Genomic DNA, 283,307 nt, shown 5'->3' on the forward strand with positions numbered 1-283,307 from the left:
TACTTTTGAGATTGTAAGGAATTGATTCTATGATAAATAAACTCTTTTAAGTAAAGGAACATTTCAATATAATCTATATTGGAGTGGAAGTGGGCTTTATGCCCAGCTGCACTACTTCCTCCTGTACTTCAGCCAGCTCCTTGTTTCCTGTCTGCCATTATTGGTCAAATTGATTAATTCAGGTGTGCTTGACCTCAGTAGGCTACTCACGGCAACAATAATCAGACACACCTGAATTAATCAATTTTGGCAATAATGGCAGACAGGAAACAAGGAGCTGGCTGAAGTTCAGGAAGTAGTGCAGCTGGGAAGCCAGTTGGATCGGAGCAGACTATAATTTCTTACACGCCTTTATAAAATGTCGGCTAAAACATAATGAACTGTGATATGCACCTAAAGGCTATGACTTTGATGTTTAGAGCATGTATAAATGCCACGCCGTCATGTCAGTAATCACTTGATGAAGAAGTACAAACGATTTTATTAGCATGTTCTTTAAAATTAACTGTTCGAAAGAACCGATTCGCAAAAATGATTCGGACTGAGCTTCAGTAATGCACAGTGGCAGGTGGGAGGTGATGATTTACTCGATGTCTATTGGCTGGAATTAATGCTATGGTTTGTAAGAGGGTTTGGATAGGTCACGTGAGTTAATGCCTTTGCAGAATGTGTGTGGTATGTTAGAAACTTTCAGACAGGTGTGTGTGTGTGTGTGTGTGTGTGTGTGTGTGTGTGTGTGTGTGTGTGTGTGTGTGTGTGTGTGTGAGAGAGAGAGAGAGAGAGAGAGAGAGAGAGATACATGAGAGATGTTTCCAAGAACTTGAGGACACTTACAGTATCTATGACAAAGATAGCTTGTTTATTGGTGATGCTGACTTTCATAAGAACTGCACAAACATCTATATAAAACGTTGCAAAAGGCAAAAGAGTGTCTATTGTGAAACTGTGTATTGAAATTTCTACTGGAACATACGGTAACATGGAAGATTTGTTTCAAAATTAACTTTTAAAATGGCAGGAACACCACAAGAATTTGTATTTATTGCTATTAGAATTTAATAATAGAGTTTTTCTTCTAAATATTGCGTAAAAAAAGTTATATCTCCCACTACAATGAACTTTTACCTCAAGCTCAGCAGACTGGTCACGTGGTAGCATGTTAATTTTGAATTATGATGACGAGTATTTTTCAAGTCACATGACCCGAGTTATTTGCCTCCTTTTCAATATTTTCAAGAATTATGCTTTTAACTCAGCTGTCCCTCATCTCCAATCTCTGTATTCTGTTGGATACATCAATTTAATAATAGTAGTTAAAAAAGAGAACAAAACAAACATTTTACATGATAAATATCCTGACAAAACTGTATTATTTTGCATTAGCAGTTGAACATTCTTGTGAATTTGATTCATTTGAGGAAGACAGTTTATTGTTGCATATTTAATCAATAATATGGTTTTAAAATGAATATTTTTTAGATAATTCTAAAGACAATAATGAGAACATGTTTACATGTTAAAAGTTATATTTGCTGCTTTTTATATTTTCCAGCAGTCTTTTTTGAAACGTAAAATTGGCCCTAGAGGAATAGTGAATAAAATCTATCTTTGCCTTTTTCATGTGTCTAGATATTTAATAAAAATATAACTGTAAAAGATTATTTTTATAATTTGTGGACTTAAAATAACAAACACTTTGGTTCCACCTATAGGCAGACCGGAAGCATTGCAGGCTGTCACAGCTCAAATACCAATACAGAAAAAAGATTTACACTTACATTTTAGTCAATTTAGACCTGTATCAACATCTTAAAATCTATTTTAATGGCAGTTCTACTTCTATTTGCAGTGGCTCCACTTGAAGGCTGGTGTATCTGGTCCCTGATCAGCCTAAAGCTTCTCTAATGGAAAAAACAATCAGTAATTTATGAATTCAGAGTTGCCTTTAAGGCACAGTGAGATTGCAGCACACAAATGTTCCCGAAATTTAACAGATTACCCCCTCCCCAGTCAACTATCCTCACGCACATGCATACATGCCTCCCAGGCAAATGTGCTCTGGTTTTAGTCGTCCCAGAGCAGTTCGCAAGCTGAGTTCATGCATAAACAGAAGGTTACCTGCTGCTCACACAAATAGGACACAGTGTGCATGACAAGCTGTTTTAAAATTAATGCTTTAAAACTAAAGTAATGTTACTAGTACAATTTTTTAACTAGAAAGTGACCCCTTTTCAATTCACTAGTAGATATTTATCACACACAGTCACTATTCCTATAAACTGTTTATTGGTTCAAATATTAACATTCACTTCAGACTTGATATGTGTTTCAATGCACTGAAAATTATGATTAAGAAACCATTTTCATTTGGAAACTGCTGGACATTTTCACAAATAATTACAAAGAAACAGCAAGTAACACCATTGAATAAAACATGGGATTTTAAAGTAGAAAAACTGAAATAGTATTTTGTTGTCTAATCTTTGTTGAATTTACAACTTCAAAAAAAATAAATAAATAAAAAATAGGGTTGGTTGATGGTATCTATTCTATTAGATATAAACAACTGTCTTCCAGGGTTTTCTTCATATAATGGACTTCATTGGGAACCAAACGGTTCAAGGTCCAAATGAGAGTTTCAGTGCAGCCTCAAAGGACTTTAAACGACACCAGACGATGAATAAGGGTCTTATCTAGAACCCTTCGAGTCATGACTTGACAAAAGATTGGTTCATTTTGTTGAACGAGTTTGAACAGGAGAGTCACGCTCATCACAGAACAGAGCAAGGCGAGCATTTGAGCTTATAAAACTGAAGCTTTTTTATTTATTTTTTAAATGACCGATCGTTTCGCTTTATAAGACCCTCATTCATCGTCTGGTGTCATTTAAAGCCCTTTGAAACTGCACTGAAACTCTCATTTGGCCCTTGAACCGTCCGTTTGGTTCCCAATGAAGTCCATTATATGGAGAAAATCCTGGAATGTTTTCATCAAAAACCTTAATTTCTTTTCGACTGAAGAAAGAAAGACATGGACATATTGGATGACATGGGGGTGAGTAAATTATCAGCAGAAGTTTTTTTTAAAAGTGAACTACTCCTTTAAATCCATTTTTTTTTCGCACAGACTTTTGCACAGTATATTTATAGTACTAAATATACCCAATTTTGGGTCAAATATGGTTAAACCCAAACGTGTGGCTAAAAATGTAATTTAAAATTTAACCCAAAGGATGGGTATGTCCATATTTGACCCAAATTTGTGTTAAAACAACCCAGCATTTTTTAAGTGTATAAACAAACTTTTATCTTAAATGCAATTAATCGATTTGACAGCACTGCTGGTAAATTCAAGTTGTTTAAATAATTGTTGAATATAACTTAAATGTTTGAATGTCAATGAGTGCATTGCACAGTGATATTTTCAGTATTAGCTAGTAACACAACAAGAACAATGGAGATTATTTTAAGGACTAGATTGTTAAGACGGCTTGCCATACAGAGTGTGGTGCACCCCGAGAACGTGTTGCGTTTTTGTTCTCATAGAAACACATTTTAGATTGAGCTCTGTATTGTGAATGAAAGACCCTCCCTTGTTGCTGCGCCGCCTGTTTCTTCCACCCCGTCATCTCAAGCGATCTGCCTCAATGGGAGCACCATCGATTCTGCGTTTGGAAAGCCGCTAAAATTACTGGAGGCGAGATCTGATGCTGATGGTTTGTCTGTTTGTTCCGTCGTGGGGAAGCTTCAACACAATAGAAACACTGGAGTTATGAAGGCTCGACGGATGAGTGGCGCTGTCCGTTCAGCACCAGCTCGCGCTCAATGACAGCCTCACAAAAACCTGTCTGACACCCTCAACCCGAGCCGGGGGTCAGGATATTGGATTATTTGAAGGAAAACGCGTTCGCATGTGTCCTTAAAAGTCATTCAAGTGCATAAAGGGGGTTTGGATTCTCATTGTTGACCTGACGGTGGCATGGACACTTTTGACGCGCACCTGGCACGATCGTAAACATATTTTGCACTCTTTGAATTTTCTGGATATGGGTCCCAGCGGTATGATGACGGTCAGTGGGCTGGAGATATGACTAGAGAGGGACGCGATGGGCCAAGGGGACGACAAGGATCGCATCGTGATCAACGTCGGAGGAATCAAGCACCAGACGTACCGGAGCACCCTGCGCACCCTGCCCGGCACTCGGCTTTCCTGGCTGGCGGAGCCCGACGCGCCGACCAACTTCGATTATGATGCGAACATCGGAGAGTTTTTCTTCGACCGTCACCCGGGCGTTTTCGCCCACATCCTCAACTATTACCGCACTGGCAAGCTGCATTGCCCGGCGGACGTGTGCGGACCCTTGTATGAGGAGGAGCTGGCGTTTTGGGGGATCGACGAGACGGATGTGGAACCGTGTTGTTGGATGACCTACCGGCAGCATCGAGAGGCGGAGGAGGCTTTGGACAGTTTCGCCGGGGGTGCTCTCGACCTCGGTCATGAAGACCCGGAGCCCGAGGCGGTCGTGGAGGCAGCCGAGGGGGATGAGGGTGTTGAGATGACCCGGAGACTGGCGCAAGGCGACTCGCCCGATAACAGGTCCGGGCGCTGGAGCAGGTGGCAGAAGAAGGCGTGGGCGCTCTTTGAAGACCCGTATTCCTCAAAATACGCACGGGTGAGTTCATTAAGAAGTGCTATTATATGCTTTCTGAAAAATAAAAGCTGGAAACCAGCTGGGCCCCCTTTAAATTCAGCCTACAACCAGCAAACCTATAATCCAATACATTTTGCAGACCATGAGGGTCAAATGATCCTAATGAGCCCATCATGAGTCTTGAGTTTGATTGATCGTTATTAGTGAAATCAGTGATAGATACAAGCATGTCAACGGGGTCATTTCTCAAAACGGGTCTTTGCCATTTTAAAAGGAGATTTTTCGTAAATGAATCAATAAGTAAACTAGTGGATGCAAAGGAAATTTCTGTAAGATTTTAAACATTCTGTCACAGGAAAATGTCTCTAGGTGTTATAAAAATGTATTATGTATAAATTATAATACATTGCAATATGTGACAAGGGTATGATATATATATAAACACATCCTTGAGGAGAAGGGAAGAGGAAAATAAATTCATTAATTACAAAAAATGAAAATAAAAATACTGTTGTAGCAAAACCCACAGCAAAAGATGCATCAGTTTGTCTACTCGTATCATATTGATCCTGAGATTCTCTTTTTGTGGAATGGCCCAATTCCCGAATTGTGGTGAGATACTGAGACTCTAGGTGGTCACATCTCTGAGCACATCCCACATCTCTGGGTGACCTTAAAATAATACCTTCTCTTTCGTGAGATAAAACCATCAGTGATGTCACGCATTACCATAGTCTCTGGTATACAATAACTCCATTTGCTTGTGATTCTTTACCACAGTGCAGCTTAGTTGGTTTCCGATGAAAGTTATCAAGCGTCTGCGATCTGCTGACTGACTTTGGGTTTGGAAATAAAGACTGCTCGCATCCTTGCTTGTCTATACAGATCATGTTTTGATGTGTGACAAGCAGACACCTCACCCCTAGAGACAAACGTAAGCACAGAGGCACGCAAACACCAATGCATGCACATAAAGTATTTAAGGGCACTTGTGCTGTGAAAGACACACTCCCCTTGAGATTGTATGGCCATTTCATTAACTCATTTTAAAAGTCAGCTCTCAGCTCATCACCGCTCTCAGCAAGAACACTATAAGCTCTTAATCGGAGATGAGCTCCATCCCAGCATTTCCTCGAGTTTTGGCAGCCAGGTTAATATGGGTCAGCTCTACTGACTGTACGGAGCAGGGCATGGACGTCCTCCAAGATCTGAGTGCGGGCAGACTGTGGAATGAACTAGAAAGTTTTGGGTTGGTTTTGAATGCAGGCAATGCTTTTAAACAAGTAAAAGAGTAGGTCAGACTGGTTTTCTAAAAGGAAATGTATTATTCATTTGGCTCTGTGCCGCTCTGCCAGGAGCCAAGCCGTCCGACTCTGTCTGCCGAAGCGGAGAGCCGCCGGAGTTCAGGAAAAGTGCCCTGGCTCCTGGCAGGACCACTGAGAAACATGAGCCATGCTGCCTCGCAGCAAATCAAGCAGTCATGGGTTGATGAATCTGCTTATGGAGATATAGTCTGCAGCCAGGATTTATGATTTACACCAAATTTGGAATCGGCCTCACTTGAAAAAACTGTAATATTGTAAAATATATTTACTAGAATTATAGTTTTAATTATGTTTTAAAAGGTATTCTTGTGATGAAAAAGCTGAATTTTCCGTATCATTACTCCAGTCTTCAGTGTCACATGATATCACTGATATGCTAATTTAGTGCTTAAAGGTAGTAAGGTCACTTTGAAATACGTTTTTGGTATGTTTTTGCAAGGGCATTCAAGATGTAGGTGTCTTTGTTTCCGCAGTATTTTCAATTTTGATATTTTTAGGTCAAACCGTTCGTGTCTTTCAGTCATATAATGGAGGTCTATGGTCACCACCTCAAAGAGCATGCACAGAGAAGTCCAGATTAAACATGATTTAATGACTCGTAAATGTATAAGTACACATCAATGGCCTAAGACACCAAACGAGCGGTTTGTGTGAGAAAACGAACAGTATTTATATCGTTTTTACCTCTCTCTTTTCTACTGTTTTGATCTCTCTTGCGCATGTACGTCACTCAGTGTTTACACAGAGATTTCGGAAGTTTTACCTTTCACTGTGAAGATCTAAATATCGAAATCGTCTTCCATTGTGATTTTGCTGTTTATCTAAATATGTTTAGATCTTCACAGTGAAGGGAAATCAAAACGGTAGAAAAGAGAGAGGTAAAAACTATATAAATACTGTTCGTTTTCTCACACAAACCGCTCGTTTCGTGTCTTAGGCCATCAATGTGTACTTACATTTATGAGTCATTAAATCATGTTTAATTTGGACTTCTCTGTGCATGCCCTTTGAGGTGGTGACCATAGACCTCCATTATATGACTGACAGACACGAATGGTTTGACATAAAAATTGAAAGTACTGTGGAAACAAAGACACCTACATTTTGGATGCCCTTGAGGTAAGCTAAAACATACCAACAATTAATTTCAAAGTGAACTATCCCTTTAAAAGATCAATTAAAAAAAATTTGAGTAAAACTTGGCGCATTTCTTTTCAGAATTATTTGATGAATAAAGTTGAAATATAAACATTTTGTAACATTATAAATGCCCTTTTAATTGTGCATCCTTTCAATTGAAAGCATTCTTTCTGAATTAAATTATTAATTTTAATAATAATTAACCAGTCCAAACTTTTAAATGGTACCAGTTTCCACAACTAATGTAATGACGTATTACATTAGTAATGATGCTGAAAATTCAGCTTTGATCACAGGAATAAATCACATTTTAAAGCATAATCAAATCGAAAACAGTTCTTTTAAATTGTAATAATATTTCACAGTTTTTACTGTATATTGATCAAATAAATGCAGCCTTGGTGAGCATAAGAGACTTATTTCAAAACTATAAAAAAAAAAAATCCAAGCCTTTGAGTGTAGATAATCTGCAAGAGTCTGAGTAATCACTGATGCATGATGGGAAAGTTGGGTTTCTGCATCAAATATGCATTTCTGTCAACGGCTCTCTGCGTGTCTAGTGGAGGCGGCTGGAGAACACACAGCACATTTCAGATGAATGAACTGGGATGTTGAAGTCATGGCTAGACTGTGTGTGCACTGCATTGCATGTGGCGTTTCCTCACTAGATTGTCTCGGGCAAGTCAAGTCAATTGTATTGAGGTATTTTTAGGTCGTCTCCGTCAGGAAGAATATCTTAATTACATTAGAACTTGACAACTCGGTTGCTTGCTGTGATCACAGCTGACATCTTTCTTTATCTTCGTCTAAACTAAAAGCACAGAAGCCTGGCAAGGATGAGTACATTAGAAAATGTTTAGGCTTCTTTAGAGAAATGGACTCTTTAAGAAGGGTTTTGTTCACTTTTTTAAATAATAAAAGCTTTATATATATATAAGTATGTGCAGTTTTTGTTTTTCAAATAAATGCATATGACATATATGCCTTTATTTTATTAAAAAAACAATACCTCAAGCATTCTTATCTTTGATTGTAGAAATGTAGTTATGATGTGGTGGTTAAAGGAATAGTTCGCTTTAAAAAAAAAAAAAAAAACTTTTGCTGATAATTTACTCACCCCCATGTCATCCAAGATGTCCATGTCTTTCTTTCTTCAGTCGAAAAGAAATTAAGGTTTTTGATGAAAACATTCCAGCATTTTTCTTCATATAATGGACTTTACTGGTAACCAAACGGTTCAAGGTCCAAAAGACAGTTTCAGTGCAAACTGCAAACTATTCAAAGGGCTTTAAACGATTCCAGAAGTGTTATCAAGCGAAACGATCGTTCATTTAAAAAATAAATAACAAAGTTCAAGTTTTATAAGCTCAAATGTTCGCCTTGCTCTGTTCTGTGATGAGCGGACTCTCCTGTTCGAACTCGTTCATCAAAATGAACAAATCTTTTTTCAAGTCATTTGGTTCATTCAACGAACGTACGAAATGATAACAAAAACATTGAAAGATCGGCAAGGCAACCATTTGAGCTTCTAAACTTAAACTTTGTTTTATTTTTTTTAAATGAGCGATCGTTTCGCTTGATAAGACCCTTATTCTTTGAACAGTTTGCAGTTTGTACTGAAACTGTCTTTTGGACCTTGAACCGTTTGGTTCCCATTGAAGTCCATTATATGGAGAAAAATCCTGGAATGTTTTCATCAAAAACCTTAATTTCTTTTCGACTGAAGAAAGAAAGACATGGACATCTTGGATGACATGGGGGTGAGTAAATTATCAGCAAAAGTTCTTTTTAAAGTGAACTACTCCTTTAACAAGCATCAATTGCAATGTTTTATGAACTCTGTTGTCAGATAGTGAGCAAGTTCATTTTGTGAAAACACATGTTTTCTGTTTATTTGTACTAAAGCAGAGAGACTTGAGAAAACTGTTGTTAAACCTGGTGTTGGAGGTGAAGGTAGAATCTGTCCCAGTTGCATGTTTTTTTGAAATATAATAGGAAATACTATCATTCTGTTTTCATATGTTTGCTAATTTGCACAATGCCTTACAAACAACAGATGCCACTCTGAGGATAATGTGTAGTGTCATTCTTTAACAGTAACACCTGGGAGGGAGTGAATATAAAAAAAAAATATGTCTTGCTCATATTTATATATCCTAGTACTCATGCAACTGTCTTGTTCATGCAACTGGCCTTTTTTTAAAAATAAGGGAAAGTACTTGCCCAGGTCAAAATAATATTTTATTTTGCATCATGAGTCTAAACCTCAGTCATTGTCTAAACCCCATGTGTAGAACCCGGGACTCTTTCGTGAAAAGACTGCCAACTGTACGGAGTACTCTGCCGTAAATACAAGCGAACAGGAAGTGAAAAGATGAGGCTTATTGGTTCAGACTCTGTCCGTATGAATGTAGACTTCTCCAGACTTCTCCTCACAGTAATTATCAAGCCACGAGTCACTCATTAGTCTGCGTGGTTGGGATGAGTCTCAGCTGTAGCATCAGCAACACATTCACACACACATGCACTCACAGACTGAATCAGAGCCAGGCAGCCCACCAACTAATTCAGTTAGCAGCACTTTAAGCTTCAACATTCCCAGTTCTGCAGCCTGCACGTTTTTTTTTTCATACTCTGTAAAATGAAAATGGGCTCTTAAACTCATACTAAATGACTGCGAATGACGACGCTTTGGAACGACCATCGATATGTCTGCAGCCAACATCCCTATGGATGTGTTAAAGCACTAGATTCACTGAACGATAAAGTGCCGGAAAGTTGATCAAGACTAGGGATAGTTCATCCATAAATTTTAATGTCAAAGCCAACCACGTGACAGTTTAACTTAATTTTATGTCAAGTTGTCATGACAAAGACACTGACAGGTTAGGATGTATTGGTTTATGTCAAGACATCTTAAACAATGTCATTTTTGCATTCAAAATGCCATTATTGAGCAAAAGACACTTAATGACAGTTGTCACAAACATGCATAAACCCTACTTCATATTCAAGACATGTCATGTCATGGTTATGAAGGTTTCAGTCTTATGCACACCCCTTCAAGTAGTGTTACCTATATTTTTAATCAAATAAAAGCAGCATATAACTTTTGATGTTTTACCAGCAGTGTTTGTTCATTTTTGTGGAGGAAAGAAACATAAAATGGACTGTTGCTTCAAGTCATCAATGTGTGATGAGATGGCAGAGGGGGAGAAGCGGATCATGTTGTGTCCCCCGAGATCAAGAGGATCAAGCTGTTCTTGATCAATGGGAGAGTGAGGATAAAACATTCTCATGGATCAGACTTTTTTGCCTTCTGGGATTTGCAAGGTCGTGAGAATGTGTTTTCGACCAAGCAAAAGTGATTCAGCAATTAAATAAGAGGTTTTTTATATACAAATATTTGTGTCGCATTTGTTTATTTTATAAAAAAAAATGCAAAGACACTCTCTTGTCAAATCAAATTAAATCATTTATTTAGTTCAGATAACTTATTATTTTGAGTTTCTGATGATTAAATCAATCTCCTTCATTGTATTAACTCACTTTTTCCATTTCAATCAACTTAAAATTTTAAGGCAACCAGGTTACTTCATTTTTTAAGTTAAACCAACAATATTTTTTTTTACAGTGTGGGTTCTGTGAGGGAGAGAGAGAGAAAAGCAGTGGTGAATATGTAATCCATGTCTTACCTTGATGAATTATTAACTCCTTTTTACCACCTCAGTCCGTTTACTGACCATATGATACATGTTGCATACAAAACTGGAACGGACTTGTGAAAATCCCAAGTTCCTAGGTGCAATGGCACTCATCTACTGTATAAGGTGATAACTGTTCACTTTTGAGCAAATAAAAAGCATTGCATGCACAGAATGGGTTTGTAAAACTCAACAGGTCAAATTGATCTGATCTGACTGGTGAAAAGCCATTATTTATGTGCGTTTTTTTGTATATGTGCTCATAGGGCTTCCTCAGACAAAATGTTTCTCCTCCCCACAAACACAGGAAATGAAGCACATCTAGGGAATAGTGTCTGTTAGACTAAGCACTGGCTGACCCAGTTATAAACTGCCTGTGGAAAACGAATTTGTGTGATAGAATGAACAGAGGAACTGAAAGGTGTTGCCAGCCGCCACAACCAGAGGGAGATCAGGTGTATTAATGCTTTGAAACTTCATGAAAACATGGTATATGAGCAACTGTTATTTGATACTAGCTTGCATGTTGTAAACGCATAATACTTGTAATTTGTAATTCATTTCAGTTATGCTCCTTTACTAAATTATGCAATGAAATTTGGTCATGAGTTAGCGCACGAGTCAATTTTTTGTAATGGAAAAATGCTAATTTAAAGGGTGGGTTGACTGCGATTTCACTTTTTTCATTTTAAATAGTTTGTAATGTTGCTGTTGGTGCATGAACAGTATCTGCAAAGTTGCAGCGCTGAAAGTTAAATGTAAGCAGAGATATCGTCTTTTAAAAAACAGGAAGTGCAGTATATTGTCGATTGGGACAACAGCTTTTGTTGATGTTTTAGACATCACTATCCCACACATTTGCATCAACCCTCCCTCCGGAATATGCAAAAAAGGGCATGGCCATATTTCTGCGGCTCGTCGAGTGTGTTGTGTTCACCCAGCTGTCAGGTCTTCTTTGTTCGAGCTTCCCACGGAGGTTGTAGTTCGTCAACAATGGATACAATTTATGTTTGATTATGTTCCAGAAAATGACGATCGTAGTTTAGCTCTCTGTGCCGCGCATTTTACGGAAGACAGCTTCCAAAATCTCCACGAGTTCAACACCGGATTCAACAAGAAACTGTTACTAAAACAAGAAGTAGTTCCAACTTTAAAACCAGAGGCAGCAGTTGTTGGGCCACAACAAGATTTAATTGTTTTAAATATATTTGCATGTATAATTTCAGACGTAATTAGCTTTATCAAAAGCCAGCGCTGGCTTTACAGCCACTAGGCTACTAGTTATGCTATTTCGTGTCTACGACAAACACGTACAAACATTTTGGACCTGAATTTGTAAATGTACTAATGTTGTAAATGTATTTTCATGTATATATGCTTTATGACGTTATTTTTCGATTTGATCAAGAACGTAAACCAGTGCCAACACTGTTTGTGTATATAACGTTAGTAGCCACTTAGTTTGACGCTATTGTGTAAAACAAACGTGTATAAAGTAAAAAAAAATATAGGCAAATTACCATTCAGAAACGTTTTGTAAGTGCCGTCAGGCTCTCTTCATCGCCACTTTCTGGGTCTGATTCTGGCTCATACTGATACTGCAGTATCGACACTATTATATACATTTGACAGGAACACACATGCAACTTTCGCTCATAAAGGTTAAGGATCGTTAAGTATCCGGACAACATGATCTACAGTTTAGCCAATCACAACACACTGGCCCAAACTAACCAATCTGATCCCACAGCCTGTTTCTGAGGGAGTGGTTTCATAGACTCAGGAAGTCAACCGGTCTTTCAAACAGGGGCGTAGCCAGTATTGAGCAAGGGCGGCACTGGCCCACCCACACTACTCACTGGCCCGCCCAGACAAGTTTGATAAAAATACATTTTTAGTTTATTTTTATAATTCAAATGTATTTAAGAAAATATGTTAATATATACCTGATTTATTGTTGACTGCTGTGTATGTTTAATTCGTTTTGCCGATTAAAATGCAACTGTCGAAGCAAGTTGTAGAAAGCCTCCCTCCGGAACGTTATTGGTTGCCCACAGACAATATAATAGTAGGGATAACGATGAATTTTTAAATTCCAAGAATGCCCTGAATTCTTATTTGTCGCATGAATGCATTATCCCACCCCTATTATATGCTGATGGATGATTTGCCATTGAGATTCATAGTCTTAACTATTTTATTTCAGCAAAGTAATCAATATACGTAATGGATGGTGCCTTTCACAGTTGCCAGAAGATCCCACGCTAGGGAAAACATGGCCAACTAGCACTTATGTAATTCCACCATTCATCCTGTGGTGGGGCTCCCCTAGTGAAATCCAGCTCCATCTGTCCATGCTTGTTGTTCTCTCTTACTGTAAGCTGCAGTGTAATTGGTGAAGCTTCCCCCATCCTCTTTCAAAACACTCGTGGGACCATCTCACCAAATCTGTGTGGTAACCTTGCCAGAGGCTGACCAGAAATCCCTAGTGAGGGGAACTATGGCTAAATTTATCCCAGAGTGATGGAGGGCAGCTATGTCTGTGCCTTTCTGTCGTTCTATACTGCCCTTGAGAGCGCACAATATAAATGGACTGCATTTATATAGCGCTTTCACAGACCCAATGGCCACCAAAGCGCTTTACATTTTGCCTCACATTCACCCATTCATGGTGTCAACCATACAAGGCGTGATCCAGCTCGTCGGGAGAAGTTGGGCTTATGCCGAGTTCAGACTGCATGATTTTAGCCACGATTTTGGCTCGCCGACAGGTTTTGAGAAATCGCCGACAAATGCCCGAAATCACAGGCAAATCGGCGCTCGTTCACGCGAGTGACAATCACGCAGTGTGAATGAACAAAGACGCGAACTGAGAGAATCACCGACGAGTCGCCGACGCCCGTGAGATATTTGGCATGCTAAATATCTGGACCTGTCGGCGATTCAACATCCTGCTGTGTGAAAAGTGTTTTGACTGAAAACTACATCGGCGATCACCGGCAGCCAGTGAGAGAGCAAGATACAGAGCAGCAGGGAGTTCGGGGAGGAGTTATAGATCACATATCAACATGATATGGCATTGTTTCAACAAAAAAAGCTTCTTCTCGGTCTATTTGGACACAATAAATGGAAGAAAAATTAGTAGAAATTTGGCAGGAGCACTCGTGTCTGTTTCACCAGCTGTACCACAACCGGGTCGAAAAAAAAGTCTCACGTGAGAACTCCGGTCTTGCACGTGTGGTGTCGCGCGTTGTTTCCTTTTCATATCTCACGCGTGTTTGTTGTGAAATGTAGTTTGCGTGCAGCGTGCTAGACAGAGTCTGTCGGCGATTTTTCTAAAGTCATGCAGTGTGAAACCTTCTGTCGCCGATCCATCGTCCAGTGTGAACACAGCAGCGACTGAATGCTGGCCAAGATAGTCATGCAGTGTGAAAAGAGCAGCGACCTGACTACTTTGAAAATCGTGCAGTCTGAAAGAGCCATTAGTTGTCTTGCTCATGGACACCTCTAGACTTGGTCAGGTGGAACCGGGGATTGAACCACCAACCAATTGAACCAGGGATTTTGAAGTATAGTATTGAACCACCAACCTTCCCGTTTGTAGACAACTGCCCCTAACACTAATTTCTTGATACAATGACCTTGAGTTTCAGCACTGTACTTTTATTGTTGACGTGGCACTTCTCAGTAGCACACTGAGAAACTCAAGACATGATATCATCCAAGTGCACTTCCCTTAAATTCTGCTGAGAAATTAGTGTTTTCATGGTGTGTTGTAATTGGATTTATTTTTGGGAAGTTGGGAAAACCTATTTATAGCGGACATGTTACAGCTGTTTAATTTGAGAAATTCAGCACTTATGGCGCTTTTCCACCACACAGTACCAGCTCGACTCGACTCGGCTCGGCTCGCCTTTGTTTGATTCTCCATTGTGTAAAAGTTGTACCTGTACCTGTTTTCGGGTACTTTTTTTAGTACCACATCCGGCGAGGTTCTGAGCGAGCTAAGGCGGTACTAAAATGTGACGTGAAAACAATGCCGACTGCTGATTGGTCAGAGAGCATCGTCACCATTCACTGCGCCATTTTTAAATAGTTTGGCCAGAAATAGTTACTAAGCTTACTACTATTATTATGGGAACTCGGAAGAATACGCCGTGGTCAAATGAGGAGGTGCAGACTTTCCTTTGTTTGGTTGCCGAAGAGAGGATCCAGCGAGAGCTTGATAGGGCAACGAGGAACGAAAGGCGTCGCTATGACGACAGGGTACTATTTGTTGCGGTACAGTCTGCAAAGGAAAACGGAGCGAAATGCGAGCTGAGTCGAGTCGAGCCGAGCTGGTACTGGTAATGGAAAAGCGCTAATTCTCACCCTAGCGTTGTTCCTGTATAACCTTTTTCTTTGGTGGAACACTAAAGGAGGATTTTGAAGTATTGTATTGATCGCTCTTTGATCCATGCAGTTACAATGAAAAGGGAATGAGGTTGAAAGCACCATCAACATATCATATATTCTATCAAAGCTATCAGAATAGACATTAGACAACAGACCAGTTCATTCCTCCAAAATTTCCCCTGTTGTGTTCCATGGATGAAAGAGTCATACAGCTTTGGAATGACATTAGGATGATTAAATATTGAAAGAATTGTCAACTATTTCTTTAAGGTCTTACACAATGTCTCCCTCTCTCTTTTTTCTCACAGTGGGTAGCATTTGCATCTTTGTTCTTCATTTTGTTATCCATCACCACATTCTGTTTGGAGACTCATGAGGCCTTCAATCCCATCGTCAACCACACTTATATCTACACGGTCGGCAATGAAACTCGGGAGCAAGTCATCCTTGAGACGGAGACCATGGTGCAGTTAACCTACGTTGAGGGTGTCTGCGTCGTGTGGTTCACTATTGAGTTTCTGATCCGAGTGACTACCTGTCCTAACAAATTAAAGTTCGTCAGAAACACCCTCAACATCATTGACTTTGTGGCCATCCTCCCCTTCTACCTTGAGGTGGGGCTGAGCGGACTCTCCTCCAAAGCAGCGAAAGACGTGTTGGGTTTCCTCCGTGTGGTGCGATTCGTTCGAATTCTCCGTATCTTCAAGTTGACACGACACTTTGTGGGTTTGCGGGTACTGGGGCACACACTCCGCGCCAGTACCAATGAATTTATCCTCCTCATCATTTTCCTGGCACTCGGAGTCTTGATCTTTGCTACTATGATCTACTATGCTGAACGTATCGGAAGAAACCCCAATGATCCCGACGCTAGTAACGACACACACTTCAAGAACATCCCCATTGGCTTCTGGTGGGCTGTGGTAACAATGACAACCCTCGGCTATGGCGATATGTACCCTCAGACGACGTCTGGTATGCTGGTGGGCGCGCTGTGCGCCCTCTCAGGTGTACTGACGATTGCCATGCCTGTACCTGTCATTGTCAACAACTTCGGCATGTACTACTCCCTAGCCATGGCGAAACAAAAACTACCAAAGAAAAAAAATAAGCATATCCCACGGGCACCTCAACTGGGGTCTCCTAACTACTGCAAGTCAGCCATTAACTCCCCACGACCCAGCACACACAGCGAAGCATGCCCCCTGGCACAGGAAGAGGTCTCTGAGATCAGATACCAAGGTAGGAATTACTATTTTAGAATCTGTCAAATTTGTCAGTGTTACTGTTTGTTAACCTTAAAGGAGTCATATCATAAATTTGTTTTCCTAGAGCATCACTGATTAGGTTTTACCATTATATAACCTATTTCTGGCCGCTCTCTGGGGTCTTTGGGCTGATTCAGCATGTTGATTAGAGAGAACTCTGATTGTGATGAAAGCAAGCTAAGAAGTCAAGACGGTACAGACAGATGGCTGTTATAATTTTTCGTCATCTTTACTGAGCATTCAAATTTTAATATTGTCATAATAACATGAGACAATTAGATCGAAGGAAGTGGCGTGGTTGATATTCAAAATGGTAAGCAAGCGCTGATTTGTTTACGGTTCAGTACGGTTCATTTTAGACTATTGATACCTGCTGAAATAGACAGATATTTAGTTAGACACAGGCGCAGAACACACATGCTAGCTGACAGTCGCTTTTAGTCTAATTGGTGTGTTCAAGCGCAGCTTTTTGGTTGAGAGGCAACAACATAAACGGCTTTTGTCGCCGCTAGTTCTTTGACTTCGGCTTGGTGTGTCTCAATACAAACAATCTCTTTAGTACTTCCTTGTTACTTAGCAACAAGTTAATGAATCAGTTTGGTGAACACGGATGAGTTAATGTACAGTAGGTGGTCATGTTTTTGCAGCTTATGGACTTTTGGACAAGGAGACAAAGTGTTTTAGTTCAGTTCTATGTTTACATAGACTAGAGGAAGGCTTTTACTTGAAAAGATAATGATTTTGATATGCTGAGCCCTGGATGTTTAGCTAGACGGAATTGCAATTGAGTTGGATGCATCTGAATAATGCTTCTACTTACTGTTAGGTTTTTAAACAAGAAACGGGATTAAGATTTATTATTCTTGTTTGTGTACTGTACATTTACATGAAAGGGCATGGTATCTATTAAGGATGTAGAGGGGAAAGGGTTTGTGAATGACGCTAAATTGTTTGAAAAATGACTTTTGACGCAATGCACTTTTATGAAGTGATCCGTTGACTGAAGAGATTTTCAGAGAGACAAGTCCAGTTCTACTTTCGGGCATCCAATTTGATATATTCTAATGCAGTAATACAATACAACACAAGTCAAATTTCTTAAATCTAGGTCAGGATTATTTATTTATACTTCTAGACGGAATTTAAAATGTCAACCCTGCTCCAACAATGTTCAGATAATGCTGAAAAGGATTAGCTGGTTCAAGTGTGTTTGATTAAGGTTGTAGCTAAACTCGGAAGGGCAATGGGTCTCCAGGAGCAGGGTTGATTACCTCTGATCTAGGTCATGATATTGCATGTAAATATGGTTTCCTAGTGTTTGTAAATGCTGGATCATATCCATTTGATTAGGTATAAATCATGCATGGTTGAAAAAGCATAAGTCTTTCTGGCCGAAATGTCATTTAAACATCATCAGGTCTGAACTCTGTGAGCGGTTTGGCTTTCAGGATGTATCGGCGTGTTATAAATCCTGCATGTCACATTCCATCAATCTGTAATGAGTCATCTCTCTTTGCCTGTGACTGGAGATTTTAAAGTGAACGGGGAGCCATCTAAAGCTGCCCTGGCCAATGAGGATTGTCCTCACATCGACCAGGCGGTGTCGCCAGAGGAAGTCTTCAGCCCCGTGGACCGTGAGAGACCCTGCTTCCTGCTCACTTCCGGAGGAGAACGGGCCAATCACACTGGGGGGAGAGTCAGGAAGGGTACGTAACCAGCCAATCACTGCTACCCATCAGCGCACTGCCAGGGCTGTGTCTTAAAGTGGAGCAGCTGTCAATCAAAGATGCTCTTTCGGTGCAAATCGACCGACTTGTCACTCAGCCTTCTTTTTCGCAGTCTGATAGCTCCTCAGGTCTGCCGTTACCCCAAGGTTGACAGGAAAAGCTGCGACAGAAATAACATATCCAAGTGAGCCGTCAACAGGCCTCTTGATTTTTTAGCTCAGTCAGAACAAGATCTTTGAGAAGAACATGCAGTGCCAGTTTTTCTTATTGTGTTCATACGTCATACATGTACGTATTTCAGGCAGATTCAGTGGACCATTATTTAAAGGTCCAATTTTAAATGAAAAAGTGAATGATGGGGGAAAAAATGGTTTAGTACAGTAAATGAAATAAGCTTCAGTATATTGCCTAGCAGTGTGCTTGTTTGCATGCAGATTCACAATGGCGGGTGCTCCTGGTGGTGGTGAATCTCACAAGAGATGCAGCATGGGATATGGGGCATGTGGTCACATAACAAGAACTCAGCCAGTCAGAAGCTCTCGATCGTAATTTCTAAAAATGACAGCAAACAGGAGCCATTAGCAAGTCCATGATACCCTACTGAAAAGACCAGGTTACCAACATAAATTCCCGTTCTCATCCAGGCTGGTTAAGCCTAGTTCACACTACATGATTTTAAAACGTTGGGCTGAACTGTGCGGTTAACACTACATGACTTGCTCTCTGTGAATTCAGGAGTGTTCAAGTTGTTGAGCTGTTCACACCACACGACACAATGTGATTGATCCGCAACAGGAGGTAACGCACTGCACGAGTTGACAACAACTCTGTCACCCAACGATTCTATCTTGTCTACAAACCTAGTTTTCGAAAAATCACACGATAAAACGAACCGGAAATTACGCGAAACAGCACGCGCGGCAATACCCAGCGAAGAAGACGAAGAACGCAACACACGAATATAGACTTCAGACAGAAACTTTTGCTGCAAACTGTTTGCGCAATGATTTGATGAAAGGAAAAACAAGATTTATCCAGTGACCTCAGCCTACGCCTTCTCTGATTGGCTGTAGCTCATGACATCACTGAGGTTGAGTCGTGCGACAGCTCTGGATATCTAGGATGCTAGATATTTTTCTGGGCTCTGCAACGCATCTGCGAGCATCTTTGATGCGTTTTTGGCTCTTTCATACTAACAGATTGGTGAGCATTCATCGCCCGCTAAACCCCCCTCGATTTGCATGCGATAACACCCTGACCCGTCGGCGAGCTCAACGATTTGCAAATCGGGCTTAAAATCCTGTAGTGTGAACTTGGCTTTAGGTGCTGGTCTTTCTCCTCGATGCTGGATGATTGAGGAAGTCTTGCTGGGTAGGTTAGTTAAGAAGTTTTGTTGGGACTAGCATGCGTAATACAAACAACAATTCTGGTCTTTTCAACAGGGCAGTCAAGATAAGACTTGGCCAGGGCTATTAAGAATCAAATTCTTTAAGGTAAGACCTTAAAGGAGAACTCCGGCTCAAAATGAATCTTTGGTCTAATTACACACTGGTACCTAGTCGACCGTTCTCTGAGATTTGTTTTCATGAAAATCGAATGTAAAGAGTTTTATCTCTAAAACTGTTTAGCGTATAACGCTAGTATGTATAGGGGCATTTAATAAGTAAAAAGCAATCGCTAACACTAACACAGTAACATAATGAGGGTCCCTACATGCAAAACGAAGCATTGAGAACTTTGTAAGTGTACAGACCGCTTAATAAGAAGATATTTTATCAAGACAGTGCACTTTGTGCATACAGGTGGCGCCATCTTTGGAAAAAAGTCTCGACAAGTCAAACCACGAACGCCGTTCATACAGTTCAGAAGTTCGCTGAACTTCATACAGTTCAGCTCACTTAGCACCTTGTTCGTGGTTTGACTAGTCGAGACTATTTTCTAAGATCACTCCTGTTTGTATACACAAAGTGAACTGTCTTCATAAAGTATCTTCTTATTAAACGGTCTGTACACTTACAAACTTCTCAATGCTTCGTTTTATGTTACTGTGTTAGTGTGGGGCTATTTTAAGCCTTGTTAGTGGTATTAACTATCGATTTCTTTTTACTTATTATATGCCCCCATAAACTAGCGTATGCGCTAAACAGTTTTTAGAGATAAAACTCTTTACATTCGATTATCATGAAAACAAATCTCAGAGAACGGTCGACTAGGTACAGATGTGTAATTAGACCACAGGTTCATTTTGCACCGGAGTTCTCATTTAAACAATACTTTAGGACAAGAAAGAATTGAGAAACGAATGAAATACTTCTGTTAGCCTTGTAGTTTGCCCCTTATTTAACAGAACTAGCATTATCTTGTAACGGTTAAACACGTCTGGTTGTCGCTTGTCGGGCTGACGTGTCTGGCTGAGTTCTTTGATGTCTCTCTGAACCTGTGTTGTGCTGTAAAGCACTGTGTAACCACTCCATGCATGCAGTAGACAGTTCGAAGCATAGAACGCATGGAGGATGATGCAGTTGACTTGGCAACAAGTCAATGTCAACTGGCTAATCATGAACATAAGTACATGACAGGGCAACAGTAACCAAATCTAATCTGTGCAAACACCACATACAAGTACACACCTCATCTTATCTGTCCAATGATCATATTTATTCACAAGCAAGCCTTGGAGGAGAGTCTTTGTCTAAAGTTGAAGGCTGCTCTGAGGTTTTACTGAAAGCCCTTTTTCTCTTCAAATGAAGGTTATGAAAAGCCATGGAGCCACAGCAGCATGTCTGGAGGCGTGGCCTCAGTGTCGGCCCTGCCCTGCAGCCCGTCCTGTCTCATGCAGCAGGTCCACTCTCCCATCCCATCCATCCTGTAGCATGGACAACAAAACTAACCAATCAGAGGCCCTCGTTCCGCAGTGCTGCGCTGGGACGCCTGCTCACACTGTGTACCATCCATCCGTCTCTCATTAAACTCTCCTTCATTTCAAACTTTCTCTTATCCCTGATCTTCACCATCTTTGCTTCTGTTTCTGCTTCCCCTTCTTTTATCAGTTTTCCTATTCTTTTCCCTTATTCTTTCTCCTCCCCATTTTGAAACTTCCCTTTACTTTTGCTTCCTTCCCCACTTCGTCTTCCACTCCTTATTCTCTTATCCTTCCCCATCCTCTGTCCTTCACCTTCCTCTCCCTTTCTGCTCTTCTCCTTTATCTTCTTCTTGATTGTCTTTTCTTCCTCCACCTCCATATTCTCCTTTCTCCTATCTAATCTTTTTTAGTTTTCGCTTTCACAATTTCCCATCCTATTCCTCCATTTTCCTTTCTCTGCTCTTGCCTTCTCCTTTATCTTCTTAATTACCCCTCCTTCCTCCTCCTCTATCTTCTCCATTGTTCTCCTCTTATCTAAGGTTTTTTCTTGTTTTCCTCCTCCTTCCACTATTTTCCTTCCCCTTCCTCCCCCTTTTCCTCATCCCATCTCTTGTCTGTTCTTTCTGCTTTTCTCCATCACCCATCTCCTTTATTTTCTCTTCCCTTCCGCCTTTCTTCTGTTACTTCCTTCCTCCTCCCTTCACATGTATATCCTTGTTTCTTCCTCTTCTTTTCTCCATTCTCTACTCTACTCTACAGTAGAGTACTCATCTCTTCTCTTCTCTACTCTTCTCTTCAGTAGAGTACTGTTCTCTACTCTTCTCTACTCTACTCTACTCTACAGTAGAGTACTCTACTCTACAGTAGAGTACTGTACTCTACTCTAGAGTCTACTCTACTCTACAGTAGAGTACTCTTCTCTACTCTTCTCTACTCTACAGTAGAGTACTGTACTCTACTCTAGAGTCTACTCTACTCTACAGTAGAGTACTCTTCTCTACTCTTCTCTACAGTAGAGTACTCTTCTCTACTCTTCTCTACTCTACAGTAGAGTACTGTACTCTACTCTAGAGTCTACTCTACTCTACAGTAGAGTACTCTACTCTACTCTACAGTAGAGTACTGTACTCCACTCTAGAGTCTACTCTACTCTACAGTAGAGTACTCTTCTCTACTCTACTCTACTGTTGAGTACTCTACTCTACTCTTCTCTACAGTAGAGTATTCTTCTCTACTCTTCTCTACAGTAGAGTACTCTTCTCTACTCTACTCTAGAGTCTGCTCTACTCTACTCTTCTCTACAGTAGAGTACTCTTCTCAACTCTTCTCTACAGTAGAGTACTCTTCTCTACTCTTCTCTACAGTAGAGTTCTCTTCTCTTCTCTACAGAAGAGTATTCTTCTCTTCTCAACTCTAATCTACTCTACTCTACTCCTCTTCTCTACAGTAGAGTAGAGCACTCTTCTCTACTCTACAGTAGAGTACTCTTCTCTACTCTACTCTACAGTACTCTTCTCTACTCTACTCTACTCTTGCAGTGGTGTCATCTACCTTCCCTTCTCTTTGCAGTCTCATTTCTTTCCTCACTTTCAAATTTCTGCACTTTCATTCTTCCTTATCTCTCCTTCATCACTCCTTTCTCCTAAACCCTGAGTGTTTAAAGCTGTGGTTTTCATTAGGTGCTTATGGACACCATTTAAAAGGAAAACAGATGAGACAATGGCTCTTTCATATATAAGATAAACTTAGTTTGAAGAAACACCAAACAATCATGATTCTGCACACGTCACCAAAAAAAAGTTGACTGGAGAAACTTCATTTGCATTTGCATGCTTTGCATGGGAAACTATCTGAGAAAACGATGTAAGCATATTGAAAATATGTAAGAAAAAATGTTTTTTTTTCACCCAAAGCTTCTTTAAATATACCTGATGCAGAGTATGATATCATTTATGATGACATACAATATATGTAGCAACTGTTATTTTATTTTTCCTGACATTTTCTTTTTTTTGCCTTTCCCCAAACTATGATCGCTGGTGTGTTTTAAACACCCTATATCTGTTAGTAGCAGCAATCGAGTTGACCATCGGACTTTTTGCCTAATGTATTAAGATGCAAATAGTGAAAAAGATGCACTTTAACTCATTTTTTTCTCAACCAGAGCAGGCAAATTTAAATAGCAGAATTCCAATTACAATACCAGCTATTGTATAAAGAAGCTTTATTTTCACAAAACCCATATTTTTCATAAATTCAGCTTCAAATGTGATTAATATGGAGTAAATACATGTGTATATCACATTTGTAAACATTTAACAATGTAGCAAATCACACGCAATCACAGAAAATATATAATATTGATGTATCGTGCAGTCAACAGAAAAAAAAAGCGTCTTTTAAAAAGAAAATAATCGATGTACTTTTGGGATTACTTGGGGAGAGGTAAATGCATGGACTTTTATGCAAAAATACATATGCGAATGACAAAACTGTAAATATGAACCTTGCATGAAATAAATTTTGTATCCAATCTGTATATAGACTCTGGTTTTCTTTGACAGAACATGCATACATAACTCCCCGGTTGCTTGGCAATAAGATGTGCCTGTATTGTGATGTCTCTTTGATCTTTCACCCCGTCTTTATCACCAAGCTGCTTTTCCCTCAGCTATTTTTGGACTTTACAGTCCACATTTAAAAATGATGCACCTCATAATTCAGTTCTGTTAAAGCACACTTGGATCGTGAAAGGTGGGAAAGGTCAAAGAGAAAGTGTGTGACCTCCCGGTAAAGCGATTGAAACAGGAGAGCCGAGGCAGGACTAGCGGTGACCGTGCCCTGTTTCACACTCCGGTAGCATGCCACAAGTCATTAACCAAGCATGTCACACCGTCCCACTGCGTACAAACCCAAACACAGCATGACCTGAGTTATTCATATTAAAGGAACAGCTCACCTAAAAATTTATTTTTTCCAAGATGTATATGGATATATTTCTCAGCCGAAGAGAAATTTTGGAGGTTTTGGCGGAAAACGATCCATGATTTTTTTTTAACTCAGTTTACTGTTAATGGTGTGTTTATGTGTGTATCATTGATGTAAACTCTTCTTGTAAACAATGGTGTAGTTCTTGCCGCCTACATCATGCGTAACCTTTCCAATGTGCTAGAGGTCGTGAACTCAACCGTTTCAACTTCGCAGAGCTGGACCAAGGCAGAAAATGTGTAGATAAAAGTATATAATTTGATTATTTTGCCCTTATTTGTCATGTGGAGAACTTTTAAGCTAAACCGCCAAATATGGTCTCTTTTGGGCATCATTCACTGGCATTAGATGGAGAAAAATCCTGGAATATTTTCCCCCCTAATCCTTCATTTCTCTTCGGCTGCGGATAGAAAGTCATACTCATCTTGGATGGCACTGGGGTGATAAAATAATCCGGAAATATTCATTTTTGGGTGAACTGTTCCTTTAACAATAAACTGTAGACTTACACTGGATCTGAATGAATGCAGTTTGGAGCATGGGAGAGCGCATGGTAAAAGCCCAAGTTTACCATGAGCCTGTAAAGGAGGTCATAGTCGCACTGTTTGCTTGCACGGTTCGAGGGACAACAATCCCGCCAGCCTTCTCCATCCGCCCACCCCCCCTCCCCCATGTTTCTGTGCCGTCCGTTTGGTGTATTAATATGATTTTCCTTGTTGTTTGTTGTTGTTGTTTTCTCTTTGTGTTTTTTTAGAGACCCGGCGTGCCAACCGAAGCAGACAACCAACCGAGTCAGTGTGTGTAATGAACCATGGTGTACCAACCACTATGTGTGTCAACCATAAAGCCACATCCCCCACCTGATAGTACCGTATTTTGCGCGTGTGTGCGTGCGTGAGTGAGTGAGTGAGAGAGAGCGTGTGCTGTGTGTTTGTTGTAGATTAGCACTTTTCTTTGAGGTGTGACAGAATAATTCAGCGTAGATGTAGCACAGAAGCTAGTTGTTCAGCCGTATGTACTGTAGCGCGGTTTGGTTTGTGGTTTGTCGTGCTGTGCGAAGTGCCTGTTGTTTTTCTGTTCGTGAGTGTCAGTGTTGTACATGGTGCTTGTATGTGCTGGTGTTGAGTAAATCTTTCTTTTATCTTGTTGAAGTGTTTGTTTTTGGTGGTTTAAATGTTGTAAAAATGTTACTCCAGTCGCTAATCATTTCAGTGGGAAAAAAGAAAACAGTGAAAACATGTGCTCTGTGATCATGTGTGAGTAGGGAGGAAAAAAAAGCAATAGTTTTCCTGTATTTTGTACTACTGTAGTTACCATGTAGAAATGCCTTTTGCACTGTTTGCACCGTTCACTTTTACATTCCTTTCTGTAAAACAAACGACGGATTTGATATATTTTGTAGCTCACATGTTTGGCTGGTCACTTTCGAGATGCACCGTGTCCTAATCAGGCGTGACCATAGACTGTAAAAAAAGATGGACGACGCCCCTTCGCTCTCTCCCATTGGTCAGAAGTGAAGCCGCGAGTGTCCTGATATGGCGCTGACATCTTGGAAATTGAGTCTGCGCAAAAGCGATTTCGGTACCAGACATGCGCAATAGCGAGCCGCGAAATCAAGGCCCCGCCCTCACTCTCGCCGAATCAATCGCAAGAACACGCTCATGCACTTATTTTAAAATTAATTATAGAAATTTAGATATTAAATTTAAAGCCCCAATTTCCTCAGTCCTTGAAGATCCCGAACAAAGTGTTGGTGCTTCAGTGACTACTACGCTCAGAGAACCTGTCAATCACAGCTGTCAATCAAATAATTAACTAAAAACAAACACTTGAAATTACATCAGCGTGATAACTACAGTAAATGACAAAAACCATATTTGGAAAAACGATATCTGAAGTGTAATTAAATTGTTTAGTTGGTCTCGCGTGCCGTTGAATAACATGGGGAGGCGGGGTTTATGACCTATACTAGGACCGGCCACCGGGGGCGATCAAGATGTTTTGGCTTCACTTTTCAGGGCTTATGCGCAACCTAATGGTGCGTTCTATTATAGCCAACGAACCGACTCGGACCTCGGATTTGACGTCACATTTTGCATGTCCAAGTCGGAGAAAAAAATGGACACCACCCGGAAAGCTGTTATAATGGTAGCACTGCCCGAGTATCAGGCACTTACATTAAAAAATATATATTATGACTAGAACTTATCAAAACACAGCCATTGGAACTTGAAAATGTTCACTTTATTTAATGTTTTTCATGTTAATCTTCTGTTAGCAACGCTAGCAACGTTAGTAATTGCACTCACAACAACCGATTCCCATACCTACAGCGGACGCAGTAATACGAGTGATTATAATCGTCATTTAAAATACCAAAGCGTTTCAAAAACAACGAAAACAATTCATTCTTACAAGTCACAGGGCGCAGCCATCTTGAATTCCGAAACGGATGAATGTCCTCACGGTTGTCCGACGTCCGAGAGGAGAAATCCGAGGAAAGTTGGCGTGTTGCTAGGCAACATCTGTCGTCCGATTCGGATGAATAATAGAACGCACCATAACATGCTGGGAAGCTCCGCCCCGAATTGAATCGCATTGGTCCAAAATTTCACTCATATTTGATGTTTAATATACATTGTCAGTGGCTGTGATTGGCGTGTTGCATAGCATTTTCACTGAGCGTAAAAAAAAAAAAAAAAATGGAGTGTCGCGCCTGGTTAGAATGTGGTGTTGGATTTAAAGGTGAAATACCAAGGCTTGTAAGCTTATCACTGGGACCAAACTCAAAATTTTTGAAGGAATGACACCATCATTGAGTTTTGTGAGGAATATGTTTAATAAACGCTTAGTTTGCATTTGAAAATTCAATGTGAATATACAAGCAATTTTGGAAGACACATTATTATAGCGGTTTTCATAAAAACCATCACAAGAGACAATCCTGCACTGTATAACAACACGACTCTTTATAGAGAACAAGAACATACAGGGTTTATGATGGAAAATATGAAAGGAACCGATACTGTTATGTTTATTTTTTCAACGTTTATTTTTCATTGTTGTGAAAATGTGAAGTAAACCCAGTTCTTTGGGACCAAACTAGCGCACTGCCAGTTGCATCACAGGAATGTCAACATTGGGTCGTTTCCTTACAATATGCTGGACTGTTTAAAGACCCGACAACATCAGAGCACAAACATCAATGAGTAATAAATATATATATATATTATACATATAAATAAAACTCAAGATGTGTACAGTCATTGGGACTGAATAGTTTTGCAAACTCCCAGGCAAAAACGTTTGTGCTGTGAGACGTTCCTTGTGTTTTTCAGCTCACTGCAGTGCATAGTATGGATAGTTATTTAAAACCAGGTGGTGTTTTCATTGATGGTTTGAGTTGACATTGTTAAGGCAATTTTGTGTCTTTCTGAAGAGAGAAAAAAAAAACAAGAAAAAATACCCCAATGATAATAAAAAACACTAAAACAGATTTTGTGTGTTGTGTGGGTTTTTCAAGCTTTGTTGAGTGTCTTTAGTAGATTATTACTCCATCATTGGGTATTCTGTGAGATTGATTGTTTTCAGACAGGTCATTTCTTAGCAGTAAATCGGTTTTACGGTGTATTTACGGTGAAGGTTATTTAAAGGTCTTCTCTGTCCCTGGGGTGAAAAGTCAGAGGAAATGATCCTTGACCGTCGATCACAGGAAAGGAAGCGTGAATGACAAAAATGACGAAAATGAGTGTCTGATTGAATTTGTCTCCTCATTGAATTTCACTCTTTCTGAATGGTTGTGAAGGCACTAGGACAGCATATAAACGCCGAAATACATCAGTGATTGCATATAGATTTACTTTTATGGGTATTTAATTGGAGAAAAAAAAAGCCATATGAATGTCATTATAATTTTAAAAACAAAACCAAAGGTCTCTCCTTTAAGCTATGAATATTTGCATGATTGGGCCTAGTGTTCTTGTGCCTGTTTATTTCCTGATGTCATTAGCATAATGTGATCATCCGTAGGTAGTATTTGCATCTCTGAGACTTTGATCATAAATCTGTCCTTTAAAGGCTTAAACATGTCTTTCTGAATAATTCATTAAAACGTAACGAAAGCAAACGGAGAGAGAGACAAACGCTGAAACCTGTTCAGCTTGCAGAATCCTTGTTGCTCTTCAAACTGCATAGTGCCATTGAATGTCCTGCTCCACAGCCAATCAGAAGAGCCGTAGCGTCTGCGAGACCAGGGACTGGCCGTGGTTGCCTGATGTCACAAAGGGAACCGTCTCCACACATTCCGTGTTCGTTCCAGCCCCAGGAGAATATCCGACCCCCTGAAGAGAGACAGTGAAATATATTCCATGACAATGTTGCTGCAACTTGATTCACAACAATAGATAGATAGACAGACAGACAGGTATGTAAATAGACAGATAGGCAGATAGACTAATAGATAGACTTAAAGACAGGCAAGATAGGAAGGCAGACAGAAATACAAGCATATAGATAGACAGGCAGGCAGATAAACAGATAAACAGACAAGCAGATAGACAGATAAACAGAAATAGACAGGCAGGCAGAGAGACAGACAGACGGGCGTATATACAGTATAGACAGACAGATAACCAGACAGGCGTATAGATAATAGACAGACAGACAGGCATATAGAGAGGTAGAGAGACAGACAGGTATATAGATAGATAGACGGACAGGTATACAGACAGATAAACAGACAGACAGGCGTATAGATAGACTGACAGAAAGACAGACAGGCATATAGAGAGGCAGACAGACAGGTATATAGATAGATAGACAGACAGATAAACAGCCAGACAGGCGTATAGATCGACACAGATAAACAGACAGACAGGGCAGAAAGAAAGACAGACAGGCGTATAGAGAGGTAGAGAGACAGATATAGATAGATAGACGGACAGGTATATAGACAGATAAACAGACAGACAGGCGTATAGATAGACTGACAGAAAGACAGACAGGCATATAGATAGATAGACAGACAGATAAACAGACAGACAAGACAGAAAGACAGACAGACAGGCGTATAGAGAGGCAGACAGACAGACAGGTATATAAACAGATAGACCGACAGGCGTATAGATAGACAGACAGAAAGACAGACAGGCATATAGAGAGGCAGACAGACAGACAGGTGTATAGATAGACAGACAGAAAGACAGACAGACAGATAAACAGATAAACAGGCGAATAGATATACAGACAAATAAACAGACAGACAGGCGTATAGATAATAGACATATAGATAAACAGACAGGCCGACAGACAGGCGTATAGATAAACAGACAGAAAAACAGACAGGCGTATAGAGAGGCAGACAGACAGACAGACAGACAAGTATATAGATAGATAGACAGACAGACAGACAGACAGGCGTATAGATAGATAGACAGAGAGAAAGACAGACAGGCGTATAGAGAGGCAGACAGACAGACAGGTATATAGATAGACAGACAGACAGACAGACAGGTGTATAGACACACAGATAAACAGACAGACAGGCGTATAGACAATAGACAGATAGACAGGCAGACACACAGACAGGCGTATAGATAGATAGACAGACAGATAGACAGGTATATCGATAGACAGACAGATAGACAGGTATATAGATAGATAGACAGACAGGTACAGTATATAGACAGACTGACTGACTATCAAGCTTGCAACATCAAAGGTTCGATTCACAGCAAACATACATACTGAAATGTTTAAGTAGTTTTGGTAAAAGCATTCACAAAATTAATAATGAAAAGTAAGAAAAGAAATGTCACTGGGATGTTAAAAATGATTCAGAATGAAAAAAAGCTCCATGAAGCAGGTTTCTTGCACACATCACACCTGTGAATCATTCAGACCCTCCTGCAGTCTAACTGAACACGTCCAGCTGGTGGGTGTGGTCAAGCCCTCATCGCCATGGAAGCACGTGCCACGGCAACATGGTTACATAACAGGTCCCGTCACCACGGCAACCATGAGCGAGGATGCTTTCTCAAGGGTAACTCGTTTTGTCACCCTCCCGCCCTTTTTCTCTCTCTCCCCACACTTCCCTATACACCGTAACACTTTAAAGTCTTTATAAATGTATTCTTTTTTTCTCTATAAGCGGGCTACAATTATTCAGAATTATAAATAAAAAAATAAAAGTAGGACACTTGTGCATGACAATAACATTGTGAACATAAAAACATGAGGATTTTTGTTTTGTTTACCAAATCATTGTATTTGATTGTGGATGATGTGTATTCCTCTAGTGTTCAGTCACAGATGCACAGCTAAACTGTTCCCATAGCAACACACTTACAGACCATAGAAACATATAGGACAGCATACTAATCTAGACAAGAGAAATAATGAAATAAAAAAGATGAAGGTTTCAAACAAAAGATGGTTGAACATGCCCACTGCTCAGTGGTGTATGATGCACACAGTCCCTACACTGATTTAATCTCATTTAAAGTTTAACGATTTAAATATATTTCATAATTTAAATAAAATGTACCATTAAATAATTATATATATACAAATTAAACCACAATAAATGCTGTATTACCATTACTATGAAAAATAATAATATAATAAATAAATAATTGTAATTGATATTATTCAAACCCCATTGCAAATCAGTTTTATTGGCAAGATTCAACCCCCTCACAACAGCACAATCTGCAACAGCTGTTGACTCAAGGGCTTCATTAGTTGCATCAGGTGTACTTGAGCTAGAACACATGACATACCTGAACTGGCTAGGTTTGTTGAGTGTCACGTTTGACTGCATGTTAAAAATATGGCTAAGTCAAAAGAATGGTCTTTTTAAAAAAGAATTTAAGAGAGGATACCATTGCCCTTAGACAGGGAAGGCACTACAATGTACAAATATACATTTCTGCATGATGGTAATGAGAATTTGTAATAATAATAATAATAATAATAATGCAAAAAAAAGTCTTAATGGTCTAAGAAGGCATTGTTGTTTTATGCAAAATATTAATTTTCATCTTTCCTTTTGATTTTGGGACAAAATACAACAGAGTAATGTTACAGTAACTTGAGGCAAAGACAGCAAGAAGGCATAAGTTTTAAACACTGCATGAACTGCAATTAGTCAATGGTGTTACTTTGGGGAATTAACAAATAAAAGAAATAGAAATAGCTTCTCTTATATTTAAAACTGCCTTCATATTCTTTTCAGTGATTGCTCATTTCCCTCTGATGCCCTTGCACAAAGGCACAGGGACTAATTCCCAGCATCCTGCTATGATATGCTAAAGATCACAGCGTGGAGCGGCGGCTTAATTACTCCAGCAACAGATACTCATCTCTAACTAATGCTAAAGACGTAGTGCTGAAAATGTCCTATTACTGAAATCCAGACACTGAAGTCTCAAAAGTACAGAAGCCAGAGCTGGTTCCAGAGTTAATTCTGGCCATCAGGCTTAGTGGAATCTCTGGCTTACTCTCCTTTAATCCTGTCTCTTTCTCCCCCGGCTCAATGTTAGAGCAGTCACATCCCATAATAAGATACTTCACACCTAAAGATACTGTAGAATGATTGCCATGGCAACTGTACAAGTGATGAACCTCAATGCAAGAGAGAATCTGATGCAAGTCAGGAAACCTATAAAGAATACTGTATATATGTGTGTATATATATATATATATATATATATATTAGGGCTGTCAAACGATTATTTTGTATATATATAAATAGTAATACACACACATGCATGTATATTTAAGAAAACAATATTATTAATATATAAAATACTTATATTTATATATAATATAAATTATATATAAATCTATATACATTATATACATGGAAATATTTCTTAAATATACATGCATGTGTGTATATTTATATATACAAAATAATTATACACAGTACACCCACATATATTATGTAAACACAAACTTTTATTTCGGATGCGATTAATCGCGATTAATCGTTTGACAGCCCCCCCCCTCTCTCTCTCTCTCTCTATATACACACACACACACGCACACACACACACACACACACACACACAGTGTTTGTACCTTAGTGCTTGTCATCATCCTATGTATGTTTTATGTTAGCTAAATAAATTAAAAATGTAAATGTAATAATTTTATTAAAAATATTTGTATTAAAGGATAATAAATATGATAATTTAAGATTATGACAAACACAAAAGTAAAACATTCAAATGCATTACAGCAAAAAGAATTTAAGGGAAATTTTCTTGATTGTCAATAAAATAATATATGGCTTAAAATAATATATAAGATAATATGGCTTCATTTTCTACAAAATCGAGCAATAAATGAATATTACATCATTAAGGATGATGACAAACATCAGTAAAGTAAAACATTCAGATGCATTACACTTAAGACATTTTGGGGGAAATGTTTTTTTATTGTCATGATAATAATGGCTTAATTTTTACAAAAGGACATCTTTATGGGAAATGCGATTAATCGTGATTAATCACGATTAATCGGTTCAATCGGCTTTTTTGGGGGAGTGAACTATGACCTGAACATGTTCTTTGAGAGATTCACTCGACAATGCTCACAGAAAACCCCGACTCCGTGCATCTCATGCACATCTCATAACGTTTGTTTCTCCGATGGGCGGCAAAGATTGACTCTCGGTACTCAGGTCTAAGAGTGCGTGACGGAGGCCTTGGCGGCTTTCTTTCCAATGACTGTTATGGGCCATGAGGACAACAGGTGTTGCCATGGAGACTACATACTGCAAACATTCCTAACATAATCCCAGAGTATTCTGTGCAAAGAGTCATGCATGCTTACGAAATCAAATCAAATCCTCAATTTCTCACTGTACTCACCCACAACAGCCAAGTTGTGTTCAGATCCGCAAGCGATCTGCCAAAAAAAAAAAAAAAAAAAAACAGGGAGAAATTTGTGAGAAACACTCATCACATGCTCTTACAAGCTCACAGTCCAAACACAATAACCGCTGACAGACGACAAACTGAGTTTGACTCAGGTCACACATAGGATCACATGTAACAAAAGTCGGGATGTCTGAATCGAACATTCCCTACTGGGAAGCGGGTACGAGGAGAGTGATTAACACACAACCGGCCCCAATGCTGGAGTCATATGTCCATTACCATGACAACCGGTGAGGATGTGAGTGGGTGACCGGGCGTCTCTGGTTGGCTTGTTAATGTTTGGTGATCAGAGCTCATTACGCAGAGGAAATGGGCTGCTAGTGGATAAAAACACATCGCTAATGCTGTCTGCCGGAGCTGAGAGGATGCCGTCCACACAAACACACTCGTATTAATGGAAATTATACTGGTGCATCATGGGAAATGGCTGGTGGGCCTGAAAGAAGCTTGAAACTTCTTTTGTTTAACGACCAATCAAATATATATAAACCTAAAGCTAATCTTTCGATATTTGACTTTGGAAGACATAACACTGCTGTAAGCATGAGAAAAACAATTTATTAATTTGCTATAATTCATTTGTAATAATATATGGAATATGTAATTATTTTTATTAATTTAGAATAATCTATAAATGTTTCTAAATTTATATTATATATAGTATGATATTATAATACTTTATTTTCTTTATTTAGAAATTATTTATTTATTAATTTAGAAGCATTTACAGAATATTTCTCAAATTCTCTCTCTCTCTATATATATATATATATATAATTTTAGGGCTGTGCAAAAATTAATTGCGATTAATCGCATCCAAAATAAAAGTCTGTGTTTACATAATATATTTGTGTGTGCTGTATTTAATTATTTTGTATATATAAATACCTATGCATGCATGTATATATTTAAGAATTATTTGCGCTTAAATTCTGTATATATATATATATATATAAATTATATATATGTATATATATTAGCATTAAATAGCAATGTTGCCTGTTCTGGGTGAAGCACAAGGACCTTCTGCTCGCCTCCGCTGTGGACTTTGTGTCAACTGATAGTGAAAGAACAAAGCGACGTCTTTGCCTCCTGTCAGACTCCACAACCATGATCTGTCCTGATGTATTCTGCTTCTCCCGCCATCACCAACAAAACAACCCCGTCCACCCAGCGTCCCCAGCTGACCCCACGCAACACAAACACACACAGCCAGTCAAAACAGCTTTCAGACAGAGGACAGGGACTGTCCAAACCACTGAGAACTGCTGTCAGATCATTGGCAGCGAGCGCTAAAACACGCAGATGGCCAAGAAATGAACTCTTGAACCGACAAGTGTAGCGACCAACCAAATCTCATTCCCATCAAATTATATTATTAAATAAAAATATTTAATATTAAATTAACCAAAAATATTGATATACAATCTAAATATCTATCTATCTATAAATATATTTTGCACTTAGAATGATAAATATAAATAAATAATGATATAATTTTAATTATATTAGTAATATATATATATATATAATTATATTTTGTATTATTTTAAAATACAGTACAAACACACAATTAATATTATGTAACATAATTAATAGTATATTTTATGTAATTATCCATTAATAATTTAATACAATATATAAATAATTTATATAATTATATTTTCTTTAAAATTAATATCATAAAATATAACTGTAAAGTAAATACAGTTTATACATATTTAATTAATTATGAATTATTTAATACCATACATGACTGTATATTATATTTAGGGCTGTCAAACGATTAATCGCATCCAAAATAAAAGTTTGTGTTTACATAATATATTTGAGTGCACTGTGTATAATTATTTATATATATATATATATATATATATATATATATATACACACACACACACACACACATGCTTGTATATATTTAAGAAATATTTTCATGTATATACTGTATATAGATTTATATATAATTTACCGGTATATTATATATAAATGTAAATATTTTACATATAAAAATGTTTTTTTCTTAAATATACATGCATGTGTGTGTGTATTTATATATACGCAAAATAATTATACACAGTGCACCCAAATATATTATGTAAACACAAACTTTTATTTAGGATGCGATTAATCGTTTGACAGCCCTAATTATATTATAAAGTGTAAAAGTGAAATAGAAATATTTCTTTAATATTTTATTAATATTATATTTTCTTTATTATATTTTCTTTTATTTTAAAACACACACACACACACACACACACACACACACACACACACACTATTAAATCTATATAAACTTTATATTTTAAAATAACCTATATATCATATATAACATAGATAATATGTTGTACCCATGCCATTGATAAAGAAGAACAGGGCGAGGTGTCCCACACAGACATGTTCAGGCACTGTGATGAAGCCTCACTGTGGGAACACACACACACACACACACACCGCAGGACTCCAGCGCTCCGGGTGCATGTGTGAAACTGACTGTCGGCTGCATCTTCACGTGTGAACAAACTCATTAAGAAATTACACCACCCATTACTGGGAGTTCAGCTCCGTATCCAGGAAGGAACGCCGTCATTTATAGAACACAGTATTATGTTTCATCTACTGATAGGAAATCTCACAGTCTGGAGCCAGTGAGGATGCTAACTCCTCCCTGATTGGCCACTATGCCTTTTGGGGGTGGAAACAATTGATCTGAAGTCTAAACAACAGTTTAGACACAATATAGACTGTCACTGGTGCTAAAAAACATACTACAATTTATGGTTTTATAGGCTTAGTGAAGTTTTGTCCCAACAGTGTAACAGTGTAGCCTACTGTATGAAAAGTTTATTTGTTATTCATCATCAGAGTCCGATGCCAACATTACACACTTATTTTTTTAGGTTGAGTTAATGGCTGCCATCACTTTGAGAGTCAAAAAACACACAAAAAAAAAACAGGCAAAACAAAATGAATACCTGTGACTCCTGATGATTCATGAAGGTCTTATAAAGCCAAACGATCGGTCTGTGCAAGAAACTGAACATTATTTACTGCATTATTACCTCACGCTCCAGACTGCCGTGAACGCGCCGAGGCTGTGGATTACAGGTATAATGCTGTAAATAATGTAGTTTCATTCACTTCATAAGACCTCCATGAATCGCCAGGAGCCACGGGTATTCATATTCATATTTTTTACCTCTTGTAACCACAGCCACAAAACGCCCGCGCCCTCAGATCAGTTGGACGTGGCTGTGGTAACAAGAGGTAAAAACAATATAAATAACTGTTCGTTTTCTCACACAAACCGCTCGTTTCGTGTCTTAGGCCATCAATGTGTACTTACATTTATGAGTCATTAAATCATGTTTAATTTGGACTTCTCTGTGCATGCTCTTTGAGGTGGTGACCATAGACCTCCATTATATGACTGACAGACAAGAACGGTTTGACCTAAAAATATCAAAATTGAAAATACTGAGGAAACAAAGACACCTACATCTTGGATGCCCTTGAGGTAAGATAAAACATATCAAAAATGTATTTCAAAGTGAACTATCCCTTTAATGATAACAGAGACATCCCTTTAAGCCTCAGCTCAACAATTCAGCAGGAAAACTTTATACTCGGTTAGTCACTGAAGGCTAAATGTGTCCCCAGACCCTTACAGAGGATAACGTCCCCTGTCCCGTCCTCAGTTCCTCTCATCGACATGGCAGGACGTTGTAGCGTAAGCAACTTTTGAGGATTAAAAATGACATGAGGTCTATCGACCTGGCAGAAAGTGGTGAGCGTGCAAAGCAAAGTCACGCAAGGAGAGAAATATGTTTCGCAGTCTGGACAACACGTCCCTGTTCTTGAACTTGAAGAACCAATGCAAAAAGATGTAAATGCCAAATGTCTCTTTTCTCTCGCTCACAGTATCTGAAGGCCGATCTTTAATTTCAAGGTTGGTGACTCATCATACACGTAAAACCTGAGATTGAGCATAAAACACTGTCATCGAGTCATTCTCTTCAATAATACGCGCACAGATGCTGCATTTTCTATGGTGTAAGACAAGTGATGACCTTCAGATCAAATCAGTGTGTGTCTCTGGGCAGATGTGAGGAAGAACTGTGGGGATGTACAGTGTGTTTTCGCCCCCTACAGGACGACTATACATAGTGCTTTCTCTTGCCTATGAGCGCAAGTGTGTTTCCACAACAGAAGAAAAATCACGCTTTGGTAAATCATAATTTTGACATGATTCATAATCATAATTATTAGATAAAAAGTCGAAATTGTTATATACTAAGTCAAAATTGAAGCAAAAGTTAAAATTATGACATCAAAATTCCGATTTATGTCTTGATCTCATAGTTTAACATTTTTATCTCATAATTAAAATTTAGTATGCCATCATTTGGATTTTTTCTCTCATAATTCCATGTATATTATAATTTACTATAATATTATTATTATAATGTATATTTTGTTTCAATTTTTAATCTCATAATATGGTTTACTAGTATATCATAATATCAACTTTGTATCTAATAATTATGATTTAGTTTGCCATCAATTTTACTTTTCATTATAACAACTTTTTATCTCATAATTACATTTTTTATTTCATAATATTGACTCTCATAATATATATTTTTTTAATCTTATAATATGACATAATTTTGATTTATCTTCACAATTTTTTTTTACTTTATCTCTAAATATATCACAATTTTGATGTCATAATTTCAACTTCTTGTCTCATAATTTTGAATTTTCCCCTCATTATTTCCTCTTTTTATTATAATTATGATGAAATCATCATTTTGACTTATCTAATAATTATGACTTTTTGTGCCATAATTACGATTTACACATCTCAAAATTACGATTTACCAAAAGCATGATTTTCGTATGTGGCAGAAAGGGAAATGGCCGATAATTTTTTATATTTGAAAGCCGATAACCGATATATCGGCCGATAAATCTAAATCCAATTATTATAGAATTTTTGAAAGCCTCATATTTCAAGCAATTAAGATCAATCATGTTGAACAGTGTGCATCTTAAGTGTCTCAGGTGTCAAATGTTGAAGGAAATAATTCATAATTTATCAGCTTTAATATATCAGTCAAATTTTATTATCGGGCCGATAACGATAACAAAAATTAGCAAATATCGGCCGATTCTGATATGGTGGCCGATATATCGTGCACCCCTACTTTATTTATTACCAGTTCACAATAAGCCATGAAAACCAGTGCAGTGATTTTCCCCCAGTTAATGGGGGTTGTAGTCAATTAACTTTGAATTATTATTTGTGGTAAAATCATGGCTACTTTACAGTATATGGCTGACAACATACCTGTGTTGCTCCAAATAAAGCTTTAATCTCAACGGGGCGGCTTATAGTTTTCCCAGAGCTGGTTAAATCGTCAGGCTCTTTTTTTTCCGTATCCTGATTGGTCTGTCCTAGCTGTCCGTAATTGGATCTGCCCCATGTGAAGACCCGCCCACTCTCTGTAAACAGATCATATATTGAAAACAATATCACAAGAAAATAAAGATTTGTGTGAGACTTGTGTAGTGCGGCTCGCCTGTTTTTGTGACGAGGTGCGTCCAGCCGCTGTGAACGGTGGTCACTCTCTCGCCCCGCAGCAGAGAACGATCCAGCGCCACAGGAAGTGTCAGGAAGAGACTCTCGCTGACCAGCTGACCGTGTTTATTGCTACCCCAGAGGAACACGTCACCCTTCGCTGTGGAGATATGGGAGTCAAATGCTTTGGTGGAACTCTACGATCTCTGTCCTGACTAATCAGAGGGCTAAATCAGTTTGATTTGTTTGAAAAATCCTCTCACCTGTCAAACAAATGCAGTGGGTGGAGCCTGCAACTACCTTCTGTGGGGTCACATGATCTAACCCTGCAGATCAGACAGTGCTATAAATTAATTAAATATATCATTTAACAGACAATAATTAAATAGGAGTAAGATCTCGTGTATCAGGTGTTGTGAGGCTCATTTAGCTTTAAGAGCAACTGTGTGTGTGTGTGTGTGTGTGTGTTACCTGGGACAAGGCAGGGCTCTTTAGAGGACAGATGAGCAGGAACAGGTTGTGGACTCAACATTCTCTTAGCGTGACTCGACAGGCCCGTCCCCCACTGATAAACACAACCTGAAGCTTTATACACACACAAAAAAACACACAATTAAATGTTGATTAATAGTACTAAAATGTATTTAATATCTAATTATATTATTACATAAATAATTAAGCACTTATATTTATTTGTTTTATACATTTAAAAGTATAATATTAGAATCTATTTCATATGTAATTAGAATTTTAAATGTAAAATGTTTTCATTTTTTTCAATGTTTAATATTCAAAACAAATATATACATATACCAGTAATATAAATATTATTTTTAAATGATAATTATAGATTTAATTTAATTTTATATCATTTATTATATTTAATATAAAAAACTATATTTATTTTCAAAATTTAAAACAAATAATAATATTATAATATATTTAATATGCAATTAGAATTTTAAATGTAAAATGTTTTCGTTTTTTTTAATGATTAATATTCAAAACAAATATATACATATACCAGGCAAGACAAATAATTAAATATTATTTTTATGATAATTATAGAATGAATTTAATTATATATAATTTATTATATTTAATATATTAAACAAATATAAATCAAATAATTAAACATTTTACATACATGTACATAACATTACATATTAAATTATATTATAACAATAATATTTTTCAATATTTAAAACAAATAATAATATTACAAAATAATTTGAATTTTAAATATAAAATTAAGTATTTTGTTTTTTTCCCGTATTTAAAACAAATATACATATATACCAACTAAGCAAAATAAGTAAATATAAATAATTCAATAATAAAACTTACAATTAAATATAAAATTATTTCTTACATTTAATAAAAAACAATCTATATTTATTTTTAGTATTTAATTTTTTTGAAAAGTAATTTGAAAACAAATAATTACATAGTATAACATTTAAATTATAATAATTAGAAAAATATCATGTTAATATATATGTTAATATATTTTAATAATATATATATATATATATATATATATATATACATACATACATACATTTATAATATTTACTTGAATCAAATGCATAGATCTGATATTTATTTGATATAGTCACAAGTAATACCTGTGCTTGCTAAAGCATGTCTGAGGCCAGCAGCGACACTAGTCACAGGTTCATTCAGTGTCTGTAAGCAGAACATAGCACGACTTTATTACAATCCTCACGCATAAAAAACTATTAAGTAAGAGTCTCATTATGTTTTTCAGTTCCCACCTTCACATGTAAAGGTTCTGCTGAGTGTGATATCCTTGGTGAGACACCCAGCTGTCCAAAAGCATTGGAGCCGCACACCAAGACCTGACCGTCACCTGACAGACACAGTTATTCAGCACTGAATTCAACGAGAGGAAGTCTCAACAGGGAGGTCTAAGTGCACTTTATCAACTCAAAGTTCTAAAAAAAACTCAATATTACTGATGTCTGCAATATCCGCATGCTCGTTTATTTTTCCAGGATATGAATACGAGTATGGAATTGACGACCCAACCACTCACCTGTCAGGATAATAGAGAAGTCCCAACCGCAGGACACCTGCTGAACTCTTCCCCACCCAGACAAAGGGCAGGGTTGAAAGGTTATGACCTCTGAAGTGTGACTGAGCCCTAACTGACCTTTGTTGTTGTGTCCACACATCAGCAGGTCACCTGACTCTGGATGGAGAAATGTTGTTGTCATACTTCAAAGTGTCCACTAGAGTGCGCCATTGATCCATAAATATATAATGTCAATGTCAGCAAATACTGAAACAGTTAAAGGATTATTTTACTAATTCGAACGACGTGTCCTTTCAGAGTGTTAGCATTAATATCTATTATTTTTAATAGTGTTATAGGCCAGCTAACCAGTGATGACAGCCGAATGCCCGCCTCCTCCGGTTATGCAGCGGACCTGCTCTGTCTGCAGTCCGCCGTGCGCACGCCGCGGCTCGGCTTGATCTTCCGTGTGTCCCTGCCCCAGCTGCCCGGAACTGTTCGCTCCCTGTGATACAAAATCACGATTTATTGCTCAGGAAGCGCTGTTTTTGTGAGCTATACTTATTTGAGACTGCTTATTTTAATTTATACTGTTACATGTTCGCTGTATTCTCGTGGATTTAAGGATGTAGACTGGTACCAATACTTGTTTGTAAGCTTTGCGTTGTCAAAAGTAGGCTAAATAAAACTTACCCACGTGTAAAGTACACATTTTGACAGCTGAGTTCCTTCCATCAGATTTACCCGCACATTGATGACATCATGAAACGTCAGTGGGTGGGGTTTATCGGATCGGGAGTTACTTTTGCAAACATAAGTCACACATTTTATTAAAATATTATTCTACTTTTGAATCGAATGATAATAATATATGTTTTTATCATTTATTTATTTTTATCTATTTTTAGCTATATATTATGATATTTAAATTATAATAATAATAATAATTAAAATAATACATTATTTTTTTCCACCCCCTCACTCCCTTCCTACCTATCCACAATTATTAGGTTTGATTTATTTCATTTAAAAAAAGAGGAATCTTTATGAACACTTCTTCGTATAGAATAATTTTTTCCACACAGACTATTTAATTTCTTTTTTTGTACAGTCTACTACATGTCAATACAGCCCGTCTTCAATGAGGCCATTCTCCTCGCCACACTTCTCTTGGAAATAGTCTTCACATACAATGCACATAATCCAATCCTCTGTCTTTTTAGGATATTTTTCATCACCATATCTGGCTTTGCAAATATTGCAAATATGTCCCGGCCACCCGAGTTTGTATAAAAATGAAAATACTAATATGTTTTATATTTGATATAAAAAACTAAATTCAAGTTCGATATTTAAAACAAATAAACACATAAACACTAAGTAAAATCGTTAAATTTATTCATAGTTAAACTATAATAATTGTAATAATTCAATTAAAATTATTATATGAATATTCTATGATAATATTTTTAATTATGATATTATAATACTATGATATACTTTTTATATTTAATATAAAATTTAAAAAATACATATTACATATAGCCTACATGTTAATACAAGTAATTCAATAATACAATTATACAATTTTATTTCTAAAACAAACATTTTATATTTATTTTATATATTGTGTAAATACAAAAAAAACAAAAAACAAAAAAAAAAAAATGTCATAACCAAGTAGCAAAACGGATTATTCAAAGGCAAGGAAATTAATAAGTACAATAATATAACAGAAAACCATTTAGACCATAATAGAGTGCTAAAATGACTCACTCAGTCATACCATATAAAAACGGCATAATAACAAAGACTTTATGCAGAAAGGGGCTTTGCTAATAACAGTAACTTGGGAAGAGAAAATTGCCTACATACCTCTGAAGAATTGATTTTTAATAAAAAAAACAACAACAACAACAACAACAAAAAACATATGAAGCCTACAAAAAAATCATTTAAAAAAGTTAATAATAAAAGCATATAACAACACCCAACTTTGTGCAAATATCATCTTTGTGGGTAAAGGCCAAATCTCCTTTTACTGTCTATGGGCCAAACAGTAAACGTTAAGGTCACGTGACGGCCGTTACTTTTCTCAGCTCTTGTCAAGATGAACCAATCACAATCGCTCGATTAAAAACAGAAGTTTACGGATACAACTGGGCCCGCTTTCCATTTGTTTATTAGGTAAACTGCACTCATATAATTAATTTACAGCAATAAGGGATTTTACTTATGTCTAATAAGACAAATAATGTCCTGAGATTTGTATAACACTCGCTCGAGATTTCGGCTTTTGAAACATAGTTGTGAATCGACAACGCGCGTTGTTCGTACATTAGAACAAACCTAGAAAGAAAAGAAGAAACAGTAAAAAACAATGATTTATTTTTTTGTTATAAGCATATGAATATATAATCTTTAGCAATACATTTCTCTATATTTAAACTTGGAACTGATACTCATACTGACAAACTTGACATTCGCTAAGCATTCTTGTTAATTAACTTAAAGTTCATTTGTAAAAAATATTCTTTCATTTGATTTCCAATGCAACATTTACATGCATTTTTAATAAATAAACATAAACCCTCAGGACCTACTCCACGTAGACATCCATTTTATATCAAGAAACATTATCTGTCAATAACACTAAAAATACTGAATATTTCATAGTCTCACAATGATAAAAAACAACTATATATTGTGCACAAATGAAATATAAAGTAAATCAGAATACTAAAATATTTATCAGACAATATCTCTTCATAAATACACATTAGGTGCCAATTTGAAATCAGCCGACATCAACTTTGCACAACCATAACCATCGTGGTCGCCTTGCATAAATATCAAGTAGAAATCTCACTTATAACACAAGAAGTCCAATTGGAAGCATTGAGCTTCAGCTTTTGTTGAGCCAAATATTTAATCAAACAAGAGTCAAACTAATAATATAAATAGACACATGAGGATTTGACTTCGTTTGGTAGAGACATATACAGCATGACAAATTCATGCCATACATTATTTGGAGAGTATACAAAACAAGTGAGCATGAAGTAATGGATGATTTGCTGGGAAATGTAGTTTTTCAGACTCCTAGCTGTTTGTTTAGCCTGCTTAGTGCATCTCCAATGATGTCCAACTCGTGTCTTAGTTCCTCCACCACGTTGTTGATGCTGGCCGTGTCCTTCAGAACGTCTACGCTCTGCGTGTACGGGTTGTAGCGTACCGAGAATGGCCGCTTGATGGTCTTTGCAAACTCTCTAAAAGATTCATTTCAAAAGCACAGGGTTAAATACTCAGATGAGATAAGCAGTTAATACTTACTTTTTAATTTATTATTCATTGTTTATGATTGCCCACTCACCTCATTTTGACTTTTGCTTCCTCAAAGGTGTCCGAAACAAAGTAGACATCCTGAAAGGTGGTGATGATACACTCCTGTTTGCTTGTCACGTTGGGGTCAAAGGGCAAGATCCTGGCGTTTCCTGACAGTGCATGCTGGAAGAAAAGGGAATAGGTCATCTCTCTATAAGGTAAAAATCATGCTCTTCACATCATGTAGAGAAAGCTTTTGTGTTTTATTACCTTTAGCTCGCTGATGGAGGACAGCAGACCGGCCCCATACGCTCTTAGTTTCCCTTCCTGCTTACAGAGGCCAAACTCCACAGTAAAGAAATAACACTGAAACACAATATGGCAGTGATGAATACTCATTTTGCATTATTAAATATGTACTCACACCAAAACACCTTTCACTAAAAGGTTAAAGGTCAAATCTCAAGGCCTGTTATTACTTACAGTAGCAAGTTTCTGTATGGAGTCATCCGATGCACCCAGTGACGTGAGACCAATCTCCTGACTGAATTGAGCAAAGCTGGGCTCGGCCAATAGAGGAACGTGTCCAAGCAGCTCGTGACATGTGTCTCTAAAACAGACAGACATATTCAATATAACAATACATATGTGGTCACACTTTAGATTAGGGTCCAATTCTCACGATTAACCATCTATGAACCACCTCTTTTGCCTCGATAAACTCCTAATTACTGCTTATTAATATTTAGTAAGGTGGATGTTAAGGTTTGCCGGATGTAAAATATGGTCATGCAAAATAAATCATTAATATGTGCTTTATGAGAACCAATAAACAGTCAATATCCTAGTAATTTGCATGCTAATAAGCAACTAGTTAGTAGTGAGAACTGGACCCTAAACTAAAGTGTTAGTTTATATATATATATATATTTATACAAAGATATACATTATTTTGAATAAATTGTATATATATACTCATATAAGTATATATACTTTATACTTTGTTTTGATGGTCCCCTTCAGAAAATCTATTGACGATAAGTAACCTTATGAATATTAGTCGTGTTATGTGTTATATGTTATGTGTATTATGTGTTCTCTAATGAGAGTTAGTTGACTTGTAGTTGCAAAGTTACCTATAGTTAGTACTAGGGCTGGTACTTTTTAGGTACCGACCGAATTGCCTCGGTACTGCCGAGTATGGAAACGTCTTGTTTTTCGGTACCAAATTTCGGTACCTAAGTGGTTAATCTCGTCAACGTCAGTGAGACAATAAGCATGCAGCATGATTGGCTGTGGCGTAAAACGCTAGTTTACGCGTTATACTCAAAATATGAGTGTGAAAAAGTCAACAAACTGAAAAATAAAATAAAAATGTAGGTAATATTATATTGTTAAAACTGGTTACATAAAATTGGTATCGAAAAAGGTATCGTTCAGGAACCGGTATCGAAGTCAAGGTATCGGTATCAGTATCGAACATTTTGTTACGATACCCAGCCCTAGTTAGTACAATGTCTAAAGTGGACCATAGAAATAAAGTGTTGGTATTATATAAAAATGTTCTTAAATTTATTTACACACAAGCATACACATTATAAAATATTGTATATATACATAAAAAAAAATAATAATAATATAAAATAATTAAAATAATAAATAAATATAAAATAAATAAATAATATATACATTAAATTATTTTTAAAAAATATAAGTAAATCCATATATTAAAATATAAAAATATATAACACATTTTTTCTGTGAATTTATTATAGTGATGGTGATATCATCATCATTTATAGGCCCTGCATGTATTTATCAAACATTTGATAATTGGTGTACTCACGGCTCGGGTGTGTAGAGGGGGTCTGAGCTGTGTCGGACATATTGAGTGCAGTGAAACACGCGAAAGGCGAGACCTGCCAGGAAGTCTCGTGGGGAGAGATACCCAGCCACAGGCCTGATGGTGAAGCCAGTACGCTCTAAAACGGTTCATCAAGCAACGTTATAGTAGTCTATAATTCCTGAACAAACCCAGCAGACTAAACTGACATCCCTTTCTCTCACCTTTGAGGAAGCGCGAGACGTCCTCCAGCTGTGGGATGTTGTCCTCACGGAAGTCACAGTGTGTGATGAGCAAGGGCAGGTTCTTCAGGTACTCTCGGCAGGCGTGTGAGGGGTAGAGTTTATTCAGCTCCCTGAACACAACTCCCCATGTTTTCACCTCCTCCTGAGTGAACTCAATACGGGGAATGGGATCTCCACTGATGGAAGAGGAAAACTTACATTAGACTTCATGTGGAAACATAGTATTTTAGACAGACTAGATAGATAGATAGATAGATAGATAGATAGATAGATAGATAGATAGATAGATAGATAGATAGATAGATAGATAGATAGATAGATAGATAGATAGATAGATAGATAGATATTCATATACAGTATATATATATATATACTGTAAATAAATTAGTGCCGGCAAATCAATTAATCGACTCTAAATTGAACTGGTTCTTAATCGATTAATCGATTCTAAACTGATTAATCGATTCTAAAATAAAAGTTTGTGTTTATATAATATGTGTATCTATCTATCATATATATATATTAGGGCTGAACAAACGATTAATCGTGATTAATCGCATCCAAAATAAAAGTTTGTGTTTACATAATATATGTGGGTGCACTGTGTATAATCATTTTGTATATATATAAATACACACACATGCATGTATATTTTACGAAAAAAATATTATTCATATATAAAATATTTATATTTATATATAATATTAATTATATAGAAATCTATATACAGTATATACAAGAAAATATTTCTTAAATATATACAAGCATGTGTGTGTATTTTTATATATAAAATAATTACACACAGTGCACCCACATATATTATGTAAACACAAACTTTTATTTTGGATGCGATTAATTGCAATTAATCGTTTGACAGCCCTAATATATATATATATATATAGGCCTATATATTACTAAATTTTAATAAGCTACTAAAAACTCACTATTTGTAGCTCATCGCCAAGTCTGCAAAGTACTTTCTCCTTTTGCGATATACATTGTCCTTGAATCCCTTTTGAAACAGAAGCAAAACAGTAAGCGACATGATTACATAAGCGTTAGCGTTACATTAGCGTTGCCGCACTCACCGGGTGATCCGCGTCCAGGTCTGATCCGTACATCAGCACTCGATTCGCACATTTATCCAGATCTGAAATCTTCTTCGGGAACCACGGCACATTCTCCATCTCTGAAAAAAACAAACAAACATTTAAATATTGAGTATTTTTATAGTTATAAAAAAAGTCACAGTGTCATTAATTTAATTCATGTACCGCTTTCTTCCGGCAGGCGGTTGTCATGCGCGTCCATCTCGAGCACGTTCACGTGTTTCCTCAGCAACTGAATGATCTCGTGCAGCTGCTCGCGGTTGCTATCGCAGTCTACGAAGATCTCAAACTCAGAGTTGCGCCTTTTGGATTTTCTGGACTCAATGTGCACAAGGTTGACGTGGTTTTCCTGTTGATTTATAACTGAGGGTTAATTGTACAGCAGGATAAGGTTTTTAATCAAATAAAGGAATGCGAGAAAATCCTAACAAATCGATCTGCTCTTCACCTGGAAAAGTTTTAGTGCCTTGACGAGCCCACCGACTTCATTTTTCAGAGAGAACACAACAGCAGCCCGACCCCTCTCAGTAGAAGCCGTTTTGTTGTCTTTATTCTCTTCGATCTTTGGAAAAGCAGATTTGTTCATCTGTAAAACATGTGTGAAACAGATTGGTTAGGTCAGGTAGAAATAGGTCATCAAAATCATGTATTGCTTTACATGACTTGATGTTTATTTGTAGCATCAACAACATCCGCCTACTTTAAATCTTGTCAATCAGGTCATATGGATTAAAGAAAGAGTGTCATAAACAACACTCACTATCTTAACCCTCAATCGGGTCATGGGGTCTACACGACCCCAATCGACTTTTACTTAATTAAAAAATGGTTCCCTTCATCTCAGTGGAATAAGATTTTATGACTTTTCATACATTATCTATCTATACACACACACACACACAAAACTGGGCTTGATTCGGTTGTTCGAGGTATGTAAAAAAAAATGTTTACACTTCTGGTCTTCGGGGTCAATATGATCCCACATTGAAATGAATGGGAAATGTGAAAAAAAACTAAATATATTTTCTTCATGTGTCAAAAAAAATATCTGGCATAAATCTGAAAATTTTTACACAGAAATGAAGGCCTAGAACTAGAGCATAAATATCAAATATCATATGTATCAAAAAAAAAATTATTTCATATGCAAGCTAATGGTGTAGTTGAGGAATTGTGTGGTTTATGGATACAAAAGTACTTAATATCTCCAAAAACACAGCATTAATGAATAGATGAGAAGTAAACAACAAAAATTATATATTATTTGTATGATTAAAAAATTATATTTTTTGTACAATTAATCAATTGTTGGGGTCATATAGACCCTGAAGGCCTAAGGGCACACATACAACTTTCCCTGTATTCATTCAAACGTTTTGAATATTCCTATTAAAAAGTGCAAACACTGTAAAATAATACATTGTCCATCAATTTTACTTAAGTCCGCTTAAGTTACTTAAGTTTACTTAAGTTTTACAGTGTTTGCACTTTTTAATACAGTGAGTTGACTGAGTTTCAACTCAATCAACAATGAATTTATCACTGCAGGATGTCCTTTTTTAAAGGCAAAAATTAAATCTCAGGTTTAATTGTATTAGTTTTTACAATTTTGTACATTATCAGATTTTTTTGTTCTTGTCCTGGCGTGATGTGACGCGAAAAAAGCAAATAAAATTCATTACAATCAATGATGTTGTCTACACTAGATAGGGTGCGACGTGACAACAAATTCCTGACAGTAAACTGATGCCGCATCCTATTGCTGACGTTTTAAAGCACATTCACCAATGTAGACATTGCTTACTCAGTCAGCTGAGGGGTTTGTTTTTAATCCTTAACTACTATAAAGTCCAGCTGCAAACAGGATTAAAGGTGCTGGTTCCTGCGTCGTTCAGCACCGCGGACAGCGCCCGTCGTCATGACCTGCTTAACATAAGCGCTAACAGAGGGACGCCGCACGAGACCTTCCCCAAGGTTGCAGACTTGGGATTAGGTTCAAGAAATCATACCGATAAATGTGAATATTAATAACTGAAAATATATATTATGTATAAGAAGGCAATGTAGCACCAAACACCAGTACGCAAAATATTTTCAAGATTTGTTATCACAACATTTTTTCTTTTGTCAAATCAACTTAAATAATTTATGTAGTTGAGATAACTTATTATTTTGAGTTTCTGATGATTAAATTAATCTCCATCATTGTATTAACTCACTTTTTTCAGTTCAATCAACAAATTTTAAGGCAAACTTACTTTTTTAAGTTAACCCAACAATATTTTTTTTACAGTGTACAGGTGCATCAATCCAACAAGATACAATGAAAAAAAGAAAAGGATCCAGACAAACTTAAAAAAGGCAAATTTTAGGCAAAAACTTAAATGTTAATCAATCGAGGCCATGAAGTAACACATGCAAACAAATGAACCAAATTCTTTTTTTTTTTGGTATACACTAGTTTATTTATTTTTTTTAAATAATTTCTTTCGTTTATTTTAACACCATGAGAAAACAAGCTCCGTCAGTGGCAACAGAGTAAATACATAATACATAAATATATAAAAACATAAATGCCAAAAGTATCCAGAAAAATATTTATTAAATAAATAAATAGTATTAAACGGTATTAAATAAATTAATCATTTATTAATTAATCATTGCATTTTAAGAATGCTGAATTTAATATAATAAAATGCATAATTTAAATATATTTTTATTTCATTATATTTTAATTTATTTAGTCATTAGTTAACTACCTTATTAACATGAACTAAGAATGTGCAATATTTTGTCAGCATTTATTCCTCTTACAATATTCATGTCATTAACTAATACATTATTAAAATCAAAGGTTGTATTTGTTAACATTAGTGAATGCGCTCTGAACTAACATGAACACACAATAAACGGCTGTTTTTTATGAGCTAACATTAACAAAGATGAATAAATACTGCTCATTGTTACTTCATGTTAGTAAATACTGTAAATGAACTAATATTACCTAAAGTGTTACTAATTTTAACCTACAAACTAGTAGTTTTAAGCGACCCCCAAAGCCAGTCATCTACTGACCATGTTTCTTTTATCACGCATGTGGCAGAGTAATCGCCCCTGTCCTCGTCTTCCCGTCAGCAGGATCCCAGACAGCATTAGTGCATTGACCGTGGCAGGGCTCAGAGTCTTGCGATTCACCGTCTCGCTTCAACAAAGACAAACCAGTGTCTGTCGTCTTAAAACAATCTCATTTGGAGAGCGAGGAAGCCTATTATTAGCGCCCTCTTGTTTTAATCTAACACTGGGATTAGGCTGCAATTAATCACTCTTCCACGCACATCTCTGTTAAGTGTACTTAATTTGATGCATGGATGATTGGATAGAGTCATTGCTAACAGCGTCAAACATGGATATGTTAGGCATAAAACTAATCGGAGAGCTTAGTCGCATCATGGTTTCCTCCATGCTCTATGCTTCCTAGAAATCTAAATTTGGCATTATTTTGTGTAGAAACTGCAGTCCTTCACCTGTTGAGAACTTGAATTCTCACCCGAGTAGATAATATCATTTTAAAAAGTATGCAAATTGACCAATTGATGAGGAAAAAGCACTTACCTCATTGTTAAGTTGCTTCTCTTCCAAAGTCAGACCAAGGTTCATGGAGTCAAAAGATCTTCCTCTGCGCGGTCCCTCGCTTTTAGTTGAGTACATGCTGGTGTTTTTTTATTATTTAAACGAGCTTGTCAGTCGTATGTGCCACAAGTGTTGTACTGCATTGAGACTGTGCGATTTGGTATTTATGAGGACCTGAGAAGGGAGAGGAGGGGTGGAGAGTTAATCGTCCTCCTGACAGCAAATGGAAAATGAGCAGCTTCTCACGTCATGGGGATATTCATACGAGAGATGTACCTTTTCATATTCTCTTTGACGTTCTGCACACACTAAAAAAGATCTGTTTGTGAGGAGATGCCGCCTCACTGGAACAAAAACGTCTACAGGAGGGCAAAAAGTCTGTCCTGAAATCTGAAAAAAGCAAATATTATAAGAGCATAAGCCTGTCAATTTAACGGATGCACAATTATGATACTACACCAAACAACCGTTTATTTATCTAATATCTAAAATTTAGTCAACACATATAAAGCATGTGCTAGTTAGTGGTTTTTAATTCATATTAAACCATTTAATAAATATTGTAAAATTGTAAATTATTATACTTTTAACATACACCACAGTCAATGCATTTTTCTTATACAATAACTCCTGAACTGGGTCATTCTCAGCACCATATTAAAATAGCAACAATATTGAATTCTGAATTCTGAACATATAATATTGGATGTTTTTCATTCAAACAAAAACACCAAGCATTTCAGCAGAATAACTGTTTAAACGTTTGCAGTCAGTAAGAAGTCTCATGTTCACCAAGGCTGCATTTATTTGATCAGAAATACAGCAAAAACAGCAATATTGTGAAATATTATTACAGTTTCAAATAACTATTTTCTAATTTGAACAAATGTTAAAATGTAATTTATCTTGTGATGGTAAAGCTGAATTTTCAGCATCGTTACTCCAGTCTTCAGTGTCACGTGATCCTTCTCAAATCATAATAGGCTGATTTGCTGCGCGAGAAAAATCGAATAAGTTAACCTTACTTGAAAGCTTTGTTTGGGTTAAAAAATATGCAAAATACATATTTGAGAAAATACATAACCAGCCAGTGTTCAACACTATCTGCTTGCCTTAGCTCGATTCAAAGCGGTATGCTTGTAATATTGTTTTTATTTATATTATGTATATCATTTATTGTTATTTATATTATATATATATTATATATTATTATATTTGATTTATGAGACTGAATGATCAATAATGAAACTATAGCAGAATTGAATTCAGTTTGCATACTTGGCCATTGTTATCCTGTTATCACTGTAAAGCTGCTTTGAAACAATCTGTACTGAATAAAGCGCTATATAAAGGTGACTTGACTATGACAATACAACAAATATTGACTTATGAAATGCAGGAAATCTTTACATTTTGTCAAATCAACATTGTGAGGTGCGTTCACACTAGGCTTTATGTATGTGAAATAACTTTGGTTTCTGCAACAAATGTGGACAACATGATATGATATCCAGCTATTTGTTTTTTAATTCTTGTGTTGTGTATATGGATGGATGGAATGATTTTATATATGTGGATGGATGGATGGATGGATGGATTCAAAAGTGGCTAAATCGGAACAATTCATACGACCTCACTCATACGAATTAGTACGATTTTGCTAAATCGTACTAATTCGTAGGAGTGAGGTCGTATGAATTGTTCCGATTTAGCCACTTTTGAATCATTCGTCGAATTCTTACGACTTGGTCATGAGATCGGGTTGGCAATGTGGATTGATGGATGGATGGAAGGAAGGATGGATGGATTTTATGTATGTGGATGGATCGATGGATGGAAGGATGGATGGATGGATTTTATGTATGTGGATTGACGGATGGATGGAAGGATGGATGGATTTTATGTATGTGGAAGGATGGATGGATTTTATGATTGTGGATGGATGAAAGGAAAGAAGAATGGATGGATAGATTTCATGTATGTGGATGGATGGATGGATGGAAAGATGGATTTTATATGGATGGATGGATGGATGGATGGAAGGAAAGAAGGATGGATGGATAGATTTCATGTATGTGGATGGATGGAAAGATGGATTTTATGTATGTGGATGGATCGATGGATGGAAGGATGGATGGATTTTATGCTTGTGGATGGATGGAAGGAAAGAGGGATGGATGGATAGATTTCATGTATGTGGATGGATGGAAAGATGGATTTTATGTATGTGGATGGATGGAAAGATGGATTTTATGTATGTGGATGGAAGGAAAGATGGATTTATGGATGGGAGACCCAAGTAGTGTAACCACACCTTGACACAAACATGTTTCTGTACATGGGTAGGTTAAAAATAATTATTACATAATTCCTCACTTGTCAGAGTTTGAGGTGTAGACAGTGTGTAAATTGAGGAAAACCCACCTGGCGGAAGACAAACAAACTCCTATCAACAGCACAGGCGTTTGGCAGGGGTTGGGGAGGGAGGGAGTTGAGGAGCGCTGGTGGATCAAAGCCTGAGCTCAGAGATCTGGAGACGACACAGATACTGTCACGGCCAGGAGTCCCAGGAGCCTTTGAACATCTTTTAGTCTGTTCCCTTGACATTATGGCCAGAAATGTGAACATTAGGCAACATAAAAGGGAATCTTTGTACAGTCTTTTCAGTGGTAACACTTAATTTATGAGATAATAAGAGAAGCTGACGTCTATTCAGGGCACGTGTGGGACTGAAACAAGAGCTCAAGTAGGCAGAGAGTTTTAAAGAGCCGTGCTGGAGATGTTCTGTCTGGCCATATTGGTTTGGAGTAGATTAGTTAGATGGAGTATATTCATGTAAGAATTGATATTTAAACATGATGAGTCAGTCTCTCTCTCACTCTCCCCACACAAAGCGAGCTCGGGTTAATTAAAGGAAGCAGTTGGCTTACATTATGCAGCCTCTCTTTTGTGATGTTTGTTCTGAAGAGACTCTTAGCAGCAATGGAGAACGAATGCTCAACGGTACTCACACATCTCATTAAAGCTCTCTCGGAAATGACCATATGTAAGGATTAATTGACAACAGGTCGTTGAAAATGCAGGTTTAACATTACAACCTCGTGTGTGCATTATTTTCCAATAATTCAAGGGACCAGAGTTATTTTTTTCTGCTTACCTACGGTTACCACACCTTAAAACATAATGCAGATGTTGTATTTGAAGACATTTGTCCTTTGAGAGAGAGAGAGAGAGAGAGAGAGAGAGAGAGATTAAGTGTGTGAATTAGGGTAATTCTTTAACTATGGTAGTTTTCTTGTCCCTGGATGAAATAATAAAATCTAAAAAAAACATTTCTTCTTTTTTGTTTTTGTCAGACTTACTTCACCCTGAGGGGAACTTATAAAAAATGTATCATGGCTCAATCATTCTTTTTATTATATAATATGAGGCCTTTTATGCATGATTTCCCCCCGTCCCTAAGCCAGACTTTGTACCTTCAACCTCGCTTAATTCTAAATCAAATAATTAAATATTGTAGATTTTAAGTACAAATTATAAAATAATGTCTATTTCAATTATACATATTATATATTGCAATATTTATTCCCATTTTCTTATATTTTTCGTAGAACCCTTGTCCCTCGGGTTCACTGTCATTTCCGCCACACTGTACAAAATAGAATCCTGGGATCATTGTTTTAGGTTTGAATACTTAGTAACCATAGCAATAGAAACTCCACAGTGAACACATGGCTGGGTGAAAGGGTGACCTCTTTAGGGGGTAATGAAAAGAAGAAAAATCAAGGTAAATATGACTAAAACTGAGAATATGTTTATTGGCCGTCATTTCCAAATGGCTCATATTTCACAAAATAACTGGATAAAATCAAGTTAATAATGTGTAATTTGTGTATATTTAATGCTAACTGTAAAACTAATATTAACAGGCTAACATTTCATGATATTTTAGAAGGAAAGGGGGGAAATGTCATTTCCACCACGGTGTTCATTCCACCAGTGGTGGTAAAGACAGGTTGTGGTGGAAATGACATTGTTCGTGCTAAACAACAAATTATTTTGAGCTATAACACTAAAACGTTAATGTAAAAACAAAAGACATACAATTAATTAAGTGAAAGTAGTAAGAAATATTTTATTATTTATTATTGCTACAATATTGTGGGTAAATAAGAGAACAATAGATAAGTTTGATAAGATTTTTTAACACATATTCATGTTTTTTTAAATTTTTTGGATTATTTTTCATTTAAAAATATTGATATGTTTTTGTTTACCAATACTGTTGCTTATTGATTTGCTTTGGTTCACCACATAGAGCAGTAGAAAAAGAGTTTTTAATTGGAAGTTGCCTATCTATGTCATTTCCGCCACACGCTGTCTCTTCCGCCACGTGTCATTTCCACCACAACACATATTTTAAAGTAAAACAAACTTATATAAAAAACATACAATCAAACCAACTATATTCAGTGGTGTTGGTAATTGAGCAGTTATGGTATAAGATATATGTATACACTTTAAGAAATACATGATTTTGAGCTATGATAAGTAAAATAAATGTTCCAGCGATCTGGTTTTAGGTGTTTTTAGTGTAAACAATGTAAAATCTTTACAGTTACATTTCTGAAAAATAAATAAATTGCAAATTTGATCAGAGATGTGTGAGCTATTTAATCAAATATATTTATTACAGAAGATATTTAATTAGTTTCCCTTCAAAACACGTTTTTACTTTGTGATGGAAATGACCGTTTTCTTGGGCTGTCAGATAAAAATGCCAATATATATATATATATATATATATTATTCAAAACAAATCATCGCAGCCAACTTAAGGGAAGGTTTCTAGACAGATTGAGAAACCAACTGATACTAAAAAACTGTTTGTAGAAATGTTTTTATTTTCTGAAACTGTCTAGCTCAAAGTTGAAGAATCACCCATTAACGTTACCTCAGTCTCTCAAAAGTGTTCAACAGCAGTCTATATTAATAGAAAAACTGTAACCAACTGTAACCTGTAGCCGTTAACTCACTAGGGAGCAATATCATGTAGTTTTACGTTGGTATAACGTTACTATTTTACTGAAAAAGTCAAAAGCAGCGCTGACTACACATTGTCACGTTTCTGTGCAAGTGTGTGTCCGTGCTGTATGTGTGTGGGCTTGAGGGGGTGAGAGTGGGAGAAAGAGCAGTGCTTTTACTTTTGTGGCAAAAATTGTATCCCATTGTTTACTATACTTATTTGCTTGGTCAATCCCATTGTGGGTTTTTTGTTTTTTTCAGGTGTTGTAATCTGTTGAAATAACTGAAGTAATTTGGTGAAGTGATATTGGAACTGTAATGCGGTCAAGACCTGCCTGGAACTACTTTAACTGTGCATCTCCCTGAAAATAATTCAGAATATAAGTTTAGAGCAAGTCTGAACAGCCAGAGCAGATCTACAAGCGTCAAGATAGATGGCGTTAAATTACATCAACTCACAAAGCGCATAACATTTCAACAATAACAAATGTAAACAACCATTATAAATGTTTTTATTTCATTATAAATATATAATTTATTCAATTATACATTTACAATGTTTGCAGAAAATGTTCTGGGATCCCTTGACGAGGCAGATCATTAGAATCCACTTCACAACAGTGTGTGTGAGAGAGAGAGGAAGGCGTAGAGAAGTAAAAGTGGGTGAGTACTCTTAGCAGGTGGCACAGAGAACATGTCCGTCCTAAACAGACCCCTCACTGATAACCTGGCCCATCTGTTCAATTCAATCAAGGGATTTACACTTGTGATACCTGAGCTTGGCGATCCGCCTTAATCTTAATTATGATACCAACTCCACGGTGCATATGAGGACACAATACACACACAAACACATTACTGGAGCGTGGTAATCATTGGATTTTCCTCACAAAAAAAAAAAAGATTCCAAACAAACGGAGGTTTTAGAAGTGATTCCATTGAAGAACCATTGTTGGTTTTCTTAAAAACCTTTCACTGAAGAGTTCATTTTTATTTTTTTTAATTTGAAGAACATTCTAAGAATCTAAAGATCCTTTTTCCACTATAAAAATATTTTGTTCTTCATTGATGCCTATAAAGAACCATTAATTCTCATGAACAACATTACAACTGTTTTGACTTGAGCTGGTAAGCAAACTCCCAAGCGATTCCACCAGGAACTGGACCACGGCATCTGCTCTATGCGAAAAGCTGCTTTGCATTATAAATGAGTTGCCAGTGGCCTGCTGTATGGCATGGACAATAGGAACATGAGTTAAATCAACAATTATGAAGCAAGAATATTCAGGACATTATAAATGCGCTTGCACTGAGCACCATGACCGAACGTTTTACTGGTAGTGCGCATCAATTTCAGGACAAACAAAATCATGTGTACACAAGCAAGTTATATTCACGAACACCGAGTCATTTGTGCGTCATTGGTGTTGGAAGAGTATAATTTTGAAGAGCTCCACCTCTGACAGAACAAACACAAAACATATGCGGCTGACATGAGTTACATCATACACACAAACATGCCCGCAAATTCAGTGTGAACTTTTCTTTTAAATGGCTGTCAAGTTCTGGCTGAGAAATCACTCAACTCTGACATTTCAAAGGCTAGAAGGGTTGCAAGTTCACCAGACCCTGTTTCCGTTCTTGCAGACGGGCTGTCATTACTGATAGACATCAAAATGTTCCTGAATGCTTCCTTACACTGAAAAGACACTTCCTTCTGTACACTTCTTATCATGTCAGGTACAAGATAAACAAGTTTAAAGGCAAACAGAAAGAAAGAAACGGGAGGATGGTGTTAAAGCAACCACTTCAAACACGACAAAACAAGTTATGTCATTATTTAGTTCGAAACTTGTGAAGTAATTAATTTGATAAATATCTAAATAATGTATCACATTGTTTATTTATAGTTTAACGCCATGCTAGCTACCCCAGCTATATTCATGGCAAGAAAGAGATTAAAAAAACAACGATTAAAATAGGTTTTTACATTTTGTTTAAATATAAAGTTCAATCACAGTACATCAACATACTGTATGCTTCAGTGATATAATATAGTAGTAAAATGTAACACTAATACTAAACACAACTATGTGTATATATATACAGTATATGTGTGTGTGTGTGTGTGTAATAAAAAAATATTATAAATAACACAATACAACACACACACACACACACACACATATATATATGTTTGTGTGTGTGTGTGTATGAATCAATAATATAGTTTAAAAAAAAACACATTAAAAAAGTGTTCCCAGTGACATTCAAGTATATAAAAGAATACATTTTTGAAAAACACCTTAAAAAACATAAAAGAGGGATGGTTTAATTGAGTTTCATTTAACCAAAATTTTGTTTAGTGCTGGGTGTGAGACGTCAATACATCATTTCTTAATCCGAATGCAAAAACAATTGAGATTAGCAGTGAATAACAATAATTAATTTTTAATAACGTATAATTAATTTAATTCATTAAATAAATAATTATTAATTATATATTCATTATTTATATTAATTATAATATAATTTAATTATTTTTTCTGCTCTTCACACATAAATGGCTTTAAAAGATTTGGAATTTAGCATGAGCCGACAATGGACTACAGTTATGGTACTTTTTTTATGAGTCGTTTTTTCAATTATTTTTTGAGTTTGAAAGCTGTTCTCTCTATAACCTTGTGGTCCTTGTATTGAAAGATTTCCTCAAAATATACATTCCTCAAAATATATTCTAAAGCATCATATAGGTTTGGAACGACACGAGGGTGAGTAAATAATAACAGACTGTATTTTTAGACAGTTGGGACAGACCATCAAGTAGCCTATGAGATGGCATCAGAGTTATTTTGGGAAAACCAGAGTGAACCGAAAGAAAGTTTCATTGTGCTGGTGTTGACAGGAGAGATAAACAGCAGCTGAAGGAGGCTCAGATGAGATTCTCTGAACGCACACGCAGCTGGACGAACGAGTGAAAAATGAGACGTATACGTGCCAGAGTGCACAATGGCGACGTTTGGTTGGTCACGTGACTCTCATTCATGTTTAATGACATGCTTTGTCGAGCTCCCACCTAATGCAGTTGTCTATTCACACGGAATTTCTGAGGTAATCAATCGTAAAGACGCCACTGAATTTATATGAACCATAATAAAGCGGCTACCACTAAATAATGACCATGGTTGACTAGGGTTCTTTGCGATCAGTGATGTTAGCTGTATTTATGCAGTTGCCCCAATCAAATTACAAAATAGATTTTTTTATACAACCAAATTAAAACAGGTTACGTGCCAAAATGTTTGATAGTGATTCTGTTTGATAGTGTTTTTTTGATGAAAGGTCATAAAGACAAAAAAATGGAAAAACATGCACCAATGAATGATGTCATGTTCACTGTAAAAATGTATACTACCTTTCAAAAGTTTGGGCTTATAAAGATGTTTAATTAATGTCTTTGAATTGATTCTCTTATGCTCAAGTAAACTTATTGTAACAGTATTTACTTGAAATAGAAATATTTTGTCTTTACTGTCACTTTTGATCAATTTTATGGATCCAAGCATCCAAAGAACAAAAATCATACTAACCACCAAACTTTTGAACAATAAAATAGCACATAAAAAAATGATCACACTAAACGGCAGCTGCAAGTAAATGTCGACTTTTTCTCCAAATTATTATATTTTCCCCAAATTATTTTATTAAAAACTCCTTTTCCACCCCCTTAAAAGTGTGTTTCTGCTTGATGCATAAATAAAATTGCTCAGTTGTTGAATGCGACACATTTGAGGTTCGGGTTTTGTGCGCATTTAAAGAGAGCCATAAAAAAGCCATTTTTACTTGGTATTAAGAAGCGTTTGCATCAATCCGATCACAAGCGGTGTAAACAGGGTCGAAAATTATTTGAGCATGTCCACTTTCAATCACTTTCAGTCTTCAAATCTTGTTTTAAAGATGAAAAATGTACCAAGCACAATGTTCTCTCACCATTCCTGATTTCTAACACACACTCACAGCGTTCAGCTGGTCTTGCAACTGTCAGAGCAGAAACAAAATCTGCGACTCTCCGTATGTTTTCCCGCCATCTCTTTTTACGTTTACATGTAAATTGTGCAAGCTTATTTAGATCGAAAACTAGAGCTAAAAGATTTAAGGCCGATACTGATACAAATATTTGTTGATTTTAAAATCCGATATATCGGCCGATATTTTTTTTTTTTCCAGAAACGCGCAACAAAACATTGACAGATTTCCCTAACATTAGTTATTTGTAGTTATTTATGAGTTTTAACTAAAATAATGATGATATTGTCACAACAGAGGAACATTTTATTTTATTTTTTAAATATTCATTTATCGGCCATTATAACTGCCGATACCGATAGTTTGGAAAATGCCCAATATCGGCCTGCCGATAAATCGTTCAGGCTCTATCGAAAACCCATACATTTACCCACCCATAGACCCTCCCCTCAAGAAATCAGGACGGAAGTGGTCAAAAGTGGACAAAAGAGACACATTAAAACACCAGGTATAAACGGGAATGTCTTCCTCATTTAACCAAAACGCATTTTAATACGAGGTTTAAACTGGGCCCAAATGTATATTTTCACAGGCCATTGCACACATCTACTCATAGTAGGCTACCGGTATTTAGTGTGCAATGTGGAAGCAGTTTTGCCATTTTAGGTCATTTTGCACGTCATCAAAACTTTGATTGTCAATCATCTTTTACGTTTTCACTTCTACTTGAACAGCACCGCTTCCATCTCAACCAGCCCTCCGTCAACTCGTATAAGTTGAGCGTTCACTCATACATGCAGCGGTCTGGATCAAACCAACCCAAGTGCTTCTTCACTCCGAGGTTTGTCAGATCTGCCTCAGGTGAAGCTCGAAACAGACATGTCAATCAAAAGTCCTTGTATATCAGTGCATCTGGCCTTTTCAGGCCAACTTAAGATTCCCTCAAAAACAACAAAAGCCAGGGGCTCGGAATCACGCATACATGGTTAAAATTAGCCCTCCGTCTCCTTTCCATTCAGTCCATGTCGAGATCGCAGCTCAGGTCCTCCTCCTACACGCCACATTTCCATAAGAATGCGGCGCGCTCTGCATATCAATCCCAACTCTTAATTAAAGAGCTGCTATATTCCTGCTGGCGTCACACACACGCGGGAAGTGCGCAGTAGTCCCTTTCTCCTCGTTCTGATGGCACTGGCTATTTGGAAAGCAAATGAGGGAGGCGATCACAACCGCGCACGTTTGAGGGCCACCTGAAGGGGGTTTTTGAGCAGGGAACATCAGTAAACACGAGCGTACGGAGACGAGTGTGCGTAAAAAAAACACGTCATGATCGCTATCGTGTGCTGGAAGTTAGTGTTAAAAGCTTTGAGTGAGCTTTCGGGAATATGTGAAATTTTTTAGTGTGAATTGAATGGAAATTAACTAAAATAAAAAAATTAAATAAAAATGATTATTTCAGGACACGTACAAAACAGGTTATGTTTACTAAATCGAGATGTCCGTGTATACAAACAAAACAATAATATACACAATTTAAACATTTTACTATGAATATCTAAACCATGGATAAGTCCGTTCACAAGGAGATAAGAATCGTCTCCAGTCTTTTGGGTCTGAGAACTTGGAGCTAAAGAACTCTTTGGATTTGTCCAGCCGAGTTCAGCTTGACACGTTGGATGAAATGGAAAAGTCCTTTGTTATAATGTCTGCCAGTTTCGGTTCCACCTCTGACAACAAGCCAACCAGGCGCCGGACCTGTAGAAGGAGAAAAGACGACTGATCAGAGCCATTAGGGAGCAGTGAAAAGGACAAATAAGAAATAGGAAAGAGAAGAACGTACAGCTGTTATATGTAGAGGTACGAGTGTGGCAACAGCAGACACGCAGCTTCTCTCGGTCAGATGCCCTTCCTTGACCACCAACGATAAAAGATCCTGAAGATTTAAGGGAATTTTCACAATTTTAATATTTTTTATACAATATAGTATATTTTTGAGTGTACTTTTTACTTTTATAATATAGAATATGATATAATATATGTTGCATTAGAATTTATTTTCATTATCATCATTAATTTATACATTTTACTATATAGTAGTTTTTAAAGCTATCAAGTTTACAAAATAATTATAAGTTATTAAATTCTAATGCTAATATTATAATCATGTACCTCATTATATTATTCCATATTACAAATGTAGAAATTACATTCCAAAAATGTAATGTAGTGTGTGACACAATGCATCTTACACTTTAAATTTCATTTCTTAAATTTACTTTATACCATGCAGTATTTTGAAATGAAATTTATACTTTACATTGAATATTTTATCATTTATTAATATTTTGTACACCACTTTTATAATATTATGTAATATAATTTTTATTTCTTATAATAAATAATAAATATAATAATAATAATAATATAATAAATCCAATGTAATATAGTAATATATAATAATTTTTTAATTTAATTTATCTTCTATTATAGTTTAACAAGGTTCCTCAAATCCGGTCCTGGAGGGCCACTGTCCCGCATAGTTCCCGTCCCTGAACAAGCTTCTCAAAGTCTTCAGAGTTACTAGAATATGACATGTAAGTGAGTTAGATCAGGGTTTGCGTGAGTTTAATCAGGACAGTGGATTTAAAAAACCCTGTAATATAGTATATTATAAGGTTAACATATATCTTAGGTTAAATTTGAATCATTTATTTATATAATTTAAAACTGGATGGCTGGCAATTTCACCTTAGTCAGTTCCATGAGGACGACTGAGAGGAACTCCGCTGTGGTTTCGACTAAAGCTTTGAGCTGCACATCGTCCACTAGTTTCTCCTCTTCTTTCTGTCTCTCTTCTGATTCAGAGTTTCCAACAGTCCGGCTCTGAAGGCATTCAGTGTTGAATTGCAGAACGCGGATAAGACTTCCTAATAATTCTGCACCTGTGATGAATAAACAGACGTTGAACCTGAAATAACAAACCTTAAACAAACAACACTACCTCCCATGAATTTGAATTTGATGTGTTATTTATTCAGTGTGTGTTTCGTACTGATCTCCATCTGCAGACTGGAGTGTAACGCAGACAGCAGGGCTAGCGCCGGGGCCAGGAGAGCTTTCTGCTCCTGCAGGATCAGAGGAGGGTCGTCCGCTTGACAGAAATCCTCACACACGATCTTACACACAAATGTCCACACCGCACGACCACACGCTCCATCTGATACTGAGGACAAAGAATTTTCTTTTAAAACATTGCCACAAATTTCACATACCTTTTACGTCGGCAGTCGAAAATTAAAGTGAGATCTTTTAATAGAAAGAAACATCCATTTTTATCAATTTTATTACTTTTCATTATTCACATATAACTTAATAATATAACTTAATAATAATGTAAAAAAAAAAATAAACTTTTAGTAAATAAGCATGCATTAAATTGTCACAAAAGATTTATTTCAAATAAATGCTGTTATTTATAACTTTCAATTCATCAAATCCTGAAAAAAGTAGAAGTTTTTTGTATCTTTTTCCTTTTCATTATTTTCTCACTATTCTTTTTTTGATTTTTGTATATTTAACTCTTACCATATCTTTACCATATATATATTTCCCGTATCATTACCATACCTTCCATATCTACCCGCGATTTATTCTTATTTTTTTAAATAAAGAGTAATAATGCTGAAAAATCAGCTTTGATCATAGGAATCAATTACATTTCAAAATATATTCAAATAGAAACCAGTTATTTAAAATTGTAATAAGATTTCAAATAGTACTGTTGTTACTGTATTTTTGATCAAATATAAATGCAGCCTTTAGCATAAGAGACTATTAGAGAAGGAACATCTAAGTTTATCTAAAAAATATATGAACATCTTTATGATGATTCCTGAAAATATTGTGTAGTTTTTAGCATGTGTATTTTCTTGGGGACAATTTGTGTGTGTGTGTGTGTGTCTCACCCAGAGCCTGCATGCCCTCTTCTACTGTAGTGAGAAGCTGGAGAGAATGAAGATACACTTCAAGAGCATCTGGACTCTCTGACCTACAACACAAACATTTGAATAACCCCTATTCATATTTTAAAAATGAACAATGATGTGAATCCAGGGGGAACAGCAGACAGAGGAATGAATAGGTTGGTAAACACCTACGACAGACAGGCAGATGAGCAGAAGGTCACATGACTTTAATTAATATGCCTCACCTAAGCTGCGTGGCGGCCTCAAGCAGAGAGGACGCGATGTCCTGCTGTATGTCCTTGTTTGGGTCACTCTCGCTGGGTGGGGTGGACACCCAACTCTTCATTATCTCCTCATCCTCATCAAAGAGCTTATCCACCAGCTCCCCAACCTTAACCAGCAAATCCACTGCAGAGAGAGAGAGAGGGATACTTTAGTGGTAATCTATTTTTTTAAATATTAACTTTATTATATATTATTTCATATATTAAATATGAACAATTTAAAAATGGGCAAAATATATTAATTAGTTATATTAAGTTATAGTAAGAAAAAGAATCAAACAATTATTTCCTTAAATTTGTAGAAAATATAAATGTTCAGTCCCAGACTAGTAAGTGAAAAAAGTTCAGGAAAAAAAATAAAATAATATGTTAGTTAATAATTTAATAGGTTTATTTAATTTGTATTGCTTAAAAACAAATAAAAATAAAAAAACACACACATTTAAATAAATAAAAAAGTTAATTATAGTTATTATTTTAAATGTTTATTTAAAAAAAAACTGACAAAAATAAGAAAATAAATAATAGTTCATAAAACAAGCTCATAATTTAATATGTTTATTTAAAGTGTAATGCTTAAACGAAAATAATAATAATAATAATAATAATAATATTTTAAAATGTTTTTTTTTCAACAAGTTTATTGCATGATCCCTTCTGAAGGACCATGTGACCAGCTAAAAATTTTAATTAATTTTAAATTACGTAAAAACAAATGAAAACATATTTAATGTTTATTGCTAAAAACCATACAAAACACACATGTAAATTAACATAAATATATAATATACGGTACGTTTTACATGTTTATTTAATGTTTACTGCAATAGAAAAAAAACTGAAAAAACTAAAAAACAAAATGAAAACCCTTTTTTGCCCTATTCATTGAAAGCACCATTAGCAACATCATTAATCATCACTGACCATTTGTGGAGCTGCTCATGATGAAACACAGACTGCCACACACTGCGGGCTGCTGCCGTATCCTCTCTAGCCACAGCGGGGAGACATCAGGCTGAGACATGCATGTTAGCAGAAGCCTGAAAAAGACACACACACCGCCATTCAGAGAAAGTCTAATGCGTCAAGTATTGAGAAATGTGCAAACAGGGCTTCATCAAAACTGACCTGCAAGTTTCCAAGAGTGTAGGTGGGTCATTGTCTCCGAGAAGCAGAAGTAACACAGCGCTGAGATATACAGAGAACATGTCAGACATGGTTTCATTTAACATAGCCTACTGTGGTTAGAAATACTGTAGGCTATTCAAAACTAGTTTTATAAATATTTAATTAATCTGAAGAAAAACTGAAAGGGAAAAATATGCTCTCTCTCTCTCTGTGTGTATGTGTGTGTGTGTGTGTGTGTATACATCTCACCCCAAGTCAGAGTTCTGGCTGAGAAAGACACATGAGTCATGGAAACAGGCCATATTACCCAGAATTCCAACACAGATTTCCTGTAACAAACGCTCTGTGTAATTATATGAAGTCATAAGCAAGCAGCAAGGAAAATATATAATTCAGCAAAAACAGTATACGGAAGTAACAGAACAGTGGTAAAACAACGTACAGTGAGCCGTGGACTGCGTGACTTTGCGATCACACCCAGCAAGATGTCTGGAGCCTTGAACTCTTGAAGAAAGATAGCCACGTCCTGGAGAGAAAAAGCATGTAAGGTGTATATAGATGATGATGGCTATGTAGGAGGATGTTGAATGCAGTGTGTAACAGTTTACCTTATCCATTGCCATGTCCCATACTTTACACAAATCCTCTTCCAGATCATCCGTCAGTTCCATGGAAGAATCACTCTGGCCACTTTCTTGTTCTGTCACCATCTATAATGTGATTAAAGCACATATTAAGAAAAAAAATGAAGGAGCAGGTGTCATTTGTTTTTTTTTTAAATTACTTTTGTTATGTTTTATTTTTGTAATATATTGTATGTGTGGTTTTATTTGACATAAAATGTAATTTTTAATAACCATTATTATGCAGGCCAATGACTAAGATACCTGAATAAGGCGGGTCAAGGTGCTGAAGAGCCAGTGTTTGCTGTACACCGTCTCCCCGATGGCGTCCGCCTCTTCACCGGCCTCAGTCTCATCTTCCTCAGGTGGAGGCGACGGGTTTCGGTCCATCTCCGGTGAAGCTGCGGTGGAGGATCCACAACTGTCTCCATCCACCTCCTGAGAGCATCTGTCATTGTGCTCTGATGAACAAATCAATATATGACATAAATGCATGAACAATTATCTAAAGGATGCATGCATAACCCACTAATACGCAGCATAAAGCATGCAGGCACATTTTTGTAAGTATCTAAACATGTGCACAAACCTCCAATGCATGCAAAACTTACAGTAGATTACTACATATAGGTGTGCATTAACTTTTCATACATGCAAAATAAATACGTTTAATGCCTGACATAAATGCAATAACAACTCTCTAGTCGAGATCAAAACATAAATGAGCGTTTACAGTAATAACGCGTATAATAATCCGAGTCAAGACACGAGTCCACCACGCTTCAGAAAAATAAGTGTGAAATGCTATCTTAGAAAAACTATTTGTGGTGTATGTTTAAAGCTCGAAAGGTTTTGCCGGCTTATTTTTTTATAATAATACCGGTTAAACAACGTGGCAAATATTGATTTAATTAAATAAACATTTACTTATTAACTAACCCAAATGTCCTGACTCACCCATTAATAACGATTTTCCACAAATAACGCTAGATGCTCAGGAATATTAAGAATGCGAAAAATGAATTTTAAGCTTCATGGTTTGTTTGGACGTTTTGAATAAGCGCATAGAAGTTTAGTACTTCCGCTCACAACTCTACAAAGCATGATGGGAAAGAATAAAAAATAAAGTGGGTAGAAAGGCATTTGTACGAAACAACGTCTTCAAATAAATGGGTGTCACGGTTTGTCAAGTAAATATTTTACTCCGCAACACAAATTTGAAATTCAATGGGTAAATAGAGAGTCAAGAGTTTCAGTGTAATTCAGCTGTAATCATTCTCCAGAACCTCTCTGGTTGAATGAGTTGACGAGGGGCTTTTACGTGTTTTTTTTTGTTTTTGTTTTTTTTGTTTTTTGTTTTTTGCAGGATTTTAACTTGTATGTCAGTTGACAATTCTCAAATGGATTAAATTCAATTTTAATATCAATTTAATGGAGTAAAAAAAATCTCTTAGCAGGGATCTCTTTTCTGGGCCTCCGTTCGCCCCCTACAGGAAGAATCCTTTCTAAAAACAGCTTCTTCTTCTTCTTCTTTTTTTTTTCAAAGGTTCTTTCTTCCTTCCTTTGACTGCTGTCTAGATTAAAACGGCTAGTTCACCCAAAAATGAAAACTCTGTCGTCTTTTGCTCTTCCTCAAGTTGGAATACGATGGGGGAATACGTTGCGAGAGCTTAAAGGATGAGTTCACTCCAGAATTCAAATTTCCTGATAATTTACTCTTTTTTTAAAAAAATTTTTTAATTTTTTTTTTATATTTCCAAATTATTCCAACGCATCATGCAATATAAAACATTAAAGTTCTGATAATTTACTCACCCGCATGTCATCCAAGATATTCATGTCTTCCTTTCTTCAGCCGAAAAGAAATGAATGTTTTTGAGGAAAACGTTTAAGGATTTTTCTCGTAGGCTAGGCTACTTCAATGGGGTCAAATGGTCTGAAGATCTAAATTTCAGTTTCAATGGAGCTTCAAAGGGACTCACTGCACACAATCCCAGTCAGAGCTCCTGAGAATGACCCTTGGTTAAGTAGTTCTAGTGTGAAAAGCCTATGTACGCACATTCTTCAGAATATATTCTTTTGTGTTCAGCAGAAGAACGAAATTCATACAGGTTTGGAACAACTTGAGGGTGACTAAATTATGACAAAATCCCTTTAACAACACTGTCTTTGAGCTTTTTATCAATGATCAATTGATCAATGATCTAAAACAAATGCACAACATATTTCCTATATTTCTCATTTTATTTCAGAACATTAAGCTTTCATGTTTCAGCGTTGTCTCAGAGTTTTGGACCATATGTGTAATGTTCAACATTACTGTAGTCTACAAATGATTCAGAATTTGATGTTCAACATTACTGTAGTCTACAAATGATTCAGAATTTGAAATGAATCACGAATATAAACTGGTCAAATCAAAAATGTTGTCCTCAACTCAATGGTCAGATTTGATACTTTCCTAGGATTTTTTTTCAGCAGACCTCTTGAACGGACTTGAACTCAGCACTTCTGATCAACGAGTCGATGTACTGCATTGACTTATACTGTACATACATAACATTCATGTCAAATGAGGCAGTGTCAACAGAAACTCACAGCACTACAGCAGTGTTGGTTTATCTAATCAATGTTCTACATGGTTGTTCCCTCCCTTTGCCAACACTGTGCCCTGTTTCATGTAAGGGTATTTCTGAAGAACAGCTGTTTCTTCTACATTGTCAACACTTGCGTTTGCGGTGCCACAAAGAGGTGGAGCCATCCTTTCACTTTACATGCACATCAAAAACCGATGTTTGCCTTTGGAGGAACTTTTGTGCTACTGAGAGAAGTTATTTGAATGTTTGGGCAGCTCTCAATATCAGCAAATTATGATATTTGCTGTTGATTGAACAATGATTTACAAAGGAGTACCTAAATTTACTTTCTGTCTGATGGCCTGTCCTCCTATATCTACTGTGTCTAGTAAGAAATTGGACCCTCAACGCTCAAAGTTCAAAGCAAGATATTTTCTTTGAAAAAAATAAGCTTTTTAAGGACTACAACAAATGGCTTCCTCCCAGCTCATTTACATAAACCCGCCTCGGATAACACACATAAGCTACAGAAATTCATTAACCATTATGGAATGTTCACATGTTTTCACTTCTTCTTCAGTCTCTCCATCTTTCTGACTTCAGTTTGAAAATATCGGGTACAAGTTTTTGAAATTTCCAGTGCATGTCTGTGTGAGGCAAAAGGACACAAGCTCTATAAAAGTTTTCAGATACACACTCAGGGGACATCAGACTAATTTTACATCATGTGAAATGGGCATACCACCCCTTTAAAAGAGAGAGGAGTTGTGAGAATCCATCACTCTGATTAGAAAGATGTCATGAAGACTATTTTTCGTACTTTTGAATGAATCAATAGCCTATCAGATTGCAACATTTTAACGGCATTGACAGCTCAGCATGCTACATTTCGGGCACATATCTAAATAGTGAATCTAGCTAGTCTAGTATAATCAATCTAGTAAGAGTGAATTTAGCTGACCAAGTCAATAGTGGAATAAAAACAACACCTTTATATACAACTCACTGCAACTTAAAGGAAGCAATTCAATGTTGTTGAAATCTGAGGTAATTTTGTTACGTGATTTGCTAACCTGCATAACTATCTCATCGTTAATTCTCACCATATTCCAAGGATACGACCGATTGGTTTTCATATCCATTTTTAACATATCATTTAAAAGTGGGTTTGACTAGTCAAACAATGTTTTTTTCTGTACCTCAGCGATGAACTTTTCAGCAGTGTCGTCTGCATTTTAAATGCGCGATGAGCCCTTTAAATTTGGGTGGATTCTGATTGGCTGTCAGTGTTTTATCGTACGCTAGCCTTCAAAAAAAAAGTTTGACTGACTTAATGTTTGGTGTTTGATTTTAGGCTAGGTTAGTCGTCACAACATGCAATAAAGGTTGACAAGGAACTTGTTAAATCTTGTACTTCCAATCACCCGTTGAAAGGAAACCGAACAGAGGATACAAAGCTAGCAATAAAACGAGAATCAACGGTTGCTTGGCTTTTCGGAGATGGCGCGAACTGAGGCATTTGAAATGTTGAACAAAGGATCCGGAGATTACGGTTACTCAACAGGTAACGTTAATGCTAAGGTAATTTTACTGAACAGATAAATTGTAACTCTGTGAAGCATTACCTAAGTTACTGCAAAGGGTCATTTCATTATGAGTTGTTGTGCTGTGCTGGAATTTATTTTAAAGGAAGTATTGTGTCTACGTTAATAGGTTTAGCTACAGACAGTATGTGTTCAGCTAACGTTAGTCAGCTAAGATTCTTTCCATCTAGTAAGTTAGTCAAATGTGTAGCAGTTGTAGGTTAATCGCTTTGACATTTATTTAATGAGAGACAAATAAACATTAATCTGCACAGTCACACAGAAACAACCAAAACAATGTTCTTCCTCAAAATGAATGCAGTTTTGTTTATTTAGCTAAATGTTATCCAGTGAATGAACCTTTAAAATCCATATAGAATTAGTTTATTTTTTTTTCATTTGTATGATTGCTTTTAGTTTTTCACAAATTTTCAGAACTTTTGACTCATCTACTACTGTAAAAGTACTGTAAAGCCTTTTGATGACAAATAGTTTAATATTTATCATATTTCTAAAGGTCCACAGGGTCAAGCATTATTAGTAAAAATTACCCATGAATAATAGTTATGAATGACATCACATTTCTCACAAGGCAAAAATCTTTAACTAGAAATGATCAGGATATGACTGCTGCCAGATGGTCAGTGATTAGTTTGTTTTAATTCATGAAAGCACAGGTGGCATTCAGGAGCTTGAGACACACCTGTGTACCTGCAAGGATGCTGAACGTCAAATTGTCTGCATCACAGACAGGATGTTCAAAGCTCACACGCAATCATACGTTGTCACTTGAAATGTAGACTGGCGTTTGGCTGCACCTTGTCAAGAAACAGCTTGATGGAAAATTTGATTCATGTCATTTATGATCATATCCTAATTCAGGATCAGGACGCTAAAGACTCTTAAGTGTTTACACAAGACAATCATTTTAACCATTAGTCTTCATTTCATTCCACAAATCAGCTGCTAAATAGTTTATTAATCATGTATTGTATATTTATTTTGCAGGTTTTAGTAGTGAATGTTATTTTTACTAATCCTCCTCATACATGTACACAGAAGCTGTAAATTATCACACCCTGCTGTAAATATGAAATTCATTTGATACATTTTTGTCAAACATCGTTCAGAGAGGCCGAGGAACTGCCGCCCGCCTGAACACACACACACACACACACACACACACACACACACAATGCCATCACTGGACTTTTGTAATACCAGGTCAGCTTTTTTTTCTGCGTCATGCGAAGGCTGGTAGACCCTCCCTGTAGGGTGGTAAATGAGAAATGATATAAAAGGAATCAAACAGTACTGAAGCTCTACCTGTAGACCTTTCTCACCTCCCACCATGGAGTGGAAAACATCTGCAGTCTACATACTACTTCTGGCGCTTACCGGCATTCAGGTGCATTCAAAGAACGGTAAGAGTTTAAGTATTCTTGAGTTCTTCAGGGCGTTATTAAAATGGGTTTAATTATTTTTATTAACATTTTTGATTAATTATTTCCCTATATATATATATATATATATATATATATATATAAAATTCATTCAGGTTCATTCAAAGAAGAGTAAGAGTTTCCTCATTTTATTTTAATATTCTATTTCATTTAAAATATTGAAATTTTTTTGGTCTAAATCCTGTTCTAATGAATTTAATGTTTCTGCAACTAAACAACAATCAAAAATGACTTGATACTTAATCACATTAAAAAAATATGAGTTGCCGTTTGGTGCCCTCATAATAAGATTTCTTTATTTTAGTTTCTTTTTTTAATTAATAAGTAGTATTGGCAGTCGATATCCCATTTGTAAGCTTTTATACTCAAGATCCAATATCTGAAATGTGTTTTAAAATCAATTAAACCTGAAATGATCTTGTCACATAGCATGATGTTGTGGTTAGAAACAGCATCAGTGTCCGCATCTGGGGTGAAAACAGGAACCAACCACCTGATAACATTTGTGAACGTCATAGTATCATCACTTGAACCTGATGCTATCAGCTCCATTGATGACTTGCTTTAGAAGTTACTAAATATTCTCAGTTGTGAAAAATGTCAAAAGTTCAAATGTCAAAAGTTACTTTCCTTCTGGATAACTCGAAATTTAGTTTGATCATCTTTGTGAAATTTCACGGATTGCATTAATGTAAAAGTTAACAAATCAGTTTGAATTATGTTTTGCAAACAGAAATCATAATTGTAATTCAAATTAGTGTTTAAGGACATAAAAATGGAAATAAGTCATGTAACTATTGTAAAGCATATTCTTTCTCATACACATGTTCTCTACCTCTATGATAAAAAATCACATTTCTTTGAATTACAAATCTTTGTTTTCTCCCTTTTTTTGCAGTCTATCCCAGTAACCATGTCAACAGCATCTGCAGCATGTGGGGAAACTTCCACTTCAAGACGTTCGATGGGGACGTTTATCAGTTCCCTGGCATGTGCGAGTATAACCTGGTGTCTGACTGCCAAAGCCTCATTCGCCAGTTCTCGGTTCATGTGAGAAGAACAGAAGACACCAATGACCCGAAGATCAGCAGGGTGTCAGTCAGTATCAATGACATCATCATTGAGTTGACTGAGAAAGAGGTCATGATCAATGAACAAAAGTAAGATTCTGGGGAACCCAACTGCTGCTTAGTTGCTCCCACAGCAAAGGCTTAAAAATGAGTCCGGTTCGGTCAAATTTTCATTTGAATCTTTTCTCATTTTTCAGAGTAACACTGCCTGTGCATATCACAGGGATCCTTGTGGAAGAAAACACCATTTACATCAGACTCTATTCCAAAATGGGCGTCACTGTCACATGGAACAAAGAGGATGCAGTTATGGTAAGGTTATGTGGCTCGATATGAGTTGAAAACAAATTTAACTACAGATTCTTATAAGGATATTAGTCTGATTTAAGTTTTACAAACCTAAAACACACTAAACCTTGAACGATTGATGAATAAATCTGGTTACAACAATACAAGTAATCTGTTATTGAATCAGACACTGCTGCTGATGTTTTTGATTTTTCTAAATATAACCGTCTCACATGACTAATTTGTTAGTGAATCGGACTACACTTCTTGCGCTCAATGATTCCACTAATTTGTGGTTCATGTTATCCGATCAGACAGTAAACTAGCATAAATTTGGGAAAAATAAGATTTATTTAGATGTGGTGCTGTAGCTTAATCAAACAGTAGGCTTACAAGAATTTGCATAATTCTCTGTAGGATGATTGGACAAGCGCTCAAATAGGCGGGCAACGCTTAAATTAATGTTATGTTTATAACCATGTTTCATATATTCTAATAATACAGTTTTTGATTTGGTAAATTATATTCGTAAAGCACTTTTTTAAATAGTTGTGGGAGCAGAATTAATACAACATGACAGTGTTTAACTAGGGATACACTTGTTTAGGCCACAGGAAACTGCTAGCAGACTGTCACGGGGTGGTCAAGGAGGACGACGAGGAGGGTAGATTTAACAATAATTTTAATCAAGGAATCTCAGGATCAGGCAGACAGGATGACAGCATGTAACACACAAACAATACCGGACAAGGGAGTGAAGACAGGCAGGAACTTAAATACACAGTGACGGTGATTAACAAATGACAATCAGCTGTGCGGGAGGTGATGAGTGTCCATGGCAACAGATGAGGGCGGAGAACTCAGACGAGGGGAACACGTGGTGAATCAAAACACAGACAGTCCAAGGGTGGTGACACAGACCTTTCAAGGGAGTACTTAACCAGTAAATGATTTAGCATATTGTGCAAACAATGCAGCATGTGAAGTGAAATGCTACAGTATATAAGGCAATTTTCTGTCTCACACATTGAAATATCTGCATTTTGTTTTCATTATGAACATGGTTACCAACAGTGAATTTCAGCCTGCAAGTTTGCAATATTCACTGGTGTATACCTACAAAAAGGAGTACCATGCAAATGCCATGGTATATACATGTGGTAATAATTTCGTAACATAGTATTATTAACTGAGGCCATCATGTTACTGGTTCCAATGGCTTGCACTGGCTTTTTTTTATCAAAAGACTGAATACAAGTGATGCCTATTCCATATTCCAGTGTTTGTTCATCAACTATCACTAGTACTGACTTGATGTCCAAATGGCCAAAAATACCAAGTCAAAAATGATCTAACCAAGAAGTTTTGTGTGCTATTGTTAGGTGGAACTTGACTCCAAATATTCCAATCGGACTTGTGGACTGTGTGGCGATTTTAATGGAGTTCCAGTTTATAATGAGTTCATTGAATCCGGTAAGTTACTTTCACAGTCTGATTTCTTACTTAACTGTTCATAACTGACCCCCAATAATGATTACCAAATACAGTAATGACTAATGCTCATCTGATGAAAAATCCACGCGGTTTAAGAAGATCTAAGAAGATCAAGTGTCTATATCTTATTTTATTTAATACAGGACGGAGGGTTGGATATACTGAGTTTGGAAATAATCACAGAGTTCCCAACCCAACTCATAACTGCGAAGATCCTTTTGAAAACATCGATGAGCAAAATGTGGTGGACCAATGTGAAAAATATGTAAGCTACAGAAAAAAGTTGTTTATTCCAAACTAAACTATTAAACTAGCAAATCAGAATTCCAGTATTGTTAATATGGACCCTCCATGTCCTTTTCACAACAGCGGGCAGATTGTGCAGACCTTTTGGAGGATGAAAAGTGGTCTTCTTGTAGCTGGGTTTTGAACCCTGAGCCATATATCAAGGCCTGTACAAATGATATCTGTTCACGTCAACCTGAAGATGAAGAAAGCGAAGATAGAGACACCACCGCACTCTGCGCGACTTTGTCTGAATATTCACGTCAGTGTTCGCATGCTGGAGGATCTCCGCCGAACTGGAGAACAGCAAAGTTCTGTGGTAAGAAAAACCACAGACTTCTTGTGTAAATTATAGGATTGTTCGATCTTGAGTGTTTTCTTTGGTTTGTTTCCTTTTGTATAGAATTCTTTTTGATTGTTTACATGGCTACGGTAAGAGGAATCCAGGCAATTTTCCTCTTTAAATTAATGTTTAAATAAAATAGAGATAGACCAAAGATTGAAAGAATAGAATAAATGTTTTTATCTTAATTTTGTAACACCGTGACAACACCAGAGTGTTGCGACATGACAGTACAAAAGCAAACAGTTCCCATTATAATCAGATGCTGTCTACACTGGATGCTGCAAGATGCCTTAAGACAACTGTTGCGTCCGGTGTAGACACATTGTAAGTCTCTTTATGACTTTTTTTCCTATGCAGCTGTGACGTGCCCCTACAATATGGTACATTCTGAAAGTGGCTCCCCCTGTATGGCCACATGCTCACACAAAGACACAAACACACTGTGTGAGGAACACAACATCGATGGCTGCTTCTGCCCACCAGGTCAGTACGAGTATTATAAAAAAGTGTTTATAAATCCAGTTTTTTTCCATAAATTGATCAAAAGAGACAAGGCATTTATGTTACAAAAATTCTATTTCAAATAAATGCTGGTCTTTTGAGCTTTGTATGTATTAAAGAATCCAGATTTTCTTTCACGATTTCTGTAAAAAATGAAGCAGCACAACTGTTTTCATTTGAGCAGCAAATCAGCATATTAGAATGATTTCTGAAGGGTCATGTGACACCGAAGAATGGAGTAATTTCACAATATTACTGTTTTTGCTGTATTTTTAATTAAATAAAGTAGCCTTGGTGAGCAAAAACATTTGAAAACCCATCTTAAAAACCCAAATGTTTGAATGGAAATGAATGTTGTTGTCTTAAAAAAAATCAAGAACCACATAAACTTGATATTAATGCTCTGTCTTTGTAATAGGAACTGTGTTTGATGACATTTCAAATACGGGCTGCATCCCAGCAGAAAAGTGTCAGTGCAAGCATGACCGCGTCTACAACACAGGAGAGATTCTTCGCAATGACGAGGAAGAATGGTAATGAAATATATCTGTAATAGGAATATGAGGATAACTAAGTAAAATGTGTGTAGCACTTTTTTTTTTTAATCCTAGTGCATTCTGTGACTCTTTTTACATCTCATGTATTTTAGAAATATTTGTTAATATTATTTTTAAATGCATATGCCTGACTAAATGCTAAATTATGATGACACTGGACCAATGGTAAAAATGTATAAATGTATAAAAAAGGAAAAGTGTGGTTTACCATGTTGGCATCTGAAGCTTGTTGTTTACTGTGTCTGTTTGTAATTATATTGTGTGATTCAGTGTATGTGAGGAGGGAAACTGGATCTGTACGAGTATTCCTCGCCCTGGCCTGTGCGCAGTAGAGGAAGGATCTCACTTCACCACCTACGACGGGAAAGAATTCACTTTCCATGGAGACTGCAACTATGTGCTCTCAAAAGTAAGTGTGTTGTAGTTACTGATTACATCTTCTCATTTTGTTTGCATCCATGCTTGTATCCATTAGGAATATGTAAAGTCAACTTTTGCATTTGTGTTTTTTTAGGATTGTGAGGGGTCCAAGTTCATCATATTGGCTCAGATTGTTCCTTGTTTTACTCATGAAACGGACACCTGTTTGAAATCTATCGTGGTGCTGTTTGACATTGACAAGAAAAATGTGTGTATAACGATCTACTTCCACAACACAAAAGTCTGGTATATTTGGCTTTTATTGCAAATAAGTCATTTTAGGCAATATGAACAAGTAATGAGATTATAACCTACTTATTATAACCTACATAATACACTACTAAAAAAGTTTGGGGATTTTTAAAAAAAGAGATTGAAAAAATATTTTGAAAGTTCAAAAGTCTCTTAGCTCATTGCGGCTGCATTTATTTGATCACAAATTCAGTAAAAACATAACTATTGTGAAATATTATTTAACTTTAAAATATTTATTTATATATATATATATATATATATATACACACACACACACTACCGGTCAAGAGTTTTTGATCGTTACGATTTTTTTGTTTTTAAATGAAGCCTCTTCTGCTCACCAAGGCTGCTTTATTTGATGAAAAACAAAATGACAAACAATAATATTGTGAAATATTATGACAATTTAAAATGACTGTTTTCTATTTTAATATATTTTAAAATGTCATTTGAAAGCTGAATTTTTACATCATTACTGTTGCTGATTACACATCAGTTTTCAGTGTCACATGATACTTCAGAAATCATTCTAATTTGCTGATTTTCTGCTCAAAAAACATAAATTATTATTTTCAATGTTGAAAACAGTCGTGTATAATTTTCCCCCCAAAATTCTATGATGAATAGAAAGTTCAAAAGAACAGCATTTATTTAAAAATGAAGAGTTCAGATGCAAAAGCCTCTAAATGCCATTTGAAATTTTCTTCTTTAATGATGATTTTTATCAAACTTGTATATTTAAGTTCAGTAATTTCACTTAAATAACAATTAATAGGTAATTATCAGTGCCATTTAAGTGAAATTACTGAACTTAAATATACAAGTTTGATAAAAATCATCATTAAAGAAGAAAATTTCAAATGGCATTTAGAGGCTTTTGCATCTGAACTCTTCAAATATAACCTTTTCTAACATTATAAATGTCTTTACTGTAACTTTTGACCAATTTAACTTTCTCAATTTAACTATCTTTCCCCCAAAAATAAAAAAATAAATTCTTACTGACCCCAAACTTTTGAATGGAAGTGATTAATGTTACAAAAGCTTTTCCATTTAAGATCAATCCTGTTCTTTTGAACTTTCTATTCATCAAAGAATCCTGAAATAAAAATGTAAAAACTATTTTCAACATGGATAATAATCATGTTTCTTGAGCATCATATTATAATAATTTCTGTAGGATCATGTGACTGAAGACTGGAGTAATGATGCTGTAAATTCAGCTTTGATCACAGGAATAAATTACACTTCACTATATATTCACATAGAAAACCACTGTTTTAAATTGTAATAATATTTCACAATATTACTGTTTTTTTTGTATTTTTTTTTATCAAATAATTGCAGCCTTGGTTAGCAGAAGAGACTTCTTTTAAAAACATAAAAAATCTTACTGATCTAAAACTTTTTATTATACATATATATATATATATATATATATATATATATATATATATATATATATATATATATATATATTATATTATATTTTAAATGTAACTTATTTACTTTTCAACTTATGTAATTTTCAGTGTTCAGTGTCACATGACCCTTCGAAAATCTTTTTTTCTTTTTTTTTTTGTGCTAATTTGGTATTCTCTGTCGAATAAAGTTAACAAGAACACCATTTATTTAAACTAGATTTAAACCAAATATTTTGTAAAACTTTAAATGATGTTACTGTTTCTTTATTGTTCAGATTCTAAACATTTAAACAGAAATGTAGCTTGTGCAAAATAAAAATATGACTGTGTGCTTTATTCTTCAGCCTCTGATTATTAAAGCTGATGGGACGGTACAACACAATGCAGAAGTTTCACTTCCTTACATGACAGGTGAGGAATAAGAAGCTCTTTTTTTGTTTCTGTGCTTTAAAGCCTGTGTGCTAAAGATACACATCTATATATGAACTATTTTTCAAACTTTTATTTTTCTTTGACACTTTTTCTCCAGCTGACTTCACTGTGTTCATGCCGTCATCATTTCACATCTTACTTCAGACCACCTTTGGGCTGCAAGTGCAGATACAGCTGGTGCCTCTTATGCAGGTGTACATCACTGTGGAGCAAATCTTCAAGGGCAAGACTTGTGGTGAGGCCTCTGTCTTAAAAAGCAAGAAAAATCTGAACTAAGAAGTAAATCCATCACGATTGCCAATGGTGCGCCATCTCTGTGTTTGTGCAGGTCTCTGTGGAAATTTTAACGAAGTGCTGTTTGATGACCTGAAGACCCCTCAGGGAGTGGTGGAGGGTACAGCAGTTTCCTTCGCAAATGCCTGGAAGGCCCTTTCCAACTGTCCCGACCGTTCTGAGAGGATGGACGACCCTTGTTCCTACAGCAGTGACAGCGGTGAGAGACTTTTTACATCTGAAGTCAGCATGGTAATAGTTTTTGGAGGCACGAGCTGTGCAGGCTCCGCCCTCTTCTGGAAAGAGGGGCAGGGAGCAGCAGCCAATTTGCATTTAAAGGCACATGTACGAATACAGCATGTTTTACTTCCACTCAAAAATGGATTAATACATGGAGTTTATTTTGAGTTGAGTTGACTTTACAGACACAATCTGGGGACATCTGACTTATATAACTTGTAAAAAGGGGCAAAATAGGTTCCCTTATCCATTCTCATGTGACCGAAAACCACACTGTATATAAAATACTTCTGATATATTATACTTCCAATAATTTACTATCGGCAAGGATTGCCACTTTTAAGTTACTATATGCATTTTGTTGTTAAGTAAGAGTTTTGCATAAAACACCATATGTTATGATGCCTTTAGAGCACTTTGCTGAGCACTGGTGTTCCAAGATGAAGGACAAGGAGAGCCTCTTTGCCAAATGTCACACCACTGTCAATCCAGACAGCTACTACAAAGTATGATCTGAAACTGGAAACCTTGAAAATTTAACACTTAATTTTCCGTATTGTAGAGAATGTTACCCAACCTCTCATAATAAGCAGTGACACAACATGTCTATGTGTTTTCAGAGATGCAAATACTCCAGCTGTACCTGTGAGAAGAGTGAGGAATGTCTGTGTACGGTGTTCTCCTCGTACGCCCGGGCCTGTGCAGCTAAAGGAATATTCCTCCAAGGCTGGCGAGGAATCGTGTGTGGTAAGGCGGAAAGCGGTTTATTTGGCAGACAGAGGATGGGTTTTCAAACCAGGTTGTGGTCTGTGAAAAATATATAAAAAAAAATATTAAAAGTCTATTTAAAAAAATAAAAACTGTATATTACTGTCATTCTGTTTTGATTATTTAAGGACAATCCACATTGCACCAACAGACATAGTTTACATAGTTTGTATTTGGAACATATTTCTTATGAGTTTTTCCTGAATAAGGTGCAAAGTAAATATTTTCCAGATATTATTTTAATAATAATTTTGTAGTTTTATTACAATGATAATATTTTATATAATTTAAATGTAAATAATTTGTATGTAAACTAAATTACTAATTATTTAATTTTGAAAACAGCAGGCTTAATAATATAATGCTCACCATTTTATGCAAAATATATAAAACATATCTATAGATGCTTTTATAGTTTAGGAAGGGCATCCTTCATATGTCATACCTGGCATCAAAAAGTTCGTAAACCCCTTATTTAGGCTAGAAGATTTAAAGAATGCTTGCCATTTTGCTACATGCACTTTTACAACGCATTCCTTTCAAACTGATCCCCACAGAGAAGTATACAGAGAACTGCCCGGCATCGCAGAACTACTCGTATCAGCTGCAGAGCTGCCAGCGTACCTGTCTTTCTCTCTCCTCTGAGCGGCAAAGCTGCAGCGTTGACTTTGTGCCTGTTGATGGATGCGCATGTCCAGATGGACTCTACCAGGATGAGAATGGACTGTGTGTACCTATGGAAAAATGTCCATGTTATCACAACGGACAGAAAATCCATCCCGGCAAGTCTGTCACCATTAGGGATGAACACTGGTAAGTCGATGATAGTATTATTATTATAAGTGCCCTAGAACTTTTCAAACTATGAATTTAACAGACATTTTGATCTTATTTCTTTGTCTAGTGTTTGCATCAATGGAAAGTTCCACTGTCGTTCCTGGAAAACCCAAATTCTTGGTATGAAAAATTACTTTCATCTACTGCGTGTTGAAGAAATTTACTTTTGGTTTACATGACTACTATCACCAATCTAGCTATCATGGGATCTGTTACTAAAGTTATCTGGTAACACTTTACAATACGGGTGCGGTGCACTAATAAGCATTAATTCATGCTTAACTAATGCACAGATAATACTGAATTAATGCGTAATTAATGATTATTTAAGCTATTTATTAATGATTACCACATTAGGAACTTATTAAGAGTCTGTAAGGTTCATTTATTAGTTCATACATGAATTGTTATCAATTAAATATGTAATTGTGGATTAAGTCCATGATAACTAATTTTTTTTAACTAATAATGTTAATTAATATGTTAATTACCATAATAAACCAAAGCCTTGTATTTCATCTTCCAGATAATATGACGGGTACACTAATATGCATTAATACATGATTAATTACTTCATTGTTAGTGCAAATTCATGTGCAAATTACTAAATGACTAGTTAATAATGATGTGTCCCAACAAGGAAAGTCATAACATAATGTTACCCTTGCAAATCATTAGCTAATGATTAATTAAAGCAGACAACTGGAAGTTGAAGTGCATAGCTTTGACTAATGTGGTAATTAACACATTAATTTACACTATTTGATGATAAAATATGTTATTAAGGAATTAATACACAATAACACATTGAATTAATAGCAATTCATGTATTACTTAATCTACTAATCATATTGACTCTTTATTAGTTGCTGATGCAGTAATCATTAATTAATGAGTTATACATTAACTTGTGATTGTCTGTGCATTAGTTAAGTATGAATTAATGCATATTAGTGCACCAAACTGACATGGTTTTTTATTGATATAATGCAGATATAAATTATATTGCAAGATTGTATACAACTATGCTGCAATACAATTAATTTTACATAATAAATACAAATGTAACAATTGTAAATGATTGTATATATTTACTAATAATTAAACCAATTTGAAATTTTCTAAATATTTTTGTATTATCAGTCTAGCATTTATAGTATTATAGTAAATTGCTCAACATCTTTTGTAAAAATTCTTTAAATATGGTTTCTGATATAAAAAATACATGAATGGTCTGTATGTCTTTTGCAGGATGTCCCTCTCCAAAGGTTTTCTTCAACTGCAGTACAGCAGGCCAATATGAACATGGATTGGAGTGTGCAAAAACTTGTTCGCAACAGGAAGTTGACTGCGTGAGTCTCTTTCTTTCCAGCATCTCTTCTCTTTCTTTCCTAAAGTCAATCGCTTGATTTTGCTGGTGGTCTTATGCTTGTGTATTCTTCCCTTCTTTCCAGTTCTCGCTGGACTGTCAATCTGGCTGCCAGTGTCCTTTTGGTCTATTGGATGATGGCAGAGGACACTGTGTTAAACCGGAAAACTGCCCATGTAAACACGATGGACAATTTTATGCACCAGGATCTGAGATAACCGTGGATTGCAATAAATGGTGTGTAAAACCAGTATGATTTTAGTTTAATTAATATAATATTATTAGAAAATTAGTATTGATATATTTTCATTTTTCATTTTAGTCAAAGCTAGTCATTTTTGGGTTTGTATGTTTTTATCATTTTAGTTGTTTTTGTTTATCTATATAGTTTTTATTCAATTGTATTTATTTTAGTACTAAACTAGTCAAACTATATGGAAATGTTAGAACTAGTTGCAATGTTACAAAATGTTACAACTAGCTGCAATAAAACAAATTGTATTTATTATTTATTTATTCAGCCATCACCACATTAAAGTTAAATTACTATAAAAAACCTGAACATTAACAATGAGTTAATACACTGATTAACTTTTAGGATCTTAGTATTATTCTGTAGAATGACATTAGATTTAATTCTACCTCTATATTTGCAGCACTTGTCAATGGGGAAAGTGGAAATGTACACATAAGAAGTGTCCAGGCATATGCACCATATACGGCAGCGGACATTATAAAACTTTCGATCAGCAAAGATTTGGCTTCAGGGGAGACTGCAGTTATATTGCTGCTCAGGTATGAGCTATGGCATTTGATCAGAAACTTCATGAAAATAAAGCTACAAATAAACCTCTTCCTTCAGGAGGTAAAAGGTCACGCTCTCTTGTTTTACAGAATAAGTGTGGAAATAAAACTGGCCATTTTCACGTGGTTACCGAAAACATGCCTTGTGGAACAACAGGAACCACTTGTTCAAAGGCTGTAGGGATACTTTTGGGGGTAAGGCTGCAGTCAGGTCTCATGCTCATTCAGAGGAAAATAAAAGATTTTTCTTAAGGGTCATTAAATACTAATGCAAGCTGGTCAGCATGTTAACATTATTACATAATGGTATAAGATAATGACACACATACATTTTACATTTAAAAGTCCAATAAAGGATTTTTGCCCTATTTTCTTTGACATTCACTTGATATTGCTTTCAAATGTTAGTCTTTGGATGCAATATCTGTTTTGAGAACTGACCTTTGCTGAAATGGGGTTTTTCATGGCTCTTTAATTTTATCTATCATACGGTGTCTTTTTTTCTTCTTCTAACTTCTTTCACACACTCACACACAGAGGACTTGGCTACTGCTTTCTGATGGGACTGTAACAGTTACTGATACCGGAAGTGGTCCAAAGTTTAAGTACAGTCAGAGAAATGTTGGGATGTACCTTGTCATTGACGCTAAAATCGGACTGACAATTATGTGGGACCGCAAAACCACTGTCCGCATCATTCTGCAACCTCATTACAAGGTGAGTTGAAGGGTGTCAGTTTTTCATGTTTGCACTGACATTTCCAGACAAATTATATAGGTCCCCCAATATAATTTGTAGCGCAACCTCTGTTAGGCCACCCTTAAAAATATTCTTGTTTGCCGTAACCCGACCGACCCTGTCAATTTAGGGCCGACCCAATTTTTTATTTTTTTTTCCTTTTAGTCCGACCGACTTGCCGGTTGTAACCTGCGTTCAGACCGACCGATTTTTTTTTTTAACTCTTCAAACTACTAATTCAAATTCAATAAAATAATATTAATTATATTTTAGTTAGTATTGTGAAAGTTGCTTGTGTCTACATAGCCTACAAACGTAGGCTACGTTCTTTATTTTAAATAAAAACCCGTGGCGTCATAGTCATCCGATTATGTTTACACCATTGGTTCTAACGTTACGCGTGTCACACTATGGCTTGTACGTTTGCTCGTTTCATTCTGTGTTCCCGCTTGGTACCCGGTATTAAAAGGGCAACGGGGCTGAATATATATATATAATAATAATAATATTAAACAATTTGTCTGTGATGCATTTTGCTATTCGCAGTCCAGAAGAGATAGCGATCTCTCACTCGGAGCCACAGCGCGCGCAGCACGACAGCCCTGCTTAATGAGTGACAATGAGAACAGAACGTGGTTACCTACACTTTAGATCTGGGATATTATTCTAATTGTATTTTAGATTTCCGCTTTCAAAGATTATAAAAAGATGATATTTGAGATGAAACCATTACATACGAATTCTGTCTAGCGCAACTTCCTTCCCTTCACAGCGTTGCGCTGTCATTTCTTCCTAAAACCCAAACGTACCGTCAGAATCAGCACGATCGGTGCACTCTGTACTGTTGCTAAACTGCGGACGCGTTCAATCATTAAAAGAGCTATTAAAAGCACAAAAGTCTGCGCAAGAGACGCTGTTCACGACGCGCGACGCGCGCTCCGAAATGCACTAAAACGAGACAAGAAAAGTAGGCTATAGCCTCATTTTGGGCTTCATGTGCACATCTAAACTATCAAATATGCATAAAATATAAAATGACCTGCTCTGAGATTCATTTAAACACAGTTTATGTCTTAATTGGACGTAAATAGTTGGGAGAAAATGATGGTGCATCTATTACAGTAGAGTTCTGCATTCGGTCTTAAAGGGGCAGTAGTCTAATAAACGTGACGATTGAGCCAGTAATGCGAATCAAACAACAAAAGGCTGATAAAAATCACTCACAGCTCTTGAATGAATATCTTAAACTTTAATAAGCATTAATCTAACTATGATAAACTATGCAGTGTCATTTTACATTTGATTAATAAATTAAATTTCTTTTCAGACAGAGCAACAGACTTAACTGAAAAGTAGCTAATTTTAGACCTTCCTGAAATTAAAGCACTGTGTATATAGGTTAATTTGTATCTTTGTTTAATTGTATTCTTTGTTTGACCATGTGTTTGTACTTGTTTTTGCCTATCTCATGTATATATGCACAACAAATAGATATTTTATACATTTTGTGACTGGCCTAAAATTAACACCTAGCGGTGGATGCACAGTTTGAAGACCCAGTCAGTGACGTCACAATATGCATTTTTTTTTTTAAATTCACGATCACCATGACCAAAATTGTACTTTTTTTTTACACTGAATCTTGAAAAAAAAAAATATAGACCTACCTACCGACCCTTTTTTTAAAAATAATTGCTGTTACTGCAAACCAAAATATTTTTAAGGATGGCCTTATTCGTTATATTTTCACAGGGACACGTTTGTGGCTTGTGTGGAAATTTCAATGGGAATGGAAAAGATGACTTTACCACTCAGGGAAATTTGCCAACTACAAATGTAATGGAGTTTGTGGACAGCTGGAAAGTGTTAAGCACCTGCCCTGATGCAAAACCAGACTTTAACCCATGCCTTGAGACCCCCAATCGAGAGACATGGGCAAAAATACAGTGTAGCATCATAAAGGACGTTACGTTCAAAGACTGCCATAACAAGGTACAGATGGAAAGCATTTTGAGTTAATACATTGAAGTTTCCTGTAATGTGGTAAAAATCCAACATCATAACATGTTCCCACAGGTGGATCCAAACCCATATTATGAGAATTGTGTGAAGGACTCGTGCGCGTGTGATGCAGGTGGAGATTGCGAGTGCTTCTGTACAGCTGTGGCAGCTTACGCTCAAGCCTGCAATGAGGCAGGTGTTTGTGTCGTTTGGAGAACACCTGAGATCTGCCGTAAGCATCTTTAATTCTAGTGCACATCTTAAATCTGTAAGGTTTCTTTGAGCAATGCACTGCCATTTTATTCCATTTCATTTAGTTTGTTTGTACATGTTGATACTTAAATTTATGTTCCTCTGTTAGCTGTGTTCTGTGACTACTACAATGACCCAGGAGAATGCACATGGCACTACAGTCCTTGTCATACACCTTGCTACAAAACCTGTCTCAACCCTGATGGTATTTGCAATAACACTTTACCCAACCTGGAAGGTGAGTGGACACTAGTTTGCATTTCTGAATACTGAGTGTACACACACTGGATAGCTCTAGGCCTTAGCATATATTTAGTGCTAAACTGGTATTATAAAATAATTAAAAAAACGTTTTGATGGAAAGTAATAAAAAGTTTTTTTTTTTTGTAAAAATATAATTTCTAATAGCTAGTAAAGAACGGCTGGAAATGGCTGGGCCTCTTATTTAGAAAAAATATGTATTACTTTCAATGACCTTTCAGATGTATTTAAATATAAAATATTCTATAATCTATAAAAACGTTTAACATATTTCATGCTTCCTCCAAAAATGTATTCTGATGTAAGAAGGATGTCATTTGGCTGCAACCTGCATATGGCCAATCACGAAAGTCGACATTGCGGAACCAACTGTAGAATACTCAGCTGCATTTATGTATTATATATCTCTTATTGCACTTTATTTTTGTTCGGAATTTGGATTCTAAATTTTGTTGTTGTAAGCTATTGAGTGAATAAAAGATAGAAATCGCTTTCATTTTGAAAGTGAACTTGAGCACCATCCCCCCTCGAAATTCATTCCCTTGACTCCACCCCACCACTTACCCCCACATTTACAGCCCTGGTAACAAGTAAATAATGTTTGTTTTTTAATATTTTTTTATAGAAAACATTTTCTCATTAAATTTAATTTACCAATTCTGTTGGCCTAATCCTTTAATTCTTTGGGAGAATATTGTAAACCTTCAAAAATATGATTTCATATACAACAGCAACGACCTTGAACAAAATTACTCTTACACCTCTTTCTTAAACACTTTGCAAAGTTAAGGAAGAACATCCGAAAAGCAAAAAGCATCCGTAGCAAGCATTTTAGAGGTGTTTTGACAAGCCACTGACTGAAGAATACGGAAAAATGCATATGAAATTTTCGGACTCAGTGCGCAAGAACCTTTAATGTACTGGTAGACATCTAATTTATAAACAGGGGCATACTGATGTGCCAGCATTTTTCATGTTTAAAATTGTAGAATGTGCCTGTTTGTGTACTCTTATGAAATAGAGATTCTCATTTTGTCCAGTTAGATACAATAAGGAAAATAGCAGTGGAATGATTAGAGGATCATTTTTTTTGATAATTATTGTTTTTCAGGATGTTATCCAGAATGTCCAGAGGATAAGCCTATTTATGATGAAGAAAATCAGATCTGTGTGGAGGAATGTATAGAACCCACAACAACACCAAAACCTACCACATCATCTACCCCTACACAAACAACTACCACAAAGCCTCCGACAACAACACCAGAAGTTACCACATCATCTACCCCTACACCACCAACTACCACAAAGCCTCCTACAACAACACCAGAAGTTACCACATCATCTACCACTACACTGACAACTACCACAAAGCCTCCTACAACAACACCAGAACCTACCACATCAACGCAAGAACCTACCACATCATCTACCCCTACACCACCAACTACCACAAAGCCTCCTACAACAACACCAGTAACTACCACATCAACACAAGAACCTACCACATCATCTACCCCTACACTGACAACTACCACAAAGCCTCCTACAACACCAGTAACTACCACATCAACACAAGAACCTACCACATCATCTACCCCTACACCGACAACTACCACAAAGCCTCCTACAACAACACCAGAACCTACCACATCATCTACCCCTACACCGACAACTACCACAAAGCCTCCTACAACAACACCAGAACCTACCACATCATCTACCCCTACACCGACAACTACCACAAAGCCTCCTACAACAACACCAGAACCTACCACATCTACCACATCATCTACCCCTACACCGACAACTACCACAAAGCCTCCTACAACAACACCAGAACCTACCACATCATCTACCCCTACACCGACAACTACCACAAAGCCTCCTACAACAACACCAGAACCTACCACATCATCTACCCCTACACTGACAACTACCACAAAGCCTCCTACAACAACACCAGGACCTACCACATCATCTACCCCTACACCGACTACCACAAAGTCTACTACAACACCAGAACCTTCCACAACAACACCAGGACCTACCCCATCATCTACTCCTACACCGACAACAACGATACAAATTATAACTGGAGAAACAATAACACCTATTACAGAATCACCACTAATTTCAACAGAATCTACCACATCAGCTAAACCGACAACTTCCACAAAGCCTCCTACAACAACACCAGAACTTACCACATCATCTACCCCTACACCGACAACTACCACAAAGCCTCCTACAACAACAACAGAACCTTCCACGTTGTCTACTCCTACATCAACAACTACCACAACAGCTGAGACTACGTCACCATGTCTTATATGTGAGTGGTCTGAATGGTTTAATGTATATAATCCTTCATTAGGAGGATGGGATGACTTGGAGACTTATGAAAATATTGTAGGAAATGGAAAAGAGATCTGTGAACAGCCAGAAGATATTGAATGTAGGGCTGTGGGCCAACCAAACATGAGCTTTGAAGATTTTATTCAGCAATCAAAACAAGTTGCCCAGTGCAATGTTTCAAATGGATTAATGTGTAAGAAAGAACAACAGGAAAACCGCCCATATAAATGTTTTGACTATAAAATACGGGTTTACTGCTGTTTCATTTGTACAACACCACCACCATCAACAACAACAATATTTACCACATCATCTACCCCTACACCGACAACTACAACAAATCCTCCTTCAACAACACCAGAACCTACCACTTCATCTACCACTACACCGACAACCACCACAAATCCTCCTACAACAACATCATCGTCATCTACCCCTACACCGACAACTACCACAAAGCCTCCTACAACAACACCAGAACCTACCACATCATCTACCCCTACACCGACAACTACCACAAAGCCTCCTACAACAACACCAGGACCTACCACATCAACACAAAAACCTACCACATCATCTATCCCTACACCGACTACCACAAAGTCTACTACAACAACAGAACCTCCCACAACAACACCAGGACCTACCACATCATCTACTACTACACCGACAACAACGATAGAAATTGAAACTGGAGAAACAATAACACCTATTACAGGATCACCTCAAATTTCAACAGAATCTACCACATCAGCTACACCAACAACTACCACAAAGCCTCCTACAACTACACCAGGACCTACTACATCAACACAAGAACCTACCACATCATCTACCCCTACACCGACTACCACAAAGTCTACTACAACACCAGAACCTCCCACAACAACACCAGAACCTACCACAGCATCTACCCTTACACCGACAACTACCACTACCACAAAGCCTCCTACAACAACACCAGGACCTACCCCATCATCTACCCCTACAGCAACTACCATAAAGTCTACTACAACACCAGAAAGTCCCACAACAACACCAGAAACTACCACTTCATCTACCCTTACACCGACAACTACCACAAAGCCTCCTACAACAACACCAGGACCTACCCCATCATCTACCCCTACAGCAACTACCATAAAGTCTACTACAACACCAGAAAGTCCCACAACAACACCAGAACCTACCACTTCATCTACCCTTACACCGACAACTACCACAAAGCCTCCTACAACAACACCAGGACCTACCACATCAACACAAGAACCTACCACTTCATCTACCCCTACACCCACCACCACAAAGTCTACTACAACACCAGAACCTCCTACAACAACACCAGGACCTACCCCATCATCTACTCCTACACCGACAACTACCACTACCATAAAGCCTCCTACAACAACACCAGAACCTCCCACAACAACAGCAGGACCTACCCCATCATCTACCCCTACAGCGACTACCATAAAGTCTACTACAACACCAGAAAGTCCCACAACAACACCAGAACCTACCACATCATCTACCCCTACACCGACAACTACCACAAAGCCTCCTACAACAACACCAGGACCTACCACATCAACACAAGAACCTACCACTTCATCTACCCCTACACCCACCACCACAAAGTCTACTACAACACCAGAACCTCCCACAACAACACCAGGACCTACCCCATCATCTACTCCTACACCAACAACTACCACTACCATAAAGCCTCCTACAACAACACCAGAACCTCCCACAACAACACCAGGACCTACACCATCATCTACCCCTACAGCGACTACCATAAAGTCTACTACAACACCAGAAAGTCCCACAACAACACCAGAACCTACCACTTCATCTACCCCTACACCGACAACTACCACAAAGCCTCCTACAACAACACCAGGACCTACCACATCAACACAAGAACCTACCACTTCATCTACCCCTACACCCACCACCACAAAGTCTACTACAACACCAGAACCTCCCACAACAACACCAGGACCTACCCCATCATCTACTCCTACACCGACAACTACCACTACCATAAAGCCTCCTACAACAACACCAGAACCTACCACTTCATCTACCCCTACACCGACAACTACCACAAAGCCTCCTACAACAACACCAGGACCTACCATATCAACACAAGAACCTACCACTTCATCTACCCCTACACCCACCACCACAAAGTCTACTACAACACCAGAACCTCCCACAACAACACCAGGACCTACCCCATCATCTACTCCTACACCGACAACTACCACTACCATAAAGCCTCCTACAACAACACCAGAACCTCCCACAACAACACCAGGACCTACCCCATCATCTACCCCTACAGCGACTACCATAAAGTCTACTACAACACCAGAAAGTCCCACAACAACACCAGAACCTACCACTTCATCTACCCCTACACCGACAACTACCACAAAGCCTCCTACAACAACACCAGGACCTACCACATCAACACAAGAACCTACCACTTCATCTACCCCTACACCCACCACCACAAAGTCTACTACAACACCAGAACCTCCCACAACAACACCAGGACCTACCCCATCATCTACTCCTACACCGACAACTACCACTACCATAAAGCCTCCTACAACAACACCAGAACCTTCCACAACAACACCAGGACCTACCCCATCATCTACCCCTACAGCGACTACCATAAAGTCTACTACAACACCAGAAAGTCCCACAACAATACCAGAACCTACCACTTCATCTACCCCTACACCGACAACTACCACAAAGCCTCCTACAACAACACCAGGACCTACCACATCAACACAAGAACCTACCACTTCATCTACCCCTAGACCCACCACCACAAAGTCTACTAAAACACCAGAACCTCCCACAACAACACCAGGACCTACCCCATCATCTACTCCTACACCGACAACTACCACTACCATAAAGCCTCCTACAACAACACCAGAACCTCCCACAACAACACCAGGACCTACCCCATCATCTACCCCTACAGCGACTACCATAAAGTCTACTACAACACCAGAAAGTCCCACAACAACACCAGAACCTACCACTTCATCTACCCCTACACCGACAACTACCACAAAGCCTCCTACAACAACACCAGGACCTACCACATCAACACAAGAACCTACCACTTCATCTACCCCTACACCCACCACCACAAAGTCTACTACAACACCAGAACCTCCCACAACAACACCAGGACCTACCCCATCATCTACTCCTACACCGACAACTACCACTACCATAAAGCCTCCTACAACAACACCAGAACCTCCCACAACAACACCAGGACCTACCCCATCATCTACCCCTACAGCGACTACCATAAAGTCTACTACAACACCAGAAAGTCCCACAACAACACCAGAACCTACCACTTCATCTACCCCTACACCGACAACTACCACAAAGCCTCCTACAACAACACCAGGACCTACCACATCAACACAAGAACCTACCACTTCATCTACCCCTACACCCACCACCACAAAGTCGACTACAACACCAGAACCTCCCACAACAACACCAGGACCTACCCCATCATCTACTCCTACACCGACAACTACCACTACCATAAAGCCTCCTACAACAACACCAGAACCTCCCACAACAACACCAGGACCTACCCCATCATCTACCCCTACAGCGACTACCATAAAGTCTACTACAACACCAGAAAGTCCCACAACAACACCAGAACCTACCACTTCATCTACCCCTACACCGACAACTTCCACAAAGCCTCCTACAACAACACCAGGACCTACCACATCAACACAAGAACCTACCACTTCATCTACCCCTACACCCACCACCACAAAGTCTACTACAACACCAGAACCTCCCACAACAACACCAGGACCTACCCCATCATCTACTCCTACACCGACAACTACCACTACCATAAAGCCTCCTACAACAACACCAGAACCTCCCACAACAACACCAGGACCTACCACATCATCTACCCCTACAGCGACTACCATAAAGTCTACTACAACACCAGAAAGTCCCACAACAACACCAGAACCTACCACTTCATCTACCCCTACACCGACAACTACCACAAAGCCTCCTACAACAACACCAGGACCTACCACATCAACACAAGAACCTACCACTTCATCTACCCCTACACCCACCACCACAAAGTCTACTACAACACCAGAACCTCCCACAACAACACCAGGACCTACCCCATCATCTACTCCTACACCGACAACTACCACTACCATAAAGCCTCCTACAACAACACCAGAACCTCCCACAACAACACCAGGACCTACCCCATCATCTACCCCTACAGCGACTACCATAAAGTCTACTACAACACCAGAAAGTCCCACAACAACACCAGAACCTACCACTTCATCTACCCCTACACCGACAACTACCACAAAGCCTCCTACAACAACACCAGGACCTACCACATCAACACAAGAACCTACCACTTCATCTACCCCTACACCCACCACCACAAAGTCTACTACAACACCAGAACCTCCCACAACAACACCAGGACCTACCCCATCATCTACTCCTACACCGACAACTACCACTACCATAAAGCCTCCTACAACAACACCAGAACCTCCCACAACAACACCAGGACCTACCCCATCATCTACCCCTACAGCGACTACCATAAAGTCTACTACAACACCAGAAAGTCCCACAACAACACCAGAACCTACCACTTCATCTACCCCTACACCGACAACTACCACAAAGCCTCCTACAACAACACCAGGACCTACCACATCAACACAAGAACCTACCACTTCATCTACCCCTACACCCACCACCACAAAGTCTACTACAACACCAGAACCTCCCACAACAACACCAGGACCTACCCCATCATCTACTCCTACACCGACAATTACCACTACCATAAAGCCTCCTACAACAACACCAGAACCTCCCACAACAACACCAGGACCTACCCCATCATCTACCCCTACAGCGACTACCATAAAGTCTACTACAACACCAGAAAGTCCCACAACAACACCAGAACCTACCACTTCATCTACCCCTACACCGACAACTACCACAAAGCCTCCTACAACAACACCAGGACCTACCACATCAACACAAGAACCTACCACTTCATCTACCCCTACACCCACCACCACAAAGTCTACTACAACACCAGAACCTCCCACAACAACACCAGGACCTACCCCATCATCTACTCCTACACCGACAACTACCACTACCATAAAGCCTCCTACAACAACACCAGAACCTCCCACAACAACACCAGGACCTACCCCATCATCTACCCCTACAGCGACTACCATAAAGTCTACTACAACACCAGAAAGTCCCACAACAACACCAGAACCTACCACTTCATCTACCCCTACACCGACAACTACCACAAAGCCTCCTACAACAACACCAGGACCTACCACATCAACACAAGAACCTACCACTTCATCTACCCCTACACCCACCACCACAAAGTCTACTACAACACCAGAACCTCCCACAACAACACCAGGACCTACCCCATCATCTACTCCTACACCGACAACTACCACTACCATAAAGCCTCCTACAACAACACCAGAACCTCCCACAACAACACCAGGACCTACCCCATCATCTACCCCTACAGCGACTACCATAAAGTCTACTACAACACCAGAAAGTCCCACAACAACACCAGAACCTACCACTTCATCTACCCCTACACCGACAACTACCACAAAGCCTCCTACAACAACACCAGGACCTACCACATCAACACAAGAACCTACCACTTCATATACCCCTACACCGACTACCACAAAGTCTACAACAACACCAAAACCCCCCACAACAACACCAAGACCTACCACATCATCTACCCCTACGTTGACAACTACCACAAAGCCTCCCACAACAACACCTGGATCTACCACATCATCTACCCCTAAACCGGCAACTAGTCCTACACCAACTCCACGTCCTGGCTGCCCTGAATGGGACAAAAACGTAAAATTTTAAACTACTTTGATACTAATTATAAATGGTGTATTTTTTCTATATTAGAAATGTACTTTTTTAAGAGTATCCATGATCCCATTTAAATTTACAGAAATACAACATAGACTACATCTTGAGTTTGCATGTATCAGTCTTTCTAATTCCAGTACATTTTTCATTATCACCAGACAAACGAGACCTTCATCCTGTGTGATTGCACCATGGCAAGGTGCATAGAAGACAACGTTATTGAAATTATCCCATTTGAATGCCCTCCACTGCAGAACATTACTTGTGAAAATGGCAAAAAACCTGTGCTTGTGTATGATGAGCATCACTGCTGCCAGTCTTACCAATGTGACTGTGAGTAACTGGTCTTCACAATTTTTATATTCGATTCAGTAATCATTAAAATTAATAGCAATGATGTCCTTCCAAGCCCAATGTGCTTGAACTGTTATGCTTTCATGATTTCAAAGGTGCTTTAAATTTTGAATGTATTTGTTGAAAATGCTTGTTTTTTTCCACCTTGAACATCTAGCGTTTTAAAAGGAAAAATAGTTTTAAAAATCATTTTAAAAGAAAACAATGAAGCTATTCGTTATTGACACATGCTTGCCTTTCACAGGTTACAATGAAAAAGTTGGGTTTTTTTTTTCATTCTTCAAATGTCAACAGTTAATATACACAGTATTGACCAAATTCAGTTAACTTGTTCAGTTCACATATCTGAAGGCTTTTTGTTATTGTTCGTAGGCTTTTGTGAAGGCTGGGGTGACCCGCATTACATCACATTTGATGGACTTTTCTACAGTTATCAAGGAAACTGCACCTATATATTAATGGAGGAAATAAGGCCTAAATACCATTTAAAGATCTACATTGACAATGTCTTCTGTGACCCTATTGAGCATGTATCCTGTCCCAGATCCATTATTGTGTCTTACAACAATCAAGTCATAACACTAACAAATCATAATTTCATTGGAGGTGCAGACCTAGAGGTGAGACTGCCTAGATATGGAATGATGAAACATGTTCTTTTTGTGCATAGCAGTATAAGTGTCCTATGTTTTTCTTGAAATTGTCTCTTGTCCTCACAGGCTGTTAAGGACAATGTTAAGTTAAGACTGCCATATGCTTTTAATGGTGTGAGGGTTATAAGCTCAGGCCTAGACTTGTTCCTGAGTATTCCACAGCTTGGTGTTGATATAACATTTGGAGCCACTGGCTTTGGCATCAACCTGCCATTCCAGCATTTTGGAAACAACACACAAGGTCACTGTGGTAAGTTAGCCCCTGATTTTTAAATGGATGGTGACATTACAAAGTGGATGGTAATGTGGAATGTTTTTATTAATTTTTTTATCTAAATTATTCCAAATAATTCCCACTAAGGAACATGCAACAACAACAGAGCCGATGACTGCATGATCCCTGGAGGGATCTTGGTGAACGACTGTGCATTGATGGCAGATTACTGGCCAGCCAGTGGTGTGAATGGTGAAATTTGCACTCCACCAACTGCATTGCCTACAGTTGGGGGTGATCTTAAACCTACACCTGAGCCATGCCAGGCCCATCCTGAATGCAACCTCCTCAGCAGCGAGTAAGTTGATTCTGTGTTGTGTTTTAACTATAAATTTCAATGAATGGAGCTTACAAAGTTGTATTTACTACTACTGTTTTCCACAGGTTGTTCGAAGCATGCCATTCCCATGTGTCCCCTAACAACTTCTTTTTAGGATGTCAATATGATAGTTGTCATATGAGCAACCCTGCCGTGGTGTGTACCAGTCTGCAGAGCTACGCAAGGGCTTGCTCTGAATTAGGGGTATGCATACACTGGAGGAACTACACTAACCTTTGCAGTAAGTTAAATTTGATATCATATTGTTTCTTTAGATTTTCCAAAACCACAAACAGTTTTTTTTTTTGTGCGTCTGTGGGTTTAAATTCCTTTTTTATATTTTAGACTCAGACTTTTGGACCCAATATTCTTCGAAGCTATGGATGTTCTTTGAGTGTGTTTGTCTTTTCATCCCCAGATATTGAATGTCCAGCAGATAAAGTCTTCAATCCTTGTGGTCCAGCTGAACCACCAAGCTGTGATGATATGTATGCCCATTAATTCAAATCTTTTAATAATTTAGACAGTTTAGTGCTTATTCAGTATTGAGGAACATGGCAGATATGTACTTCACTATTGTCAACATTATTATGCAGTTTAAGTGTAAATAAAGCCTGTTATGCAGATTTGCTCCTAAACATTGGTTAAAATCAATCTCACGTATTTTAATTGCAGTCCTGAACGGAGCACCATTACAGTGCATACAGAGGGCTGCTTCTGTCCTGAGGGAACATTGCTCTTCAACAAGGAGTCAGGAGTCTGTGTGAACAAATGCGGTAAGAAGCCTCTAATTCATATGTGTGTGCGTGCAATAGGCATTCAAACTGAAATGTTAAAAAAACGTGTCTTTTCTGAATCATCCTGCATGTCTTGGTCACTTTTTGAAAACATTTTTTTTGATTTTGTTCTCCCCTTTTTATTTTTAGGATGCCTGGATGCCTCTGGGACACCACGTGAGGTGTGGCGGTGTTTAAAACCATACTCAATATGAGTATTTCATTTCATAGTTTTTAAATGTATTAATTCCAGAATGCATTCCAACAATCTATGATGATCGGATGATAGATCTGGAGAGAGAACTGAGACTTATATTCATCCTTATAATTCATTTAGTTCTGAAAAGTATTCATAAAACAGTGCAACTATATTCGTACCAGTGTTTTTTTTTTTTTGTTTTTTTTTTTGTGATATGCATTTTTATGCATATTAGATTGAAATTTTAGCTTGGCAAAATACTAATGTGAGTACTCTTTATGTGAGTTGCTCTATTTGTTGTAGCTGCCTATAGAATTTCAAATCGGTCACTTATGAGTTTCTATCGCTTGCAAACCAACAAAAATGTACAATTGTGTAGTAGTGACTGATCTTTTATTCCATACTATGTATTATTTTCATCAGAGTTTAACGGATTAATGAAAAGAAAAGAAAAATTGTAGGGTGGGTTCTATCATTAGGTATCAATTGGATTGGATCGATAAAAGCTTGCACTTCATTATGGAAGGGATGAACTGTATGCATGGATAAATCATTTAGGATATAATCTATAACACGCATTTAAAAAAATCAATTGGGTGAATTTATATTTAATGCCATTTTAAAGAATTATCTCCAGGACTTTTAACCGAATCCTCTTGTTTTTTTGTGGCAGTTTGATGAGGTTTTCGAGTACAACTGCGAAGAGTGTGTTTGTGAAAAGGCCAGCAAATCGGTGACCTGTAAGCCCAAGAAGTGTCCTGATGTGAATCCTGTGAGCTGCACTGAGCCCGGCTTTGTGCTAGTCAACGTCACCAATCCCTCCGATCCATGCTGCAACAAACAAGTTTGCAGTAAGACAAGTTTATTTACAGTTTTTAAAGGGGTTTGCTTTAGGGATGCATCGCCTAAGTCTCTTCTACTCTGTTTCTTGATGTAGATTGTGATGTCAACGTTTGCCCACCTTTGGATAAAAAGTGTGGAGTCGGATATGCGCCGGTCCTGGAAGTGCCTATCGGAAAATGCTGTCCAGAAATCAAATGCGGTATCACTATTATTCACACTTCACTTCATTTTTGTGATACTCTTAGGCCTGTTTGTTTTCATTTCAGATGCTGTCTGTATCCCCTTGAAAATCATTCTATAATATAGTTTTATAATCTTTTCGTTTACTTCCTTAGAGCCAAAGAAAGTTTGTGTCCACAAAAACGTAGAGTATCAGGTAACTAAAATGACTCTGATATAACCCTTTTTTAAAAATCTAATATCTCTAGCTCTTTTTTATTTGTTTTAAATACTTATTAATGAAAGTTTTGCACACTCAAATCTCTCCCCTCACTCCCCTCAGCCTGGTACCAACATCCCCGTCATTGACTGTCAGGAATGTAGCTGTACATGGGATGTGGATCCTAAAACACAGTGGTTCAAGATCAAATGTGGATTTGTGCAGTGCGATGAGAAATGTAAACCTGTAAGTTGTTTGACGAGTTTCTGATAGGCTTGTCTCAGGAACGAGTTGAATTTTGTCGACTTCATTTGATGTTTGTATTTCCCAGGGTTATGAATATATTGATACAGGCCATGACTGCTGTGGAAAGTGTGTGCAAACTCACTGCATCATCAACATCAACGGCGTCGAGCATATACTGCAGGTACAGTCAAACGTCAACGTCATCTTGACGTGTGGCTGAAATGGAAAAAAATGCAAATAAATGTTGAAAGAAAAAAATGGTAACACTTTACAATACGGGTGCACTAATATGCATTAATTCATGCTTAACTAATGCACAGATAATCTCATGAAGAACTAAACCATTAATTAATGATTACTGCATCAGCAACTAATAAAGAGTCTATATGATTAATAGATTAAGTAATAAATGAATTGCTATCAATTCAATGTGGCATTGTGTATTAATTCCTTAATAACATATTTTATTAACTAATAGTGTCAATTAATGTGTTAATTACCACAATTAGTCAAAGCTATGCACTTCAACTTCCAGTTGTCTGCTTTAATTAATCATTAGCTAATGACTTGCAAAGGTATCATTATGTTATGACTTTACTTGTTGGGACACATCATTATTAACTAGTCATTTAGTAATTGTAGTTATTTGCACATGAATTTTGCACTAACAATGAAGTAATTATTCATGTATTAATGCATATTAGTGTACCTCTAGAAGTTGAAATACAAGGCTTTATTCTGGTAATTAACATATTCATTAACACTATTAGTTAAAAAAATGAATTATTTTAGAATTAATCCACAATTACATATTTAATTAATAACAATTCATGTATGAACTAATAAATTAACCTTACAGACTCTTAATTAGTTCCTAATGTGGTAATCATTAATAAATAGCTTAAATAATCATTATTTACACATTAATTTAGTATTATCTGTGCATTAGTTAAGCATGAATTAATGCTTATTAGTGCACCCGTCCCGTATTGTAAAGTGTTACCAAAAAAATTGTAACTTATCCTCATGTCAAAAATGATTTTTAGCTCTTGGACACAAAACGAAACCTTTCGTGCTGCTTTTCCCCATACAACAGAATTGAATTGTCCTCAAAAAAACAAAACAAAACCTGAAGCTGGACAAAAAAGCATTATAAAATACGTTTTCTGAATGTGTGTGAGAAACAGCTAAATTTAAGCCATTATTCTCTGAATCTAAATCTAAATGTTTTTGCAATATCCTTTAACTGAATTTGACTTGTTCTCTTTTCCTTTATAGGACGGAGCCAGTTTACCCTCTACAAACCAGGGCTGTGACAGAATCACATGCACTAAAGTTAATGGACAGTTCATCACTGACAAATACACAGTCCAGTGCCCTCCTTTCAATGTTACGAACTGCCAGCCTGTCAGTACTTCTAATATCACACAAACACTCATTTACATGTAATACTGACAAGTCATGGTGATTGAATCACATTGATGACATTCTGCCCTTGTGATTCGCTCTACAGGGTACCGTTCAGCTGTCAGCTGATGGCTGCTGCCATGTTTGTGAGTAATTATAAAAATGAAAACGATTCAATTTTTTGGTGATTTGAGTCAATGCCATAACATGTCCTTGTGCATTCAATTGCCTGTGTTTGTAGGTGTGGACCAAGTTACGGGATGTGGAGTAAAGATTGTTAGCGATTACATAAATCACATGGACTGCCAGTCAGAGAAGAAAATGGACCTGACATTTTGTAGTGGAGACTGTAACAGCTTTAGCAGGTGAGTAGGTTTCTGTTACGAAACCTACAAGCAGCATCCTCACTGAAACAGACATAAGTGACCGATTTGAAATGTTTTACATGTTTTTTTCTCTTTCACACATAGCTACACTGCACCTGGATTGTCCTCCTGTAGCTGTTGCCAGGCCACGCGTTCAAGTAATCGCACAGTGAATCTTGGTTGCGTGAATGGAGACATAATAACCCACTCGTACATCCATGTCGAAGAGTGCTCCTGTAGCAGAACTAACTGTCACATAAACGACGCACTCATTGAAAACAGCCAAAGAAAACGCAGCTTGGGACTTCCGTGAGCAACAGCGGTGAATCATCAAACCCATGCAAAAACGAAATGTCTCTTAAGTATCGTAGTGAAAATTTGTAATCAGAAATTAACTTAAATGGCACATTCTTTAACATTTCTTGCATTTTATCTATAGGTCTCTTCTTTTTTCTGTGCTTGATAAAGGTGTACTCTTTTGCTTGTTTGAAATGAAAATAAATAAAAAAGCATATTAAACTTCAACACACGTGTATTGAGTCTTGCACTAAAACATTTTTTTTTTGTTTATGTGGTTCACATATTTATATATTCCTTCTAGAACAGGACAGATACTGTATATTAAAATTTACAGCATTTGTCATAACCTTGGTGGCACTTGCACCATGATCTACTGTTTGAGCTACAGAATACTATTGAACTAAATGACCAAATAATGTTGTCAGCTTTAAAAATAATTTTTTACTGGTAGTGAAATTGTATAATACTATTAAATTGCTTTGAAATGTTAAGATCATCAAAGCATGTACAATCGAGTGCACAATTGGCGTTGCTGAAATGATCTACTGCTTATATCAGTTTTGTATTTTATAATAGTGTTGATTTATAGTCATTCATGTGACAGTTTGTCCTCTGTCATAGCTTGACAGGCATTTAGGTTTTGCTCTTATCATAAAAAACAACAACAATAGTCTTCAGCTACTGAATCTTAATTTTCCTATCTCGTGGAAAATGAATTGTCTGTATGTTGACTAAAATGGTATGTTTATGCTATGATCGGGGAGTTATCCTGTTGTTGAAAGAGCAGTTTTCACTGTGTGAGATCTTCCTAATTTTCAGCAGTGGATTCAAATTAGCTGGGTTTAGATTACGCCATGATTAGACCTAGGTTCGATTAGGAGAAATACGCTTTTATAAATGTGCCTTAGAAAAAAACTACTGGTGTGCATCTTGAGACAAAATGAGACAATGCCACTGATGTATTTTAAGAAGCTGGGGGTTAATGAAATAATACTAACGGCCATGCGACATACCCAAATTAATGAATAATATTTGACATCCTTAAAGGATTAGTTCACTTTTAAAAAAACTTTTGCTGATAATTTACTCACTCCCATGTCATCCAAGATGTCTTTCTTTCCTCAGTCGAAAAGAAATGAAGGTTTTTGATGAAAACATTCCAGGATTTTTCTCCTTATAATGGACTTCAATGGGAACCAGACAGTCCAAGGTCCAAAAGACAGTTAATAACAGTTTCAGATGCAGCTTCAAATGTCTTTAAACGACACCAGACGATGAATAAGGGTCTTATCATGCGAAACGATCGGTTATTTCAAAACTTATTCCAAAAATGTAACTTTTCTAAGGACAAATGCTAGCCTTGCTCTATTCTGTGAGGCGCGTTTGTAACGTCACGTAATACGTAATTATGTTCAAAAGGTCACGGGAGACATAGCCAGAAGTACAGAGTCAGTGTTTACAAGTTGAACGCATAGGTTGAACGTGAAAACTAACTCAAACGGCGTTTACAAAAAAAGGAATTAAAAGGTAAAACAACGATGTTGGACGATTTTGATTCTGTACTTCCGGCTACGTCGCCCGTGACCTTTTGAACATAATTACGTATTACGCGACGTTACAAACGCGCCTCACAGAATAGAGCAAGGCTAGCATTTGTCCTTAGAAAAGTTACATTTTTGGAATAAGTTTTGAAATAACCGACCATTTCGCATGATGAGACCCTTATTCATCGTCTGGTGTCGTTTAAAGACATTTGAAGCTGCATCTGAAACAGTTATTAACTGTCTTTTGGACCTTGGACTGTCTGGTTCCCATTAAAGTCCATTATATGGAGAAAAATCCTGGAATGTTTTCATCAAAAACCTTAATTTCTATCTTGGATGACATGGGGGTGAGTAAATTATCAGCAAAAGTTTTTTCAAAAGTGAACTACTCCTTTAAGTACTGTTTCTTTCAGCCCATTCTCTGACCATGCTTCATTATCTGACGCTTTAGGCGCCCTTTAGCGTTAGTTAGATGACGCCCTAGGATCGCGTGTACCCTACCCCGGACCTAAACCTAACCGTGTCATGTCATCTAACTGACGCTTTCCTTTAGCGTCAGCTAGATGACGCCGTAGGATCGCGTCATGTAACTAACGCTAAGGGGCGCCTAAATTGAAGCATGGTCAAAGATGACGCCTTGGGGTGAGAATGCGTTGCAGCAGCCAGCCCCGAAACAAGATGTGTATTTTGCACAAGATTAAATAAAAGCATTATAAGCAACAAACTTAAACAGCTGAAGCTGGTTGTTCCAGTCATCTTACAGTGTATTCTGTCAGAAATATTTGTGGCTTTCCAGACAGTACGCCAGTCTGTGGGTTGCTCTGCGACAACGGCTTGTTCAAAACTATTTTTATTTTTAGAGTGAAATATAGACAACATTACTGCATGCCAATATTCTTTCTTATTGCAAAACAGGGTCTCTTAAATGTAAATGCAAATCTCTTGCTAACCCAGAACTAGCAACAGTATAGCTATTTATTGAATAGATAACTGCATCACACTATGTATTTATATATTATAAGTAATTAAATCCCCACCGTCAGAACTCACATCCTTGTTTAGTTTGAGATGATAACAGAGATAAATACGGTTTTGTTAATGAGAAAGGGTTTCTCGCCAAGGTTTGCATTGTTCGCAAATACAGGCTTTGCAAATACAGCTATACTGTATGTTACACATTAATTTGAAAAAGATAGACTACTGTGGAAATGCATTATCCTGGTTCCACCTTCTGATAACAAACCACATTCCTCCAAAGCAAACTGATAGTCATTATAAATAGAAAAGTGCTGACAAACAGCTCACATTAGCTCTTGAGGATGGATGTTTCCACGGGGACTGTGAGGATGTCCCAGAAGTGGATGCTGAGATGGGTCGTCCTATTGGTCAGGCTGCAGTCCGTACAAGCAGGTAAGTAGACTACAACTGAAAAAAAAACAAAAACAAGAAAAGAAAAGCTCAAAATTCTTAAAATGAACTTCCAAAATAAATCTCTGTTTAAAGACTTTATGGGAGATTATGCAGACATGGAAAATCCTATGGACTTTACCTGGCCGCCAACAACAACACCAGGTAAATATTGAATTGTCTTTACATGTATTATACAAGACATATTGATTGCATTGATGCAGATTTGTAATGTACCAAATACATTAACAGATGTCACATTCCACAACAAGTATACCTTAAAACATAAAGTCAATAAAATATATTCAATTATTATGTATCAAATATTTTGGTTTAAATTTATCATCGATGAAATAAAAAAGTTAGAAAAACTGTTCTCTCTGTCTAGGAAAACAAAATATTTTGAGGTAGGCCTATAAAAGTGTGCAGTAATAAAATGTATTTTTGGTCACGCTCCACAATAGTCCAATTCTCACTAGTAATTAAATATTAACTATGAATTTTGCCTCAATAAACTTCATTAGGTAATTAATAGTTTGGTAGTTGTTAAGTTAACTGTAGGTATTGGGTATGATTGTGGGATGTAGAATATGGGCAATGCAGAATAAGGTGCCTAAAACGTCAAATATTGAAGCATGGTCAAAGGTGACGCCTTGGGGTGAGAATGCGTTGGGTATTAATATGCGCTTTATAACTAATTTGTAAGACTAAATCTAAATCGATCCAAAGGCGTGTTTGATCAGAGGCGAAGGTTTCACGCGTGTTCCGTCTTTGCATGGCAAAGGGACTTATAATTAAACGCAATACATTTTTATCTTAAAGTTATAAGATAAAATTATAAAAAGCAAATTATATGGAAGGTATGGGTTACATGTGGACTTCGTGTCAACAGCAGCTGGTAAATATTTCATTTTTTATGTGTGTTAATTAAATAATTAAATAATCAGAATAAAATATCCCATTACACAAATATTATTTAAAACACAGTTTACTATATGTTCATCCCACATTAATTTGTTTCAGTTTGTAAGTGAACAGCATTTATGATAAGTTCAAAAAAGTATCAATTGCACAATTCACAATTAATCATGGAAAACTATTTGAGTAAATGTGTTAAATTCACAGTCCTATTAATTGACATATCAACTGAAAACATTTAGTCCCAGTACTAGTTGAATTTACAAAGAATTATTATAAAATAATAATAATTTTATCTTGATAAATCTTGAATATGTCTAAATAAATATTTAAATTAACCTACACATTATCTTGTAAAATAAATACCTCCACTAATTAATTAGTGATATTAATAACAGCAGAAATCTTAAAAACAAACTCTTCCTCTCATCTTCTTCTTCTTCTTTTTTTTTTTTTTAGTTTTCCCTCCCAACATAAACACTGTGATGGTCACTAAAGGTATGGATGAAGTCTTACTGTTTTTTTTTTGGGGGGGGGGGGTTACAATTGAAACTGCCTTTTAAGTGCTAGTACATATATATATATATATATATATATATTCTCTCTTGGCTTTTGCAGAATCAAATCCTGATCATCAGTCCACGATCTGCAGCACGTGGGGAAATTTCCATTTCAAGACATTCGACGGTCATTTCTTTCAAAAGCCAGACACGTGCAACTACATTCTGGCCGTGATGTGTGACACACCATCTGATTTTAACATCCAAATGCAAAGAGAGACTGTGAATGACTCAATCGTTTTTAGCAAAATCACAATAGATCTAAAGGAGGCAGTCATTAAACTCACCGACAACGACATCACCATGGACGACCAAAAGTGAGTTTATTTTTACTAACTTTTTAACTTTTTACTAACACATCTTTCTTTAGTTGACTGTTTTCTTTTGCAACTTGCTCTAACAGATTGAATAATTCAACCTATAAGAATGGAATAACAGTCGAGTTGAGCACATCAAGTGTTAAGATCTCTAACAAACATGGAGTGACTGTCTTTTGGGAGAAGGACCAATCTTTATTGGTATGCTATTTCTCTGTTCAAATATGCAATTACTGTATAGTAAATTTGTAAACCAGTGTGTCAAAAAAGGCCTGATCTCAGTCCTCTAAAAATCGTATATTTTTATATAATATTCCAGATTGAACTTCCTGAGAAGTACAAAGGTCAGACCTGTGGACTCTGTGGAAACTTCAATGGCAACCAGGCTGATGATTCAGTTGACAATGGTAAAACCACCTCATTATGATAAAATCACCTGCAGTTCTACCAGAAAGACTCCGGAGAATAAATACTGTAACAATAAATACATTTATTGATAGCCCAGATAGCCCAATAAAGTTCTTTAGCATAGATAAAATCACCCATCATAGCTCGCAATCCGAGGGTCCGGACTCTGCATTTCCTGCCTGAAGGCGAAGGCAGGGGCGCAGCCGACGGTCCGACCCCCTGGGAGGTATAGGAAGGGACCATCCTGGTGGTGGTGGGGAGGATGGAGGTAAATGAAAGCGTCAGCATCTGCGAACTCAAACGTGTAAGTACCGATCTTTTATACCGCAAGTATTAGACACGATTGGATAGATGAGAAGGTAATAAGTGACGTAGCAATTGAGTCTTCCTGGCAGAAATTAACGCTACAGCTTCCATTTCAGTAATTCTTATTTTATTGATATCTCTTTTTAATTATTATTTTTTTTTTTACTTTGAAACATGTACAGATGTTTCTGATCTGGCCAAAAGGAAGGTGCCTTCACCTGAATCCTGTGGCGGCGTCAATCTTCCCCCTAATGATCAGTGCGGAAATCAGGTAGCCTATTATGACAAATTAACAGATTTTTGGGCTGTGCTCACATTTCTTGAAAAAAAAAAAAAAAATAGAAACATTTCTTTTAACATTTCTTTTTCATATTCTATTAAATTTGATAATTTACTTCTTTTAAATTGTATAATATTTCAGCATTTTTTCAAATTTGTTGTGGTTGTATATTCTCTTAGTTGAAGGGCCTTTAAAATGCTAAAAAAATCACCAGTGAAGTTCTGTGATTTTTTTTTATTTTTTAAATCTCCTAGACAAGTGTTTGCCAGCAGTATCTCAGCAGTCCAGGGTTTAGCGACTGTTACAATGTGATGAACATGGGTTCATTTAAAGAGGCCTGTGTGAACGACCTGTGTCAATGTTACGGCAATCACGACTGTCTCTGCAACACACTCACGGAGATTTCACGACAGTGCACACATGCTGGAGGAAATCCAGGAACATGGAGGACAGAGCAGCTCTGCCGTGAGTATCAGTTCTGGAAGCTTGAAATAAATTAAATTAATAGATTTGTGACTTAATATGTGTTATTCTGGAGCAGCAAAGACATGTCCTCTAAACATGCAATACCTGGAGTGTGGAAGTCCGTGCAAGAACACCTGCAAAGATCCAACCGCAACTCTAACGTGCAACGAACACTGTGTGGACGGCTGTTTCTGCCCTGAAGGTGAGAAATTATTTACAAAATGCTAGGTGTTTTTTTTGCACCTAAGCATTACCACTTAAGGGGTCTATTTTCAAATGAAGCTTCTCCTTGCAAGAATAACCTTATCATGCTTAAAGTATTACATTAGATGCAAGCAGAGTTTAAGTATCAGAACTGTTTGCCTAAGAAATTTTGCCTACTTTTTGTGAAGGCACCGTTGAGGATGACATTGGTAATAACGGTTGTGTCCCTGTGAACGACTGCCCATGTGAGCACAATGGCAACATATACTCATCAGGAATGTCATACACACAAGCTTGTAAAACATGGTGAGTTGTTTGTAATAGACCACATGCACCAGACCAACCCGATCTCACGACCAATTCGTACGAATTCGACGAGTGATTAAAAAGTGGCTAATTCGTAACAATTCATACGACCTCACTCGTACGAATTAGTACGATTTTGCTAAATCGTACATATTTTACGAATTGGCCAATTTGTCTGAATTCGTACGAATGACCTACCCCTTACCCCGCCCCTAAACCTAACCATCACGTGGGTTTAGACAAATCGTACGAATTCGTACGAGTGAGGTCGTACGAATTAGACATTCATTTTAATCATTCGTCGAATTCGTACAAATTGGTCGCGAGAGACCAGACAGTCCTGACATTTGACAGAACATACACATGCTAACACTGCTGTCATACTGTCTCAGTGTGTGTGCGGCTGGATATTGGAGCTGCACGGATCTGGAATGTCCCGGAATCTGCTCTGTTGTGGGAGGGTCTCACATCACCACTTACGATGGAAAAAGATTTTCTTTTAATGGGAACTGTGACTACATCCTCACTAAGGTCTGCGACTCTCATTAAAGCAAATGCACCTCAACCTGAACTAAAAGAGACCAACCTGAAAAACTCAATTTTTTTAAATTACGAATTTTATTATTTTGTTTGTTTGATTTCAGCACTCTAGTGACAGTGATATTGCTGTCGTGGGAAATCTGGCAGTGTGTGGTCCGGGCCGAACAGACACGTGTCTAAATTCAGTGACCCTTGTCATCTCAAAGACCACTGTAAGTAATGTTTAATATTCATGTATTTATTCATTCTTATATAACTCATAACTAATGAAATAATCTTTTAATCTTAAAATTTTAAAATTATCAACAGAATCAACCAAAATTATTCTAATTTAAGAGGGTTTTGAACTAACTATTTGCAAGGGAAAACAGAAAATCACTGCTAGAGAAAACAAGCGTTTGTATATTTGAACTTTTGACTTAGAACATAATACACTGAAAGAAATTATATGATCAACATGACAACATATGTTTTTGCTTTAGCTCATCAAAATAAGTCCCATATTATGCCCATTTTCACAAGATGTAAAATTAGTCTCTGATGTCCCAGAATGTGTATGTGAAATTTCAGCTCAAAATACCCAACAGATCATTTTTTACAGCATGTTTACATTGCCATTTTTTGGAGCTCAGAAAAACACGCTTTTATAGCGTGTGCCCTTTAAATGCAAATGCAGGACAGGGGGCGGAGCTTCATGAGCTCACTCAGTCTCTCAGGACAATTTCATCTCACGGAATGATGATAATATCAAAAACTCTCTAACTGTGTTCATTTCGAGTCGGACAGTAATGCCTACAGAGTGCTGTATAGAGATGGAACAGGTATAGTTTAGTAGTTTAATTACGGTTATTATAACGTATTTGTCATCTGCTTGTATGTATCAATTATAAATAGCCTACAAGTCTGCTGTTTCGGACCAGGCCCGAATGATGATCAAACGTATACTGATGAGTTTAATAAAGTTTATTGTAAATCACAAAAAAGATGAAGCGTCAGTTTTACTTCAGAAAATCACCATAAGAGCTGAGTAAACACAGTAAGTTGTAAGAAGTGCACGAGTTGAGGGAGTTGAGGGAGCATTCCTGTGGGCGGACGTTAGTCAAAAAACTGTTCTACCGACGTCATTAAAGAAGGAAGTAGAGGGATGTAGTCCAAACGGGCCGTTCGATGTAGGCTTCTTCTGTTAAATAAAATATCTCGCTTGGCATTGAACTTTGAGCTTTATAATGTTACAGATATTATTTATACTCTGACATCAACATTACACACTAACTAAAGTTTGAAACATGGGATCACAAAGAACGGGACCTTTAAGCAATTTTTTAAGTCAGTTTAATTTAATTTAAGTTGAAATGTTGAAATGATTGTGTAGGAGCCATTCTAATGCAATTATAGTTTTGTCCACTAGGGGCACTCTGACATTGATACATGAAGACCACATGGGTAATAATGAGATACAGGTGTATTGGTAGTGGGGAAGCACACAGTTTTTTGACCGTGTTAAGCCATGTTCTATGTGGAATACCATGCTGACCATGTTTAAGTTTGTTTGTGTTGGATTGAGTTTAATGGTGCTTAACCATGCTCGCTGATAAAGAGTGATATTCAAGGACAAATGGAATATGGACAATGTGTGTGCGCTGTATCTGCAAGGTATGGATTAGTATGTTTGAACAACAAAGAATGAAACAGCACAAGAAGCTAATTGGAAGCAACATGTATCAATACGACAATTCACCATGACGTCACAACAATAATAGACGTTCTTCCGGGTGGCAAAAGCCGAAGCTTCCCTATGGCAACACTAGTAAATTGCATGGAGGGAGACACACCGCCGGCAGAAGCCTAATCTACATATCAACAGTTGATTCAAGAACAGACGTGGTGGAAATTCAGACATAGTTAACATGATCATTAAAGCTTAGATTCTTTGATCTAGAGACGTGCACTCCCAACGCACTAGACCGCGGCGCGGGACTAGATCTGATGGCAGAGTGCGGGCGGTAATGCACTCTGTGTGTGCGGATTGCAGGAGAATAAAACGATTCGCGGGACTCCCGCAAACTAGAAATATCTATGAATAAAACAAATAAAAACTAATACATTTGTATTCATCTGTTGCAGAAAAGCAACAAGAAACACTAAAACAAAATAGAAATGACTTACATGGCAGAGTTTCTTTTTATAACGTGACTGCAGCGATGAGCGATGTAGCCAATCACAGACATGTGTTGATTTATTGAACGCATTGGCCAATCAGAAGCATTTACGATGAAGAAGCATTTACTCACCGCTCAAAAGAAAGTAACATAGAAAGTAATAGAAATAACTAAGTTAGTTGAGAACGTCAGTAATATAATGACCCACGTATTAAAATGGTTGGGTTTAAATCGGGCTCAGGCTCATAATTAGAAGACGACATGCACTTTTGACGACGTCCACTCGCTTTAACCTCCTCACCCACAGGTTCTGCTGGATAGATTTACTTTTTTCTGAAGGAAATCGATAAAAAAACCCTACACCTTTTGCTGTATATCTGGTGGCGCAACCCCAAACACAACATATTTTCGCCATAGATTCAACTTTGATCAACAACAATGATTTTAACTGTGTAACTGTTCAGTTGCCGACTGGATCTCTTCAGTTAGTCAATGGAAGCCGCTCGCGTTCTGCCACCCGGAAGTATCGCGGTGCCTATTGTTTACAAACATTCTGAAATGCCCTATTAGAGCACAAGAAATAAAGACATTGTTGCATCTTATATCTGAGTTCATGGAGTTTATACGAGTTAATTACTTGCTCACTCCTATTGCCAATACCACAGCGGCTTAATGGAAAGCTGTTACAGATTGTACTTAAAAATATAGGGCAGCCAGCAACTAAATAATTGAATGGAATTTTTTTTAACCCAAAAATAAAAATCCATTTACTCACACTCACATTGTTGAATACCCATACAAGTTTTTGAAGAATGTATTGGTTGCTTGTAGTAGTAGTGAAGTTTACCTGATTTATTCTTTGAATTTTTCTTTTGAGTCATTCTTTATTCGGATCACAGACCAGTCTGAATGAATCATTAATGAACTAGAATGGTTTAGTGGCATTAATTGCACTGTGGTTTGATCACAGCCATTAACAGCTGTCATTTCAGTGACTTAATTTCACTGAAGAAATTTTCACTTAATTTCACTAATTTCAGTGACTGTCATTTCAGTGACAATGACTTAAATTTCAGTCAGTTTCAGTTTGTTTCTCACAAACATTTACAAAGTTGTAGTGCACAAGTCAAATTATTATTATTTTTTTTAAAACAGATACATTTATGGTTCTTTTGCATCGCATTTTAAAGCTTGAAATCTTGCTTGAAAAATGGGAAAATTGTGAAAATTTGTGTCCTGAGGAAGTCAATCAGTCAATCGTATTGGTTTGGCACAAGGACGACACAAGGATGATATGATGACAGAATTATCCTTTTTGGTGAACTATTTTTGTTTAACTTCATACTAGAATGCAATCTTGTGTGCTTATTTATTGTACATTTTATTTTAGTAATCTGGATTTTTTTTCTTTTAATTTATTAATTATATTCACAGTAAAACAATAGAACTACAATTTCTTTTTTTGCTTTTTTACTTTCAAAACAGATTAGTTTTTCCTCCAGTGGATCCGTTATACTGAATGGACGTCGATATCTGCTGCCTGTCCTTGAAGGTGGGTTGCCCCCAGCATACACTTAATAGCGATCTTTCCTATCTCGTGTCATGATGTGTATTGTGTATTTGGCTCATGCAATTAATGTTTCGCGTTTCAGAAAATGTAACAGAATATACGTTAAGGGAACATAGTGAGCATTATGCTCTCTGGTTTTTGCGGTGCATTGTGTGATTTTTTTTAGGGAGCGAACGTTTCAGTACACTGGAAGGATTTTGGGATTGAGACAGTGCCCTGACTACTGAACTAAGGAGCTGATTGAGATGCAAAACTCTTTTGTGCCTTGTTTTATTTCTTACCCACCCATTTTGTTGTCCCATGCAGGTCCTGTGAGCATCTTCCAGCCCTCTTCCTTCTTCATTATTGCTGATATGAAGAGTCTTCGTCTAGAGATCCAGTTGGCTCCAGTCATGCAGTTGTATATTGTCGCCAGCACTGAAGAGAAAGGAAAAATGAGCGGTTAGTAAAGAAGACAGCAAATCATTTTGTAATTTTGATTGTAATGACCCCACTAATGTTAATAATAACTCTACCCTCTGCACATATATTTTAGGAAAAGACTTGTATACAAATAATCAAATAAAAAGAGTGTTATGACTGTCTCTAACTTCTTTTAATTCTACACCTTGCTCCTCTCAGGTCTGTGTGGCAACTATAACGACGTCCAAGAAGACGACTTTAAAACGGAATCAGGCATTACGGAGGGCACACCAACAACATTTGTCAATTTATGGACGAAAAACTTGTACAGTTGTACAGATGTCAAAAACACATTTTTCCCAGAAAATCCCTGCAGCTTGATTTCAGAGACAGGTACTCAGTTTTATAAACATTATACAACATTAATACAACATGCACTGATAAAAGGATTTTGGGAGAACATAAAAATAGTTCATAGTATAAATAGAGGCTTTGTTTTCCCCTTCCTGATATTTTTAATCCATGTTATTTGGGATACTAGAGGACAAGGACAGGATAGGGTTAAAATTCAACTGTACTGAATGTTTTTATCCACTTTTTTTTTTTTTAGAGAAAATAGCTAAAGAATGGTGTTCCCGTCTCACAAACCCAAACGGAGTCTTTTCCCCATGTCATTCGGAAATATGTCCTGAGATTTACTACCAAGTGAGTCTTTTTGAACTAAACAGATGCAGCATGGTGCACAAATTTACAGAGCCCTCTTTATTAATGTAATTTGGGTTTCATCCTCTGCAGTGGTGCGTCTTTGACACATGCAAGTGTGCAGATATTAGGAAGTGTATGTGTGCGGCCGTGTCCACGTATGCCCACGCATGTGCTGCCAAAGGAGTCATTCTCCAGGGCTGGATGGATTCAGACCCCTGTGGTGAGAACTTCATGTGTTTGTCTGTTTATATGTATGGCATGAGATGTAAATGTGAATGCGAGTATTATATTATTAACATGCATGATTTTGATTTTGCATGAAATTAAACAATGAATCATAACAAAAGTGTGCTAATCTGTCTGGACAGTGACTGAGTGTCCAGGAAACATGAAGTACTCTTACGGAGTGACCAGCTGTGGAAGCAGCTGCCGCTCTCTCAGTGTACACGATAACACCTGCCAAGGGTCCTTCACACCTGTAGATGGCTGTGTCTGTCCTGATGGAACATACCTCAATGAAGCCGGCAGCTGTGTACATGCAGACCAGTGTCCTTGTTACTATGGTGACAAGGTCATAGACACATCAGGAATATTCTACAATAATGGTGTTAAATGGTAAAAATAGTAGTTAAACATGCTCCATTATTGACTTGTTCATTATTGATAAAAATCCTGTTGTTACTCTTGAGGTTCACATGATGTAACATGATGTTGTCATGTTACAGCAAATGTAACCATGGAAAATTGAACTGCTCCAGCCAAGCAGGTGAGCCGAAGATAACCTCTTCAGCAATACCATCTGCCAAATTCAAACTTAAGACATTACTGAGATACAGCAACATTGGTATGACGTCTGCAAGTTTTCTGCTCCTCATCCATGTGCTATTCTGATTTAGACTGTGTAGATCCAATGGTCTTCTTCAACTGCACAAATCCTGGAACAAGAGGGACAGAGTGTCAGAGGACGTGTGAGAAACAAGACCTAAACAATTGTGTGAGTTAGAAAGGATGAGAACACGTGAATAATAGGATGAAAAGAATAATATATACATTGCTATAGGGACATAATATTGTACTAATGCTGGTCCTTCTTTGGTTTGTTTTGCCTATAGGTGAGCACAGGGTGTGTATCAGGGTGTATGTGTCGAGATGGCCTTCTGGCTGATGGCAAAGGTGGGTGTGTGGAGAGGGAAAAATGCACCTGTGTCCATAATGGACTCACCTATTCACCTGGAAAGAAAGTTCAAGAGGACTGTAACACCTGGTGAGCCAGACACCCAATCATCATTTAGATAAACCATGTTGTTTTAGAGTATTGATACCAATAATGATAATTGTTTATTGAATGTTTAATAATAACGTTTAATATTTTAGCACGTGCATAAACGGGATGTGGAGTTGTACAGATAAAGAGTGTTACGGCACCTGTACCATCTACGGTGACGGTCATTTCAAGACTTTTGATGGCAGGAAATATTCCTTCCATGGAGACTGTAAACACACCTTAGCCCACGTATGTTTTTCCTTATCTGTGTCTCTCAGTGGTGGATAGCAACTAAGTATTTTTACTTTGTTACTGTAGTCAAATTAAGTAAATTTTCAAGTATCTGTACTTATTTTAGAGTAGAGCCTTTATTTCATTGCATGCCGAAGCAAAATAGTAATATGTGTAAGGAATAATTGACTCCGGGCTGTTGAATTATTAGAAAGTAATGGGTGGGTGTGCGTGATATCATATCACCCCATTTTGCAATTCAAATTTTATTTCGATTGACGTATAAAAACGTGAGTTTTTAATTATGCGTGCATATAATTATTATATGATAATAACTACTATTCATTTTGTGTTTAATCATTTATAATTTGTTATATATAATTAAGGAAGGTTGGAAGTGAAAATCGCCTTATATTTAGGTGTGCATAATTATTAAGCAGGTTTTCTTTTACAGGTAAAATTGGCTAAAAAAAAGAGATTTAACTCATTCTAAAAAGTCAAAATTTGATAAATGCTCATGAGAAGAATGCAATACTAATGCAATACTAGAAATGGCTACATTAGGCATGACCAATGGACAGCGCTCACTGGTCCTTCTGGAGACTCCATAGATTGCCGTTCTGGAAAATGGTGGACGGTTTCACACCGAATTCTTCACTTTAATTCCCTTTTTTTTAGTTATTTAGTTAGTTAGTTAATGTGTCTTATCTTCTTGCCCTGTTCTTGTATGACCCTGCCGAACTAACAAGTGTTTTGCTGTCCATTGGTCATTCATAATTTCTAGTCTTGTATTAGCATTGCAGTCTTATGAGCATTTAATTATTTTTGAATTTTCAGTGTGAGTTAAATGTCTTTTTTGGCCCATTTTACCTGTAAAAGAAAACCAGCATAATACAGTAATTATACATTATCCCTTACAATTATATATCACTTATAAACGATTAAAGAAAAATGATTTTAAATGTGCTCTAGAATTTTTTTTTTTAACTTGAAACTTAAACTTGAATTTGATTATTCCTATCCATTTCCTTGCGAATGGCATCAGGATAAATCTCTGGTGCCGTAAATTGCTGCCATGGTTTTTGATTGATTTTGTCGCATCTTGTTGTAGCACGTCATTTCTGGTGTGGACAGATAAATTGCTCGTCGCTAGAATCTTAACGCATTTTAGCGCCTGGTTAGGACACAATGTGATACTCTAATGAGAGTTAATTGACATGTAGTCCTAGTCGCAAAGTTACTTATAGCCAAAGAATGTTCAAAAGGCACCAATTAAATAAAGTATTACCCAACTGTTTAGTGAATTTACCCCTTTATGTCAACTTTTTCACTCCCTGACATGTTCTTGTGTGTAACCGCTTTAGGATTATTGCAATATGGACCAGACTCCAACCTTCCGCCTTGTCATAGAGAACACACTCTGTTTGACCACCGACACCATCTGCAAGTCAATCAGTCTCTCCTTTGGGGTGAGTTTATTTCATAGCTCATACTGAGCAGGAAAGTATTAGAAAATGTGTAAAAATGTGCAATATACAACAAAATCACAAACGTGTATCATTTATATAATGAGGATAGATATTTTTTTTAATTTTAAATGCAAAATCTGTACATATTTTTTTGTCCTTTGTGATAATGTCATTAGAGAAATATATCCAATTACCTATATCAGATTTATGGAGAATGTTTTGATCTCACTATTCAAATCCTGCAGCGATACGAGATACTATTATCAGAGGATGGAGTAAAAGTTGTTGAAAGCAATGGCACAGATTACCAATATCAGATCCGTTCTGCTGGGATATATATTGTCACAGAGGTCGAAGGTCTTTTAAACTTAATCTGGGACAATAAAACAAGCCTGATGCTCCAACTCCATCCTAAATTAAAGGTATGCATTCCTTAAAGGTACAGCCATTCAGACACAAACACACAGGTAAAACTACTATCTTTATTCAATTACTCACCTAAACATCTGTATGATCTCTGTGGCAGGGCAAGGTGTGTGGGCTGTGTGGAAACTTTGATGGCAATGCGAATAATGACTTTATGAAGCACAATGGAGAAGAGGTGACCGATCCTGTGGAATTTGGAAATAGCTGGAAGGTGGATACCAATTGCCTAGATGTGACAAACACAATCGACCTTTGTGAAAAAAATCCACATCGGAAAGCCTGGGCTGAAAAACGATGCAGCATCATTAATAACAAAGTCTTTGAAGAATGTAATGCATCTGTAAGTATCAGTATAAACTATGAATATTATAGGATAAAGGTGATTTGTTTAAGGTTTGTTATTTTTTCAATGTTGAAATAAACAATTTGACATATGACTTGAAATCAATTATTATTTTTACAATTGCATTTTCTGATTCTAGTGGCACAGAAAATAATTATCTTATATTACGTAATTTTATTTAATTGAATTAGTTCTACTAACAGTAACCTCTTGAGCAAGTAGAATCAAAAACTTTCGCTAATCTTCTGCCATGAGGAACTTAATGGAAGCTGTAAAATATTTTGTCTTTCTGTCTCTAGGTGGCCCCTGGCCCATACTATGATGCCTGTGTAAGGGACACCTGTGCATGTGACAGCAGTGACTGTGATTGTTTCTGTACTGCAGTGGCAGCTTATGCTGCTGAATGCCGTAAAAAAGAGGTTTGTGTGACATGGCGGAGTCCAGACATTTGCCGTAAGTCATTTTCTGAAAATAAATTACATTTCTGGTCACTTTTATTTATAAACTTTAATTGCACAGTGTCATAGAACTTAGTTTTTATTGTCATAGTGCTCACTGAAATGTTTGTTTTTGCAGCTGTATTCTGTGGATATTATGACCCCGATAATGAATGTGAGTGGCACTATAAATCCTGTGGACCAACTTGCATAAAAACCTGCAGAAACCCCTCAGGAACCTGCTCTGATCAAATTCCTCCTCTTGAAGGTTATATTGATTTGCTTATTCTAAGAACGTATTTTACAGTATATAAATGTCCAACAGCAGAGGATTTTTTTTACTTGCACAATTAGCAAGAAATAAGGCTGTGATGAGAGCAAAATACATGAGAATGTATTTAAAAAAATAGAAAATACCTCAGTTTTAAATAGATTTAAATAAAATACAAAATACTATGGGGAAAATATGTTAAAATACAAATGATATTTTGCATCTCGACAATACACAAAATGCATGTAAAATTTGCCATACAATGAAATATCAGTATTGGAGTTCTGAATGCAACTCAGCCTTGCTCTACCCTTCCCCTGCCCAGTAGGAAATTACAAACTAATTGTAATTGCAATTTTTCCAATGATCGCTTGTGACCTCACTAATGATAGATAGACTAGCTCGCTAGTTACCAGCTGGCTGATGGCTAGTTTTGATTTCCTCATTGTTGATAAGAATTGCACTGTGAAGGAGTATCCTTGCTAACTTAATATTTTAAAGGAAGCACCGCTCTCGCGTGACTCTCTTTGCGGGGGATGGGAGCGAGGTGTCTGCGCAATGCGGTTTGGGTCCCGCGGCTGCCAAGGCAAAAAATTGGGTTGTAGGGATTACAGATGGAGCTTCCAGAGTAATTTGAGACAGGTATAGAGCATCACAGTCCCACCCACAGCCCGAGAGAGCATTGGTGCCGGAAGTAAATTTCCCATTAATTTCTCCCATTGACATTTTGTAAAATCCATATCTAAAGAGTATTAGAGCATCTCTGAGGATAACCAGCTATGGCTGAACTCATAAGCATACAACATACCATTTTGAGTGAAAAAACGAAGAGAAAATCCAAAAAAAGTCAAGGGTACAAGCCAGTGTACTTATTTTCATTTCCGAGCAAAGGAACTACTCCTCCCATAAACCACCGCGCCTCACTAAAGTCGACTGAAGCCACCGTAAAAGAGCCTTTTGAGTGACTTCCAAATCTGACGACGGCCACGTGAACTTTTTCCTCCAGTGAATTTTATATAGTGAATGTGCAGGGAAACTCATTTTCCTCGATTTACTGAAGCAAACGCATTTGCAGCTCCACATGCTAAAACATTGAGCATCTGGCTCGCTCATAGGCTGTGCTGCGCAACTGCACATCCAATGGCGCGAGGGCGTCTCAGAGGTGCGACCAATGAACTTAGCCCTACGTCATTTCACGATCTTCAGTACCTTCGCGGGGTTTCAGACACGTGACACGACTTCCACCAATCAGATGCATCACTGTGGGATTGTTCAGGATTGTGGGTAATGAAGTATTTATCCAATACATCGCGAATTAAAGGCATTTATCTTAAAACAAGGTTAGTGCCGCATGAACTTTTGGCATTTATATGAGCATATACAATCACTTAGTACAGCCGTAGCTGGTTTTAAGTCTACCATGTATGGTTACGTTTTTATGACTTGTATCTCAAATGTCAATGGAGAAATTGTATTGAATTTTTACTTCCGGCACCAGCTGTGGGCGAGACTTTGATGCACTATACCCCTCTCTCGGGCTTCACCCTCTAGCTCTGGCCAAGAGCATGTTATTATCACAACTGACTCCATGTCTCTTTGGACTGGATGACATAGGGGGCATGCTTAAAGCCGGCAATGCGCTTCCCTGGAGGATCGGTGGTAGAAGTCTTTCAGTTCCTTTTTTTAAGGTGACGCCCAGGGAAACGGTAACTGACAGGGAAAGTGGCCTTTATCGCTATTGGTATCCCACTTACTAATTTGTTTCACCATCCAGCATTTTAGTTCAGAGGCAATAGTGTATAGGCATGTCGGCACACTTGCCTGGTGGTCTGGGAGGAAAGGAGTAAGACCACGAGATGGGGTAGAGTTGCTACTGGTTTGAGTTGCTTCTTTGCACCTTTCAAGCTTATAGGCTGGAAGTTTTTCCTGGCTGGATCTACTGAAGGACTTTTGCTATTATCCTCCAAGGAGGACTGAGGGTTAGAGCAGGTAGTTGATAGAGCAGATGGATTAAGAACTAAAAAAGCACATCCCTCACTCTCTTGTTGTAGCCTCTCCTAGTTCTTTGAAACTGGACGTTGAAGTACATGCTCCACTCAGTTGGGTTGCTTTAAAAGAGCTTTACAATTTGGGACGGCTGATGTTGTGCAGTAATAGTCTGCTGTCTTCCAGAGGCCAGGTTTGTGAGTGAACTGTAGGAGGATCGGGAGTTGACTAGAAGCTAATAATTAATTAAATCACAAAATGTAAGATTAAAAAAAATAAACAGGGCTGCACATGAATCAAAATAAAGTTGAAATCATAATATGGCTTAGTGTGATTAACGTTCTGTAATGGTGGCGTTGGGGTGAGGCAGAGAGAGAATCCAAGTGCATGCACAACTTTAATAACAAAAGACAAAAACACAGATAATGCAGACCAGGGAACAGGCAATAGTCCATATGGGGAAACAGCGACAATTCAAGGAACAACCGGCCGAAACAATATGAATACAATCAAACAATGACTAACCAAACATGGCTTAAACCAAAGGGCTTAAATACACAAAGAAATCAGTGATGATTTAATACGGGTAATAAAAATCAATCAGACACAGGAAGGAAAAGAAATATTTTAGCAAAGATGTAATGAATTTGATCGCTATTCAAATTTCCAATACATAAGCAGAATATAAAGAATAAACTTTGATGCACTTCTGATGTGTGAGATGTGGTTTTCTGAAACTTAAGAATGCAAGTCACATGCTTCGCTTTTTATCTTGAGGGAACATGTCGTGGAGGAGGCTTCATAGAGAGCTATTAGTGTTGTTGGATATCGTTTTATTAAATGCAGCACGAAGAAACACAATAGATGCTTTGATATTATGCGTTTTATTAGACAGTCAAGCAACTGTTTGAATACATTTATCGACAGAAAAATAATCCTTGTTATACACCTCAACACAGTCTTATTGTTTGAATCTCGTTTACTTGATACAGAGACAACACTATCTTGTGGCTAATATAGCATAATCAGGTGAAGCTTTATTTATTGTAAAAATATTAGAGCATCTTCTCCATCATTCAATATATTTTAAAATTAATTGCATCCCATTTAGCAACACAAGTCATCCAGCTATTTTAATATAATATTGATCTTGCTTAAAGCTCATAGCAGTCATGAAGCAAACGCACAATGAAACATTATGACATAACTTTCATCACACTCTAATATATTTACTATGATTGTTTTAACCATGTAAAACAGTGCTGCGTAACCCCACATACACATGAATCAGAGAGGCTGAAGTGTCCGACTGCAGCATATAGGCATAATAAAAGCTCCTCTGCTCTCTACGCACCTTGAGACTAGGCTTTCATGATAGTCGGTGTTACTGGTATTACCAGTGTTCAGAAGCAACACCGGTTACATATCTTGCACTTTTTTTTATAAAATCATTTAGCTCATTTAGAGATCAGAAACTATTAAACTGAACATGTCTGCTTAATGAATCGTGAGCTGAATGAGAGTTGCCGCACAGATCAGCAACAGCCTATTTAAGTGAATTTGTCATTGCACTGTTTTGTTGTTGTGTTTTTCATTAAGAATAATAGGCTAATGAACTAACCGTTCAAGTAATCCGTCCCGAATTGGCGCTAATTTGAAAACGAATCTAAAATATGCTCTGCCACACGTGTCAACGGCCGTGGAGTGAGCAGAACAAACATTTTAGGTTTGCCTTTTAAATTAGCGATTTAAAAGCCCCCGCCGGTGATGTCGGTATTACCAGTGTTGTCACACATCGATTAACCGGTGGGAAAACATCCTCACCGTCACATCCCTACTCGAGACCTGTGTGTCGCAAATAGGTCTCTTAAAAAAGGTGTCCCTTAACAATCGCTCCAGCAGCCTCGTTCTGCTCCCACGGCTCTCACCTTGCTTTATACCACAGTAACGTTACTAAAACCTTAATATAGCTCATGCATGAACATGATTTCCAGAGTCCCGTCGGATTGTCTAGCTTTCCGGCAGTGGAGGTGAAGATGACAAGCTCATCCATGCGTCTTCAAACTTTGACTTTGTTTTGAATAAGCACCACTAGCGACAAAACTTACATACTGTACTGTGACTTTGATAATTAATGTTTACTAATTTCATTAACCTTTATTATAATTTATATAGATTTGTTAAAATTAGATTAGATAGATTATAGATAGTTGTTGCAACCAGTGCTTGAAGTGGGAAAAAAAGGTGCCGGTAGCCTACTCTCTTCCATTGGCAATTCATGACATTCGAAATTTCTACAGTGAAAAAAAAACGTAGAGATATTGCTGGTACAACAACAATTTATTGTTATTGCAGGTACGCTTAAGAGTAAAATGTAGAATTGCTGGTACTGCGTACCGGTGAGTACTGCCCCACTTCAAGCACTGGTTGCAACCCTCTAAGAAACATTTTTTTTAATCCCCATATGTCCTGTCAATAACCAAGTCTCTTTTGGTCTATTCCTCCTTTCCTTTTATTATTCAACTAGGATGTTTTCCTCAGTGCCCTCCAGATACGCCATATCTGAATGAGATGACAATGAAGTGTGTTCCAGATTGTCCAGAGATAATAATAATAGACAATTTCACTTCTACAACAACTACTGTAACAACATCTACAGAGACAGAATCAACACCTTCTACAACAACATCAACAGAGACAACTACAACCACTTCCACTCCAACAACTACTGTAACAACATCTACAGAGACAACACCATCTACAACTCCTTCAACGTCAACATCAACAGAGACACCTACAACTTCTTTTACCACTCCAACAACTACTGTAACAACAACAACACCACCAATCAATTGTAACTACTCACATGATGTCAGCAGTTGTAACTGGTCAGGCTGGTTTGACAGCAACGAACCCAGCAGAGAACCACAAGGATTGGAAACCGAATCCATTGATGCTTTGTGGACTTCAGATAAAATAACCTGTCAGACACCAGAAAACATTGAATGCAGGGCAGTAGATTATCCAGACAAGTCCTTGAGTGAATTGATGCAAACCGTGCATTGCAATGCATCCTATGGCTTGATGTGTTCAAATGAAGAAAATGCAGATCACATGATACCACTTTGTTATAATTATGAAATACGTGTAAGATGTTGCATTGCGGTTTGTTCTACAACAATTTCCACTACCACTACTCCTACTCCAACAACTACTGTAACAACATCTACAGAGACTGAGACAACACCTTCTACAACAACATCAACAGAGACACCTACAACCACTTCCACTCCAACTACTGTAACAACATCTACAGGGACAGAATCAACACCTTCTACAACAACATCAACAGAGACACCTACAACCACTTCCACTCCAACAACTACTGTAACAACATCTACAGGGACAGAATCAACACCTTCTACAACAACATCAACAGAGACAACTACAACCACTTCCACTCCAACAACTACTGTAACAACATCTACAGGGACAGAATCAACACCTTCTACAACAACATCAACAGAGACAACTACAACCACTTCCACTCCAACAACTACTGTAACAACATCTACAGAGACAACACCATCTACAACTCCTACAACGTCAACATCAACAGAGACACCTACAACTTCTTTTACCACTCCAACAACTACTGTAACAACAACAACAACACCAATCAATTGTAACTACTCACATGATGTCAGCAGTTGTAACTGGTCAGGCTGGTTTGACAGCAACGAACCCAGCAGAGAACCACAAGGATTGGAAACCGAATCCATTGATGCTTTGTGGACTTCAGATAAAATAACCTGTCAGACACCAGAAAACATTGAATGCAGGGCAGTAGATTATCCAGACAAGTCCTTGAGTGAATTGATGCAAACCGTGCATTGCAATGCATCCTATGGCTTGATGTGTTCAAATGAAGAAAATGCAGATCACATGATACCACTTTGTTATAATTATGAAATACGTGTAAGATGTTGCATTGCGGTTTGTTCTACAACAATTTCCACTACCACTACTCCTACTCCAACAACTACTGTAACAACATCTACAGAGACTGAGACAACACCTTCTACAACAACATCAACAGAGACACCTACAACCACTTCCACTCCAACAACTACTGTAACAACATCTACAGGGACAGAATCAACACCTTCTACAACAACATCAACAGAGACAACTACAACCACTTCCACTCCAACAACTACTGTAACAACATCTACAGAGACAACACCATCTACAACTCCTTCAACGTCAACATCAACAGAGACACCTACAACTTCTTTTACCACTACAACAACTACTGTAACAACAATAACAACACCAATCAATTGTAACTACTCACATGATGTCAGCAGTTGTAACTGGTCAGACTGGTTTGACAGCAACGAACCCAGCAGAGAACCACAAGGATTGGAAACCGAATCCATTGATGCTTTGTGGACTTCAGATAAAATAACCTGTCAGACACCAGAAAACATTGAATGCAGGGCAGTAGATTATCCAGACAAGTCCTTGAGTGAATTGACGCAAACCGTGCATTGCAATGCATCCTATGGCTTGATGTGTTCAAATGAAGAAAATGCAGATCACATGATACCACTTTGTTATAATTATGAAATACGTGTAAGATGTTGCATTGCGGTTTGTTCTACAACAATTTCCACTACCACTACTCCTACTCCAACAACTACTGTAACAACATCTACAGAGACTGAGACAACACCTTCTACAACAACATCAACAGAGACACCTACAACCACTTCCACTCCAACAACTACTGTAACATCATCTACAGGGACAGAATCAACACCTTCTACAACAACATCAACAGAGACAACTACAACCACTTCCACTCCAACAACTACTGTAACAACATCTACAGGGACAGAATCAACACCTTCTACAACAACATCAACAGAGACAACTACAACCACTTCCACTCCAACAACTACTGTAACAACATCTACAGAGACAGAATCAACACCTTCTACAACAACATCAACAGAGACAACTACAACCACTTCCACTCCAACAACTACTGTAACAACATCTACAGAGACAACACCATCTACAACTCCTACAACGTCAACATCAACAGAGACACCTACAACTTCTTTTACCACTCCAACAACTACTGTAACAACAACAACAACAACACCAATCAATTGTAACTACTCACATGATGTCAGCAGTTGTAACTGGTCAGGCTGGTTTGACAGCAACGAACCCAGCAGAGAACCACAAGGATTGGAAACCGAATCCATTGATGCTTTGTGGACTTCAGATAAAATAACCTGTCAGACACCAGAAAACATTGAATGCAGGGCAGTAGATTATCCAGACAAGTCCTTGAGTGAATTGATGCAAACCGTGCATTGCAATGCATCCTATGGCTTGATGTGTTCAAATGAAGAAAATGCAGATCACATGATACCACTTTGTTATAATTATGAAATACGTGTAAGATGTTGCATTGCGGTTTGTTCTACAACAATTTCCACTACCACTACTCCTACTCCAACAACTACTGTAACAACATCTACAGAGACTGAGACAACACCTTCTACAACAACATCAACAGAGACACCTACAACCACTTCCACTCCAACAACTACTGTAACAACATCTACAGGGACAGAATCAACACCTTCTACAACAACATCAACAGAGACAACTACAACCACTTCCACTCCAACAACTACTGTAACAACATCTACAGAGACAGAATCAACACCTTCTACAACAACATCAACAGAGACAACTACAACCACTTCCACTCCAACAACTACTGTAACAACATCTACAGAGACAGAATCAACACCTTCTACAACAACATCAACAGAGACAACTACAACCACTTCCACTCCAACAACTACTGTAACAACATCTACAGAGACAACACCATCTACAACTCCTTCAACGTCAACATCAACAGAGACACCTACAACTTCTTTTACCACTCCAACAACTACTGTAACAACAACAACAACAACACCAATTAATTGTAACTACTCACATGATGTCAGCAGTTGTAACTGGTCAGGCTGGTTTGACAGCAACGAACCCAGCAGAGAACCACAAGGATTGGAAACCGAATCCATTGATGCTTTGTGGACTTCAGATAAAATAACCTGTCAGACACCAGAAAACATTGAATGCAGGGCAGTAGATTATCCAGACAAGTCCTTGAGTGAATTGATGCAAACCGTGCATTGCAATGCATCCTATGGCTTGATGTGTTCAAATGAAGAAAATGCAGATCACATGATACCACTTTGTTATAATTATGAAATACGTGTAAGATGTTGCATTGCGGTTTGTTCTACAACAATTTCCACTACCACTACTCCTACTCCAACAACTACTGTAACAACATCTACAGAGACTGAGACAACACCTTCTACAACAACATCAACAGAGACACCTACAACCACTTCCACTCCAACAACTACTGTAACAACATCTACAGGGACAGAATCAACACCTTCTACAACAACATCAACAGAGACAACTACAACCACTTCCACTCCAACAACTACTGTAACAACATCTACAGAGACAACACCATCTACAACTCCTACAACGTCAACATCAACAGAGACACCTACAACTTCTTTTACCACTCCAACAACTACTGTAACAACAACAACAACACCAATCAATTGTAACTACTCACATGATGTCAGCAGTTGTAACTGGTCAGGCTGGTTTGACAGCAACGAACCCAGCAGAGAACCACAAGGATTGGAAACCGAATCCATTGATGCTTTGTGGACTTCAGATAAAATAACCTGTCAGACACCAGAAAACATTGAATGCAGGGCAGTAGATTATCCAGACAAGTCCTTGAGTGAATTGACGCAAACCGTGCATTGCAATGCATCCTATGGCTTGATGTGTTCAAATGAAGAAAATGCAGATCACATGATACCACTTTGTTATAATTATGAAATACGTGTAAGATGTTGCATTGCGGTTTGTTCTACAACAATTTCCACTACCACTACTCCTACTCCAACAACTACTGTAACAACATCTACAGAGACTGAGACAACACCTTCTACAACAACATCAACAGAGACACCTACAACCACTTCCACTCCAACAACTACTGTAACAACATCTACAGGGACAGAATCAACACCTTCTACAACAACATCAACAGAGACAACTACAACCACTTCCACTCCAACAACTACTGTAACAACATCTACAGAGACAGAATCAACACCTTCTACAACAACATCAACAGAGACAACTACAACCACTTCCACTCCAACAACTACTGTAACAACATCTACAGAGACAGAATCAACACCTTCTACAACAACATCAACAGAGACAACTACAACCACTTCCACTCCAACAACTACTGTAACAACATCTACAGAGACAGAATCAACACCTTCTACAACAACATCAACAGAGACAACTACAACCACTTCCACTCCAACAACTACTGTAACAACATCTACAGGGACAGAATCAACACCTTCTACAACAACATCAACAGAGACAACTACAACCACTTCCACTCCAACAACTACTGTAACAACATCTACAGAGACAACACCATCTACAACTCCTACAACGTCAACATCAACAGAGACACCTACAACTTCTTTTACCACTCCAACAACTACTGTAACAACAACAACAACACCAATCAATTGTAACTACTCACATGATGTCAGCAGTTGTAACTGGTCAGGCTGGTTTGACAGCAACGAACCCAGCAGAGAACCACAAGGATTGGAAACCGAATCCATTGATGCTTTGTGGACTTCAGATAAAATAACCTGTCAGACACCAGAAAACATTGAATGCAGGGCAGTAGATTATCCAGACAAGTCCTTGAGTGAATTGATGCAAACCGTGCATTGCAATGCATCCTATGGCTTGATGTGTTCAAATGAAGAAAATGCAGATCACATGATACCACTTTGTTATAATTATGAAATACGTGTAAGATGTTGCATTGCGGTTTGTTCTACAACAATTTCCACTACCACTACTCCTACTCCAACAACTACTGTAACAACATCTACAGAGACTGAGACAACACCTTCTACAACAACATCAACAGAGACACCTACAACCACTTCCACTCCAACAACTACTGTAACAACATCTACAGGGACAGAATCAACACCTTCTACAACAACATCAACAGAGACAACTACAACCACTTCCACTCCAACAACTACTGTAACAACATCTACAGAGACAACACCATCTACAACTCCTTCAACGTCAACATCAACAGAGACACCTACAACTTCTTTTACCACTACAACAACTACTGTAACAACAACAACAACAACACCAATCAATTGTAACTACTCACATGATGTCAGCAGTTGTAACTGGTCAGACTGGTTTGACAGCAACGAACCCAGCAGAGAACCACAAGGATTGGAAACCGAATCCATTGATGCTTTGTGGACTTCAGATAAAATAACCTGTCAGACACCAGAAAACATTGAATGCAGGGCAGTAGATTATCCAGACAAGTCCTTGAGTGAATTGACGCAAACCGTGCATTGCAATGCATCCTATGGCTTGATGTGTTCAAATGAAGAAAATGCAGATCACATGATACCACTTTGTTATAATTATGAAATACGTGTAAGATGTTGCATTGCGGTTTGTTCTACAACAATTTCCACTACCACTACTCCTACTCCAACAACTACTGTAACAACATCTACAGAGACTGAGACAACACCTTCTACAACAACATCAACAGAGACAACTACAACCACTTCCACTCCAACAACTACTGTAACAACATCTACAGAGACAGAATCAACACCTTCTACAACAACATCAACAGAGACAACTACAACCACTTCCACTCCAACAACTACTGTAACAACATCTACAGAGACAACACCATCTACAACTCCTTCAACGTCAACATCAACAGAGACACCTACAACTTCTTTTACCACTCCAACAACTACTGTAACAACAACAACACCACCAATCAATTGTAACTACTCACATGATGTCAGCAGTTGTAACTGGTCAGGCTGGTTTGACAGCAACGAACCCAGCAGAGAACCACAAGGATTGGAAACCGAATCCATTGATGCTTTGTGGACTTCAGATAAAATAACCTGTCAGACACCAGAAAACATTGAATGCAGGGCAGTAGATTATCCAGACAAGTCCTTGAGTGAATTGATGCAAACCGTGCATTGCAATGCATCCTATGGCTTGATGTGTTCAAATGAAGAAAATGCAGATCACATGATACCACTTTGTTATAATTATGAAATACGTGTAAGATGTTGCATTGCGGTTTGTTCTACAACAATTTCCACTACCACCACTCCTACTCCAACAACTACTGTAACAACATCTACAGAGACTGAGACAACACCTTCTACAACAACATCAACAGAGACACCTACAACCACTTCCACTCCAACAACTACTGTAACAACATCTACAGGGACAGAATCAACACCTTCTACAACAACATCAACAGAGACAACTACAACCACTTCCACTCCAACAACTACTGTAACAACATCTACAGAGACAGAATCAACACCTTCTACAACAACATCAACAGAGACAACTACAACCACTTCCACTCCAACAACTACTGTAACAACATCTACAGGGACAGAATCAACACCTTCTACAACAACATCAACAGAGACAACTACAACCACTTCCACTCCAACAACTACTGTAACAACATCTACAGGGACAGAATCAACACCTTCTACAACAACATCAACAGAGACAACTACAACCACTTCCACTCCAACAACTACTGTAACAACATCTACAGAGACAGAATCAACACCTTCTACAACTACATCAACAGAGACAACTACAACCACTTCCACTCCAACAACTACTGTAACAACATCTACAGAGACAGAATCAACACCTTCTACAACAACATCAACAGAGACAACTACAACCACTTCCACTCCAACAACTACTGTAATAAAATCATCTACAGAAACATCAACATCATCTACTATTATTTCTTCGACCAAGTTCACTGTGCACACAGAGGCACCATTCAACTCCACAACACCTGGACATCAGAAAGTAAACAACACATCTACAATTCCCACTACAACCAGCAGTATCCCATGTTACCAGAAGGTAAACTAACCATGTACTGCTGGGCTAAGCACCAAAAGTGTGTTGGCCTAACATTTGTTGTTTTTAAGTATAAGTGGGGCTTTCTACTGCCAACAATTAGGATTTAAAGAAATCCCTCACCAAAACTATATTTTCAGTGAATAGGTTGTTCTATACCTTTTGGGCTTCAGACATGAATGAGACCTGAAATTATGCCCTTTTTTGAGGAGAGATGTGCTATTACTTTCTAAGCAATTGAATTACAACTTTGTGGTGGAAAAAAACAGGAGAAAAAAATGTCAAAGAATTACATTAAAGGAGGCACCCTGATTTATATTTGAGAGCCAGAATGAGTGGGCTATTTTGATTTGGTGCTACTTGGAAGAGAACCTAGCAAAAGCATAGTAGCAACTCTTTCAAGTTATTGTAGTACACTTTTAATTGTTTTAACTCAATCCCTTTACAGTGTGACCCAAAAGATGTAATCCAACCTAACTGTGTCAATGGACTTCCCCCTGAGAAAGTCTACTATAACAATGGCTGCTGCTACAAGTATGAGTGTCCTTGTAAGTTTAAACTATGCTCAGTGAAATTGGTATATAATTAATATTATTCCTATTGGTAATAATAATAATATATATAAATGTTGTCCTGTTGCATTATATTTAACTTTATTTTAAATGTTTTTTCTGAAACAACAGGTAGATGCAACAGCTATGGTGACCCTCATTACAAAACCTTTGATGGACAATATTATACTTTCCAAGGAAACTGCACTTATGTTTTGTTCCAAGAAATCATCCCAAGATACAATATCAGTGTCCACATTAAAAACTATTTTTGTGATGTTAAAAAAAATCTTGCCTGCCCAGAGTATGTCATTGTGAACTACAAATCCTATCAAATCAAGCTTACAAGCAACACTAAAGAGGTCCAGGTGAGTGCCACGACTATTTCCACACAAATCTGTTCACAAACAAAATTGGCAAAATATATCCCCAAAAAACTTTAACTTTAATCAAATCACTGAGCTTTTCTAAAGATCAGATTTTCAATCAGACATCAAGGGGCGACACAACACTGTATCAAAATCTGGACATCTGTCAAGATATCAGAGATCATTCCTCCTGACTGAATCTCAGATCCTTCAGTTTCTTAAGTCCATGTGCATACACACTCAGTTTTCTATAGGGTTCAGTCCAATTTGAAATACCGGTAGTGTCTGGCAACTGAATATGAATATGAAAACTGAATAGTTTGTTTTTGGATGAGAGCAGATTTTTTTTAAAAAACCCTCCTAAACAAGTTGCGGTGATGTAGGAGCGGTTTTTTTAGGCATTCTGACCACAAGATTCTGACGCAATTCTCCAGCTGTGATCCTTGGAGAGTCTTTGGCCACTCAAACGATCCTCCACGCCTTGCATTAAAACAAAATAAACTGTACATAGGCCTACATCCTCTTTCAGGCAGATTTAATCTTTAATTAAATGGACCTTCTTAATTATTGCCTTGATGGTGGAAATGGGAATTTTCAATGCTTTTAGCTATTTTCTTACAGTCACTTTCTATTTCACGAGTTCACACGTACATGAAATCCTCATTTCGTATGAAACCATATTTAATGAAATGGGTTATATTTTCTTACACCCTGCACATTTTTGTTCCTGATTGACCTAGAATGTGGGTATGTCACATAACATCTGTTTTAGCATCTGCCTTATTTAGAAAGAATTTTCTCTTTCCTTTTAAAATATTACTTATTTTGCTTTCTTAATTATGCATAATATATAATCTTTTTTATTTTCTTTTTTAGCTGATCATTTATCATTGTTTTTCTTTGCTGTCCACAAATGTAACAGACTTTATCTCCATTTAATGAACTGCGCACAATGTGCTCTCATGTTGTTCGTGACAAATTGTAAAATAACAATATTTCAAAATATGATTTTCATCGTAACTCCAAAATGCCTTGTTTCCCACAGGTCTTCGTTAATGATACAGAGATGAAGCCAACAATCGAACTGGGAGATATAATCATTACCACTACTGGCATTACAGTGCTCGTGAATGTATCTGATATTAAGGTTGAGATTTTAGTCGGGACTCTAGGTGTTATTGTCAAACTCCCATTCTCATACTTCCATCATAATACTGAGGGACAGTGTGGTAAGTATAGATCTCAGATCCCTTTAGTGTAAAATGACAATGATAAATAAATTTGATTTTATCCACTACAAAGATTAGTATCTCAAGACTTCGCTTGAATGTTTATTTGTTTATTTAAATTATCTGGTGACTGTGTCTGCGATTTGATTTAGTATACTTAAAGTTTTTCTATCTAACTAAATAGTGTGACTTGTTGAACTGCATGTCTAATGTTTCTGTATTTTTTTCTGTTAACATTATTTAAGGGGTTTGTGACAATAACACAGCAAATGACTGCAGACTCCCTAACGGAACAATTGACAAATCTTGTGAACACATGGCACAGTTTTGGATGGTACCCCCAGGATGCAATGCTCCTAATGTACCTCCAAAGAATAAAAGTTGTTCATCTGAAACGTACAACTCCTGTGAACTCATCAAGAGCAAGTAAGAGCAAGCCAAAACTTTAATCTTTCAAACTGTAATCATAACTGCATACTTGCTCTGACTCAAAAACTTTTCCAAATATTATATTAATAATAAACTTTATTTTCTATAGTGCCTTTTTAAGAAGCATTTCAAAGCGCTTTACAAAAATAAGATCAAATAAAACAATTTTACAAACAATACATTAATGAAAGTGAAATACAATCAAAGAAAAAATACAAGTTTCCATAGCCATGACCATGTCAATATGCTCTTCTTTCGCTTCCTCAATTTTTAAGCACACATAAAAACCACAATTGCCAAAGTGCAATTCATCTTGCTCTATTCGATTACCAATAGCATATGCTGATGACGTTTTAATCTTATATACTAACTTGCGTCGCAGACTACGATTCAATAGTTGGCATCATTATACAGTCTATACATGTCGTACCCAAGGTTATTAGATCCATGTCGTACAGTGTGGTCTGTAATTATCTTAATTGCTGAAATCGCACACTCTGTAGCAAGCATCAAACAAAGAAACACAACAATCTTGGGACCACTCTCCAGCAAAATTTAGCTCTAGCCCTAATCAAACACACTTCAACAAGTTAATTAAGGTCCTTCAGGATTAATCGAAAATTACAAGCAGGTGATTTTGATCAAGGTTGGAGCTAAACTGCAGGAAAGTGGTCCAGATTTAAATTTTTAGGTGAACTGTCCTAAACGTATTTAATTTTGTATCTCTGGGAAAAAAAAGTTGCTATTTTGAAAGTCACAAATTTGCATGTTCTTCACAGATTATTTGAAAAATGCCATGGGGTTGTTCCATATCAAAGCTATTATGAGGCATGCAAATATGATGCATGTGCCCTTCAAAATAAGTCTGTTGCATGTATCAGCCTGGAGGCCTATGCACAGGAATGTGGCCTGCAGTCTGTTTGTGTGGACTGGAGAAACTCAGCTGACCTCAAAGGGCTATGCGGTAAAACAGCTAAATTAACCCACCATTGCAGTACTTTATAGCAGAGTATATATTCTTTCAGTATTTTTAAGGCATCTTTTCATTTTAATACTCCACTTTAAAACTCCTCAACTGTGGCAATTCATTATGTTGACGTTGTGTTGATTCTGAATTTATTAATTGTTGGTTTCCATAACAGAATACAAGTGTCCGAGTAACAAAGTCTACAAGGCATGTGGGCCTAAAATAGAAAAAACTTGCAGTACAAGGTACTGGTCTAATCTGTAGTCGTGACATAACATCATCTTTTGTGTAGAGTAAATGTACAGGGGTTGGACAATGAAACTGAAACACTGGCCAATATTGGAGGTTTCACATCTATATGCCTGGCGGCCAATCTTTAGAGTGAAGCACGGGTGGATCAGTGATGGTTTGAGCTCCAATATCATGACAATCCTGATTGTATTTGATGGACACGACACTGCCGAGGACTACCAAACCCTTCTGGAGGATCATGAGCACCTGATGCTCAAACCGTGTATCAGCATGATCAAGCACCAACACACACAGCAAGACTTGTGACAGAAGGGTTTGATGAAGATGAAAGTGATGTTGAACATCTCCCATGGTCTGACAGTCACCAGATCTGAATATTATTGAGGTGTTTTGGAGGAGCGAGTCCATCAGCATCATATAGTGACCTGGACACTGTTCTGGAAGAGGAACGGCTCATAATCCCTCTGGTCACTGTGAAGGACTTCTATCTGTCAATTGGTGCTGTATTTGGATGCAAAATGAGGCCCTCACCATTCTAACAAATTATTGTGTTGTAAAACCAGGTGTTTCAGTTTCATTGTCCAACCCCTGTAATACTAAATGCTCCAAATAGTACAGTATGTAACTGTCTTTTATTATATTTAAATACCAGATACAATGATAAGTTTGTGGAGAAAGATTGCCAAGGCAAAGATTGTGAAAACACACTCATGGAAGGTTGTTTCTGTCCTGACAACACATATCGAGTTAGTTCTACGACAGATAAATGTACACCAAACTGCGGTAAGAAAAGTTACTTCATTTACTGTCTGTGTTCATAGATGAAGGCTCTTTATGCCATACTTTTGTTAATTTTGTATTAATCCCTCCTTGTAGATTGCATGGGCCCTGATGGGTTACCTAGACTGGTATGTCTCTGTAGTGGATTGCATTAACTACAGTAGTTACATTAACTAACTAGCTTTAACTAACTGTCACTAATGATCATCTTTCGTAGCCCGGGGATACATGGACCTTCAACTGTACCAGATACAGCTGCTCCAGTGACACCTTTGGTATTACGAAAGAAAAGATTATGTGTCCCACCATTGAACCCTGTGGCAAAGAATACAAAACAACAACTGAAAACTGCTGTCCAACTTGTGGTTAGTCCAAATGAAAATTGTTTTTAAGTCATTCTGAATAGCAAATTAAAACAACATGACTAAATGACTCGCTATTTCATCTCGACCCATTCAGTGTGTGATTTCGAGCTGTGTCTTAAGAAGAAATGTGATGTGGGATTTGAGTTGTCAACAAATACGCCTATTAATAGTTGCTGTCCACCCTGTGGTAAGTCTCAGATTGTTAATTAACCAGTAGTTTAAACCAGTATTTGTTCATATTATTGCTGTTACAGAACATACTTTACAAGTAAATTCAATGGACATATTGAATTTGAATGGGCATATGTGTCAGGATTTACTGAACCGAATTAGTAAGCCATTTCTAATATTTTTTGTTTTTCTGACCAGTTCGCAAAGACGTCTGTGTGTACAATAACACTGAATACAAGGTGAGATGTTAGGTTCATTCTTTTACTCGAATTACATACGATAGGTAAAGCCTGGTTATTTTAAAATGACACAAATGCTTAAACCACTGTTAAATTAAAAGTCTTGTTTTCCTGTGGTGTAATTTGTCAGTTCTACCATTTTCACAGCTTTGAAATTCTTTGAACAGAATGATTGTGGGTTAAACATATGTACCATATTGTTTTAGACTTTTTGACTTTAATCAATGATGTAATTTAAGTATTTCAAATACACAACATCTAAGGAGGTTTGAATAGGCATGATACTTCTGGTATAAAGGAAGTCCATCATCTAATGTTGGGTTCACGTTCCTTACTTTGCTCTTCTCTCTAGCCTGGAGTTAAAATCCCTACGGAGCCTTGTGTGGAATGTTACTGTGAAATGGACAAAGACCCACAGACTCAACTACATAATGTGACATGTTTTACTAAAGTCTGTGCACCTTGTGCTGAGGTAATAATTAAAACTTACACTTGTAGTAAGGCGAACAAATTATAGTTTGGATGGTTACAGTATCAGTTGTGTACTTCTACTAAGGATGTGAGTTGACCATTTTATATTATACTGTAAACTCCCAACCATACAGTATATAAAAAATAGAAAGTCACTGTACATTCTCTAACACTTGGCTATACTGTCTGTTCCATCTCATTTAAAGTATGTCCTGTACCTCTCTACCAACCTATCGTCTTTGCTCACCTTCTCACACTATTTGCAATCCTGGTTTTGGGTGTTTTCTTTATTTCACACACCCATTTCTTGGTCCTCTAGAACTCAGAAAGAGAATCACCTTTTGTTCTTTCCTCAACTTTTTACTTATTTTAGAGTTATAAATGCAGAAAAAGTGATTATTACTACATGATTATCTGCACCTCAAGGGCTCTGAATATGTGAAACAAGAAGGAGAGTGCTGTGGAACATGTGTACCAAAGAACTGTACTTACATGGCGGACAACACTACACATACTCTCAGGGTACATCTTTTCTTCATTCTTTCAGTTCCCCAAACAAAGAATCTGCTTTGTTCTTCAATCCTCTCAAAGTCTGTCTTTTGTTAGGTTGGAGAAGTCTACAGTTCCAAATGTGAAAATGTATCCTGTCGTGAAATTAATGGCTCGCTTGTGACTGAGAAGAGTATAAGAGAATGTCCTTACACGAGTTCACTTAGCTGTGGGCCTGTAAGTAGAAGCTCTAGCTTCAGCTCCAGTAATGCTTAAAGGAGTAGTTTACTTTTAAAACAACTTTTGCTGATAATTTACTCACCCCCATGTCATCCAAGATGTCCATGTCTTTCTTTCTTCAGTCGAAAAGAAATTAAGGTTTTTGATGAAAACATTCCAGGATTCTTCTCCATATAATGGACTTCAATGGTAACCAAACGGTTCAAGGTCCAAAAGACAGTTTCAGTGCAAACTGTTCAAAGGGCTTTAAACGATTCCAGACGATGAATAAGGGTCTTATCAAGCGAATCGATTGCTCATTTAAAAAATAAATAACAAAGTTTAAGTTTTATATAAGCTCAAATGGTGTGCGTTCGTGACTCTACTGTTTGAACTCATTCATCAAAATTAACAAATCTTTTTTCGAGTCATTTGGTTCATTCAACGAACAAAATAAATGAATTGACTCGGAAAAAGATTTGTTAATTTTGATGAACGAGTTCGAACAAGAGAGTCACACAGAACAGAGCAAGGCGAGCATTTGAGCTTATAAATTTACACTTTTTTTTTTTTTTTCAAATGAGCGATTGTTTCGCTAGATAAGACCCTTATTCATCGTCTGAAATTGTTTAAAGCCCTTTGAACAGTTTGCAGTTTGCACTGAAACTGTCTTTTGGACCTTGAACCGTTTGGTTACCAGTAAAGTGCATTATATGGAGAAAAATCTTGGAATGTTTTCATCAAAAACCTTTTTGATGAAGAAAGAATGACATGGATATCTTGGATGACATGGGGGTGAGTAAATTATCTGCAAAAGTTTTTTTAAAAGTGAACTACTCCTTTAACATTTGAAGAGTTCAGATGCAAAAGCCTCTAAATGCCATTTGAAATTTTCTTCTTTAATGATGATTTTTATCAAACTTGTATATTTAAGTTCAGTGATTTCACTTGTTATTTAAGTGAAATTACTGAACTTAAATATACAAGTTTGATAAAAAAATCATCATTAAAGAAGAAAATTTCAAATGGCATTTAGAGGCTTTTGCATCTGAACTCTTCATTTGTAACTACACAACACATGCATTACACATCTTAACTTTGTAGATTTTAGACAAGTTGGAGGTTATGTTAACTTTAAGATGTTATTTACAATGATTTATAAAAACATTACTTTCTAACTACATTCTTAAATTGAAAACAAGAATGTTTTGTGAATCCGATCCTGGTTGTTTTTAAAAGGAGTGAAATATTCAAGCTAAAACATGTTTTTACACACAGGGGCAATCATATGTGAAAAACGTTGGAGAGTGCTGTGGAACGTGTACACAAGTGGAATGTGTATATGATGCCCCAGACAACACAAGGCATACTCTCAAGGTACATTCTCGAACTTTTCTTTATTCTTTCAGTTCGCTAGACCAAAAATCCTAATATAGCCTTCTATACTGTATCTGTCTTTTTTTTTAGGTTCATGAGGGGTACAAATTCAAATGTACGACTGCTAACTGCATTAAAGTGAATGACTCATTTGCTATTGTGGAGAGCATTAAAACATGCCCTAAATTTAATCCATTGTACTGTGAGCCAGTAAGTACATTCTCTATATTCAACTCAATGCATGACACACTTGTTCAGTTTGTATTTTATATGCCTGTTGCTTTCTGCAAGTGCTTAAGTATGGACATATTACTTTCCCCATATTTCTCCAGACTAAGGTCAATGTTCAAAACAATTAACAGGGCAAAAAAAGTGCTGTCAGGGTTATAAAAACATTACATACAACTGTAAGTCTTCTTTACAATATGTGAGGAACTGACCAACATTTAAGTTGTTTGAACAGCAATGGTCTAAAACAAGACCGGCTTGGAAATTTTGCAATAAATAACACCTTTTGTGTTTCATACAAGAAAGAAAGTAATAAAGGATGAGTAACTAATGCCAAAATGGTGTGAATTATTCATTTAATACTCTAGATGGCAGTGTTAACCGTTTCAGAAACTTTTTGTTGTAAGCTTTTTAGTATGAATGTGCAATATTGGATAAAAGTAGATAAATGTTTTGAGAGATTTTACCATATTTAAAAAAAAAAAAAAATTTGTAAATAATGTTCTCTTTTCTATTATTTGTGTCTTTACAGGGAACAATTAAACTTGACCAGGATGGATGTTGTGAAATCTGTAAGATAAACTTTATACAAAACTTCCTGACACATTGTATTTTTTAATGTTAAAATGGTTTTGTCCACCCTGTTGTGTTTATGTAGCTCATATATGTAAGTAAATTCAAATATATTATAATAGGCTCTACTTAAAATGCAATGAATGTGCTGTTCATGAGATTTAGTCACAAGCTTACCCACCTATATTATCTTTCAGGTGAACCCACAAACTGTGTGCTTGGGAAGAACGTCACCCATCTGCGTTTCGATAATTGCACTTCCATTGATAATGTTGAAGTCACTTCCTGCACTGGCCAGTGTGACAGCAAATCACTGTGAGAGCAATACACGCCTAACGATCACACACATGGTCTCAAATTCTTAAAGGGATACTCCACTCAAAAATGAAAATTCTGTCATCATTTACTCACCCTCAAGTTGTTGCAAACCTATGAGTTTCTTTCTTCTGCTGAAAAGGTGTCAAACAACTTGAGGGTGAGTAAATGATGACAGAATTTTCATTTTTGGGTGGAGTATCCCCTTAACCTTTAGGAAATGTGGATCGTCAACCATAATATAATGTGAACGGTTTTATTTTAATGTAATTGTATTATTATTATTATTATCATCATTATCATTTGGCAATAAATATTCAATTATCTATATAATAATAACATTAAAAAAAATAAACAGGGTTACAAATTTAGTTTAATTTTAGTGTTCACTCTATCATCATTTGTAAGCATTAGGCATTTGGTTTGAAATTTTGTCAGGCATCCAAAGAAATTCATACTTGTATGTACCTTAGCATCCAGACCTATGTGTGGATCCTGTATAAACTCACATCCAGCTTTGCTAGACTCACAAGACTGGTGTTTTCTTGGAAACCTACACAGGTATTCGATGGAAAAGAACAGCATGAACCACACCTGTTCTTGCTGCCAGGAGAAGAAATCCAGCAAACGACAGGTGATGCTGAAGTGTGCCAATAGCAGCGAGATCCTTCATCACTACATGTATGTTGAGAGCTGCACATGCACCGAATGTGTGGACAAGAATAACTCTGGATAAAAAGATCCTGCTTGACTTCTGCTGGTTTAAAAATGACTCAATCTGTCACTAAAAAGCAACCATTTTAAAATGTATTATTGAAAATGACAACGATGATTTAAGCTGATTGTTGTAGTGCATTATAGCTAAAATTATTTTGGCAAATATTGCACCACTTATTTTTTCTTTGTGGTTTCATCTAGGGGTAAAGTTAACTCTAAGCATGATTTATTTAGTCAGTTCTTGAAGGGGGCATTTTTGTATTCTTTAGACTCTCTGGTAGCTAATGCATGATTTAATGATGTACTTTTCTTTCCAATGAAATGAATTCAAATTAAAATAAAGCATAATAAAGAGCATCAATTACAGTCTCCTGATTTTATTTTTTTTTGTTCTAAACAAAATGTCAGACTGCATACAACGATTAAAGAAAGCATTGGAGTAAAAACTTTTCCAAGTTAGCCATAGTTATTTGTCAGTGGGGACAGTTTTCATCCAGTCGTTCCAGTTGCATATTTCGCCGGTGCTAGGCTAGCGCGAGTCAATGCAGCTAGCCTGCCATTAAAAACAGTTTTACCCACTCAACAGTGCACCAAAAGCAAATAAATTATAACGCCAGACTATCGATGTAAATGTATTTGTTCTATTATAACGAATCGAGATTTTCTTGTATGAGGTCCTTAAAATAGAATTCAAACTCTTTTTACAAATTTTGACTCTTATAAGAGTCAAATAACTATAGTTAATGTGGTTATATGAGCAGATGAATTAAGTTCAAAACAAGTCCGGGCCTGGTCCGGGCTAAATGGGTGTTATTGCATTACATGGTCAGACCCTCAGTCACCAAATACAGAATACAGACTTTGCCTGTAACATTAATACCAGAATAGATACACTGGGTTTAAGAATACATCTGAGTATTTTAAAATTTTCTGTATAACTAACTGAATTTCAATGACACATTATTTCAAAACAGATTTGCATTTCCTGAAGAAAGTACCTTCTCAAGTACACACACACACACACACACACACACACACACACACACACACACACACACACACACACACACACACACCTAATGTCATAGTTAACAGAATTCATTAATGAGCTTATTGTTTCTGCCTTAAATTATTACATTAATGTTTAAATTAATACATTTTAGCTAACTGTAATTTATGTACATTTCTGAATACATAACCTCTGACAGTTACCGTTGATAACAGATTACTGGTAATGGTAATATGGTAAATGGTAATATGGACTCAATATATTTTCTGTAAAGCTACTTTGAAACAATGTGTATTGTAAAAAGCGCTATACAAATAAATGTGAAATGAGATGGGGGAAAAAATGGGACATTTTAGAGAAAAAACTTTTTGTAGCCTACGCCAATGGAAAACTGATGATGTAGGCTACAAGTTAACTTCACTTTTAAAACATAAGAATATGGTGAATATGTGAAAAAAGGAGAGTGCTGTGGATCATGTACACAAGATGCTGTACTTATGATGTACCAGACAACACCAGACAGACTCTTAAGGTATCAAGAAACTTAATTCTTAAACTTTCAGTTCTGAAAGGGAAAGTCACGTTTATGACGTTTATCACGTTAGAGAGCTTTAAACAATGCCCACCCTTTAATCTAGATGATTGTGTACCTGAATAGGCTATCTGTAATTCTAGAGCTAATTTTACACCCTTGTTATGCTTGTATTTTGTATGCCTGTTGCTTTCTTCTACTGCTTGAGTATGGACATGCGTATTTTATTTTGGATATGCGTATTCATATTTCAGTTTTTGTCAATGATCTCAAAACATTATCACTGCCATAGAAACAAATTTAAATAGTCATCATTAACTCACGATTATATTATTCCAAACGATGAAAGAGGACTGGGACTCATAAAAACGCACTATGTAACAAAAGTTGTTTTTGGTCTTCTTTGTGTGAGTAACAAAAATTTCACTTCACTAAAAATCTTTCTTAACAGTCATGGACAACGTTCACTTTCATTTTAGCAGATTGGATATTCTGCTGCAGTATACAGTAAATAACTCATTTTGTGGAATAAAGTCATAATGGTGGCAAATGGTAGCCTATGGGACGAAATATTAATTTAAAGATCGAAATGGCAGTGTTTGAACGGTTTGAACCTTGGGTTAGAGAATGTCATGTAATGTTTCAAGAAAATAAAACGTGTAAATGTAGTAAATTAAAGAAAATGTACATGTTTTGTACATGTACATGCTTTGTGAGTTTTAGCGACATCTTGCGGTTTGGTTGCGAGTTGCACTAATGGCTCAGCCCACTGCTCACCCCTCCCTTTCGAAGAAGCTACGGTGGCTAAAACGGGACAAATAATCGTCTTCTGAGACAAAAGATAATAGCCAGAGTGAGTGTGTAACATAACATTGCCACTGTTTCTGTACCACAGACATAGTCCATTATAAACAACATCATGGATACAGTTGACAAAGCCATAGTCAGGTGAGGATCAAGGGTTTTTAACTAATTTGTTGGCCATTTGGTTTGATATTTTGTCAAATATCCAATGGAATTCCTACACCTTTCAGTTTGTCCTTTGTGTGGATCCCGTATAAACTTACATCCAGCTGTGCTACACACATATGACTGTTGTTTTCTTGGAAACCTACATAGGTAGGCTATTCAATGGAAAATAACATCATGATACACAGCTTGAAGGCAGCACTCTAGATTGATTTAAGTCCAATCTAGATGCCAGAACATTTTCTGTTTGTTTAGTTGGGTTTTCTTCTTCTGTTTCTGTTCTGGATTATGGAGTCCCTCAGGGCTCCATTCTGTCTCCAGCTTTGTTCTCGTTGTATCTGCTTCCTTTGACTATCTTCTCTAAACATGGTGTGTCATTTCATTTTTATGCTGATGACACCCAGATTTATTTCCCTTTTAAGAAAAATGATAAAATGGGATTAAGCTTATTATCAGCGTGTCTGATGTTAAGTCCTGGTTTTCCTCAAATTTTTTGCACCTAAACAAGAGCAAAACTGAAGCTATCATTTTTGGTACCTTTCTATTAATCCCATTGGTGACCCCAGTGGAGTTTTGGCCACCCATGTTAAACCCTCACTGACAAACTTGGGTGTTATCTTTGATTCTGCTCTTAAATTTGACAAACAGATAAGTGCTGTAGTTAAATCTAGTTTCTTCCGATTAAGACTATTTTATAAGGCAAAGAGCTTTTTGACATTTGCAGAGTTTGAGAGAGTGATTCATTTGTTCATCTCATCTAGACTTGACTATTGTAATTCTCTTTATATTGGAATGAGTCAGTCCAATATTAGTCGTCTTCAAATGGTCCAGCCAGACTTTTGACTGGCACAAGGAAGTTTGATCATGTTACCCCAATACTGTGTTCGTTGCACTGGCTACCAGTTTGTTATAGAATTGAGTTTAATATTTTGCTTTTTGTTTTTAAAGCCATGAACAATTTAGCTCCATCTGTCTGATCTTTTGAAATCAAATGACCATACTAGATCACTGAGGTCATCTCAACAAAGATTGTTGATGATGGTTCCAAGATCAAGGCTGATGACGAGAGGTGACCGTGCATTTTCTGTTGTTGGTCCAAAACTGTGGAATAGTCTTCCTGTATCTTTAAGAATAATATCCACTGAGTCTGTTTTTAAATCTAAGTTAAAAACCTACCTGTTTTCACTGGCCTACAAGTGTCCTTGATTTTAATGTTGTATGGTCAAATTGGCGGTTTCGATGTAAACACCCTTTCTCATTATCTTTGCGGTCGGTCTTGTTTTTAAGATATTTATTCTGCTGTACAGCACAATGTTCAACTACTGTTGTTATTGTGCTTTAAATAAAAGTTGATTGATTGATTGACAGCTGTTCTTGCTGCCTGGAGGCGAAATCCATGTGAGGGGACCTTTCCTAGGCATATTCTATTATTTATTTCTACGGTATTATTTCTATTCTATGTTATTTCTTGAAGGGGGCATTTAAAAGAAATCTTTAGACTGCTCTATTTGGTAATGCATGATATAATTATGTATTTTTCCTTTTAATTAAATAAATTAAAATCTTAATAAAGCATTATAAAGCGCATACATTACAGTCTCTTGTTTTGTGTTTTTTTTTTTTTTCAAGAAAAGTGCCAGTCTGCATACATTGATAGTACTTAAAGCACTGGAGCAGTTTTGCCTGTATGTGTTTGCCTGTATGTTTATAATCTTAATTTAGCATTTTATGCTATTTAGCATTGTAGCCCATACTTAAAAGTAATCTTTAGTACATGGTGTCATATTTACAGTGGAAAAAAAGGCTCCTAAAACGTTTTTTTTTAATACCCATGTAGTAGCCTATCTTACCCTACCATAAGAGGTCACTGTCGTCAAGCTAATAAACGCGACAGATTTCCCTCAGTTATTTTTGTAAGTTTCTGTTGACATCAGTCCTTCTAAAACAATTACCCACACATGTTCTTTATTTAGCATATTACAATTTGTGAATAAAAAAATCATAGACGTCTCACAATACCGGGGCTATTTAGTTTAATGCGTCTCATCACTTAGCCAGTAGCGATCGTCACCCGTGGAGCGCCGACTTGACTCCGATTTCGGGATTTTATTTTGTCCAAGTAGCAGTCTAACAAGATAAGGTAGGCTACGTACATAATTTTAAACATTAACACCTTTAAATGGTATCCTATATTATTCCTTAAATAATTAGTGCATTCTTTTCAGGTAACATTTAATAACAGTAAATATAGGACTACTAACATCAAAACGTCGATGTTTTGGTTCACTGTTGGTTATACATAAAGACATAGGCTATCACAGATGTACGTAATTAAAGAAGACTTTCATTTCAAAAATCCCTGGTGGCCACTGGCCAGAGATTTTCATCCACATAACACACACTAGCCTATAAGTGTGAATGCTGAATCCATACCATCAGTATCTCTGCAGGCTTCCTATATTGCTTGAAGACTCACTTTGTCCCAGAGGTAATTTACTTTCCATCTTCAGGAGGTGGAGAGTTCAACAATGGAGAATCATAAAACATGATTTCAACATGATGCCATGTGTCAACATGCGGCATGCCATATTTATTTCTTAAATATATCTGCTTGTATCCACATCTGGGACATCACTGTCTCCGTTGAGACAACATCTATCCTCAAGAGCTGTAAGCTGTCTGTCAGCACTTGCTCTTTTATAGTGTCTTTAAGGAAGTGTAATCTGATTAGGCTTATGCACATAAAATTATCTTTCAGCCACATCAACATTTAATGTTCTGGTGGTGTTTGAGAATAAACAGGATTAATAAGAATGCTTCATAGGGAAAAAACTTTCAGTCACGCATTCTTATCGCTTCTATCATCTCAAACTAACAAGGGTGTGAGTCCCGAAAGAACCATGAAGACAAGATACACAGTACAGTGTGACACACTAAGCCTGAATTTACACTTTAAATGTGTACTTTGCTGGTATTAGTTTTAAGCAAGATTAGGCAATATTAGATTTTACCCAAACAAAAAAAAAATTATTAAAAAATAGATAAATCTTTCAGAAAAACATGTTCCCACATGGTTCAATATATCAGTATATCATAATGTGGTATTACATAATAAAAACTAGCTTAAACATGTTTTGTCCCTTATCTCAAGAATAGTGTGTGTTTTGGATAATTTATTATCATCTTACCCACAATCAACTTAACATGCATAAGAACAGAATCACATTTTAAATATGTCTATCATATAATTAAATAGTAACTGAAGGATGAATACATTTACATTTCATCTATCTACATTTACATCTATCTATCTATCTATCTATCTATCTATCTATCTATCTATCTATCTATCTATCTATCTATCTATCTATCTATCTATCTATCTATCTATCTATCTATCTATCTATCTATCAATTATGTAATAATGGTGTTTAGTAAAGTAGCAAAAATACATTCTCTAAAATAAATGTCCTGGGTGTTATGAACAATCCAGTTTCCCTAATTCTACCCTCCTTTTTAACAATATTCTCAGTAAATCACACATAGTATCATTTAGTTCAGTTGATGTTTTAATATTAACAATAAATGGAAAAAATACTAAAATAATTATTTCAAAATGAACAGAAACCATCTTCTGACAGTGTTAAATATTGAGGGAGTTGACAAAACTGAGGGAGTTAACTAATGTCCAACTGAGGTTACAACAACTGATTGACAAGACAACAAATTAAGACAACTATTTCTTTTTTAAATTAATATTTAATTTAATACGACAATCCTTTTAGTGGTTTGTTTCTCCTTTTAGGGGAACAGTATGTCTTATTCTGGGTCTCCAGTAACTCAGAACATAAGAAGCGTATGTTAGGTTGAGTTGAGTATCACTGTAAAAAAATATTGTTGGTTTAACTTAAAAAATGAAGTAACCTGGTTGCCTTAAAATTTTAAGTTCATTGAACTGGAAAAATTGAGTTAATCCAATGAAGGAGATTGATTTAAGCATCAGAAACTCAAAATATTATGTTATCTGAACTACATAAATTAGTTAAGTTGATTTGACAAAAGAAAAAATGTTGTGATTACAAATCATGAAAATATTTTTTTTACAGTGTGTATTGATAAGCATTGTCATGTGCCATCCTGTAGCAGAAACAGAAATCTTCCCAATGTGAATCCAATTAAATTGGAAATTCGTACATTTTATTTGTGCCGACCTGCATGACTTAAGCAGTGGGAAACTGGCATGCTAGCTTTCTATGAAGTCCATTACGTCAAGGTTTGCTATTGCGGTGATCAGGGGCGAGTTACATAAACTGCTAAGACTAGTCTTACAAGTTATTAGTCATGAAATCAAGACTTCAAGACTGTTCATAACTTTTTAAAGTTGGTTACATAAAAACGTACACTGTCTTAACATAATGGCTATGTTTAAGCAACTGATAAACAAAAATTTTTACAAATTTATTATAGAGAACTGCAATGTTACATAAAAATTGTGGATACTCATTTTTGAATTCATGGTGACAGTAGATGTAAAGATGCTATGTATATAAGGCCAAATATGTAAATAAAATTATGAAATAACATTAGAATAATTCCCCATATGCAAAACAAAGGATACAATTTTTTTTTAAGATGGTGTAATTATAATGATTTATCCCATAAATATCCACAGAAACTATTATGTGACAGAGTTAAAGCTGTTAAAGCTGTGACTGAGTAGACTTACTTACTATTTATTCAGAATTATAAAAAAATCCTGACAGAGTTGACAAAATGTGAGGACACAACTTCAATAGACATTTTTTTTTAATAGAAAATTTAATTCAAGTTTTTTTTTTTATTGTTTGATATATTACAGATCTCTGCCTTTAAAGGAGCGGTATAATGCTCGTTTATACAATATGTCAATTTTTACTTGTATATATGTACATAAATATAAAATGTACATATATATATATACCCCCCCCCACACACACACACATATATATAATATTGTTTGATATAATATATAAACATTACAATATACATATATTTATATTTTTTTATATAGGCTATATGTAAAAAACAATTGGTAAATGTATGTGGCAAGTAAATCTTAGCCTGTTTGACATTGCGAAACTCATCATGATTCAGGACCTTCTGGATACGACATTAAACAAAGAGTGTTTGAACATCTTTAAAACTGATTCAATTTCGATAACACATTTTAAAACCAGATTTGCATTTCCTGAAGGAATTCCATAGACCTTCCTTCTCGGAAGGCAGAAATCTTTTTTTTTTCACTATTGACACTTTCACAACGTTTGTGTGGTTTGTGCCTAGAGTACTAGGGCCTACTTTGTACATTTTGAATAATAATAATATTAAAAAACCTTCCGATTTCACTTAACCTATATTAGGTAGACTTGTCTTTTAAATGTAATAAAAAAAATACAAAAAAAACCCACAAATTGGTGTGCATTCAGCAAGCATCAATATTTAATCCCCATACATGACTTTAAATATGGCCTAAGTGTAGTTTAAATATAGTCTAAGTAAGAATCAACAAGGTAATGGAAAGGAAATGTGTAAACATCCAAATGTCTCTGGAGGCAACGACAAACATGGTGCATCATTAATTAATGTAACAGGTTTCAGAGAATTAGGTTTCAAACATGTCAAACCGTGACAAGGCTGGTACACATAAATGTTTGGGTTAGGGTTGACTTGTATTGTATGGTGCTTATATTTTGAATTAATCAAAGACAACAAGAAAAGCTAAAAAAAAAAAAAAATTTTTTTTTTGAACATTTCCAGGGTTTTAAGAAGCAGAAGTCATAGTTGGGTAAACTTATAACCTATAGTGGGGAATGGAAACTACAACAGTAGCCTAGCTTATACCATAGCGTTTATATGAATTTGTAAAAGAGGTAAAAAAAATATCGAGAGATTGATTATGTTGGTCAGAGAGAAAGATGTGATTAATTTGCCATCATTTCTGAAATATTAAGCAGCGTTAAAGGGATACTTCAGTATTTATCATTAAGCTTTGTAGTAAAACCTGCAGTATTTTCAAGTTACCGTGCTTTCCACCCTCATATCCCCTTGAGACGAGAGATTTATGTAATTTTATTCCGGAAAAAAACTTTTAGGCTAAAGACTACAGTCAGTAGGGTCTGTCCCGCATGTTCTCAACCCGCCCATATACGGTGGATCTCACTCACAGAATGAACAGTGTCAGCCATCTTTTTTTGGAAGCTTAGCTTGCAGGCTCTTGATGTGGAGAAAGCTGAGTAGTAGGGGTGACCATCCTCTTTTTCCCAGACATGTCCGGGATTCAGCTTTTGCTTTCTGTAGTCGCCATTCATTGTTTACATGCACATCTTTTGTTTCTATCTAACTCAATTCATTCCGATTGATGAATCTGAATGTAGTGTTTACCTGAACGCTAAACAAGTGATCGGTTGATGTGCGTTTTAACGTTGCTAAGAAAATTCCCGCTCCTCCGTGAGAGATACGGTGCGTCTCACAGGCGTCGCTCATCGGTAATCCCGCCACTGGCCTCGCGCCGTTCTCCCGGGGCCCTCACTCGTCCTGCTCACCACGGTAAACATAATGAATGCCGACTGTGGAATGCAAAAGCTAAATCCTAGACATTTTGGGCGATCTCGAAACACATTTTCAGGCAAATATATTTTACATTCGAAAAATATATTTTTTTGGCTTTTCTAAGTCTAGAAAGCTCCAGATTCATCAAATTCAAATGCATCATGCATAGTCCATCTCAAGAATCTCAATTGTCATCAAATTTTTTCGACTTTTGTTGTTTCAGTGCCTCCTCAATTTTTTTTTAAAAGTTTAAAAAAAAATTCCGGTGCCCATCCTTAATACGCGATTAAAAAAATATGCACACACACACCTTAAATTTCCGCCACAGAATTTAAAAAAGAAAAAAGAAATTGCGACTTTTTATCTCAGAATTCTGACTTTTTTCTCTGAGAATTGCAAGATAAACTCATGATTGTGAGGTATGAAGTCAGAAGTGCTTGATTTTTTTATTTTTTTTTTCTTCAGATTTGGACTTTACATCTCGCAATTCTGAAAAAATTCAGAATTGTGAGTTTTAAAGTCAGATATAAACTTAAACTATTGCAGGTATATATCTCACAATTCTGACATTTTTCCCTCACAATTGTGAGTTTAATTCTCAAAATTAGATTTTTTTTTTCAAAATTGCGAGAATTAAACAGTTGTGAGTAAAATAAGTATTTTATTCTTTACCTTTTAAAATTTAAAATGATCTTTTATTCTGTGGCGGCAACAAGCTTCCATACCAGTGTTGTAGTCGAGACCACCTCACTCGAGTCCGAGTCGACACCGAGTCCATAGAGAGTCGAGTCCAAGACCAGAGACGGTCGAGTCCGAGTCGAGACCGAGACCAGTGAGGGTTGATTACCTAATTTACTTTTATTTACTTAGAGAAATCCTTTTTTTTTTTTTTTTTTTTACTGAATTTACTTAGATTTTAAAAAATATGATCAGTTTAGGGTAAAAAGGCCACATAGTAGATGGTGTTAAAAGTAATTTTATTACAATTTGTCATGCGCAGTTGCGCACTAGAAAATCACCAATCACTGAGCGTGTCAATCAATTTAAAGAAATATTTTATTAACATACATTAATAATCATGAAAAATATTTTTCATTGAACTCGAGTGGACTCGGGAATAATTTCGAGTCCTAAAAAAAAAATGTTCGAGTACGAGTCAATTCCGAGTCCAAATGGACACGAGTACATGACAAGACCAAGACCATTAAAATATGGTCTCGAGACCGAGTCCGAGACGAGTCCGAGTCTCGAGTACTACAACACTGTTCCATACTACCACAGACTTAAAAAAACTAAAATATAATTGACTTTTTTCTCTCAATTGCGAGGAATAAACTCACAATTGCTAGTTATAATTTCAGAGTTGCAGGAAATAAACTTGCATTTGCGAATTTATATCTTTTTATTCTTTTTTTCCTTACAATTTAAAAAATGTGTTCTCATAATTGGGGTTGGGTATCGAGAATCGAGTATCGGTTGGAACCGGGACTAACTTTTCGTTTTTCCCGGAATCGTTCAAAAGTTAAAATTTCGATTCCTAGTTTCGATATTCATAGTTCGCCGAGCGGAAGAAGAAACCGCTGAACAACACCAATGAAGAAGCGTCTACTGGAAGTGTTGGCATAATCGCGCAAGTCGAACATGAGTAGCTTACGTCGGCGGTCCAAAGTGTGGCTTCACTTTTCTAAAAATAACGAAATCTCGGCAAAATGCAAAATTTGTGACCGAAGTAGTATTTCCTTCAGAAAGGATTATTTCCTTCAGAAAAACCTTTGGTTAGCAAGGTGAGCTAAACTTTTTTGACCCTGCCTCTTAAAAGAATCGGAATCGAGAATCGTTAGGAGCCGGAATCGAAACAAGGAATCGGAATCAGAATCGTTCAAATTCAAATGATACCCAACCCTACTCATAATAGTGAGTTTATACCTTACATTTTTAAGAAAACAGTCAGAATTGTTAGTTTATATCACGCAATTCTAAAGAAAAAAGTCAGTCGCAATTGCCTTTTTTATTTTTATTCAGTGGCGAAACATTAGCGTCCACAATGGTGCATATTAACATTTGTTTATTATATGCGCACACTGCAGTTTTGTTGTCTGCCACTTAAAATGCTATGAGCTCATTAAAAAAGGTGAATTCTGACTGAATGTCATTGTCGAAAGTGATTCCAACGAAATATCGTTCCTCTGTGTCATTACCGTTATAGTTGTGGTGTTGACATCCCAATTAGAAGGTTTATCAAAACTTAATAGTTATAGGCAAAGTTATCATCATTGGTGTGAATGGGACTTAAAGCTGCACTATTATGCCTGCGATCATCACAACACCCGCTGTTTACTGAGGATTTGATGACTAACCATCCAGAAAGACTAGGCTATTAATAATATAAATCTAACAAGTTTTATAGGTTAAGCAACACATACAAGATAAACAAATCTTAGATTTATCGTATTATAATATTATGTTATTTACTTATTTTTGAAGCAATGTCAAAATGAAAATGAAGAGATTAAAGCCACTTGATTTTAATAAAAAAAAAAAATATATATATATATATATATATATATATATATAAACATGAAAAAATATAGAATTTATGTCTTTCATAAGGGTTTTTTTTTTTTTTTTTTTTTTTTTTGCTTGATTCTTTTTTTAAACTTTAAAAAACTTTTTCCAGCAGATAACTTTATAACATATGCAAAGCACAAGGGTCTCTCAGATGCCTTAAATGTAAATGCAAGGTAGGTAGACATTTAGGGTGTGAATTTGTCTCTACAAATTGGTCCATCGTATCAAACCAACCATCACATCCTTGTTTAGTTTGAGATAATAGCAGAGATAAACATTATTGTGAGTGACAGAAACTGTTTTGGGGTTTTTTTTTGCAACCGTGGTTTGCATAAACAATGTTTATTCTCAAACAAAGCTATTCTCATTCAATGGAAAGTGAACATAATGCGCAAGCCTGGGATCCACCTTCTGATCACAGAATAGGTGGTCCCAAAGTAAACCAAGAGCTAGTATAAAGGAGCTAGTGCTTACAGACAGCACACTTTAGCTCTTGAGGATGGATGTCTCCACAGGGACTGTGAGGATGTCCCAGATGTGGATGCTGAGATGGGTCGTTCTACTGGTGGGGCTGCAGTCCGTACAAGCAGGTTAGAAAAATGTACAAAATAATCAGTTTGTGATAAGAAACACTTACAATATTAGCTACACAATAGGACTGTATCTGTCTTTCTTTGTTTAAAGACTTTATGAGCGATTATGGAGGAATGGCAGATCCGGACTTTATGTGGCCAACAACAACAGCAGGTGAATATGGCATTATATTGTAGGAGATTTACTAATTATTGATTCATAAAGAAACTATAAAGTAACACACTTATTAACAGATGCCAAATTGAACTAGTGCTTTATGTATGTCTAAATGGGTATACACATTAAACTTATGACACAAAAAACATGTTCAAGTTTCCATTGATTTATTGAATTATTATTCATGCATTTTAACAAAAAAAAAATCATTACAATTTAGATAAGATTTTTTTTTAATTAGATTTGCAAAGAGTATTTAGAAAGAGTGATTGTAGAATATTGTGAATGTATTTTTTTTATTTTTTTTTTAAATGTTTTAAAGTATGTGACAAAAAATTGACAACAGGTCTGTCTTTTTCTGTTTTTAGCATTCCCCATGACAAGTGTGCTGGTCACTACTGGTATGATATTACTCTTTCTTTCTTTCTTTCTTTCTTTCTTTCTTTCTTTCTTTCTTTCTTTCTTTCTTTCTTTCTTTCTTTCTTTTGAATAAAACTGCAAAAATATTTAAAGGGGTCATGACATTATATATATATATATATATATATATATATATATATATTCCTTAAGGTTCACTTATAATCACAAAAATCACACAAAAAAATGTTTTTACATCATGTGGAAAACCAATTTTTCTCAACCTCATTTTGACCCTCTGTCAGAAATGTTCAGTTTTTAAGGGGCAGCTCTTTTAATGCGTGTCAGTAAATGCCCACTGTTATGATTGGCTAATGTCATTGCATAGGAAACAGTATAACACCCACTTGCTATTCATACTTTGCACGTGACGTGACGAAGTAATGGATGGCGGGCAAGACGGCCGTACGTTCTTCAGCAACAAAACCCACACTGTCAGAAAAAAAGGTACAAAAGCTGTCACTGGGGCTATACCTTTTCAAAAGATACACTTTTGTACCTAAAGGGTGCATATTGGTACCTTAATGGTACATATTAGTATGTACACACCTAAAATGTACATAATTACACCTTCATGTACATATTAACACCTAAAATGTCAATAATAGCACCTAAAATGTACATATTAGCACCTACATGTACATATTAGCACCTAAAATGTCAATAATAGCACCTCACCTAAAATATACATATTAGCTCCTACATGTAGGCCTACATATTAGCACCTAAAATGTACATATTAGCACCTAAATTGTACAAAATTTTACCTTTTGTAAAGGTAAAACCCAGCTTTTTTGTACCTTTTTTTCTGAGAGTGCATTAAACTAATCAAGGACCTTGTCAAGTCGTCGCCAGTTTTAATATACAAAAGTTGGTGTTTTGAGGTGTAAGTGACATTCGCCAGTAGGTGGCGAAAACGCGTTCATCTGTACGTGATTTGATATATGATATGAGGAGGAGATGAATACAAGGAGAATGTTACTGTTGTACTTTGTCTATTTATTACTTACTTACACTTACTTTGCATGCACACTATCGTAGACTTATTACTATACTACATTACAGCCTAACAGATTGTTAACAGGATAACGCATTTCGCTGCTCTTGTCTGTTGTCTGATGCTATGTGGAGTGGATAAGCAGGTAGGCTACAATGTTTGACAGGCGAAGACTTCATCACACAATGTCACTTTGTGTAATTTACAGCAGCAAATATTAGTAAACGGACCTTTGCTTTATGAAGATATTCCTGTTTTTCACCACCCATACGGCAGCATTGTTAACCCATCCACTCTTACAGTTTGCTAAAAAAAGATAGCTAACGATCTGATACGGTTGTTTAACTTGACGCAATGGTTCTCAATTTTTTCGGTCATTCCTCACTTTGAACAAGGAGGAATTTTCAAGCCCCACTGTCCCCTCGCCGCAACATTTTTATTTTTTATTTCCTTAAAAAGTCGGTGATGCAATCAAAACATTGCTTTGTACTTTTAAGCAATATTACCACAACCAAATTTAGTTTGGTGCCACTAATGGCATAGAAATTATGCACTTCAAATGTGTATTCAAGAAAAAGTATTTAGTAAAAATCACAATATGTATATTTATGTTTTCTCTCTTGGTTTAGTTGAAGTGAATCCTGATCATCAGTCCACGATCTGCAGCACATGGGGAAATTTCCACTTCAAGACATTTGATGGGCATTTCTTTCAAGTGCCAGACACGTGCAACTACGTTCTGGCGGTGATGTGTGACAACACAAATTCTGACTTTAACATCCAAATGCAAAGAGAGACTGTGAATGACTCAATCACTTTTAGCACAGTCTCAATAAAGCTGGAAGGGACAGTCATCAAAATCACTAATGGCGACATCACTATGGGAGAAGAAATGTGAGTTCATTAATTTGAGTACCATACAGCAAAAGCACACACATACATTTTCTTAATATGAGCATTTCTCATCTGGTATTTCAGTATTTTTATTTATTTAAGTAAATAATATATAATTAAGAATATCTGTAAATACATTTTATTATTTTAAGCATAAATGTAAATACATTTTGTGAGGTTTATGCTTTAATGAATAAAATAATCAAAGGTGGGGTTAGGAAAAAAAAACGTACTGGTAATTCAATATATATATTCTCTTACAAAATATTTATCTTAACCAGTATTTCAACTACATTTATTTTAAGTTTATGAAATTTTAGACTGGAAAACAGATTTTTTATTTATTTTTTTTCAGTATTGTTGACTTGTAAATGTATTGCTTTGACAGGGTGTCTGTTCCGACCTATAATAACGGGATTAAAATCGAGGGAAGTTCAACAAGTGTCAAGATCTCAAACAAACATGGAGTGACTGTCTTCTGGGAGGAAGACAACTCTCTAACGGTATAATTCAACATCTCTGTGCACACATCATTTTATCTCGAAGCTTGATCTCAGACTTCTGATATTAGAGTTGTTGTTATATGATGTTCACCAGATTGAACTTCCTGAGAAGTATCAAGGTCAGACCTGTGGACTTTGTGGAAACTACAATGGAAACAAGAATGATGATATCACTGTTCAAGGTAAACCTGATGTCTTGAATTCATTAATGCCTAAATTTTCATGTAAAGATTTGAAATACAGCAAGTTCAGTGACCTATAGAAACATACTGAATCTCTTAAAACTCCCATGCCAACAGTGAGATAATAAAAAAATATATATACTTTAACAAATGGAAAAACTTTACCTTTCTAAAGGCTTACAAGGGTCATTTTGAAGTCATCTATGGAGGACCTATAACAACTAAAAATGAATACGCAAATAAATGTAAAAAAAAACTAAAATAAATGACTATTTATACTTAACTATTTATAATTATATATTTTCCCACATTTATTTATTTATTTATGAATTTATTTATTTCCACTTTTATTTATTTTCACTTGTATTTATATATGCATTTACGTCTACATTTATTTATTTATAAACTTATTTATTTATACATGTATGTATATATTTATTCATTTATTGCTCTGTATGCTAATGAGGGGGGCATGTTTTATTTGTACATTTTCTAATGCAATTTAGAGTCAGCGTCTGCACGTCCCACATCGGCAGTGCGAAGATTTTGTTGAAACTGATTTTATTTGCCTGGTAACAGCCTTATAGTAGGGCCTTATTAACTAAATTGATCAGTTAAATAAGAACATAGAGGCTACATTATGAGCATATAGCCTACTATTTAATACGTTTTTTTATAAATGCCCCAGGTAATCAATTTATAGCGGAAATGTCACCTCTTTATGGAAAAGTTTGTTGCTGTCAACATTGTTTTTGGATGATACATAAAAAAATGCAGTTAGCTTCTGTAAACGGATCTACAATGCATGGCATTAAATGTGGATAATAGTGGATAATTTGATGCGCTTCCGTGTAATTCTGTTTAGAAATCCTGACCAGCTGATGTTTTACGGCCATGTCCGTAATAAAGAGTAGACCTATCATTGTATGGTAAAATAGCTAAGTAAACTTAATGGACATAAATCGTGATTGCCCTATTGACCACCTCTAATTCATTTATTTCCTGTGACACCTGTAAAGTTACGTCCACAAACCTCTTGCGTATATTTGCTCACACCACAAGGTGTCACTGTGGCCTCAAAGCTTCAGCACTGCCACTCTGAGCTCGATTGCTATGTCTGAGGTAAAACACGCCCCCCGCATTAGCATACAGAGCAATAAATGAATAAATATATAAATGTATAAATAAATAAATACAAAATTATAAATAAATAAATGTAGACGTAAATGCATATATACATTAAAAAAAAATGAAATTAAATAAAAATGGAAATAAATAAATGCATAAATAAATAAATGTGGGAAAATATATAATTATACCTAAATAGGGAAATAAATTTATAAATAGTCATTTATTTATTTATTTTTTTACATTTATTTGCGTATTTATTTATTTATTTTTAGTTTGTATGGGTTTGGTCCTCCATAGCCCCCTGGTTGAGACCCACTGACTTAAGGATAGGTGTAACATGTTCAACTGAATGCTTCTCAGGTTCGGCCGCATGGAAGGTGTCTATATCAGTTGAAACCTGTGAGGAAGTTACACTTCAACCCACTGATCAGTGCAACCAGGTATGAGACAAAATCAATGTTGTTCTGTTGTTCAGATTGGGGTGCTCTTTTAAAATAAAACAATGGGAAATTTCATATTAAATTTAAAATCATTGGTTGAATCATTGGTCAATTATACTCTTAAATTATACATTTTTCCCCCTAGACAAGTGTTTGCCAGCAGTATCTCAGCAGTCCAGGGTTTAGCGACTGTTACAATGTGATGAACATGGGTTCATTCGAAGAGGCCTGTGTGAACGACCTGTGTCAATGTTACGGCAATCACGACTGTCTCTGCAACACACTCACGGAGATTTCACGACAGTGCACACATGCTGGAGGAAATCCAGGAACATGGAGGACAGAGCAGCTCTGCCGTGAGTATCAGAAAAGAAACCAGTGGGAATAAAATCAGCTGAGGATTAAATGAATGCATGAGTATGATTAAAAATAAATAAATAATGGTTTAAAACCCAATATACATACACTACTAGTTTGGACAGATTTGACTGAATTTATGGGTCCAGCATTCAGTCCTGATACTGTACAGTGTGTGTTTGATATAATAATTATTCTTATTCTGTGGAGCAGCAAAGACATGTCCTCTAAACATGCAATACCTGGAGTGTGGAAGTCCGTGCAAGAACACCTGCAAAGATCCAACCGCAAGTCTAATGTGCAACGAACACTGTGTGGACGGCTGTTTCTGCCCTGAAGGTAACAATTTAAAATAGTTAACGGTATAGCTTTTTAATGTTTTTGAAAGAAGTCTCTTATGCCCACCAAGGCTGCATTTTTTTTAAATATTATAAATACACTAATATTGTGAAATAGTGTTACAACTACTTTTTTCAAGATTCTTTTGATGAATAAAGTTCAAAAGCTCAGCATTTATTTGAAACAGAAATATTTTGTAACATTATAAATGTCTTTACTGCCATTTTTTATTTATTAAATACATCCTTGCTGAATAAACGTATTCATGTATTTTTCTTACTGACCCCAGACTTTTGAATGGTAGTGTATAATCAATGAATTTCAGCATGTACAGACTCTAAATGCACGCTTTTCTTTTTGTAAAGGCACCGTTGAAGACGACATTGGTCAGAGTGGATGTGTTCCTGTGAACCAGTGCCCATGTGATCACGATGGCACACTATATCGATCAGGAGAGTCTTACCAACAAGCTTGTAAAGAATGGTACATTTTTTATTTAAATGTTTTAGTCACATTGAAATTCATATACATTTACCGGAATACTTTTACCCATGCTAACACTGCTGTGGTATTTGTCAGTGTGTGTGACTCGGGACACTGGACCTGTACACACCTGGAATGTCCCGGAATCTGCTCTGTTGTGGGAGGGTCTCACGTCACCACCTATGATGGAAAGAGCTTCACCTTCAGCGGGAACTGTGACTACATCCTCACTAAGGTCTGTCAGGATATCAGATGATCCACAGATATTTTCTGTCAGGGCGAGATCAATGAAAGTCTTTTATCCACACGGTTTATTATATAACAATCAGAAAAGTGTGGACATGGTAATTTATATTCATTATATATAATTTGGAGGTTCTTACAGTCCTTTTTTATTCCAGCACTCTGATGACAGTGATATTGCTGTCATGGGAAATCTGGCAGCGTGTGGTCCGGCCCGAAAAGACACGTGTCTAAATTCAGTGACCCTTGTCATCTCGGGGACCACTGTAAGTACTGGGTTTAAAGAATTTTTTATTATTATCAAATTATTTTATTATTATCATTTTTATTATTATCATTGTTAAATTTTTATTATTATTTTTATAATGTATTAATAATAATAAATTATTATTATCTTGCTAATAATAATAGTTATACTGACTACTATGAGCAATAATAATACAGTCTTAATAATAATATATCTTTCTTGATGTTCTATTAATAAAACAGATTAGTTTCTCCTCCGTTGGAACTGTTGCAGCGAATGGAATCAGTGCAAATGTGCTTCCAGCAACCATAGGTGGGTTTTTACAAATATATGAGAACTTTTTATTTTGTCATCAATATATATGTATAAAATAACTGGATAATTTTGTTGTCTCAGGTCCTGTGAGCATCTTCCAGCCCTCTTCCTCCTTCATTATAGCTGATATGAAGAGTCTTCGTCTAGAGATCCAGTTGGCTCCAGTCATGCAGTTGTATATTACAGCCAGCACTGAAGAGAAAGGAAAAATGAGCGGTAAGTTGGAAAAAAAAAAACCTGCAGATTTTAAATATGTGTAATGTTTTCTGAAAAAGTTATTTTTTTTTATTTGTAGGAAATACATTTCTAATGAACTACTTTTAACCATGTTCCTCTCAGGTCTGTGTGGAAACTATAACGACATCCAAACAGACGACTTTAAAACCGGATCAGGCATGATAGAGGGCACACCAACCAACTTTGTCAACTTTTGGAAACGCAGTTGTCCAGATCTTGAAATCACATTTGACAACCCCTGCAGCTTGAATATGGACACAGGTGCTTACTGCATTAAATAAAAGCAACACGCTCACAGTATTCATGTTACAGTGATAATTTCACTATTTTCTTGACAAAAAATCAGTACATTTTCAATTCAGTCGTGCTAAACAAAGTAAACAAGCAAATCTCCTGTTTTTGTTCTCGTAGAGCAACTTGCGAAAGACTGGTGTTCCCGTCTCACAAACCCAAATGGGACCTTTTCCGAATGTCACTCAGAAATAAATCCTGAGATGTACTACCAAGTAAGTGTTCGTACATAAAACACTCTTCTCTTTTAAAATGTACTGCACAATTGTCTTGATGCATACATACATTCAATCTGTTTTTTCGCTTCAGTGGTGCGTCTATGACACCTGCAAGTGTGCAGATATTAAAAAGTGTATGTGTGCGGCCGTGTCCACGTATGCCCACGCATGTGCTGCCAAAGGAGTCATTCTCCAGGGCTGGATGGATTCAGACCCCTGTGGTGAGAACTTAATAAAATACACATTCAAACAAATATTTATGAGTGTACACTGTTTCAAATTAGCCTCTGTGTGTCTCTTGCTCTATAGACACAATTTTGAAGTGTCCAGAAAACATGAAGTACGCTTACGGAGTGACCAGCTGTGGAAGCACCTGCCGCTCTCTCAGTGTACACGATAACACCTGTCAAGGGTCCTTCACACCTGTAGATGGCTGTGTCTGTCCTGAGGGAACATACCTCAATGAAGCCGGCAGCTGTGTACATGCTGACCAGTGTCCTTGTTACTATGAAAACCAAGTCATAGAGCCATCAGCAGTGTACTACAAAGATGGTTATAAATGGTATAGATAGCAGTTTAACATATGCATAATGTACCCACTGCTACTGCTGCTACTGCACATGACACTTTTATGATGATTATAGTCAGATGGGTTATGGTTTTTGATTGTTTTTATGGTTAGGATATTTAATGTAATATATATAATCTATTTTATATGTTTTATGGGGTTTATCTGAGAATTGAATTGTTATTTATTCTGTATTACGCTGCCGGACCTGGGAAACGAATTTCGTTCCTTCATGTCTAACATGTTTGAATGACAATAAAGTAAACTGAACTAAACTAAACTAAACTAAATTAACATTTTTAAACATTTTGTTTCACCCCCACTCAATAGCCCTGTACTGCCAAATGAAAAATATATATATATATTTTTTTTTAATTAGAAGCATAACAATTGCTGTATAAATGCCGTTTAAAATGATTTTAGATGTAGCATGTCACAAAAGCGTACACCTATATAACAATCTCCACCTGCATTATAAGTCGGTAGTGGATAGCAAGTCGATAGTATTACTCTTGATAGTGGATTTTTACTAATACTAACTTACTAATGATTTTACTTCACTGTTTTGTCAAATACAGCACCTGTAACCATGGCATATTGCAGTGCTCCATTCAAGCAGGTGAACTAAAACCACCTTCTAAATTCAAACTTGAGGCATCACTCGTATGATGTGGGCTAATTTTCTGAATCTATATATGTGCTTGTTGTGTTTTCAGACTGTAATGCTCCAATGACATTCTTTAAATGCTCATATCCTGGAGAAAAAGGGACAGAGTGTCAGAGGACATGTGAGAAACAAGACCCAAACAACTGCGTGAGTTGGGACGGATGGATGGAATACATGAAAAAGAGGATGAATGAAATGAGAAATCTTAGTAGTTTTGACCCAAAAATCCAGTTTGTCCAATTCAAATGCTGGCATTCTCACAGCAGTTCTAAATGGCGCAGAGACAGATAATATGAAATGGCAAATCTTGCTAGAAGTTTGCAGGGAAAAGTTGGTTTAACAATTTTATCTTGTCAATAGGTGAGCACAGGGTGTGTATCAGGGTGTATGTGTCCAGACGACCTTCTGGCTGATGGCAATGGTGGGTGTGTGGAGAGGGAAAAATGTAGTTGTACCCACAATGGAGTCTCCTATTCTCCTGGAGACCAAGTTCAGCAGGACTGTAACACCTGGTGAGCCAATCACAACTGTTATATTATAACCCATGTTATCATGCCATCCCTGTTTTATCATTTTACATCAACAGTACCTGTCAAATGTTTGGACACACATCTGTACACAAGTGTAAATGTCACATACTGTAGCATGATCCAGTGTGTTTACTGTTAACTAAACGTAAAATAATTTCCTATAACTGCAACAAAGCTATCATTGAATTAGTATTTATTTGTGAATTGTTCTCTATATTTCAGCACATGCACAAACGGGGTGTGGAGTTGTACAGAAAAGGCATGCTACAGCACCTGTACCATCTACGGTGAAGGTCATTTCAAGACTTTTGATGGCAGGAAATATTCCTTCCACGGAGACTGTAAACACACCTTAGCCCATGTAAGTTTAACTCTGCCAATGAAAAAATATATATATATTTACAGATATCTAACAAATACCAGTTACTATTATATCTGCAAAAGCACTAAGAGTAATATGAAAGAGTCGTATGAAAAAAAGGGCTGGGTATTGACAAATTTCATAATTCTATCTCAAAGGAACCCATGCAGTACATTACTGTAACATTAAAGCAGTTTGTATACAAACATTTACATTGTGCATAAGGCATTTTTAACAATAACAAAGTATTAATATTTTTATATACTTTCGTTCTACTACAATTCTACGTTTATTGTTTTATGTTTTCATGATGGATTTATTCAAATATTGAAGAATATTTTAAGAGAAATTAAATGTAAATATCCTTCATATATTTAGTACGGAGCCCCCTAGTCCCACTTTGGCAAAAAAATAAATAAAATAAATTATAACTATCTTTTGGCCTCAAGATACTATCTCGTGACCTCAAGATAGTAACTCGTGGCCTCAAGATACTAACTCGTGACCTCAAGATAGTAACTCGTGACCTCAAGATAGTAACTCGCGGCCTCAAGATACTAACTCGTGGCCTCAAGATAGTAACTCGTGGCCTCAAGATACTAACTCGTGACCTCAAGATAGTAACTCGTGACCTCAAGATAGTAACTCGCGGCCTCAAGATACTAACTCGTGGCCTCAAGATAGTAACTCCTGGCCTCAAGATACTAACTCGTGACCTCAAGATAGTAACTCACGGCCTCAAGATACTAACTCGTGGCCTCAAGATTGTAACTCGTGACCTCAAGATACTAACTCTATCTTGAGGCCATGAGTTACTATCTTGAGGCCACGAGTTAGTATCTTGAGGTCACGAGTTAGTATCTTGAGGCCACGAGTTACTATCTTGAGGCCAGGAGATAGTTAATAATTTTTTTTTGCCAAAGTGGGACCAGGGGGGCTTTGTAAATTTAGCAAAATGCTCTTAGTGTTCATTTATTAGCTAACTCTCAAGCTATGGTCAGTAAATGGCTTTCCTGAGGTAAATGTTACGTTACATTGTTTACACCCATTGAAGACATTAACGTCTTTACGAGGTTAAAACACTGACTGAGAGATTACATAAAAACTTTAAACATTTCGGAAAATTGTACTGTATGTTTCAACATACCTTCTGATGTTATTTCTATCATATCACATTAAAGGGTTTTTTTTTTTTTCAAAGTTTTTAAAGTTTTTAATTCATTGTTTTAATTTCATATTAAAAGCAACACATTTTGAAAGCTGAGACCCTGTCTCATATCAAAAGTAGCTTGAATCGATTCCTGTGAATTAAGTGAGAATTTATTAAAATCGCGAAATCAATATTTTCAACCAAGCCCTGATGGAATTTGGAAAACATAACTTTTTATATAACTTAAAAAGATTAACTGCATATGAGGGTTAATTGGTAACACTTTACAAAAAGGTTCATTAGTTAACTACATTAGTTAACATTAACAAAGAATGAACAATACTTCTTTAGCATTTGTTAATCTTTGTTAATGTTAATTTTAACATTTACTAATACTTTTTAAACATCTTGTTAACATTAGTTAATGCACTGTGAACTACAGTAACATGAACAATGAACAGCTAGATTTGTATTAACTAACGTTAACAAAGAATTACAAATACAGTAACAAATGGTTAGTTCATGTTAGTTAATACATTAACTAATGTTTAATAAATGAACCTTATTGAGTAGTGTTACCGGTTAATTAAATGGGGCATTATAATTTGGAACATATTTTATTATGTGTGTGACCCTTCTAGGATTACTGCGGTACAAACTTGTATCCCTCCTTCCGGCTGGTCACAGAGAACATCCCCTGCTCCACCGGCAACAGTATTTGCTCCAAGACCATCCATCTGTTCTTTGGGGTGAGGCTATTTCATAGCTCAGAGTCAGCACATGTTTATTTGTAAAGCATCCTAAAATGCAATATATATTGTGTCACTAACTATTCAAATCCCACAGAGATACGAGATGATTTTATCTGAGGAGGATAGAGTGAAAGTTGTTGAAGGCAATGGCACAGATTACAACTATAAAATCCATTCTGCAGTCCTATATATTGTAATAGAAGTTGAAGATCTTTTGAATTTGATCTGGGACACTAAAACGAGTGTGATGATCCAACTCCATCCCAAACTAAAGGTATGCATTCCTTAAAGGTACACTCATACTCAAGAACCTTCTACCCTTAGTCTGTTCAATTACTCAACTAAACATCCACGTGATCTCTGTGGCAGGGCAAGGTGTGTGGGCTGTGTGGAAACTTTGATGGCAATGCGATTAATGACTTTATGAAGCTCAATGGAGAAGTGGTGACCGATCCAGAGGAATTTGGGAATAGCTGGAAGGTGGATGCCAAATGCCCAGATGTGACAAACGTGAAGCATCCTTGTGACGCAAATCCAAACCGGCGTTCCTGGGCTGAAAAAAAATGCGCAATCATTACGAGCCCTGTCTTTGAAGGCTGCAAATCAGCTGTAAGTAACAATTAACAAGTTGTGGATCAAAATCAAGCCTTGTTCGTGTTCTTAAAATTCTAGTTTTTACTCATGACTCTATATGGATGCCTAGAAATGCTAAATCATTACTGAAATGAAATTAATTTGTGTTGTTTAGTACTTTCTAACTGTATTTAATACATCTATCCCCGTTTTACAGACAAGGCTTGAGCCTTGTCCCACAGTAAAATGAATGTTTGAAATATGTCAGTGCCATTGTTTAGCATCTCAAGGCACAGAAAACTGCTATCCTGATGAACTGAGGTGCCTGTTGAATCATTTACATTTGCTTTGTTTCAATAGTCTCCTCCTTTATATAATCCCGCCCTCTTTTTAAATGTATAAGAATAGTTCTGTATTCTAAGTTAAATCAGACGATGCTGACATGACTGCAGCTACGAGCAATAAAGAACTTCTGCTTGGAAAACGTCCATTGTCTCCTGGTCTCCTCAGCTCCTAACTTTTCATCAAGGAGAAAAGTTTACCACACTTCTTAATGCCCTAATTGAACTAAGGCCTAAACCTGGCTGATAAATCATTGTCCTGATACATTTAAAACTTTGGTAAAAAAAAAAAAAACCTTTAACGTGATATGATAGAATTAACATCAGAAGGTATGTTGAAACATACAGTACAATTTTCGTAAATGTTTAATGTTTTTATGTAATCGCTCAGTCAAGCCCTGTCTGTGAAACAGGACGTAGTGTAGCTACTGTTTCATTGTAATCCTTGAGGATCTGTGTGTCTGATTCTTCTGTGTCTAGGTGGACTCTCGCCCATACTATGATGCCTGTGTAAGGGACGCCTGTGCATGTGACAGCGGAGGTGACTGTGATTGTCTCTGTACTGCAGTGGCAGCTTATGCTGCTGAATGCCGTAAAAAAGGAGTTTGTGTGGCATGGAGGAGGCCAGACTTTTGTCGTAAGTTTAAATATTTCTAACATTTATTTCGCCGAAAAATATATATAACTCATTTTCACAATATAAATATGAAATTACTTATGAGTATTTTTATTATAGTTTCAGAACTGTTTTTATGATGGATTTAGAAATTGAATATATGGAATAAGGAAACAATAAAATCCACACATAGAAGTTGTTAAAATAGAACAAATAAATGATGACGTTTCACGGCCAATTTAATATGACCTTCGTTTAATAATAGATATCTGTTACAGTAGCTTAAAAAACATTGCGGGATAAATGTGTCTGTAGCTCAAATAGAAATATTGTCCTGACTCAAGTGATTGTTCTTGCAGCTGTATTCTGTGACTACTACAATGAACTAAATGAATGTGAGTGGCACTATAAAACCTGCGGATCCACCTGCATGAAAACCTGCACAAATCCCTCAGGCACTTGCTCTGATCAAATCCCTACTCTTGAGGGTAAGAATTGAGCATTTTAGCATATTTTGAAAATATGTGGTATGAGTTTCTCAAAATAAGATATTAGGTACCAACATGTCTAGAAACATTTGATAATACCCATATCTTATTTTTATTTATACTTTTAGGTTGTTTTCTTCAGTGCCCTTCTGAGAGGCCATATCTCAGGGAGGAGACCATGAAGTGTGTTAAAACATGTGATGAATGTTTCTATGACGGGAAATTATTTCCACCTGGATCTGTCATTTACGACACCACAGATGGGAACGGGGCATGTTTAACTGCTCTGTGTGATTCAAATGGGGTAATAGTAAGAAATATTTATCAATGCCCAACCCCATCAACAACTCCTTTCATTTTCACAACTACAACTGAAACTACTAAAACAACCACAACTACTATGTCAACTACAACCACAGTATCCACATCAACAATAACATCTACAACTACAATAACATCACCAATAGTTACAACAACTCCCACATATGAGACATCTACAATCACATCCACTATACCTACATCAACAGAAACAACAACTGTAACAACAACACCTACATCAACTGAAACAACAACTACATGTTATGTAAGTTGTAAATGGTCAGAGTGGATCGATAGCAACACACCCAGTACAGAACCCAAAGGATTTGAAACTGAATCAATCGATGCGTTGTGGAATTCAAAAAAGATTACCTGTCAAAGCCCTGAAGAGATTGAATGTAGGGCAGTAGATTATCCGCAAAAGTCATTGGAAGATTTGGGTCAACAACTGTATTGTAATACATCTTTTGGACTGTCATGTTCAAATGAAGACAATGCAGAGGGCATGCCACCACTTTGTTACAATTATAAAATCCGTGTGAAATGTTGTAATGACAATTGCATTTCCCCTACAACGATCACATCAACAGAGACTACAACTGTAACGACAACACCTACATCAACGGAAACAACACCTACAACCGTTACAGTAACAACACCTACATCAACGGAAACAACACCTACATCAACAGAAAGTACAACTGTAACGACAACACCTACATCAACTGAAACAACAACTACATCAACTGAAACAACAACTACAACTGTAACAACAACACCTACATCAACTGAAACAACACCTACATCAACTGAAACTACAACTGTAACGACAACAGCTACATCAACAGAAACAACAACTACATGTTATTTAAGTTGTAAATGGTCAGAGTGGATCGATAGCAACACACCCAGTACAGAACCCAAAGGATTTGAAAATGAATCAATCGATGCGTTGTGGAATTCAAAAAAGATTACCTGTCAAAGCCCTGAAGAGATTGAATGTAGGGCAGTAGATTATCCGCAAAAGTCATTGGAAGATTTGGGTCAACAACTGTATTGTAATACATCTTTTGGACTGTCATGTTCAAATGAAGACAATGCAGAGGGCATGCCACCACTTTGTTACAATTATAAAATCCGTGTGAAATGTTGTAATGACAATTGCATTTCCCCTACAACGATCACATCAACAGAGACTACAACTGTAACGACAACACCTACATCAACGGAAACAACACCTACAACCGTTACAGTAACAACACCTACATCAACTGAAACAACACCTACATCAACAGAAAGTACAACTGTAACGACAACACCTACATCAACAGAAACAACACCTACATCAACTGAAACAACAACTACAACTGTAACAACAACACCTACATCAACTGAAACAACACCTACATCAACTGAAACTACAACTGTAACGACAACACCTACATCAACAGAAACAACAACTACATGCTATTTAAGTTGTAAATGGTCAGAGTGGATCGATAGCAACACACCCAGTACAGAACCCAAAGGATTTGAAACTGAATCAATCGATGCGTTGTGGAATTCAAAAAAGATTACCTGTCAAAGCCCTGAAGAGATTGAATGTAGGGCAGTAGATTATCCGCAAAAGTCATTGGAAGATTTGGGTCAACAACTGTATTGTAATACATCTTTTGGACTGTCATGTTCAAATGAAGACAATGCAGAGGGCATGCCACCACTTTGTTACAATTATAAAATCCGTGTGAAATGTTGTAATGACAATTGTATTTCCCCTACAACGATCACATCAACAGAGACTACAACTGTAACGACAACACCTACATCAACAGAAACAACACCTACAACCGTTACAGTAACAACACCTACATCAACGGAAACAACACCTACAACCGTTACAGTAACAACACCTACATCAACTGAAACAACACCTACATCAACAGAAAGTACAACTGTAACGACAACACCTACATCAACTGAAACAACACCTACATCAACTGAAACAACAACTACAACTGTAACAACAACACCTACATCAACAGAAACAACACCTACATCAACTGAAACTACAACTGTAACGACAACACCTACATCAACAGAAACAACACCTACAACCGTTACAGTAACAACACCTACATCAACGGAAACAACACCTACATCAACAGAAAGTACAACTGTAACGACAACACCTACATCAACTGAAACAACAACTACATCAACTGAAACAACAACTACAACTGTAACAACAACACCTACATCAACTGAAACAACACCTACATCAACTGAAACTACAACTGTAACGACAACACCTACATCAACAGAAACAACAACTACATGTTATTTAAGTTGTAAATGGTCAGAGTGGATCGATAGCAACACACCCAGTACAGAACCCAAAGGATTTGAAACTGAATCAATCGATGCGTTGTGGAATTCAAAAAAGATTACCTGTCAAAGCCCTGAAGAGATTGAATGTAGGGCAGTAGATTATCCGCAAAAGTCATTGGAAGATTTGGGTCAACAACTGTATTGTAATACATCTTTTGGACTGTCATGTTCAAATGAAGACAATGCAGAGGGCATGCCACCACTTTGTTACAATTATAAAATCCGTGTGAAATGTTGTAATGACAATTGCATTTCCCCTACAACGATCACATCAACAGAGACTACAACTGTAACGACAACACCTACATCAACGGAAACAACACCTACAACCGTTACAGTAACAACACCTACATCAACTGAAACAACACCTTCATCAACAGAAAGTACAACTGTAACGACAACACCTACATCAACAGAAACAACACCTACATCAACAGAAAGTACAACTGTAACGACAACACCTACATCAACAGAAACAACACCTACATCAACTGAAACAACAACTACAACTGTAACAACAACACCTACATCAACTGAAACAACAACTACAACTGTAACAACACCTACATCAACTGAAACAACACCTACATCAACTGAAACTACAACTGTAACGACAACAGCTACATCAACAGAAACAACAACTACATGTTATTTAAGTTGTAAATGGTCAGAGTGGATCGATAGCAACACACCCAGTACAGAACCCAAAGGATTTGAAACTGAATCAATCGATGCGTTGTGGAATTCAAAAAAGATTACCTGTCAAAGCCCTGAAGAGATTGAATGTAGGGCAGTAGATTATCCGCAAACGTCATTGGAAGATTTGGGTCAACAACTGTATTGTAATACATCTTTTGGACTGTCATGTTCAAATGAAGACAATGCAGAGGGCATGCCACCACTTTGTTACAATTATAAAATCCGTGTGAAATGTTGTAATGACAATTGCATTTCCCCTACAACGATCACATCAACAGAGACTACAACTGTAACGACAACACCTACATCAACGGAAACAACACCTACAACCGTTACAGTAACAACACCTACATCAACTGAAACAACCCCTACATCAACAGAAAGTACAACTGTAACGACAACACCTACATCAACTGAAACAACAACTACAACTGTAACAACAACACCTACATCAACTGAAACAACAACTACAACTGTAACAACACCTACATCAACTGAAACAACACCCACATCAACTGAAACTACAACTGTAACGACAACACCTACATCAACAGAAACAACAACTACATGTTATTTAAGTTGTAAATGGTCAGAGTGGATCGATAGCAACACACCCAGTACAGAACCCAAAGGATTTGAAACTGAATCAATCGATGCGTTGTGGAATTCAAAAAAGATTACCTGTCAAAGCCCTGAAGAGATTGAATGTAGGGCAGTAGATTATCCGCAAAAGTCATTGGAAGATTTGGGTCAACAACTGTATTGTAATACATCTTTTGGACTGTCATGTTCAAATGAAGACAATGCAGAGGGCATGCCACCACTTTGTTACAATTATAAAATCCGTGTGAAATGTTGTAATGACAATTGTATTTCCCCTACAACGATCACATCAACAGAAACTACAACTGTAACGACAACACCTACATCAACGGAAACAACACCTACAACCGTTACAGTAACAACACCTACATCAACTGAAACAACACCTACATCAACTGAAACTACAACTGTAACGACAACACCTACATCAACAGAAACAACACCTACAACCGTTACAGTAACAACACCTACATCAACGGAAACAACACCTACATCAACAGAAAGTACAACTGTAACGACAACACCTACATCAACTGAAACAACAACTACATCAACTGAAACAACAACTACAACTGTAACAACAACACCTACATCAACTGAAACAACACCTACATCAACTGAAACTACAACTGTAACGACAACACCTACATCAACAGAAACAACAACTACATGTTATTTAAGTTGTAAATGGTCAGAGTGGATCGATAGCAACACACCCAGTACAGAACCCAAAGGATTTGAAACTGAATCAATCGATGCGTTGTGGAATTCAAAAAAGATTACCTGTCAAAGCCCTGAAGAGATTGAATGTAGGGCAGTAGATTATCCGCAAAAGTCATTGGAAGATTTGGGTCAACAACTGTATTGTAATACATCTTTTGGACTGTCATGTTCAAATGAAGACAATGCAGAGGGCATGCCACCACTTTGTTACAATTATAAAATCCGTGTGAAATGTTGTAATGACAATTGTATTTCCCCTACAACGATCACATCAACAGAAACTACAACTGTAACGACAACACCTACATCAACGGAAACAACACCTACAACCGTTACAGTAACAACACCTACATCAACTGAAACAACACCTACATCAACTGAAACTACAACTGTAACGACAACACCTACATCAACTGAAACAACAACTACATCAACTGAAACAACAACTACAACTGTAACAACAACACCTACATCAACAGAAACAACACCTACATCAACAGAAAGTACAACTGTAACGACAACACCTACATCAACAGAAACAACACCTACATCAACTGAAACAACAACTACAACTGTAACAACAACACCTACATCAACTGAAACAACAACTACAACTGTAACAACACCTACATCAACTGAAACAACACCCACATCAACTGAAACTACAACTGTAACGACAACACCTACATCAACAGAAACAACAACTACATGTTATTTAAGTTGTAAATGGTCAGAGTGGATCGATAGCAACACACCCAGTACAGAACCCAAAGGATTTGAAACTGAATCAATCGATGCGTTGTGGAATTCAAAAAAGATTACCTGTCAAAGCCCTGAAGAGATTAAATGTAGGGCAGTAGATTATCCGCAAAAGTCATTGGAAGATTTGGGTCAACAACTGTATTGTAATACATCTTTTGGACTGTCATGTTCAAATGAAGACAATGCAGAGGGCATGCCACCACTTTGTTACAATTATAAAATCCGTGTGAAATGTTGTAATGACAATTGCATTTCCCCTACAACGATCACATCAACAGAAAGTACAACTGTAACGACAACACCTACATCAACAGAAACAACACCTACATCAACAGAAAGTACAACTGTAACGACAACACCTACATCAACTGAAACAACAACTACAACTGTAACAACAACACCTACATCAACTGAAACAACAACTACAACTGTAACAACACCTACATCAACTGAAACAACACCCACATCAACTGAAACTACAACTGTAACGACAACACCTACATCAACAGAAACAACAACTACATGTTATTTAAGTTGTAAATGGTCAGAGTGGATCGATAGCAACACACCCAGTACAGAACCCAAAGGATTTGAAACTGAATCAATCGATGCGTTGTGGAATTCAAAAAAGATTACCTGTCAAAGCCCTGAAGAGATTGAATGTAGGGCAGTAGATTATCCGCAAAAGTCATTGGAAGATTTGGGTCAACAACTGTATTGTAATACATCTTTTGGACTGTCATGTTCAAATGAAGACAATGCAGAGGGCATGCCACCACTTTGTTACAATTATAAAATCCGTGTGAAATGTTGTAATGACAATTGCATTTCCCCTACAACGATCACATCAACAGAGACTACAACTGTAACGACAACACCTACATCAACGGAAACAACACCTACAACCGTTACAGTAACAACACCTACATCAACTGAAACAACACCTACATCAACAGAAAGTACAACTGTAACGACAACACCTACATCAACAGAAACAACACCTACATCAACAGAAAGTACAACTGTAACGACAACACCTACATCAACAGAAACAACACCTACATCAACTGAAACAACAACTACAACTGTAACAACAACACCTACATCAACTGAAACAACAACTACAACTGTAACAACAACACCTACATCAACTGAAACAACACCTACATCAACTGAAACTACAACTGTAACGACAACACCTACATCAACAGAAACAACAACTACATGTTATTTAAGTTGTAAATGGTCAGAGTGGATCGATAGCAACACACCCAGTACAGAACCCAAAGGATTTGAAACTGAATCAATCGATGCGTTGTGGAATTCAAAAAAGATTACCTGTCAAAGCCCTGAAGAGATTGAATGTAGGGCAGTAGATTATCCGCAAAAGTCATTGGAAGATTTGGGTCAACAACTGTATTGTAATACATCTTTTGGACTGTCATGTTCAAATGAAGACAATGCAGAGGGCATGCCACCACTTTGTTACAATTATAAAATCCGTGTGAAATGTTGTAATGACAATTGTATTTCCCCTACAACGATCACATCAACAGAAACTACAACTGTAACGACAACACCTACATCAACGGAAACAACACCTACAACCGTTACAGTAACAACACCTACATCAACTGAAACAACACCTACATCAACTGAAACTACAACTGTAACGACAACACCTACAACCGTTACAGTAACAACACCTACATCAACGGAAACAACACCTACATCAACAGAAAGTACAACTGTAACGACAACACCTACATCAACTGAAACAACAACTACATCAACTGAAACAACAACTACAACTGTAACAACAACACCTACATCAACTGAAACAACACCTACATCAACTGAAACTACAACTGTAACGACAACACCTACATCAACAGAAACAACAACTACATGTTATTTAAGTTGTAAATGGTCAGAGTGGATCGATAGCAACACACCCAGTACAGAACCCAAAGGATTTGAAACTGAATCAATCGATGCGTTGTGGAATTCAAAAAAGATTACCTGTCAAAGCCCTGAAGAGATTGAATGTAGGGCAGTAGATTATCCGCAAAAGTCATTGGAAGATTTGGGTCAACAACTGTATTGTAATACATCTTTTGGACTGTCATGTTCAAATGAAGACAATGCAGAGGGCATGCCACCACTTTGTTACAATTATAAAATCCGTGTGAAATGTTGTAATGACAATTGCATTTCCCCTACAACGATCACATCAACAGAGACTACAACTGTAACGACAACACCTACATCAACGGAAACAACACCTACAACCGTTACAGTAACAACACCTACATCAACTGAAACAACACCTACATCAACAGAAAGTACAACTGTAACGACAACACCTACATCAACAGAAACAACACCTACATCAACAGAAAGTACAACTGTAACGACAACACCTACATCAACAGAAACAACACCTACATCAACTGAAACAACAACTACAACTGTAACAACAACACCTACATCAACTGAAACAACAACTACAACTGTAACAACACCTACATCAACTGAAACAACACCCACATCAACTGAAACTACAACTGTAACGACAACACCTACATCAACAGAAACAACAACTACATGTTATTTAAGTTGTAAATGGTCAGAGTGGATCGATAGCAACACACCCAGTACAGAACCCAAAGGATTTGAAACTGAATCAATCGATGCGTTGTGGAATTCAAAAAAGATTACCTGTCAAAGCCCTGAAGAGATTGAATGTAGGGCAGTAGATTATCCGCAAAAGTCATTGGAAGATTTGGGTCAACAACTGTATTGTAATACATCTTTTGGACTGTCATGTTCAAATGAAGACAATGCAGAGGGCATGCCACCACTTTGTTACAATTATAAAATCCGTGTGAAATGTTGTAATGACAATTGCATTTCCCCTACAACGATCACATCAACAGAGACTACAACTGTAACGACAACACCTACATCAACAGAAACAACACCTACAACCGTTACAGTAACAACACCTACATCAACGGAAACAACACCTACATCAACTGAAACAACACCTACATCAACAGAAAGTACAACTGTAACGACAACACCTACATCAACTGAAACAACAACTACAACTGTAACGACAACACCTACATCAACTGAAACAACAACTACAACTGTAACAACAACACCTACATCAACAGAAACAACACCTACATCAACTGAAACTACAACTGTAACGACAACACCTACATCAACGGAAACAACACCTACAACCGTTACAGTAACAACACCTACATCAACTGAAACAACACCTACATCAACTGAAACAACACCTACATCAACAGAAACAACACCTACATCAACTGAAACAACAACTCCAACTGTAACGACAACACCTACATCAACAGAAACAACAACTCCAACTGTAACAACAACACCTACATCAACAGACACAACACCTACATCAACAGAAACAACAACTCCAACTGTAACGACAACACCTACATCAACAGAAAAAACTACAACTGTAACGACAATACCTACATCAACAGAAACTACACCTACAACCTTTACAGTAACAACACCTACATCAACTGAAACATCTTCAAGTACTTACACTGTGAATACAGGGCCAACTCCCATAACCCCAAGAAAGAACTTCACATCTCAATGTACATGCAAATATCAAAATTCCAGTTTCTATCAAGGTAAGTGTTACTTTAACAGTAATTATTCAATTTTTTTTTAATTTTCTGAATTTAAATTTTGTTTAATCCTTGTGAGTGTGTACATTGATCCAACTTTACATTCAGGTTCCACTGATGTTAAAATCCTCTCTTATTGTTTACCTTCCTCACACATCAATTTATTATAATTATAGGATCAACAATCTATAATGAAACTGATAAAGCAGGTTGGTGCTTTATTGCCACCTGCAACTCCTCTTGTGTTATTGTGAAAACGTCTCAGCCATGCCCAACTTCTCCACCTACAAATCCACCTCCACCTCCAAAAGACTGTACAAATATCAAAAGAAAGGTAATTTAATTCAAGTTAAGTAGAAGTAAACTAATGCAGTGACACGTGTACAATTTCTACAAAATATCAGCATTTAATTTCTCAAACAATAACATAATAGCCTGAAATTGTTATTTGACATGATAATATCTGTTGGAATACAACACTTAATTAATTGTAATCTGTATAACTGTTAGGGGACTGAAGTATTAACTGGTAAGAATAGAAAGAATACCTGAAATCATTTTATTTTTAATTAATCTTTGTTCATCAATTTGCTTGCATCATCCAGCATATGGAATCCTGGATTGAAGACTGCAAAAACAAAACATGCTACAATGGCAGCGTCTCATCGGTACCTCCAACGTGTGGCAAATTTGACAATGTCATACCTAAATGTACAAATGGAATTAAAGCTAAGAAGGTGCCTTATAACAATGGATGCTGCTCCAAGTATGAGTGTGAATGTAAGTTTAAGTCTTGCTCATGGACATTTCAAGTAAATTTCCTTAACATAAAAAATATTAATTGTTCTATAGCCATTGCCTTATGTTTACATTTGGTGTAACTTGGTTTGACAGGTAAATGCAGTGGCTGGGGTGACCCTCATTACAAAACTTTTGATGGAACATACTATGTTTTCCAAGGAAACTGTACATATGTTTTGTTCCAAGAAATCATCCCAAAATACAATATCAGTGTCCACGTTAAAAACTATTATTGTGATGTTACAAATAATCTTGCCTGCCCAGAGTATGTGATTGTGAACTACAAATCCTACAAAATCAAGCTGACAAGCAACACTAAAGAGGTCCAGGTAAGTCTTAGAACTACAGCAAAACATTCACAGGCTCCAGAAAAACAAGCAAAAAATTAAATTGAACACAAAAGTCCTCAAAATTCACGACACTTTGCAAAATAACACCATACTGTAGAGAACAATTTTCGTCATAACTCAGGAAGACAATGTTTCACACAGGTCTATGTTAATGATGAAGTGAAACAACTAACTTACACGAATGACCAATTCTTCATCACCACCTCTGGCATGGCAGTAGTTGTGAACATCACTGAAATCAAAGTTGAGATTTTGGTCAATAAACAAGGCTTTGCGATCAGTCTCCCATTCTCCTATTTCAAAGGCAATACAGAGGGACAGTGTGGTGAGTACAGATCAGAGATCTCATGTCGCACTCGCAACAAATAATACTTGCATTTGTTTTCTGTCTGTGAGATGTGTACAAAGTACTATATGTGTCAGTTTCATGTCATGTTTACCAGTGCAACAATTAAATTAGGTTTTCAATAACTGTAAACGAAACTTTAACTTTGAATAATCCCATTACTTATTCTCTACTTAAACTCCCTCTTTTAAAACTCTTTACATTTAGATTTACTATAATTGAAATTTTCAGGGGTTTGCAACAACGACCTCACAGATGACTGCCGACGCCCTGATGGACAAATCGATCAATCGTGTGTGAACATGGCACAGCTTTGGATGGTCCCACCAGGATGCAAAACCCCTCAAACTCGAATTCAACCTACACCTCCACCCTCCTGCAATCCGAAGATTTGTGAACTCATCAAGGGCGAGTAAGGAAAAGCATTTGGTAACACTGATTAGAACAAAGTGTTTTACCTTTTTTTAAATGTATTCGCTATCAATTATTTGATTTTTTTTTTTATTGGTTCACCCTCAGGTTGTTCCAAATGTGTTTGACTTTCTGTATTCTGTTGAAAAGTCATTCAAATTTGGAACAACATCACGGTGAGTAAAAGATAGCAGAATCTTCATTGTTGGGAGATGATCTCCCTTTCAAATGCCTGAAATCAAAAGTTTTGTATTTTGTATTTGTTTCTCCACAGAATGTTTGAGAAATGCCATGGGGTCATTCCTTATGAAAATTATTATGAGGCATGCAAATATGATGTGTGCCACATGGGAAAGAACTCTACCGGTTGCACCAGTCTGGAAGCGTATGCCCAGCTATGTGGCAAGGAGGGTATCTGTGTGGACTGGAGAACATCAGATCAACTCCAACATATGTGTGGTACGTAGAATGAACCCTAACCATTTGATTACATTTTTATTGTACTTTAAAGCTGGTTATCTTCTACATGTTGTACTTGAGAAGACTCTGAAACTTGGTTGTCATTGTTTTCTATAACAGAATACACGTGCCCCAGTCACAAAGTCTACAAGGGCTGTGGGCCTAAAATAGAAAAAACCTGCAGCACAAGGTAATCTCGCTCTACAATCCTCCATATCCATAGTCCTTAACAAGTGCTGGAATCATAATACTTAATGTCTGACGTGCATCTATCAACTCACCACTAGGTACAATGATTTATTTGTGGAGAAAGAATGTCAAAGCAAGGAGTGTCTTCAAACATTTATGGAAGGTTGTTTCTGTCCGGATAACACATATCAAGTTAGTTCAACGGTAGATAACTGTACAGCTTACTGCGGTAAGACATTTACTTTCTACGTCTTTTTTTAGATAAATGCACCTTTGTGTCTTATTTTCATTGATTTGGTTTGCATTCCCTCCATGTAGATTGTATCGGCCCTGATGGATTACCTAGAATGGTATGTCTAGACAAAGCAATATATTTTGAAAAATATTCAAGAAAGTCAAGCATTTCACTATGCATTTGCCTTGCAAAATCACCACGATTCCTAACCATCATCTACTTGCTTTTCCTTCTGTAGCCTGGGGATACATGGACCATGGGCTGTTCTGTATACACATGCTCCAATGAGACCTTTGGTATTAAAACTGTGCCTGTCAGCTGTCCGATTGAAAAGCCCTGTGGATCAGAACAAAAATTAATCATTGAAAACTGCTGCCCAACATGTGGTGAGTCAAGATGAAACAAATTTGATGGTGCATCATTACAACCTAGATAATGAATTTGCACGACTTACTAAAAATAATTCACTAAAAATAATTCACTATCCGTACATAAATGCATGCAAAATCATTTAAATTGACTCCCCATTTCATCTCAACCCATTTAGTGTGTGATCTCGAGCTGTGTCTTCAGAAGAAATGTGATGTGGGATTTGAGTTAGCAGAAAATAAAACTGAAGGCAGTTGCTGTCCACCCTGTGGTAAGTCTCAGAAACATTTCTGTGGTTTAAAATCTTAAACATAATGACTCATTTTGCTGTCAAACAAAAACAGACTTGTGAGTCATTCCAGTTAAGCAGCAACTTTTGAGTCCATGTTTTAAATATCCACAATAATACAATCTAAAGAAAATCCTAGAATATGAGATAAATGGTCAGTTCTTCACGTTAAAGGGACATGGAAATAATGACGACAGCTGCTCTAAGTAGTAGTGTCATTTTTATGTAATTGTTTTTTTGTGTGTAATTTTTATGTAAATGGTGAGATTGATATTTTATCAATACAAATGTACTGCATAATAGGAATGAATTTTTTTATTTTTCATAAAAAAATGAAATTAGCTTACATTATTATTAAATTGATATAATGACTTTTAAAATGGATTGTTCTGATTTCCAGTGCCTAAAGACGTCTGTGTGTACAATAACACTGAGTACCAGGTGAGTTCATAAGTTCACATTAATAAAGTAAATAAAGCAAAAGGAAATAGTGATAATATTTTCCACTTTTCTGACTCTCTGAAATCTCTTCGTTCTAGCCTGGAGCTAAAATCACCCCTGAGCCTTGTGTGGAATGTGACTGTCAAATGGATAAAGACCCACAGACTCAACTACACAGCGTCATGTGTGTTTCGAAAATCTGTTCACCTTGCCCGCGGGTAATAATTTAAAGTTTTGCTTGTGAACCATCAATTTATCAAATAATTCATTTGAAACTTCTTAAGAAGAATATATGAACTATTAAAGTGTTTTGTACTCCAAGGGTTATGAGCGTGTGGAACAAGATGGAGAGTGCTGTGGGACATGCAATCAAAATGCCTGTATTTACACTGCGCCAGACAACACCACTCATACTCTCAAGGTACATAACAAACTTTCCTTTACACTTTCAGTTCACTGGACAAATTATCTGCTCTATTCTTTGATCCTCATGTAGCCTATCTTTTTTTTTTTATTTTGTAGGATGGAGAGGGCATCGTCTACAAATGTGAAAGTGTGACATGTTATCAAGTCAATGGCACGTTCATGATAGAGAAGACCATGCCAAGCTGCCCTGTCATCAATGAAGATGACTGTGTGCCCGTGGGTTTAATATCTTAAGCAACATTTGATATATTTGTTGTTTGTATCTTATGTGGTGGTGCAACCTGTTAACAGTTCACACAAAAATGAAAAAAAAAAAAAAACTCACCCTCATGTTGTTCCAAACCCGTAAGACTTTCGTTCATCTTCAAAACACAAATTTATTTTAAATGAAATTTATTTTAACACAAAGTTAAATGACATATGAGAGATTTCTGTCCAGCTACACAACTACCACTTTGATGCTTTGAAAAGTTCATAAAGAGATATTACAAAACTAATCCAGATGAATTAAGTGGTTTAGTCAAATTTTTTTGAAGAGACACCATCGCTTTATATGATGGACAGATTTAATTTAGACCTTTATCCACATATAAATATTGATTAGCAAACATACACAGAAGCTCAACCGTACTTGCCAGACGCGCAAGAAGGAAGCTCAAACGGGCTGCGTAACACGAGAATGAACCTAATTGGTTCTTCATGAAGCTGAAACGTAGCCTGGATGCCAGCCCGAACTCCGCCCACAACATTTTTTGGTCGGGAAGTTCAATCTGGACTCGATCCATTGAGGAGTAATTATGATCAGTCAAAAAATGTTCGGGCCAATCAAATTGCCAGGGCGGGCTTTATACGATGATGGACAGGTGATCTTCAGGGACGTAATCATCACGTTATCAAATATGTTATAAAATAAATCGACAGCGCATTCATTTTAATAGACAAACAGAAAACGGCAATCAAGGCATTTGTCGATAGGAAAGATATTTTTGCCGTCCTTCCTACATGATTCGGCAAAAGTGTAACTTATCAGCTGGCTCTGATGGTCGCTTAGAAGATGGGACGTAATGAAAAGCCTTTGGTTGTTTGGGTTTCTCCTTTGGTCGCACTCATGGAGGAGTAAGTAAAAGAAGCAACACTCGTTATTTAACTGTTGTTATATAGTTGAAAACTGCGCTATGCAAAGTAGTTGACTTACTGCATTGCTCTAATTGGTTGTAGGTCTACCGACTATCCAATTGAGTGCAGAGGTTTTTTTTTCCTGGTTCGGTTAAGACACGCCTCATAATCAAAGCCCTATGGAGGATTTTCAGGCTCATATTCTGACCAGAATATGAGTATGACTAAGTCAGGCTAGCTCAAACGGGCTGCGTAGCAAGAATGAACCTCATTGGTTCTCGCACGTCAAGCGAACATACTTGAGTTTCAGTTTTCTACAACTGATGTGTGCATTGATGAATGTTTACATGTGAATAATTTTGGACTAACCCGCTTAATTCATATGGATTGGTTTTACAAAGTGGTAGTTTTGTAGTTGTTAATGGAGGGACAGGAATTTCTCAGATTTCATTAAAAACAGGTTTTGGAACGACATGATTCGCAAGGTAAATGTGGGACATTAAAAATGTCTTTTTAAAGTAATTTACCTCAGAAAGAGTGAATTAGTTTAAATTAAACTTCATCATTGTCATCATCCATTTACTCTTAATGTAATTCCAAACCTGTATGACTTTTTCATCTGTGGAACACAAAAATATATTTGGATGTTTTTGGCCCCATTGACTTTGTATAGACATTTGAAGAATGAAAAAAGTCAAATGACATGTTGTTGCTAAACAAGGCTCTATTTGTCTGAACAGGGAACAATGGGACTCGATGCAGATGGATGTTGCAACACATGTAAGAAATTGTTTCCTTGTTCAAAATATCCTGATGGTAATCAAGGGGCAATCAATATCGCAGCATTTCAAGATAAATTCATGAATGATTCACACAGACATTTGTTCTTTTCAAGAATAAAGTCCAGCTTAACTGATAAAAATATTTAATATTTTTAATGATCTCCTATTACCTCTAATATATCAGGTGACCTCAAGAACTGTGTTGTGAAGAAGAACACCACAGACGTGACTGTAAATGGCTGCAAGTCCGTCCAACCCATAGAAGTGACGTCCTGCGGTGGCAACTGTGACACCGGTTCAATGTGAGAGCACACGCACATCTAATTGATCATTGACCTGTGAAATATAGTTCACACTCACACACTCATACTGAATGCATGTTAACTACAAGTGTAAACATAGAGCAGTATTAGGCCAAACATTTAGCTCCAAACATGAAATATGCTTTGATTATCCAAGACTTGCAAAGAGATTAGGATCATCTTTTTTTAATAATAATCTGACTGAGGTTTTTTCTTGTAAACCTGCATAGGTATTCAATGGAAATGAACATCATGAAGCACAGCTGTTCTTGCTGTCTTGAGGTGAAAACCCACATTAAAAAAGTGAAGCTGAAGTGTTCTGATGACACCGAGATCCTTCATGACTACACCTTCATAGACAGCTGCAAATGTACTCCAATTACGTGTGAAAACCAGAATAACATTGGATAAAAGATCTTGTTCAGTTTTTCTGCTCTACTGGTACAATTGTGATTCCAGGAAATTGCAAAAAAAAAAATATAATTTGGTGATTATTTTTTCAGCTTTTTATTCTATAACTATTATCTCTCCGGACATTTTCTGGGCTTTTTGAACATTTTGTTTCTTTTTTAGCAATGAAAAATGTGATTCTTTACATTTCCTTCTTATAAAATGAATGATGACTATAATAAAGCAAAATAAATGGCAACAAAACAGTATACTGGATTTTTACATGGTAGAAAACTGGTATCACTTCACAATAAGTTTCTATATGTTAAAGGGGTCAGAAAACATAATTCACTAGTAATAAGGTTTTTTTTTTTTGACACTTTATTTGAAAAAAAAAAAAAAAAGTTCCAACCCTTATCAAACACACTTGAACCAGATAACCAGCTAAGATATTCAGAATAACATTTGATATTTTAAAACGGGTGTGTTAAAGCTGATGGTAGATATCCAGGAACAGGATTAATGTAACCAAATTACCATCAAACCTCCATCAAATACTGGGAGGGAAACCTAGAAGCTCAAGACTGAAAACCTGAAAGTGAAACTAAAGTGAATTTGGACTGTAAAAAGCCTACTTTGTAAATCTAAGCCAATACAAAACATCACTAAACATGCATTGCATTCATCCTTTTATTTTAACGTTTACATCTTAAAAGACAACTTGAAATAAGACCTATACATATATTTACACACCCATCCATGATTAATCATTTAATGCTAAATACGGTCCCACTTTATATTAAGTGGCTTTAAGTACTATGTACTTACATTGAAGTTACTACTTTGATACATTGGACTTATTGTGTATATACATGTTTTTACATTGTACTTATATTTTGAAAATACCTGCATGTAATTACAACTGTAATTAATTGATGTAATTACATTTGTAATTACACAGTTGACCCTTCCCTTACACCTTAACCCACCCTGATACCTACCCATACCACCACACCTGTCCCTAACCTTACCCATATCACACCTCAATAGCAGCAAAAGTGTTTTACTATACAACCTGAACACAATAAGTATATTGTACTTATTTTCCTATGTAAGTACATAGTACTTAAAGCCACTTAATATAAAGTGGGACCCAGCATTTAATATGGTACTATGTACTATTTGTAATATGGTACAAATTAATCTTTCTCTTACGAGCAGTACTCTGACATGAAGCAAACAGTAATTAATATTTACACATTCAAAAGCCTCCCAAATGTTTGCTGTTGCGTCCAGAAAGATCTTTAGTCGTCAGTAACTAACCTCAAACATGTCAAACGGGCCGGGATGAAGATCTAAGTACACAACCCTGCTGAAAAAGGCTATTGAATCAAGCACTGTTCCTATTTGTCTTTGGATTATGTCATAGTATTGATTTAAGACATACGCATTGTTTGACTGTCAATCGATTAATGTTAAATTAAATTAATTACATTTTAGCTGATGAATTAAATCAAAATGATCACAATTAAACAAAACATGGAGGTGGCACTTCAAGCCTGAACTGCTCTGACGACAAGAAACACACAGGACGACTAGTTTGTCATATCCAGTGTTCCTGGGTCAGCCATTGTGCTTGGTGGCCATTTTGTTTTTGCCACGAAAAAACATTGTATTTCATCAACGGTTAGGTGGATTGGGAAGAAACTTGGTACATATCATCTGAATCATGCTCCAAACGTATCTGAGAAAAATGGGCACAGTGGCACCAAGAGGTATTGAACAAAATATATAAAAAAGATACATTTTCCTTCATTTGTTAAATCATTGTGAACCCGGGCTCTTTAGTTTCTTCAGAGTCATGCCGAGTGAATGAATTTGATGATCTCTCTAGGCAACAGCGTTGACGTTTTGATGTGTTAATGTAGCAATGCCTTGATGACTATATTAATTGGATGCCAACGCAACTAATTGGTCAAATCTTATGTAAGAGATCATGTACATAAATAATAATGGCGATAAGAGACATTGATTTGAGACAGAGACATTTTATATAGAGACATGCCACTTCCTAAATCCTCAACGGAAAACCCGTAACGCCAAAGATGGCGGTTGTATGCACATGCCCCGCCCCTCCTGCTGGAAAGCCAATCGTCTGCTTTTAACAGTCAAGCTGGGAAACATGTAAGCCTATCGTCTGGTTGCACTGACGCATGCGCACAGTTGAGGTTTGCGACAGCGGAGATGAGGACCCTTGCGCATGCGTTGTGAAAGCACAGCCTGTGGTGAAAAAGGTGTTTTAAACCTTATTTTGGGGCAAAGTCATCAAACTTTTTCAGCAATCTTTATCATATTTTACTGCTGTTTCGATTCAAGCAGTTTTTATGTCCCGGTGACCAGTGAAAGTGCAGTTCTTACTCTCTGCCCATTCATTTAGATAGGAGCCTGGTCTTGTTAGTCCGAAATAGCTGCCCGGAGGCGTTGCCAAGATGGCGGCCGAGTGGAATGACTTGCCTAAAAGGACTTTGTTTGAGATGATGCTGTTTTTTAATCATATCTGTTTGTGAACTTCTATTACCATGTTTGAAACAACAGTCGCAAAAATGGCAGCAGCGGCAACACTAAATATTGATTTAATATTTTATTAGCTCACCAAACGCAAAACTTCCACCAGGAAAAAAGCGTACAGAACAAGCGTATAGCACTGACTTCAGGCCATGTCAACACTAATACATATATATTTTTCTCTCCGTTTTGGCCTTCCGTCCACACTGAGACGCCGTTTTAAGTCAACAGAAACGTATCGTTTGGAAAACGCTCTCCAAAGTGGATAAATTTGAAAACGCCGTTTTCGCGTTGTAGTGTGGACAGTGAACACTATTGCCAAAATATGTTACTTTCTATGTTACTTAATATGTGCTATTCTTCATAGCACAGTACTGCAAATATGACAGATAATGTACTTACATTTGCTGTCCTGCGGCAAAACAGGAGAGCAGTTGAGTTTTAGATCAACATGGTGAATGAATGCGACCTGGACGCATCATTGATGGTGAGATATTTTGCTAAGTAAAATTATCATGTTATTGTGCGATAACATTATTATTTATTTTCCCATCTGTATAATCTCAGTGAGCTTTTGTGAAGTTTCACGCATGCGCAGTAAAGTGAATTTAGAAGTTTCTCATCCACACTCAGCTTTTTTTTAAACGAAAACCTCGTTTTTAAATGTATCCGGATAAATAGCCTCAGTTACCCGGATGAGCTTGTGTTATCAGTTTTTATCAGGGAAGAAAATATTACTGGATGGCGCGGTTGACCAATCAGAATCAAGTATTCCACAGAGCTGTGTAATAATAACAATTATATGATGTTATAAGTATATGTTTCCTCAAAAATATGTCAGCGTTTTCACTTTCTAAGAAGACTAAGAGTGCATGGAGTTGACAAGGATATTATGCTACTGTTTAAGGCAGCTATTGAGTCTATTGTTCGATATGGTATTGTAGTTTGGTGTGGTAACCTGTCAGTTAAATTAAAATCATTACTCTAAACATTGATTAAGAGGGCAGGAAAAATAATTGGGCAAGTGCAACCGACTACTCTTAATGAGCTTTTTGAGGAGGCGGTAAAGAAACAGAGTTTTAAAATCATTAATGATCCGAATCATGTCCTATACAGTGAGTATGAAATGATGCCCTCAGGCAGAAAGTACAGGTTACCAAACTGCAGACTAAATCGGTTTAAATTTTCATTTGTACCGCTTTCTATTAAAATACTGAACTATTAACTGGGGTGTGTGGGTTAGAATTTAGGTTAATCATGTTATGTGTGACATTAATTTTTATAATTTGTGAATTTATGTAAATCATGTTTTGTGTGTTATGTATAATGTTATGTATAATGTGTTGCATCTGTGTCTCGAATGCCAAAGATGAATTTCTCCATCAGGAGACAATAAAGGCTAATCCAATCAAATCCAAGGAATTTCACTTTTAATCCCACTTGCCTAAAATCATAATTAGGGATGCTATACTCAATAAAATGTTACAATAAATAATATTAAGAGACAACTTTTGATTTGAATGTATTAATAATGTTGAAATTAAGATTAATAAATGCTATTTCGGTTTAATTCAGGTTAACTAATGTAGTTAACCAATGTTAACAAATGAATCATTATTGAAAAGTGTAACTGCTATTCAGTGGCATAGGTTTGATTTTGAATTTGGTGGGGACAGGGACATCAATATATAAATATATTCATCGAAAGTTTTCATCGAAAGTATTGCTATGCGTCCCTACTAAATCCTTCACCCCAGCCGCTATGCCAATATTAGAGCAGCACCGAATTTGACCAAAAATAGTGAAAACGTGTTCAGTGCACTAGCTAATTTTACACAGACAATTAAATAAATGAAATAGCTAAATGATTTATATTTCTTAGTGTGGATGAGTCAAGAGTCACATCCTTGTACAGCCCAATTCAAACAAGCGATGAATGAATCATTGTGTGACAGAATTTGGTTCTCATCATTCAGTTGAAGTTTGTTTAGTCTCAAACACCAAAGAAGACATTAAATATTTATTTGTTTCAAGTATCTACCAAGCCCAAGGCCAAATTCAAGCTATGAGGTCCACCCTCTGATCACAAATTCCTCCAAAGCAAACTGATAGTCATTATAAATAGAAAAGTGCTGACAAACAGCTCACATTAGCTCTTGAGGATGGATGTTTCCACGGGGACTGTGAGGATGTCCCAGAAGTGGATGCTGAGATGGGTCGTCCTATTGGTCGGGCTGCAGTCCGTACAAGCAGGTAAGTAGACTACAACTGAAAAAAACAAAAAAAAACAAATGTAAGAAAAGCTCAAAATTCTTAAAATGAACATCCAAAATAAATCTCTGTTTAAAGACTTTATGGGAGATTATGCAGACATGGAAAATCCTATGGACTTTACCTGGCCGCCAACAACAACACCAGGTAAATATTGAATTGTCTTTACATGTATGTATTATGTATGTATATGTATTGTGTAGATTTGTAATGTACCAAATACATTAATAGATGTCACATTCCACAACAAGTATACCTTAAAACATAAAGTCAATAAAATATATTCAATTATTAGGCCTATGTATCAAATATTTAGGTGTAAATTTACCATCGCTGAAATAAATAAGTTAGAAAAACTGTTCTCTCTGTCTGGGAAAAAAATATTTTGAGGTATAAAAGTGTACTAATAGTTAGTAAGGTAGTTGTTAAGTTAACTGTAGGTATTGGGTATGATTGTGGGATATAGAATATGGGCAATGCAGAATAAGGTATTAATATGCGCTTTGTACTAATATATACAGCCAAAATATGCACGCTATTAAGAAACTATTTAACAGCAAGAAATTGGACCCTAAACTAAAGTGTTACTGTATTTTTCTCAGAATTTCAAAAATGTAACATTTTACATAAAAAAACTTAATACGAATGATAATAAATCATAACCTTACAAGACTTTTACTATGGTTCAAAGACAATTGTAACACTAATTATGGAATAGAAAATTGAACTTTTAAACATATAGTGTTTCTAATTGTGAATAAAGTAATAATTATGATGTAAACTTTTACTATAAACACACATTATTCAGGACATATTGTTCAGTAACAACATGTTCATATGCATAAAGACATTATTACTTCTATTCAGTCAGTAAATGTATTAGTTACATATTATTTTACGGTGTCCTTGCTATTGACTATACATTATGCATAATTACATGCATATAACCCTTATCCTAAGTGCATTATTATCAGTTAGTACATTAATGTGTTATTTACACTGTAACAGACACCTTAAAATAAAGGGTTATGTCTTTGTTACACTTTCATTATAAGTTCTGAGTAATATAATTAACTACATGCACTTACTATTGGGGTTTGGTTTAGGGTTAGTTGAATGTAATTTATAGTTATTAATTAATTTTATGTAAAAAAAAAACATGTTCATGATTTGTACTCACAACATTTTTTCTTTTGTCAAATCAACTTAAATAATTGATCTGGATCAGATAACATAATATTGTGAGTTTCTGATGAGTAAATCAATCTCCTTAATTGTATTAACTCAATTTTTCCATTTCAATGAACTTAAATTTTTAAGGCAACCAGGTTACTTCATTTTTTTTAAGTTAAACCAACAATATTTTTTTACAGTGTAACATATGAAACAATGACACTGTAAAATAAAGGCATATGCAAAACTTTAAATGAGAAGGAAAATGATTTGATTGTTTTCATTTTTGTCTTTTATATTTAGTTTTCACCACTACGACTGTTATGGTAACAAAAGGTATTTAAAAACATATTTTAAAGCATCAGTTTGTACAGTTTTTACACTTTAGGAAAGTAAATTGTATATTTTTGCTTACTGAAAGTTTTTACCAAAGAGTTTTACATTTATAAACTTATTTTAATCAACATTCCCTCTTGGTTTAGGTGAAGTGAATCCTGATCATCAGTCCACGATCTGCAGCACATGGGGAAATTTCCACTTCAAGACATTTGATGGGAATTTCTTTCAAGTGCCAGACACGTGCAACTACGTTCTGGCGGTGATGTGTGAAACACCATCTGACTTTAACATCCAAATGCAAAGAGAGACTGTGAATGACTCAATCACTTTTAGCACAGTCTCAATAAAGCTGGAAGGGACAGTCATCAAAATCACTAACGGCGACATCACTATGGACAATCAGGCGTGAGTTGAACTTGTTTTTACATGAGTAACTTCTGCAATGTGCAGCTTTCATAAACTCATATTAATTAAGAGACAACACTGGTGAAGGACAGTTTCCAGACAGCACCTAAAATCTTCTACAATTACTTATACACAAATATGTTTAACTGAAGCTTCTTACACTTTTTCTTACAGCGTGTCTGTTCCAATCAATCAGAATGGACTTAAAATCGAGGGAAGTCAAACAAGTATTAAGATCTCCAAATATGGATTGACTGTCTTTTGGGAAGAGGACAACTCTATATTGGTATGATTTAACATTATTATCTTGCCCTTTACTGTAATACAGTGAGATTATGAGCCAAACTGTAAAACTGATTTGATGTAATCTGTTGATAGCGGTAAAGAAAAACAAAGCAGAGTTTTCGTGCAGGTTCTTCTTCAGAATGAGTCAAGTTGAATCCATAAGCCTATAATGAAATCACACACACCCTTTAATGCCACTATATTTGTTTGCACACAATAAACTAAGACTAGGAAAATTAAACATCAAACAGGATATCAGTTCTACAGATCATTAAGCAAATATTAATCGCCTAAGTAAGCCACGGTGAACCAACAGGTATCTGACAGCTCAATGTTGATTTTAATAAGTGTGTTTGTACTGCCATAAACAAACATTATGACAGACAAATTCGAAGAAAATAAACTGTATTTGTTGCATCACTGACATTATTTTATAATATGATGTTCTCTAGATTGAACTTGCAGAGAAGTACCGAGGTCAGACCTGTGGACTCTGTGGAAACTACAACGGCAACAAGAATGATGATATTTCTGAAAACGGTAAACATGATGTTTTGATCAAATTACCTTTACCGATTTTTTTGAATGCCAGACTAAATCTAAACACCTGATCACTGTATATACAGTACATAGACTTTAACCAGCTAAATCCCCCTCAGGTCCAGCCAGATGGAAGGTGTCCACACCAACCGAATCCTGCGAGGACGTTAAACTTCCACCCAGGGATCAGTGCAACCAGGTATGAGACAAATCAGGAGTTTTAGAATCATTTTACCAGATTTTGGACTGATATAATACGTTTGTTTTACCTGATTGGGCATTCAATCATTTTTTCAAATTTTTAATTTTCAACATTGGTTAATTATACTCTTAAAGGAGTAGTTCACTTTTAAAAAACAAACTTTTGCTGATAGTTTACTCACCCCCATGTCATCCAATATGTCCATGTCTTTCTTTCTTCAGTCGAAAAGAAATTAAGGTTTTTGATGAAAACATTCCAGGATTTTTCTCCATATCATGGACTTCAATGGGAACCAAACAGTTCAAGGTCCAAAAGACAGTTTCAGTGCAAACTGTTCAAAGGGCTTTAAATGATTCCAGATGATGAATAAGGGTCTTATCAAGCGAAACGATCGCTCATTTAAAAAAAAAAGTTTTATAAGCAGAAATGCTCGTCTTGCTCTGTTCTGTGATCATCAAAATGAATGAATCTTTTTCCGAGTCAATTTGTTCATTTCATTCGTTGAATGAACCAAATGACTCCTTCATTTTGATGAACGAGTTCGGACAGGAGCGTCACGAACGTGCACTGAAACTGTCTTTTGGACCTTGAACCGTTTGGTTCCCATTGAAGTCCATTATATGGAGTAAAATCCTGGAATGTTTTCATCAAAAACCTTAATTTCTTTTCGACTGAAGAAAGACTGACATGGACATCTTGGATGACAAGGGGGTGGGTAAATTATCAGCAAAAGTTTTTTTTTTTTAAAGTGAACTACTACTTTAAATTTTCAATTTTTCCCCCTAGACAAGTGTTTGCCAGCAGTATCTCAGCAGTCCAGGGTTTAGCGACTGTTACAATGTGATGAACATGGGTTCATTTGAAGAGGCCTGTGTGAACGACCTGTGTCAATGTTACGGCAATTACGACTGTCTCTGCAACACACTCACGGAGATTTCACGACAGTGCACACATGCTGGAGGAAATCCAGGAACATGGAGGACAGAGCAGCTCTGCCGTGAGTATCAGAAAAGAAACCAGTGGGAATAAAATCAGCTCAGGATTAAATGAATGCATGAGTATGATTAAAAATAAATAAATAATGGTTTAAAACCCAATATACATACACTACTAGTTTGGACACATTTGACTGAATTTATGGGTCCAGCATACAGTCCTGATGTACAGTGTGTGTTTGATATAATAATTATTCTTATTCTGTGGAGCAGCAAAGACATGTCCTCTAAACATGCAATACCTGGAGTGTGGAAGTCCGTGCAAGAACACCTGCAAAGATCCAACCGCAACTCTAATGTGCAACGAACACTGTGTGGACGGCTGTTTCTGCCCTGAAGGTAATTTCACACAATATCAAGAGATGTGCTTTAAAGACTGTTTTTTTTTTTTTCATTCTGAAAATAAATGGTATCATGCTTTCTTTTTGAAAAAAGGCACCGTTGAAGACGACATTGGTCAGAGTGGATGTGTTCCTGTGAACCAGTGCCCATGTGATCACAATGGCACACTATATCAATCAGGAGAGTCTTACCAACAAGCTTGTAAAAAATGGTAAAAATTTTTATTTAAATATTTTTAATTTAAATTCATATACATTTACCCTCATGCTAACACTGAAGTGTTCTGTGCCAGTGTGTGTGACGCGGGACACTGGACCTGTACACACCTGGAATGTCCCGGAATCTGCTCTGTTGTGGGAGGGTCTCACGTCACCACTTATGATGGCAAGAGCTTCACCTTCAGCGGGAACTGTGACTACATCCTCACTAAGGTCTGTCAGGATATCAGATGATCCACAGATATTTTCTGTCAGGGCGAGATCAATGAAAGTCTTCACTTGTACTCTTATCCGCACAGTTTATTATACTGTATAACAATCAGTATGGATATGATAATTTATATTATTACATATCATTTGGAGGTTCTTACCGTCCTTTTTTTATTCCAGCATTCTAATGACAGTGATATTGCTGTTGTGGGAAACCTGGAAAAGTGTGATCCGGCCCGAACAGACACATGTCTAAATTCAGTGACTCTTGTCATCTCGGGGACCACTGTAAGTACTGGGTTTGCATGTTTTTCATCATTTTGTATCCTAAAATAACCAATAAACTTTTTCTGGGAGAACAGCACTAGAATAGCTCACTTACTTTCAGCATAGTAAACAGAACATACCGCATACTTCTACAACATCCTCCAAGATGGACTTACAAAACATGATTTAGTTTTCTTTTTGTTGTTTTATGTGTAAAACAGATTCGTTTTTCCTCTACTGGAGATGTCACACTAAATGGAAACAGCCCATTAAAGCTTCCTGCTACCGAAGGTGGGTTATCCAAAATGGGGAACTTTTCTATTTAAAGCATGTTAACAATAAAATTGATATAGTTTTTCTCTGAAAAACCCAAAGCTCTATTTTTCAAATGTAGCATTAACAAAAGTCATTGTTGACTAGTTGTTTTGTATCCTAACCACCTATGTTGTTGTCTCAGGTCCTGTGAGCATCTTCCAGCCCTCCTCCTCCTTCATTATTGCTGATATGAAGAGTCTTCGTCTAGAGATCCAGTTGGCTCCAGTCATGCAGTTGTATATAGTAGCCAGCACTAAGGAGAAAGGAAAAATGAGCGGTAAGTTGTCAAAAAGTGATTAGAATCCACTTTTGCTACAGAAGGTAGAAGAAGTGAAATTGTAATTTATAAAACTATAATATACTAAACTGCCCAATAGTTAAAACATATATTAAGTAAGTAATAATTGACGGGGCGTTGAATTATTAGAAAAATTATGCACACCCGAAGCGAATAATTCAATGACCCACAGTAAATGTTTCCGCTTATTAAAAATGTACAACTTTTAGTTATACAACTACACATTTTTGTTGTAAAACTAAACTACATTACCACACCACAAAACATTGTTCAGATGATGTATTTCAAGACAGTTTTCAGGTTTTTCTCTTTTAAAACGCTCTTGTGTGTAAGACAAATTTCCTACACATCTAATCCGAAGCCTCCATTGCCAAGTCCAAAACGTCATTTTAGAGGTAGTAACAGAGAATTGAGCCACTGATAACAGACTAATGCAATTTATTAAAGCAGTTATTAGAAAGAAAGAGAGAGAGAGAGAGAGAGAGAGAGAGAGAGAGAGAGAGAGAGAGAGAGAGAGAGAGAGAGAGTATGTGTGAGTGAGTATGTACAGAGTCAGTACGTGTGTGCATTGAGTGCAGAGAGAATGGAAGAAAGAGTATGTGTTGTCCGTACATAATAACATGTAATTCTTTAGCAAAACACATGGAAATAATTTGTTGGTTTTATACTATTGTTTACTATATCTATTTCATTTGTCAGTGTTGTTGTGGGTTTTGGTTTTTCTGCTGTTGTAACCTGTAAAGACCTTTGAAAGTACTAAAATCATTTGTCGAAGTGATATAGAACTGTAATGCGGTCAAGACCTGCCTGGAACTAGTTTAGACGTACTATCCCTGAAAATAATTGCACATCTTAGAATGTTCATAAACCAATCAGATTCAAGCATTCAACAGCCCCAGAGTGTAATACAAAATAATGCGTTTGACTCCTTTAAGAAAGAACCTTTTAAAAATATATCTGTACATAATTAACGATTTATACAATGTCTATAATTCATTCGCTATTTTTAATTCTACACATTGCTTATTTCAGGTCTCTGTGGAAACTATAACGACATCCAAACAGATGACTTTAAAACAGAATCAGGCATCATAGAGGGCACACCGATAACTTTTGTCAACTTTTGGAAGAAAAACCCATACAGCTGTCCAGATCTTGAAAACACTTTTGACAACCCCTGTAGTCTGAGTGTGGACACAGGTATACATATTATTGCAAACATTAAGAAATAACAATAACAAATAATCATATGTTGCAAATATTACAGAACTATGTCAAGTCTATATTCTTTCCATTCAGGGACCCTTGCTAAAGACTGGTGTTCCCGTCTCACAAACCCAAATGGCACCTTCTCCCAATGTCATTCAGAAATATGTCCTGAGACTTACTACCTAGTGAGTGTTTTTGCACAGAATTTCACACTTTTCTCTAAAATGAACTGTATATGTATGAATGAAATATAACTGAATCTGGGTTTCATCCTTTGTAGTTGTGTGTCTATGACACCTGCAAGTGTGCAGATATTAGGAAGTGTATGTGTGCGGCCGTGTCCACGTATGCCCACGCATGTGCTGCCAAAGGAGTCATTCTCCAGGGCTGGATGGATTCAGACCCCTGTGGTGAGAACATTTCGTTCATGTACTGAATTTGAATTATATTTTGTTGATTTGGAAATGAAACAATGAATGATAATAAAAATGTGTTTATCTGTGCTCAGTATCCGAGTGTTCAGGAAACATGAAGTACTCTTACGGAGTGACCAGCTGTGGAAGCACCTGCCGCTCTCTCAGTGTACAAGATAACACCTGTCAAGGGTCCTTCACACCTGTAGATGGCTGTGTCTGTCCTGAGGGAACATACCTCAATGAAGCCGGCAGCTGTGTACATGCTGACCAGTGTCCTTGTTACAAAGGTGACAAGGTCATAGAGTCATCAGGAGTATCCTACATAGATGGTGAAGCATGGTATGAGTTCCTTATTTCATACCCAATGGATTGTTGGCAGAATATGAATGATAACACTTGATGACCATTAGGAAATACTGACTTGTACAATTTTGTCATATTACAGCACCTGTAACCTTGGCAAATTGCATTGCTCCAGTCCAGAAGGTAAGTTGCAAATTCCACTACTCAAGTTATCAATGGTATGATGAAGTTTCCCATCTATGTGCCTGTTGTGTTTGTAGACTGCGTGGCTCCGATGGTCTTCTTCAAATGCTCAAATTATGAACCTGGAAAAAAGGGAACAGAATGTCAAAGGACATGTCAAAACCAAGACCTAAACAACTGCGTGAGTTTGGATTGGGAAAGCATACCTGACATTTCTAAAAAAAAAGTTTACATGGTTTTGATTGCCACACATGGATTTGTAAAAACAGAGCATTGAAAATAAGGAGGGTTAACACTGCTGGACCTTCTCACTTTGTTCTGCCTATAGGTGAGCACAGGGTGTGTATCAGGGTGTATGTGTCCAGACGGCCTTCTGGCTGATGGCAATGGTGGGTGTGTGGAGAGGGAAAAATGCAATTGTACCCACAACGGAGTCTCCTATTCTCCTGGGGACCAAGTTCAGCAGGACTGTAACACCTGGTGAGTCGGCATTGATGGAAATAGGTAGGGCTGGGTACCGAGTTCGGTACTTTTTTTGCCTCGGTACTACCAAGTATCGAAAAACGACTTCTTGTTTGGTACTAGATTTCGATACCTAAGGGGTTAACTCGGCAACGTCAGTGAGCCAATACAAACAATAGTTTACGCGGTTGCGCCCACGTTGGTTCACGTGAACCAACCCCCTGAAGAAGACGTTGAAAAGATCTAAAGTGTGGCTACATTTCTCGAGGCTTGATGCCAACTGCGTGCGATGCAATATTTGTCGCAAAATAATTGCTGCAAAGTCCGGAACCACGAGTAATATGACAAAGCACTTGACAGTGCAGTATGTAATCTTGTATCTGGATTTTATAAAATTGGTATCGAAAAAAGTATCGTTCAGGAACCGGTATCGAAATCAAGGTATCGGTACCGAAATTGTTTGAACGATACCCAGCCCTAGAAATAGGAGAGAATGTTACAGCTACACCATCACCAAGTGTGCGCTAATTTTTCTCTGCACAAAACAATAAGAAATTGTCAAAACTTGTAATGTACTTTACAACTACTTTAAATTGTCACCCAAAATGGGAGGTAAGAAAGAAAAAAGCTGGTAATGACTGTACATCCAAGGGTTCATTTGTGAATTGCTGTTTATATTTCAGCACGTGCATAAACGGGATGTGGAGTTGTACAGATAAAGAGTGTTACGGCACCTGTACCGTCTTTGGCGACGGCCATTTCAAGACTTTTGATGGCAGGAAATATTCCTTCCACGGAGACTGTGAACACACCTTAGCCCACGTATGTTTTTATCAATTTGGGTTCTTGCCTAATTTAAGAAGAAGAAAATAAAGTACAATTCTAACCTGACACACAATTCATTTGTGCAACCCCTCTAGGATTACTGCAATCAAGAACAGAGTCCGTATTCTTTACGCCTGGTCACAGAGAACATTCCCTGTGGCAGCAGCAGCACCATTTGCTCCAAGTCCATCAATCTCTTTTTTGGGGTGAGGTTATTTCATAGCTCAAAATCAGCTTGAGTTGAGTATAATAGTATTGTAAAATGTAGAATATAGACATGAGGATGGACATGTAGAAACAATTACATTCAAAACCTAAGTCATCGATGTCATCATAACATCATGAGAGAGTTATATCCAGTTATTTGTGGAGAACTTCATTTCAATGACGTTTTAAATCCTGCAGAGATACAAGTTGGTTTTATCCGAAGAGAATGGGATTAAAGTTGTTGAAAGCAATGGCACTGAATATCAATATCAAATCCATACAGCTGGGATATACAATGTCATAGAGGTCAAAGGCCTTTTGAACTTAATCTGGGACAATAAAACGAGTCTGATGCTCCAACTCCATCCTAAATTTAAGGTAAGCATTACCCCTGCATTCACAAACACACAATCATCCTGTACACGTTCCTGTTCATTCTCTTACCTTAACATACACATGATCTCCATTACAGGGCAAGGTGTGTGGACTGTGTGGAAACTTTGATGGTAATGCGAACAATGACTTTGTAAAGCACGATGGAGAAGAGGTGACTGATGCAGTGGCATTTGGGAATAGTTGGAAGGTGAATCCCAGCTGTCCAGAAATGAGTACCTTGATGAACCCATGTGAACAAAATCCACATCGGAGTGCCTGGGCTATCAAACAATGCAGCATCATCACAAGCCCTGTCTTTACAGACTGCCATTCACGTGTATGTAAAATTATATACTTTGTGAATTCAGAAAGTTGTTGGTCTTCTGGATTTTCTTTGAATGGTCAGCCTTTGTTGGTTCCATGCATGAAACAAACAAAATAATCGTACCATTTTACATTTTAGCATAGCACATACAACCGGTTACCCTAAAGGTTCTACTGACTTTCCTGTCTCTAGGTGGCCCCTGCCCCATACTATGATGCCTGTGTAAGGGACACCTGTGCATGTGACAGCGGAGGTGACTGTGATTGTTTCTGTACTGCAGTGGCAGCTTATGCTGCTGAATGCCGTAAAAAAGGAGCTTGTGTGGCATGGAGGAGTCCAAACATTTGCCGTAAGTCCCAATACTGTTAGAAAATGTATTTATTGCATTCAGAAATCCACACAAAATGTGCACCCTTAGATTTTGTCTAGGTCTATCAAAACTCATTACCTTCTATTGTTTGATCTCCTATTAACTTTGTCATACTGCTGACTGAATTGGTTGTTCTTGCAGCTTTATTCTGTGAGTACTACAACAACCCTCAAAAGGAATGCGAGTGGCACTACAAAGCTTGTGGATCGACCTGCATGAAAACTTGCAGAAACCCAGCAGGAACCTGCTCTAATCAAATTCCTCTCCTGGAGGGTATGGAATATTCTTTAAAACTTTGAAAACAAGCTTTTGTACAGAATTGAATAAAATAATACTTAGGGCAATTGTAGTCCAAACTGCAAAATCAGGTTCTATTCTATAGTCAAGAAACATTGAGACAAAAGAAATGTGTGGGTCTTGTTTATTCAATCTGGCCTTTTATTATACTCCTAGGGTGTTTTCCTCAGTGCCCTTCAGACAGGCCATTTTTGAGGGAGGACACCAGGAAATGTGTTACAGAGGCAGAATGTGTTTCTCTGTGTACCTATGATGGGAAGATATATACTACCGGAGATGTGGTGTACGATACCACAGATGGGAATGGAACATGTTTTACTGCTCTATGTGGATCTAATGGCACGATAGTAAGAACTATTACAAAATGCATGACAACAACTACGCCATTCACTTTCACAACTCCACCACAAACTACTAAAACAACAATCACAATACCGACCACCCAGATTTTCACTTCAGCACCTACTACAGTAACACTAACAACACCAAAAATGCCTACAGCAACTACAACTGCTGTTCCACCAACATCACCTGGAATTACTACTAGTATTACTGCTGAAACACCATCTACAGAATCTCCACCTCCCACAGGAACAGAAACACCATCAACAGCTACAACAACTGCTGCTCCACCAACATCTACATCACCTGGAATCACTACTGCTGTTACTACTGAAACACCATCAACAGAATTTCCACCTCCCACAGGAACAGAAACACCATCAACTGCAACTACAACTGCTGTTCCACCAACACCTACATCACCTGGAATCACTACTGCTGTTACTGCTGAAACACCATCTACAGAATCTCCACCTCCCACAGGAACAGAAACACCACCAACAGCTACAACAACTGCTGTTCCACCAACACCTATATCACCTGGAATCACTGCTGCTGTTACTACTGAAACACCATCTACAGAATCTCCACCTCCCACAGGAACAGAAACACCATCAACAGCTACAACAACTGCTGTTCCACCAACACCTACATCACCTGGAATCACTGCTGCTGTTACTACTGAAACACCATCAACAGAATCTCCACCTCCCACAGGAACAGAAACACCATCAACAGCTACAACAACTGCTGCTCCACCAACATCTACATCATCTGGAATCACTACTGCTGTTACTACTGAAACACCATCAACAGAATCTCCACCTCCCACAGGAACAGAAACACCATCAACTGCAACTACAACTGCTGTTCCACCAACACCTACATCACCTGGAATCACTACTGCTGTTACTGCTGAAACACCATCTACAGAATCTCCACCTCCCACAGGAACAGAAACACCATCAACAGCTACAACAACTGCTGTTCCACCAACACCTACATCACCTGGAATCACTGCTGCTGTTACTACTGAAACACCATCTACAGAATCTCCACCTCCCACAGGAACAGAAACACCATCAACTGCAACTACAACTGCTGTTCCACCAACACCTACATCACCTGGAATCACTACTGCTGTTACTGCTGAAACACCATCTACAGAATCTCCACCTCCCACAGGAACAGAAACACCATCAACAGCTACAACAACTGCTGTTCCACCAACACCTACATCACCTGGAATCACTACTGCTGTTACTGCTGAAACACCATCTACAGAATCTCCACCTCCCACAGGAACAGAAACACCATCAACAGCTACAACAACTGCTGTTCCACCAACACCTACATCACCTGGAATCACTACTGCTGTTACTGCTGAAACACCATCTACAGAATCTCCACCTCCCACAGGAACAGAAACACCATCAACTGCAACTACAACTGCTGTTCCACCAACACCTACATCACCTGGAATCACTACTGCTGTTACTGCTGAAACACCATCTACAGAATCTCCACCTCCCACAGGAACAGAAACACCATCAACAGCTACAACAACTGCTGTTCCACCAACACCTACATCACCTGGAATCACTACTGCTGTTACTGTTGAAACACCATCTACAGAATCTCCACCTCCCACAGGAACAGAAACACCATCAACTGCAACTACAACTGCTGTTCCACCTACACCTACATCACCTGGAATCACTGCTGCTGTTACTACTGAAACACCATCTACAGAATCTCCACCTCCCACAGGAACAGAAACACCATCAACTGCAACTACAACTGCTGTTCCACCAACACCTACATCACCTGGAATCACTACTGCTGTTACTGCTGAAACACCATCTACAGAATCTCCACCTCCCACAGGAACAGAAACACCATCAACAGCTACAACAACTGCTGTTCCACCAACACCTACATCACCTGGAATCACTACTGCTGTTACTGCTGAAACACCATCTACAGAATCTCCACCTCCCACAGGAACAGAAACACCATCAACAGCTACAACAACTGCTGTTCCACCAACACCTACATCACCTGAAATTTCTACTACTGCTGTTACTGCTCCAACACCATTTATTGAAACATCACCTCCCACAGGAACAGAAACACCATCAACAGCTACAACAACTGCTGTTCCACCAACACCTACATCACCTGCAATCACTACTGCTGTTACTGCTGAAACACCATCTACAGAATCTCCACCACCAACACGAACAGAAACACCATCAACAGCTACAACAACTGCTGTTCCACCAACACCTACATCACCTGGAATCACTACTGCTGTTACTGCTGAAACACCATCTACAGAATCTCCACCTCCCACAGGAACAGAAACGCCATCAACAGCTACAACAATTCCTGCTCCACCGACACCTACATCACCTGAAATTTCTACTACTGCTGTTACTGCTGAAACACCATCTACAGAATCTCCACCTCCCACAGGAACAGAAACGCCATCAACAGCTACAACAACTGCTGCTCCACCAACACCAACAGCACCTGAAATTTCTACTACTGCTGTTACTACTGAAACACCATCTACAGAATCTCCACCTCCAACAGGAACAGAAACACCATCAACAGCTACAACAACTGCTGCCCCACCGACACCAACAGCATCTGAAATTTCTACTACTGCTGTTACTGTTCCAACACCATTTATCGAAACATCACCTCCGACAGGAACAGAAACACCATCAACAGCTACTACAACTGCTGTTCCACCAACACCAACAGCACCTGAAATTACTACTGCTGTTACTGCTGAAACACCATCTACAGAATCTCCACCTCCCACAGGAACAGAAACACCATCAACTGCAACTACAACTGCTGTTCCACCAACACCTACATCACCTGGAATCACTACTGCTGTTACTGCTGAAACACCATCTACAGAATCTCCACCTCCCACAGGAACAGAAACGCCATCAACAGCTACAACAACTGCTGTTCCACCAACACCTACATCACCTGGAATCACTACTGCTGTTACTGCTGAAACACCATCTACAGAATCTCCACCTCCCACAGGAACAGAAACATCATCAACAGCTACAACAACTGCTGCTCCACCAACACCAACAGCACCTGAAATTACTACTGCTGTTACTGCTGAAACACCATCTACAGAATCTCCACCTCCCACAGGAACAGAAACGCCATCAACAGCTACAACAACTGCTGCTCCACCGACACCAACAGCACCTGAAATTTCTACTACTGCTGTTACTGCTGAAACACCATCTACAGAATCTCCACCTCCCACAGGAACAGAAACGCCATCAACAGCTACAACAACTGCTGCTCCACCAACACCAACAGCACCTGAAATTTCTACTACTGCTGTTACTACTGAAACACCATCTACAGAATCTCCACCTCCCACAGGAACAGAAACACCATCAACAGCTACAACAACTGCTGCTCCACCAACACCAACAGCACCTGAAATTACTACTGCTGTTACTGCTGAGACACCATCTACAGAATCTCCACCTCCCACAGGAACAGAAACACCATCAACAGCTACAACAACTGCTGCTCCACCGACACCAACAGCACCTGAAATTTCTACTACTGCTGTTACTGCTGAAACACCATCTACAAAATCTCCACCTCCCACAGGAACAGAAACGCCATCAACAGCTACAACAACTGCTGCTCCACCAACACCTACATCACCTGGAATTACTACTGCTGTTACTACTGAAACACCATCTACAGAATCTCCACCTCCCACAGGAACAGAAACACCATCAACAGCTACAACAACTGCTGCTCCACCAACACCAACAGCACCTGAAATTACTACTGCTGTTACTGCTGAAACACCATCTACAGAATCTCCACCTCCCACAGGAACAGAAACACCATCAACAGCTACAACAACTGCTGCTCCACCGACACCAACAGCACCTGAAATTTCTACTACTGCTGTTACTGCTGAAACACCATCTACAGAATCTCCACCTCCCACAGGAACAGAAACGCCATCAACAGCTACAACAACTGCTGCTCCACCAACACCAACAGCACCTGAAATTTCTACTACTGCTGTTACTACTGAAACACCATCTACAGAATCTCCACCTCCCACAGGAACAGAAACACCATCAACAGCTACAACAACTGCTGCTCCACCAACACCAACAGCACCTGAAATTACTACTGCTGTTACTGCTGAGACACCATCTACAGAATCTCCACCTCCCACAGGAACAGAAACACCATCAACAGCTACAACAACTGCTGCTCCACCGACACCAACAGCACCTGAAATTTCTACTACTGCTGTTACTGCTGAAACACCATCTACAGAATCTCCACCTCCCACAGGAACAGAAACGCCATCAACAGCTACAACAACTGCTGCTCCACCAACACCTACATCACCTGGAATTACTACTGCTGTTACTACTGAAACACCATCTACAGAATCTCCACCTCCCACAGGAACAGAAACACCATCAACAGCTACAACAACTGCTGCTCCACCAACACCAACAGCACCTGAAATTACTACTGCTGTTACTGCTGAAACACCATCTACAGAATCTCCACCTCCCACAGGAACAGAAACACCATCAACAGCTACAACAACTGCTGCTCCACCAACACCAACAGAACCTGAAATTACTACTGCTGTTACTGCTGAAACACCATCTACAGAATCTCCACCTCCCACAGAAACAGAAACACCATCAACAGCTACAACAACTGCTGTTCCACCAACACCTACATCACCTGGAATCACTACTGCTGTTACTGCTGAAACACCATCTACAGAATCTCCACCTCCCACAGGAATAGAAACGCCATCAACAGCTACAACAACTGCTGTTCCACCAACACCTACATCACCTGGAATCACTACTGCTGTTACTGCTGAAACACCATCTACAGAATCTCCACCTCCCACAGGAACAGAAACATCATCAACAGCTACAACAACTGCTGCTCCACCAACACCAACAGCACCTGAAATTACTACTGCTGTTACTGCTGAAACACCATCTACAGAATCTCCACCTCCCACAGGAACAGAAACACCATCAACAGCTACAACAACTGCTGCTCCACCGACACCAACAGCACCTGAAATTTCTACTACTGCTGTTACTGCTGAAACACCATCTACAGAATCTCCACCTCCCACAGGAACAGAAACGCCATCAACAGCTATAACAACTGCTGCTCCACCAACACCAACAGCACCTGAAATTTCTACTACTGCTGTTACTACTGAAACACCATCTACAGAATCTCCACCTCCCACAGGAACAGAAACACCATCAACAGCTACAACAACTGCTGCTCCACCAACACCAACAGCACCTGAAATTACTACTGCTGTTACTGCTGAGACACCATCTACAGAATCTCCACCTCCCACAGGAACAGAAACACCATCAACAGCTACAACAACTGCTGCTCCACCGACACCAACAGCACCTGAAATTTCTACTACTGCTGTTACTGCTGAAACACCATCTACAGAATCTCCACCTCCCACAGGAACAGAAACGCCATCAACAGCTACAACAACTGCTGCTCCACCAACACCTACATCACCTGGAATTACTACTGCTGTTACTACTGAAACACCATCTACAGAATCTCCACCTCCCACAGGAACAGAAACACCATCAACAGCTACAACAACTGCTGCTCCACCAACACCAACAGCACCTGAAATTACTACTGCTGTTACTGCTGAAACACCATCTACAGAATCTCCACCTCCCACAGGAACAGAAACACCATCAACAGCTACAACAACTGCTGCTCCACCAACACCAAAAGAACCTGAAATTACTACTGCTGTTACTGCTGAAACACCATCTACAGAATCTCCACCTCCCACAGGAACAGAAACACCATCAACAGCTACAACAACTGCTGCTCCACCAACACCAACAGCACCTGAAATTACTACTGCTGTTACTGCTGAAACACCATCTACAGAATCTCCACCTCCCACAGAAACAGAAAAACCATCAACAGCTACAACAACTGCTGCTCCACCGACACCAACAGCACCTGAAATTTCTACTACTGCTGTTACTGCTGAAACACCATCTACAGAATCTCCACCTCCCACAGGAACAGAAACGCCATCAACAGCTACAACAACTGCTGCTCCACCAACACCAACAGCACCTGAAATTTCTACTACTGCTGTTACTACTGAAACACCATCTACAGAATCTCCACCTCCCACAGGAACAGAAACACCATCAACAGCTACAACAACTGCTGCTCCACCAACACCAACAGCACCTGAAATTACTACTGCTGTTACTGCTGAAACACCATCTACAGAATCTCCACCTCCCACAGGAACAGAAACACCATCAACAGCTACAACAACTGCTGCTCCACCGACACCAACAGCACCTGAAATTTCTACTACTGCTGTTACTGCTGAAACACCATCTACAGAATCTCCACCTCCCACAGGAACAGAAACGCCATCAACAGCTACAACAACTGCTGCTCCACCAACACCTACATCACCTGGAATTACTACTGCTGTTACTACTGAAACACCATCTACAGAATCTCCACCTCCCACAGGAACAGAAACACCATCAACAGCTACAACAACTGCTGCTCCACCAACACCAACAGAACCTGAAATTACTACTGCTGTTACTGCTGAAACACCATCTACAGAATCTCCACCTCCCACAGAAACAAAAACACCATCAACAGCTACAACAACTGCTGCTCCACCGACACCAACAGCACCAGAAATTTCTACTACTGCTGTTACTGCTGAAACACCATCTACAGAATCTCCACCTCCCACAGGAACAGAAACGCCATCAACAGCTACAACAACTGCTGCTCCACCAACACCAACAGCACCTGAAATTTCTACTACTGCTGTTACTACTGAAACACCATCTACAGAATCTCCACCTCCCACAGGAACAGAAACACCATCAACAGCTACAACAACTGCTGCTCCACCAACACCAACAGCACCTGAAATTACTACTGCTGTTACTGCTGAAACACCATCTACAGAATCTCCACCTCCCACAGGAACAGAAACACCATCAACAGCTACAACAACTGCTGCTCCACCGACACCAACAGCACCTGAAATTTCTACTACTGCTGTTACTGCTGAAACACCATCTACAGAATCTCCACCTCCCACAGGAACAGAAACGCCATCAACAGCTACAACAACTGCTGCTCCACCAACACCTACATCACCTGGAATTACTACTGCTGTTACTACTGAAACACCATCTACAGAATCTCCACCTCCCACAGAAACAGAAACACCATCAACAGCTACAACAACTGCTGCTCCACCGACACCAACAGCACCTGAAATTACTACTGCTGTTACTGCTGAAACACCATCTACAGAATCTCCACCTCCCACAGGAACAGAAACACCATCAACAGCTACAACAACTGCTGCTCCACCGACACCAACAGCACCTGAAATTTCTACTACTGCTGTTACTGCTGAAACACCATATACAGAATCTCCACCTCCCACAGGAACAGAAACACCATCAACAGCTACAACAACTGCTGCTCCACCAACACCAACAGCACCTGAAATTACTACTGCTGTTACTGCTGAAACACCATCTACAGAATCTCCACCTCCCACAGGAACAGAAACACCATCAACAGCTACAACAACTGCTGCTCCACCGACACCAACAGCACCTGAAATTTCTACTACTGCTGTTACTGCTGAAACACCATCTACAGAATCTCCACCTCCCACAGGAACAGAAACGCCACCAACTACAACATTTGTTACATCAACTCTTTTCACAACAGAACCAATGTTCACGGTGCATACAGAATCAACAACTGAAATGATACATACCACAGCACCTCAAATTATCATCACAACGAGCTGTCATTGCACATATGCAAATCAAACATTCCCACCTGGTAAGTAATACATGAATGACATTTTCAAATTTTTTCATACTGTTTTGTGATTGTGAATCCATGAACAATTTTAAGCATTTCAATGATGCATATTCTGTTATTCTAATTATAGAGTCTGTGATCTACAACAAAACTGATAAAGCGGGCTGGTGCTACTTTGCTTACTGCAACTCCAGTTGTGTTAGTGAAATAACACAGACACCATGTCCTCAGACTACTACGATTCCAGTTTCAACTGTTCCATATGACTGTACAGATGTCAACAGAAAGGTTAAAAAAATTGTCCATGAAAAGTTTACATTTCTCAAAAACTGAATTTCAGCTAAATTACAAATTGAATTGAAGATAGGTCAATTGTATTAATCTCAGTTCATCAATATTTTTGGAATCTTTAACAGAATGGAGAGTCGTGGAATGAAGGATGTATCACTAAAAACTGCTTAAATGGGGATGTCACCACAAGCCCTGTACAGTGTGATCCAGCTGATTCTGTTATACCTACATGTGTCAATGGACTTAAACCTGATAAGGTTTATTATAACAATGGCTGCTGCACTAAGTATGAGTGTCCATGTGAGTTTAAACCATGCTCTAGAAAATTTATGTTGAATTAATATTAATCATGATGGTTCTACTAAGCAATTAACTAACATTGTCCTTACTAACGAACATTGTTTAACTTGTCTTCTGAAATAACAGGTCGATGCAGTGGCTGGGGTGACCCTCATTACAATACTTTTGATGGAACATATTATGTTTTCAAAGGAAACTGCGACTATGTGTTGGTCCGAGAAATCATTCCGAAATACAATATCAGTGTCCATGTTAAAAACTATTATTGCGAAGTTACAAATAATTTCGCTTGCCCAGAGTATGTGATTGTGAAGTACAAATCCTATGAAATCAAGCTAGCAAGTAACAATACAGAAATGCAGGTGAGTGTCACAACTAAATATGATCACAAAATTCAAATACTCTTGAAATAAAAATCAGTTTACAGCATTAGTTGAGATATTTTTTTCTGTCATTTACTGTACCTGACATATGCGAATGAATCAATATTGAGTCGAATTTAATCTAATTTAATTGCAAGTCTGTGAACTGAAATGCCCAGCCCTACTTAACACTGCTAGAACACCTACACTAGAACTGCAAAAATGTAATCTAAGGGTCAATATTCATTACAACTCAAAAACCCTTTTCACCTACAGGTCTATGTCAATAATGTCATAAAGGTCCCAACATTCTTTAATGAAGACTTCAGAATTACCACCTCGGGCATGGCACTTATTCTAAACATCAATGAGATCAAAGCTGAAATTTTAGTCAGTCATCAAGGTTTTGAGATCAATCTCCCGTTCTCCTACTTCCATGGTAATACAGAGGGACAGTGCGGTAAGTACAGTTTGGTGCACTTGTTGCAAAAAATATAACAGTATTTCTTCAACAACAACTTTCTCGGTAACACTTTATTTTACGACCCGCACACAACTGTGTAAGTACACTGAAATTACGGTGTACGTTTCTGTAACTATAGTGTACTCCCGTGTAGGTATAAGGGAACAATATGTTAAGTTTTGGGTAATAAAAGGGGTAACAAGCACCACTTTAATTTACAGCCCGCAGGAGTTACACTTACCCAGTAACTACGCAGAACAAGGGGGTATATGTAGCAATACGACACAACACTATTTGCACTGTAATTACAGAGAAAGGTACTGTTATCAAAAGCAAACAAACAAACAAACAAAAAACCTTTTTAATTACCCAGTATATTTGCCATGACATTTAAGTGTCATTGCAATTCAATGGGATAAGGTAAGTACTTATTACCACATGGTAAGGTCTAAATTAAAATCATAGCAAAAACAAATTATTTTGACTTAACATTAAGTAATCTAGTAAGAAATACCAATACATTTTTATCATAGTATATATATATATATATGTGTGTGTGTGTGTGTGTGTGTGTGTGTGTGTTTGTTTAATTTTTAACCCACAGTTGTCAAAATTACCCTGTAACATTGCACAAGAACATATTTTGCCAGAAATGTGATATGTTTTATAAACAACAGACGTACAATTTTTGCCTGGAATATATTAACAGAATAGGTACCTGTTATTTTTTAACTAATTAAATAATTTGCTTGTATATCTGCTTGTTACCCCTTTATTACCCCAAACTTAACATATTTGTCCCTTATAACTACACAGAAGTACATTATAATTACAGAAACGTACACCGTAATTTCAGTGTACTTACACAGTTGTTTGCGGGTCGTAAAATAAAGTGTTACCACTTTCTCAAATAGGAAGACCGATTTGGAATAGGGATTAGCCTACTTTGTGTTAGCCTAGTATATTAAAATCATCTAGAATGTTCCATTGTAGAAAATTGTAAATTAAAAGTACCTAAAAAAGAATCTGTCTAGTGTTTCTGTCAATTAAAATTCTGAAATGCTGTCCTTATTTGTAGGGGTTTGTGACAACGATGCCACAAATGACTGCAGACGTCCCGGTGGAACAATTGACCAATCTTGTGAGCAAATGGCAGCCCTGTGGGCGGACTCACCAGGATGTGAAACCCCTACACCACGTCCAACCGAACCTCCTCCTGCTTGCGCAGCACAAAGCTGTGAGGTCATCAAGAGCGAGTAAGAAAAAGCAAACAACAATCACTTTGTCAATTTTCAGAAATTGGGGAATTTCTCTGACACTAGTCTCACCAAAAACAATGGCAAAAATGTATGACCAATCCTAAACAGTCTCATCCAAGACGTCATATAACTGATGTCTTGGGACGTCTTTTGACCATATGTCAACATCCGCCATTTTAGGGTACCCTTTAACGACGATCCTGGGACGTCATACAAATGACGCTTTACCTTTAACGTCAGTTAGGTGACGGGGTAGGTTTAGGGGTAGGTTTAGGTCTGGGGTAGGGTTAGGATCCTATAACGTCTGTCGTCATCTAACTGACCTTAAAGGGTACCCTAAAACGGTGGATGTTGACGTATGGTCAAAAGCTTTGGATGAGACTGCGCTGCCAATCCACCACCATTAGTCAGCAAAATGGTAGTTAGTCAATGTGATTTTGTGCCCAGTCCACTTAAACAAATTGCAATATCAAATGGTACAGAAATTACACACTTTACTTTAAATAATGTTTTGAAAAGATTTCAGAGGTCATTTTTGGGTGGTATTACCTTTTTTGTTGTTGTTGTGTTTGGTAGTCCTATCATACATGTTATGCCTCAGTTTACATACTACTTATTTTTTTCCCCTAAACTTCTGTATTTTGGTTCAGTTTGTTCAAGAGCTGTCATGACATCATCCCCTATCAAAAATACTATGAGGCATGTAAGTATGATGTGTGCAACAAGAAAAATGACTCCATAGCCTGTGCCAGTGTGGAGGCCTATGCACAGCAATGTGGCCAGAAGTCTATCTGTGTGGACTGGAGAAACTCAGCCGACCTCAAAGGGCTATGCGGTAAGAGAGCAGAATGAACCCACCATGACACAATCTTGGATCTCTTATCTGACAGTATCCTAAATCTCTTGATTGTCATTGGTTAATAGCATACAAATGTGCCGATAACAAAGTCTACAAGGCATGTGGGCCAAAAGTGGAAAAAACCTGCAGTACAAGGTAACCACTCTCTATAACAATTCATATCGATAATTGCAAATATTAAAATACTGAATTGTCCAAATTAACAATCTTCATGCAATATGCGCTTGGTTTACGACTAGATACAATGAGATGTTTGTGGGCGAGAATGATCGAACATTCATGGAAGGTTGTTTCTGTCCCAACAACACATATCTAGTTAGTTCAACAACAGATAAGTGTACACCTACTTGCGGTAAGCATTATTACTTAATTTATAATATTTGTTATATTAATGTGCCTTGAAGTCAAACTTTCGATGATACATTTCGCATTCCCTGCATGTAGATTGCATCGGCCCTGATGGATTACCAAGACAGGTATGTATCTTTTAGTACTAGTAATAGAGGTAAAACTATTTACATGACTGTGAACTTAACTCTAGTGACTAGTCCAAGGGTTGTTAAGTTGGCCCTCGAGGTCCACTTTCAGATTTCCACGGCTGTGGCCGAAATAGCCCCTTATACCCTCATTCACTCATATCACATTCAAACAATTTAATAATCAATAAGAAAGGGATTTATACCGATATGATATGACACTGTAGCCACATTGGACAAGCAGTTTGCAAAATGGAAAATCGATTTTAGCCGTGGGCGCCATATTCTAGTCAAACACGGGAATTCTTACAGTGCATTGTGGGTATTTTCTATCCATTGAGCGTACATCAGTTGTACACTCAATATTGCGGTGCATTGTGGGATTGAATGAGAGCACTCCATAACGTCCACTATGGTTTCTGACACCATGGCTGTCCTACAAATGGCTGTCCCTTCAAATAGTGCTCCATTTCAGGGTATACGCCTTATTCACGGCAGCGCCATCTTTGATTTTTAATGAGAATGAAAGCGAGGCTGTGAGGGATAGACTTGCATCTCTTCAATGGGCTGTACTATTATTTAATGTGTTTTCGGATTGTTCTGCTCATGAAACACTGGAAAAATATCTTTCCAAGAAATGTCAGTTGACAAAAAACTCCCGACAATGTAAGCTGTGGAAAATTGTAAGTAATCTAGCCGCTTTATTCAGCTTTTTACAGCGGATGCCATTGGAAACACGGTAAGTCTATCCCTCACAGCCTCACTTTCATACCTGTCATGGCGCTGCTCTGAATAAGGTCTATAGAAGGCAATTTTTTGCCATCGTCTAGTGATCCTAAAGACCTTGGTTAGCTTGTCTAGGTGTATTTGATCAGGGTTGAAGCAAAACTTTGCAGGAAAGTGGACCTCAAGGGCCAGTGTTAAGAACCCCTCCTCTAGTCCCACCAAGATATGATTGAAACTCTGTAAAAATTGCAGAGCATCTAGCTAAATTATGCTGAAATTCATACAATTAGCTGTATAAAAAAACTTCACTCATTTAGTCAAAATTTAAAATGGCATTTGAACACAATCAACCCAACTTGCATCTAACTATTATCACCTTATTTCCTCTCCTGTAGCCTGGAGATACATGGACGGTTAACTGTACAACATACAGTTGCTCCAGTGAGAGCTTTGGTGTTGTCCAAGAGCCTATGAACTGTCCGACCATAACGCCCTGTGGTCACCAATACAAAAGCGTGATTGAAAACTGCTGTCCAACCTGTGGTGAGTAAAATGACAATCAGAGAGCTAAACAGACTAAATTAAATAACATGACAACAAAAAACCTGTCCTAATATACATTTCTGGTCTACGGGTGCATGATACATCAACTAAAGGAAAACAAGGTTCATAATCATTCTTCAAAATGCAACAACTAGCTCCAACTCTGAAACAACTTTCCTGAAACATCACTTAAGCCACTCAGGCAAGGGAAGAAAATGCTAACCAAAAGCCAACTAGCAAATGAATGAACAGTAACTGACCAACCCGGTCTCATCCCAAGACATCATATAACTGACGTTTTGGGACGCCTTTTGACCATACGTCAATATTCGCCTTTTTAGGGCCCCCTTAAACGTCGGTAGATGAGGTTATGGGATCCTAACTCTACCCCAGACCTAAACCTAACCCTAAACCTAACCCGTCACCTAACTGTCGTTAAAGGTAAAGCGTCAGTTGTATGACGGCCCGGGATCGCCATCTACCGACGTTTAAGGGGGCCCTAAAAAGGCGGATATTGACGTATGGTCAAAATATGTCCCAAGACGTCAGTTATATGACTTTTTGGGATGAGACTGTGTTAAACTGACCGCAGGGTGATGTTAACATACCGATAATTAGAGCTGAAAAACTTTCAGTCCCATGTCCCAGTCAAAAGCAGTGCCATCCTCTATAATCCAATGCAAACCAGCATGCATGTCTGCCTCAATTCCTTTATGGAAACTCATAATGGAACCATTGACAACAATTGGATTTACAATTCCAATTCCTGGTGGAAAAAAAATCTAGTAGAAGATTTATTAGAAACTTTACAAAGGTAGCTATTGAGACTGTGTGTAAGAGCAGATACTATCTGAACATGTGAACACATTAGAGCCACGGCTGCAAACTTGTTAAAATGCAACAAATATTTTCATAATAATTTAAATAATACTCCCCATCTCCTCTGCCCATTTAGTGTGTGATACCAGCCTGTGTTCTATGAAATGTGACGTGGGATATGAGTTATCAGCAGATATACCCGAGAACAATTGCTGTCCAACCTGTGGTAAATCTCAAATTTAATATCTAGACTACTTTTACAACACTTGGAATTTATGATTTCGTTCAACTTTAAAAAACAACAACTTTTTTTTCCCCATTTAGAGCCCAAAGACGTCTGTGTACACAATAACTCTGAGTACCAGGTGAGCTGCTGGGTTCATGTGTTTATACTGTACAATTGGTAACATCAACAAAAGGGACATTTTACATATTACATGATATGCTTTTCACCATTAAAAAAAAATATTTTTCTGTAATTATGGGTTCATTTTCTTTTTTAGCCTGGAGTTAAAATCCCTACGGAGCCTTGTTTAGAATGTTACTGTCAAATGGATAAAGACCCACAGACTCAACTACTTGCGGTGAAATGTGTTAAGAAAGTCTGTACACCTTGTACTGAGGTAACATTTACAATTTATTCTTGTGATCCGAATACATTAGGATTGAACTCCAACAATAGCCTATTTGGATTGGGAGAAAGTTTTGATTGCTAAAAAATTTTTAGTTGTTTTCATAACAGCATGCATCATGTTATCTCAAAAGATCAAGAAATGGATTCCTTATGATACAAATTAAATTTAAAGTACCATTTTTGCACTCCAAGGGCTTTGAGCGTGTGGAACAAGAAGGAGAATGCTGCGGAGTATGCAAGCAAAAAGCCTGCATATATTCTGCACCGGACAACACCACACATACTCTACAAGTACATTTGAAATATTCTCAAACTTTTCCTCAACCGTCTATTTCACCAGTCAATGAACCTTCATAGTTTTTCCTTCATGTTGCCTGTCTTCCTTTTTTCTTTTAGGTTGGAGAAGTGAAAAGTTACAAATGCGAGAATGTTACCTGCAGTGAAATTAATGGCGTGTTTGTAACGGAGAAGACAACACTAAAATGCCCTTACTTTAATCCAGATGACTGTGAGGCTGTAAGTCAAATATATACTGTACGCTTTATAGTAAAAACATGCCTCTGTCAACTGTATGCATTTGAATAGTTAGTTGGGAGTCAATAGAGTTAAATTAAGTAAATATGAAATTGACTGCATTTCCTTTTATTATTAAGAACTATTCATAAGCAATGCATTATTTCAAATTCCCAATTGATAAAACCAAACCCGACCCAACATTTTTCTTTAATTAATGTCCTGTTTCACTTGGAAATCAATCAAAGAACAGAAGCTATATATAAATATATATACACACACATTACATCGCCGATAACTTATTTATAATAAGCTTCAACATTTTGTATGCATGATTTGTATACTTTCCACTAATTCTGTAATCTGTCTGTTTTAATATTTACAGGGAACTGAGAGATATGATGCAGATGGGTGTTGCAAGATCTGTAAGCTACTCATAATTATCGTCCATTTATTACCTCAAAATCAATGACCACAGTACCAGTACAACCAGTCCTAACATTTTTACAGCCCATCATAATGTAGATTAATTGTAAAAATGACTTTTTTCATTGCAATTCTCCCTCACCTGTATAAGATCAAAAAAAGAAATCCATCATGAGTAATACATAAAACAATGGATCTGATGTTTCTTGTCACAAGTTCACCTCTTTCTCCTTCTCTCTCTCTCTCTCTCTCTCTCTCTCTCTCTCTCTCTCTCTCTCTCTCTCTCTCTCTCTCTCTCTCTCTCTCTCTCTCTCTCTCTCTCTCTTATCTCAGGTGAGCCCAAGACCTGCATTGTTCTTAAGAAAACCACCCAAGTAGAGGTAGATGATTGCAAGTCCATTAACCCGATAGAAGTGACGTCCTGCAGTGGTCACTGTGGTACCCAATCCATGTAAGAGTACACGCATACTAATTAATCATAAAAATATTGCATTTTGAATCCTGAGATGAATTGTGCAGCCTTGATTACGCAATAATTTCAGCCGAGTAATAACCATAACATTTATTAGTTCTCGCTACAGCAAAACATGTCACTTTCATCAAGTCTGTTTGAAATTTAACCCATTACCTTTCCTTTTTATTATTATGCACTATTCATCACAATGCATCAATACATCATCAAATTCCCAATGGATAACATTAAATTGGCCAACATCAGAAGTAGAATTGGATACAAACTTTCACAATGACTTTAACATAATTTACAATCTTATTTTATACATAAGCATCAAAGATTTGAGAAACAGCACACATTGCATATTTTAGATCATCATAGCACAGCACCCTTTTTCCATCTTTAGCACATCAGATCTCTCATAATTACCAAATCACTTAAAAGAAATTAGGACAGGAGTATTTGATTAAATATTTATTTTGTATGAAAAAACAAGCTAAAAAATGCATATTCATCTTGGAAACCTGCACAGGTATTCAATGAAAGAGAACATCATGATGCACAGCTGTTCTTGTTGCCGAGAAGAGAAATTCAGCCGTCGACCGGTGGCGCTGAAGTGTGCCAATAGCAGTGAGATCCTTCATGACTACGTTTACATTGAGAGCTGCACATGCACTCCTACAAAATGTGCTGACTAGAAGACCTGAAGACTGGATAAAAGATTCTGATCCTAATCAAATCTTTTCCTTTGATTATTGCTAAATTAATGAACAGAACAAAAACTGTGTTTAGAATAATCTAACAAAAAAATTATTAATGCTTTTATTCTATAGGGTTGTGGTTTTCACTTTAAATATGTGGACTATTTCAATAGTTTATTTGTTTTTCAAGCTTTTTCCTTTCTTCTATGGTATAATACAATTTATATATAATTGTAATTAAATTAAGTGAATGTTCAACACAATAAAAAAAAGTTAACCTGCAACAAAGTTCATTTGCATTCCATTTCTTCTTATTCTCAGTTGTGCGTGAAAATGTTGTCTCCTCCAAACGAATTTGAGAGAAAAGGTTTAAGTCAAAATCAAGCAACTGTAAAAAGAAAAACAACTGTACTACTCTAATGTAAATGTGAATTTCCGGGTACTTTACTGCAGTCAGCACAATGTATTAATATCCCTATGTCAAGATCAAACAACTTGTTCTGAGAATGATGTATCCAAATTTCAACCTCCAAGTGTACTAGATAGGTTTCTCAAAAGTCCAAGTAAAAAAAGTAAACCTACGTACTTGTATACAGTATTATACAAGAAACCATACAATACCACATCACATCCATTATGATGTAAACACTGGCTTTGTAAAACTATTTCGTGTATGAAAACAAACACATTTGTCAGTAAGGGGTAAATTAATGAAATAAAATCTTTATGATTATGAGTATAATGTTATTCAAAAATGCTCTCAAAATTGATAATCACCTAGACAGCACAAGCCTATTTGATGTAATATTTACATCTGGAAGACATATTTTTAAGAGTGTTTGCTCATCTGCAATACGTCTATAGGACGCCTCCTGTCAGATGTCCAATAGACGTTTAGAAGATGTCAGTTTAACGTGCTTTCTAAATCATTACATCTTAAAGACATCTTCTAAACATCTATTTGACATCTGACAGGAGACGTCCTATAGATGTATTGCAGCTAAGCAAACACTCTTAAAAATACGTCTTCCAGACGTAAATATTACATCAAATTCTGGGAAACGATTCCCTGATAGCACACGTACTCCCCAGAGACGTCTATTTGATGTGTGTGTTTACATCTGAAGACTTACAGTATTTTTAGAGTGTTTGCTCATCTGCAATACATCTATAGGACGTTTCCTGCAGATGTCAAATAGACATTAAGAAGATGTCTTTAAGATGTAATGATTTAGAATGTATGTTAAACTGTCATCCTAAAGAGGTCTATCAGATGTTAGTAAGCAGATGCTTTCCAGATGAAGTGATCTTTAACAGACATCTTGCAGACGTACTTGTGCTAGTAATCATATTCCTTAAAATCAGTACGTGTTAATAGCATTCTGTTCTTATCTGTTCTTAATAGTCTGCTCTAAACATCTAGAACATAGACAGTATAAGGTCTAGACAGCCAGAGTCTGACAGATGAAAGAGAAAATAATTGTAATTAAAAGGAAAGCTCCATTCCATGTAACATCCTCTCACCTCGAAGTCAAGGAAATGCATCAATGATGCATTTCCTTGATAAATTTCCTATGTTTAGTACATCAATATTTTGGCTTCACCAAATGAGCTCTCTCAGTGATCGTCAATAAAAACAAAATCCCATTTTTCTCGGTCTAATGAAAACCAATAGGTCGTTATGGTAAGTTTAAGTTTCAGTTTAAGTGTGAGTTTCACGTTTGAGGGGGTTAAACCGTGACATCTACACGTTTTCCAAAGTGGACCAACGTGATTATTTTACGTCTTGTCGTGATACCGGGTTGGAGAAATGTTGTTTTGGCCACTTTGTTTGATATAATCACAACAATTTAACGTAAGCAAGAATGGGATTTAAACTCTTCTTGATTAAAGCCCAACGCTTTATCTGAGCCACTGAGTCTGTTGAGTTCAAGGGTGTATTGGTTAAGTTTTTATTGCGGGTTTAGTTTTATTTGTTGGAAAAATAAATATAGAAATATAATTTGACACAAGAGGGCAGTATAGCCCTATTTATGGTTTTGAGTTTAAATAACAGTTAAACCGTGACATCTACACGTTTGCCAAAGTGGACCAATCACGTCTTGTCGTGATACCGGGTTGGGCACTGAAGAACAGGAACTAGGTCGAGTAAAAGGTTATGGTTAACGCACGTCGATGTAATACGTTGTTTTAGCGTACCTTTTGCTCAAACGAGGAGCTGGGGGACGCCGGAAAAATAGACATTTTACTCAAGCTGCTTCATTAAAATCGTGACATTTAGACGTTTTCTTCGGTGTGGATCAAGGCAAATGAATCCTTTTCACCTTGAAAATAATAAATGTTTTTTGTATTTTAAATAATAGACCATGCAGTGATCGTCAATAGAACACAATTACATTTTCCTTGGTTTAATGAAAACCAATAGGTCGTTATGGCAGAATAGGTCCATACTACCGTATCTCCACTGGACCGTGTTAACGCAAACGTGTAAGTTTCACGTTTGAGGGGGTTAAACCGTGACATCTACACTTTTTCCAAAGTGGACCATTTAGGCTGCTTCATTAAAAACGTGACATTTAGACGTTTTGTTTCGGCGTGGATCGAGGCAAATGATCCTTTTCACCTTGAAAATAATAAAAAAAAAAATTTGCATTTTAAATACCATTTTCTCAGTGAGCGTCAAACAAAATCCCATTTTTCTCCTTTTAATGAAAACCGTGACATCTACACGTTTTCCAAAGTGGACTATTTAGGCTGCTTCATTAAAAACGTGACATTTAGACATTTTTATTTTTATAAATACCATAAATATCTAAGTAAACTGAAAAAAGAGAGTGAATAGTAAAAATAAAAAATAAATGTGTGAAATAAGCCAGAGCCTAAAAGAAAGCTAAGCGACACGGTTAACCCCTGCACATACGGGCCAATCAAATGTACAGAAGTGACATGACGTAGTAGGAAGTGTTCCGTGCACATCCTGGCGTCTGGCGGGAGTTTCGGTTGTTATGAAACAAGGTGACGGGTTACCGACTGCAAAAGGCAAGAGCTATCAAGAAACAAGTATTTCTGAAACGGAACATTTATTATCAAATCATACATCAAACTCCAAAGGTAAGTGACAGTGTAAAGGTAGACTATACATTTCACGCGAGTAATTAAACGTCGCCACTTCAAAATGTCCGAATCTGACAATTGTTCTGTTCTGTTTTCTTTGCCTTTTTCCTATTTACCGTATTTCTGATGTAAGTTAGTCATAATCCAAATATTATTTGTATTTGTTTATTGGTTATAACGTTTCTAAACTGCCGAATAACTACAGTAAGCAGAGAATATATAACGTTAGAATATATAAGTAATACTACACACACACATATATATGTGTGTGTGTGTGTGAGTGAGAGAGTGTGTGTGTGTGTGTCATCATTTAATCCCTCTCGTATTAATCACAAAGACACAATGGCAGTTCATAGTGCTCCAAAAAGGGCAGAAATAATGCAGATCAAATTCTCTTTTTAGGATGTTCCTCATGTTTTAATTGCATGTTTTTATGTGACCTTATACTCACAGTTCTGGGCACATAACTTAGATGTCCAAGATGAAGGTTTCTGTGGAAAAGATCATATCGTTATCGGAGAGTGATGGTGTAGATGAGCTACAGAAGCATCTCACTATGTTGTCCGAGGATCAGGTTTGTAATCGATGCAAAAGTCTCTAATCATGTCATGTACAAGGCATCCGCTTTAAAATTATGTGCAGATGACTTTCAAATGTGCTTTTTTTCTCCCTTTTCAGCTAACAACCATCCTCACTAATAGTGCTCTGAAAGGGAAGGATACAGGGGTCCTGATCAAAGCCATATTCAAAGGTAAGTGTTCATTTGATTTAATTTTAAAGAACCAAATACATCTGTGAATAGAGTATTAATACAATGGTATCATTCAGGGTTATTATTGTAGTAACTGAAATAAAATTCACCATCACTTTATTCATTTTAACTAGATTCCAATGCAATGTACTATGTACTTGATGAACTAAGAAACAAATTCAAAATATTAATAAAAGCAATCATAATATCTCTCTCTCAATAATACTAAAAATAACACTGGTATGATCAAAAACTTTTACTTTCGCGTGATGTTGCATCCATGTCTAATAGGTGTAAGTGTAAAAAAACATAAACTAAAAATTACTCTGATGCTTCATCAAGTAGTGCTGAATATCAAATTGTGTTTGTGTGTGATGTTAGGTTCACCGGTAAGTGACTCACATGGCGCTAACCGAAGACTGCTTGTGTACAAGCACTGTATTCCACTGTGTGAATCTGGAGATCTGCAGACAGAAGTGGCCTCAGATATCATTGGGCTTCTGATGTTGGAGGTGAGTTTCTTTCTTACAATAACATTGTACACAAATGAATAGTGACGTAGTAGTTGTTAAAGGTCTAGGCTGGTAACCAGTAGGTTGAATTTTCCAACCCCGTATGGGGAAATCCCTGGGACTGAACTTATAATTAAAGATTCACTACATAAATGTATTTATTATTATTAATTTTTACACTATTATTATTTAGTCAATACACCATCAATCCTTCTTTCAAAATGTGTTTTTGTGTTTTCTGTTAAGCCCATTATACATGTTTATATTTTAGATTGAGTGATGTTTTTCGCACAAAATTGCGTACTTGCAGTTGTGACATAATTGCAATGTAATGAGACATAATTGCACAACCCTATTGTGACGTAAATCGGAGAGAAACGGCTTTTCGAACAAGAAAGAATGTAGGGCGAGACTTGATTTTATTCTTGTGGTTTGCTATTGGTGGATCTTATGTGAGTGACAGGTTGCCCCGTCCTCAAGCCAGTAAACATCATCAGAGAAGAGAAGACCCTGCAAGAGGGAGGGTGTTATTTTGATTAAAGATTAAAGAGGGCACATGCAATATATTGCACAGATAAATAATTTACAAGAAACTCTTTTTGATGCAATATTCCATAAAAAGTAAGAATTGTCATTTTGATTTCATGGTGACTTTAATACTATACCTGTATGATATGGCTTTCTTCTGTGCCATAGACACACAGTCTACCTGGTCATGCATTAGCCACATTAGCATCTCTATATGTGGATGCCATCAAAGTGGGTGAGATGAACAGTGGGAGATCGCTGGAACTCTTCCCCACAATCCTAACAGCTCTTGCCGCTACAGAAACATTAGCTTATGGGAAAGGTAAGATGCTATTTGCTAAGCCCAAACTATTCTGTTAAAAAAAAGGAAATAACTCTGTAGGATCAGTTATATCTGTTCAAAAATGTTAAGTGATGTTAAATAAGTGAATTTGGATTAAAAACCTCTGGAGTAATGATAATAAAAACATGTTTTACGGTCTTTTTTACTTTTACTTCAGGCGAACTGACTGGAGATGAATACAAGAAACAGCTGATCAACAGTCTTTGCTCTAGCAGGTGAAATTTGTTCTCAATAAGTAATCCATAAAGATAATCAAGAAATTATGTGTCAGTGCTCTCCAAGTAAAACCAAAACACAAAATGTAGACAATGTTCTATCTATATAACATATCGTAACAAATCTCAAATTCACGCAGATGGGATCCACATTGTGTGATACACCTTACAACCATGTTCAGGTATGTTAAAGCATTAACTGGCTAGTTATCAACTTTGTGTCTTGAACACACACAAAAAACACCATAGTTTTTTTTTTGTGTCAGGGATGTTCCGTTATCTGCTGAGGAGCTTCAATTTTTGATTGAGAAGATTCTCCGGATGTTCCTCAAGTTGGATCTACAGGAGATTCCACCTCTGGTGTATCAGCTGCTGCTGCTCTCTGCCAAGGTCGGTTGATATGTTTTAAAAGTTCTTTAAAACAGTGTGTCTATATGGTCAGATTCTTATTTTTTTCCATCGACAGGGCTGTAAGAAGTTGGTTCTAGAGGGAATCATCAGTTACTTCAACAAGCAAGACCAACTTCAGAAAGAGGAGCAGAGAAATGCAGAGTGAGTATCCCACTTGCTCAGGTCAGTAGGTTTCATTTAATTGGACAGATGATTTTATCTATGTATCTGTGTTAGGAATGAAGATGTGGAGGTGCAGACCATCCCACAGGATCAGCTGCGTCACGTAGAGGGAACCGTCATCCTCCACATAGTCTTTGCCATTCGTCTTGATCATGAGCTCGGCAGGGAGTTTTTTAAAAACCTCAAGGTGAACGTCTGCCAGCCTCACCTATAATCACACACACCCCTTCTTTGAGCATCTGTGAGTGCTAGCTGGTTGTCTTCTTCTGTAGGTGGCCCAGAGTGATCCTTTGTGTCCTTTCAGTATCGCTCTGCTGCTCTCTGTGGCTCGTATCCAACGGTACGAGGAGCAGGTATGTCTGGGTTTCATCCTTTAAACCTAGTGAGCTGTCTACTGAGTAGGGATAGGTGATGTAGCTAAACATTTGGACATTTTTATGATGTAGTTTGATGATGAGACCCTTCATAAGCTAAACTTAACATTATCATGAAACGCACAATATTCTTTCATCTTATATAATATGAAATGATAATGATAAAACTCTTTATTTTTGTGAGTCATGTGTGCATTTGAACATCAAGAGCGCCAAAATGCCGGTGATTCTCAAAAGATGCTGGTTTTACTGATTCAGACCTTTGTCCCACTCTTTATATTACCCATAATGCTTAGGTATATGAGTTCCTGAAAGGTGCCATCACAAAAAATTTCAAGGATGATCAGATTCAGCACAGCTCCAAGTTTCTGCAGGAACTGCTGCCTCAGTGTAACAGTGTCTCCGACATGATTCTGGACACCGTCAAAAACAGGTCTGGTTGAACTGCAGTGCTTTTTTGTTTCCTTTATTTATTGTGTGGTTTTGTTCAGTGTGTTTGTTATGTCTTTATCTGCACTCCGCAGTGTGTTTGGCTGGGATCATGTCACTCAAGGTCTGGTGCAACTGGGATTTATACTTATGGACTCATTTGGACCTAAAGCTGGACCATTTGGGAAGGTCACAGAAGGAACATCCACCACTAAAACGCCAAACCAGCTAGCGTGTCGACTTGGTGGACAAGTTCTTCTTGAGAGCTTTAAGGTAGAGTGTAGTTGTCAATTGATGTTTCCCCCTTGTAATACATAAATCATGCTCCAAACATTGAAAACATGTGACAAACTTTGTGGGGGTTTTTTGTACAGATGCATGAACCAATCAGAGGAGAGATCCTAGAGCAAGTTTTGAATCGTTTGGTGACTAAAACAGCCTCGCCTGTCACCCATTTCATTGGTTAGGAGTCGTCTTTTTGCAGATTTTTAATTCAAGCTCACTAATGAAGGTTTCACTTAAAATGTGTTGTGTTCTTGGCTTTATCACTGCCGCAGACCTGCTTTCCAGCATTGTGATGTCTGCTCCCATGATCCTCTTGGAATCTTCTTCTAAGGTCACAGAAACGTTTGACCAGCTCTCCTACTTGCCCCTCAGCACTGTACAGGGACTCCTCAAAGCTGTGCAGGTAACATCTCAATCCACATGAAATTAAAGAAGATCTATTATACTTTTTTTTTTTTAATTTTTCAACTTTCTTTAGTGTGTGATGTTGCTGTTTGAGCATGAAAACTGTCTGCAAAATTACTAAGCACAAAGTCACTCTAAAGTTTTCTATATTGTTTCTGAAATTGTCTTGAGTTTTATTCCAGGAACATAGACATCACAATATTCCTCATTCACATAATTCCCACCTAATGCATAAGAAATAAGAAATATGAGTAACATGGTGTGTGTGATAAGTTTAATGTTTTCTCTGCTCAGCCCCTGCTCAAAGTGAGCATGTCTATGAAAGATGCCCTGATCCTGGTCCTCCGGAAGGCCATGTTCTCCAGGTAGAGTAAGGAATGGTCCACATCCAAATGTATTTTCCTCTGTGTTGAATGATGACGAAGTACTAATGAATCTTCTTCTCTCTGAAGTCATTTAGATGGCCGGAAGTCAGCAGTGGCAGGCTTCCTGTTGCTACTGAAGAACTTTCGTATTCTGGGGAGTTTAGCTTCCAGCCAGGCCAGTCAGGCCATTACAACCAGCCAGGTAAACTATACAGACATCTGCTTTACTCTGTGCGTCTTAGCTGTGCGCAATGCAGTTTACATTACACACCATTTTTTTTCCTGAATTCATTTTTCTGCCCTCACTAAGAGCAAAATTCAGAACATCAAATCAACAAGTCGAACCACAAAGCCGTTCATTCATTTCATACAGTTCAGTTCACTGAGCACGTCGTTCGTGGTTTGACTAGTCAAGACTGTTTTCCAAAGATGGCTCCTGTCTGTATACACGAACTGAACTGTCTTTATAAAGTATCTTCTTATTAAACGGTCTGTACACTTTTAAACCTTGTTAGTGGTTATAGAAGTTATTGAAAATATCTAAATTATTGAATATAGAAGTTAGTTGGGCTGTATGATTAAATTGGAATAAATGAAAATTTTCAACATAAAAAGTTTGAATTCCCCTCAGCAGGAAACTTTCTATTAAGCCCTGTTCAGACAAAACGTCATGATCCTATTCATTTCAATGGAGCGCTGGCAACACGAGCGACAGTGACATTTAATAGTAATAGTAATAGTTCGAGTGTTGTAATTTTATGATGCTCGTTTAGCACTGCTGCATTTCATTTTACAATTTCCCCTGCATTACGTTGACTATTAGGGACAGGAAAATTCATTGTCAAATTCAAATGACTTTTTAATAATTTATGACCGTATGAGTGAGTTTTTAATTTGTTGATTTGATCGATTGTCAATCTAGTTAGTAATTGATTTAATCCACTGAACACTGCTGTGGTAAAATAAAAACACTCTCCCAACAGCATACGGTTTCTTTTTAGCCTTAAAAGTCATTTATTCCAAGTCGAATTAAAATTAATGCTACTATGTTGTTGTGATGTCGTTTTAACACCAGCCAGTCTGGTTTAAAAATCCTCTAACTGTGACCGGATCGGATTCCCATTGCAGGTCCATGCAGACGTGCACTCGCGCTATAACACTGCTGCTAATGAAGCCTTCTGCCTGGAGATCCTGAGCAGTCTACGCCGGTGCCTTAACCAGCAGGCGGACGTCCGACTCATGCTTTATGAGGTCCGTGTCTGACCCTCTCATTTCCCCTTGTAGAAATTAAGAAGTGAACGAATACTGCTGTAATTGATCAATCCTTTCCATTGACTTCTTTGCTGTACTGTGAAAGTGATTTGTTTGATTTTAGGGTTTCCACGATGTCCTTCGTCGTAACTCTCAACTGTCGAGTTCCATCATGCAGACCCTCCTGTCACAAGTGTGTATCATCCTTTAACAAAATGAGCGCCTATGCCTTCCTGTTCCTCAAATTATTATTTGTGTTTACTAGTTAAAACGATACTTTGAACCCGAGCAAGATCTGCTTCCGCCTCTGAAGCTGGAGTCGTGTATCAGCGCACATGGAGATCAGGTCTTCCTCCAGGAGCCTCTGGTACTGATGCCATGCCGTAATCACATCGACGCACTGCACTTGAACATGTAAAAGATGAAACTTCAGGTCATGTGTTTCTCCAGGCGCACCTGCTGTGCTGCACGGTTCACTGCCTGCTGTGGAACCAGAACGTACGGTCAGGTGGCACTGTGAGCGATGATGAAGATGACGAAGAGGAGGAGGGAGGAGTCCAAAGTGAACTGCATGATATACTAGAAAGCATGACGAAGCGCATGATTAAAAGCGAACTGGAGGATTTTGAGTTGGTACGGCATAATTCTTACTTTTGCTGATTCTTACGTCTAAATGAAAATGTTATTTACTTGGATAATACTGTTCCAAAGAATTTTTTTTACTTTTATTCAGCAAAAAAGGAAGCATTAAATTGATCAAAAGTAACAGTAAAGACATTTATAATGTTACAAATATTTTGAACTATATTAATTAAATCCTGCTTTTTTTGTATCGTGGTTTACATAACATTAAACCAAATTATTGATAATAAAAAATGCTTTTAAAGCAGCAAATCATCATATTAAAATGATTTCTGAAGGATCATGTGACACTTAAGACTGGAGTTATGATGCTGCTTAATTCAGCTTTGAATCAGGAATAAATTACATTTGAATAACAATTCACATTATTACTGTTTTACTTGATGTGCATAATAGACCTTTAAAAATATGTTAAAAACTTTTGAAAAGTGTACATTTGGTCACAGTAGTGGACAAACTGACTGATTTTCTGCTTCTCAGGATAAGTGTGCTGAGTTTTCAACGAGTTCTAGTGTTGGAATAAAGAACAGCATCTACGCTGTGTTGGTGATGGGACTGAACGAGGTTCTCATGGAGTACAACTTCATCACTGCTAATTACAGGTGTGTGTTTGTGAAAGTGTTGTTTTTGAATAATTTTAAATCAGGCATTACATGCTAGATGTGTTTAACATATTCTGTGGTGCACATGCGGAGCAGTAAGAACCACTTTGAGGACATTCTGGAGCTTTTCAAGCGCTATCATAAAGTGTCTGAGATCCTGAGGGAGCGTGCAGGGAAGGGACGCCCCACGTCGTCCAGCAAACCCCCCCGCAGCTTGCTGTCTCTAGGCTTCATCTCCACACTGCTCACTGCTCTCTTCAGGTACAGTTTTACTGTGGATTTTCACATCAGGATTTATTTGCCTTGCAATGGCACTCTAAAAAATAAGAGCATGTACATTACTGTTCAAAAGCGGTGTAAGTAGTCATAGTTTGAAATAGTCTCTTATGAAGAAGTCTCACCAAGACTGTATTTATTTGATAAAAAAAGTAAAACTTAATTGTGAAATAGCTGGTTTTAATATATTTTAAAATATCATTTAATTTATGTGATGGCACAGCTGAATTTACAGCATCAGAACTCCAATCTTCAGGGTCACACTGGCCTCGATTTTTGACATTGATACCCTGGGAAAAAACTGCAATAGATATTTTTAATATTATTTTATAATTGGTCAGCAGGTGCATAAGACCGAATACTCTCAACTGTTTACGTTCACTTAAAACGTAACTGATTGTTTGAAAACAGTTGTGCTGCTTAATATTGTTGTGGAAACGATGCATTTTTTCTGATCTTTTGTATCGTTATACATGTCTTTGTCACTTTTGATGAATTTAATGCGCCTTTGCTGTATAAAATTATTATTAATTTTTCTTTTAGAGACAGCACTCAGAGCCGCGAGGAGAGCCTGTCTGTGTTGCGTTCCAGTGGAGACTTCCTGCGGTACTGTGTGAGCGTGGCCCTGCAGAAGATCCAGCAGCTGGAGGACACCGGACACACAGACGGACCGGAGGGACAGAGCCCTGACAAGACCTTCCGCCACCTCTGTGACATCACCAGGTCTCGGCTTTTTGTTATTGGCCATCACGTCATTATGTAAACATCTGGACTTTAATTGAACAAACCCCAAAAAAGAAACATTTGTTAAAGTCATTAAACGGATGTCGTGACGAAAAGTATATCCGAGTGAAACGGCTTCTTAAGAATGATTGATTTTGATTGAATTGATTGGATGGTTGTGTGTTTGTGGTTTGCGATTGGTGGATGTCATGTAAGTGACAGGTTCTCTCGCCCTCACACCACTAAACAAATCAGTCAGAGAAGAGATGACGCTACTAGAGGGAGGGGAAATTATATTGATTAAAGATTACAAAATAGTGATGTGAAAAGATTTTTTTTTATAATAAATACTGCAATATTCCTTAAAATAAGAATAAGAATTGTCTATTTTGATTTCATGGCAACTTTAAAAACCTAATAAAATCTTAATTTGTTTAGATTGATTTAGGGGTATAGTGCTTGAAAGAAGCTACATTTCTTAATTTCCGATTTCCCTGCATGCAGTGTGCTATTGTGGCGCTACACTAATGTGCCATCCACCGTGGAGGATGCTGGGAAGAAGGAAAAGGGCCAGAGTGTATCATTACTATGTCTGGAGGGTCTGCTGCGAGTCTTCACCACAGTGATACAGCGATACCCAACACGCATGAGCAACTTCCTGTCTTCTCTCGGTGGGCGTCTTAGCATTCCTGTGACTGAAATAATGTTTTTTGCATATTTTAATAAAACAATCTGAATTAAAGATGTTTCAGGGGAAGCAGAGGGAGAGGGCGAGGGGTCTGATCTGACTGCGCAAACAGCTTTCTATATCCGCCAGTTTCAGGTACCAGCTTCATTTTTCAAACCCAGAATGACCATAATGTTTCATTTGCTTTGCTCAATCAGAGTTGGAGACAAAACACACACCAGCAGGTGTTGTAAGTTGATCTTTTGTGTCCAGCGAGCGCTGATGAACCAGCTCAGCGGGGGAGAGGAGGAGTTCAACAGTAAAGAAGCTCAGTTATTGGTCAGCATCCTCAGCGTTTTGTCACGACAGCTCAATCCTTCCTCTCAGCAGGTAACTCTTCAAAACAATCATGTTGTTGCAGTGTTGGCTGTCTCGAATCTTAACACATCTTTTTGATTTTATGTGCAGTTTACACAAATGCTCACATGGACTGTGAAAATTTGCAAGGAAACCAATTTCGGTGAGTGATTCATGTACAAACATGAAACATTTATTAAGGGGAGTTGGGATGTTTTCAAACTAACATTTATCTCGTCATTTCTCTCAAAAATGATGCATTTAATTTGGGATAAAAAATAATGCTTTAACCATTTCCTAGCAAAAGAACCATACTTTTGTCCTAAAAGCCATTATTACTAAGTAGATTCAAAATATTTAATATAAAACTAAAGCAGTAAAAACCTAGATTAAGTAACAGATGAAATGGGAGATCTGGGAAAACCATATGGGAGATGGGTTTTTTTTTTTTACTCAATTCTACAATGTTAAGTGAGTGAAAACAAAAAAAAACTCCTTAATCTTGTATTTGAGTCAAAAATGGGCACCCATAGAAATGAATGGGAAAAACTGTAATTGAGCATTCTAAAATAAGCCAAAATAAGACACCAGGTGACAGCAAAGTCACTTCATCTTTAGGTTTTAGCTCTAAGAACTTGGAATGATATTTTAATCTAGTTAAAAAATGTAAATAATAAAACTACATAGTCATTAATTTACTTAGAAATCATTTACATACAAACCCAATTTCATAAAAGTTGGGACTCTGTACAAATTGTGAATAAAAACAGAATGCAATGATGTGGAAGTTTCAAATTTCAATATTATATTTAGAATACAACATAGATGACATCAAATGTTTAAACTGAGAAAATGCATAATTTTAAGGGAAAAATAAGTTGATTTTAAATTTCATGGCATCAACACATCTCAAAAAAGTTGGGACAAGGCCATTTTTACCACTGTGTGGCATCCCCTCTTCTTTTAATAACAGTCTGCAAACGTCTGGGGACTGAGGAGACAAGTTGCTCAAGTTTAGGAATAGGAATGTTGTCCCATTCTTGTCTAATAAAGGCTTCTAGCTGCTCAACTGTCTTAGGTCTTCTTTGTTGCATCTTCCTCTTTATGATGCGCCAAATGTTTTCTATGGGTGAAAGATCTGGACTGCAGGCTGGCCATTTCAGTACCCGGATCCTTCTTCTACGCAGCCATGATGTTGTAATTGATGCAGTATGTGGTTTGGCATTGTCTTGTTGGAAAATACAAGGTCTTCCCTGAAAGAGACGATGTCTGGATGGGAGCATATGTTGTTCTAGAACTTGGATATACCTTTCAGCATTGATGGTGCCTTTCCAGATGTGTAAACTGCCCATGCCACACGCACTCATGCAACCCCATACCATCAGCGATGCAGGCTTCTGAACTGAGCGCTGATAACAACTTGGGTTGTCCTTGTCCTCTTTAGTCCGGATGACATGGCGTCCCAGTCTTCCAAAAATAACTTCAAATTTTGGTTCGTCTGACCACAGAACAGTTTTCCACTTTGCTAGAGTCCACTTTAAATGAGCCTTGGCCCAGAGAAAACGCCTGCGCTTCTGGTTCCCGTTTAGATATGGCTTCTTTTTTGACCTATAGAGCTTTAGCCGGCAACGGTGAATGGCACGGTGGATTGTGTTCACTGACAATGTTTTCTGGAAGTATTCTTGAGCCCATGTTGCGATTTCCATTACAGTAGCATTCCTGTGTGCAACGCAGTGCCGTCTAAGGGCCCGAAGATCACGGGCATTCAGTATGGTTTTCTGGCCTTGACCCTTATGCACAGAGATTGTTCCAGATTCTCTGAATCTTTGGATGATATTATGCACTGTTGATGATGATAACTTCAAACTCTTTGCAATTTTTCTCTGAGAAACTCCTTTCTGATATTGCTCCACTATTTTTTGCCTCAGCATTGGGGGAATTGGTGATCCTCTGCCCATCTTGACTTCTGAGAGACACTGCCACTCTGAGAGGCTCTTTTTATACCCAATCATGTTGCCAATTGACCTAATAAGTTGCAAATTGGTCCTCCAGCTGTTCCTTATATGTACATTTAACTTTTCTGGCCTCTTATTGCTACCTGTCCCAATTTTTTTGGAATTTGTAGCTCTCATGAAATCCAAAAGGAGCCAATATTTGGCATGGCGATTCAAAATGTCTCACTTTCAACATTTGATATGTCATCTATGTTGTATTCTAAATATAATATTGAAATTTGAAACTTCCACATCATTGCATTCTGTTTTTATTCACAATTTGTACAGTGTCCCAACTTTTATGGAATTGGGTTTGTAGAAATACAAGTAAATAAATTCAAAAACACCCCCAAAATAAAAACAAACACCATAAATGGATAGACAAAACTTTATCGAAGACAGTGATATAACATTTATAATAAATAAAAATTAGGATCATACCTGAGTCCTCTGTGCCCACATTTGTTCACAATTACAGGATTAAGGGCTATAAAGAGAATACGGTTTGAGGGCTACAATCACAGTATTCACACTGCTGCTTAATTTTGTAACCAACCCTTCTTTCACCCTGTTCTCTCTTTCAGAGGACATCTCTCTCACTAAAGGCTTGCTGTCCCTGCTGTTCAACCTGCATGTCCTGCATAAAAGTCCAGTGTCTCTGCTCTGGGAGATGTGCCAAGACATACACAGCCAGCTAGGAGACATCGACCAGGTACTGTGGCTCTTCTAAAAACAATGAAATCTCTCAAGTGTGTTCGGATCTCAAGGCAGTAAAATTGTCATAAACCTCCCCAAAAATCTCATGTCATATGATGTCATAAATCTGTTTCTGATCAGGACGTAGAGGTGGAGAAACAATCTCATCTTGCCATCATTAGCATGAAAACAGCTGCATCCACCACGGTAAGAACAGAGACACTTCAGAAACTGAACTAGAAACTTGTTAAAAGAGCGTAGCATCTGCCTCTCTTCCTTTGCAGCTTCTAGTCCTGTCTCAGGTTGGAAAGGTGTTGGATGAAGTAGACTGGTTGATCGCCAAGAAGAAAGGCCAGATAAGCTCCGACCGAACAATTTCAGGTAAAAAGCAACAAAAATCTCATTAGGTGTCCAGTCTTTTTCCTGGAAGGCTTCCAACACACCTGCCTAGAAGTTGCTAGCAATCCTGAAGACCGTGAATAGCTTCCTCGAGTGTGTTTAATTAGGATTATAGCCATCCAGGACCAGGATAGGATTTCCCTAATTTAGGACAGGGGTGTATGGCCACAGTTCCACAGTTTAGGCCTTATAAGACAGTTGCTGAATTTGGAATAGCATACTACCCTTACTATTTCTGCCATATAATGGTTTAGGAATAGCATTAAGTAGTATGCAAGGACGTGTTTCAAATTCAGCTGGTTCAGGTGTGTTTGCACACGCCCCCTGATTTAGGATAAAGAGAATTATTATGTCAGATTTTCTGTGTGTATTAGGAAATACCCAGCATCCACTGGGCCAGCAGGACCCGATCGAGAAGGCCGTCACGGTTCAGTTAGGCACGCTGGTAACGGCTCTGCATGAGCTGGTTCAGACCGCTCTGCCCACGGGACCCTGTACGGACACCCTAATGAGAGAGCTCAGTCGAACCTACAACTTCCTCACTACATTTACCAAATATGTGAGTCTCATCCTGTAATACGATTCATAATCTCAAATTCAGTCTTTTTCATTTGGGAAATCTTTACAGCTCAGAGTTTCACACAAACATTTAAAAGTGCTGCAAAGTTGACAATCATTTATTTTGCAGTATATTCAGCTGTGTGCGACCCAACCTGGGCAGTTCCCCGCACGTTTGGAGAAACTGGTAAGGTTTTTCTGATTCTTTAAAGTATAGAGGGTGGCAAGAACGAACAATTTAAGTGTGGTATTTAAATGATCGTTTTCACTTGTCATATAGAGTCTAATACTAGTTAAACTAATACTAGTTACTGATATTATATTAAAAAAGTTTCTTAAATAGCAAATCAGCATTTTAAAATGATTTCTAAAGTATCATGTGACTGATAAAGTAAGAGTAAGAAAGAGTCATTCAGCTTTGTCATCACATGAAAAATAGTTTTTTAAAATTGTAATAATATATTTCACAATATTAGTTTTTACGGTATTTAAGACACATTTCAGAATTCAGATACATTTTAAAATCTTACCAAACATTGACATTTAATGCCAGTTAGTTACAACATTTATCTTGAAATGATGCAAGGATGTATTGAACAATTTAATCTCTCAACATTTATGTGAAAAAACAAACCTTTTAACCATTTCACACCAAAGGAACCATCAATTTGTCCAAACAGCCATTATTGCCAAGTAGATTCAGAAACCTTTGCGCAAAACTAAAAAAAAAAAATATTCAAGGAATTTCTTGTAGATCCAGATTCAACCTAAATGACTAAATTTTGTAATTTAACAACTCAAACATTTCTTGTGTCCAGGTGAAGCTGTCAGGGTCTCATCTCACTCCCCAGTGTTACTGTTTCATCACATATGTACAGGTGTGTGCCCATTTTCTTTTAGTTTGGTGTTTAACCTTTACAACAGTGTCTTAACACATTAGTAAATGTTGTCTCGTACAGAGTGGAGAACTGACGGCTGGAGGCCCGGAAAAGTTGAAGAAGAAGAAAAAAGAAGATGATGCAGTAGCAGCTGCTTCAGTGAGAACTATTTCAATTTATTACCTGAGACTGTAAAATAGATGCATTTTTTTTTTATGAAAATATATTTGGTAACATATTTAGTCCTCTGAGTGCAAAACCCACACAAAACCGTTTTGTGCATCTAATGTGATTTCTAGGCTAAAGTTCTTCGTGAGACTAAAGCCATCCCGAATCTCATTTTCAACATTGAACAGTATGAGAAGTTTCTCATTCTTCTCTCCAAGAAATCCAAGGTAACAGCTCTTAAGTCTTTGCCCATATGCACAGCATATACAACAACAAATGTAACAAAATCCTCTGAAACATTACAGCACATCTGTAAATGTCTTGACACAGGTCAATCTGATGCAGTACATGAAGCTGAGCACATCCAGAGACTTCAGAATCAACACGGCCACGCTGGAAGCTGCACTACAGGAACAGCAGCAGGACCAAAGCCAACAGGTACGTCTTAGTTTAAAGGGATACTCCACTTTCTTTGGAAATTGGCTCATTTTACAACTCCCCCCCCCCAGTTTTACCGTTTTCTAATCCATTCAGCCGATTTTCTGATATTTAGAAGAATATCAGTAACCAGACAGTTTCTGGTCTCATTGACTTCCATAGTATATTTTTTTCCTACTATGAAAGTCAATGAGACCAGAAACTGTCTGGTTACTGAAATTCTTCTAAATATCAGAAAATCAGCTGAATGGATTCGAAAACAGTAAAACTCAACTGTTATAGCCTATTTCCAAAAAAAGTGGAGTATCCACTTTAAACACGTTCATTCTCAGAATTGAGTTCTGGGATTGCTTTCTTCATCTTCAATGGTGTCTTTCTTTCCTTAGACTAATGACTCTCAGCCTTTGGAGGAAAACCAAGCGCCAAAGAAAAAGAGGAGGAAGCAGTGAAAAAAAAAACTTAGTAGTCCTTCTTTTGCACTTTATTACCCTCATTCACAGGAGAACACCACCCTTTTCTGAGTTCATACTAGTTCACATGACCAGCGTTTATTCTTTCATGACATAAATTACTTTCACCTTGTGCCTTGTCGTTTTCCTTTGGCCAAAGACCCTTTGGTGATTTCTATAATCTGATAAATGTCCAAGGCCTCACCTGTTGATATAAAAGCATGATCAACTTTATTCACAGTAGCACATCAACAATATTTAAAGAATATCTGCCTTACTCTTGCTTAATAAAATAAATTGTGCTCTAAATACAAGTTTTTAGACTCAATGGGTTATTGATGTTAACAAAATGCTGCTATAATATTAATAAACAAATGTCTGCATGTGATCTGGTGAATTTCTTAAGAAACCATCCAGCCAAAAATAGATGGGCATTTTGTTTCCAACATGTGCTGTGAGACCAATCACGACAGACTGGGTCATCTGACCAATCAGAGCAGAGTAGGCTCTTAGAAAGGGGTTTGGAGAGGATTATTTATCGAACAGTTTCAGACAATGAGAAAAGAGCAGATACTGCAATCTATATTATGAGAGAATTCAAAATAACTAATGTAGGAGACCAAAACTTTAAAATAGCATAATAGGGGGACTTTAAGGCTGAGTTTTACCTTGGGGTAACCCGTATTTCCGCTCCACTCCTGTGGGATTGGATGGAGTCACGCAGTCCATGGTCACCTCCTTCCGTAAGCACTTATCAATGTCCACTGCACTGAAGAAAGCCACTGACTGCGGCAGATCCATCATTCCCAGTTTATAGGCAAACATGCTCCTGAGAATGGACATAAATATTCAAGCATGCACTTCACAGGGTCATGCCACAAGTACCAGGAATCAAAGGTTAGTCTTCACCTGGTGAGCAGGTTGGTGACCTGTAGGGCGAGTGCAGCTCTGTAGCGATCTTCACTCGTCACTAGATAACGCACTTCGTCATGAATACTGATGCAGAAGCGCCCGTCAATGTCATGCTCCTCGAACAGCCAGCGCATGGCCACCAGCATCAGATGGAGATAGTCCACCGCTGAGCTCTGAACCACCCAGTTGACTCTGCTGGTAATGAACTAAAGCACAATAGAACTGTCATGAATTAAATGGAGATTAAAGTAAGGAGGGGCTTCATATAGACATGAACTAAACGGAGCGTTACTGACAGACTGGGAAGAGAGGTACTGCAACAGTGTAAAATATGTGAAAAATAATGTGTTATTTTAACATTCAAGGATGATAAAAGGTCCCCTTTAAAAACAGTTGGTTTACAACATTAATTTACGCCATATCACTATTTTCGGAAAAAAATGGTATGCATCACAGTAATGGTTCCCAGTGCTTTCTGAATTATACATTGGCGATAAAAGACTTGCGGTACAGTGAAAAGAGTCAGTTATGGCCCTTAATAATTGAGTGCAACAGTCGGGTTCCAGAAGTAAAAATACTTAAAAAAAAAAAAAACATTTCCATAAGGAAATTGAATATTCTTTATTCTTTAAATAAACCTTTGCTGTGAGGTTGTTAATCGATGGTATATTCTTCTGCTATCAGCCTGCATTATTTCAACAACTTTTTTTTCTTTTTTTTTTCTTTTGAACAGCACAATTCCTGGTGAAAAACTATATTACCCATTATTCTAAAGAGAACAGAGCCAATTTTACATTTTATAAAGTTTGTTAATTGCTTAAAGTTGTTTTAAAGTGGTGCCTAGTTAATTCATTATCTTTACATCACTGGATGCAGTTAGAAATATTTATTTAGAGATTTAAATGAATGCTAACAAGATTGTTACAATAAAGAATTACACAATTTCTTCAAGCCCCAATGAAAGAGCTTAAGTATTCCCTCACCTCATCCTGAACAGCAGAAGGTTCCAGAGCTCTGGATATCCTGCAGCCCAGCACTGGAGTGGCTGGTTCCTCAGAGTGGGCGATACTTTCCAGCTTATTGAACATCTCTGACTCTGTCCCGCCCGTCCACACGCGCTGCCCTGTGAGATTCCACTTCCTCTTGCTCCCCCTGGTGGTACTTCAAGGATCAAAACAAAAGTATAACATGCAGATTTGTCCAGTGGTGAAGGAAGTACTGAATCTCAGTACTTAAGTAAAAGTACAAATAACCAGATAAATATTTACTTTAGTAAAAGTAGAAGTAACACAATGACAACCATACTTAAGTAAAAAGTACCTGATTTTAAATGTACTTTAAGTATTAAAAGTAAAAGTACTTGCATAATTTATTTTCTTAATGTCTATTTTCTAATGATTAATAAAAAATGTAATTCTAACTCATTGAACCTAATACTCCTATAATGATGTTCAATAATGATGGGGAAAAAAATGTCACCATTTCTGAAACAAGCTTGCAATTAGGCAATATATGTACACATCATGCTTATCCTTACTATATGTTAATAACTATGGCAGTAAACACAATTAATTTATGGTGTAATTCTGAACCTCTTGGCTTGCCATAAACCTAACCAAATGTATATTACACACAGTGCGTTTCCTATGCATGTAAAAACTAATTTTCGCGAATAAATTGCACTATGAACGCACTGCGTGCGAGACGCATTTAGTGTGACCGGGTTGATATATCTAGAGCCTCCATTTTTGCACTCAGGTCAAAGTCTTGTGGACCTTCATCAGAATCCAGAGTTTTGAGAAGTTTGGAGAAACTTAATTTTTCGCCTGAAAACGAAAAAAACGAAAGGGGTAACACTGTCGTTTTTTTTTTCAGGTCGAAATTTTGAATTTCGATATCTCAGCTCTTGAAGGGTCTAGAGCATCCATTTTTGCACTCAGGTCAAAGTTTCGTGGCCCTCTATCAGAATCCAGAGTTTTGAGAAGATTGGAGAAACTTAATTTTTCGCCCGAAAATGAAAAAAAAACGAAAGGGGTAACACTGTCGTTTTTTTTTTCGGGTCGAAATTTTGAATTTCGATATCTCAGCTCTGGAAGGGTCTAGAGCCTCCATTTTTGCACCCAGGTCAAAGTTTCGTGGCCCTCTATCAGAATCCAGAGTTTTGAGAAGATTGGAGAAACTTATTTTTTCGGCCGAAAACGAAAAAAACGAAAGGGGTAACACTGTCGTTTTTTTTTTCGGGTCGAAATTTTTAATTTCGATATCTCAGCTCTGGAAGGGTCTAGAGCCTCCATTTTTGCACTCAGGTCAAAGTCTTGGGGCCCTCTATCAGAATCCAGAGTTTTGAGAAGATTGGAGAAACTTATTTTTTCGCCCGAAAACGAAAAAGACGAAAGGGGTAACACTGTCGTTTATTTTTTCGGGTCGAAATTTTGAATTTCGATATCTCAGCTCTGGAAGGGTCTAGAGCCTCCATTTTTGCACTCAGGTCAAAGTTTCGTGGCCCTCTATCAGAATCCAGAGTTTTGAGAAGATTGGAGAAACTCAATTTTTCGCCCGAAAATGAAAAAAAACGAAAGGGGTAACACTGTCGTTTTTTTTTCGGGTCGAAATTTTGAATTTCGATTTCTCAGCTCTGGAAGGGTCTAGAGCCTCCATTTTTGCACTCAGGTCAAAGTTTCGTGGCCCTCTATCAGAATCCAGAGTTTTGAGAAGATTGGAGAAACTTAATTTTTCGCCCGAAAATGAAAAAAAAAAAACGAAAGGGGTAACACTGTCGTTTTTTTTTCGGGTCGAAATTTTGAATTTCGATATCTCAGCTCTGGAAGGGTCTAGAGCCTCCATTTTTGCACTCAGGTCAAAGTTTCGTGGCCCTCTATCAGAATCCAGAGTTTTGAGAAGATTGGAGAAACTTAATTTTTCGCCCGAAAATGAAAAAAAACTAAAGGGGTAACACTGTCGTTTTTTTTTTCGGGTCGAAATTTTGAATTTCGATATCTCAGCTCTGGAAGGGTCTAGAGCCTCCATTTTTGCACTCAGGTCAAAGTTTCGTGGCCCTCTATCAGAATCCAGAGTTTTGAGAAGATTGGAGAAACTCAATTTTTCGCCCGAAAATGAAAAAAAACGAAAGGGGTAACACTGTCGTTTTTTTTTCGGGTCGAAATTTTGAATTTCGATATCTCAGCTCTGGAAGGGTCTAGAGCCTCCATTTTTGCACTCAGGTCAAAGTTTCGTGGCCCTCTATCAGAATCCAGAGTTTTCAGAAGATTGGAGAAACTTAATTTTTCGCCCGAAAATGAAAAAAAACGAAAGGGGTAACACTGTCGTTTTTTTTTCGGGTCGAAATTTTGAATTTCGATATCTCAGCTCTGGAAGGGTCTAGAGCCTCCATTTTTGCACTCAGGTCAAAGTTTCGTGGCCCTCTATCCGAATCCAGAGTTTTGAGAAGATTGGAGAAACTCAATTTTTGGCCCGAAAATGAAAAAAAACGAAAGGGGTAACACTGTCATTTTTTTTTCGGGTCGAAATTTTGAATTTCGATATCTCAGCTCTGGAAGGGTCTAGAGTCTCCATTTTTGCACTCAGGTCAAAGTCTTACAGCCCTCTATCATAATCCAGAGTTTTGAGAAGATTGGAGAAACTCAATTTTTCGCCCAAAAATGAAAAAAAAACGAAAGGGGTAACACTGTCGTTTTTTTTTTTCGGGTCGAAATTTTGAATTTCGATATCTCAGCTCTGGAAGGGTCTAGAGCCTCCATTTTTGCACTCAGGTCAAAGTTTCGTGGCCCTCTATCAGAATCCAGAGTTTTGAGAAGATTGGAGAAACTCAATTTTTCACCCGAAAATGAAAAAAAACAAAAGGGGTAACACTGTCGTTTTTTTTTCGGGTCGAAATTTTGAATTTCGATATCTCAGCTCTGGAAGGGTCTAGAGCCTCCATTTTTGCACTCAGGTCAAAGTTTCGTGGCCCTCTATCAGAATCCAGAGTTTTGAGAAGATTGGAGAAACTCAATTTTTCACCCAAAAATGAAAAAAAAACGAAAGGGGTAACACTGTCGTTTTTTTTTCGGGTCGAAATTTTGAATTTCGATATCTCAGCTCTGGAAGGGTCTAGAGCCTCCATTTTTGCACTCAGGTCAAAGTTTCGTGACCCTCTATCAGAATTCAGAGTTTTCAGAAGATTGGAGAAACTTAATTTTTCGCCCGAAAATGAAAAAAAAACGAAAGGGGTAACACTGTCGTTTTTTTTTCGGATCGAAATTTTGAATTTCGATATCTCAGCTCTGGAAGGGTCTAGAGCCTCCATTTTTGCACTCAGGTCAAAGTTTCGTGGCCCTCTATCAGAATCCAGAGTTTTGAGAAGATTGGAGAAACTCAATTTTTCGCCCGAAAATGAAAAAAAACGAAAGGGGTAACACTGTCGTTTTTTTTTCAGGTCGAAATTTTGAATTTCGATATCTCAGCTCTGGAAGGGGCTAGAGCCTCCATTTTTGCACTTAGGTCAAAGTTTCGTGGCCCTCTATCAGAATCCAGAGTTTTGAGAAGATTGGAGAAACTCAATTTTTCGCCCGAAAATGAAAAAAAAAACGAAAGGGGTAACACTGTCGTTTTTTTTTCGGGTCGAAATTTTGAATTTCGATATCTCAGCTCTGGAAGGGTCTAGAGCCTCCATTTTTGCACTCAGGTCAAAGTTTCGTGGCCCTCTATCAGAATCCAGAGTTTTGAGAAGATTGGAGAAACTCAATTTTTGGCCCGAAAATGAAAAAAAACGAAAGGGGTAACACTGTCGTTTTTTTTTTCGGGTCGAAATTTTGAATTTCGATATCTCAGCTCTGGAAGGGTCTAGAGCCTCCATTTTTGCACTCAGGTCAAAGTCTTACAGCCCTCTATCATAATCCAGAGTTTTGAGAAGATTGGAGAAACTCAATTTTTCGCCCGAAAATGAAAAAAAACGAAAGGGGTAACACTGTCGTTTTTTTTTCGGGTCGAAATTTTGAATTTCGATATATCAGCTCTGGAAGGGTCTAGAGCCTCCATTTTTGCACTCAGGTTAAAGTTTCGTGGCCCTCTATCAGAATCCAGAGTTTTGTGAAGATTGGAGAAACTCAATTTTTGGCCCGAAAATGAAAAAAAACGAAAGGGGTAACACTGTCGTTTTTTTTTTCGGGTCAAAATTTTGAATTTCGATATCTCAGCTCTGGAAGGGTCTAGAGCCTCCATTTTTGCACTCAGGTCAAAGTTTCGTGGCCCTCTATCAGAATCCAGAGTTTTGAGAAGATTGGAGAAACTCAATTTTTCGCCCGAAAATGAAAAAAAACGAAAGGGGTAACACTGTCGTTTTTTTTTCAGGTCGAAATTTTGAATTTCGATATCTCAGCTCTGGAAGGGGCTAGAGCCTCCATTTTTGCACTTAGGTCAAAGTTTCGTGGCCCTCTATCAGAATCCAGAGTTTTGAGAAGATTGGAGAAACTCAATTTTTCGCCCGAAAATGAAAAAAAAAACGAAAGGGGTAACACTGTCGTTTTTTTTTCGGGTCGAAATTTTGAATTTCGATATCTCAGCTCTGGAAGGGTCTAGAGCCTCCATTTTTGCACTCAGGTCAAAGTTTCGTGGCCCTCTATCAGAATCCAGAGTTTTGAGAAGATTGGAGAAACTCAATTTTTGGCCCGAAAATGAAAAAAAACGAAAGGGGTAACACTGTCGTTTTTTTTTTCGGGTCGAAATTTTGAATTTCGATATCTCAGCTCTGGAAGGGTCTAGAGCCTCCATTTTTGCACTCAGGTCAAAGTCTTACAGCCCTCTATCATAATCCAGAGTTTTGAGAAGATTGGAGAAACTCAATTTTTCGCCCGAAAATGAAAAAAAACGAAAGGGGTAACACTGTCGTTTTTTTTTCGGGTCGAAATTTTGAATTTCGATATATCAGCTCTGGAAGGGTCTAGAGCCTCCATTTTTGCACTCAGGTTAAAGTTTCGTGGCCCTCTATCAGAATCCAGAGTTTTGTGAAGATTGGAGAAACTCAATTTTTGGCCCGAAAATGAAAAAAAACGAAAGGGGTAACACTGTCGTTTTTTTTTTTCGGGTCAAAATTTTGAATTTCGATATCTCAGCTCTGGAAGGGTCTAGAGCCTCCATTTTTGCACTCAGGTCAAAGTTTCGTGGCCCTCTATCAGAATCCAGAGTTTTGAGAAGATTGGAGAAACTCAATTTTTCGCCCGAAAATGAAAAAAAAAACGAAAGGGGTAACACTGTCGTTTTTTTTTCGGGTCGAAATTTTGAATTTCGATATCTCAGCTCTGGAAGGGTCTAGAGCCTCCATTTTTGCACTCAGGTCAAAGTTTCGTGGCCCTCTATCAGAATCCAGAGTTTTGAGAAGATTGGAGAAACTCAATTTTTGGCCCGAAAATGAAAAAAAACGAAAGGGGTAACACTGTCGTTTTTTTTTTCGGGTCGAAATTTTGAATTTCGATATCTCAGCTCTGGAAGGGTCTAGAGCCTCCATTTTTGCACTCAGGTCAAAGTCTTACAGCCCTCTATCATAATCCAGAGTTTTGAGAAGATTGGAGAAACTCAATTTTTCGCCCGAAAATGAAAAAAAACGAAAGGGGTAACACTGTCGTTTTTTTTTCGGGTCGAAATTTTGAATTTCGATATATCAGCTCTGGAAGGGTCTAGAGCCTCCATTTTTGCACTCAGGTTAAAGTTTCGTGGCCCTCTATCAGAATCCAGAGTTTTGTGAAGATTGGAGAAACTCAATTTTGGCCCGAAAATGAAAAAAAACGAAAGGGGTAACACTGTCGTTTTTTTTTTTCGGGTCAAAATTTTGAATTTCGATATCTCAGCTCTGGAAGGGTCTAGAGCCTCCATTTTTGCACTCAGGTCAAAGTCTCGTGGCCCTCTATCAGAATCCAGAGTTTTGAGAAGATTGGAGAAACTCAATTTTTCGCCCGAAAATGAAAAAAAACGAAAGGGGTAACACTGTCGTTTTTTTTTCGGGTCGAAATTTTGAATTTCGATATCTCAGCTCTGGAAGGGTCTAGAGCCTCCATTTTTGCACTCAGGTCAAAGTTTCGTGGCCCTCTATCAGAATCCAGAGTTTTGAGAAGATTGGAGAAACTCAATTTTTCGCCCGAAAATGAAAAAAAAACGAAAGGGGTAACACTGTCGTTTTTTTTTCGGGTCGAAATTTTGAATCTCGATATCTCAGCTCTGGAAGGGTCTAGAGCCTCCATTTTTGCACTCAGGTCAAAGTTTCGTGGCCCTCTATCAGAATCCAGAGTTTTGAGAAGATTGGAGAAACTCAATTTTTCGCCCGAAAATGAAAAAAAACGAAAGGGGTAACACTGTCGTTTTTTTTTCGGGTCGAAATTTTGAATTTCGATATATCAGCTCTGGAAGGGTCTAGAGCCTCCATTTTTGCACTCAGGTTAAAGTTTCGTGGCCCTCTATCAGAATCCAGAGTTTTGTGAAGATTGGAGAAACTCAATTTTTGGCCCGAAAATGAAAAAAAACGAAAGGGGTAACACTGTCGTTTTTTTTTTTCGGGTCAAAATTTTGAATTTCGATATCTCAGCTCTGGAAGGGTCTAGAGCCTCCATTTTTGCACTCAGGTCAAAGTCTCGTGGCCCTCTATCAGAATCCAGAGTTTTGAGAAGATTGGAGAAACTCAATTTTTCGCCCGAAAATGAAAAAAAACGAAGGGGTAACACTGTCGTTTTTTTTTCGGGTCGAAATTTTGAATTTCGATATCTCAGCTCTGGAAGGGTCTAGAGCCTCCATTTTTGCACTCAGGTCAAAGTTTCGTGGCCCTCTATCAGAATCCAGAGTTTTGAGAAGATTGGAGAAACTCAATTTTTCGCCCGAAAATGAAAAAAAAAACGAAAGGGGTAACACTGTCGTTTTTTTTTTCGGGTCGAAATTTTGAATCTCGATATCTCAGCTCTGGAAGGGTCTAGAGCCTCCATTTTTGCACTCAGGTCAAAGTTTCGTGGCCCTCTATCAGAATCCAGAGTTTTGAGAAGATTGGAGAAACTCAATTTTTCGCCCGAAAATGAAAAAAAACGAAAGGGGTAACACTGTCGTTTTTTTTTCGGGTCGAAATTTTGAATTTCGATATCTCAGCTCTGGAAGGGTCTAGAGCCTCCATTTTTGCACTCAGGTCAAAGTTTCGTGGCCCTCTATCAGAATCCAGAGTTTTGAGAAGATTGGAGAAACTCAATTTTTCGCCCGAAAATGAAAAAAAACGAAAGGGGTAACACTGTCGTTTTTTTTTCGGGTCGAAATTTTGAATTTCGATATCTCAGCTCTGGAAGGGTCTAGAGCCTCCATTTTTGCACTCAGGTCAAAGTCTCGTGGCCCTCTATCAGAATCCAGAGTTTTGAGAAGATTGGAGAAACTCAATTTTTCGCCCGAAAATGAAAAAAAACGAAAGGGGTAACACTGTCGTTTTTTTTTCGGGTCGAAATTTAGAATTTCGATATCTCAGCTCTGGAAGGGTCTAGAGCCTCCATTTTTGCACTCAGGTCAAAGTCTCGTGGCCCTCTATCAGAATCCAGAGTTTTGAGAAGATTGGAGAAACTCAATTTTTCGCCCGAAAATGAAAAAAAACGAAAGGGGTAACACTGTCGTTTTTTTTTCGGGTCGAAATTTAGAATTTCGATATCTCAGCTCTGGAAGGGTCTAGAGCCTCCATTTTTGCACTCAGGTCAAAGTTTCGTGGCCCTCTATCAGAATCCAGAGTTTTGTGAAGATTGGAGAAACTCAATTTTTGGCCCGAAAATGAAAAAAAACGAAAGGGGTAACACTGTCGTTTTTTTTTCGGGTCAAAATTTTGAATCTCGATATCTCAGCTCTGGAAGGGTCTAGAGCCTCCATTTTTGCACTCAGGTCAAAGTCTTACAGCCCTCTATCATAATCCAGAGTTTTGAGAAGATTGGAGAAACTCAATTTTTCGCCCGAAAATGAAAAAAAAACGAAAGGGGTAACACTGTCGTTTTTTTTTCGGGTCGAAATTTTGAATTTCGATATCTCAGCTCTGGAAGGGTCTAGAGCCTCCATTTTTGCACTCAGGTCAAAGTTTCGTGGCCCTCTATCAGAATCCAGAGTTTTGAGAAGATTGGAGAAACTCAATTTTTCACCCAAAAATGAAAAAAAAACGAAAGGGGTAACACTGTCGTTTTTTTTTCGGGTCGAAATTTTGAATTTCGATATCTCAGCTCTGGAAGGGTCTAGAGCCTCCATTTTTGCACTCAGGTCAAAGTTTCGTGGCCCTCTATCAGAATTCAGAGTTTTCAGAAGATTGGAGAAACTTAATTTTTCGCCCGAAAATGAAAAAAAAACGAAAGGGGTAACACTGTCGTTTTTTTTTCGGATCGAAATTTAGAATTTCGATATCTCAGCTCTGGAAGGGTCTAGAGCCTCCATTTTTGCACTCAGGTCAAAGTTTCGTGGCCCTCTATCAGAATCCAGAGTTTTGAGAAGATTGGAGAAACTCAATTTTTCGCCCGAAAATGAAAAAAAACGAAAGGGGTAACACTGTCGTTTTTTTTTCGGGTCGAAATTTTGAATCTCGATATCTCAGCTCTGGAAGGGTCTAGAGCCTCCATTTTTGCACTCAGGTCAAAGTTTCGTGGCCCTCTATCAGAATCCAGAGTTTTGAGAAGATTGGAGAAACTCAATTTTTCGCCCGAAAATGAAAAAAAACGAAAGGGGTAACACTGTCGTTTTTTTTTCGGGTCGAAATTTTGAATTTCGATATCTCAGCTCTGGAAGGGTCTAGAGCCTCCATTTTTGCACTCAGGTCAAAGTCTCGTGGCCCTCTATCAGAATCCAGAGTTTTGAGAAGATTGGAGAAACTCAATTTTTCGCCCGAAAATGAAAAAAAACGAAAGGGGTAACACTGTCGTTTTTTTTTCGGGTCGAAATTTAGAATTTCGATATCTCAGCTCTGGAAGGGTCTAGAGCCTCCATTTTTGCACTCAGGTCAAAGTTTCGTGGCCCTCTATCAGAATCCAGAGTTTTGAGAAGATTGGAGAAACTCAATTTTTCGCCCGAAAATGAAAAAAAACGAAAGGGGTAACACTGTCGTTTTTTTTTCGGGTCGAAATTTTGAATCTCGATATCTCAGCTCTGGAAGGGTCTAGAGCCTCCATTTTTGCACTCAGGTCAAAGTTTCGTGGCCCTCTATCAGAATCCAGAGTTTTGTGAAGATTGGAGAAACTCAATTTTTGGCCCGAAAATGAAAAAAAACGAAAGGGGTAACACTGTCGTTTTTTTTTCGGGTCAAAATTTTGAATTTCGATATCTCAGCTCTGGAAGGGTCTAGAGCCTCCATTTTTGCACTCAGGTCAAAGTCTTACAGCCCTCTATCATAATCCAGAGTTTTGAGAAGATTGGAGAAACTCAATTTTTCGCCCGAAAATGAAAAAAAAACGAAAGGGGTAACACTGTCGTTTTTTTTTCGGGTCGAAATTTTGAGTTTCGATATCTCAGCTCTGGAAGGGTCTAGAGCCTCCATTTTTGCACTCAGGTCAAAGTTTCGTGGCCCTCTATCAGAATCCAGAGTTTTGAGAAGATTGGAGAAACTCAATTTTTCACCCGAAAATGAAAAAAAACGAAAGGGGTAACACTGTCGTTTTTTTTTCGGGTCGAAATTTTGAATTTCGATATCTCAGCTCTGGAAGGGTCTAGAGCCTCCATTTTTGCACTCAGGTCAAAGTTTCGTGGCCCTCTATCAGAATCCAGAGTTTTGAGAAGATTGGAGAAACTCAATTTTTCACCCAAAAATGAAAAAAAAACGAAAGGGGTAACACTGTCGTTTTTTTTTCGGGTCGAAATTTTGAATTTCGATATCTCAGCTCTGGAAGGGTCTAGAGCCTCCATTTTTGCACTCAGGTCAAAGTTTCGTGGCCCTCTATCAGAATTCAGAGTTTTCAGAAGATTGGAGAAACTTAATTTTTCGCCCGAAAATGAAAAAAAAACGAAAGGGGTAACACTGTCGTTTTTTTTTCGGATCGAAATTTTGAATTTCGATATCTCAGCTCTGGAAGGGTCTAGAGCCTCCATTTTTGCACTCAGGTCAAAGTTTCGTGGCCCTCTATCAGAATCCAGAGTTTTGAGAAGATTGGAGAAACTCAATTTTTCGCCCGAAAATGAAAAAAAAACGAAAGGGGTAACACTGTCGTTTTTTTTTCGGGTCGAAATTTTGAATCTCGATATCTCAGCTCTGGAAGGGTCTAGAGCCTCCATTTTTGCACTCAGGTCAAAGTTTCGTGGCCCTCTATCAGAATCCAGAGTTTTGAGAAGATTGGAGAAACTCAATTTTTCGCCCGAAAATGAAAAAAAACGAAAGGGGTAACACTGTCGTTTTTTTTTCGGGTCGAAATTTTGAATCTCGATATCTCAGCTCTGGAAGGGTCTAGAGCCTCCATTTTTGCACTCAGGTCAAAGTTTCGTGGCCCTCTATCAGAATCCAGAGTTTTGAGAAGATTGGAGAAACTCAATTTTTCGCCCGAAAATGAAAAAAAACGAAAGAGGTAACACTGTCGTGTTTTTTTTTCGGGTCGAAATTTTGAATTTCGATATCTCAGCTCTGGAAGGGTCTAGAGCCTCAATTTTTGCACTCAGGTCAAAGTCTTACAGCCCTCTATCATAATCCAGAGTTTTGAGAAGATTGGAGAAACTCAATTTTTCGCCCGAAAATGAAAAAAAAACGAAAGGGGTAACACTGTCGTTTTTTTTCGGGTCGAAATTTTGAATTTCGATATCTCAGCTCTGGAAGGGTCTAGAGCCTCCATTTTTGCACTCAGGTCAAAGTTTCGTGGCCCTCTATCAGAATCCAGAGTTTTGAGAAGATTGGAGAAACTCAATTTTTCGCCCGAAAATGAAAAAAAACGAAAGGGGTAACACTGTCGTTTTTTTTTCGGGTCGAAATTTTGAATCTCGATATCTCAGCTCTGGAAGGGTCTAGAGCCTCCATTTTTGCACTCAGGTCAAAGTTTCGTGGCCCTCTATCAGAATCCAGAGTTTTGTGAAGATTGGAGAAACTCAATTTTTGGCCCGAAAATGAAAAAAAAACGAAAGGGGTAACACTGTCGGTTTTTTTTCGGGTCGAAATTTTGAATTTCGATATCTCAGCTCTGGAAGGGTCTAGAGCCTCCATTTTTGCACTCAGGTCAAAGTCTTACAGCCCTCTATCATAATCCAGAGTTTTGAGAAGATTGGAGAAACTCAATTTTTCGCCCGAAAATGAAAAAAAAACGAAAGGGGTAACACTGTCGTTTTTTTTTCGGGTCGAAATTTTGAATTTCGATATCTCAGCTCTGGAAGGGTCTAGAGCCTCCATTTTTGCACTCAGGTCAAAGTTTCGTGGCCCTCTATCAGAATCCAGAGTTTTGAGAAGATTGGAGAAACTCAATTTTTCACCCGAAAATGAAAAAAAACGAAAGGGGTAACACTGTCGTTTTTTTTTTCGGGTCGAAATTTTGAATTTCGATATCTCAGCTCTGGAAGGGTCTAGAGCCTCCATTTTTGCACTCAGGTCAAAGTTTCGTGGCCCTCTATCAGAATCCAGAGTTTTGAGAAGATTGGAGAAACTCAATTTTTCACCCAAAAATGAAAAAAAAACGAAAGGGGTAACACTGTCGTTTTTTTTTCGGGTCGAAATTTTGAATCTCGATATCTCAGCTCTAGAAGGGTCTAGAGCCTCCATTTTTGCACTCAGGTCAAAGTTTCGTGGCCCTCTATCAGAATCCAGAGTTTTGAGAAGATTGGAGAAACTCAATTTTTGGCCCGAAAATGAAAAAAAAACGAAAGGGGTAACACTGTCGTTTTTTTTTCGGGTCGAAATTTTGAATTTCGATATCTCAGCTCTGGAAGGGTCTAGAGCCTCCATTTTTGCACTCAGGTCAAAGTCTCGTGGCCCTCTATCAGAATCCAGAGTTTTGAGAAGATTGGAGAAACTCAATTTTTGGCCCGAAAATGAAAAAAAACGAAAGGGGTAACACTGTCGTTTTTTTTTCGGGTCGAAATTTTGAATTTCGATATCTCAGCTCTGGAAGGGTCTAGAGCCTCCATTTTTGCACTCAGGTCAAAGTTTCGTGGCCCTCTATCAGAATCCAGAGTTTTGAGAAGATTGGAGAAACTCAATTTTTCGCCCGAAAATGAAAAAAAACGAAAGGGGTAACACTGTCGTTTTTTTTTCGGGTCGAAATTTTGAATTTCGATATCTCAGCTCTGGAAGGGTCTAGAGCCTCCATTTTTGCACTCAGGTCAAAGTTTCGTGGCCCTCTATCAGAATCCAGAGTTTTGAGAAGATTGGAGAAACTCAATTTTTCACCCGAAAATGAAAAAAACGAAAGGGGTAACACTGTCGTTTTTTTTTCGGGTCGAAATTTTGAATTTCGATATCTCAGCTCTGGAAGGGTCTAGAGTCTCCATTTTTGCACTCAGGTCAAAGTTTCGTGGCCCTCTATCAGAATCCAGAGTTTTGAGAAGATTGGAGAAACTCAATTTTTCACCCAAAAATGAAAAAAAACGAAAGGGGTAACACTGTCGTTTTTTTTTCGGGTCGAAATTTTGAATTTCGATATCTCAGCTCTGGAAGGGTCTAGAGCCTCCATTTTTGCACTCAGTTCAAAGTTTCGTGGCCCTCTATCAGAATCCAGAGTTTTGAGAAGATTGGAGAAACTCAATTTTTCGCCCGAAAATGAAAAAAAACGAAAGGGGTAACACTGTCGTTTTTTTTTCGGGTCGAAATTTTGAATTTCGATATCTCAGCTCTGGAAGGGTCTAGAGCCTCCATTTTTGCACTCAGGTCAAAGTTTCGTGGCCCTCTATCAGAATCCAGAGTTTTGAGAAGATTGGAGAAACTCAATTTTTCCCCCGAAAATGAAAAAAAACGAAAGGGGTAACACTGTCGTTTTTTTTTCGGGTCGAAATTTTGAATCTCGATATCTCAGCTCTGGAAGGGTCTAGAGCCTCCATTTTTGCACTCAGGTCAAAGTTTCGTGGCCCTCTATCAGAATCCAGAGTTTTGAGAAGATTGGAGAAACTCAATTTTTCGCCCGAAAATGAAAAAAAACGAAAGGGGTAACACTGTCGTTTTTTTTTCGGGTCGAAATTTTGAATTTCGATATCTCAGCTCTGGAAGGGTCTAGAGCCTCCATTTTTGCACTCAGGTCAAAGTTTCGTGGCCCTCTATCAGAATCCAGAGTTTTGTGAAGATTGGAGAAACTCAATTTTTGGCCCGAAAATAAAAAAAAAAAGAAAGGGGTAACACTGTCGTTTTTTTTTCGGGTCGAAATTTTGAATTTCGATATCTCAGCTCTGTAAGGGTCTAGAGCCTCCATTTTTGCACTCAGGTCAAAGTCTTACAGCCCTCTATCATAATCCAGAGTTTTGAGAAGATTGGAGAAACTCAATTTTTCGCCCGAAAATGAAAAAAAACGAAAGGGGTAACACTGTCGTTTTTTTTTTCGGGTCGAAATTTTGAATTTCGATATCTCAGCTCTGGAAGGGTCTAGAGCCTCCATTTTTGCACTCAGGTCAAAGTTTCGTGGCCCTCTATCAGAATCCAGAGTTTTGAGAAGATTGGAGAAACTCAATTTTTCACCCGAAAATGAAAAAAAACGAAAGGGGTAACACTGTCGTTTTTTTTTTGGGTCGAAATTTTGAATTTCGATATCTCAGCTCTGGAAGGGTCTAGAGCCTCCATTTTTGCACTCAGGTCAAAGTTTCGTGGCCCTCTATCAGAATCCAGAGTTTTGTGAAGATTGGAGAAACTCAATTTTTGGCCCGAAAATGAAAAAAAACGAAAGGGGTAACACTGTCGTTTTTTTTTCGGGTCGAAATTTTGAATTTCGATATCTCAGCTCTGGAAGGGTCTAGAGCCTCCATTTTTGCACTCAGGTCAAAGTCTTACAGCCCTCTATCATAATCCAGAGTTTTGAGAAGATTGGAGAAACTCAATTTTTCGCCCGAAAATGAAAAAAAACGAAAGGGGTAACACTGTCGTTTTTTTTTTCGGGTCGAAATTTTGAATTTCGATATCTCAGCTCTGGAAGGGTCTAGAGCCTCCATTTTTGCACTCAGGTCAAAGTTTCGTGGCCCTCTATCAGAATCCAGAGTTTTGAGAAGATTGGAGAAACTCAATTTTTCACCCGAAAATGAAAAAAAACGAAAGGGGTAACACTGTCGTTTTTTTTTCGGGTCGAAATTTTGAATTTCGATATCTCAGCTCTGGAAGGGTCTAGAGCCTCCATTTTTGCACTCAGGTCAAAGTTTCGTGGCCCTCTATCAGAATCCAGAGTTTTGAGAAGATTGGAGAAACTCAATTTTTCGCCCGAAAATGAAAAAAAACGAAAGGGGTAACACTGTCGTTTTTTTTTCGGGTCGAAATTTTGAATTTCGATATCTCAGCTCTGGAAGGGTCTAGAGCCTCAATTTTTGCACTCAGGTCAAAGTCTTACAGCCCTCTATCATAATCCAGAGTTTTGAGAAGATTGGAGAAACTCAATTTTTCGCCCGAAAATGAAAAAAAACGAAAGGGGTAACACTGTCGTTTTTTTTTTCGGGTCGAAATTTTGAATTTCGATATCTCAGCTCTGGAAGGGTCTAGAGCCTCCATTTTTGCACTCAGGTCAAAGTTTCGTGGCCCTCTATCAGAATCCAGAATTTTGAGAAGATTGGAGAAACTCAATTTTTCGCCCGAAAATGAAAAAAAACGAAAGGGGTAACACTGTCGTTTTTTTTTCGGGTCGAAATTTAGAATTTCGATATCTCAGCTCTGGAAGGGTCTAGAGCCTCCATTTTTGCACTCAGGTCAAAGTTTCGTGGCCCTCTATCAGAATCCAGAGTTTTGTGAAGATTAAAGAAACTCAATTTTTGGCCCGAAAATGAAAAAAAAAACGAAAGGGGTAACACTGTCGTTTTTTTTTCGGGTCGAAATTTTGAATTTCGATATCTCAGCTCTGGAAGGGTCTAGAGCCTCCATTTTTGCACTCAGGTCAAAGTCTTACAGCCCTCTATCATAATCCAGAGTTTTGAGAAGATTGGAGAAACTCAATTTTTCGCCCGAAAATGAAAAAAAACGAAAGGGGTAACACTGTCGTTTTTTTTTCGGGTCGAAATTTTGAATTTCGATATCTCAGCTCTGGAAGGGTCTAGAGCCTCCATTTTTGCACTCAGGTCAAAGTTTCGTGGCCCTCTATCAGAATCCAGAGTTTTGAGGAGATTGGAGAAACTCAATTTTTCACCCGAAAATGAAAAAAAAACGAAAGGGGTAACACTGTCGTTTTTTTTTTCGGGTCGAAATTTTGAATTTCGATATCTCAGCTCTGGAAGGGTCTAGAGCCTCCATTTTTGCACTCAGGTCAAAGTTTCGTGGCCCTCTATCAGAATCCAGAGTTTTGAGAAGATTGGAGAAACTCAATTTTTCGCCCGAAAATGAAAAAAAAACGAAAGGGGTAACACTGTCGTTTTTTTTTTCGGGTCGAAATTTTGAATCTCGATATCTCAGCTCTGGAAGGGTCTAGAGCCTCCATTTTTGCACTCAGGTCAAAGTTTCGTGGCCCTCTATCAGAATCCAGAGTTTTGAGAAGATTGGAGAAACTCAATTTTTCGCCCGAAAATGAAAAAAAACGAAAGGGGTAACACTGTCGTTTTTTTTTCGGGTCGAAATTTTGAATTTCGATATCTCAGCTCTGGAAGGGTCTAGAGCCTCAATTTTTGCACTCAGGTCAAAGTCTTACAGCCCTCTATCATAATCCAGAGTTTTGAGAAGATTGGAGAAACTCAATTTTTCGCCCGAAAATGAAAAAAAACGAAAGGGGTAACACTGTCGTTTTTTTTTCGGGTCGAAATTTTGAATTTCGATATCTCAGCTCTGGAAGGGTCTAGAGCCTCCATTTTTGCACTCAGGTCAAAGTCTTACAGCCCTCTATCATAATCCAGAGTTTTGAGAAGATTGAAGAAACTCAATTTTTCGCCCGAAAATGAAAAAAAAAACGAAAGGGGTAACACTGTCGTTTTTTTTCGGGTCGAAATTTTGAATTTCGATATCTCAGCTCTGGAAGGGTCTAGAGCCTCCATTTTTGCACTCAGGTCAAAGTTTCGTGGCCCTCTATCAGAATCCAGAGTTTTGAGAAGATTGGAGAAACTCAATTTTTCACCCGAAAATGAAAAAAACGAAAGGGGTAACACTGTCGTTTTTTTTTCGGGTCGAAATTTTGAATTTCGATATCTCAGCTCTGGAAGGGTCTAGAGTCTCCATTTTTGCACTCAGGTCAAAGTTTCGTGGCCCTCTATCAGAATCCAGAGTTTTGAGAAGATTGGAGAAACTCAATTTTTCACCCAAAAATGAAAAAAAACGAAAGGGGTAACACTGTCGTTTTTTTTTCGGGTCGAAATTTTGAATTTCGATATCTCAGCTCTGGAAGGGTCTAGAGCCTCCATTTTTGCACTCAGGTCAAAGTTTCGTGGCCCTCTATCAGAATCCAGAGTTTTGAGAAGATTGGAGAAAATCAATTTTTCGCCCGAAAATGAAAAAAAACGAAAGGGGTAACACTGTCGTTTTTTTTTCGGGTCGAAATTTTGAATTTCGATATCTCAGCTCTGGAAGGGTCTAGAGCCTCCATTTTTGCACTCAGGTCAAAGTTTCGTGGCCCTCTATCAGAATCCAGAGTTTTGAGAAGATTGGAGAAACTCAATTTTTCCCCCGAAAATGAAAAAAAACGAAAGGGGTAACACTGTCGTTTTTTTTTCGGGTCGAAATTTTGAATCTCGATATCTCAGCTCTGGAAGGGTCTAGAGCCTCCATTTTTGCACTCAGGTCAAAGTTTCGTGGCCCTCTATCAGAATCCAGAGTTTTGAGAAGATTGGAAAAACTCAATTTTTCGCCCGAAAATGAAAAAAAACGAAAGGGGTAACACTGTCGTTTTTTTTTCGGGTCGAAATTTTGAATTTCGATATCTCAGCTCTGGAAGGGTCTAGAGCCTCCATTTTTGCACTCAGGTCAAAGTTTCGTGGCCCTCTATCAGAATCCAGAGTTTTGTGAAGATTGGAGAAACTCAATTTTTGGCCCGAAAAAAAAAAAAAAGAAAGGGGTAACACTGTCGTTTTTTTTTCGGGTCGAAATTTTGAATTTCGATATCTCAGCTCTGGAAGGGTCTAGAGCCTCCATTTTTGCACTCAGGTCAAAGTCTTACAGCCCTCTATCATAATCCAGAGTTTTGAGAAGATTGGAGAAACTCAATTTTTCGCCCGAAAATGAAAAAAAACGAAAGGGGTAACACTGTCGTTTTTTTTTTCGGGTCGAAATTTTGAATTTCGATATCTCAGCTCTGGAAGGGTCTAGAGCCTCCATTTTTGCACTCAGGTCAAAGTTTCGTGGCCCTCTATCAGAATCCAGAGTTTTGAGAAGATTGGAGAAACTCAATTTTTCACCCGAAAATGAAAAAAAACGAAAGGGGTAACACTGTCGTTTTTTTTTCGGGTCGAAATTTTGAATTTCGATATCTCAGCTCTGGAAGGGTCTAGAGCCTCCATTTTTGCACTCAGGTCAAAGTTTCGTGGCCCTCTATCAGAATCCAGAGTTTTGTGAAGATTGGAGAAACTCAATTTTTGGCCCGAAAATGAAAAAAAACGAAAGGGGTAACACTGTCGTTTTTTTTTCGGGTCGAAATTTTGAATTTCGATATCTCAGCTCTGGAAGGGTCTAGAGCCTCCATTTTTGCACTCAGGTCAAAGTCTTACAGCCCTCTATCATAATCCAGAGTTTTGAGAAGATTGGAGAAACTCAATTTTTCGCCCGAAAATGAAAAAAAACGAAAGGGGTAACACTGTCGTTTTTTTTTTCGGGTCGAAATTTTGAATTTCGATATCTCAGCTCTGGAAGGGTCTAGAGCCTCCATTTTTGCACTCAGGTCAAAGTTTCGTGGCCCTCTATCAGAATCCAGAGTTTTGAGAAGATTGGAGAAACTCAATTTTTCACCCGAAAATGAAAAAAAACGAAAGGGGTAACACTGTCGTTTTTTTTTCGGGTCGAAATTTTGAATTTCGATATCTCAGCTCTGGAAGGGTCTAGAGCCTCCATTTTTGCACTCAGGTCAAAGTTTCGTGGCCCTCTATCAGAATCCAGAGTTTTGAGAAGATTGGAGAAACTCAATTTTTCGCCCGAAAATGAAAAAAAACGAAAGGGGTAACACTGTCGTTTTTTTTTCGGGTCGAAATTTTGAATTTCGATATCTCAGCTCTGGAAGGGTCTAGAGCCTCAATTTTTGCACTCAGGTCAAAGTCTTACAGCCCTCTATCATAATCCAGAGTTTTGAGAAGATTGGAGAAACTCAATTTTTCGCCCGAAAATGAAAAAAAACGAAAGGGGTAACACTGTCGTTTTTTTTGTTCGGGTCGAAATTTTGAATTTCGATATCTCAGCTCTGGAAGGGTCTAGAGCCTCCATTTTTGCACTCAGGTCAAAGTTTCGTGGCCCTCTATCAGAATCCAGAGTTTTGAGAAGATTGGAGAAACTCAATTTTTCGCCCGAAAATGAAAAAAAACGAAAGGGGTAACACTGTCGTTTTTTTTTCGGGTCGAAATTTAGAATTTCGATATCTCAGCTCTGGAAGGGTCTAGAGCCTCCATTTTTGCACTCAGGTCAAAGTTTCGTGGCCCTCTATCAGAATCCAGAGTTTTGTGAAGATTAAAGAAACTCAATTTTTGGCCCGAAAATGAAAAAAAAACGAAAGGGGTAACACTGTCGTTTTTTTTTCGGGTCGAAATTTTGAATTTCGATATCTCAGCTCTGGAAGGGTCTAGAGCCTCCATTTTTGCACTCAGGTCAAAGTCTTACAGCCCTCTATCATAATCCAGAGTTTTGAGAAGATTGGAGAAACTCAATTTTTCGCCCGAAAATGAAAAAACGAAAGGGGTAACACTGTCGTTTTTTTTTCGGGTCGAAATTTTGAATTTCGATATCTCAGCTCTGGAAGGGTCTAGAGCCTCCATTTTTGCACTCAGGTCAAAGTTTCGTGGCCCTCTATCAGAATCCAGAGTTTTGAGGAGATTGGAGAAACTCAATTTTTCACCCGAAAATGAAAAAAAAACGAAAGGGGTAACACTGTCGTTTTTTTTTTCGGGTCGAAATTTTGAATTTCGATATCTCAGCTCTGGAAGGGTCTAGAGCCTCCATTTTTGCACTCAGGTCAAAGTTTCGTGGCCCTCTATCAGAATCCAGAGTTTTGAGAAGATTGGAGAAACTCAATTTTTCGCCCGGAAATGAAAAAAAAACGAAAGGGGTAACACTGTCGTTTTTTTTTCGGGTCGAAATTTTGAATCTCGATATCTCAGCTCTGGAAGGGTCTAGAGCCTCCATTTTTGCACTCAGGTCAAAGTTTCGTGGCCCTCTATCAGAATCCAGAGTTTTGAGAAGATTGGAGAAACTCAATTTTTCGCCCGAAAATGAAAAAAAACGAAAGGGGTAACACTGTCGTTTTTTTTTCGGGTCGAAATTTTGAATTTCGATATCTCAGCTCTGGAAGGGTCTAGAGCCTCAATTTTTGCACTCAGGTCAAAGTCTTACAGCCCTCTATCATAATCCAGAGTTTTGAGAAGATTGGAGAAACTCAATTTTTCGCCCGAAAATGAAAAAAAACGAAAGGGGTAACACTGTCGTTTTTTTTTCGGGTCGAAATTTTGAATTTCGATATCTCAGCTCTGGAAGGGTCTAGAGCCTCAATTTTTGCACTCAGGTCAAAGTCTTACAGCCCTCTATCATAATCCAGAGTTTTGAGAAGATTGGAGAAACTCAATTTTTCGCCCGAAAATGAAAAAAAAACGAAAGGGGTAACACTGTCGTTTTTTTTCGGGTCGAAATTTTGAATTTCGATATCTCAGCTCTGGAAGGGTCTAGAGCCTCCATTTTTGCACTCAGGTCAAAGTTTCGTGGCCCTCTATCAGAATCCAGAGTTTTGAGAAGATTGGAGAAACTCAATTTTTCGCCCAAAAATGAAAAAAAAACGAAAGGGGTAACACTGTCGTTTTTTTTTCGGGTCGAAATTTTGAATCTCGATATCTCAGCTCTGGAAGGGTCTAGAGCCTCCATTTTTGCACTCAGGTCAAAGTTTCGTGGCCCTCTATCAGAATCCAGAGTTTTGTGAAGATTGGAGAAACTCAATTTTTGGCCCGAAAATGAAAAAAAACGAAAGGGGTAACACTGTCGTTTTTTTTTCGGGTCGAAATTTTGAATTTCGATATCTCAGCTCTGGAAGGGTCTAGAGCCTCCATTTTTGCACTCAGGTCAAAGTTTCGTGGCCCTCTATCAGAATCCAGAGTTTTGAGAAGATTGGAGAAACTCAATTTTTCACCCAAAAATGAAAAAAAACGAAAGGGGTAACACTGTCGTTTTTTTTTCGGGTCGAAATTTTGAATGTCGATATCTCAGCTCTGGAAGGGTCTAGAGCCTCCATTTTTGCACTCAGGTCAAAGTTTCGTGGCCCTCTATCAGAATCCAGAGTTTTCAGAAGATTGGAGAAACTTAATTTTTCGCCCGAAAATGAAAAAAAAAACGAAAGGGGTAACACTGTCGTTTTTTTTTCGGGTCGAAATTTTGAATTTCGATATCTCAGCTCTGGAAGGGTCTAGAGCCTCCATTTTTGCACTCAGGTCAAAGTTTCGTGGCCCTCTATCAGAATCCAGAGTTTTGAGAAGATTGGAGAAACTCAATTTTTCGCCCGAAAATGAAAAAAAAACGAAAGGGGTAACACTGTCGTTTTTTTTTCGGGTCGAAATTTTGAATCTCGATATCTCAGCTCTGGAAGGGTCTAGAGCCTCCATTTTTGCACTCAGGTCAAAGTTTCGTGGCCCTCTATCAGAATCCAGAGTTTTGAGAAGATTGGAGAAACTCAATTTTTCGCCCGAAAATGAAAAAAAACGAAAGGGGTAACACTGTCGTTTTTTTTTCGGGTCGAAATTTTGAATCTCGATATCTCAGCTCTGGAAGGGTCTAGAGCCTCCATTTTTGCACTCAGGTCAAAGTTTCGTGGCCCTCTATCAGAATCCAGAGTTTTGAGAAGATTGGAGAAACTCAATTTTTCGCCCGAAAATGAAAAAAAACGAAAGGGGTAACACTGTCGTTTTTTTTTTCGGGTCGAAATTTTGAATTTCGATATCTCAGCTCTGGAAGGATCTAGAGCCTCAATTTTTGCACTCAGGTCAAAGTCTTACAGCCCTCTATCATAATCCAGAGTTTTGAGAAGATTGGAGAAACTCAATTTTTCGCCCGAAAATGAAAAAAAAACTAAAGGGGTAACACTGTCGTTTTTTTTTTCGGGTCGAAATTTTGAATTTCGATATCTCAGCTCTGGAAGGGTCTAGAGCCTCAATTTTTGCACTCAGGTCAAAGTCTTACAGCCCTCTATCATAATCCAGAGTTTTGAGAAGATTGGAGAAACTAAATTTTTCGCCCGAAAATGAAAAAAAAACAAAAGGGGTAACACTGTCGTTTTTTTTCGGGTCGAAATTTTGAATTTCGATATCTCAGCTCTGGAAGGGTCTAGAGCCTCCATTTTTGCACTCAGGTCAAAGTTTCGTGGCCCTCTATCAGAATCCAGAGTTTTCAAAAGATTGGAGAAACTTAATTTTTCACCCGAAAATGAAAAAAAAAACGAAAGGGGTAACACTGTCGTTTTTTTTTCGGGTCGAAATTTTGAATTTCGATATCTCAGCTCTGGAAGGGTCTAGAGCCTCCATTTTTGCACTCAGGTCAAAGTTTCGTGGCCCTCTATCAGAATCCAGAGTTTTGAGAAGATTGGAGAAACTCAATTTTTCGCCCGAAAATGAAAAAAAAACGAAAGGGGTAACACTGTCGTTTTTTTTTCGGGTCGAAATTTTGAATCTCGATATCTCAGCTCTGGAAGGGTCTAGAGCCTCCATTTTTGCACTCAGGTCAAAGTTTCGTGGCCCTCTATCAGAATCCAGAGTTTTGAGAAGATTGGAGAAACTCAATTTTTCGCCCGAAAATGAAAAAAAAACGAAAGGGGTAACACTGTCGTTTTTTTTTCGGGTCGAAATTTTGAATCTCGATATCTCAGCTCTGGAAGGGTCTAGAGCCTCCATTTTTGCACTCAGGTCAAAGTTTCGTGGCCCTCTATCAGAATCCAGAGTTTTGAGAAGATTGGAGAAACTCAATTTTTCGCCCGAAAATGAAAAAAAACGAAAGGGGTAACACTGTCGTTTTTTTTTTCGTGTCGAAATTTTGAATTTCGATATCTCAGCTCTGGAAGGATCTAGAGCCTCAATTTTTGCACTCAGGTCAAAGTCTTACAGCCCTCTATCATAATCCAGAGTTTTGAGAAGATTGGAGAAACTCAATTTTTCGCCCGAAAATGAAAAAAAAACTAAAGGGGTAACACTGTCGTTTTTTTTTTCGGGTCGAAATTTTGAATTTCGATATCTCAGCTCTGGAAGGGTCTAGAGCCTCAATTTTTGCACTCAGGTCAAAGTCTTACAGCCCTCTATCATAATCCAGAGTTTTGAGAAGATTGGAGAAACTAAATTTTTCGCCCGAAAATGAAAAAAAAACAAAAGGGGTAACACTGTCGTTTTTTTTCGGGTCGAAATTTTGAATTTCGATATCTCAGCTCTGGAAGGGTCTAGAGCCTCCATTTTTGCACTCAGGTCAAAGTTTCGTGGCCCTCTTTTAGAATCCAGAGTTTTGAGAAGATTGGAGAAACTCAATTTTTCGCCCGAAAATGAAAAAAAAAACGAAAGGGGTAACACTGTCGTTTTTTTTTCGGGTCGAAATTTTGAATTTCGATATCTCAGCTCTGGAAGGGTCTAGAGCCTCCATTTTTGCACTCAGGTCAAAGTTTCGTGGCCCTCTATCAGAATCCAAAGTTTTGAGAAGATTGGAGAAACTCAATTTTTGGCCCGAAAATGAAAAAAAACGAAAGGGGTAACACTGTCGTTTTTTTTTCGGGTCGAAATTTTGAATTTCGATATCTCAGCTCTGGAAGGGTCTAGAGCCTCCATTTTTGCACTCAGGTCAAAGTCTCGTGGCCCTCTATCAGAATCCAGAGTTTTGAGAAGATTGGAGAAACTCAATTTTTCGCCCGAAAATGAAAAAAAACGAAAGGGGTAACACTGTCGTTTTTTTTTCGGGTCGAAATTTTGAATTTCGATATCTCAGCTCTGGAAGGGTCTAGAGCCTCCATTTTTGCACTCAGGTCAAAGTTTCGTGGCCCTCTATCAGAATCCAGAGTTTTGAGAAGATTGGAGAAACTCAATTTTTCGCCCGAAAATGAAAAAAAACGAAAGGGGTAACACTGTCGTTTTTTTTTCGGGTCGAAATTTTGAATCTCGATATCTCAGCTCTGGAAGGGTCTAGAGCCTCCATTTTTGCACTCAGGTCAAAGTTTCGTGGCCCTCTATCAGAATCCAGAGTTTTGAGAAGATTGGAGAAACTCAATTTTTCGCCCGAAAATGAAAAAAAACGAAAGGGGTAACCCTGTCGTTTTTTTTTCGGGTCGAAATTTTGAATTTCGATATCTCAGCTCTGGAAGGGTCTAGAGCCTCCATTTTTGCACTCAGGTCAAAGTTTCGTGGCCCTCTATCAGAATCCAGAGTTTTGTGAAGATTGGAGAAACTCAATTTTTGGCCCGAAAATGAAAAAAAAACGAAAGGGGTAACACTGTCGTTTTTTTTCGGGTCGAAATTTTAAATTTCGATATCTCAGCTCTGGAAGGGTCTAGAGCCTCCATTTTTGCACTCAGGTCAAAGTCTTACAGCCCTCTATCATAATCCAGAGTTTTGAGAAGATTGGAGAAACTCAATTTTTCGCCCGAAAATGAAAAAAAACGAAAGGGGTAACACTGTCGTTTTTTTTTCGGGTCGAAATTTTGAATTTCGATATCTCAGCTCTGGAAGGGTCTAGAGCCTCCATTTTTGCACTCAGGTCAAAGTTTCGTGGCCCTCTATCAGAATCCAGAGTTTTGAGAAGATTGGAGAAACTCAATTTTTCACCCGAAAATGAAAAAAAACGAAAGGGGTAACACTGTCGTTTTTTTTCGGGTCGAAATTTTGAATTTCGATATCTCAGCTCTGGAAGGGTCTGGAGCCTCCATTTTTGCACTCAGGTCAAAGTTTCGTGGCCCTCTATCAGAATCCAGAGTTTTGAGAAGATTGGAGAAACTAAATTTTTCACCCGAAAATGAAAAAAAACGAAAGGGGTAACACTGTCGTTTTTTTTTCGGGTCGAAATTTTGAATTTCGATATCTCAGCTCTGGAAGGGTCTAGAGCCTCCATTTTTGCACTCAGGTCAAAGTTTCGTGGCCCTCTATCAGAATCCAGAGTTTTCAGAAGATTGGAGAAACTTAATTTTTCGCCCGAAAATGAAAATAAAACGAAAGGGGTAACACTGTCGTTTTTTTTTCGGGTCGAAATTTTGAATCTCGATATCTCAGCTCTGGAAGGGTCTAGAGCCTCCATTTTTGCACTAAGGTCAAAGTTTCGTGGCCCTCTATCAGAATCCAGAGTTTTGAGAAGATTGGAGAAACTCAATTTTTCACCCGAAAATGAAAAAAAACGAAAGGGGTAACACTGTCGTTTTTTTTTCGGGTCGAAATTTTGAATTTCGATATCTCAGCTCTGGAAGGGTCTAGAGCCTCCATTTTTGCACTCAGGTCAAAGTTTCGTGGCCCTCTATCAGAATCCAGAGTTTTCAGAAGATTGGAGAAACTTAATTTTTCGCCCGAAAATGAAAATAAAACGAAAGGGGTAACACTGTCGTTTTTTTTTCGGGTCGAAATTTTGAATCTCGATATCTCAGCTCTGGAAGGGTCTAGAGCCTCCATTTTTGCACTCAGGTCAAAGTTTCGTGGCCCTCTATCAGAATCCAGAGTTTTGTGAAGATTGGAGAAACTCAATTTTTGGCCCGAAAATGAAAAAAAACGAAAGGGGTAACACTGTCGGTTTTTTTTCGGGTCGAAATTTTGAATTTCGATATCTCAGCTCTGGAAGGGTCTAGAGCCTCCATTTTTGCACTCAGGTCAAAGTCTTACAGCCCTCTATCATAATCCAGAGTTTTGAGAAGATTGGAGAAACTCAATTTTTCGCCCGAAAATGAAAAAAAACGAAAGGGGTAACACTGTCGTTTTTTTTTCGGGTCGAAATTTTGAATTTCGATATCTCAGCTCTGGAAGGGTCTAGAGCCTCCATTTTTGCACTCAGGTCAAAGTTTCGTGGCCCTCTATCAGAATCCAGAGTTTTGAGAAGATTGGAGAAACTCAATTTTTCACCCGAAAATGAAAAAAAACGAAAGGGGTAACACTGTCGTTTTTTTTTCGGGTCGAAATTTTGAATTTCAATATCTCAGCTCTGGAAGGGTCTAGAGCCTCCATTTTTGCACTCAGGTCAAAGTTTCGTGGCCCTCTATCAGAATCCAGAGTTTTGAGAAGATTGGAGAAACTTAATTTTTCGCCCGAAAATGAAAAAAAACTAAAGGGGTAACACTGTCGTTTTTTTTTCGGGTCGAAATTTTGAATTTCGATATCTCAGCTCTGGAAGGGTCTAGAGCCTCCATTTTTGCACTCAGGTCAAAGTTTCGTGGCCCTCTATCAGAATCCAGAGTTTTGAGAAGATTGGAGAAACTCAATTTTTCGCCCAAAAATGAAAAAAAAACGAAAGGGGTAACACTGTCGTTTTTTTTTTCGGGTCGAAATTTTGAATTTCGATATCTCAGCTCTGGAAGGGTCTAGAGCCTCCATTTTTGCACTCAGGTCAAAGTTTCGTGGCCCTCTATCAGAATCCAGAGTTTTGAGAAGATTGGAGAAACTCAATTTTTCGCCCAAAAATGAAAAAAAACGAAAGGGGTAACACTGTCGTTTTTTTTTCGGGTCGAAATTTTGAATCTCGATATCTCAGCTCTGGAAGGGTCTAGAGCCTCCATTTTTGCACTCAGGTCAAAGTTTCGTGGCCCTCTATCAGAATCCAGAGTTTTGAGAAGATTGGAGAAACTCAATTTTTCACCCGAAAATGAAAAAAAACGAAAGGGGTAACACTGTCGTTTTTTTTTCGGGTCGAAATTTTGAATTTCGATATCTCAGCTCTGGAAGGGTCTAGAGCCTCCATTTTTGCACTCAGGTCAAAGTTTCGTGGCCCTCTATCAGAATCCAGAGTTTTCAGAAGATTGGAGAAACTTAATTTTTCGCCCGAAAATGAAAATAAAACGAAAGGGGTAACACTGTCGTTTTTTTTTCGGGTCGAAATTTTGAATCTCGATATCTCAGCTCTGGAAGGGTCTAGAGCCTCCATTTTTGCACTCAGGTCAAAGTTTCGTGGCCCTCTATCAGAATCCAGAGTTTTGAGAAGATTGGAGAAACTCAATTTTTCGCCCGAAAATGAAAAAAAACGAAAGGGGTAACACTGTCGTTTTTTTTTTTCGGGTCGAAATTTTGAATTTCGATATCTCAGCTCTGGAAGGGTCTAGAGCCTCCATTTTTGCAATAAGGTCAAAGTTTCGTGGCCCTCTATCAGAATCCAGAGTTTTGTGAAGATTGGAGAAACTCAATTTTTGGCCCGAAAATGAAAAAAAACGAAAGGGGTAACACTGTCGGTTTTTTTTCGGGTCGAAATTTTGAATTTCGATATCTCAGCTCTGGAAGGGTCTAGAGCCTCCATTTTTGCACTCAGGTCAAAGTCTTACAGCCCTCTATCATAATCCAGAGTTTTGAGAAGATTGGAGAAACTCAATTTTTCGCCCGAAAATGAAAAAAAACGAAAGGGGTAACACTGTCGTTTTTTTTTCGGGTCGAAATTTTGAATTTCGATATCTCAGCTCTGGAAGGGTCTAGAGCCTCCATTTTTGCACTCAGGTCAAAGTTTCGTGGCCCTCTATCAGAATCCAGAGTTTTGAGAAGATTGGAGAAACTCAATTTTTCACCCGAAAATGAAAAAAAACGAAAGGGGTAACACTGTCGTTTTTTTTTCGGGTCGAAATTTTGAATTTCAATATCTCAGCTCTGGAAGGGTCTAGAGCCTCCATTTTTGCACTCAGGTCAAAGTTTCGTGGCCCTCTATCAGAATCCAGAGTTTTGAGAAGATTGGAGAAACTTAATTTTTCGCCCGAAAATGAAAAAAAACTAAAGGGGTAACACTGTCGTTTTTTTTTTCGGGTCGAAATTTTGAATTTCGATATCTCAGCTCTGGAAGGGTCTAGAGCCTCCATTTTTGCACTCAGGTCAAAGTTTCGTGGCCCTCTATCAGAATCCAGAGTTTTGAGAAGATTGGAGAAACTCAATTTTTCGCCCAAAAATGAAAAAAAAACGAAAGGGGTAACACTGTCGTTTTTTTTTTCGGGTCGAAATTTTGAATTTCGATATCTCAGCTCTGGAAGGGTCTAGAGCCTCCATTTTTGCACTCAGGTCAAAGTTTCGTGGCCCTCTATCAGAATCCAGAGTTTTGAGAAGATTGGAGAAACTCAATTTTTCGCCCAAAAATGAAAAAAAACGAAAGGGGTAACACTGTCGTTTTTTTTTCGGGTCGAAATTTTGAATTTCGATATCTCAGCTCTGGAAGGGTCTAGAGCCTCCATTTTTGCACCCAGGTCAAAGTTTCGTGGCCCTCTATCAGAATCCAGAGTTTTGAGAAGATTGGAGAAACTCAATTTTTGGCCCGAAAATGAAAAAAAACGAAAGGGGTAACACTGTCGTTTTTTTTTCGGGTCGAAATTTTGAATTTCGATATCTCAGCTCTGGAAGGGTCTAGAGCCTCCATTTTTGCACTCAGGTCAAAGTCTTACAGCCCTCTATCATAATCCAGAGTTTTGAGAAGATTGGAGAAACTCAATTTTTCGCCAGAAAATGAAAAAAAACGAAAGGGGTAACACTGTCGTTTTTTTTTTCGGGTCGAAATTTTTAATTTCGATATCTCAGCTCTGGAAGGGTCTAGAGCCTCCATTTTTGCACTCAGGTCAAAGTTTCGTGGCCCTCTATCAGAATCCAGAGTTTTGAGAAGATTGGAGAAACTCAATTTTTGGCCCGAAAATGAAAAAAAACGAAAGGGGTAACACTGTCGTTTTTTTCGGGTCGAAATTTTGAATTTCGATATCTCAGCTCTGGAAGGGTCTAGAGCCTCCATTTTTGCACTCAGGTCAAAGTTTCGTGGCCCTCTATCAGAATCCAGAGTTTTGAGAAGATTGGAGAAACTCAATTTTTCGCCAGAAAATGAAAAAAAACGAAAGGGGTAACACTGTCGTTTTTTTTTTCGGGTCGAAATTTTTAATTTCGATATCTCAGCTCTGGAAGGGTCTAGAGCCTCCATTTTTGCACTCAGGTCAAAGTCTTACAGCCCTCTATCATAATCCAGAGTTTTGAGAAGATTGGAGAAACTCAATTTTTCACCCGAAAATGAAAAAAAAAACGAAAGGGGTAACACTGTCATTTTTTTTTCAGGTCGAAATTTTGAAATTCGATATCTCAGCTCTGGAAGGGTCTAGAGCCTCCATTTTTGCACTCAGGTCAAAGTTTCGTGGCCCTCTATCAGAATCCAGAGTTTTGAGAAGATTGGAGAAACTCAATTTTTCGCCCGAAAATGAAAAAAAAAACGAAAGGGGTAACACTGTCGTTTTTTTTTTTTCGGGTCGAAATTTTGAATTTCGATATCTCAGCTCTGGAAGGGTCTAGAGCCTCAATTTTTGCACTCAGATCAAAGTCTTACAGCCCTCTATCATAATCCAGAGTTTTGAGAAGATTGGAGAAACTCAATTTTTCGCCCGAAAATGAAAAAAAACGAAAGGGGTAACACTGTCGTTTTTTTTTCAGGTCGAAATTTTGAATTTCGATATCTCAGCTCTGGAAGGGTCTAGAGCCTCCATTTTTGCACTCAGGTCAAACTTTCGTGGCCCTCTATCAGAATCCAGAGTTTTGAGAAGATTGGAGAAACTCAATTTTTCGCCCGAAAATGAAAAAAAACGAAAGGGGTAACACTGTCGTTTTTTTTTCGGGTCGAAATTTTGAATTTCGATATCTCAGCTCTGGAAGGGTCTAGAGCCTCCATTTTTGCACTCAGGTCAAAGTTTCGTGGCCCTCTATCAGAATCCAGAGTTTTGAGAAGATTGGAGAAACTCAATTTTTGGCCCGAAAACGAAAAAAAACGAAAGGGATAACACTGTCGTTTTTTTTTCGGGTCGAAATTTTTAATTTCGATATCTCAGCTCTGGAAGGGTCTAGAGCCTCCATTTTTGCACTCAGGTCAAAGTTTCGTGGCCCTCTATCAGAATCCAGAGTTTTGTGAAGATTGGAGAAACTCAATTTTTGGCCCGAAAATGAAAAAAAACGAAAGGGGTAACACTGTCGTTTTTTTTCGGGTCAAAATTTTGAATTTCGATATCTCAGCTCTGGAAGGGTCTAGAGCCTCCATTTTTGCACTCAGGTCAAAGTCTCGTGGCCCTCTATCAGAATCCAGAGTTTTGAGAAGATTGGAGAAACTTAATTTTTCGCCCGAAAACGAAAAAAAACGAAAGGGGTAACACTGTCGTTTTTTTTTCGGGTCGAAATTTTGAATTTCGATATCTCAGCTCTGGAAGGGTCTAGAGCCTCCATTTTTGCACTCAGGTCAAAGTTTCGTGGCCCTCTATCAGAATCCAGACTTTTGAGAAGATTGGAGAAACTCAATTTTTGGCCCGAAAATGAAAAAAAACGAAAGGGGTAACACTGTCGTTTTTTTTTTCGGGTCGAAATTTTGAATTTCGATATCTCAGCTCTGGAAGGGTCTAGAGCCTCCATTTTTGCACTCAGGTCAAAGTTTCGTGGCCCTCTATCAGAATCCAGAGTTTTGAGAAGATTGGAGAAACTCAATTTTTCGCCCGAAAATGAAAAAAAAACGAAAGGGGTAACACTGTCGTTTTTTTTTCGGGTCGAAATTTTGAATTTCGATATCTCAGCTCTGGAAGGGTCTAGAGCCTCCATTTTTGCACTCAGGTCAAAGTTTCGTGGCCCTCTATCAGAATCCAGAGTTTTGAGAAGATTGGAGAAACTCAATTTTTCGCCCGAAAATGAAAAAAAACGAAAGGGGTAACACTGTCGTTTTTTTTCGGGTCGAAATTTTGAATTTCGATATCTCAGCTCTGGAAGGGTCTAGAGCCTCCATTTTTGCACTCAGGTCAAAGTCTTACAGCCCTCTATCATAATCCAGAGTTTTGAGAAGATTGGAGAAACTCAATTTTTCGCCCGAAAATGAAAAAAAACGAAAGGGGTAACACTGTCGTTTTTTTTCGGGTCGAAATTTTGAATTTCGATATCTCAGCTCTGGAAGGGTCTAGAGCCTCCATTTTTGCACTCAGGTCAAAGTTTCGTGGCCCTCTATCAGAATCCAGAGTTTTGAGAAGATTGGAGAAACTCAATTTTTCGCCCAAAAATGAAAAAAAAAAAACGAAAGGGGTAACACTGTCGTTTTTTTTTTCGGGTCGAAATTTAGAATTTCGATATCTCAGCTCTGGAAGGGTCTAGAGCATCCATTTTTGCACTCAGGTCAAAGTTTCGTGGCCCTCTATCAGAATCCAGAGTTTTCAGAAGATTGGAGAAACTCAATTTTTCGCCCGAAAATGAAAAAAAACGAAAGGGGTAACACTGTCATTTTTTTTTTCGGGTCGAAATTTTGAATTTCGATATCTCAGCTCTGGAAGGGTCTAGAGCCTCCATTTTTACTCAGGTCAAAGTTTCGTGGCCCTCTATCAGAATCCACAGTTTTGAGAAGTTTGGAGAAACTCAATTTTTCGCCCGAAAATTAAAAGAAACCAAAGGGGTAACACTTTCGTTTTTTTTTTTCGGGTCGAAATTTTGAATTTTGATATCTCAGCTCTGGAAGGGTCTAGAGCCTCCATTTTTGCACTCAGGTCAAAGTCTTACAGCCCTCTATCATAATCCAGAGTTTTGAGAAGATTGGAGAAACTCAATTTTTCGCCCGAAAATGAAAAAAAAAACGAAAGGGGTAACACTGTCGTTTTTTTTTTCGGGTCGAAATTTTGAATTTCGATATCTCAGCTCTGGAAGGGTCTAGAGCCTCCATTTTTGCACTCAGGTCAAAGTTTCGTGGCCCTCTATCAGAATCCAGAGTTTTGAGAAGATTGGAGAAACTCAATTGTTCGCCCGAAAATGAAAAAAAAAATGAAAGGGGTAACACTGTCGTTTTTTTTTTCGGGTCGAAATTTTGAATTTCGATATCTCAGCTCTGGAAGGGTCTAGAGCCTCCATTTTTGCACTCAGGTCAAAGTCTTACAGCCCTCTATCATAATCCAGAGTTTTGAGAAGATTGGAGAAACTCAATTTTTCGCCCGAAAATGAAAAAAAACGAAAGGGGTAACACTGTCGTTTTTTTTTCGGGTCGAAATTTTGAATTTCGATATCTCAGCTCTGGAAGGGTCTAGAGCCTCCATTTTTGCACTCAGGTCAAAGTTTCGTGGCCCTCTATCAGAATCCAGAGTTTTGAGAAGATTGGAGAAACTCAATTTTTCGCCCGAAAATGAAAAAAAACTAAAGGGGTAACACTGTCGTTTTTTTTTTCGGGTCGAAATTTTGAATTTCGATATCTCAGCTCTGGAAGGGTCTAGAGCCTCCATTTTTGCACTCAGGTCAAAGTTTCGTGGCCCTCTATCAGAATCCAGAGTTTTGAGAAGATTGGAGAAACTCAATTTTTCGCCCGAAAATGAAAAAAAAACGAAAGGGGTAACACTGTCGTTTTTTTTTCGGGTCGAAATTTTGAATTTCGATATCTCAGCTCTGGAAGGGTCTAGAGCCTCCATTTTTGCACTCAGGTCAAAGTTTCGTGGCCCTCTATCAGAATCCAGAGTTTTGAGAAGATTGGAGAAACTCAATTTTTCGCCCGAAAATGAAAAAAAACGAAAGGGGTAACACTGTCGTTTTTTTTCGGGTCGAAATTTTGAATTTCGATATCTCAGCTCTGGAAGGGTCTAGAGCCTCCATTTTTGCACTCAGGTCAAAGTCTTACAGCCCTCTATCATAATCCAGAGTTTTGAGAAGATTGGAGAAACTCAATTTTTCGCCCGAAAATGAAAAAAAACGAAAGGGGTAACACTGTCGTTTTTTTTTTCGGGTCGAAATTTTGAATTTCGATATCTCAGCTCTTGAAGGGTCTAGAGCATCCATTTTTGCACTCAGGTCAAAGTCTCGTGGCCCTCTATCAGAATCCAGAGTTTTGAGAAGATTGGAGAAACTTATTTTTTCGCCCGAAAACGAAAAAAAACGAAAGGGGTAACACTGTCGTTTTTTTTTTCAGGTCGAAATTTTGAATTTCGATATCTCAGCTCTTGAAGGGTCTAGAGCATCCATTTTTGCACTCAGGTCAACGTCTTGTGGCCCTCTATCAGAATCCAGAGTTTTGAGAAGATTGGAGAAACTTAATTTTTCGCCCGAAAACGAAAAAAATCGAAAGGGGTAACACTGTCGTTTTTTTTCGGGTCGAAATTTTGAATTTCGATATCTCAGCTCTGGAAGGGTCTAGAGCCTCCATTTTTGCACTCAGGTCAAAGTCTTGTGGCCCTCTATCAGAATCCAGAGTTTTGAGAAGATTGGAGAAACTTATTTTTTTGCCCGAAAACGAAAAAAACGAAAGGGGTAACACTGTGTTTGTTTTTTCAGGTTAAAATTTTGAATTTTGATATCTCAGCTCTGGAAGGGTCTAGAGCATCCATTTTTGCACTCAGGTCAAAGTCGCGTGGCCCTCTATCAGAATCCAGAGTTTTGAGAAGATTGGAGAAACTTAATTTTTCGCCCGAAAACGAAAAAAATCGAAAGGGGTAACACTGTCGTTTTTTTTCGGGTCGAAATTTTGAATTTCGATATCTCAGCTCTGGAAGGGTCTAGAGCCTCCATTTTTGCACTCAGGTCAAAGTCTTGTGGCCCTCTATCAGAATCCAGAGTTTTGAGAAGATTGGAGAAACTTATTTTTTTGCCCGAAAACGAAAAAAACGAAAGGGGTAACACTGTTGTTGTTTTTTCAGGTTAAAATTTTGAATTTTGATATCTCAGCTCTGGAAGGGTCTAGAGCATCCATTTTTGCACTCAGGTCAAAGTCGCGTGGCCCTCTATCAGAATCCAGAGTTTTGAGAAGATTGGAGAAACTTAATTTTTCGCCCGAAAACGAATAAAAACGAAAGGGGTAACACTGTCGTTTTTTTTTTCGGGTCGAAATTTTGAATTTTGATATCTCAGCTCTGGAATGGTCTAGAGCATCCATTTTTGCACTCAGGTCAAAGTCTCGTGGCCCTCTATCAGAATCCAGAGTTTTGAGAAGATTGGAGAAACTTAATTTTTCGCCCGAAAATGAAAAAAAACTAAAGGGGTAACACTGTCGTTTTTTTTTTTCGGGTCAAAATTTTGAATTTCGATATCTCAGCTCTGGAAGGGTCTAGAGCCTCCATTTTTGCACTCAGGTCAAAGTCTTGTGGCCCTCCATCAGAATCAAGAGTTTTGAGAAGATTGGAGAAACTTATTTTTTCGCCCGAAAACGAAAAAAACGAAAGGGGTAACACTGTCGTTTTTTTTTCGGGTCGAAATTTTGAATTTCGATATCTCAGCTCTTGAAGGGTCTAGAGCATCCATTTTTGCACTCAGGTCAAAGTCTCGTGGCCCTCTATCAGAATCCAGAGTTTTGAGAAGATTGGAGAAACTTAATTTTTCGCCCGAAAACGAAAAAAAAAACGAAAGGGGTAACACTGTCGTTTTTTTTTTTTGGGTCAAAATTTTGAATTCCGATATCTCAGCTCTGGAAGGGTCTAGAGCCTCCTTTTTTGCACTCAGGTCAAAGTCTCGTGGCCCTCTATCAGAATCCAGAGTTTTGAGAAGATTGGAGAAACTTAATTTTTCGCCCGAAAACACAAAACGAAAGGGGTAACACTGTGGTTTTTTTTCGGGTTGAAATTTTGAATTTCGATGTCTCAGCTCTGGAAGGGTCTAGAGCCTCCATTGCACTCAGGTAAAAGTCTCGTGGCCCTCTGTCAGAATCCAGAGTTTTGAGAAGATTGGAGAAACTTTTTTCTTGAATTCTTGAATTTCGATATCTCAGCTCTGGAAGGGTCTAGAGCCTCCATTTTTGCACTCAGGCCTAAGTCTCATGGCCCTCTATCAGAATCCAGAGTTTCAAGAACATTGGAGAAACTTATTTTTTCGCACCAAAAAAAACAAAAAAACGACAGGGGTACCACTGTCGTTTTTTTTTTCGGGTCAAAATTTTGAGTTGCTCTGATCTTCTTGAAACTCTGGATTCTGATAGAGGGCCACGAAACTTAGACCTGAGTACAAAAATGGAGGCTCTAGACCCTTCCAGAGCTGAGATATTGAGATATTTATAATGGCATAAATGCTACGTGGTAGGCATAAATGCTACTCTGGAAGGGTCTAGAGCTTCCATTTTTGCACTCAGGTCTAAGTCCCATGGCCCTCTAGTGCAAACCTGAGTGCAAAAATGGAGGCTCTATGGCATCCAAACATCACTGGTGAGACAAAGGTGTATAAAATAACAAAAAAAATAACAAAGTTTTTGTACTTCGTTACATTCCACCACTGGATTTGTCCAATATAAGACCTTCATAAAATGGCTTGCATGGCAGCTATGGTAGTCAGCAGACCTTTGAGATGCCAGTTTTGAGATTTTACGCAAATCCTGGAGTGAGACGGTGCCATCCTCAGCTCTTTCCACCTTTACATCCAACTTCTTTACCAACCATTCCCCCTCCTCAGACAGGTGATATCTGCACATAATCAAAAAAATGTGATAACAGCCCATTATCAATAAATGTGATATCTGCACACATTCAGTTATTTAATTAAATTTTTTTATATATATATATTTGTATTAATATTTAAAAAAAATACAATCAGAATGTAATACTATTTTATATACTTTATAATATTATTTTTTGATTATATTTTAAAAAACAAGTAATAATTTAATACACATACTTTTTAAATAATATTATTTAAAAACATTTTTTGTAAAGTAATGTAATATAAATCTATTTTATATTTTACTTTAAAAGTAAAGTTTTCTTTTCTTTTTAACAGGGACGGAGCACATTAATAAACCTTCAGTAAAGGTGTCCCTGAACAGACACAAAACATAGCATACACAGTTAATTAAACCATAAATTAGGTTTTATTAGCCTACCTGCGCAGTCCTTTGGTAAAAGCGTACATCTGCCGAGCTTTACTGGCTGCTTCCTGTTGGCTCAGTTGGTGATTGAACTGCAAGAGCAGTCGCTCTGCAAACGGCTGGCCGGCCCCATAAATCCGTCCGTAGTTGAAGACCTTGGCGTGTTCACGACTGATGCCTACAGCATCTGCGGTGCGGCTGTGCAGGTCCGTGCCCTGACTTTTCTTTCCCTGGAGCGTCATCCATCCAAACGCTGTGCATCCTGGAAATCAGAGATTAAGAATGACCTATGGGGTGCAGATTGTCCCATAGAAGCATTATGGCATCTAATGGCTAGGAAACAGCATCTGCAATACCATGCATTCCTGCAAAGTGTGCTTCGCCCACCATGGCAGCGATCCACAGCTCTTGGGAATCCACATCGGCTCCCACCAGGTGATAACCAGGAGGCACCTGCACCATGGCCTTCAGCTCACTGCCGACACGGTCTTTCTGCAGACAAACACAAACTGCTCAAAAGCCCATTTCCACACATATGAAAAAAACAATACTTTGGTAAATAATAATTATAATGTAAAAATTCTCAACTGAACTCAAATTATATTTGTTTTTCGAAACCATACAAATTTACCAAAGTGCTGTAGATAAATAGTAGCCTGGTTCAACCAGACTCTAGTTCATTTCATTTCCACATAGAGTCTGGAACCGCTCCATTGAGAAACGTTTCCTTCCTTGTAGGCGGGTTCACTATTAAAGTTCAAATCTATTGGATCTGCCCAAAGTCACTCACGATCTGCCATAGCCAATCGCTAACGGGGTGTCGTTAGTGACGTATGTCACGCGCCGAAATGGCTGGAAACAACAAGTGCGAATGATCAGAGGATTAGGTTTACAATAGCCAGGATTTCAGTCAACGAGCGCCGCAGGTTTTGTTACTCTAGGAACAATTATTAATTCGAAATGTATATTTGACACGAAGGACAGTGATGTATACATTCAATGGTGGAAGCTGTGTCTAATCATTAAAAATACGAAGCTGTGGTTGTTTTCTGATCTGCCGCAAATGCTGTAGCAGCTACAGTGAATGATCAGTCTTGTCTATATCTGCAGATGTGTAATAAACAACAATTTTTCATATTACATCTTATTGTTTCTTAATTACCTTAATTATGGTCTTCAAAGTATGTGTTTGTACATTTTTATGTGGCATTTAGTTTTTTTAGTAAAACAAATCAACCATTGCCATCTAAAACTAAAAATCAAATATCTTCAAAGTATGGTTTTTAACATTTTTATTTATGACAATTATTTTAAAAAAATCACAACCAATTTGTATGATTTACAACATGTAAAAATGACACACCAACCTCCTGCACGAGTGCACAAAGGGGCTCAAAATGTTCTATTCATCACAGGAATCAGTAAATATACAGTTGGGAATATGAGTGACTGACATGACTCCTGAGCGGATCTTCAACCATAGTTGAAGTCAACCACCGCGAACACCAGGCTAAACCGTCCGTCCAAAATGTCACGGTCATCGTGCACGAGCTGCCCAGCACAAACTTCCAAACTTTCGTTGTGCAACAAGAGGTGAGACGATAACAATCCGGCTTTAAATTCTGTATATTCGGCAGTTTCTTTTCCAACAACGGGCCGAATAGCTTTTCTCCGTCTTTCTCCGCTGCCATTACTGAACTCAAACTGACGCGCTTACATCAACGTCATCGTTCTCAGCCACTCCCTCTATTCGCTGATTGGTCCTACAAAAAATTGATTTCTGGAAACCTAAGGATATGGAGCGATCCCAGGCGCAGTACTGACGTAAAATGAAATTGAGCGGAAGTGCGTAGGAGGGCGCAGCCAGGCTAGATAAATAGTGTATATAACTTTAAAAATCAAACAAACATAAAATAACACAGATAAGTCTAATTTAGATCAAATAAAGATAACATTTTGGAAAAAAGTAGAAATTATGAGATACTACATCATAATGTCGAAATTGACAGTGTCAAAATAACGACATCCTAAGTCATAATGAGATCAAACATCAAAATTACACCTTAAGTTGGAATTGTGGCAAATTTTTTGTCATAATTTTGACTTTTTGTCATAACTGACTCAGTTTATCTTATAATTTTGAGTTTTGTCCATTTCAATAACCTTTATGTCATTAATTATGATTTACCAAAGCAAGTAAACCAAAAGCATTTTACCAAAGCATTTTTTCTTATGTGGCTGATATGATAGATCTAAATGAACTGTATAAAAAACAATATATATAAAAAAAGTATAATCTATAATGAAATATACTAAATAATACAAAAATATATATTATATACAGTACTGATCAAAAGTTTGGAATAATTAAGATTTTGTTTTAAAGAAGAAGACTGGAAAAAAGTCTCATATCCTCACTAAGGCTGCATTTATTTGGTTAAAAAAAGTTGAACAACTTTAACATTATTAAATACATTTTAAAATGTAATTTTGTCCTGTGATGGCAAATCTGAATTTACTGATCCGACATTTATTTGAAATAGAAATCTTTTGTAACACTATAAATGTCTTTACAGTCACTTGATTATTTTAATGCAACCTTTTTGAATAAAAGTTAATTCACGGTTTCCACAAAAATATTAAGCAACAAAAATAGTGTTAATAAATGATCCCTGACCAGAAAATCAGCATATTAGAATCATTTCTGAAAGAACATGTGACACTGAAGACTGGAGTAATGATGCTGAAAATGCAGTTTTGTTATTTTAAAGTGTAATAATATTTCACAATTTGACTATTTTAAGGTATTTGTACCAATCTTTTTGACTAGTAGTGTACATATTAATAAAATAGTTAATTTAAATAATTAATTATCTCATTAATTGTGAACTGTCATTTTTTTGGAGCGAGCGAGCACTGCACTCCGCTGTAGTTGTGGTACCTGAGCATTGCTTGCTGTCAGCCACGTGGGTTCGACAGCCCTGCGAGTGACCGTTCCAGCTGGGATGACCTGCGGCAAAATGGCACCATATTTCCCTTCCTCATCAAAGTCATGATGTCTGATGAAGGAGCGAAGAGAATGTCAGACGTTGCAAAGTTTGTATTCAAATGAAGAAGACACCAGAAGACGCTGTTAACTTACAGTCTGACGGCGCGCGGCAGTTCTGCCCGGCGGAGCCACACTACCATTTGGGACCTGCAAAGAGAGACAAAACAGATGAAATATCAGCTGTAACGTTTCAAAATGTTTATAAGAGCACATTCGAAAGTCTCAAACCTGATGCGTTTTTGGGCATTTCTCCAGAAGGATATCATCTTGTTGATCTCTAGCGCCCGTGTGGCGTTGGTGCCTTCACGTCCAGCCTGAAGCGTACCGCTCTCCATTTTGGACAGGAAGTCTTTTGAGAATGGACTGCCCACATTGTTCTCATTTCCGTCCTGTGATTTTAAAAAATTTGAGTTTAAAGGTTTAATGACTGCATTGCACGAAGTGGACAGAAACACAATCCTGTACCTTATGAGGCAGTTTGAAGAACCAGCAGCCAGGGATGTTGACATCATTGTATGGTCCATTTCCATGGTGATAGGGACACTCGCTGTTCCCGTTTTCGCTTAATGAATTTTGTTTTTTCTAATGAGCAAATAAAGGTAATATTACAACAAAAGTTCACCCTATAAAAACATTTGCAAAACATTTTTATTTTTAATTAATATTTTAAATAATAAAAATGTTATACTATTTAATATATCATATGATATGAATACTTTTTAACTTTTTTAATATTTTAATCTTAGTCTATAGAAATATAAAAATGTAAATAGAAAAAATGTAAATAAAAAAGTATATAGAAATTTAACATTTATTACTTAAAAATATTAAATAATACAAAATATATCAGACAGTAAGTTATCTAATATATAATTTAATTTTTTAATTTATATTGTTCATAATATTTTCATCATAGTATTATATTATGAAAATAATATTACAATATAAAAAATATTAGTTTGAATTGAATTAGAAATATCATTCATATTAAATGATATACAGATACTATTAAATTATAATATATCATATAATTTATGTTTATATTTTTTGATAATATTTCAAAATATGAATTACAATTTAATACTATTTAATATATCATCCGATAATGATATTTAAAAATTTAACTCAAATCAAATTTAATTTTCTAATAGGGCTGTCAAACACGATTAATCGCATCCAAAATAAAAGTTTGTGTTTACATAATATATGTGGGTGCACTGTGAATAATTATTTTTTATATATATAAATACACACACATGCATGTATATTTAAGAAAAAAACATTATTTATATATAAAATATTTATATTTATATATAATATAGATTATTTATAAATCTCTATATAGTATATACATGAAAATATTTCTTAAATATATACAAGCATATGTGAGTATTTATATATATATATATATATATATATATATATATATATATATATAAAATAATTATACACAGTGCACCCACATATATTATGTAAACACAAACTTTTATTTTGGATGCGATTAATCGCGATTAATCGTTTGACAGCCCTATTTTCGAAATATCTTCTTCTTTTTTTTTCTTCAATTTTTTTGTTTTCTTTTTGGTTATCATAAGGTTTAAATGAAGCGAACCTTGATCCTCTTGGATGGGCCTGCTGTGCTCAGCACTTCATCATCAAACACCTCCAGTCGACTCACTTCTTCAACCTACACATGCGACAAAAACATGCAAATACTTTCACAGAAAATACCAGCCCTAAAAAACCCTGTTTAGTAACACAGCAAAGCTCTGACCTTCTGCCACACGGCACTGTCCGTCAACATGAGGTCATCAGAAAGTGTGCTGTCCACATACTGGGGCTGCTCCTTCCCCTTCCGCTCACAATACTCCTTATAGATGCTCTCAATTGCCCTGGAAACCAAATTTTAAGAAGGATGATGTCAAGCCACAGTATAATTTCCTAATAAACACATTAGTATCCTCACTTTATTTTACCTGTATGGACATACAGGGCCTTCACTATCCTCTGAGATGTCCAGGTTATCTCTGCGGCCTGGTACCAGGTAACCCCAGCCGTGCTGGTCGGTGTAGTGTAGGGGAAAGCCGTCCCATGTGAGGCCCATCAGCTTTGGCGTGATCCTCATCTGCAGACTAATGAGACTGGGTCCAGGAATCCAGTCCTCGGCCTCAGACATCTTTACACATAGCTTACGGTACCAGCTGACCATAAACAACATACAAAATTTGTTCTACGAACCCTGTGTTATTTAACCCAACTGGGATCACGTGGGGCGGCACTCACCTGGGGTGGGCCGGTAAGTGCTGTCTCCTCTTTGGCAGGCAGCTGACGGTCTCCTTCAGTCTCTGTAAAAGCTCTCTGCTGGGGTGTGAATCAGCCTCAGCTTCTGAAGGAGGACCTGGGTCTGGAACAGAGGGTTAATAACGCTATTATTCGGTTCCGCACGATTTGATCAATTAAAGGTGCAGTAAGCAATTTCTGAGAAATGCTGCTGAAAATGTAACCCTTAAATGCATGAATGTTTGCCAATCATTTAGTGACCCGGATCTGTATCTAACATGAATGGATCTCTAACTGTTGCGATGATATAAAACTCTCCTGATATTAGAGTACCAACTCCAGAAGAATAAAATAAAGCATATTTTGTTGTATATTTTATTACTAAAGAGGAAACGGTCCGATGAATATAATTGGAAGAAGAAGGGTTAAAAGGGGGACAGTACAGACATTTATGTTTTAAAAGATTTATTTCAAATAATTTTTTGAACTTCCTATTCATCAAAGAATTCTTCAAAAATAGATGTATCAGGGTTTCCACAAAAATATTAAACATCACAACTGATTAATAATAATGAGAGGCACTAAATTAGCATATTAGAATAATTTCTAACAGATTATAGCCATGTTTCCATCGACACGTTTTTATCCGAATTAAGTGATATCGAATGAAAAAAGCCTTATGGAAACAGAAAAATTCGATGAAATTTCATGAAAATCGACTCAAATGAAATACGTTCGGTCTCATCGAATTTTCTCTTGATCGATATACAGCTAATGCGATAAAAGCTGATGGAAACATTATTTGCCGAATAAATAATGAATTGCGATTAAGTTTTATGCCCTTTTATGGTTGCAACACGTCAGAAGACGAGTTCATTTCCGGCCAGTCTGTTTGCGCACACATGGCGGATGTCAACAAAGACAGATATAAGTGGAAAAAGCAAAAAGATGCTTCAACCAAAGGGTTTCCGTGAACCACGATCTCCCAGAACTGATTGAGCGCTCGTTCCCAAACCACAGTCACCTCCGCTGTCGTCGGGCATACGTGCATCGGCATCGCATCATCATAGCAATGTTTATAGCGTCGCTGTTTTCTTGGGTTAGTTTTGCTAACGTGGCTTGATTGAATTCTAATGTAGAATGTGGTCTGTTATTTCTAGTTAACAGACTGCGGCGCTGCTAGTATAACACACCGTTGCCATGGACGCAGTTCAGAGACGGAACAGACATTTTCTTTAGCAGAAGCAATACTCGTTTTTAAATCAATAAACTCGTTTTTAAGTCAATATTTTGTGTCAAATGATTGATTTATTTATATGTAATAAGCAGGATAATATATAGCGAGGCGGTTGTGAGGCGAATACAACAACCGCCTCGCTATACATTATCCCATTCATATGTCGCTGGCACATAAGCATTATTAGCCTTCAACTTGTGAAATATTGATCATTTTTTGGTAGATGGCGCGATCCGTTTTGTCTAACAAAACTTTGTTCACAAAAGTTTGCTTGAATGTTGTTCGATTCAGTGCGAAAATAAATGGAAACACCTTAAAATGTCTCAAATCAATTCGATATACCAATTTGATCGCAAAACAGCATGTGACGTCATTACGTACAGGTTTTTATTCGCTTTAAAGCCGTTGGATGGAAACACACTTTCACCAGCTTTATCCGCATGAGTTTTTTAACCGAATTTCAGATAATTCGATTGACAAGTGGATGGAAACATGGCTTATGTGACATTGAAGAAAAAATACATATAAAAATATATTCAAATAGAAAACAGTTATTTTAAACTGTTTTTACTGTATATGTTGCTCAAATACATGCAACTTTGGTGATCAAAGGGACTTCTTTCAAAAACATTTTTAAAAATCTTACCGACCCCAAACGTTTGGACTTTAGTGTATTATAAAGAACTAAAAGTGAACTATTTAAACATTTCAAGAAAGAAAAATATTGTTTCAAGCCAGCTACTGATAATGCCAGATAATGCAAGATCAAATGTGCAAATGAAAAACCCTTACCCTCGTCCCAGTCTTTGGGGGCATTTTGTTTGGCTGCTGCTGTTGCCTCAGCCTCCAGTTTGGCTTTCTTCTTGCTTACAGGGATTTTCTTCAGCTTGAAGTCCAAAACGTCCCAATCCAAATCCCACAGCCAGGGATCATCTTTGTACCTGAACAGCAGACCACACCGATAATCACTAAATAATGGATTATAGAGCACTAAATCTGTAAGGATAATCTATTTTACACTAGTCCAATTACAAGTAAGTAAATAAAGAACTGAATGATCTGAAAAAGCAGATATTTTTCCTTAAAAGGCCAGGAAACCCTAAACCAAATTTCCTAAATGTATATATTGCGTTACGTGTCATGCTAAATTGCAGTGTGCATTTGTGGGAAACTTTGATGCTTTTAACTCAATGAGACCGAAATACAACTGTATGAATCGGTCTCCCATCTTCCCTCTCCACTCCACGGCTTACCACATCCACTTCTCAAGACTGTGGTGAGAACTGACTGGTGCTGAAACAGGGGGTTTCGTGAACCTTTAAGGGACTCTAATGGATATTATGAAAAAAAGAGGCGAACTAACGCATGTTTACCGATCATCCTCCAATAACTTGCAGGTGTCATCAGCCAAATTCATCAATGATTTCTTCATCTCTCTCTGCAGTTCATCATAAGTGGCCTGAGCATCTTCCAAGTACCGCCCCCAGTTCTGATTGACAGGAAGGTAGCACACGCCCATTTCTAGCATACCCGCAAGTGTCACTGGGTGAGGACACCTAGAATAATGCAGATTTGACAGGTCACAATATGTCACAATGAAAAGTTGGGGGCAGGATTATGTAAATAAAGTAGAGCCAGACAGATTTATCGGCAGGTCGATATTATCGGCCGATTTTAGGCATTTTCCAAACTATCGGTATCAGGAGTTATAAGTGTTGAAGTTGTATAGTTCGTCCACCAGAGGGCACTCTACACCTTTCCTGTTGGCAAAACGCGCAACACATCCTGCAACCTGCTGATCCAGGTTGCAGGTAGCTTATAAGGCAATGTAGGGTCTTATTATTATTTTATTTATCAGAACTTTAATATACTTTGATGTTCCTCTGTTCTGTTGTGACAATAAAAGAAACAAGTTTCTTTTTAAAATGCATTATCATATTATTTTAGTTAAAACTCATAAATAACTACAAATAACTAATGTTAGGAAAATCTGTTAATGTTTTGTTGCGCGTTTATGAAAAAAATAAAATTAAAAAAAAATATCGGCCGATATATCGGATTTTCAAACCAACAAATATTTGTATCAGCATCGTCCTTCAAAATCCTTTATCGGTCGGGCTCTAAAATAAAATGTCATACCTCTCCATAAAGAGAGGCAGCTGCTCTGTGAAGACCTCGTGTGTGGCTAAAACATCAAGAGCACAGTACTGCATCAGCTCCTAGAGCATCAAATAAACAGATTTCAGACGCAGCCTTAGTGTTTACATCTGAGAAACCCATTCTCACATTTCTGAACATGCTTGAAGTGAAGCAATTAACCAATCAAAACACACAGGTCCAGCTGACCAATCAGAGCTGTGCTTTTCAGAAGACGAGGCTTCATAAAGGGCCGGAACTAAACAGAGCGTTTACTGACAGCATCAAACATTCAAGCATGAAAACCAACTCTAGTAAACCCCCAAAAAAACATGGCCCCTTTAAACATCCTGCTTACCTGAAAATTGGTCCTAACATCCGACATGCTGCCCTTCACAAACACATCCCTCGGTTCTTTCTTCAACCGCTCTCCTCCCACGTAGAGAGCGTGAACATCAGCAAGGTTATTAGTGCTACTGATATCAACCCATTCCCATGAGCCAATCTGCATGAGGAAATGCATACAGTTTAATAGTGTCTACAGCACTGTAAACGGACCAGAGCTGCGATGTTTGCACAAACCATCGGGCCCTCAGGGCGACAGCCGAGGCGCTTCATGTGCTCCTTCACTTCCTGTAGGCCTTTTCTCTTGCCGTACTTGCTGGCCATCCAGAGCGAGCGCTGGAATCCCGTCAGCCCCGAGATCGCCATGTGGAGACTCATTGTGTCCAGGAAACATATCTTGGAGCCCTGCACAGATCAACCACAATCATGTTTGTTATCAGCCGATATTAGAGATTTTTGTTTAATTTATCAGTATCAGTTAATATTGGATATTTAAATGTGCATGTAAATTGTGCATGTTCACTTGTAGTTAAAGGGATACTCCAATGAATGGATTCGAAAACGGTAAAACTCAACTGTTTAACTCTGGGGGAGTTGTAAAATGATTTCCAAACAATTTTAGAAAAAAAGTGGAGTATCCCTTTAATCTTAACAAAAACCTATAATTTTATATATGATCTTTAGCAAATCTAATTAGTTACATATAACAGTATTTATTCATATTAAGAGTTAGCTTTTATTTATATGTCCAGATATAATTTCAATTTGTTTAATTTTTAGTCATTTTGTTATGTGCTTTTCAGCACAGATTTTTTTATAGATTTAATTTTATTTACCATTTAACAGCACAGCAGATATTCCTAAACTTTTTGTCATCCAAACCCTTTTTTTTTTTTTACAAAAGATTTGGGCAAGCCTGATTTCTTGATTTCTTGAAAGATTTCTTGAAGAGATTTCTTCAAGCCTGCTGTACAATATAATGTTCTTAGCATTTTAGATTTCACAGTTTCAGTTATCGTTTATGAATGTAGCATGTAATAATGTAGAATTTGAATATCCTTGCACCCTTAGAATCAAAAGAAAAAGAAAGAAACATCTAAAATCAGATTTAAATGAGTCCTCACCTTCAGCAAGTACTGTTCTTTAATGTGTGTCCGATCAAAGCTCACATTGTGTCCAACCACGAGCCTCTCCTGCCACTCACCGCCCCGCGGCTGGCTGGAGTTTGCGGGAGTCTCCAGCGGGATGAGATCAGCCAGTGTCAGATCACTAGACCAGATGTATCTGTCCTCTACGAGCCTCTTACTGCACCACGAGTACCTGAAACACCAAATAAAAAAGGTTTTCAGGAATCAGTGGTGAAAAGAATGGTAAATACTGAACTGTTACGGTAACCCTCACCAGGCAGTTGGGGAAACCGCCACGGCCAACGTAGGACAGTGTCCCTCCGCCATGCAGACTTCCACATCAAACACAATAGCATTCTCATCTGGGAAATTCACCCTGTGTTGCTCTCCACCCGCCCCATACCGAGTCCAGCCCACTTCCCAGGCCCATTCCTTGGGCATCCCGGGAAGCCGTGCTCCCTGAAGCTGGCTGGCCGCTTCAAGGTAAGGAAGGCTCTGCTTTTGGGCAAGTAATCGGAAATGTTCGTCAATGTCATTGCCGTATATTTGAGGTAATTTGAGTTCTACGTCAGGTAACAGGTCTGTTTCTTTCCCCCAGAGTCCATGTTGCTCTAAGTGTCTTATACTGCGCTTAACATCCTCGTCCATGTACACCTGAGTCCGGCCCTGGAATATCTGCTCCTGCAGGTTCCTGGAGAGCATCTGGATGTTGAGGGGGTTCAGACGGGTCTGGTCTGAGCCCTGCAGGGATTTGGGCTTCACTGAGGTGGAGCACCACCTTAACCAAACTGCAGGTTGTACGATGGTCTGCCACCGGTGATATATCAGACGGAGCATCTTATTAGGGCCTTGGATGAAACATCCTCAGAAGAACCTGGTGAATGAAAAACAAACACAGAAATGCATCTGACATTGCACAAATAACCATGTCAAGTTTGGTTATGTGTTTCCTTCGACTTAAAGATGTTGTTATTTGTGCAAAGCTTAATCATATTTCAAAGCAATGTGTCTTTTAAATTTAAAGTGTAATATAAATATTCATATAGACATTTTTACATTTAATTTGTTTTTATTAATACAATGTTGTTATTATTGCTTTTATTATGAATAATAGTTTATTATTATTTTTTATGAGCTAAAATTTAAAGTACATAGTTGGGGCTACAATGAAAAGTTCGGTTTGATTTACTGTTCACATACATTCGAGGACAAGTATTTTAAATGGTTTGATTAAGCATGTTTCTTATGTTAATGTATTTAATCAGATAGATCACAAACTCATTTTTCACATTGACCGCCTTACTTCAGAATTCCTGATTAACCACCGTTGGATAAATATGACGCTGGCTGGTCGTCAATGCTACTGTACATGCAACCCTCTTTCTTTATAGTAACGTAAACATTTTGCTCCAAGATGCAGCAACTGACCCTAAACAGACCATAGACAGCAACAGACACATTCGGAAGCACACACGCATACTACAACAGCGCTTTCCGAAGAAATACTGTGTTTCTGCGAAGCTCGACTTGCCTCACAGCGACACCCAGTGATTTGGACAGCACAAAAATCCGAGACTACTTCCGCTTGGCTGCAGCGAGAATGGAAGTTTACCGTGCAGCGTCAGAATTACTGGTTTAATATTCATGAGATAACCATAAACATAGTAGGATTTATAATTTCGCTTTTTTCTACATCATCTTGTGATTTTTTCTGCCAGATAATAGTCTCTGATATAGTTATCGACATTTTCATTTGATATTAGTAGTGGCCTCGTGGCCTAATGGATAAGGCGTCTGACTTCGGATCAGAAGATTGCAGGTTCGAGTCCTGCCGGGGTCGATGTTTTCCTGGTGTATCTTATCCTATTTCTTATCGTTAAAAATGCTCACAGACGTAAACCACATTCTCAAGAAACAAATCACATTTACTGTAATAGAACAATAACCGTCTCGTGTCAACCAGTAATGTTGCACTTCTTGGCTTTGATACATAGCCTACAGCATATGATTAGTTACATATGCATTGATTCGTTTCAATTAAATCGTTTAAAATAAACAAGACCTTATATTATTTAACTGCGTTAATTTATCAAGTCGCTCTGGAAATATTTGTCTAGGCAACTGAGTCGAATTCAATGTCCAATACGTATTCTTACTATTGTCGCAAGAGGGCGCTATCGTCATAATAAATGAGCACATCTAGAGACTAGGTCTAAATTGTAATTTTTTTTATAACGTAAAATTTGTAATATAATATAATTATATTACATCATTAGCCTATTGCCTAATACTTAACCTAAACTGGAATAAAAAAAATCTAAATGTTCTTTTTATTTATTTAATAATATAAAAAACCTTTTCCCCAAAATAACAAGATATTAGCAGGTCTGTGTGTGTATATGTATATATATATATATATATATATATATATATATATGTGTGTGTGTGTGTGTGTGTGTGTGTGTATATCACTGGAATAAAGCAACAAAGCTGATTAAAGCTGATTAAAATTAAAGCTGAGTCTTTAAGACTTGTATAGTTTAATCCTATAGTTTATATTAATTGTATATAGTGAGTGGAACAAAACCATTACTTTAAATATAGTAAATTTAGAATATTTGTCTTTATTCAGTCTTTATTCAGGTCATTCTCTCATGTCTTCTCCAGTGATTTAATATGTAGATTATTATGGGTTGAGTTCAGATTCAGGATGAGTAAATGTTCTTTCTTTTCTTTGCCAGTGTAGTCCTATAGAAGCCAGTTGAACAGATACTCTCTCAGCGGATGAAAGAGCCCTTGTTAGATCAGACCCTTAATTTTGCCAAGTGTGGAGCCCGTAGAAGAGGAGGGGCGGGACGTTTGCCTGTGTGTATCTGAGAGAGAGCGTTAGATGGGGAGGTATGTCTTTAGAGGGGGTTTGTGTCTTAAACAAACTTCTGTTAGTCTCTGCAAAAGCTACCCGGGGGGCTGAGGATACATTAAATCATCATGTTTAGGAGCTTAGGCACGACTCAGGCCGCCTGAAAAGCCTGTCCAGGCCTTGAGTGATGCTATTCATGTTTGGGGGAGAGGGGTCGGGGGGTCAGGGGGGTTCACAGGCTCCGGCTCTATTGGTATGCTAACGTGCAGTGTGTATATATCCTCAAAGAGAGACACAAATCCTGTGGAATAAAAGAAAATCAACAATTTTGGAATAAAAATACATTTTACATTTTAAAAATAGATCTATCTATCTATCTATCTATCTATCTATCTATCTATCTATCTATCTATCTATCTATCTATCTATCTATCTATCTATCTATCTATCTATCTATCTATCTATCTATCTATCTACTGTATCTATTATGGTCATGTGCTCAGTGTCATCTGCCCTTACTGGTCACTGGTCATTGGTCACTGGGGAGAAAGCGGAAAAACTCCACTCAATTAGCAGTTCTTGACCTGTCATTGTGAACTCTGACCTGTGGCTTAGGTCCAGTTATTGTCCTCTAGGGAGCATCCAGCCGGTCCGTGTCCATCGGATATTCATTCATCCGGACTCCATCAAGTGTCCATTTAGTGCTCAGGTCTAAGGGGTCAAGGTCATTACCGGTAAAGAACCAAATTTCTTTTTACATATTTGTTTTTATTCATTTATTTTGTGGTTTTGTTTTTAGCTCTATATACTTTCCTGGAATCATTTAATTAATTTAGTCCATAAATGAAGATTACTAATTACTAAAAATATTTCCTGGAAATGTACCTAATTACAGTAAAACCCCAAAATGTAATGTGTAATGTGTGTGTGTGTGTGTGTGTGTGTGTGTGTGTGTGTGTGTGTGTGTGTGTGTGTGTGTGTAAAATGACAGGAAATATTAGTAGATTAGTTTGTAAATTCCCTTTGTCATAATCAACCGATATTACAGTAATTTGATTATTTATTTAAGGATGTGATTTGGATTTTTATATATGTAATATTCTAATTCTATCAGATTACATTTGTCTATGGTTGTAAATCTTGTCCATGGACTCTTGGAATCTTGTCTTCATGGGTGTGATTTTTCTTATTTCAACAAACTACAGATTTTAAAATTTCAAGATTTTACTGAACTATTGTGAATGAATATGGATGATACAGAGCCACAACTCAGAAAATCATTTTCTTTTAAATAAAATGATTAGTAAAATATTTTTAAAGGCTCCTTATGTATACCGGTGTCCCCTCATTTCTATACACACAAATACCCGGATTATTTTATCAGTGTGTCTGACTCGGAAATCCATTTTTTTGGCGAGAATTTATCTGGCATTTACTAATCCTACTATGGCGAAAGCTAAATTCTGAATAATAATAATAAAGTACACCTGACGTCTCTTGGTAAATCGTCCAATGGTTAAATGTTTTCTTTTGAATATTTATTTGATCTTTATTCTCGCAGATTTTGATTCGTTAATCGAAATTCGTAACCGTCCAATGGTGAACGTTTGTGTTTGAATACTAAGTAGGTCGTGCTGACGTTGCTAGGTATACTTTCAATGTTGTAGGTTTAGTTTATGAATATAAATTGTCAATCCTTCGCAATAGTAGGATTAGTGAATTCGCGTGTGGGATTCCTGGCACGTTTTAACTTCTGCTCGTCACATCTCTCCCATTCATCGGCTAATTAACACTTAATGCAAGCTGGTTTAGCGGTCACTCTCTCAGTCATTTGCATGGATGCACGAGGAATAAGAGAAAATTGATATAG

General features: G+C 37.6%; 11 protein-coding genes, 2 long non-coding RNA genes, 1 other non-coding gene and 1 pseudogene across 23 annotated transcripts; 10 read left to right on the top strand and 5 right to left on the bottom strand.

Moving 5' to 3' along the window:
• The first annotated feature begins 3,527 nt into the window (after positions 1–3,527).
• Positions 3,528–27,557, top strand: kcnc1b (potassium voltage-gated channel, Shaw-related subfamily, member 1b). 2 transcript variants are annotated; one of them, XM_039666008.2, is made up of 4 exons: positions 3,528–4,672; positions 15,524–16,457; positions 18,013–18,189; positions 24,816–27,557. In XM_039666008.2, exons 1-4 carry the CDS (start codon positions 4,106–4,108, stop codon positions 24,923–24,925), a joined length of 1,788 nt encoding a protein of 595 aa, XP_039521942.1. In that variant the 5' UTR covers positions 3,528–4,105; the 3' UTR covers positions 24,926–27,557. The 2 variants fall into 2 exon arrangements, with proteins under 2 accessions (XP_039521942.1, XP_039521939.1); XM_039666005.2 differs by lacking the exon at positions 24,816–27,557 and adding an exon at positions 20,961–23,612 and having other exon boundaries at positions 3,529–4,672.
• Positions 26,877–41,400, bottom strand: sergef (secretion regulating guanine nucleotide exchange factor). 3 transcript variants are annotated; one of them, XM_039666014.2, is made up of 11 exons: positions 41,328–41,400; positions 41,004–41,139; positions 40,656–40,811; positions 40,375–40,469; positions 40,225–40,285; positions 39,068–39,181; positions 38,860–38,922; positions 38,598–38,756; positions 38,366–38,520; positions 32,941–32,977; positions 26,877–28,401 (listed from the first exon to the last, which is right to left on the bottom strand). In XM_039666014.2, the coding sequence occupies exons 1-11, from the start codon at positions 41,367–41,369 to the stop codon at positions 28,217–28,219; spliced, it is 1,203 nt and encodes a 400-aa protein (XP_039521948.2). In that variant the 5' UTR covers positions 41,370–41,400; the 3' UTR covers positions 26,877–28,216. The 3 variants fall into 3 exon arrangements, with proteins under 3 accessions (XP_039521948.2, XP_039521949.2, XP_039521950.2); XM_039666015.2 differs by lacking the exon at positions 26,877–28,401 and adding an exon at positions 32,322–32,796; XM_039666016.2 differs by lacking the exons at positions 26,877–28,401; positions 32,941–32,977 and adding an exon at positions 36,455–36,988.
• Positions 28,408–30,908, bottom strand: LOC148965051 (uncharacterized; annotated as a pseudogene).
• Positions 40,387–41,341, top strand: LOC148965052 (uncharacterized). The gene is made up of 2 exons (XR_016150653.1): positions 40,387–40,525; positions 40,615–41,341. It is a non-coding gene; the product is annotated as an uncharacterized LOC148965052 (long non-coding RNA).
• A 1,272-nt stretch (positions 41,401–42,672) lies between the features above and the next one.
• Positions 42,673–63,894, top strand: LOC120475351 (uncharacterized). Its single transcript, XR_005621938.2, has 4 exons — positions 42,673–42,821; positions 44,035–44,176; positions 56,377–56,473; positions 63,806–63,894. It is a non-coding gene; the product is annotated as an uncharacterized LOC120475351 (long non-coding RNA).
• On the bottom strand, positions 43,001–50,920 carry tph1a (tryptophan hydroxylase 1 (tryptophan 5-monooxygenase) a). The gene is made up of 11 exons (XM_039666010.2): positions 50,768–50,920; positions 47,604–47,741; positions 47,321–47,504; positions 47,135–47,235; positions 46,991–47,058; positions 46,026–46,222; positions 45,805–45,940; positions 44,442–44,568; positions 44,229–44,324; positions 44,008–44,141; positions 43,001–43,903 (listed from the first exon to the last, which is right to left on the bottom strand). The coding sequence occupies exons 1-11, from the start codon at positions 50,861–50,863 to the stop codon at positions 43,729–43,731; spliced, it is 1,452 nt and encodes a 483-aa protein (XP_039521944.2). The 5' UTR covers positions 50,864–50,920; the 3' UTR covers positions 43,001–43,728.
• Positions 61,260–66,951, bottom strand: saal1 (serum amyloid A-like 1). Its single transcript, XM_039666012.2, has 13 exons — positions 66,794–66,951; positions 66,101–66,297; positions 65,822–65,923; positions 65,656–65,739; positions 65,463–65,542; positions 65,214–65,273; positions 65,010–65,125; positions 64,047–64,209; positions 63,802–63,884; positions 62,889–63,059; positions 62,585–62,778; positions 61,677–61,769; positions 61,260–61,591 (listed from the first exon to the last, which is right to left on the bottom strand). The coding sequence occupies exons 1-13, from the start codon at positions 66,795–66,797 to the stop codon at positions 61,496–61,498; spliced, it is 1,443 nt and encodes a 480-aa protein (XP_039521946.2). The 5' UTR covers positions 66,798–66,951; the 3' UTR covers positions 61,260–61,495.
• A 3,646-nt stretch (positions 66,952–70,597) lies between these two features.
• Positions 70,598–94,455, top strand: LOC120475394 (uncharacterized). The gene is made up of 26 exons (XM_089127632.1): positions 70,598–71,419; positions 72,357–72,618; positions 72,726–72,840; positions 74,199–74,289; positions 74,454–74,575; positions 74,680–74,914; positions 75,299–75,424; positions 75,861–75,975; positions 76,270–76,408; positions 76,514–76,627; positions 78,443–78,509; positions 78,628–78,765; positions 78,859–79,023; positions 79,455–79,549; positions 79,664–79,790; positions 80,369–80,624; positions 80,716–80,768; positions 81,900–82,000; positions 82,103–82,254; positions 82,674–82,812; positions 82,912–83,016; positions 83,359–83,538; positions 85,312–85,551; positions 85,636–85,792; positions 85,922–86,050; positions 87,185–94,455. Exons 1-26 carry the CDS (start codon positions 71,347–71,349, stop codon positions 94,453–94,455), a joined length of 10,767 nt encoding a protein of 3,588 aa, XP_088983758.1. The 5' UTR covers positions 70,598–71,346.
• A 171-nt stretch (positions 94,456–94,626) lies between these two features.
• Positions 94,627–100,804, top strand: LOC120475398 (intestinal mucin-like protein). Its single transcript, XM_089128012.1, has 17 exons — positions 94,627–94,797; positions 95,191–95,438; positions 95,538–95,721; positions 95,833–96,043; positions 96,130–96,305; positions 96,483–96,552; positions 96,740–96,840; positions 96,991–97,022; positions 97,713–97,890; positions 97,977–98,081; positions 98,218–98,258; positions 98,385–98,507; positions 98,593–98,688; positions 99,786–99,914; positions 100,021–100,060; positions 100,156–100,279; positions 100,385–100,804. The coding sequence occupies exons 1-17, from the start codon at positions 94,656–94,658 to the stop codon at positions 100,590–100,592; spliced, it is 2,208 nt and encodes a 735-aa protein (XP_088984138.1). The 5' UTR covers positions 94,627–94,655; the 3' UTR covers positions 100,593–100,804.
• A 2,619-nt stretch (positions 100,805–103,423) lies between these two features.
• Positions 103,424–139,344, top strand: LOC120475392 (uncharacterized). The gene is made up of 47 exons (XM_089128011.1): positions 103,424–103,533; positions 103,627–103,695; positions 104,908–104,946; positions 105,067–105,325; positions 105,412–105,526; positions 105,645–105,732; positions 106,222–106,310; positions 106,574–106,784; positions 106,861–106,986; positions 107,177–107,294; positions 107,687–107,825; positions 107,939–108,046; positions 111,479–111,545; positions 111,870–112,004; positions 112,185–112,358; positions 112,576–112,670; positions 112,761–112,890; positions 113,039–113,285; positions 113,396–113,436; positions 113,567–113,664; positions 113,783–113,934; positions 114,045–114,183; positions 115,530–115,634; positions 115,880–116,056; positions 116,161–116,400; positions 116,703–116,856; positions 116,980–117,108; positions 121,625–129,246; positions 129,692–129,791; positions 129,927–130,162; positions 131,208–131,391; positions 131,637–131,817; positions 132,600–132,784; positions 132,963–133,032; positions 133,692–133,822; positions 133,916–133,947; positions 134,037–134,184; positions 134,279–134,371; positions 134,554–134,594; positions 134,947–135,066; positions 135,492–135,587; positions 135,672–135,791; positions 137,052–137,150; positions 137,241–137,360; positions 137,911–137,950; positions 138,149–138,266; positions 138,828–139,344. The coding sequence occupies exons 1-47, from the start codon at positions 103,443–103,445 to the stop codon at positions 139,000–139,002; spliced, it is 13,446 nt and encodes a 4,481-aa protein (XP_088984137.1). The 5' UTR covers positions 103,424–103,442; the 3' UTR covers positions 139,003–139,344.
• Positions 139,345–151,148: 11,804 nt separating this feature from the next.
• muc5.1 (mucin 5.1, oligomeric mucus/gel-forming) lies at positions 151,149–181,088 on the top strand. Of its 4 annotated transcripts, none has more exons than XM_089128010.1 (48): positions 151,149–151,239; positions 151,334–151,396; positions 151,768–151,800; positions 153,443–153,707; positions 154,096–154,210; positions 154,305–154,392; positions 155,884–155,963; positions 156,109–156,319; positions 156,534–156,659; positions 157,025–157,142; positions 157,239–157,377; positions 157,544–157,651; positions 157,875–157,944; positions 158,029–158,163; positions 158,287–158,445; positions 158,596–158,690; positions 158,785–158,914; positions 159,003–159,255; positions 159,840–159,880; positions 159,978–160,075; positions 160,289–160,440; positions 160,681–160,819; positions 162,611–162,718; positions 162,816–162,995; positions 163,091–163,330; positions 164,116–164,272; positions 164,611–164,739; positions 164,868–167,813; positions 167,871–169,838; positions 169,959–173,921; positions 174,095–174,252; positions 174,524–174,698; positions 174,813–175,048; positions 175,211–175,394; positions 175,647–175,827; positions 176,101–176,285; positions 176,406–176,475; positions 176,573–176,703; positions 176,793–176,824; positions 176,948–177,095; positions 177,257–177,349; positions 177,768–177,808; positions 177,907–178,026; positions 178,131–178,229; positions 178,331–178,450; positions 180,091–180,130; positions 180,317–180,434; positions 180,665–181,088. In XM_089128010.1, exons 1-48 carry the CDS (start codon positions 151,149–151,151, stop codon positions 180,843–180,845), a joined length of 14,712 nt encoding a protein of 4,903 aa, XP_088984136.1. In that variant the 3' UTR covers positions 180,846–181,088. The 4 variants fall into 4 exon arrangements, with proteins under 4 accessions (XP_088984136.1, XP_088984135.1, XP_088984134.1 ...); XM_089128009.1 differs by having other exon boundaries at positions 167,871–169,133; positions 169,236–173,921; XM_089128008.1 differs by having other exon boundaries at positions 164,868–166,877; positions 166,923–167,813; positions 167,871–173,921.
• A 4,412-nt stretch (positions 181,089–185,500) lies between these two features.
• Positions 185,501–213,633, top strand: muc5.2 (mucin 5.2). Its single transcript, XM_089127633.1, has 47 exons — positions 185,501–185,642; positions 185,739–185,807; positions 187,137–187,169; positions 187,316–187,577; positions 187,752–187,863; positions 188,315–188,402; positions 188,522–188,601; positions 189,391–189,601; positions 189,813–189,938; positions 190,035–190,152; positions 190,234–190,372; positions 190,550–190,657; positions 190,858–190,927; positions 191,094–191,228; positions 192,282–192,449; positions 192,549–192,643; positions 192,739–192,868; positions 192,967–193,213; positions 193,320–193,360; positions 193,438–193,541; positions 193,689–193,840; positions 194,506–194,644; positions 194,743–194,853; positions 195,053–195,232; positions 195,327–195,566; positions 195,747–195,903; positions 196,066–196,197; positions 196,378–196,641; positions 197,974–204,534; positions 204,647–204,804; positions 204,933–205,107; positions 205,234–205,469; positions 205,746–205,929; positions 207,011–207,188; positions 207,842–208,026; positions 208,116–208,185; positions 208,290–208,402; positions 208,495–208,526; positions 209,648–209,795; positions 210,751–210,840; positions 210,939–210,979; positions 211,118–211,237; positions 211,441–211,539; positions 211,645–211,764; positions 212,147–212,186; positions 212,521–212,638; positions 213,174–213,633. The coding sequence occupies exons 1-47, from the start codon at positions 185,552–185,554 to the stop codon at positions 213,337–213,339; spliced, it is 12,636 nt and encodes a 4,211-aa protein (XP_088983759.1). The 5' UTR covers positions 185,501–185,551; the 3' UTR covers positions 213,340–213,633.
• Positions 213,634–216,292: 2,659 nt separating this feature from the next.
• fanci (FA complementation group I) lies at positions 216,293–231,648 on the top strand. 3 transcript variants are annotated; one of them, XM_089127435.1, is made up of 38 exons: positions 216,293–216,453; positions 216,910–217,030; positions 217,135–217,207; positions 217,589–217,719; positions 218,416–218,569; positions 218,748–218,805; positions 218,946–218,987; positions 219,072–219,195; positions 219,272–219,357; positions 219,433–219,565; positions 219,651–219,731; positions 220,049–220,185; positions 220,277–220,454; positions 220,556–220,643; positions 220,739–220,869; positions 221,166–221,236; positions 221,324–221,438; positions 222,365–222,487; positions 222,612–222,680; positions 222,753–222,854; positions 222,938–223,120; positions 223,610–223,731; positions 223,828–223,992; positions 224,551–224,730; positions 225,235–225,401; positions 225,474–225,553; positions 225,671–225,787; positions 225,866–225,917; positions 228,333–228,460; positions 228,586–228,651; positions 228,729–228,825; positions 229,200–229,402; positions 229,532–229,588; positions 230,220–230,279; positions 230,361–230,438; positions 230,579–230,674; positions 230,778–230,885; positions 231,272–231,648. In XM_089127435.1, exons 2-38 carry the CDS (start codon positions 216,929–216,931, stop codon positions 231,332–231,334), a joined length of 4,020 nt encoding a protein of 1,339 aa, XP_088983561.1. In that variant the 5' UTR covers positions 216,293–216,453; positions 216,910–216,928; the 3' UTR covers positions 231,335–231,648. The 3 variants fall into 3 exon arrangements, with proteins under 3 accessions (XP_088983561.1, XP_039521916.2, XP_088983562.1); XM_039665982.2 differs by having other exon boundaries at positions 229,218–229,402; XM_089127436.1 differs by having other exon boundaries at positions 225,483–225,553.
• Positions 231,400–280,070, bottom strand: polg (polymerase (DNA directed), gamma). Of its 2 annotated transcripts, XM_089127437.1 has the most exons (23): positions 279,881–280,070; positions 278,852–279,451; positions 278,575–278,770; positions 277,688–277,855; positions 277,464–277,610; positions 277,109–277,188; positions 276,343–276,525; positions 275,762–275,910; positions 273,736–273,856; positions 273,429–273,653; positions 273,227–273,344; positions 273,065–273,139; positions 271,918–272,034; positions 271,681–271,841; positions 271,546–271,599; positions 271,345–271,462; positions 268,760–268,895; positions 268,419–268,665; positions 267,880–268,002; positions 233,230–233,407; positions 232,244–232,452; positions 232,003–232,163; positions 231,400–231,539 (listed from the first exon to the last, which is right to left on the bottom strand). In XM_089127437.1, the coding sequence occupies exons 2-23, from the start codon at positions 279,412–279,414 to the stop codon at positions 231,460–231,462; spliced, it is 3,609 nt and encodes a 1,202-aa protein (XP_088983563.1). In that variant the 5' UTR covers positions 279,415–279,451; positions 279,881–280,070; the 3' UTR covers positions 231,400–231,459. The 2 variants fall into 2 exon arrangements, 1 of the variants encoding a protein (XP_088983563.1); XR_016150620.1 differs by lacking the exons at positions 231,400–231,539; positions 232,003–232,163 and having other exon boundaries at positions 232,315–232,452; positions 267,798–268,002.
• A 274-nt stretch (positions 280,071–280,344) lies between these two features.
• Positions 280,345–280,417, top strand: trnar-ucg (transfer RNA arginine (anticodon UCG)). Its single transcript has one exon. It is a non-coding gene; the product is annotated as a tRNA-Arg (tRNA).
• The last annotated feature ends 2,890 nt before the right edge of the window (positions 280,418–283,307 follow it).

This window comes from Pimephales promelas, chromosome 25, assembly GCF_988280905.1.
Source record: "Pimephales promelas chromosome 25, fPimPro1.hap1.1, whole genome shotgun sequence".
Lineage (NCBI taxonomy): Eukaryota > Metazoa > Chordata > Actinopteri > Cypriniformes > Leuciscidae > Pimephales > Pimephales promelas.

Coding starts and splice junctions, on each gene's coding strand:
- fanci (XM_089127435.1), top strand. CDS start 216,929: ATGTCCAAGATGAAGGTTTCTGTGGAAAAGATCATATCGTTATCGGAG. Junction 219,732..220,048: donor TCCAACGGTACGAGGAGCAG/GTATGTCTGGGT, acceptor CATAATGCTTAG/GTATATGAGTTCCTGAAAGG. Junction 225,402..225,473: donor CAACTTCCTGTCTTCTCTCG/GTGGGCGTCTTA, acceptor TCTGAATTAAAG/ATGTTTCAGGGGAAGCAGAG.
- polg (XM_089127437.1), bottom strand. CDS start 279,414: ATGCTCCGTCTGATATATCACCGGTGGCAGACCATCGTACAACCTGCA. Junction 273,140..273,226: donor ACAGTGCCGTGTGGCAGAAG/GTCAGAGCTTTG, acceptor TCGCATGTGTAG/GTTGAAGAAGTGAGTCGACT. Junction 271,463..271,545: donor CTGCCGCGCGCCGTCAGACT/GTAAGTTAACAG, acceptor CTCCTTCATCAG/ACATCATGACTTTGATGAGG.
- saal1 (XM_039666012.2), bottom strand. Junction 64,210..65,009: donor CATGAGCAGCTCCACAAATG/GTCAGTGATGAT, acceptor CTCTCTCTGCAG/TGGATTTGCTGGTTAAGGTT. Junction 63,885..64,046: donor GAGGCCGCCACGCAGCTTAG/GTGAGGCATATT, acceptor TTTGTGTTGTAG/GTCAGAGAGTCCAGATGCTC.
- muc5.2 (XM_089127633.1), top strand. CDS start 185,552: ATGGATGTTTCCACGGGGACTGTGAGGATGTCCCAGAAGTGGATGCTG. Junction 187,578..187,751: donor ATCACTATGGACAATCAGGC/GTGAGTTGAACT, acceptor TTTTTCTTACAG/CGTGTCTGTTCCAATCAATC. Junction 195,904..196,065: donor GAGGAGTCCAAACATTTGCC/GTAAGTCCCAAT, acceptor TTGTTCTTGCAG/CTTTATTCTGTGAGTACTAC.
- LOC120475392 (XM_089128011.1), top strand. CDS start 103,443: ATGGATGTTTCCACGGGGACTGTGAGGATGTCCCAGAAGTGGATGCTG. Junction 105,326..105,411: donor ATCACCATGGACGACCAAAA/GTGAGTTTATTT, acceptor TTGCTCTAACAG/ATTGAATAATTCAACCTATA. Junction 135,067..135,491: donor TCTGTGCACCTTGTGCTGAG/GTAATAATTAAA, acceptor CTGCACCTCAAG/GGCTCTGAATATGTGAAACA.
- muc5.1 (XM_089128007.1), top strand. CDS start 151,149: ATGGATGTCTCCACAGGGACTGTGAGGATGTCCCAGATGTGGATGCTG. Junction 157,143..157,238: donor CAACAAGCTTGTAAAGAATG/GTACATTTTTTA, acceptor GGTATTTGTCAG/TGTGTGTGACTCGGGACACT. Junction 177,809..177,906: donor ACAATAACACTGAGTACCAG/GTGAGTTCATAA, acceptor TCTTCGTTCTAG/CCTGGAGCTAAAATCACCCC.
- tph1a (XM_039666010.2), bottom strand. CDS start 50,863: ATGTACTCAACTAAAAGCGAGGGACCGCGCAGAGGAAGATCTTTTGAC. Junction 46,223..46,990: donor TTGGCGATGAGCTACAAATA/GTGAGTTTTTAG, acceptor CTCTTCCATCAG/TGGAGATCCCATTCCCCGTA. Junction 44,569..45,804: donor CCCCTCTACACACCCGAGCC/GTGAGTACACCA, acceptor TGTCTGTTTTAG/AGACACATGTCACGAGCTGC.
- sergef (XM_039666014.2), bottom strand. CDS start 41,369: ATGGAAGGAACTCAGCTGTCAAAATGTGTACTTTACACGTGG. Junction 38,923..39,067: donor AGAGCCCTGCCTTGTCCCAG/GTAACACACACA, acceptor TCTGATCTGCAG/GGTTAGATCATGTGACCCCA. Junction 32,978..38,365: donor CTTTATTTGGAGCAACACAG/GTATGTTGTCAG, acceptor TTTTTTTGGCAG/ATCGCTTGCGGATCTGAACA.
- kcnc1b (XM_039666005.2), top strand. CDS start 4,106: ATGGGCCAAGGGGACGACAAGGATCGCATCGTGATCAACGTCGGAGGA. Junction 4,673..15,523: donor ATTCCTCAAAATACGCACGG/GTGAGTTCATTA, acceptor TTTTTCTCACAG/TGGGTAGCATTTGCATCTTT. Junction 18,190..20,960: donor TGGGGGGAGAGTCAGGAAGG/GTACGTAACCAG, acceptor CTTCAAATGAAG/GTTATGAAAAGCCATGGAGC.
- LOC120475398 (XM_089128012.1), top strand. CDS start 94,656: ATGGCAAGGTGCATAGAAGACAACGTTATTGAAATTATCCCATTTGAA. Junction 95,439..95,537: donor TTGGAGGTGCAGACCTAGAG/GTGAGACTGCCT, acceptor TTGTCCTCACAG/GCTGTTAAGGACAATGTTAA. Junction 96,306..96,482: donor GAACTACACTAACCTTTGCA/GTAAGTTAAATT, acceptor TTTCATCCCCAG/ATATTGAATGTCCAGCAGAT.
- LOC120475394 (XM_089127632.1), top strand. CDS start 71,347: ATGGAGTGGAAAACATCTGCAGTCTACATACTACTTCTGGCGCTTACC. Junction 76,628..78,442: donor TTGACATTGACAAGAAAAAT/GTGTGTATAACG, acceptor TTTATTCTTCAG/CCTCTGATTATTAAAGCTGA. Junction 78,766..78,858: donor CTTCAAGGGCAAGACTTGTG/GTGAGGCCTCTG, acceptor GTGTTTGTGCAG/GTCTCTGTGGAAATTTTAAC.